General features: G+C 39.4%; 6 protein-coding genes and 1 long non-coding RNA gene across 17 annotated transcripts; 6 read left to right on the top strand and 1 right to left on the bottom strand.

Annotated features, from left to right (window-relative positions):
* Nucleotides 1–1,050: 1,050 nt before the first annotated feature.
* Nucleotides 1,051–36,800, bottom strand: CAPRIN1 (cell cycle associated protein 1). Of its 2 annotated transcripts, none has more exons than XM_068945441.1 (19): nucleotides 36,479–36,800; nucleotides 35,958–36,178; nucleotides 25,844–25,906; nucleotides 24,650–24,736; nucleotides 21,866–22,104; nucleotides 21,651–21,733; nucleotides 19,318–19,455; nucleotides 18,222–18,274; nucleotides 18,049–18,135; nucleotides 12,883–13,038; nucleotides 11,865–11,973; nucleotides 11,290–11,351; nucleotides 9,189–9,299; nucleotides 8,460–8,609; nucleotides 8,106–8,256; nucleotides 5,692–5,886; nucleotides 4,678–4,778; nucleotides 3,731–3,794; nucleotides 1,051–2,317 (listed from the first exon to the last, which is right to left on the bottom strand). In XM_068945441.1, exons 2-19 carry the CDS (start codon nucleotides 36,171–36,173, stop codon nucleotides 2,253–2,255), a joined length of 2,130 nt encoding a protein of 709 aa, XP_068801542.1. In that variant the 5' UTR covers nucleotides 36,174–36,178; nucleotides 36,479–36,800; the 3' UTR covers nucleotides 1,051–2,252. The 2 variants fall into 2 exon arrangements, with proteins under 2 accessions (XP_068801542.1, XP_068801541.1); XM_068945440.1 differs by having other exon boundaries at nucleotides 35,958–36,175; nucleotides 36,479–36,793.
* LOC138067460 (uncharacterized) lies at nucleotides 35,540–38,426 on the top strand. The gene is made up of 3 exons (XR_011141440.1): nucleotides 35,540–35,817; nucleotides 37,744–37,817; nucleotides 37,927–38,426. It is a non-coding gene; the product is annotated as an uncharacterized lncRNA (long non-coding RNA).
* A 45,442-nt stretch (nucleotides 38,427–83,868) lies between these two features.
* Nucleotides 83,869–91,933, top strand: LMO2 (LIM domain only 2). The gene is made up of 4 exons (XM_068945439.1): nucleotides 83,869–84,117; nucleotides 84,220–84,397; nucleotides 88,219–88,434; nucleotides 90,926–91,933. Exons 1-4 carry the CDS (start codon nucleotides 84,111–84,113, stop codon nucleotides 91,143–91,145), a joined length of 621 nt encoding a protein of 206 aa, XP_068801540.1. The 5' UTR covers nucleotides 83,869–84,110; the 3' UTR covers nucleotides 91,146–91,933.
* A 13,821-nt stretch (nucleotides 91,934–105,754) lies between these two features.
* Nucleotides 105,755–126,320, top strand: FBXO3 (F-box protein 3). The gene is made up of 11 exons (XM_068945438.1): nucleotides 105,755–105,945; nucleotides 109,605–109,694; nucleotides 111,989–112,152; nucleotides 112,969–113,083; nucleotides 117,358–117,562; nucleotides 118,815–118,860; nucleotides 121,191–121,275; nucleotides 122,139–122,261; nucleotides 122,718–122,833; nucleotides 123,220–123,410; nucleotides 125,225–126,320. The coding sequence occupies exons 1-11, from the start codon at nucleotides 105,839–105,841 to the stop codon at nucleotides 125,348–125,350; spliced, it is 1,368 nt and encodes a 455-aa protein (XP_068801539.1). The 5' UTR covers nucleotides 105,755–105,838; the 3' UTR covers nucleotides 125,351–126,320.
* Nucleotides 126,321–128,777: 2,457 nt separating this feature from the next.
* On the top strand, nucleotides 128,778–135,856 carry LOC104152864 (CD59 molecule (CD59 blood group)). 4 transcript variants are annotated; one of them, XM_068945437.1, is made up of 5 exons: nucleotides 128,785–128,873; nucleotides 130,849–130,925; nucleotides 131,259–131,331; nucleotides 131,985–132,086; nucleotides 134,206–135,856. In XM_068945437.1, the coding sequence occupies exons 3-5, from the start codon at nucleotides 131,268–131,270 to the stop codon at nucleotides 134,397–134,399; spliced, it is 360 nt and encodes a 119-aa protein (XP_068801538.1). In that variant the 5' UTR covers nucleotides 128,785–128,873; nucleotides 130,849–130,925; nucleotides 131,259–131,267; the 3' UTR covers nucleotides 134,400–135,856. The 4 variants fall into 4 exon arrangements, with proteins under 4 accessions (XP_068801537.1, XP_068801538.1, XP_009686711.2 ...); XM_009688416.2 differs by lacking the exon at nucleotides 128,785–128,873 and adding an exon at nucleotides 129,499–129,650; XM_068945436.1 differs by lacking the exon at nucleotides 130,849–130,925 and having other exon boundaries at nucleotides 128,778–128,873.
* A 6,201-nt stretch (nucleotides 135,857–142,057) lies between these two features.
* On the top strand, nucleotides 142,058–188,619 carry LOC104152863 (golgin subfamily B member 1-like). Of its 6 annotated transcripts, none has more exons than XM_068945432.1 (29): nucleotides 142,058–142,141; nucleotides 146,103–146,160; nucleotides 147,365–147,508; nucleotides 148,626–148,772; nucleotides 149,941–150,063; nucleotides 150,692–150,859; nucleotides 151,257–151,442; nucleotides 152,930–153,052; nucleotides 153,256–153,369; nucleotides 154,859–155,180; nucleotides 155,569–155,678; nucleotides 156,059–156,176; nucleotides 156,993–157,084; nucleotides 158,040–158,190; nucleotides 161,890–161,999; nucleotides 162,918–163,008; nucleotides 163,856–163,986; nucleotides 165,363–165,472; nucleotides 165,767–165,935; nucleotides 166,302–166,406; nucleotides 166,710–177,608; nucleotides 177,902–178,053; nucleotides 179,596–179,755; nucleotides 182,253–182,405; nucleotides 183,534–183,701; nucleotides 185,262–185,359; nucleotides 185,714–185,848; nucleotides 186,640–186,754; nucleotides 187,941–188,619. In XM_068945432.1, exons 2-29 carry the CDS (start codon nucleotides 146,116–146,118, stop codon nucleotides 188,097–188,099), a joined length of 14,598 nt encoding a protein of 4,865 aa, XP_068801533.1. In that variant the 5' UTR covers nucleotides 142,058–142,141; nucleotides 146,103–146,115; the 3' UTR covers nucleotides 188,100–188,619. The 6 variants fall into 6 exon arrangements, with proteins under 6 accessions (XP_068801533.1, XP_068801532.1, XP_068801531.1 ...); XM_068945431.1 differs by having other exon boundaries at nucleotides 163,853–163,986; XM_068945430.1 differs by having other exon boundaries at nucleotides 162,918–163,041.
* A 116-nt stretch (nucleotides 188,620–188,735) lies between these two features.
* Nucleotides 188,736–227,415, top strand: LOC104152862 (actin, alpha skeletal muscle B). 2 transcript variants are annotated; one of them, XR_011141439.1, is made up of 13 exons: nucleotides 188,736–190,236; nucleotides 194,531–194,677; nucleotides 196,554–196,682; nucleotides 200,975–201,085; nucleotides 204,567–204,651; nucleotides 205,879–206,040; nucleotides 206,614–206,805; nucleotides 208,228–208,409; nucleotides 210,169–210,928; nucleotides 212,245–212,331; nucleotides 213,188–213,230; nucleotides 221,860–224,479; nucleotides 226,700–227,415. XR_011141439.1 is itself a non-coding variant. In XM_009688413.2 (9 exons), the coding sequence occupies exons 2-9, from the start codon at nucleotides 194,549–194,551 to the stop codon at nucleotides 210,310–210,312; spliced, it is 1,134 nt and encodes a 377-aa protein (XP_009686708.1). In that variant the 5' UTR covers nucleotides 188,736–191,893; nucleotides 194,531–194,548; the 3' UTR covers nucleotides 210,313–212,237. The 2 variants fall into 2 exon arrangements, 1 of the variants encoding a protein (XP_009686708.1); XM_009688413.2 differs by lacking the exons at nucleotides 212,245–212,331; nucleotides 213,188–213,230; nucleotides 221,860–224,479; nucleotides 226,700–227,415 and having other exon boundaries at nucleotides 188,736–191,893; nucleotides 210,169–212,237.
* The last annotated feature ends 7,521 nt before the right edge of the window (nucleotides 227,416–234,936 follow it).

Genomic DNA, 234,936 nt, shown 5'->3' with positions numbered 1-234,936 from the left:
TTTACTGTGAAACTACAATGAGCTATTGAAGAAGCATTTGGTATGCAATGGAAAAAGCTGGATAGCTTGTGTTCTACTAACCATTTAAAAGCAAGCTGATCAAAAAAAAATTGTTTTCCTCTATCAGTTCAACACTAAGAAGTGTGTCTTTTTATTTTTCCAGTTTAAAAAAAAAAAAAAAGTTGAGACTCTTATCTCAGTAATCCCTTCCAAAAAAGGAAAAAGAAAAAAAAAAAAGACAAAACTGCAACTTCTAATTGGATTGCAGTTCATACCATTATACTGGTAAGGAATGTTTCTAGGCTTTGACTAAAACTGCTGCTCCTAGCCATTAGCATCATTTCAAGATGGCTGATGTGTAATATTGTCTTCACAAGCTTATGACTTTTCTTAGTAAACACGTATTTCTCATTTGTGCTCTTCACACATATAACATGTCAAAATGTAATTATCACTTATTTATATGGCGTTTCAGATTATTTCACAATGAAGTCAAAAAAACCTGCCTAAAAGTTCTGAAAGTTCAATTGTGATACAAAGTAGAAATGACCTTCTGCATGAAAACAACCTTCAATTTTGTATGTAACAGTTAAAACAACATGTAGCTGTTTCTTAATGTCACCGTTCCACAAGGAGGAATTATTTGATGAGCAATACTTAACATTTAGCACTTCTTGCATGTGCTACAGAATGCAAAAGAACAACCAACACCTCTATGGAGGCAGCTATCAACATATTCTCCCCACTGCAGAGAGAGTGCATGTGCACAAAAGGTAGGCACAAGTGATTTTCCAAAGATTATACCACAAGTATGCAGTAAAACTCAAATAAGACTTGGTATTTTCCAGTTCCTAGTCTTATGCTATTTCTTCTATACATCGCTGCCTGAATGAAAAGGAAAGTGTCCATAAACAAAAAGTCTCCCAGAACAAGTCACAGCTATAAGAATAAAATTAGAAAAGGAGTAAGTGGGTTTACGTCTATCCTATCAGGGAAAAAACGCATTACGTTAAATTTGTTTCAGTCGTTGAAAACCAGTGTTCCAGGATACAATTTTTATAAACATGTTTTATTTGTCTTGCTTATACCATTAGAACTGTAACTGCTGGCTGTCACTTCCCTTAAAAGGGGAAATCAATTCAAACACATACTGGTGCTTTTCAAAAGAGAGCAATTAAAAGGGCAGCAGCAGCGGGCATTTTGAGATTTCTTAAAACCTTCAAGGCTGCAGGAAAGACAAGAGGACATGTGACCAAAAGTGTTATGATTATCCATTAGAGGTTTCCATCAGTACCGGCATCAGTTATTCAGGTGATAATACAGCAAGGTCAAGTATTAGTGACAGACAATGTGCAAGTCATAAGGAATGATAGAGAGTACCAATCCTTATAAAAGTCATTGCTATCAAAGAAACTTAGAACGTATTCCAGAGATATCTAAATACTTCACATCAAATATACAGTGGCCATCCAGATTATATCTCACATTTGTTGCAAAATTTTGCTGAAGGGCCAAATCAAAGCTTTGTTGTTCATGTTGCTTTTGAATTTATACAATTCCATTAGCAGTTATGCAGGCAATTTCACATCCTTAGCCACAGTACACAGGGCCCTGGTCATGGGGAGTGCTGTAGCTAAGAGATTCTTGGTTATCAAAACCCGGCTATAAGCCCATTTGTCGATTTAGGGATATATGCACCACTACACATCTTTCACTGTTCAGTGCTTTAATTTAACAAGAAAAAGCTGAAATGCAGTTGCTCTACCAAGCCACACTTCACTTTTTCTATCCTTCTTTCATGGAAACATTAAAATCTGTCAACTGCCATTACAGTAAATCTTTTTTGCAGATTGTATCCAAATTTGTTGCATCACTTAAATGTCAGAAGTGAGTCTTTTGCTTTTTTCCTGCCACTTCAGTTAACCATGGAGGTTGGATCACCCTGGAAATTGCCTTTTTTTTTTTTTTTTTTTTTGCTTTACTCTTAGCAAGGGTGAGGAATCTGAATCTCATGTGCAAGGCTCAAGATGATGCTTAGGACAGAACATGCAGAGTAAACGTTGTTTCGTTTCTTTCCATATCCAGGTAATATAAAGCTGGCAACTGTAGTCCTGTCATTATGGGTAATGAAAATAGTCCCTTTACAACAAACTTCCTGTAAGGGAGAACAAATAGATAATAACTCTTCTGGTAACATGTATAGTACACTGGCCAGTGTGTTTTTGGCGTTTAATGTAATCCTGTGAATTTGTTTAATTCACTTGCTGAGCATTCATTTGAGGCATCCCTCTGTTTGGTCTTGGGGGCCCTCCACGACCTAGGGGGAAAAAAAAAAAAAAAAAAGATAAAGGCAGCACTGAAATTGTGTGTGAAGTCAAGTTGTTTTAAAAAAAATTCCTCAAAGCTCTGATCTCAATTGGGTAAAAATTCCCAGGTGTGTATCTAGGCTACTAATACATGGTTTTAGAAAGCCCTTCTAAATCAAAATTCAACAGTAAGTAACCTGTCTTTACACTTTTCAGCTTTTTCCTAATATTTTTTCCCCAAGACTGCAAAGTTGTAATAATTTCAAGTGGAAAAAAACCAAAAATCAAGTCATGAAGTTATCGACAAAAGACTAAAATTAAGGTTTTACAATAATGCAAAGCAATAATTGGTTTAGTGTATTTTAAATATACGCACTCTGAGCTAGCTAATCCTCATTTTGCTTCCATTTTGTTCTTCCTTAAGAGACTGCTTGTAGCTTAACTACATTCTTAGAACATGGGAAAAGTAGGTCACCTGGCGAATCCCTCTCATGTCAAACCATCTTTTAACTAAGTTTCTACCTGCACTTCAGAAGCAATGAGCCTCAGGACTCTTGCTCATTACAGCTATGCTTTCTATAATACGCTCATAGCTTCATCACAGCCTAACACTGTGTTGAATACAGTATAGAGACTTCAGCAGCAAGACTGTCAAGGACAAAATTCTTTCAAGTACATCATACAGCCTCGAGCTGTCATCCCTGACAACGCTGTGGGATAGTAACTAAAGATTCTCATGGAATTATCTGTTTGAGACAGAAAACAGTCTCACTACCAAACATATACTAAAAATAGAACTGTGGAAATAGGGCTGAAAACTCAAATTTTGAAGTTCAATTACAGCTTCATCACAAGCAACGAGGTTTTATTTTTCCTCAGACAAACAAACGGCAAATACTAGCAAGAAACTACAGGAGAACATACCTCCACATGCTAAAAGTAATAACAAATCTATAGGCTCTAGGAATAGATGAGCCAAGAAGGAAAGTTTTGTATCCTTAGATCAAAGGAGACCTCCGCAACAGATGCGGGTAGCACATCTTTACTGAAATAGAGTAAAACATACAATTTTGAAGGCTGGAAGCCAGGTATCAGCTTTATAAGCAAATCTTACTCGCAAACTAACAATGTTCCTAGCGAGCAGATCTTAAACCATGATAAAACTCACCCAAAAAACCCTCTAAGGCTTTCATTAACAATAAAAAAAAAGCAACTGAATACTTCTGCTACAAAGACAATTAATTGCGACACTTTAAATGTAAGTTCTTTTCAAAGAATTCCTCACTCTACAGCCAACTAAACTTCCATCAGAGGTTCATGGGATAAATCAAGTTGGAAGGGACCTCAAGAGATCACCCAGTCCAACCCCCTGCTCAAAAGCTGGGCCAACTGTTGAGATCAAAGGTAACTCATTCTTGAGTTACCTCGTGGAGCTCCCCGAGGTCCACTCTGTCCAGAGCCACGCTTGAAATTCTGTTGATATCCATCCTGGAAAACAGAAATGGAAACAAAGTTATGACATAAGACTTGAGCAATTTGTTATGTTTCAGGAAGATACTAATTGTAACTAAAATAAAGAGCTTTTAAAACAACCTGCACCGATGAAACCTAATGTCAGTGTACAGCATTTTTTCAGTTGAAATTAATCTGAGGAAAAAAATTCTTATTCCTACTAGTATCTAATAAAACGTAAAATGACAAATTCTCTCTCCAATTACAGATATTTTGCTCAATGTGAATAATAAATGTAAGCAGATCTATTTACTGATATGTTTTTTCCTAACTACACAAACAGGTGGATTTCTTAAGGCACCAGTCAACACACAAAGCAACCATTCGAGTGGCAGGGTCAAAATCTGCTGTCTCATCTGTTAATAAATACTTGTTCCGCGACACGCAAAGACAGACATTTTCTTAATGGTCACTCTAAGCTTTAAGTAAACTGAACACGTTTCCTATGGACAATGAAATTCTATGCCAATTTCAGATTAGGACGTCATTACTGTGGAAGACAGGCAATCCCAAACAAGTTCATTAATTAATTTCAATGGTTTTAAGTTCTTCCTAAAAATCCCCTATTTCTCACAAAGCTGTAAAAATAGTTTGAGAGAGAGCTCTTTATAAAACGCTCAACTTTGCTTTAGCTGCTAGAATAGTTCCTCCAGAGACCACTCGGCCAAACAGAACAGGTTTCCCAATGATAGCCAGCCATTTAAAATTCTATCACTTCTGTTCAGTATCTGAAACGGTCTTCATTAACAACAAGAAGAGTCCTGGTAAAAGTTGTCATTAACTGATCTGTACAAGTGCTTCTGTTGATGCCTACTTTTTTATTCTATTTCCAGACTATCAACACATAACAGTATCTTACCCGTTGGTAGTTTGAGTAATCCCGAGGAGCATTAAACTGAGGCTGCGTATAACCGCTATTTGGAGTGTTGGAAAATGAAGGACGGTAGCCATCATATCCTCCTAAGGAACAAGATATAAATCTTCCACTTGAAAATGACAACCTGTTAAGTCACGCTATTGGACAAAGAAAGGCCATAATGGACATTTTACCTAAACCTAAGGAAGAAACCTTTGGTAAGTACTGTTTACCTGCAGGTCAAGGAAATATTTGCAACATCAGTGCTAATACTAATACACGAAACGAGAAGAAAGACTTAATAAAATTGGGAGGAGACAGCAATTTGATGTGTTGCTCTAGTAATCTGAGGTTTGATTTACACCACATTCAATCCAGAGCTAAACATAATACTGGGTTCCTGGGATCCAAATGTAACAGCTGGGACCTGCAAGGCACTTTTTCGCATTCTCTACTACAACAAACTGTGTTTTGCTATTACACAGGTTTTTCCTCTACTCTCCAAAAATATGAGAGGAGGAGAACAGCACAAGAGACCTTGGAGTGCTGTATTTGTTAGCCTAATCCCAGAATACCTAATTAGGAGACTGTGTGTCTTTCCCAATCTCATATACACAACCTGGCCATTTCTGTAACACTGAAAACCACATATAACAATCTCCAGATTCATGAAAGTTTTCTTATTTATGTAGCTACAATATCACTCCTCTGCCCCTGTTAAGTTCCAGAAATTACTTTTTTGTTCTCCTATCTGTACATTATTCAGCCCACTCTCCATACAATGAAATATGCAACTCATACATATGAAATATGCAAATATACTTCTTATAACTGGAAATTTTAAAAAAGCTCTTGAAACATCAACTTGCATCTGAATTAATCATCAGATTTCAGTTGGGAAATGTTCTGTTGCACATTTCCATATTTATCTATACCCTCAGTAGCATCTAGATGCCTAATCCACCTGACTAAGCCTTCACCACATAACAGATGAGAGCGTCTGATAAATTTGTTTACCTCTAAATCCATTTGCCGGTCCCCTGTAACCGTTCATTAAGCCTCGAGCCCCACGTGATCCACCACGAGACACTCCTCGACTGTTATAGTAAGGTTGACTGTTACGTGGAAATCCAGTATTCTGTTGGGGAGGTTGCTGGTGGTTACCTGCCACTTGATGGGTCTGGTCCGGGGAACCATGGTAAGTACCAACCACTGTAATGGAGGGGGGAAAAAAAGAACCGACAGTATAAACGTCTGAGTTTATATTTAATGTTCTCACACATGCTCTCTTCTAATTCAATGTTCAAAGCTTTGCAGTACTACCAAGCACATCAATAAACACTTATCCAAAGAAAAACAATCCGTAGGATTAGGCATCAAGTTTACTAGTCAGATGTTCCACAACATGAAAATAATCTAGAAATACTAGAGTGCTGATTTAAGGCAGTGTCAAGAAATCTCTAGTGTTAGCTCAGTGACAGGTATTCCTAATGCAAAGTTAGGTCTCCTGTCCTATTTCCTACCTTTTAAAAAAAATCAGCAACACAAAACTTTGAAAAAAAAAAAACTATGAAAAGACTAAGTTCTACTCACTTCGGTATCTCTCTCTCCCCTCTGAACTGACAGAGGGCTACTAAGAAGTATTTGCATTCACTTCAACTAAATTCACTGTGCTAGGTCTAACTGTGTTGACTAGAGGCGAGATCGATGGGAATATCTTAACAGAGTATAGTTTTAACTGTCCAGGCTGGGTGGAGATACTTGCTTTCTTCCCAACGTGTAAATCAAAAGGTATGGGCAGGATGGATAGCTTCAGGGATACAGTACAAAAACAGAATGCATGGGCAGGATGGATAGCTTCAGGGATACAGCATAAAAGCAGAACGCATCTTTGAAATAAGGAACATCACAACATCTTTACATCATAGGAACTGTCAGAAGTGTCAGGACTATAAAAGTGATCTGAGGGTCATAGGCTCATAGTAAGCATAGTAATAGATGGAATAGGTAAACAGATGTAGGTAAAGCTGAAATAGTTGAAAATTTGGCCTGATACCAAATGCTAAAACAAGATCTCAAAGAAAACACGCAAGCGATAAGCTCCCCTCTCCCATTTCACACGTAAGAAATTAAGATTTCTCCATCAACCAATACAGAGCGCAACTTAGTGCTCTGTATTGGTTGACACCAAAAGCACACAGTGCTACTGAACTTGCGTACAGCTCCTTTCTTCCCAACTTCCTGTCAGCTCTTAGAGCGGAATGGAAAAAATGGTTATCCTTTAGAGTTTTTAGCACTCGCAAGTTTTAAGGCCGCTGCATGATCTGCATATCAACAGTTAAATTTACTTAGCTATAACAGAAATTTAAGCACTTAATACTCCATGGCCCACCTTCACCACCACCGTTCCCATTCAGACTAGACTGACTGCCATTCACCCATCATTCTGATTATCCTTCTGCCTGGCACTTTATATCGCTGATCAGAAATATAACCAAACAATAAAGAACTGGTTCTCCCTCTCGCCATCCACCTGCCCCAGGGCCCTATCTTACAGGAAAGACCAACGTTCTAGACCCTAAACAGTTGTGGAGAACAACGATTAAGCTCTTTTCCCTTACTCCACCTTCAGCGCTTCATTTGTCACCTCTGTCCTCTATCCTTCGCATGAAATCCCTCTCTGCAGCTGAGAATTTTATCTGAGTGGGAAGCGAAGGGAGAGCTGGGGGAAGAATAACTTTGTACATAACAATTTGGGAGAGGAGGAAAAAAAATGAAGTAAACTGTAACTTGGAAAGCATTTTGCCTGCTGTGCTCAAATTATGGCTCTGAGGTCCAATTTTAGCAAAAGGTTCCACGTCTTTACAAGCCTTAAATCACCTTCAAGGTAGGTATCTCAAACCCTTAATGCACAGAAGCCCATATCTGAATCACAATTCTATCTCATCTCCCTTTCAAAATTTGTCACCTTAAATAGTCCAACTGTTTTTTAAGCAAATTTAAGAATCGTCCAAACTTTACATATGCAAAGCAATTACTCCACTATACTGCTCTCATCTTTAGAGTAATCCTTAACCATGGTCATGAATTAAAAACAAGACAAAACAAAGCAAATAAACAAACAAGCTAAACGCCCACCCTAAAACCAAACCACCCACCCAACCATATGTAATTGAATTAAGTGGCAAAATTCTTTTGACTGTTGCAGAGAGACGTACTAAATTTCACCCTCTGCTGGATATCCAAATCAGGACAGAATATTGGGGTGCAAAACAAAGCAACAAAAAGTAGCATTGTCTGGGGGAAAATCTGGCAAGACTAGGAACATTTGATGTGTGACATGCTTTGCTTCGTCTCCTAGAACTTCGCAGCCTTGATTATCTGCTCAACTGAAATTACCTTCATTTGAGTTTTGCCTAAAATAAATTTACCTGTCTGGAGCTGTTCTTGCTGAAGATCTGATTGCTCTACTTGGTGAGGCTGACTGGAGAAACTCTGGTTGTAACTGGCCTGGTACTGATTTTGTTGCTTAAGGGTTTCTGGCTCATTGACAGGAGGAACAGGTGCATTCATGTTGAATACCTATGATGTTAGAAAAATAGCTCTCTGGTCCAATCTATCTTTTACGTTATGCAATGAGGAATTATAAACAAACACACAAGACAGAAATATGAATAAACAAAGAGCATTTTGTATAATTATGTGACTGATTCAAGTGTTGTAACAGCCACAAAAAGAACGATGACCAAAATAAAGAGATTCAGCGTCAAGTATTTACTACTTACTGTTTGCATGGATTGGAATGGAGCTGCGTTAACATTGATTCCGCTGCTATGCAAAGGTTTGCTAGATCCAGCCTGGAATACTTGAGGCTGGGACGCAGTGGGAAGTGATGATGATGATGGGGTCTGGTCTGCATTCAGTGACATTGAAGCCTAATAATTAGAAACAAACAATATTTTAGCAGCTTTTGAACAGTACTGAAAACTTGGCATCAAAGTTCAACTTTTTTTTTTTTTTGTAAATAAAGTGAAAGACAAGGCCTCAATTCACCTCAACAAATGAACATTTTCTACTTCAGCTGAACAGCCTCACTGACAACAGTATAATGGGAAAGGAAAAACCTAGCAGTCTTCCCCCTTATTACCTTGAAACACAACTAGAAAAAACTGAAGCGGAAATAAACAAGTTTCTGAACTAACAACTACTAGTCTATGTCAACAATAAATCACTTTGCCTAAACTAGCGACGTGGATCTCACGTGCTAATGCTGGCATGTTACTTCTAACTAAACAGTTAAGATAACCTAGTAGACAATTTAGTAAGTTAAAAATCCTACTATGAAGGATTTACTGATAAAAGATAGGCTAAAAGTTCAGAAGTTAAATGGAATGGAACTGGCCCTACTGATAGATAACCAAGAATTATGAAGCTTTATTTTCGAAAGAAATGTATACTAACATTAAATCATACCTGCAAGCAGAGTCCTCCCCACCCTGTGAAATCTGACTTGCCTGAATCTGGTCAATTGATTCTTTCTGTGGCCGTTGCTCTGTTGTATGAGAAGGCTGATACATGGGTTGGGAGGCTGTATATCCCTCACTTGTAGAAGAAACCAAGGGAACCTAACAAAATAAACCCCCCCCGCAAGGCCCCAAGAAGTCAGCTGATGCTCACACACAGCTTTACAAACAGTATCAGAGAACCGTGAACGACACTCTCTAGTAAAAACATATATTCCAGCAGGTCTTTACTAACAATGCTTTAAAATTATGTACTTTTTAAAACAAGTTTACCCTCCTCAGCTTCTTCATTTCATATATTCTGATGTCCATATCCCCCCATCCCCCAAGTCAAATTTTATTCTGTGGGTATTTCTGAAACAAGTGAACGTATATTTGCTTTAACTGAAGATAAGCCCCCTCATATAGTTACATGACCAAAACTGCCATTACAAAAAGCTGTAAAAAAAAACAAACAAACAAAAAACAATCCCAAACCACACCCACCACCAAAACTCCCCAACACAGCATCCAGTGAGAACTTTAGCCAACAAAGTAGAGGACTTTGCATTTAAGGCTGTTGGGGACTTTAAGAGGAAATTCATCAGTGATGGGTATGCTCAAATCACCTTTTTGACCGTTCAAAAGGAAAAATCAGAGACAGTTTAGCTACTGCTTGCAAGACTCCTATGAGGAGGTTGAGGCAAGGGAAAATAAGGTAAAGAATACTACATTAGGGTCTGGCACAGGCATCATTTAACACTGTAAAACAAAAGGTCGTAAGGGAAAACACTCTCATACAAGTCGCTCTACATCTATAAACCAACAATACTGGAAAAATACAGCAGGCACACCTACAGAGGAAAAAACATCACATTCCTGTTGCTGTGAAATGAGTGACTTAAACCTTGCAGAGCTCATCTGCACAAGACGTAGCAAGCAATTTATACTAACGTTACCCTGAGACATACAATCTCCTTAGATTTTTCCTTGTGATCTACATCTACAGAGACCACATTCATTATTTGAGACCAGCAGAGTCCTTTCGAGATGCTATTAGTGCTTAATGCAAAATCACGAAGCTCTTCAAGCACTAGAAAATACAGTAAGAGACAGCATCTTAACAGAAAGGATAATACATCACTTACACGTTGCAGCAGCAAGTTTAAGAGAGCCTACTTACACAGCACTTGCAGGAAAGCTCAACTGAAAACAGTATTCTAACTCAGAATGAGTGCTTAACAACTCCAGTATTGAAGTATTATCCACGCAAGCAACTGAGACTAATTCTTATTAGAATAAGTCTACAACAACAGAAACTAAATAGTTAACCTATCAACTCTATTTGTGGTCCGACACTTGCTTGAAGACCCTAGTAGATACAGACTGACCTTTAAGTAATTTTGTTCTTGGCGTTTCTGTCACTTACAAGTACACAAATAAAGGATAACTTGCTTCCACGTAAATTAAAGATATTGCTTCATATAGCTCAGAATGAGAAAGAAAACTACTAGGCAAATATTGAGTTACATCCAATTCTTAGTCCATCTTGAATAGAATAGATAGAGAAATCTTAAGTTAAAAAACCTTTAAAATTCACCAGTGTCACATGAGATATACATCTTCAAGTGAGGGGATCCTAATGCTCAACTACATAGACATTTACAAAAAAGACCTAAGAAAATCACATAAACGCAATGAATTTAAAGACTGAAGTCCAGGAAGTCCATCGGCCCATTAGAACACGCAGAACAAACTGGAACTGCTCCCGTGCTTGTGCCCCCAGGTTTAAGGGGCCTCTAATTCTAAATGCAGTTTCCTCAATAAAATCGTGCTTCAGCACTGAACCTCAGAGTTCCCCAAAAGGGACAAAGCCAGATAAAACTCCATTACAGAAAATTTGCACCCTTCTATAAGCGTTACTAAACAGAAGCTTTATGCTACGCAGTGGCAATGCTGAAGAGATACTGAAGATAAACAAACAGTTTCCCAAAATCAGAACGTCAGCTTTTCGTAAGTTTATCAGAAACTGGAAGGAATCAAGTCCTACTATAATATTAAGTACAACGACAGTCAATTAAGAATCCAAAATACAATTTATTAAACATGTTACCTGTGTAGCTTCTGGTTGCACAGGAACTTGATTGGGCTGGGCAAGTCTCGACTCAGCATGAACTAAAGTGAAGTAATTTTACTTATTACGTAGTACAATTAAACCTTTTACAGAATAGCATTACCATCTTTATTATCTAATAAAGTTATTTGATAAAGTTATTTGATACTCATCATTATCATGAACTCATCATCATCATAGAGATGATTAGCCCCTTTAGCATCAAAGGATTATATACAAAGTAGCAAGTTCCACAAAAAAATTTTTTTTCCCTAAATTGTCCAAAATTATCTAGTTATTTCAGAAAACAAGTCTAAGGAAAAGTATATTTTTACCAATTTAGAAGAGTTTATATGTTCCACGCGTTTAAACAAAACCTAGAAGCAAGTGAGACTCACAGGTCTATAAACAGTATACCTCCAAAGTACACTTACATTTCCTGAAAAAAGCACTTTAACATTACTGTATTATCAGTTGTGATGATCCATTTACTATATAACTGTAACTGAGGCACTTCTAATAGACAATCTGCAGGCCTCCCCAAATATTCTCTCTTAGGATTTACCATTACAAACCTGGAGGACAAACCATCTGTGGCATGTCCAAATTCTGTGCTGGATTCATGGGCTGTGCAGACACAATGGCAGGATCAAGTGCTTGGTTCTCAAACTCCAGCATAGAATCCTGAAAAATTAGATACCACCCAATTTATTGCACTCTAAAAATACTGATATTCATAGCATATAAGTGATCAGGTCACGGTAAAGAAAGCGCAACATTAAATAAATGCTGCTTTTACTGAACGTTTTGAATCAAGACACTAAAAATTCCAAATATATTTATCACAGTAAAAATTCAGTCCACAAATATAAATTAGTTTCTATCTGCTAGAGGCAGGTTTTAAGGGCCAGACAGGATATCAGGTGATCTGTTCTTTATTTTTCATTCTATGTTAGCATTTTCACTTTGCAGTTAAGTGACTAAACTCAATATATTAACAGGGAAAAAAAGGAATGCAATAAGCATGCGCCTCACTTCTTACTGACTTCTTTGTTTACTCTATTTGATGAGGAGGAAGAGAGTTGTTTTCTGATGCATCCAGTTAATGCCCATTGTATTTCTAGTTCTTCTAACTTTGGATGTAAAGGTACTAGAAACTGCAAGAAACACTTGTTGTTTTGAGAGCCTTTGAGAAGTAATCCAAAAAAGTCTACTCATGTTTTCTAGAAGGTTTTCGTAACACAAAAATTAAAATTAGCTTACAGAAAGGGGTATTTATAGCTGCTCTCAGTAAGTGAGATATGCTACAGCATCCACTGGTCCACAATTCCCTGCCTTCTCTGTACATTTACTACAAACAAGAACTAAAGTTCAATAACATTCTAATTGTACTTTCACAGCGGCACGGGTTTAGGGCTTCGGATCAGATCTTGGCTGTATAGCAGTACTAGGTTTTCAAGATTTTTTTTCTTTCTTTTTTTTTTTTTTTTTAAATAAAATGCAGCAGGCTCTTTAAATTATGACTAAGAGCCAGCAAGTGCTATTTTGTTTATTCCTTCCATCTCAATAGTTACACAGTTGAGTTCATCATACCTGCATGAAGTTATATGGGCCCTGCATCTGTGCCATAAGGTCCTGTACTCGCTGTCTTCTAACCAGAGGGTCTGCCTGAGCCACAGTAGTGAGCGTGTGGGGTTCAGGAACTGGAGGAGATGTAGCTTGTGTCTGTTGCTGGAGTGAATTTACAACCTAGTAAAGAAACAAGCAATTGACTGAAATTTCAGCTCAAGCTTCACACAACACAGCACAGAACAGAAATAAGATGACTCAGTTGTTTTTTTAATTTATGGCAGTTGTCTAATTCATTAAGAACAAAATAAGGATAGTATTCCTGAAGAATACCTCTTACAGTCACATCAATACGCCGAAGCTATTGATCTGGATACTCCATAGGATTAGAAAGTTTAGGCTGTATTTATTCAACGTTATTTGCTTTCCTGCTACTCTAACTATTCTCCATTAGGAACAGCACTAACTAAAATCTTTGTCATTTCAGCATGAGAGCCTTTTTTTAGAGCAGGGTTAGAGACAACAATTTGTCTTGCATCATCTACTTTTAGAAATTCAAAGAACTCAGGGAAAAATAAGTTTCAGGAAGACGCACACATGGAGAGTAATTCCTTTTATAACGTTTCTGTAAAATGTAAGCACAGTCAGAATTTGTGGGTCGGTCTTAAGACTTCAAAAATTCTAAGTCTCCATAGCCACGTCTAACTTGAGTTCTTAAGTGTTACCCTACCTAAACTGATTTCTGGTCTCAGAGAACAGCAGGCAGCGTTGTTTGGGGGAAAGATTCCAGAACAGCAGGCTGGGGAGGGCGAGTAAAGAAATAAAATGAAGAGGCCAGAAAGAGACACATAATTCATAGTGGGCAAGGAAGCTCAAAGAGAATGAAAGATGGTAAGAACTTCATCATATACAGAAGGGCAGACAGGATTAACTACTTACTTCAGTAGTGGCCTGGAAGGTAAGAAATAGCAGGATGCTTTCACATACAGCCTTATCAAAGATAGCAGAGTAACAAGGAAAGCTGAACAGAAACATCTGAGAACGTTTGGCATCAAGTTGTTTGAAAGCAGACAGTTACAAGGGTGGCTGAGGTGCAGAAGTAGTAGTGCTTTTACATTTCTGTTTCACTCTTTAGGCAACTTCCATAATCAGAAGTGCCGTTTTCATTTTGTACTCATGTTAATTGTCCTTTAAAAACAGGATCATCGTCAATAACTTCTCTACAGTTTCTCTACTCCCACAAAGCATTCTAAATACTGTAAGTCTATTATTTGTTAATAATCTTCCACATAAACAGGCAAGCCCTAAACTTAAGTTATATGGACATCATCTAGCATACATGCACCTGAAAGTTCAAAATAATTAAACTTAACATAAAGCATCTGGTTTCTTACTGGAACTTCAAAAGACAGATGCAGTACAGCAGTCATGACAAATGATAAGACAACCTTATTTTAAGCAAATCAGTTCTATAATCACAGGTCTGCAAACTTTGAACTCCTCCCCCTTATCCACCCTCAAAGCTTGTAATTTTTTCTTTTCTTTTCTTTTCTAAACTTCGCAAAGAATCCTCTAAGTATCTTCTAACAGTTAAGTGCCTACACCTTGCTTGGCTATCCAAATGTTACTCATATGTGACATTCGGCACCTGCAAGTGCCTGCCCGTCTTAAATGGCTTTTCCCTTGACCAAATCCCTAACCATACCTACATTCCTCTAAGATTCCCTTCACAAGTATTAGCTATCTAAAGAGAAGCTCTTCTGAGAATTCCCATGGAAGTGCACCCTAACGCTGCCAACAGCGGGGAGAGGCATACCTAACTCTGCTTTTCTGTATTATGCAGTCCCCAAACTGCAAATTATGGACTGTTACCAAATTAAATAAGAAAATCATATAAGGGGGGGGGGAAAAAGTTATTTTTGAAAAATGTTATTTACAGCACATATATGGACCCCTCTCATAGTACAAAGCTTTAAAACAAGAGGAAAGAAAAAAGCGAGCCAGAGGACTAGATAAAACTTCCAAGGTAAAACCAGCAGCCACTGACCTCCTATACAGCCATTATAAAAAGTTCTTTATTATTTGACTTTCATCACTCAACTTATGTAGTCGAGTCATTCCTAACAATCCAATATCTTCAATAACCAGGAGTATGACGAGGGACAAAATATCATCAGTTCTTTTTCCACAAATACTACAGTAGTAACTTCAGATGGTGCTTCATATTTTACAGTGTCTTCCTCAAATCTCTTTTTAACGTTAAAAGGAACTGTTTAGGTCCTATTCCTTTAGTCTTGCTATCACTAACAGGTACTTTGACAGGGTTTAGCCATGATGTTAGGATAAACAACAACAACAAAAAAGGTTAAGTTTTTGCTTATTAAGTTGCTAATAAGCAGGCTCTATTTCCAGCTTTTTAACTCAATCTGCTTCATGAAAAAGCTACAGAGATTCCTTAAATATAAGGATCATTATTAAAAAAAAGCACCCCACAATTTATTGTGCAACCAAAACCTCTTCCTTCACCTGGAGCAACAGCAGCAAGACAAAACGATTTTTAGGAAGGCTGAATCTCTCAGTAGTACTTGACTTAAAAGTCCATTCCTACCATCCCGGCAGGCAGAGCTGCCCAAACAGGATTAGGAGAATGACAGGGTACAGAAGGCCAGGGGCAAGCGAGAGAAGGGAAAAGAGGAGAGATGAAAACAGAAGCTTAACAAGACCACAGGCCTTCCAGAATGAACTTGTATTCTGGCATTCATAGAACACAGTCTCCAGTTCTGCACAACACAGAATACTGTGCACAGAAGCAGGTTCAATCAGCAAGGTACTCATTAGGAAGGGATGAGGTGGAAAAAAAAAAAAAAATCCAAAACCATGACCAATAAGGGACATCATCATCAGAATTAAAACACTATTATAATCCAAAAATAAACATGCCTTGAGAATTCACACGCAAATTCATTAGTTTAAAATGCATGGAAGGCTCACACAAAAGCGTCATGTGAGATACTGTCACTTCTCAAAGTATAAACATACCACAGAAAGCTCAAACATACCTCCATCTACTTGATAGCTACTGAAGAAAATTAACGTGATAGCCTTCTTCATGAACAGTGACAGAAATCTTCTGCATAAACGTTCTCTCGCAGAAAACTTATTTTCCAAAACACGTCACTTACCATTCATACTTTTTCATATACTAAAGCTACAACTCTCTTGAGCTGAGGCACAGAAAAGCTCTACAGAGTAAATACGACCATCTTCTCTAAGGACAGTTCAGTTTCATTCCCATGAGGAATGGGATTTTGGTGCAAGAACAGCAAGAGTCGTTTCCAAAGACAGTTATTCTCAATTTCCTCTTCTTGTGTTAAAGCCCATTAGAAAATAAAGCTCTTAATTATGAAGAAGCAGTCTTCAACCCTAAGTATTTCTAAATTGTTCATTTATACACAGTTCGAGAAATTGAGACAGAAAGGAGAACTGAAGTACATATTCGTACTGCTTTTATTACTCTGTAAAAACAAAACTCATATAACCCAGATTTAACAGATGAGGAATGAGATATGGAAAATTATGAACGTCTAAAATAAGTCTGATACAAAACTACAAACTGTGTTCTTTTGCTATACTAGTACGGTTACTGCATATTACTATTTCTATCAGGACACGTCTGAGTTTTTAACCGTGCAAAACGTAGTTTTAGACTTTAAGAGCAGATAGAAACACAACAGGCTTCAAGGATAACAATGGTATGGATGAGGACACGAGTACTGGAAACACTTGTATTAAGGACTATGCAGAATTGGGCTACTCAGGACACTTGATATAAGCACAGATATAATTCAGGTACGTTTCAGGATAGACAGAACCCAGACAAGCCTTAACTTAAACTTAAAGCATCTCTTTTACTGTAATCTCACAAGTATAGCCCCAAAACTAGCATCCCTTTAATGTGTGGTTTTACTGGAGGAGTGGATTTTTTACTTCCTCAAATCACATTCCATAGTGATATTTTTCAGGTCTTTTAGTGCGGGAAGAGAGTACTATGACAAGATACTACCAAAATGGTTTACATATATGGAAAAGTTGTTCAGTTAATTATAGAAGCCTCACATCCATTCTAAGTATTAGCAACTCTCTTAACGGTCTTTGAAACCGGAAAACATGAATTTCATCTAGACTGAATACAGGATCTGGCAGAACGGATAATCGTGTCAAGATGGCCCCTCTCTTCTTCACCTCTTGAAGAGGTGATGAATTCTTACTCTGCTCTGATGTTTAGAGACCCTGAAGACACCATACACAATTAAAGAGAAGAGAGTCTAAAAAACTAAGCACCTGGAACTCGCCGAGGCAGAAGGCTAAGGTAAACCACAGATTAACATGTCCCAGCACCAGAAAGACACTATTCACGTCTGTTGCTAACAGAGAGACACAAGGCAAGCACCAAACGTATCAAAAATTTGAGTGACTGCATGTGACTATTCCTTTCCAGTGTGTGTGAAGAACACACACTCTAGTATAATAAAATGATGGACTTTGTACATGTAGTTAAGTCTAGAGTTTGAAATACTAAACTGGGAACAGATCCCAATAGCAACGTACCACAAACATCACAAGTGAACGCGCACTCAGCCGCAAAGTAGTAATGAGTTAAACACTGATCGTAAGAACAGTATTTCTTAAAAGCAAAAAGATGAGAAGCACGTTTAGGTATATCTCAGGAGAGAATTATGTGCATATGCAGTTTGGAGTAGAGAGGAGCTGAAATACAGATCTTCCTCTCTCTCCTCATGGAACTGCACAAGTATGCCACGCTGTCTGCAACTGCGTAGCTAAACTTAAGTCCTACATTTGCACCAAAGTGTGTGTTATTGGTTTTTGGGCTTAAGTCTTTAAAACAAGAACAAAAAAAACGCCCAGTTTTTAAGTCCCATTTTCTCAAGCAAGCCACTGTGGTACAATACAAGTTCTCCACAAACTTAACCAGGCTGCACAGCTCTTATTTTAGGTACTCCTGAGCTGAACACGCGCTTGAAGAATGAGTGGTCAAGTCCAAGCCTATTTAAACATACGTATATAAAGCAGGGAGCGATGGGGGAGGGGGCACAACACTAAAACCTGTCATGAATTGTGATTCAGTGGAAACAGGGATTGCAATTTTACCTGCGGTACACAAGGTCTTACCTCAACCGTTTCAACTGTCCACTCATCTACCTGTTCCTTCTCACTACTGCTGAACTGAGTCTCTGCCATGAATTGTCTGTTTACATACTAAAATAAAAATAAGAAAGGGTATGAAAGTAAAAGTAAGTGGCATTAAAACTGTACAAAGTGACAATCTTTCCAGTGAATAATACCTCAGTTGATTCAACTTCAGTTGGCTCAGTAAATTCTTCTGCTGCATCAGGTTCTGTAAAAGAAAAAATAAACACACACACACTTTCAGTGAACTAGCATATTACAGACCTAAAAGATATTAAGGTATTAAATTAAAAAAAAAAAAAAATCTTCCCCCAGTAAAAGTAGAATTTGGAAGAAACCTGATGCATTTGCAGCAGTCATTTGCTTTAACAAAAGCATTAAAAGTGGTGTTATGGACAATTAGTACACAGGAGCGCAACTAGATATACGAACGAACAGAGGTACATTAACTCAAGTGACATTAATACCTAACACTGGAAGCTCACTATACAGTAAGGAAGGAGTTGCCTCTTGACACACCTTCAAAACTCAGGGCGGGCGGAGGGGAGGGAGAAATCGAGGAGGAGGGGTAATACAGAATTATGATCAGATCTTAAGTTAGAGCCTCAATATTGCTGCCTCAATGAATCAAGCATCTCTTGGGCTCAGAAATAAACCTAAGATTACAAGGTAGAAAAAGAACCATATTTCAGAATGCATGAAATAAAGACATCAGAACGTTAACAAAAAATTAAGCGATAAAGATACCCTAAGTTTTTTGTTTGTTTGTTTGTTTTGGGGGGGGGGGGGGGGAGAGAATCATCATCTACTTCTGCTATGAAGAGCTGCATTCAGTTCCCCCAAATTCCACCTTCCTCCACAACACAACTCCACAGGGGAAAAAAAAGAGCAGAAAAAGAGCAGGAAACTTTTCTTCAAGTTTGTTAGCATATTCTTAAATTTCTTCAAGTATGCACAAGAAACTCTTCCCTTCTAACAAAGGATTAACCGGTGGAATCATTGCAAAGCAGAAAAGGTTCCCACGGAGTAATCAGAAATTTTATCTTTCATCATTTTAAATAGTACAGACAAACCAAATTTTGTTTAGAAATCATAACATTAAGCTCTACAGGAATCTGAAAGAATTCGGAGACAAGTGGTTTTTGCACTTAAATTGCATTTACAGTTTAATCATTCTGATTAATACCGAAAGACAAGTCAGCACAAGACCACAAACAACGTATTAATCACAACCGATCTTCGTGTTCTTACCAGCTTCTGCTACAGGATCTTCCACTGCAGGTGTGGGTGCTGTCTCCTCTTCCTCACACAATCCATTCTGATGGTTATGGGTGCTATCAAAGTAACTAGTTTGAAGAATACGTTCAACAGTCTCCTTTAGAGCTTTATCTGGGAAAACAGAGTAAGTTTCAGACTAATGGTCACTTAACCTTAATTATCTTTTTCTTTCCCCACAAAGATCCCACATGTCTTATTTGCTGGTAAACTGCTGTTGCCCCAAGCTAATCACAGACACTACTGTTCTAGAACTAGTATCTATATTATTACATCATAAAATACAACATCATAAAATAGATCACAAAAATTTGAAGGGCAAGGACAATCATAACACTATAACATTTTTCTAAAAATCTGTGAAATATTTCAAAGTAAGGTAGAGTTTACCAATTTAATTACCATACTTTTATTACTGCTGTGTCAAAAAACCTTTGGTTGCTCATTTTTGAGCTTGTCAAGTTTAGGAGCCCACCGAAGTTTTGACTGCAACTGAATTTTTTTGTAATCTACATAATGACTTTATCCAAAAAAAAAAAAAAGAAGGAAAAAAGAAAAAAGCTTTAAGTAAATCAATTCCTTATAGATCAACCGTGTCAGAATAAACACATTTACAAAAGAAGTACCTTTGTGGGGTTTCCCCCTCCTAAGGTAAGTGGCTCAGAACAGGCTTTGTAAATGAAATAAGCAAAAGCTTGCACTCAGTGCCTCAGATGAATGCTGTAGATTCTTAATCCAGAACAAATCAGTACAGCCACAATGGCAAGGCAGTATTACTGACTGTCTAGGCCAACAAAAAATAAAAGACTGAAAACAAAGATCCACGAATCCACGTTTGGCAAGTGATAATGCTCATTGTTTGAATCAATAGACACACATAGAAGAGCACAGAAATACAGTAAAATTAATCCCAAGTTATAGGACAAAGCAAAACTGCACTGGCTGCCAAGGACATCACTAAGCACTCATCCCGAGATCCAGACACAATACTCTGTGCAACTTAATCAAGTAACAGAATGACTGGCTCCCTAAGGAGCATATATCCTCTCTCTCTCCTGGGAGCTACTCCCACACCTTCCCTTCCCTCCAGCTCTTCAAAGATACACAGTACGTATCGTCTCACTCTCAGCAACGTGACTCCACAAAACGTGATCTAACATCAATCACGTGAGGCTAATCTAAGTCCTTGTAAAAGCAAACATTAAACAAAAGGTACTAACCCGGTACCCCACCCACAAAATCTCATTTTAACAGTATAAAAAAAAAATTTGAAGATTCCTATTCTGGCACAAACAAGGAAAATCCTATTACCATTAAGGCCATATTACGTTACAATCCTCTGTATGTTACTCCTTAGTACAGTTGCAACGCTATCGTTCCACTTACTATGAAAAAGAATTTAAAAAAAAACAAAAAACCAAAAATACCTCTTTCACTCTTTCAACATCTCAGTACTACTATACTGTAACAAAGATGAATTAAAAAATAAGAAAGGTACCCATTTTACCTACAAAAATTATAATCTTCCCTAAAACTTCTCTTACTTCCAACCAGGAGACTTTAAAATCCCCACAGTACAAAAAAGCATATCCTCAGGACAAGCTATATTTGCAATAAGACATGATGATTTAGTCTTTAGTCACGTTAGTTTGATAGCATCCTACAATTTCCTAAATATTACCTTGTTGGACTTCCAAAACAGCTATACCTATGACAGAAATAGTAAGCCCCTTGCGCCCCCCACAACTGTGTTCTACTTATATTCAAAGCATATTTTTCAGCATACAGAAAAGTAACTAGAATTGTAATTTTAAGGGGACATAAAAACACTCATCCTCCTTTTAAAATAGGGCAAGAAAGAATGCCCTCCCTCCCCTTTCTTTTTTTTTTTTTTTTTTTTTTTTTTTTAAGAACAAGAAGGAGACAAGGGAGTGGAATGTTACACTAAATAAGGCGGTGCCAGTTTACGTATCAGGTCCTTTTACTGACAAAGCTCCCTGACCAGACACAGGGAGACAGGTTTCCAGAGAACAAAGAATTGCTACTGAACACCAAGAGCAGCAGAATACTGCTAAACTAGCAGAAACAGACTCAGGTAAGTACTGAGTAATGCTGTCTCAGTAACAAATACCCAGTGCAGTAAGTTTACACTTCCATAAGTTATTGTTAGAGTCCAAATAAGGTCCAAAATAAAGTAGCTACTCTAAAATAAACTATGATGATATTCAGCAGTCAAAGCTCTTTGATATCAGACGTTGTATCTAGCATAAATTTGGTGTGCTGTCTCTTAATACAGAAAATATACTTACAGGTTGTTCCACAAACAGATTTTTCCTTCCCCTCCAGCAAGTCCCACAGGTGAACAGATGCTTGCTCATACTGCTCATTTAACCTCAAAAGTAAACAAATAAAAAAATTATTAAGAAGAATGTAACAGAAGTCTTACTCAAGTCTTTACACGATAATGGGACAAAAAATACCATTAACAGATTGATAATTATAAAGTACTTTACTGTAAGTCTACCTCATGTTCATGTCCCGTTCCGGGTAAACTAGCTTGTAAAAGTCATCCAGCATTGTCAGTTCCTCCTCTGTCAGTACCGGTACTCCATTTGATCCCTGTTTCAAGTCGTTGCGTACTTCATCATCACCCAACTTGTCCAAAATAAACTGCAATTCTAGTACAGTCTTTAAACGTTTCTGCTCAGCTTCTTCTCGCATCAATTGTTCCCTGCGAGCCGTCTTTTTTATTGTTTTCTGGATCTGCTCAAAATAAAAAAGGAACTTTAAATTGCTCTGCCTTGTGGTGAACTTAGGAGGAAAAAAAATTTAGGCTTGAAACGTCTTTTATTGGTAAACAGAGACGGATGTTGCTGTTGAATTGCAACTTATTAATATAACATCAGAGCAGACTAACTCGTGAAATAAGAAGGGTATCTTTTAAGCAAAGTCAAATGCCTGCAAGTAAGACAAACTTTAGAGTCACAGCCACAGATCTGGAAACATTTGGATCTTGGTCATATTATTTGAAGCTTGTATTTCTTTTCATGACTGACAAATAGTTCAGTAAACCACCTGTAGTTACAAACAGTGTTTAAGGTTTCAGAGATGAAAGCATTACCTGAAACAAACCCAGCTCGGTATTACCTGCTTCCTTGTGAGTTATTCTGTAAAGTCCTAAGTAATTTTTACCTAGATAAAAGTACCAATAGTATTAAAAAAAAAAAACAAACAAACACCTTTTAAAAGCAAACATCTTGGCTGTTTACAACTTTTGGTTTCCATAACTCAAGTAGGACATACAGCAATTAGAAGAGAAGGGCAACTCAGATGATTAAGGGCACAGAACAACTGCCATATGAACAGAGACCAAAGTCTCAGGCTCTTCAATTTGGACGAGTAAGGGTGATCCAGTGATCCAGGTTAAAAAAAAAAACAAAGTAAAACAAAACAAAACACACACACAAAGGCCAGCAGACAGGGCGAACAGGGTGGTTATTCAGTTATTCATCATATCCCAGAATGGTAGGAGACATTCATTGAAACTAGGAGATGAGCTTAGAATAGATAAACAAAAAAAATTCCTGTTTCTCACATACTGTGGGAGAGAACTTACTAAGTTTTTTGCCACAAAAGGCTGGGAAGATAGTTTCAGCAAGCTCAAAAAGAATTCAAGTTGTCCATGGACAACAGGTCTACAGATAGATACTAAAGGGAACAGTGAGGGATCTGCTCACTAAGATTCTCCATTAAAGGATTGTGGCTGCTGGAAGGTAATGGATGAGTGACAGTGATCAGCCTTGTACTCGATCCAGTACCTTCTACTACCGCTGTCGTAACACTGGACTGAATTGTCTCCCAGGTCTGAACCCACAAGTCATTACTTATGTTCTTATTCCTAATCTGAGCACCTAGCATCCAAAATACAGCTTGCTCATTTTGTAAGCACAGAATATTTTAATCTTTTTAACAAATGTAACTTGTAATAGTAACTTTCTCTCTCTGAAACTGCTGTTTTGAGGGGGGTTTTTTTTGTTTCTTTTTTAAACAAAAGCTTGATATTCAGGTCAGCTGTATGAAAGCTAACTCCGATTAGGGAAAAATGCAAGAAAGTTTGAAAGCAGAGGATCAACTTATTATCCCGGATTCACTAGTTTCTCTCAAAAAATCAGCTGACCAAGGACACTAAATTTCAGAAGAAACCTGTAAGAAGAAAAAAGGTCTCGGTTACTAGCTTTCCACACACATACATGGAACCCTAATGCAAGACAGGCAAAGAAATGGCTTAAAGGCATACAAATGTACAACTGAATCAAAGGTAGAGAGTAGCTTGTAACGTGTGGATGCTGATGCCCTGGAAATTACCACAGTCTGTTCATAACCTAAACACATTTGTTAGACCAGTGTGCTGTGCTACACAATGAAATCCACCAATGTTACTCTTCTCTCTATAATTCATTAACTCTATAGCATTAATGCATTTAGAATTCTCCAATTCTGTAGAACGGGTTCAGCTTTCAGCTTGCCCCTGGGTTAATTCTTCTGTGCAATGTAATTGCAGAGGTCTACAGTGCCATGTTTTGTTCGAAGCTCCTGGCATAAGAAATAAAGTCAAGCTGCTCATATAGCCAGAATTGCCTACCGCAGTTTTAAAATTTATTACACCATTATGTTACATCCTTGATGAAACAACAAAGCAGAAGAATTCCTGTTTTACTAGTATGCAGTAAACAGTCATGAAAATCTTATAAACCTTGAAAACACGTCCCATACTGTAGTTTCACTTAATTTACTGTTATTAAGATATAAGACAGCAAAAATCTTGAGAAAAGGACTGTACGACATCCAGTTGCTGAGACTTGATATCCTACTGTCATACAAAGAAACAAAAACCCTTAGCCTCTTACCAACGAGAGGCCAGCCTGTGAAATCACTCCTTTCTTTAAAAAAAAAAAAAAAAAAAATTACCACTGGCAGTAAGTGGCAGTATATAATACTGTATTACAGTTCTGTTTCACCATGAAACTGTTGTTTCAAGAGTTATATTTCGCCAAAGAAAATACACTGTTTCTGTCACCACACCTTTACGTAGTCTTCAGAAAAATTTTTTAGAAAAAAACTTCAAAAAACCTTACATCAACTAGTACACAGTCATGGAAAACAATCTAACACACAAGACATCATGAGCATTTCGTCTTCTGTAAACAGAGGCTATCGAGTATTATCTAGCACCAGTGAAAGACAGACTGAAGCTTAAGTGCTCCTATGTAGCTGCTAGCCCACAATGGACCATTTGCTCTTTACTTACATCTTGGCTCAGAGCCATAAAACTCCTCTGCAGTTCTTTAGCAAATTCCAGATTATTTGTCACTTCCTGATACTTTGACACTGCATCCTTCAAAAAAGAAGAAAAAGTAACGCATCACAAACAGAACAAAATATATACAAGCAACTTCCCGCATATTTAGTTTCTAAGCAAGACAGCTGTAAAGGTAACCACTCCTGAATGGGACTGCCGCAATGATGTGCCAAATTTTGATTCTCATTGGCCAAAACACTGCATGAGACTTGTACGTGTCTCTAAGGCACGTAGTTTCTCGGATATTTCAGTTAGCACAAAAGAACCAAGGTGATTAGTTATGCCTTGACAGATGAAAAGACCACATGATCCCAGGGAAGCAGCTAATTCTTGTAATGTGAACAGCTACAATAGTTCAATAGGATACTATTGGTACTACAATACTATTGATACTACAATAGTACAATAGGATAGATTTTTTTTTTCTTAGCCCTTTCATCTGTTGAAAATCGTCAACAAAACGTCGTTGCTGATTTCCAAGCTTCTGGAAATCTCTGAAGTATTAATATGCATGTTTGGATCATACAACTGAATTTATATTTGCTTCATATTTATTACAACTGGAAAATGGCTGTTGAATCAAGCTCTACAATAACCTACTTTTAAGAAATAGCCTCAATAAGGAGGCTATATATGCAGTACATCCAGCATATATAGAGTGCCCCATCTGCTGTGCTGATGGCTATGATACGCACACGGGTATGCCTTATTTTCAGAATCCTTTAGAACTTGGACTAAGCTACCTCTCTAACCAGGCGGCATGGTATTTAGAAGTTGCCACCAAGTGACTAAGCTCCTTCAGTTCTCCCCAGACATGTTTTCTGAGAAGAAAAGGAAAACGTCCAGAAACTCTCAAAGGTATCATACTTTTTCAACAGTACTGGGTTATAAAAGCACATCAATTTTCACTGCAGCTTGTTTACAAGCTAACGTCCACAAAGTATTACAACAAATTCCTCTACCTATTCCTTCAGCTTCTTATTAACAGAACAGAGATGTTCGAGGTAATAGGAAACTGAGGTCAAGTCACAGCTCTTACACAGTAGCTTTTAAAAAGGGGAAGTGAAAATTCATCCCTTCCTTCTCCACTATGATCAAACAAGTTAACAGAGATCTGGATAATGTTTTTTTTTTTCTTTTTACCAATTGATCTTGATTTAGACGTTCTCCCTTATTCATTCGTTCCTGGTAATCATCAAGTTTGCTCTGGAAAGAAATAAAAATATTGTTATGAAGAACTAATAAAAATTTGAAATCTTGTTACTTGCTCTTTTCTACTTGTCCTGGCTCACAAAATTATGAGCCATGACATTATAATAAATAGTCTGCAACATAGTACACAAACATGTAACATTCATGTAAAAACAGTATTAGAGAAAGGTTATCTTCCGGGTTTAGAAAAATGTAAACTTCTCCAAGAGACAAATATTCACATCTGTTTTATTCTGATCACCACAATACATCTTCACGTACATTTAAATTCCAAGGAACTACTCATTTCTCCTAATGGGGACAGCAATCTCAATGCACATTCACTTTAGCCTAAACAGCAAAGAGCTAAACTCAATCCTGAGTAAGAGCTTATTATTGCTGCATCACTGCAAAACCAAAAACATGACTGGAAACAAACTCCTGTCACCGCTAACGAGGTTCAGAGCTATAATTCTTTGTACTTGTATCAGTTACCATAAAGTCTTTAAGAATTTAAAATAGTTTCCAATCTTTTGTGCAAGAATGCCTGCCAACACAATTCATATGAATAGCTTTAACATTTTTTGTCAGAGAGCGCTAAGATTTTTTTTTTTTCCAGGAGGAGAGACTGTGAGAAAGGAATAATTAGGTTAGTTTTCAATTAGTTTTCAGTTTCAGGTTTCAGTTTTCTAATCTGCTTCCCTACACAACTGCGCAAGACACCGACATTAGCTAAAAACAGGTAAACTTACACATGCCTAAAGTGACAAAGGATCTAAAGCATAAGTTTTAAGGGCCTTAGAAAAGGAAGCAAAGTTTACAAGGACAACAGACCTAAAAATTAAACGCTAAATTTTCAACATTTCTACAAGATGATAGACCTGACCATATTTTTATGAAATTTGCCTTGGTCTCATTAAAATGACTCCTTTATCATTATCTTCCTAATATAGAGCAACAACAAAAGGGAGAAGAAAGCAAAGAGAATCACTTCTTTTTAAATGTAAAAAATTAAAAACCTGATGCAACCCAAACCTTTTAGAGTTTGTATTTCGAGAATTACTTGTTACTGAGTGACAACGTTTTTTGCTCTTTTGGTTTCAGGACATTTCAGTTAAAATACCTTGCTCATTTTTTTTCTAGCTAATTCACTCTCTATGCCCAATCTTAAGAGCTGAGCAGAAGAGTTCAGCATATTTTGGAAACACTGAAGTCTGTGAAACAGTTTAACAACTAAGCTTGTCTTACAAAGTATTTGATGCCTAGCACCATCTACTAAAACACAAATCATAACCACATTTATATGACGTGGTCTTTTAGATATGTCACCTAGAGCCAAAACAGTTTCTTTCTTTGAAAAATCTCACAGGTTAGATTTAACGCTTGACTACTTCATCTTCGAGTATGTCAAAGCTAGTAAAGTACTAGTCAAAGGACTAAGAACTACCTGAGCTCCAAATAACGTACTACCATTTGTACAGGTATTTCATGCCGGGGACAGATGCTAACAGTGTAACAGCAGCCAAATGCAGCAACCGCAGTTTGAGATAGATCAAGAAAATCGGCCTGAACAACATTCAGTATATTGAAAATCTACCACAACAGGAACTAAAGGCAATTTACTCTTACACATGCTGTCTCATTTTAGAATAGGTGCCGCCATGGTTGGACAACCATAGCAGAAGTACCTTTGGCGATTCAAGAGATCCTAGCTGAAGATCAAAAGACAGGATAAAGAGCTCAAACATTTCCAACGCTCTAGTGCAAAGCCAGCCAGGTTAACTGAAGCCTCCTCTGCTTAAGGTGGCTTAAGTCCTACAATAAACTGGCTTTACAGACAAAGAAGTTTTAAGTTCTTGCTTGCTCAAGCCACTCGCTCCCATCCTGCAGATTCATTCCCTTAGTCAGACTGGTGCAATTGTTTATGAGGGTCCACAAAAAATGAGACTGCCAATATGAGCCCGGTTAAGCAGTGTCTACAAAATGCATTAATAAAACCTCAAACAATTTCTGTGATCTAGTTTCCAACATAAACCCACAAACAATCACAACAGAAAAAAAAAAAACAAAACAAAAGGACAGAACACCGAATTCTAGAACAAGGCTACTTACGTCAGCTTTGTTGAAGAAAATGCACACTGCAAAATTATGCTGCAAAAGGCTCACATAATCCTTTTTGCTGGCTAAGGGCACAGGGGAGGGAAGAGATGAAAATACCCTAAACTACTGTAATTGATTCTGCATAGTTTTTTCAAGCAGCCTTACTTCAGCACTATGTTATTTTCAGATTAAGCGTATCACAATAACCTATCCAGATAGTGCATAGGTTTTTCTTAAATGATCAAGCATTCTCAAGGTCTAATGTAAATCTTTCGTCCACTTGGTTTTCATTCGGCTATATCAACTAAAAACAAAGGGTAATGTGTCTATTTTAGCCATTAGGAATAGCAAAGAGTTATTCCCATTTAATTTTTCTTCTCTAAAAGCATCCACATTCCTACTGCACAAGGTAGAAGATAGAAAGCCCTTTCAGCTGCAATGCAGGAAATAAGCAAACATGTATTTAGTTAATTATCACAAAGATGTCAAGTGCCAAGTAAGCATTTTTCTGCAATCCGAAAGACAGTATAAGATCAAAATACGGCATTACACAAAAATATTAATTAAGCGTAATGCTTTCCTTGTTAATCTGCATTGTCAGCAGCAATACTGCTGTAGAATAACTGCAGTAAAACTCCTGCTTAGCAACCGACTGCAGTGCCTGCAAGAAGTAAAGATTCTCTTCTTTTTACTCCTTCTGCAACTTCATCCTTGCTCGTCTTGCAGGATATGCATTTTGAACGCTAGTTTTTTTCCGCTGGTTTGGCTTTTAAGTGGCCAAAGCGAGCACATTAATTTTCTTTTAAGCAGCTCATGAGTCAGCAGCCTCCAGTCCTGCAAACAAGAAGCAACCACTCTTCAGCTCTATTTCCCCTGAGATTCCTGAAGTAATCTGGAGCTCCCTGGAAGAAAAGCACTACATACTGGCTACGTGTTGGGGGTGGGGGTATGCTCTGTGTCTTATTTTAACAGGTATCCAAATATCAAGTTACTTTACGGTAACTGATACTTCCCCTCACGTTCAAGTCCTCATTAACTTCTCTAACTGCCTTGAAAATGTCAGCCTAAAGGGAAAAAGTGCAGTTACATTACATTAGCTTCAACAACAATACTAGTTTTAAAAATCCCTGACCACTCAGCTGTGCTGATACAACCATTCATCGTGCTATACTTAAACTGGATCACTGGAATCATCTGAGTAAAAATAACCCTTACAAGAAAGGGGGTCAGAAGCAGGAGAGAAGCACTATATTTAACCAGATAATTTAAACTATATCGTTTATACCAGCTACATCTATGCAACTGTACATGACAAGCTGCAGCGTGGAAGGGGAGAGGGCAAGCTCTTCAGCCAGCTTAAGTAAACATATTTTGTAATGCACATTTAGTAATTGGGGGGGGGGGGGGGGAACAAAACAAAACCAAACCCCCCCACACACATACAGGAGTTATAAATCAGAAACGGCACATATTTTCTTAAAAAGCATTCAGCAATCAAAAGAAAAAGCAAAATTAGAATAGTGGTCCTGCACATTTCCCATGAAAACAAAAGAAAAGTCAAACTATGACACACAGTTTACTGATGTGTTTTCCATTTGCACATTCCAATTTATTTGCCCTCCAATACCATTCCCACACTAACATCAGCTTAATTTATCAGCAAAGACTGCTCAAAAGTGATTAAAAAACCCCAATTTTATTTTTCCGCCTTTTTTGAAGAAAAGATAAAAACACTTCTGAAATGGCTTCAGGAATGAAATCAGAAGTTCAGAATCTCTCTCTCAAAAAAAAAAAAAATATCATTGTTTTCACATTCACTATCTGGATGCAGTTCATATTAACTTCATCCCTAACAAATGTCCCAAAAAGTTTTTTCAGTCTTGATTTATACTCAAAAAGGCGCGAAAAAGTGTTAACATTAATACTTCAGAACATGAAATACTTAGGTACTCAGTTTAAACTGAAATCATTTTGAATTAACAGTTGTAAATATTCTTGGTTTTTTCCCAAATATCTGGGAAGTTTTACAGTTTAGGAAAAAATATCTCCACACTGCACTAGACAGTTTTTAAGGGAGTCAAAAAGCAATACCAATTCCAAGCCTGCAGTCTCACAATCAGCTTAAAACCAGAAAACAATGATTACAAAAGGGGTATTCTCCCCTTGCTCATCACACATTCTTAACCCTCCCCACGTGCCAGCATGGATGGCCACATGGCCAAACTGGCAGCTGGGCAAGGAACCCAATCCAATCAACCCGCTCCTTCCCAAAGCGATGCAGAACTGTATGGTACTGGTGGATCTTTTAAATGTGAAGGAATCTTCCTTTTGAGCAGAGCTACAACTCAGATGAATTGACTACAGAGTAAGAACTTGCTTATTTCAGTAACCTGTGATAAGTCACAGACAAATGAAACTCCTAAAAGTTTTGGTGGCTGTGTATGTATGCTCTCTTTTGAAACAGAAATACAGTATCATCTGTGTAAGCGCTATGAATTAATAGGTAAATTGTCTACGTTGCAAGAGATCTAAGTTTTTTCTACGCATTGTATTCCCCTGGTAAATGGGATCCCTCAACAACCACAAGTGAATTCTAGAACACAAGACAAGGCTTGCCTTTGTGAATAAAAAGTTAAAAACAAGTATGCCCTTTATATCACCTATCAATACAACCCTACTTTCATTTTCGTTTCATAATACTTAATCTTTTGATTGCCCTGCCCCCACTACACAGTGTGAAAACATCACCAGCAGTAAAACATTTAACATGCTACCCCAGAGCACTGCCCAGAAAACTGGGTTCTCTGAACGCGTTTTTTCCAAAAGAAATGGAAAAGCATCAACCAAACCTCAAAGCAGCACCTCAGAGACTTAAAAAACTAAATGGTCTCTCCCAGCTCATAAGAGTCAACATGACTATCTAGTTAACAAAACTTGTTGAAAGAAACAGTTCCCATGCTATGTAAAACAGTTAAAAACAAGGCACTAACAAACACGAAGTAATTTTACATATATACACGCTTGGTCTTTAAGAGATAAAGGTTAGTTTCCCAAAACTGCTATCAAAAGAGGTTTCAAAGAACATTCCAGACTTTCAACAGACAGTTTCAAACAGATTTCACAATTCCTTGGTCTCAAAATCATGCTTCATCCTCAAAGATAAATTTGGAATAGCCTCATACCTTCAGCTAGCACAGATTGCAATTGACTCTTCTTAAGTAGTACTTGCTTTTAAGTCCTAAATTAGCGTTCTAAAGGAACTAATTTATGTATGTGGGAGAAGACAAGGTGAGAAAGGAGGTAATAAAACAGTCCCTTCTTCAAAAGGGAGCACATTACAGTGATAGACTGTAACTGCCTGTGATTAGCCTGAATGTACCCTGTGTTCCTAAACTGCTACAGATTGCAGAGAGAAGACTGTTGTGCCATGCTGATAACTGAGAGTCAATTGCTTTCATCCTGAAAGGACAGGACACCCACAGACGGCAAAAGACAACTAGCCCTAGGACTGACCTTACACTGTAAAGCAAGACAGCCCCATTTTCAGGGCAAGCTATTGATACAACCAGTCTTCCCAAAGAGAGGTTCTGGATACATTAAAGAAGCTTTCAACATCCAAGTAGCCCAAATAATGGTGCAAAAACTGTAAGAGTTTTGCTATTGTTGGGCAACTTAAAGAGTGCGCTTCTCTCCTGTTACCACTAGCTACGCCTAGCGGAACAGAAAATGGACCTTGGCATTTAGTAGAGATTGTTAGCTTTTTCCTATAGAAAAACCTAACCCTTTTTTTTTTTTTTAAATAAAATAATAAAAAGCAGCTAGACAGTTGTCTCAAGTCAGATCAACTTGTATATACACTTACATTCCATTCCAGTGAAAGTTCTTGTGCAGTAACGGTAGAGGCAATTTTTAAGTATTAATTTTTCAAATCAATCAGGATATCTCCTTCACTTATTCAGGAATTCAAAGACAGGCTCATAAAACAATAGCAGCTTACGTTACCAGCTACAAAGAAAATGCACCATCTTTAAAACTGTGAACTGAATACATCAAGCCCAAGCTCTGTCAAGTAGTTTAAGCGAACACATTTACTTCATATTTACAGTTGCCTAACAGTAATAGTTGTGATCCCCTGCCCATACCTTAAGATCGATGATAGCAAACGAGAGGTTTTGTCCCTCCTGCAGAATATTTGGTTTTAAAAAACTGGTTTTACACAGTTCACGCTATATTAAATGTAAGCTGTGAAAAGGAAAATCGTTTCTTCTTCTCCGCACTGTACAAAGACGCATGAGTTTGATCGATACTCAGTCAGCTTTATTTGGGAGGATTTTTTTGTTTTGGTTTCTTTTTCCTAAAAAAACGAAGAAAATGTAGGTCTTATCTGAATATTTTCTTATAGGAAACTTGGGAGAGCTAGTAGGATTTTAATCTCAGACACCTAACAAAAATCCAGAGGAATTCATACAGCTTTGCATTCAAACAAACTTGCCATAAGATATTCAAGTTGGATGCCTCTCTGAAGGTCTTGTAGAGAAAACTGCCATTCAATTACCACTCCCCTCCCCAAATCTGGTCTACTAAGAAAAGAGGAAGAAAACAGGATAGCACTCCTGATCGTTTCCAAATGTAACAAGGCAAAGGGAACGCAGACATTTTCAGACCATGTTTTTACATACGCTCGTGGACTGTAACTCAATCCATCCTGACCCCCTAAAACATAAGCCACGCTTGTTGTTTCCAATAATTAGTTCACTTTTAAGAGAAGAAAATGAAAGCGTAAATAACAATTTAGCCTGTCAAGTCAAACTTATATAAAAAAATTAAAGATAATATTTCTAAAACTAGTTTTATAGTAAGACTTAAAATTTTGTACTATTTTTGCTAGTTGCATCATTTTATCCTCAGAGCTTACAAGAGGATATAACACCAGATAATTTACTTCAAAATGCCTAATACCACTTAAGAGCTAAGCTAGCACTCCTCAAAGAACAATCATTTTTCATTCTTCAGAAAATCTAAAGAAAATCTCAATCTTTTTCTTTGAAAAGTCAACTATATTTTTATATTTGTTCTCAACTATAAAGGTCTCCAAGCCATCTCTACTAGCCTTCTTTATCAGCTCCTGACAAATAAAGAATTAGATGTTCAACTAAGCAAAAGTTTTCTGCGTGATTTACTGAATTTTTCACCCACTTCTCTCTGCACGGTATCCAGTATGATTTTACTTTCTGGATGCAAAAGTTAAAAAAAAAAAAAAAAAAAATTAAAGACATTCTCATCAGAACATTCAAAACACAGAAAAATGAATTGGCATACTTAAGTAGTAAAATTCTCAAGTAACACAGAGTAGAGATGCCTGTAAGTATAGTAAGCTTTGCTTTCAGGATCCTAAGCATGCAATGTCAATGTTCTCCTTATTAAAGGATGCTGCTTTACTATAGAGGCGGATGATTTCCCCTCGAAGAGACAGGATCAAGCCCACAAATGAGCAATTCTACATCAATACATAGAGAACAATCTTATCTTAGGGTGTTTACATGAGAGCCCTACTTCAGCAAGCTTTCAGTACTTTTTTAGCATGTCAGACAACAGAAATCTTTGAACCTTTCATCCGGGTGTCTGAGAGCTAGCTAAGCACACACTACCTAGCTTAGCGCACACACTACCTAGCTTTTCCAAGCACACACTGCCTAGCACTTTGAGCACCTCAAAAAGAGATACTCAGAATAATTTTCATTCAAGATCTTCTTTCAATAAAAGCCATTTCCAGAAAAAAGGCACTTCATTCCCTGTATTCACTTGCTATGACATCATAATTATAAAAAGCAGTGACAGCAGCCACAGACACATAACTAAAAAAAAACTAGGGCTTTCATGAGACAAACACACCCCTAATCTTCACCCTGTTCTGTCAGAAAATAATAGCCTTCCATACATCCTTCCATCTTAAGATACTTCACATAGAAGTTGACCAAAAAGTCCATTCAAAAAGAATGAAATGGCTCAGCCAGGTATAAATTAGGTGTAAATTATTTATTTTTAAAGGTAAATAAAAATGCTACTAGAAAGGAAAGCTGACCCACACACCAATGAAACTGTGCTTATCCGCTTTATTTCTTCCAAGTACAGAATAGATCAGAAGACTTTTCACCTTCCAATTTTAATTTTCAAAACATACATTTTGAGCATCCTAGAAAGCTATTTCTGGAGGATTTTTCTATACATTAGACATGACACTCATTTTGAACCTTTCACACCATTTTATTTTATCCAAAGCACTTAGGGGACATATTAAAAGATTTTTGCATTCCTTCTCAACTTGAGGATCAGTATTTTTGTGTGTGTGAATGTATGCATATTTTAATAATGAGTTTAAGACAGTCATCTATATGCACCTATATGTACTCAGACCAGGACAAGAACCTATAACTCCAAAACTTAAAGTCCCTGGCTTGTCCTTTTGGTTTTGCTTGGAAAAAAAAAAATCCACTATCCATTTTTTAAGTGGGAAACCACATTGCACACACATTTACAGATACAAAGCAACACCCAGCTTGCTTCATTTGTAACTCAGCTATACTGCCTAACTCACTGCTGATATTTCTGCCTCCTAAAACACAGGACACTAGCCTAGACTACCGCTGCTTAAAGTGCTAGTTTAGAAAAAGGCCAAATTCATAAATAAGAAAAACTGTAAAAGGGCAGTGAAGTGGAAAAAACAGATTTAGGACCTCAATACAGATATGAGGTTATTTTTAACACTCCCAAATTTTAGCTTATTAACATACCAGCTTGAAATAAGACTGTAGGTAACACGTATTTTAGTGTTTAACTCCGATGGACACTCTGTGCTCTGTGGGCTAGAAACCCTTCTGTGGCTCGAACAACACCGAGCTAGAGCGGGGGCCGTATACACCGAAAGTAACCACAGCACCCTTTTTCCCTGCTGTCACAGCTCGAACCCTCTGAGGACCACGGATCTGGTCGCTGCTGTACCTATAAATAACTCCCTGAGGACAGCTTCCCGCTGAGCTGAGACTCCCGAGGGGGCGCGCGTAGCCGCAGTGAAACCCCGCGGTGGGGCGCGGCGGGGTGGCCGGCGGCCCCCGGCTTTGTGCCGGCTGCTCGCACAATGCAGTTCCGCCGGCGGGGCCGAGGCTCTGCCTCTCGCCGCCGCCATGTTAGTGCGGCTTCCATGTGCCCGGGCGGGGAGGCCGCCCGGCGCGCCACAGCCCCCCACCCCCACGCCGCGCGGCGGGGCCGGTGCGGGGCAGCGGGAGGCCGCCGGGAGGGGCGGGGAGGGGGGGGAAATCGCGGGCCAAACGCAGCGGCCGGCCGGGAGCGCAGCTCGGCCGGGCCCCGCCGCCCGAGGGGAACAAAAGGCGGAAGGCGGCGGAGTGTGGGGGGGGGGAAGCCGCGTCTCGGAGGGTCTCGCCGGGACACGGGCCACGCGGCGGGAGGGGGCGGCAGCCGCGACCCCTCCGGCCCTGCCGGCTGCCGGCAGCGCGTGGCAGAGGGCGGGGGCGCGCCGGGGGCGCTCCGCGGGGCCGCGCAGCAGGGGCGGCCGGCCCGGGGGGCAGGGGGACCCCGGCAGGGGATCGGCAGGCAGAGCCGCTCGCCCTTCTGGAACCTTCCAGCGGGCGGCCCCTGGGGGCGACGCCGGGAACAACGCGAGCAGGCCGCCGGCTCCTCACCCCAGCCAACGCGGCCGGCACGGCACGGCACGGCACGGCTGAGGAACTGCCCTGCCGGCCGGCGCATCGCCGGCACAGGCGAGACAGAAGGGAACAGGATGGGATGGGATGTTTCCCCGTCGCTCCGAGGTAGCCCACCGCCAGGGCAACCATCACCAGAAGGCGGAAGCTCCCGGGGGGAGGGGGAGGTGAGACGGGCGGGGAGGAGCGGGGCCGCGGGGCCCGAGACCCACCCCGGGGTGGGGGGGCGGGGGGGCAGAGAGCAGCACCTTTTTTTTCTCCAGGTTGCGCAGCTTTTTGTCGATCACTCCCAGGATCTGCTTCATGGCCTCGGTCTGCACCGAGGTGATGCTGCCGCCCGATGCTGGCGGGGCGGCGGCGGCGGCGGCTGCTGCTGCTGCTGCCGCCGCCGCCGGGGCAGCCTCGCTGCCCGGCACCGCTTTCCCGCTGTTGCTGGCCATAGTGCTATTAGTAGCCGAGGGCATCTCTGCTAGAGAGAGAGAGAGCGCGTTACGGGGGAACGGGCCGCCGGCGGGGACACGCGGGCGGGCGCGCACTCGGCGGCTTCCCCACGCCTAGGGCGCGCGCGCCAGCCGCACCTGCCGGCGCGCGCCCCGCCGCCCCCCTCCCCCCGCCCATTGAGCCGGCCGCCGCCGGGCGCGCGCAGGGCGGTCACGTGACGGGCCGCCTCGCGGCTCCCCCCCCCGAGCCAACGGTCATCGCCCGAGCTCGCCCTCCTCCCCCCCCCCGCCCCCCGCCGGTGTCCGCACGGCCTCGCCACTCCCCTCACCGTGTGCGCGAGTGGCCCGGGGGAGGGGGGGGAACTCAGTGCGCTGCGCTCTCGCTACAGGAATGGCCGCCTCAGCCGACTCGGGCCCCGCCGCCTGCGCTGCTCCTGCTACCTCCGCACCGAGCGACTGAGGGGAGGGAGCGAGAGCGCGCACGCGAGCGCGTAAGGCAGGCGGCGCGGGAGCGAGCAGCGCGGGGTCCTCGCCGCCCGGGAGTGCCCGCGGAGAACGCCTGAGCCCGCCCGCCCGCTCCGGCGCTCGGCCGTGCCCAGGCGGAGGAGGCGCTTGCCCGCAGCCGGCCTGCCCTTCGGCTTGCCGCCCGCGGGTCCTTCAGGCGCGCGCCGGGCGCCTACGCGCGAGACACAATAGCGAGGCGGGGCGGCCCGCCGCCATCAGAGGGGCCGCGGAGCCCGGGCCCCGCGGCGGCCGTTGTGCGCGGAGCCGCGGCCCTGGCTGGCGAGGCGGAGGCAGAGGCCGGCCGCCCCCCTCGCGCGGTCCTGTCCCGCGGCGCCCGCTGACACACCGGCGGCGTCGGCGTGCGTGGGGCAGCCCCTGCCCCAGGCGGGGGTCGCGCAGGCCGGCGGCCTGCCCGGGGAAGGGCCCCTCGGCCGTCCGCCGCTCCCGCCTCGCCGTGGGCGACTCCCAGCCTCAGCCCTGCTCCCGAGCCCGCTCTTTGCCTGCTCCTGCCCTTAAGGCACGTCCCTAAAGGCGGGAGGGTTCCCTTGAATGGCGTGTCACAGCTGTCAGGGGGCCTTAATAACCGCATTTCGGTCCCCGAGAGACAGTTGCCCTCGCTCGCCTGTCTTACCAGGCTTCACCTTAACTGTTCCTGCGTTTCTGTGGCCCAAAGCTGTGCAGTGTCCCTGCAACAGCTGTGTGCTGAACCTTCACCTTTAGGCTGACAACTAATAATATCAATTTTTAAAAAGGTACTGATATAGCATCTGTTTTTTTGTGAAGCAAAGGAAAACTTCACATGACCGTTACACCTTCTTTAATGAGGAAATGAAATGCCACTGGCTGTGGCCGGCATGGAGCCAAATAGCATTGAAAATATTTCAGTCCGCTGTCTTTTTGAAATCAATGGGAGAAATACTTTGGCAAGATAAGGCCCCAAAACGTGTTTTTAACCGTTACCTCAACTCTGTTCTTTAAACTCCTTCTTGGCCTTTGTTTTAGACTGTAGTCATAGACCAAGTACAAGCAATTTGTGTTATTTTAATGTATTATTGTTAGAATATGAACTATCATGACGTTCTTTCTTAAGACAAAGCAGTCTCAATTTGAGGAGAAGCCACAGTTGCACCAAGGCGTGCGTCATACCAGCCTGTGCCAAAAATTGTAAGTTTAAATATCCCTTGAGCCTCTCCGCACCTTCAAATTCAAGAGGAAAGTTTTGGTTGCAATACTGGTTAAGATCATATTTTTATCATTTTGTTTTGCTTTAAAGCAGGATCATTCTTTGATCTATCTTGTCAAGGAGCCACACAATCAATTACGTGACACAAGTGAGAGCCGTGTCTTCAACTGAGCCAGCCTAATGGTTCTCCACTGCAGAAAGGAAGAGGACTCATTACCCTTCCTATCGTCACCAGATCCCTTATACACAGTCCTTTCCCTTTCCTTGTTCCCATTCTGATTCTTGTTTCTCCATGAGTTAGCTGCAGTTGATAACCCAGCAGAAAACTGCTTTCTTTGACCTCATGTTCTAGTAGTTAATGTGTGAATGATTAGATTTTTCTTTATTCCATCTGTAAACATTGCTTCTTAAGCTTCTACTTTTCTTTTCATGTATGCTTGCATTTCACATAAGATGACAAAGCACTGAGCTGCTATCAGATTATTTGCTTTCCAAATTGCCTCTTTGCATAGCAGATTATAGGACAAGTGTAATAAATCATCCAACTGCATATATTTCAGTCGAATAAATAAAGTATAAAAAAAGCCATCAAATATTGAAAGTAATTCCTTTTTCACTACTCGCCAGTAATGTTTTGTTCTTGCCATTGTATTTACAAGATTTAATTTTTTATGTAGTTATTTATTTCTTTATAACCCTTACAGAACAGTTGAAATTACCTTCTTCCCAAATCAGACGCAGTTTCTTCATGAACATTTGAAGTATACTGAGGCCTTTTGACCATAAAATGTAATACTTAAATAATATGGTATTGTTTTATCCATTGTTATTTATTTCTACTTTTTCTTGCTTTGCCATTGCAATTCTTTATAAGCTCTGGGAACTCAATGGCTTAAGTACATTTTTCAGCCAAGTCACAGGAGCTTAAAATCGTTTCTACTCAACACTACATTGCTGAAGAACTCGAAAACGGCCATAAAAGTTACAGCAGTGGGAGGACTGGTGACAATGAGTTAAAAAGTCATGTTGGACCACAATAAAGCCCATCTCTTGACCACTAGAGAGATAGTTATCCTTAGTGGGAGGACATACCACTGAATGGCAAGTGTTCATGGTCTCAAAAAAGAAAAAAAAAAACCAACCCCCCCCCCCACCAAGATAAGAATACTGCTCCTGAGATAATTACATGACAGTTATTGCATCAAAACTCTTCATAATTACACCAGATGCCTTTCTGGTTAGTCAAAGATGGAATTGAGACTATTGCTACGCTCAACGTGCTAAAGCATAAGAAAGTATTCTTACACAGAAACTAAAAGTGGAGGACTTCTATATTATACTATTATACTAATAAAATGAACTTATGTTCGATATCAGACTAATAAAGTAACATTTCTGTGTATAACATGGGATAAGCCTTGCTAAATTCATTGAACAATGAGTTACTATATAATGGCAACTTTACCAAAGGCGTCTATCATCATTGTACATAGCATAATCCACTTTTGGTACTAAACTACAGTTAAACCTCTTTGATACCAAATCCCCAAAACTTTCAGTAATCTCTTGGAGTGGCCTGGGAACACCTCATTTTAGGCAGCAAATGTAAGCAGAAGCAGGCCTATCTAGGCCTAGTCTGCATTAACTTTAAAGTTAAAATTTCCGTATCTAAAATTCACTCTGAAAAAAAAAAAAAAAAAAACTTTCATGCAAAAATTGCACTGTGTAGTCAAGCTGAGATTTGTCCTCTTAAAATATATGTAACAGTGAATAGGCCTATAATTTTCAACAGGTCATACTATATTAATCTACATTTTTCATACCATTCCTTGAGGATCAGTGACCTCAAACGTATTATACCTCTGTGCCAACAACACTGATGAACTCCTGATAGAAAAGCCTGCATAAGAATTCCTCACCTTCAAGGGTGAAGGAGTTGAGACTTCATCCTTTTTACTTCAAAGGAAGTGTTGAACCACTTGTTATATAGAGACATTTCCGTGAGCAAGCTTTACTGTGGTAACATCATGCCCTATCGGCAGACCAGTTGGCATGACAAACTTGTAAATAGCACATAGGTCTTTACGTTTCTTTGGGATAAGTATTCCCTTACTTACCTTGTGCAGGATGACCTCCCTGTAGATCATTCAGGCCTCTCCTCCTTTGACCTCTTTTTTTGTTAGCTCGTTGGATGGAATCACACTTCTGCCTAATTATGGTACAAATCAAATCATCTTATTTGTAGGGAGCTGGCTTTGTATTTCATGTTTGCAAACTGTACAAATGAAGATGAAATCTGAAGTTACTGATTTTGGAGTAGCACTTGCTTAGTCACTGCAGAAAGGCAAGGGAGGAGGGAAAAATAAGTCCTACTGAACAGTGAAAGCCTAGGTTGGACTTCCACAAACCTGAACCTTCAGACCACAAAATTGCACAAGGAGGCCTCCACCTCCCTACAAGCAGCATGGAGACAGATATAGGAGACATGTAGATCTGCTCTTTGCTCTCCAGTGAGACTTCTCACATGCTGTCCTTCTCTGGGTTTTCATTTGTCATTATTTTACATCAGCTGTAATTGCAAATTTGGAATACATCTTTTCTGTGTTTCTCAGTTTCCAGCCCTTAGAAACGCTAATGGACAAAACCAGACAGGTGTATTAAAAAACAAAAACAAACAAACAAAAAACCCCTTAACCAACCAGTGGCACAAAAAAAAAAAAAAAGGAGGAGAACGGTCTTACACTTGCTGGTGTACTTCTAATCAGGGCTCAAGTGATAAATAAATATTCTGTAGGGATATAGAGCCTCCTCCGCTGTGCTGCCACCTCAGACAGTTTCCTTGATCCTCCCTTATGTCACTGTAGTTGTTCTCAACACAACCTTCCTAGCCCTTTCTATTTCAGATTCCCCTCATGCACGGAGCTGCTTAGGTAATTTCCACAAACTCAAGACCTGCCCTTCCCCATGAAGATCCTGCACAGAAGTACTAATAGCCCCCTGCTCTGCTGTTTTTCTCCAATAAAAGAAATTCCTCTTGCCCTGTTTCTTGAGAACTACTTCCAAGCAAGAGCGAGGTCTCAGGTTAGTTCCTTGCAAAATCCAAAGACAAGCTGTGTCTCTGCAGCTCCGTCTCATTTGGACCATTCCTGTCAAGACAGTGCTAGTGTCCTGTCTAGGCATAGGTGCCCCTATCTCCCCAAACCTTGTACCCAAGCTCCGTACCTTTCTATCTTCTCATTACCCGCTTCTCCAAGGCGGAAGCCAATCCTATGTCTCCCCATCTTTCCCACCCTGCTTTTATGTACTGTGTTTTCCTAAACCAGCAATTCTGACCCATGCATGGTATGTCGTTTTCTCTCATTATTAGCAAGTCTGCTCCCTATTTGTATGAAGCAACATAATTTTTTATGACTCCTATTTATTTATTTTTTTTTTCCTCCCAGGAGGGTCTATAAGGCTAAAATGAAGGCTAAAATTAAGTTCTATTGCTTGCATTTATCTTGCACGGATTTGTTGGTCAGCTGGTTGCCTGACTGAACTCGTTGGATGTTGAGACTGAAAGTGCCGCTGAGAACATGACTGTAAGAGAACAGGGATAAAGAGGTTACCCAGCTTAATTCGAAAAGCAGATTCTAGTCCACTGGCAAAACACAGAAGATAAATACCACCAACCTGTATTTCCAGTTCCTAGATTTACTATGCTGGGCTTATGTTTAGAAAAGGAAACAAACAAACAAACAAAGAACGTTGTAACGTAAAATGAACACATTTAAACTGGACTAATGAACAAGGAGTCAACAGTATCTTCATTTGCTTCTGAGGTTACAAATTTACTTTTGAGAGCAAACTGTATCTGTAGCAATAAAAACCTAGAGCTTAAATTCTGTTCAGAAGTAGGGCAATGTGATAATTTGAACTTTCACCCAGATTTACTGTTTTAAGATGGGTCCAATCTGCGTATTTCAAGAGCTGGAGTTTCTACTGCTCAGACGGTTCTAGAAAGTTACCCATCACTTTGTTCTTATCTAGGTTTCCTTTTCCCAAAGGAATTTGCTCAGAGAAGAGAAATTCCCATTCTATCTAAACCCACAGGCTGACTAACTTTTCTTAACAAGATGAAACTCAGACAAAATAAATGTCTCTTTGAATAAAGATTAAAAGCTCAGCAGATGTTTTTATCCAAATAAACCAAAATTACAAGTTTTATATAAAAAATATTAAACATTAATGTGTCAGCAGCAAGATCAATAACATTCAAAAGATAGCCTGCTGAGGAAGAATCTGATCAAGCATATCTGTATTTAACATGCTGGTTCTAGAATCAGCTATTTGGGTTCAAAGGAGGTTAAACAACAGCTAATGGAACATTTATTCAAAATTGGCATAATTCAGCAGCCAATACTGCAAAACATTGATTAAACAATAGATTTGTCCATATATTAATTGATGGGAAGTAATTGTAAAACATATTTCTGTTTCTATTGATGTAACACAATTCTTTGGCCCTTTTACCAAGTAATTGCTTACAAAAAAATCTTCATCTTACAGAACTAAATAACTAGGATAGGACACTACTTTGCTGCATAAGCTATAGGCAAAACATAAATCAAGCATTTATTTTAATATGCAAAGTTCACACATAGGAAGAAAGTAGGTAGGTCATACATACTACAGAAAAGGTTCTACACTGGAAAGTAGCTCAGAACTGCTTATGGCCTTACATTTGGCTGAATTAATTCATTTGAATGCACCAAGCTTACCATATGATCCAAATAATGCTGTACCTGTCCTCACTGTAATGTAATCAGAGATCTTTTTGGATTTATAAGTAATAAAGTGATATTGAGTAATTTCAAATTTATTGCTGTTGAAGTCATGGGATAGCACTATGACAAACACTGAAACCCAGAACATCTTCCTAGACAGTTTTTTTTTTTTTTTTAAAAAAACACCTCCCAGCAGGGCCAGGGGCCAGCCCCACACTACCTGAGCAGAGCAGGCCCAGCCCAGGGAGGGCAGCCAGCATCAGCCAAGAATCCAGGACATCAGAGAAGTCCCTAGCAACCAAGACAGAAAGCAGGAAGCCAGCCCTGTAGGTGGATCAGCATCCAAATCAACAAAGCCCATAGCCCAGGCCCAGGCCTGAGCTGAAATGAGACTCCTGGGCCAATGGGCAGAGGTGTGTGTGTGTGTGTGTGTGTGTGTGGCCCCAGGTGAGGTTGATCAGGGCAATTAAGGCTCATTATTGCACTCAGAGCCCTGACAGCTGTGCAGATTTAAATTGAAAAATAGGCATATTTTAATAGTGAGACCGATTAATAGCTTGGACAAGCCATCAAGAGGAATGATAGCTTCTCCATCTTTTGATGCCTCCAGGTCAAAACTGAATACCTTTCTAAACGTTATGTTTAGCAAGCAGAAATGATTGCACTATAGATGAAATGGGTCACATGGGACTTGTGATGTGTCTAATAGCCACTTTTTGTTTAATGTCTATGAATCTATGAATGGGGGAGTCAAAACAGTTCTTTAACTCTGAGGCCAGGTCCAGTCACTGCCTGCCCACGTACTCGCTGCCCACTGCCTACCCCCCAGTAAATCTGTGCCTAAGGATGAGGATCTCTTCAGCTGATTTGGTTGTGTATAGTCATTAGAAAAAAATGCTTTTTCTAATGATATTCATAATGTATTCATTGTTGTGATATAAGATTGCCAAGTATACCTGAAGATTGCTAATCAAAACTCATGGTCTCCAGTCTGCACATCAAAATCTTCCAACGTATCACACACATCAGAAAGCTAAAGGAGGATTAAATTTGAGAGGAGCTACACGGTGAGAGATGACTGGCTCTTTTAAGGAATTCATGTCCATGCTGATGCAGGACAGGCTAGGCTTAGGCTTAGTTTAGTCCCAGGATGCACTGCTAATGTCTGCCACAATAGCTCCTGTAAACCCACTTCCTCACACAGCCTAGGATTAGACTACCCGGTAGACTTTACAGCAGCACACTCCTGCGAGTGGTCATAGCCCAACATGAAACTGTACTTAAACTATTCAGGAGCTCTGTGTAATTCAGAAACCACCACCAAAAGACTGAAAAATAGGGAGTTCACACCTTCCAGGCAATCTGTTCTAACCCTTTGTGATCCTTACTGTCAGAAAATTTGTTTCAGCATGTAATCTGAATCTCTGTTACTCCAGTGTTGTTGCTGCTACTTCTCGTTCTATCTAGGTCATCAGGAGAATATGAAATAGCATGGAAACCTGAACAATTTCCAGTTATACCTTGCTTGTTACCTCCTTTCATTTTGACAGGGAATCACTGGCAATTGCTCTTTGAGTAGACCAATTTTGCACACACTTTTTCAGTAGCTTCATATTTCATTAGCTTGCTTATGACTTGTGTGAGATAATATCAGAAGCCGTATTAAAGTCAGATACATCACATTATCTGCTTCACCTCTATCCACATGATATTCTTCATGGAAGGAAATTACATAGTTTAACCAAACACTTTGGTTTTGACAAATTTATGTTGCCTGTTACTCATCTCCTTGATTTTGCAGTCACTTAGAACTCCACATGAGTCAAGGTAGAGCATCTCTAACATCTCTAATTTAGAAGGACCTAGTAAACAACTTCAGTCTGCAGGTGGCTAGATTAATTTGTTGCTTTGATTTTGATTCTCAGCTGAAATATTTACAAATTCTTGTTACAAGTTTTCAAAGGGCAACTTTCCCATTGTCAAAGCAGAAAGCAGTTAGTGCTGACATATGCAAATGCGCTGAGATGAGAATGTGCCCCTTTTGAAGTCTAGCTCTTATGTAGTTGTTTATACTGACCTGCTTATCTCAGGCTTTCTCATGCATGTACACTTGTTATCCTGATGTCTGTTTTCCAGTACAGCATAGGCAGAAAGGAACAGGAAATACCTAATACCTCTTCCACAAAATATTCTTATACAGAAAATAAAAGTGTGCTTAGTAAGAATGACTAAAAGAACTAGCAGCTGCTGTAACCAACAGTATTTGAAACCTCTGCAGTCAACAAGGGACAAATACAAGCTATCTAGTACAGCTCCACAGTGCAATCTTTTAATCATATCAGTGTAACTATGAGAGGCTTTATTCTCCATTCCGGAAAGAGCAAAGGAGAGCACTAGCTTTTGCTTTACTTTCTGATTGTAAAACATGATACAGATGTAGAAGAGAGTAGGCTGAATTAAGTAGTCCATCCCTGGTCTTGCTTCTCTCTGATAGCTTTTACATGACTATAGTCAATCATTTTTGGAACGATGTCGCCTGCAGAGTCATGGAATGAAGTTAAAATTCTTCAGGTCCGCTAGACAATTCTAATCCCCAGCAACTCTGTGATGAATGGCCTATAAATGTCTTTGAACAGCAGTAGAGCTACTCATCAGGCAGCTATCTGAGTGCATTATAAACACACAGGGTAAGACCTTAGTGCAGCTGGGGAAATAAGAAATTCAGGAATAGCTTTCCCTAAGGAGGCTGGAGCAAACTCCCAGTTTGCCTGAGGACCAACACAAGATGTAAGGTTTAAAAAAACTGAGTCACTGGAAATAGTAACTAATATATTGCAATAATAACACATTACACTCTAAAAATTGCAATGACAGAACAATTACCTAATTAGAAAGTAAAATTAATTACATCCTGCTTTAATTACTTAATAACAGATAAATAAATGGTCATCAGCATAAGGCTAGGGACAGTCATGAAAAGTTATCATAGAGTGCAATTTTGCTAGTTAACATAAACTTCCCCTTACAAGCATGCAGTTTGGAAGCTTACTTGCAACAATTCCTCATAGGCACGCCAAGTTTTGTTTACCATCACTGTTTCAGTAACAGACAACATTTGGGATATGGGGATATGGGGATATGGGGCCTTGAAATCTAGAGTTAAACAGCTAATGGCAAGAGCCAAGACCTGTAGTTGGCAGCAGTAAGTAGACTGGCTCTTAGAGAGGGAGCAAGCCCCAGTCTAACAGTGAGCCGGAGGAAATCTGTTTCAACTATGAAATAATTCACTCCCAGTTTGCAAATGTGCTGAGCGCCAAAATTCTTGGAAAGACGCAGCATTGCAACTCAGAGAAATTATGTCAGACTGTATCTCCTATTATGGATTGCTCTTAAGTGGGGCAGGATGGCTCTCAAGGGAATAACCCTGCTGTGAAAGAACTGGCTAACCGAGGAGCACAAGGTCTTTGGAGAAAATTAAAGATGAGATTGGAGAAAGGAGAGCACCAAATTCCAATTATTCTGCAACTACAAACTGCTGCCAGGAAGTCAGAAAAGGCTGTTGTAATTTAGGGCCATGCTGGACACGCTCAGTGCTGTAGCATACTAGGTCCAGTACTCAAAGCATGCAAAAGTCCCATTATCTGACAGATTATGACTCAGTTCTTATGTTAAGGAAGACACATATTGCGTCAAATTGCAATGAATGAATGCGGTGTCATTATATAAATTTGCAAAATGTGTGATTTAGAATAAGTACTGGGGTACGATACTTAAAAGGACCTGATATGACCCAGTATTTTTGTATAAGATTGTTACTGGGGCAACTTTCCAAGTTCCTCCAGATTACTTGAAGAGTAGACTGATGTTTGAAAGGATGATAATGATGATTAAGGCAGTAACCATGACAGGGAAGCCAGACAAACAAGAAGACACAGTCTTTAACTAAACAGAGAGTAGGCAAAAAACTCCAAAATATTCAAATAATGTGTGTCTGTGAACCAACGATGTGCTATTTTTTTGCAAGACAGTTTGCAATTAACATTTGAAAAGATTTGTAAATAATATTTCATGCAAATGCTCCCTTGGACACAGGCTTGTGATCTATTAATTATTCAAAAACAACACAAGCATTTTGTCATTACTGTCTGTTGCATGTTCTTTGCTTTAATCTGTCCTTTGGTCTTGGAGCTGCCAGATTTCCATAACTGGGTCACCTAGGTTTTTCTGAACTTTGCTTTCTGCTGAGAAATGAAAATTATCATTTTCTGTGACATACATTCAGGAGTTCTCTGAGGAGGCTGTTTTAGTAAGGGGACTCGAAGTATGTGGGAAAATATGCACTAAGAAATGAATATGTATCTGTGGATGATATGAATTTTCAGTGACCAGTAACCTTTGCAAACACAGACTAAGATGAAAACTGCAGTTTGATGCAGTTGGCCAAGGAAAAATAAGGTAACTTTTACGATGCGTAACTTGATATGCAATAATATTAGATTCATTCTTTGTACTTTGTGTATTGAAACGCACTATTCTAGTGACCAGTCATAAATTATAACCACTATTTAAAAAAAGTGGTGGTTCATTCGGAAGTTCATTGTTTGCGAGCGATTTATTAATTAAAATTAGGTTGCAAAAGTGATAGGAAAAGGTGACATTAAAAGTAATGGATAACTCAACCACTAGAGAGCGTGCAAGAACTGTTTTAAAAATCCATTTTTAAAACATCTGTTTAACTCTCAAGCAGGGATGCTCTGCAATGCATGGGATAGTCACTAAAGTTTCAAGGAAGAATCAGGGGAAATCTCAGGGAGGGTCTGAGTACTGAATAGTAACTAATTCTCTACAATGAACATGCAACGATTCTCCTCTGACCTAGACAGCTCAGTAAAAAGCATAAAGAAAGACCAGAGGTGATTCTTGACTTTTCAAAATTCTTTCATGTTATTCTCAGCAGGTGACATACCATAAAATGTACACATCACTAATGACAGAAAGCAGAGTGAAAAATAATCTTTCTGTTCGGTTCACAATTCTACTAATAACACTTGGACCATACTTGAGGTCGTGACCTCTAGCCTGGCAAGAAGTACCTTCTAGAAAAGTTAGTCCATTCTCAGTTGCTTTTCTTGTGTAGCAAAATGCTTGTGGATCTGTCGTTTGATGTAATGAGAAGCTCTAGAAAGAACAAACTTTAAGAAAGTGTGTCAGAAAATAAGAGTGGAATTGGCCGGTGAGACTGGTCTTGCTTTTTTCTGCTTTGCAAGGGGGAGCAGACAGAGCAGGCCCTGCTGATGCTGAATCTCCTGTACTGACTTGGAAGATCTTCCTTCTAGTGTTAAATCTGACCAGTCCATCATTTTGGAAAAAAAAAGAATTAAGGGCTACATCTAGTTATCCTTAATTATGTTAATAGGCCTATTGAATTAATTGTCTTGTTCTTCGTCATTACACAGCACAAAGTGCACAAAATGCTTTTAATATTGTATTTACCTTATTTACCTCAGGTCAAGGAACAGCTAAGGCTTTGTTTATAGAAACGGCATGAGCCATTCTCAGACTCTGGAAAATATTTTCATATTGCTTGCATCCACACATAAAGGTGTGTGAAATTTGACTCCAGCACTTGAAGTCTTGCTCTCCAGGAATATTTCATCTATGCTAAAGACTAGCATCCTGGCATTCCTCTTTGTGCCATGGGAAGGTAAGTCCCAAAGAAGGCCTTAGAGATCTCCTGATCATGCTTTATTCATGTGAAAGTCGGTGTCAGAACCCAAAACTGTGTAAACAAACTACTCCATGACACTCTACTTACCTCACCTAACCTTTGAGATGACCCACGCTCCCAACTTCACTTCCAGATGTTTACCAAAAGTCAGCAGAAACTTTTCAGCCTGCCCTTTCTCTTTGTGAGGGGTGGGGGGAACAAAGGGGGATGTGATGGAAGCCGCTTCTGGGGCAAGTGAGCTCAGGACATCTCTAGTCCAATATCCCAGACCTCCAAAGACGGACAGTTCACAACCACTCTGGGCAACGTGTACTCCTATTAATAGAGCCTAGGATGCTGTTGACCTCCTTTGCTGCTAGGCACAGTGCTAGCCCCTGTTCAGCTCCCCGTCCACCAAGACGCCCAGGTCCTTTTCAGCAAAGCCTCTCCCCAGCTCGTCAGTCCCAGCCTGTACGGTTGCCAAAGGCTCTTTCTTCCCAGGAACAGAAGTACCTTCTAATTGGACAAGCGGTTCCATCAATTTTTTATTCTACTGCACTAGGAAGTATGTGTATCAGAATAATAAAAGCCTTCCTTTTGAAAATAACTACAGCAAGGATGAACTTACTGCTTTCTTCTTGCTTCTCTCATCTAGGAGCTATTGGGCTAATTTGTATTTTCCATTGTACAGAAATGTATAGATCTGGGGCTCCATTCATTAATTTCAGAGGAGTCTTCACATCTGCACTCGCTGATTTTAATACAACATTAGTGTAATTTTCAGATTTAAAGAACATCAGTTCAAGTTGTGGATATTGAGCTCCTTTGGAAACTAACCTGAGTAACTGTTGTTTATAGAAAGAAAAATTATATGGCAATCTGCACTCCCTCTGCACTACTTCTTATGCTAGTTTGAAAACCACCTCCTTATAAGGCCTCCTGTCAGGGAAGACAATTTTCTTGTCCTCCATATTCATGGTGATGCTATTTGTAGTATGAGCAGAAATGGACACAGCAGAACCTGTTGTTCTCAAAATCAGTCCAGGACTGAACACTTCAATATCCCAGGGATGATGAGAACTTTCACATAGGGTTGGGTCCATAGTAAATGAGAAGTACTCAGTTTTATACCAGTACAGTCAATGGAAATACTGTCATGAGCTTGAGTCCCAAAGGAAGTAAGGGTGAGAAATGAATGCAGCAGTCATTGCTATGAGTGAAAAAAAAAGGATGTTGCCTTGAGTCTGATCTTCAGATATTGAGTCTGATCTTCAGGCTTGTCAATAACATATGTTATGGAACATAAGCTAATTTTCTTTAGGAGTAGTTCCTCTTCCCTGTTTCTGCTGCAATTCTCTCCTATCTTCCATTCTGCTAGAAGGCAGAATTGAGCTTTTATGAGCACATTTACCAAAACATTGCACAGTAGAAAGGTTTAAAGCACTGTGACTACTGTTGTTTTTCTATGGCTTCATCATCTTTGGTCTACCAAACGCTCCTCATTTTCAAGGGTTCCAAGGCCTTCACAAACTTGACCTAACGTAATAACTGTGCACAGAAATCATGCTATCTGCAAACGATAGCTCAGCGGTCGGCTGTGACATTACTCAGCCTCATAGGACATGCATGGAAGGATATATTATCCAGCTGAAATTTCAGGGGGGATTTAAAAAGGCAGATTGTAATTAATTGAGTTGGAATTTGGCCAAGGCAAAGGCTTTAAGTGTTCTTTCCTGTCTGATTTTTGCGGACTCAGGTGTAGTATAACACTCTTGTCTAGCTAGAGTTTATGCCTCCATCAAATCCATTTCAGTCACATTCCTATAAGAAATGCTCAGCCCTGTGGCTGGAGGTCAGTCTATGCAATGCACAGCCCATAGTGGTGTATGTGCATCATCGTCTTTGGCATTCCTTCATCTGTGTCCTTGTGTGGGATCTCTTCTCATTGTCATATTTTTCCATTGTAGCCAATCCCAAACCTTGATTTGATATCCTCTCCTCCCAATTTCTCTGTTTGTCATTCTTACTCTACATGATGCCTGCCACCTTTGCGAAAACTCCTCCATCAGCAGCATTCAGACGTCTTGTGTTTAATGCAGCCAACGCTGGCCTATAGACTGTCAGTACCCTGTTTCAGTACATTCATGCTTTCATGTTTTTAAGCTTTTAGCTGGGCATATCTTTTGCTTTTTCCTCTGATGGAAACATTAGCACCAATTAGACTCCATAGGCATATGTACAAACGTCTATTTGTTTGGTCTTTTTTCCAAGAGGAAAATACTCTCTTATTGACATAATATAGACCCAAGTTGACTGCAGCAATTTTGTCAATTATTTGCATAACGGTAACTTTACCTCTTCCATTGTTACATGCTTCAACTCATTCATTATCTTAACATTCATTTGAAGTACATGTTGAAAAGTATTGGTGTATTCACAGACTTTTGTTTCATACCAAACTTGTTTTGAACCAGTTGCTTAATTTTCTGCCAATTACACTGCAGGAGTTCATAGCATGTATACTACCAATACACTTATCTGAATGTTGTATCTTTTTGCTGCAATCTATAATGGCCCCTTCCAAACCAAATAAAATGCTTTCATAACATGAAGGGAAATAATAAGCATTTTAAAACCTCATTCTTGCTTTTTTCCATCAACTATCAAAGAATGAATATCTAATTAATGAAACTTCATCCTGATCTGAAGCCATACTGTTTTTCTCCCACTGTTCCCTCTAAAACTAGCTTTGATGTGTTGACTATTACTTTCATCAGAATTTTTCTCAGTACTGACAATAAGCTTACATCTCCATAATTATTCTGATCAGCAGGATCTGCTTTTGTCAGGATTCATACAACTATCGCCTTCAGCAAGTCACCTGGTAGCTTCTCTCACTCCCACAACTGTTTGTATTTTTGTACACGCTCTACCACCTTTCCCGTTTTTAACTGATTCACAGCTCTGTTTGTTCTTATGATCCCAGCTAAATACAAATTCAGCTCTGCCTTACAAGCTAACACGTCTGCTCTTGCAAAGTGGCATTAAATCACGCATATCCAAATATGTTCACAACGTGTCAGAGCTGTGTTTTATCCTGACCACTGAATACATGACCAATTTATACTGTCTTACAGATAACAAGGTCATTGCCATTAACAAGTATTTCTTGGAGGTCTTCATCAAGTAGTGATCTTCTTAAATATACAAGATATAACTAGACAACTGGTTACAGAAGGTAGAAGGTAGTATGGCTTAATTCTTAGAGTTATGTCTATTATAATCACTTTTTTTTTTTAATGGAAGGACCATACTATGTTAGCCTTTCAGATTTCAAATGGATGTGCCTCATGACATTAAAACAAGTAGTTTCTTTTCGTTCTATTCCAGCTACATTTTTGGCCTTATTTATCATATACAGCATCTCATTCCTTAATTCTTCTCTCTATACTCCTTTCTACTAACACCGTTCTTCTCTTTCTATTTTTATTTTTTCCTCCCTTCTCTCCCTCTCCCACAGAATATTCTCACACTTGCAGAGCTCTGAGATGAAGTATTTAGGTCATTAGCTCTGGAGGGCAGAGATCCTGATCTAACTAATGTTGGCATAATTACACTGAAGTCAATGGAGTTAGACCAGTGATGAATTTGGCCCTCTGCCTTTTTCGAGATGTGTAAAATGTATGTTCGCATACCACTCTAAATAAGAAATGGCTTGAAGATTAAAAAACAAACTAGGATTGTAGCACATGATTAAGCACCTTTTCATCCCAGGTTATTTACCCCGCAACACACTCACCCATCCTCCTACATGAGTTTCCCAGAACTTAACATATTCTGTAAACTTCCTTTTTTTCATTATATATATCAGCATATACTGACAGAAAGGTGTAGGAGGGGCATTTCCTGAAAGTGAGCAAAAGCGATCTTCAAAGGTGACTTATTTAACCTGGATGTTTCATTATGCAGGGCCACGGCTTGCAAATTCTGTATTCAGGATGGGTTTAGAGGGGGAAAAAAAAGAGTCGAAAAAAAAGTTTTTCAAAAATTATTTTTACAAGACATTTCTCAGTTAGTTCCGTTGCTATCACTTTGAAGACCATTTTACACACCCTTGTGAAAGGAGTGTTTGTGTCTCTGTGAAGGCCGATAAGGAGACATGAGAGGTGGTGGTCTCACCCCGCCCACTGACCACACAGCCTTTTCCCTTTCCTCCTCCTTTTTTGTTATGCTCTTTTTGAGATGCTAGGACATATGGGAGGAGGGATAGCTGTCTCCTCATTATCGTTACACTGCAGAGAATGTACTCAGCAACACACATCTTTATGCTACAACCACATTTGTTACAACTTCTTAGCTTCACTAGCTGTGTTTATACTTTGTCTTTCTAGCTCTATTGTTAAGCAACATTATCAGCTCCTTCAGCTGCACTTCAACAACACACAGAATGTCCACTTAGAGAGCAAATCTGCAACATGTTTGTGAGGCTTAGAACTATGGGCTCTACGCATGCAAAATTTCAGAGGATTAGCTCAGGTAGTTTTGGGCCAGCAGTATTGCATGTTTCTAGTGATTGCTGTCACTACATTTTCTGATCGGGTTGCCTTATAGCAGTTTTCCTCTTCAGTCAGGGATGTGCCAGAAATATTTTGTCTTTTAATCCTCCCACCATTCCTCTTCAAAAGCTTTTACCCTCTAAGGAACTACCTCAAGGGAATACCATACTTAGAGATGATTTCTTCTCAGCTTCCCACAGCTGACATCTGTTGGGAACAACAACCAACATTCGACTGGGAGCTTAGGCTCACAGGTACCCATAGTCTTTTAGGAAACCTCTCTGATAGGCAGACAGGCTAGTTGTATTTACTCAGATATTCTCAGCAACACACCTCTTAGCCCATTTGTGCTAATTCAGAACGTCACCATAAGCTCTTTCTCTCCCCATAGCATTTTTCTTCTCTTAGGAAGGTCACAGATTTGTAACCCTTCTCTCTGATTATTCCTCACTCCATGTAATTGTCACAGCACTTTTATTGGGTGCGTGTTTTTATTTCAGTTGTATGTATTTTACCTTGCTTATAGGTTACTATACGTATATTCTACCCTGGTAGTTATTTTAAACAGCAATTTCGGTTAAAGCACATCAGGGAGAAAATTGATGTTCTGCTCATTGGTATTTACACCATATGCTCTTGAGTTGGAATGCCTTAGGCACATAATTAACCAAGAGATTTTGTGCAACCCTGCTAGTTCTGGTCAAACTATTTATACGCTGTGAGAATCTTCACAGGACAAGGCCTTCAGGTGGAAATGTTTCCAGCCAGCAACTAGTTTTCATGGCATGCCTAGCATAGTAGGGTACCCTTCACAACTGAAGCTTCTGCAGACTACTGTGATGATACATAAACTCAGGGCACAAGGCAGGAATTGATACATGGCCCAGGTGACATGAACATTTCCTGACCTAGAGAAAGCTCTTCCTTTTTGCTTAGGACCAACTTTGTTGTAGCCTGAAAAGAACTTTCCTAAATTAACATTGGCTGTACAATCTAGGTATAGACAAACCTATTGCACCTGAGTCTATTTCTTGTTATCTCATATGACCACCAAAAGGGCATCTATTGTACTATGTGTACACACGCATCAGCCTGCACTAGAAAATGTTTAATTTTATCCTGAATTTTATCACTGAGTAGTGTCATCTCTCTCAAGGATTTCTACAACTGGACCGATGTTTAGTATGCAGGGAAAAATCTAGCATTTCATAAAAGATATTTACAAAGAAATTTTTGGGAACCTGAGAAAAGTCTGCTGCTACTGGGTGCTAACTGTGATTTCTTCTTCTTTTGATAGACCTGGTTATGATAAGAGAAGTCTCTTAAGGATCTGGTTTAATAAAGACATTACGGATGTGACCCTTTTCATTCTTTGCCATTAAGGCAGGAAAAATGTCATCTTTTTACTCTATTGTTATTTTGCCAAACATAATGTTACTCCCAGGAACTACTGACTTTTATCATGTTAGGTTGAATGGCTACCCATCCGGGCTTTTATCTTAACTTTTATCCAGTATGCCAACCTCTTTCCCCTTGTATTGCCAAAGATCATGATTTATTGTACCTCTGCTCCTTCAGAGTTAATGTTATATGTTGAAAGGAAATTTTCCTTATCAGTTGCCATAATAAACAAAGGATTAATTTGCAAACATGCCTTGGGTTATTTAGACATTAAGCACATTTGGATCCCTCTTACTCACAATTTATTATGAACAAGGATGTATCTATGGGATGCATACCTAGAAAATTTAAAGAGAAAAATGGCTCCTCTCTAAATTAGGCAGGTGAAACTAAATAGGGAGGAATGGTGAGATCTGCAGAAATGAGTGTTATTTCTCATAGCCTTATGAAGAAGGAGAATCTTCAAATACCTCCCCAAAAATTTAACTGTTCATTTAAAATGTTCCTGCTCATTAGAAACAACCTCACAATCTTACTGCCACTGCTGTTGTTAATTACTGACACATCTCACAGGCAGCTGTCTGAGGGAGTTTAAGGATTTTAGTTGTTTGGATAATATGTAGCAGCAATAGGCAATGGGAAGCATTTTTGGATCCAGCTATTGAATCTAGCTCCATATATGCAGACATGCTGCTACCGACAAGATGGAGAGTGAACTTCTCCTATCAAAAGTACAGGATGGAGGGAGGTGCCAGATGGTCTTCCCTAGGAGGCCTCAGTGGAAAGAAGTCGTCACAGCTTGCTGCCTTTTTATTCCAAACAAGGAGGTCTTGTCTTGTGGTGTGATCTGTGCTGCTTACCCCCACACCGATTGTGGTATGAAGTAGCTCAAAGGAGCTTGGCCATGGTTGTGCCAACTTTGAGATAGTTCAGACAGGGACAATATATAGGATATTTGAGTCAAATTAGGCTTCAGATCCCGTTTTCCACCTCCCCAAAATCTTGGGCTAGTTCCAACAGAGGCTGGCTACAATCCAAGCCAGGGAGAGATATAGCTGGATAGCTGCTGTGTTTGTGATTTTAGACTTATCTACCTTTTTGAATGGCTTTAAGTCACTTGATTGGAGTATGGTCAAAGAATGGGACATATCTAGGATTTTCTGTGGTGTTTCATTTGCACGAAAACACCAAAACCAAAGAAAGTTCTGGAAAGCCCCACTGATATTCTTGATATTCTTGTTTCTTTGTTGTTTCCCTGACCATCTAATAAATTTTCTTTCTAACTTATTACTCTTTGGCCCTGTTTTTTCTTTCAGTTCCAGTCATAACCTCTTTTGGTTTTAGAAGTGTTATTTCATATTTACAACAGTAGATTCAGATTAAGACTCTGGTCATGTATCTTCAGAAACCAGAAGAAGCACGAATGTTTCAGGTTCACCCCATAATATGAAATCATAGCCTTACTTTTCACCTTCCAGATTGTAACATAAGACATGATTAACTGTTTTAATAAAGAATTATAAAAAGTATTTGTGTAACAACAACAAAGCTAGAAGTTCAAAATTGTTAACTCTCTAGTGGACACTTCTAACTTGGTGAAATGTTAAGAAAGAATTCATTACAAAAAATCTGTATTGTATGTCTCCTGTTTTTTAACTCTAGCACAGAATGAGAGGCCAAGCTGTCTTAAGTATTTAAAGTGAATAGTAGAGGGTAGTATGAAAATCTCTAAAGTTTTACTAGTTGAACAGCTCATTCCTTAATAATATTTAGTAATTAGCCTTCTTCCCGCCAAATCACTTATTCCATTCACTCCAGCGTCCTAATTGTATCTCAGTAGGAATTCCATTGTCATAGATACTATACAAACACAGAGCATCAGAGGGATCCTACCCAAATAGTTTCCAAGCAAGCCAAGCAAAAGGTGATAGAAAAGAAGCAGTATCATTTGACTATGCAAATGGAAAACTTCCACAGACAGATAAAGCAGCCTTCCCAAGATCACCCTGGGAATCTCTGGCACAGCCAGGAGCTGATTTAACATCTCCTGAGTCCTGTCTTTCCTTCAAAGACTATCCTTCCTCACCCCATCAGTTTATTTTCTAAGCCAAAGCCAGTGGAAAGAACCCCTTTGATTTCAGCAGTGTTTGAACACAGACCCAAATGTCCAAGAAAAGATCTACTGTTGTTTTCCCAAGCAAAGTAAAGATAAGACCTTATCAAGTGCAGAGCAGAACTTTAACCTCTACTTTTGTCAAATTATGCCTATAAGTTCAGCTAAAACATGGTAGATCAGCAAGAGCTCTTAATCCTTATTGGCAGCCAATGCTTTAAGGAAAAAAAATTATTTTTGTCACTTCCTGCTATTAGCCATATTTCATACTTATTACATTGGTATCATCATTCTCTCTTTTTGAACTTTGCAGTTTGAATCCGGATACAGTTTTGTTGCTCGGGTCTTATTTGTACACAGAGTTCTTAAAGGAAAGCCCTTTTTGACAAATTCCTTGATGCTATTCTTGAGAATCCAATATACATACCTGAGCATCAAATATTCACATTCACTATTGCTATATTAACCTCCTCTGCATCATTACACAATGGAAAGCTTTCAGGCAGTCTTTTGGAGTTGAAACAGCTGTCACAATATCACCGATATCTCTCAACTTTATGTTATATAAAAAAATAAAAAATAAACATATGGTTAGACTCTGTAGTGTAACAGCTGACTTCAGTGAAATTACATCAGTCATAAATTCAGGCCATTAGTGTCATCTCTTGCAATGAGAAGATCCTACTTACAGCACAGCCATAAGCTGGACCAATTTTGCATTTTCCTCATTCCCTTGATGCAGTAACCGGATACCAGCTGAAGCAGAAGCTAAATTTTGTAGCAAGTATTTTCGAGAATAGTAAAGACACATGTTCTCTTCCACTATTCTAGTCTTATTCTAGTCCTTGGGCATTTGAAGCATCTGAGAATTCCTGTGTTTGGCAAAAAGCCCCAGAACTAAAACCAAAGGTCAGCTCTACGTTTTCTTTCTTAAACCTCCCAGTCAATGCTCTGTCCTGGAGGTTAGTCTTCTGTAAGAAGTCTAAGAAGCCTGCACAGAAAGACTTCAAAGCAAATGTTTACAAAGCATATTGGAATGCCCATAGTAAGTCTGTTTGGTTATCAGCTAATTTATTCTCAGGAGTAAAATCCACATTGGTGAAGACATCCTGGGTAGCTCGGCATCCTGAATGTCTTTGTGGACACATACTTAGCTCACTGATATACTCAAATTTCTTGTTAAATCTGCAAACAAAAGAGCTTGCAAATTTTACTAGTTATGATTTTCAGATATCATTTGAGATTCCTTTGCATATTTGAAAACTTCCAAGCAAAAACTAATATGTACAATAGTGCTTTTCATCCAGTCTGCGTTCAGTACTGCTTGTTACGCTAATCTAGCTATGCACTGTCATTTGGCATTTACCCAGCCTTGTTTTCTGTATTCACCTGCATCTTACCTGGCACGGTCCAAGAAGCTCTCCAAACCAAAGTCTGTCTGCTCACTGTATGGTTATACAGGGCCTGGTACAGCAGGGTCTCAGTTTGTACATGAGACCTTAAACGCTACTACAATTACAAATACAGCAACAGTAGTCTTGATCATAGCATCAGAAACTTCTGTTTCATCTATGGTGTGATTTGTACTGCCAGACACATAAGAAAGTGAACCTGCAAGCGTGCCGTGCTCAGCCAGAGAGATGACTGATTGACAGTGATAAAAGGAAAGGGATGAGGGGAAAGCAAGTTACAAGTGGCATTTTCTTGTCGCATTATGAGCTTCTCTCCTATTAAACCAAAGAAGAACAAATGGTTCATTTGTTGCTGAGATGCTGCACATCTGTGCCTGTGTCTAATCAGAGTTAATTATGAAGAGCTGAATTTCTGTAATACTCCTGGTCCCTGAGCTCTGAAGGACCCATTGCTTTATTCTGTAGCTTTCAAGGCCAACTTCTGTAGCTGCCTATTATCAAGCACCAAAAGGTAGAGATTGTACAGGATCCCTGGCATGCAACACAAAGTATCCCAGCTTAATACTAAAGCGATGACTAATCAGGGTATCCCAGGAGGAAGCTTTGCAACAGCTCTTGCAAGGGTAATGAGGACAATTTTCATAGCTGTGACATTTTAAGCCAAGGAAAATGTAAGCAACTTTGTTTATTCTTTCCTGATTAAAAAAAAAAAAAAAGAAAAAGAAAAAAAGAAAAACCACTATAGCACAGCAGGTAATACAGCCCCAAACTGAAAACGATTCTTCATGGGAGATGGATTGTACCAAGGCAGGCTGTATGATTAACAGCCATGTTTGTTGTTTTATCATAGCAGGACTAATAGCTGAATTCTATTAATTGCTGAATACTGTTTTGTTTGGCAAATACAGGAAGCAGTTTACATGGCTACGCAGTGCTCTGGTTCACGGTCCTTCTGAAATAGTATTATTGTAACGGGATAATACTGATTAAGGACAGTTCCCTGAGGAAGGAGGGCCTTTTGATGATTGAGTCATTTCCTTTCTCTGCTCTACTTCAGTAAGATAGTGCTTCTCTCACCACAGACACACACCCTTTGTGTCCAGAGAGTTCTCCAGCAGGGAGTTCAAAAGCACACGCCAAGGCCTTAGATGGAAATGCCTGAGTGCATGAGTCCCAAAGAAAGATGTGGAAGATGCCAGGAGTCCAAGTAAATTACATAGCACTTCCGACTTTACTTTCCAGTCAGCTAAACCTCAAAACTCCTCAGTGAGGGGTTTAAATAATATTACTCCTTACTGTTACACTGTGACACAGTTCCAGAACTAGGAACAGAACTAGGAAGGAAGCCTTGACCCCAGTGAAATCAACTGGCTTCCATGTATCCCACACTAATTTGGTTGTACCATGAGACCAGTTCTTCCCCCAGATATTTTGGTTGCCAGTCCCCTTTCAAAACTACAAGCCAATACTGTCTTCAGATATGTCATTCTGCTGGAATAACCTTTCAAGTAAGTAAGAGCCAAAGAATGTGCCTCTTAAAAACAGATATCATAAATTAATTACTAAATAAAGTAAATTCTCTTATTGAGAAAATTTTGGGCCATGTGGCATGGTCGTCAATAATATCAGTGTAAAGCCAAGCTCAACATGAAAAGCATCAAGTTCTGGTTTTCAAGTTTCAGAATGACCTTGCCACCAGTACATTAACTTGCAACACTAGCATTTTGTCTCATCTAATATTTCAAGTCTAGTACTGTAACCAACAAAATATTAGTCTTCATTTTCTAGAAAGTTCAGAAAAGATTTTGCACAAAAGATTAGCACATTCAATTATTATAATTTTGATACTTTCTGAAGTGCTGGTGAGATGTGCCAGACTCAGAAGTGAAATTAGTACCTCACATATGGTGCATAAAACAGGCTAAAGCAGTGCAATCTTATTCCACATTATTAATAAGCTGCTACAGCTTCATCTTAGCAAGACTACTTCCCGAAGTGAAAAAGCAGTGCTATCCTGGCCCATTAGGATTTGATCTTGTTCTAATACAAGGTTTGACTAAGTCCTTTGAAAACAAAGATGGACTTAGCAGCTAAGCAAAGGAGGCTCTAACACCATCTCTGCAAGCCAGCGAAGTAGAGCCTTCTACTTTTGGACATGGTCACCTTCCATCAGTAAAAAACTGACAAAGACCACTAGCTCAGTTCACACAGATCACTGAACAGAAATCTGTAACAGCAAGTGCTGTTTACTCGCAAACTAGAACATACTAACATTAGGGACCTCGAAGGAAAAGACCCCATGTTCCCTCACAACGGATGAGCATGAGCAAAATCCCAGTTCCCACACCGTGCAAGGAGCAGGGGATTCTGATCAAATTGGAAGATGGTAGATAAGAACAACACCCAGCCTCTCCTATCTCTTTGATTTTTGTCACATGTTGCCATGGGAGATTCTTGAATGAGTTCAAGTCTAACCACAGATTAGCAAGAAAATGTTCCTGTTATCACTTCTGAACTAAAACTGGATTCTTCTAAATGTTTTCCCTTTTGAGGTACAGTAATTGCTCCATGATTAGACAGGAAGCTGTACCAGCATTATTGCTCTAAAGGAGCCAGTCTTATCAAAAAACAACACATCAGGGCCTGTCCTCACAGGAAGGGGATCATAAGTAATCAGCAGTGCTATAATCCAATTGGCTCCTGGTCCCTGTGCATGGATGGGATAGTGTACAGGAAAAATGTTTTAGGACTTCTGTTTGTGGCAAAAATACTTTAAAAGAGTCCAGGTTCTTTGCCACCTTCTGTGGCTTTTCCAAATGCTTCAGTGTTTGCTCAACAGAACATAAAAATCTCTGCTTGTGCAAGAACGGAGAATGCAGGGCGCTTCCTCACCAGGGGTGTTTTGCAAACTGGTGCCATTCCTTCCCTGAGAGCGCTACCAGATTGCACTGGTAAAGTCACCCCAGAAGTGCTCTGTTAGTCGAAAGGAGGAGTTGGGTTAGAGCAGTGAGACCATGAAGATCCTTGAATGACATAAGTCTTAAACTTTATTCCTTTTCAGGTTACCTCTTTTGGAAGCTCTTTATAAAAGATATGTATATCACAACATGTGTGAATACACTTGAGCACAGCAGCAGTAGTGGGTGTAAAGTTGGTATGTTTCTCTTAGAAAACTGGATTTTGGCCTCTTAACATTGTCAAAGGGGACAGATAGCTTAATTTCCTCTACGCTCTGTCCTGAGGCACATCAATATCATTTTACTATTACACTGACCAGGACCTACATACCCATCCATCTACAGACAAACTCACACACTCACCCATATCTATATGTGCACACACACTCCACGGGAACCATGCAGAGGGCTTATACACGGATTTTACAGGGAGAGCCAGACTGACTCGACATGTTCTACAAAAGGAAACAGAAGCATTAATTTGGTTAATCCAGACTCTGACTGGAAGACTCATCTCATTTTTTAAGCCAAATTCTAGAGAAGCATTGTTTTGCTTGTGCTAGCTGTGTATTTTGGGATTTGTAGTGATTTGCAGAGATGAAAACTACTGTTTATCTATTAAATTTCCTCACTGTGTCTTCAAATCAGATCTTCTTTTGCAATAATATGCACTAGTAAAACAGAAGTTCAGCAGTGAGAAACAAAGATACCAGCAATTCTGAAAAAATGCTGCATCTGCAGATGTTCGGTTTGGTGGTAGTTGCACCATATGTTTCCATCATGACACAGACAAAGAGTGACAGTCACTCATCACTCATTTTGATCTCAGAGCAATGCCGAGGTCAGTCGCAATAGAGGTGTCTTCATAACACCACTCCAAAGCCTTAACCTCACAAGTGTCTGGAAGAGACAGAGCTTTTCATAAGGGTAAAAAAAAGTTGATCCTCAGGGTCAGTTTTGTAAGAAAATGTCAAGATTTTAAAACAACAAACAGAATCCCTTGCAACAAAATGCAACACCAGTGCCATAAAAGTGTCCGTTTGAAAAAAGACAGCAAGGAACAATTTCAGACCCACTGAGGTCCTCAATGTCTTCTGAAAATAGCAGTTAATATCTTTCCAAAGAAGAGATTCTCAGATGGTTTTACAGTTTTTGTCTAGCATGATTAACGTCAGCAAGTGAGCTTCCAAGTTGCTTGTTGTCTTGGTAGAGTAGCTCCCCAGGACTGGAACACTTCAGTAACTTAGTGTCTCGGGCCTACAAAATGCTACTTGCAGGACTCCCCAGGTTCTCACTGCTGTAAGAGCACAGCCTCTACTGCTGTCCCCGGCCAGGAGCTGGCCCCCAACTACCAGCCGGTTCTGGTGCTGTGGCCAGGGAGTGTGGGATGGGGTCATGGGAAGGAGGGCCAGGAAGGGTTCCCCCCTCTTCCTCAGGACAGAGGGGGCACAGCCTGACCTGGTAGGGGCATGAAGGAGAAGCTGCTTGTAGAGACAAATGCAGGAGAATCTACTTGAGGAGAATTTTAATAGCTGTTTCTACTGAACTGAGCCTATCTTCAGTACAGTCCATCTGCCAGTCCCTGCTGAATCAGAAAAAGGAAATAATACATCGAAATGGAAAGCAAAAAAAAAACTGTGAATGGGCCATTTTGGAATGTTCAAACATCTTGCTATTTGGTGAGTTTTAACTATGGGTAACAAGCAAGAGAACATGTTAGCCTCGAAGAGTGAGGCTGGAAAATGAGATAGCCTGGGGAAAAAGCCCACAACTGTTTATGCTCATCATCAGCCCACAGAAATAGAAATATCTGTTTTTCTGTCTCTGCATTCTCCTTAAACTCTCTCTGGTTTCACCATGTACGGAAGCACTCACTTGCCTAACTGAGCCTTATACCAGCACTGTGGCCATATGCAACGGGATATGAGGGTCACATTCCCTAGTCCTGCTGCTCCCCTTAAGCCCCATCTCATGAGCCTGGACTGCAAAGAGTCCACAGATATAAACTCTAAAGAGCTAAAGTAAGAACCTCTTCTTGGCCAGAGAATCACGCCAGGCCACAACTGCCCTATTTGGTTTGATAAAACCCGCGGCTATTGTCCTTCAAACCTCAGTGGAAGGCTTTTAGCTCAAGGGGCACGGTGAATAGTGAGTTGCTTTTACATCTCAGCTGCAATCCCTGAGACGACTTTTGTCAGTTTGGTTGTTTGTTTTAGCGGTGATGTTTTTAAATTGAAGCCTCTGTGCCCAGAAGGCACATAAAACAAGAGGCTTTTAAAAGCCAGAGGATAAATGAAACAAAACCTTAAATAAACAACCGGTTTTTGTCCTAATTTCCTTCTATTCCTTAATGCTAATTTCCTTCTATTCCTTAATGGATGCTGATAAACTATCTGAATTTCTCATTGTATTAATGCCACAATGACAGTAATAGGAAGCCCACAACCTCACAATAACAATGATGTGACCAAATTATTAGCTTTTTAGACATGCAATTGTTTTATTCAAAATGTTTTGTAGGCTAACGTGGTCTTCCCAGGCTGCTCCTTTCTCTACCCCATCACTGGCACTACTTCAGTGGCATACATTTTCCCAAGAAAACTGCAAGACACGCTCTGGCCTAATGCATTTCATAGAAAAAATTATCTTGTTTGATGAAGTAAGTATTTGCACTGCATGTTTCATCTCTGGTTTTATACTCAACAACTGTTACTAAATAATTCCACCTACTGCTTGGATCAAAACTGTTCTTAGTACCTAAGCCCACGGCTAACAGAAACAGTAATAGTTTGCATTGCTTTTTTTTTTTTCTACAGTGCAGAAACAAAGTAAAAACATATTCTTTTCAGGACTTAGGACTTGCTTCTCGCTTGCTTAGTGAGAATCAAGAGAACTAGAGGAAGGTGCCAGGGAGACTTCATCTTGGGAGGTAGATTCACACCATGTTAAACACCAGTCATGCCACTGCTTGTGTCAGCAAACACTTCAGGCCTGATTATTTCCAAGGGAGTGAACGGTCTCAGGTTTGCTGCCTGAAGTGGGAACAGGAATTCTCAGCACTGACAGAGCTCAGACCATTCCCCAGCAGCAGTTAGCAACACCCGTATGAATCACAGACGCAGTTACAGCAATCAGTGCTCCACGTTTTCCTAGAGCCACCTTGTGATTCTCCCAACACCTCACAAACTTTGACAGATACCCTAGCTGCAGCATGACCGTCAGAAATGCCTCTTTCCTTCTCATTGTCCCATGCTGGTGCATCCGCAATTGAACCACCACAGCTCCACTTGTGTCCGTTCCCCTCTACAGTTACTCTCACTATGATGACCTTTCCTTTTTGCTTCTGGCTTTTCAGTGCCCAGGTCAGTCCATCCTGCGAGTCTTGATTAATTACTCTCTTTGTGTATTTATACACTTACATTCTTTTTATCATGGAAGAAGCCTGGGAATAATTACGTGAGGGAGAGGAGAATCTTCTCCCTGCAGTTCTGTTCCTCTCTTTTTGATTATGACTAAAGCTGGATGAGTATAGAAACTCCTCCTTGTCCAAGAACAGGCGCAGACCTGTGCTGATATAACTGTGGTGCTTTCAGCTTCTGAGTACCAGGTGCAGTGTTAGTTCTGCCAGCACAGCATGGTTCCAGCATTAATATATAAGCTGCTAATGCTAAATAAATGTCAAGACCTGTATTTAACTCCAAAATAAAGCCACAAGAATTGCTCCTACACAAGCTTCTTTCAGTATTCCTCTGGTGCTGGAACTAACACAGTATCTTTCTCCATCCTTCTCTTTTGTGCCTTTCATGCTGCAGCTACCACTGTCCTACTGAATCCCTCCTTTGAAGCACAGGGGTTTTGAAGCCAGTGAAAATCACACACATACATTAGGGCCCTAAACCCCAAACTCAGCAGTGAAGAGTGGTAACCACTTTGACATTCCCTGGAGTATTTTCAGATGACGCAATTTTCCTTCCACTCATTTTCCCCAGCACTTAAGTTCTACAGGGATTAGAGCCTGAGTCCAGGATTTCTGCTTCCAGCAACTATGATCTATGGGTCCATTTTCCCCATTTGCGCTCTAGACCCCATATCAAGGGCAAGTCAAAACAGACTGAACACCCACCCAAGGTTTTGTTTTGAGAACATTCCCAGGGCAAGTCACACCCAATCCATTTTTCTTTCTGAAAGTCTCTAAACAAAACAGGCTATGCTTGATAACATAAACACACACGCACACACACGCACGCACACGCACACACTCCTCGCACTGAGCATGGCCAGAAATAGGCAGCAAACAAAACATACTTACAAAAAAACACAACTCTGGGCAAGTCTGGACCCAGACAGTATTGATTTTGCATGTGAATGCGCTCAATGTTTATTGCTTGGCAATTGGTTACATAGGAGAAGTATTGTTCATCTTCTGTATTGATCCAGTCACGATTGTTTATTTCAGGACATGTACAGCCTTCACCAAAGGGCCACGATAGTTTTCACAACCAGGTTTAAATTTGCTTCAGAAACAACCAAAATGTTAAAGCAGGCAAATTCACAAAAACCCATTAAAATATTGCATATAAAATGACTGCACATCCAGGAAAGAAAGCTGAGACTTCAGAGACAAGTGGAAGGCACAGCAATAACATGTTATGAGAGGAGCAGATGAGTATCACACTAGACAGCAATAATACTTGTCCACCTACTATTTTTCCCTAAAGGATTATTTTCTCAGCTAGCAAGAAGGGAAGCCAGACCTGATATCATCCGGACCTCCATCACAGAGCATCCATGTGAGAATCAAGCAGGATATGGATTCAAACACTGAAAAGAAGATCGTGTAGGTTTATTAAACTATGACTGTTCAGAATAAAAACAGGATGAAAAATGAGATCCGACTGTGATCTAAAATTAATATACGTTTCAATCATGAAGGCAAATTAAAGTTCAATTCAGATTAAACAGTTGAAATCTTGAGAATGAAACCTCAAATGTCAGGAATCTTCTTCCACCTGTTGCTTTCAGTTTTCTCCTGTTTTCCCTAGAACAGTTGAAGCTGACCTGAAAACAGATCATTCTCTTATGCTTGAGATCCTACACAGAACCAAAAGAATTAGGAGCCAGGCCTTCCACTCTCAGGCATAAGTCTTCTTGTCCCTTTCCTTCTTTATAAGACTCTTTATGAGTCTTGACTATTACAGTGTGCCCACAGTTCATCCCTGGGTGTTAAAAGCACACAGCATGGCTGTGAAAAGCATGTCTGACTGTGTTATGATGAATTCTCTCAGTTACAATGATTTGGAGAAAAATATTGTTCATGGGCTACATAAACAATTGTAATTGGCTCAGGCACCCAAAATGTGCTTTTTTTGTTTGGCTGCCAAGGTTGCTTTCTCACTTGCTAATTATGTTTCGCTTTAGCTTTCAGCAAAAACAGGAAATAAAGCATCCATTACTCGAATGACAACTTTTCAACAAGCCAACATTTCAACATCCATTGTGTAATTTCCGACCCAGAGTCAGCTAGGAACTAAGTGCTTTTACTAACACATATCCCCCGTTACAAGGGCCTTATTGGCTCCCTGTGTTACTAGTGCTAATAGAGCGTCATGTTTATGACTCTGAAACATAGGCCAGAGACCTTTACTGACAGGTACCTTCCACAATTTGGAGCACTGCGATATATGTTTGATGTTGATTTCTTCTGCTGTGACTCACTTGCCTGGCACTTTCTAGAGCTCTGACCTCTGCAGGATCCCTTTGCAGCCTAGATCATCAAAGTCTAGCAGCTTATTGCAGACTTCTGCAAACAAATGCTACTAGCTCTTCCCTTAAGGGCTTCCCTTTCTAGCTGAGTACTCCTATTGTCTAGGATCAACTGCCTGCAGCACTTAGAGCAAGTATCCAAGACATCTCCCCAACTTTGTATTGCACCCAAAAATGCAGTCAGCCATTCTAGTCAGCTCTGACATCCAACTGACCACTGTGGCATAAAATGGCGGTAGAAGCAGAGAATTGCATTCAGCTTTGTTCCTAGGAAAAGTGGTCAAGGAGGGACGAGGAATACAGAATCCTGCCAAGGAAGCGGCCTGTTTTTTCTGGAGTTGTAAAGGGTGGGTTGCTACTTCTTTGATGTAGGCCCCTGGCAAGGGAGAACTAAGCCTTTGGCAACAGAGGAGCAGGTCCCTAGTGAGAATAAATTAAATGGCTGATGCAAACCCTGTCTGCATTGTCTGGGAACTCCCTAGGTTTATATACCCAAAGCCACCAGTTTCTGTACATGCTTCTGGCCTACAGTCACAGTACCTTAAAGCAAAGCCAGTCTTTGCGCAGGTTGGGTAGCACCTTGAAGGCAAATGGGATACTCTCCGTCAGATTACTGAAACTATCGACGTCTGTAACATAAAATTTCAGAAAGGCTGCACAGCTTCTTAAGAGCGTGCCTTTTGCTTTCTCCTGTAGGTTGGCTGGCAGCCACCTCCTCCATAGCCTCAAAATCCCTATTTGACACTCATTTCCATGGCATTTCCTTCCCCTCTCCCTTACACAGTAATAGCTGGAATCATTTTTCCAGCAGAGATAGCTGGTAGCGCAAATTGGTAATTGCAGTAGGTATATACTCCAGTTAAATATTCATCTGCTGCTAGTACAGAAGCTAAAGACAGAGGGAAGCTAGGAATCGATACATAGTGTCAAGCAGGCATTAGCTTTACTTTGCCATCAGTCCAACTAACTAGTCCATTTTCTTCGCAACATGTATTCAAACTAGGTCTTTGTATTCTCAAGCAAAGTTCAAGGAGAATGTGTTTGCAACTTAAAAGACTGTCATGCAGGTGAGTGGACATGCAACTTGGTATAAAGACAGTACTTTCAAAATTATGGTTACAGATGTCATTTTTCTTCTGCAAACTCTCTGACATAAACATTGCAGAATTACCTAAGACGTTTGAACTCAAACTGGCAGGATTCTAGAAGCAGATGAAAATATAGTCTCTCTTCCATTATGTGAAATATATGAGGGTCCTAAACTGCAGCACCAGAAGAGCAGGGCTCTTCTGAAAATACTGAAGGTATTTTTTACATCTCTATTTCTATAGTATTGATACTGATTTTTAGCTCTGATGTGCTTTTTTTTTTCAACAACTCTTGTGAGTTAGAAAGTTTTTTCTGTGATAGCCTGCCTTTTGTGATTTCAAAACACACTATCAAAGATACCCAGAGTAGCTGCCGTGTACCATTTCCCGGGCTGGGTGTAGCGAAGAAGCTCTTATTCCTCTTGCTCAGCCAACCGAGCTGCAACTGGCAAAGCAAGCAATAGGTATACACTACACGGTGGGGGCGAATGAGGATGCCTTTTAAATTACCTATAAAACCCTTTGATTCAAACTGCTGATGTTGCCATAGGCGATTTGCTAAGCTTATTGATCATCTTCTGTTTAAATTAAAGTTTGATGTCCTGGAACAGGCTATTCAGCACAGAGAGCTAATAGGATGGGATGAGATACAGGGAGCAAGAGAAACACATGCACACAGGGGAAATGGATTGTGGTCAAAGGGAAGAAAAAAGAGGGTTATATGCTGAATAGGTTCCATGGGTCAGTTGGCAATAAATATCTTGGTGATAAAAGAGCCCCAGCATGGATATTGAAGTTAAGGTTTTTTTTGCTGTGTAATTAAAGTAAAATAGGCAGCTTGCTAGAAAACTAAAATTTCAGAGAAGGAAGGTGAAAAAGAGAGTGTTAAGAATTATTATTAATGTGTGCATATAAGCTTAGTGATTTCTGCCAGAAATTCAAGCCCCTGTAAGCTTTTGGTGAGTTGTCTTATGAGATGTAAGTAATCTCATCTCTAAGCCAATGCAGGCAAGAGCTGATAGGCTTCAGGTAAATGTAGGCCAAGAGAGGAAGTCCTCAGGACTGGCTGTCCCTAACAGCGCCTCTCTAGCTATGTCTATCCATCTGTCAATCAATCATATAATCATTCAAACTCCAACAACAAAAAATCACAGAAGGAAGAAAAATGAGGTTTTCGTAAAAAAAGGAAATCTACTTTGCTGGAGCTGTAGCCAGCAGGACTGAGTCATTTTTCTTTTTTCTGCAAAGTTTAAAAAAGGGGAAACGACCTAGAAAATAAGATGATGAAATGTTAAAACTGAGTATATTTGTCAGTGAAACACCGTTGTTGTGTAGGGACAAGAAATCCAGGCAAATAAAGTAAGAAACACATTCAAACTGGTCAGATAGCTATAGGATTATGTTTTTTGGCCAGTTCAGTATCAAGTTAATTAGCTACGGAAACAAACAGAAAACAATCATATAGATGTCTGATTATAGCATATTGAACTAGAAAAGTTCTTCAAAGAGTGATGAGAGGAACAGAACTTTCCTTGCTGAATAATTAATTCAAGGTTTCTGGAGCTTGTTCTTCGTATATGAATGTAAAGCACTATGCAAAGAAGTAGCAAGAAGCTCTAACAAAACCCCTAGATCCAGTCAGTTCCGAGCTTTGCATGAGAACTTTGAGACTTCAAAGAAAACTCTGGATCATAGGGCTATGATTTGGACCATCTTCTAGCAACGGAAAGTTAAGACTAAAAAGGCTAACCTTATCTGCTGATATTGGTGCCTCTTTTGGGGGTAACTAATGTTAGCTACTTCAGCAAAATTTTACGGTCTCAGATTCATGATTTTCAGCACAAACTTCAACCTTAAAGTTATTGGCAGGTGTTCAGGGCTCCATAAACATGGCTCAGGGTTCAAAAGCTGGGAACTCAAAACTTCATTAGTGAGCCTGGAGACCACCTTTGTAATACTGGCCACAGATTCTAGTTTTGACCAATGCTTTTTGGGAAAGGGAAACTAAAAAGCAAAATAATTTAACTGGACAGCCTCTACACAGTCCACACCAACAAATCCAGAGGCTTCTATTATCACCTGACAGCAGTGCTAAGATGACCACAAGCAGAAAGGCTTTCATTTTAGAAATCACCTTCTATATCCAGGTATACATAGAAAAGGCCTTTGCTCCCATCTCCTGCTTCACTTTCCCAAGTAGACCTCTTGGAAACGCAGCTTTTAAGCTGAATGCTGTTTTAATGGAATGCTGTCTGCTGCGTTACATAATGTTCTAAAATAGGAGCAGGAGCCCAGTCCTCTCTTGAGATTCCACCTCTGTGGGCCACTTTGCTACCCTACAGACTCCTTTGGGCTTAGAAAGAGTTGTATATTGGCTCTATGCCAGACGCATGTTTCAGGAGAAAATAATTCTCTATTTCTGTATGAGCACAGAAAGAAAGTAATTCAGAACCAGAGTCATTGCCTGGTACAGGCAAACAAATATGGTCAGGATCCTGTGTGTTCGTTCTTAGATGGGTCACACACCTGATGCAATAATAAATACTGAGCTCTACCATGCCTCTTCTTCCACTGGAGTAAATCGAGAATAACTGTGCTGCAATGAATATATCCCTATTTTAGAGACAGGAAAAGGTACTTTACTGAAAAAATCTTCCCCTTAATATGCCAAATCATCAAAATTAAAACTTAAAACTATATAGGAGCAGCTTATGGGAATTTCCTATTCAAAAACAAAATTAAAATTATCCATAGGTCCTGTTTCAATATTTTCTAAATAGAATCTCATTTATAGCAAAACATGTTTTAAACTTTACGATTAAAATTAAATGCTTCAAAATTATTTCAAATAAATTGTTTCAATATGCCAAAACTTGCATGTGTGTGTGCGTGTGTGTGTGTGTGTGTGTTTAAAAGTGTTCTGACATTTAGGCTTTCTGTTCCAATTCAAGCTGAGAAAAATTCTTCTCAAACTTGCAAACATTTCCACTGCTCAGTACAACAGTTGTCCTTCCTTAATGAAACATTGGCATTTGCACAAGGGGAATCAGGATGAATTACATACTAGAGTTACCAAATGTGTAACTGAGATCACAATTAAACTCACTTTAAACTCATAAAGTGTGAAATCAGCCTTCATACTGAAGGCAAAACCCTGTCACTTGAATCCTTCACACCCATTAAGCAGAGGACCACTGAAAGAATAGCTCTTTGGGAAGTCTTTCCAGACCAGGATTTTTCTCTAAGCCATAGCAGAAGCATAGCAGTAGGGCGCAGAGTGTGTGGATCAAGGGATTTTACTACTTGCCCAGGAAACATGAGGGCAGCAGCTACTACTACGCTTATGGGAATAAACCAGGACTGTCTGAAGATAGAATGAATTTCACCTAATGTGACTGGGAAGTGATTTGATAGCCCCCAAAGTATATTAAAGCTGGAACAGTCTCAGTAAATGGTGGTTCTGTGGGATATATGCTGGCACCATCTCCCTGTCATAAACTGACTGCCGCTGCTAATTTTGGTAGGAAATTGTCAGATGCTCTCCCTTTTCTCCAGTTTTGCTGTAATAAGTAAGTATATGAACCAATGGCTTCTTTAAAATGGAAAGATTTGCAAGATATGGACCTAGTTCTGAGCAAGCTAAGAATCCAGACACTTTTAGTTAGCAGCTGAGCCCATCCACTTGGCAACAATTAGAAATACTCCTTAGCAGCTTTAACTTGCTGGTTGGGGTGACTGTCTGCAGTCAGATATTAAGCAAGTTTCCACACCCTCTCAATGTCTTTCCACCTGTTCACCCTCCTTGGGCCACAGCAGCAAGCGTGTACCTTTCCCAAATCTAAAGGAAATTAAGTACCAGTATTGCTCCTCTCCTGCCTCAGCAATAGCATCTAGAACCCAGATTTCCACACTCAGGAAAGTGGTTGGGGAAGCCAGAGTCCTGGGAAGAGTGTGTGGAAGAAATAACAGAAGCACTGAAGATATCTACATCTTCTGAAAAGCACAGGATGGACTGAATGGTATGGGAAGCTGGTTTTACAATCTCTGCAGCATTCAGGGTTGCTATGGGGTCCAGACTTGCCGTCAGTAAAATTTTAATCATTTTCCTATCTGGTGATGCAGAGCCAACTCTTTCTCTTCCAGTCAGTCCCAGACTGGCATTAAAGAAATAGCTTGTATGGCTTGTATTGCTGCAAGAGAACATTTTCAGGCACTGTAGGATTGCCTTTTGTTTGATCATGACGCTTACGCTACAGTAGCATACAAGAAGCGGTCCCACCCTGCATTTCATTTGGCTTGTAAAGCAACAGGAACACAAGGAGGGAAGAAACTCTGCGAGTAAAGATATGAAGACTTGCGGTAACAGCAGTGCGTCCTACTTTCCTTCACCTAAAATGGTGAGGCTAAGCGGGGGAGAGAGAGGGGTGTAAATCATTAACCCTTTTGAACTTCTCTGCTGGGAGAAATTGGAGCAGTGCACAGCAAACATTTCACTCATTTTCTAATAAGCTCTGACACAAAGGTCCAAGTATAAATGACTGAACAGCAGCTTAAGAATTAACATGCAACATGTCTTACAGACATCAGACCTCCACGGCTGATGCATTAGCCTGTACCCAGTGAGCTGCGGTGACCAGGAAGAGCTATCGCAGGAAGCCATCTGCGCAAAGGCGGCCTATCAACGCGCCCTGCACGGCTGGGGGTCTGCAGGAAGCCGGCCGGGCAGGAAGTCAGGCCAGGCCAGCTGCATTCGCAAACACGTTGCTATCCCTGACAGTTTTCCCCTTGACACTTTCCATAAATGACACTAGGGAGGAAGTAAGTTGTCAATTGAAAATCATCACCTATTATTAGCTGCGGAATGCAAAGTACTTTAGTCAAGGAATTGATGCATAACAGATTTGCATTTATTTCCTGTAGGTGTAGTTAACAAGAAATCTATCTGAAATAAAAGTAATTAGAAAAATGCGGTGTACCTCTTTCCTGAGAACAGTAACTTTTGTCTGCCCAGAAATTCATGCTCGGTGATTTGGTGAATCCTCAAAAATAGAGAAGGGTTAAAAAAAGAGGTAAAGAGAATAAGAAGTAAATCAATTAGTGGTCAAAGTCTGATAAAACCTTTAAATGAGTCACAGAAAGCCAATAGTGCAGAATGCACCTATAGAATCTCAACGGACAGTATCCTAGGAAAGCAAAACTAATCCCAGGTTCTAAATTAAAGTGATGTGCTCTCCATGGCTATATAGCCACTGACACTCCCATTAATTGTACAACACCCACAGGGTGGTGGGAAGAAAACAAAGAGAAATATGCTGAGACTACAAACTATCATATTATTCATAATCCTAGTTGAAATATTAGGGGAGTCATCCCAACTTGGAAATATTTTTCCTCTGTCCAGGCTACTGGATATTTAACTACTACATTTCCTATTATGTAAAACAGCCAAAACATCTTTAGCAAATTCCCTGAACCAATGTTATTAATAAAAATCTTCCTAGATTGAACCTGCCCACCTTAAATCTATAAAATAAATATATCAATTCAATGTAGACAATGTTACTTTAACATCCTAGTGATTTTGCATTATCTTAAATTGATCGTAATGCAGCCTTTCTACAAAACATAAACTAACAAGATAAAAGTACGTAATTTCTGCAGTACTTCATGTAGGGAAGAGGATTAGAGTTCTATGACACTTGTGTTTATCAATTGCAGGTTGGTCATACTCTAGTCTGGACAAAATCTAAGTCTAAATTACAAACTTCGGCTGGCATAGCTGTGTCAGGCAAAGGTGCAAGAAGAAAAGATGCCTGATCAATGTAACAGTGTTGGCAAAGGTCCCAGCACAGAATAGTTTATACTAGCAAAATTGCACTTTTGCCAACATAGCATGTTTCACCTGAGTAAGGCTAGAATAAACTCTTCCAGCAGAAGCTTATGGTCTAAGCTGAGGCTACAAAACAAGTATGTTGCTGGTACAGTTTAATAGCTTAGGTAATCTATTCCCTATTTCGATCTGTCCCAAGTTTCCTACTCAGCAGGTAGTAAAAGAAATAGGAAGTCAGATGTCAAAAAGACAATGAAGAAATCTCTGATTCTAAAGTGGTATCTTAAAAGTAGTGATCCCTGTAGTAAACAGGAACATTCGGTATCTTCCTGCCAAGCTACTGCCCTGCCACTGCACTAACAGCCCTTTCAGACTGCAGAATAACCCAGCTGCAGAAGGGGGAGAAATTGGGAAATAAGCTCAGTCGGCACAGAAATGAGGAAGGAAATAATGCGTTAAATGATTTAATTTTCTAAGTTCACTTTGTTCCTTACAGATAGACTTAGAATTGGAGCTGATTACAGTGCCCTGTTTTGATTAACAGAGAGAGAGAGATCTAAGACAGAAACATTTCTATCAGTTTCAAAGAGTATCCAGATCCAGTATTTCATTTTCATAGTGGGGTCAAGAATTCAAAGGACATTTCTCTTTCATTCTTTATGGCTAAAAAAGAGTTCTCAATGATGCTAGTGTAAATCTAGTCAACTCTACCGACCTTACCTTTTCTGTACATCAGTGGAATTATTCCAGATTACCACCAGTGTAAGCCACTGCAATATTTGACACTAAGAGAATTCACAAGCTTTATATAGTCCATACATTCTTGTTTCATTTCTTTGGGACTTAGACAGAATTTACAGAAAATAATAAATTATTTTAATTATGTTTCAGCTCTGCATAGTCCATCAGTCAGGTAATGTGTACTGTGTAATGCAGCCAGAATTTGGAAGTTAATGGGCCAACCTCAGTCTCAGATACACCTAAGAACGCTGCTGAGATCTGGGCCCTCAGACCATCACTCCTTCGGCAGTGCCTGACACATCTGAGCACCTTTGTACTGCTGCAGGAGATTAAAGCAACATTTCTTTTGTACTACCCAGTAATCTTTATGCTTGGTGGTAAAATTAATGTATGGGATTGTCATTCGCCAACTCAGTTCACACGGGCTGCCAAAGAACCTTCAGAGCTTTCAGTGACTTTCTGTTACTACCAACTTACAGCAGATTTGAGCCAGTGATCTAGGGGTAAAAGAATTACACATCCACTTGTTTCTCAGTTTCAGAGAATATGCGTGTAAAAAGCAATCACCATCAATTTTAAATGAATCATTAAAAAGAATCCAGGATTCCTGATGCTCAGTCTTGTCACAGCTACTAGAAAGCACCTCCACCCCCTGAAATCTCTACTTCTCAGGAACTGCAATTCTCTTGAGGCTTGGTAAAAGGGAAACAGAGAAGAAATGTGTATCAGATAGCTCTGTTCTTTAGTGAGTGTGTTTCTTTTAATAAGGAATGAAGACAGGCTTATAGATCCTATTAGTTGTTTCACATACACATTCATTGGGAAGGGGAATTAGTTTCTGGCTAGCACACAGCCACTGGGTAATACAAAGGAAAGACTCCTTTAATCTTCTGCAACAGTATAGCAGTGTCCAGACTTGTCAGAAGCTGCGGGAGGAGCGATGGCCTTTTTGCTGACAGCCCTCTAATTGGGTAGTAGAGGGAGCCAGGAGAAAGCGGCTATAATATCTGTGTTTGTGCCAACAAGTGTGGCTGACATAAAGAGAGACCTATTGAGAAGTACAGAGGGAGAGTAGAGCAGTACTACAATCCTGGATGTTATCCTAGCCTAATAGGGCTTGTGTTTCACAGCCAGGAGAGAGTTTGATAGTGCTGAAGTTACTAGGAGCTAGTGGAAAGCCACAGCGGAGAACAAAAAGTTTACCTGGAGTCAGTAACACTCAGAGCCAGGTGGCTGGCTGCTCTGTGAAAAAAAAACCTCCCTGTCCTGGCACAGGACTTCAGCTCGCAAATTGACTAGAAGATGGGAGAGATGCGCTGCAAGCACTGGAAAGAGTATGTGTACCATGCCTTCGGGCACTGGTTGTCCAGTTCTGTCATGTACCACCAAACTCCCAATACTGTGCTGCCCTACTAGCATCCTGCAATCTATAGCCATCGCTATGGCATTGGCCACTGCTTCTCCATGGACACCACGAAGCAGTGACAGAGCTGGCAGAAACTTCACGCTGGAAAATAGACCACTTTCTAGTACTATGTTCACTTAATCATTAACAGGAGATGCTGAATGATTATTGGGACCCAGAACACTCTGGGACCTTGATGGAACTCGTCCTTCTGAGTTACAAAGTCTGTTGAGGGTAGCTGATATGTATGCTGATACGCACTTAGTTACTATATGCATGTGTAATTGTGCTTAGTTAGCTCTAGAACTGAGTAAACAGAATGCGGAATTGAAACTACGGTTTAATCTGAAAATGCTCAGACCTTAAGGCTGTGGAATGAAATGCCTGATTTAAATATAATTAGAGGCTGAAGAACTTATTGCATAGCATATCTGGAGACAGAGCTGTAGCAAAGACAGGACAAGAGGACAGGCCGCGTACCCCAGATGGAGCATAAAAGCCAGCAAATATGCCCAGACTTTGTCAGGCATTGCTGTTGTTGCTGCTGATCAGGAAGAGAAGCTGCAGATTCATGATGATAATTTGAGCAAGCGACATCAGTGAAGGAGCCTAAAGGGCCCGAAAGGGGCTAAGAAAGTAGAAGGGAGAGCTCCAGGGAAGAGTGTACTCAAGAGCAAAATGTCTGTTTTTCTTCTTCTGGGCAATACCAGCCCTGACAGTGCTTCCTGCATCCCCCAGCCAGCCAGAGCTTGCACTGACATGAAGTCCATTCAGAGCTTCTGTCAGCAACAGCAAAGAGGCAAACATCAGGAACTGATGGTCACTGGGCAGGCAGGGTGGGAAAGTGCTGAACACCCTGTCAGCAAGCCTCTCAGCAGCCCAGCTCTGCTACTTTGGCATGCACATGTTGTCTCCATGCCCTGCCAGAGCGGGGAGGTGGCACTGCTAACAGCTGTGGAGGCGCTCCAGGGATGAGCCAGGTGCTTCAGAGCTATCCAGACCAAGGAGGCAGAGTGACAGGGAACTGCCAGGAGCCAATTCCCCTGCTGGTCATATTCTGCAACCTTGTGAAGGCAAAAAAGTTGTACTAGGATAATTTTAACCCATACGGACAAGGCCACAAGGGCTGTAAGGGCTATGCTATTTAAAAATGTGTCAGGTGTGATGAATACTCTGACAAATAAGAGCAGTTGGATAGGGCCACTATAAACAGAAGATGTAAGGTGGAAAGAAATACCAGTTATGCTGCAACAAATGCTCAGTTTTCCACTTAAATTATACTTACTTGAAGACTTGTATGCCTGGAGAGGAAGCCGGACAATTCATACCCAAAGCACTTAGAGGCAGCAAACAATTTGGTCTATGGTGAAGTGCAGCCTGTTTTGCTAACATATGTGGTAACTGGAAATTTACCCATCCAATTTTCTTCTCTACCCCAGCCACAAAGGGAGATCACTCCAATTATTTTTCAGACAGAATTAAGGCTGATGTTTACCATTATCTCCCCAGTATCCCTCTTCTCATGACTACATTATGCAACATAATTGCAAAGCTGCCTCAGCTCACTGGGGCTGTTATTAAATGCACTCTGCTTCTTTTTCCCAAGGTCAGGTTAATAATTAGGTGGTTGGTATGCCTGTGACAGAGCCTTGTTATGTAGAAAAAAACAAAGGATGTATCAGACATTCCCAAGTGAGGAAATTTCTGTTGAGCGTTAGTAGATCTGTTGAAGGTGGGCCAGTGAGATAGTGTGAACTAGTGAATATAAAGTTGTCCACTACACTGGTCTATGGATAAAGCTCTGAGAGACTCAAAGTATGAAACACCTATGTTGAATTTCTATAGGGAATGTGGCAAGTGAGTGATGAGATCTCAAGCTGAAGTCCAGCTTCCGAAATGAAGAAATGAACTTGGTTCCTCTGTAGTGCAATTTTTATTTGAGCTAGTGAAACAAAAATGAATAGAGCTGTTTTTCTTCTGTACGGTTTTTCCCAAAGATCCATGTTATTGGCACACAAAGCATGTACCATACGTTTCCCAGACTATGCATTTTGGGGGAGTATCTGACCTATTATGCATGTGCACTGTGATGAGGTAGCACCTGAGCAGTAGGTCTCTCACTGTTACTGTGGTCCGTCTACGATATATCCAGAACAAATACAGAAATTCGGTTGAAGTTTTGAGGTTGGAAAAGGAGGACCAGACACCCAAGAAAGAGATGAGTGCTCCCAAACCTGAACTGCAGAAGCAAGACATCTACCTATTCCTGAGCTACACTGTGCCCATACTATAGGTGGAGAAGTTGAGGCACAGCGTCTTGCCCAAGTGAGTTCTCTACCCAAAGGCAGAGCAGGAAATAAAATTCAGTTCTCCTATCTGCTATGTGCTGCCCATTAGACCAATCTGCCTCCTTGGTGATACCAGGATGGTTATGTGAACTAGGTGGCTCCAGAATAACTCTCTAGGATTACCTTCTGTTACATTTAATTTGGGAAGTTTGTTCTACCATATGCTAAAGCCCCACAAGTAAATAAAATCAGAAATAACAGCTTTACATAGAGGAACAACAAGACTAATGTACTATGGGAGTGATGTTAGACTTTCTGATATATACCAGCTAATGCCAAGGTTACTGCAGCTACCTGGTGACTCTCTCAAGTAATATAAAATAGTGTATCAACTAGAGCCAGTGGTAATCTTGAAAAGCTACCTTTGTTTTGGAAACAGCTTGAAAAGCAGCAAAATATGAAACTACAAAACTTACAAGTCTGTATGTGTTTTTGTTTATGTGTTTACAAATACATGCACATATGCATTCATTATATACACATTACATACACACAGACATCTAAATGTATAAATACATATATACACATACATATACATATTTTATATATACATAAATAGGGAAGTCTGAACTACAGCCATTCTGGTTGGTGTACGACTACCTCTAAAATTTTCCCTGAGGGAGTTGTATTTCCAGTCACTGGCTATTTCCTAAAAGAAAAGTATTTTGGGGTCAGACTCCAAGCCCAGTCAGGTGCCTTTCCTCTGATGTGTATGGGCTTTGGTTGAGACATGTAATACTGAAACAAAAAGTCACATGCGGTGACTCACATGCATGAGCACAGGAGAGAGTCCTTGCCACAGAAAAGGTGCAAATCACTTGAAAGAACTATACTGTAAAGCAGTAGCCTTCTGAAAAAAAAGACAGTAACTGGATCCTGTCTGTGTGCAAGGCAGTGAGGGCTTGATGGGAGCAGGATAAATCAATGAAAGAAGAGAGGAAACAGGGAGGGGGAGAACCTTTCACATGTCTGCAGTGAAATATCCCTTCATCTGCCTGCAACTTACTTTTCATCATCTGTGGTGTGACCTGTGGTGGAAGATTTCTCTCAGCTATAAACATAGACTTTTTTCATCTGTGCCGCTTGTTGAAGAAAATAAGGCAAAACAAAACAAAAACTTACAACTGCTCAAACTTCTTTATGCACCAGACTTATGTGAAAGTCTGAACTTCACAATCCTAGGGCAAACCTCACCCTAAGTGTGGTTTTTATTGTTCTGGTTTGTTTCTTTCCAGTTCAAAGGAAAGGTTAACCCCAAAAAAGAGAAGTGCATCCTTAGTCAGGAGTCTTTAAGTCCTCTAAATCATGCCTTACTGAGAGCCTCCAGAGACATTAAGGTTAGTGCCTATGGTCTTCACTCCAGGAAAACTCCCTGTCCTTGCTATCACCACTTCTATCCCCAGGAAAGTTAAAAAGAATGCTAGCAGGGAGCTCCTAGTACAACTAGGAAAAAGATGTAGTCTTGCATATGAAAAAGCAGCGCTCGTGGAGAGAACACATGTAACATAACTTCTTGCCTAAAAAAGAGTTTTCCATGCCCATGAAAAAGCAAAAAATGTATTTTTATTGTATTATGTGTTGCCTTTCACTTCTGCAATGCACTGCTGCTGCAACATGGCAGCAATATGATTTGCTATTGATCCAGCATTGATTCTCCAGTCAAATGTCCTCAGCAGTAGCTGACTGATATTTCTCCTCAAGTATTCTGTATTCTTTAATAGGGACCAGACATGAACAAACATAATTGCTTCAGAGCCTCCCAACTTGTTTTAGAGTATCAAAATGGTGTTCAAAAAACCCAAAGAAAAAACAACTTTACATTTCTTTGGAACGTCAACCAAAGACCTCATTATGCCAAAGCTTCAGCTCAGCTTGTGGTGAGAAGGAGGAAGAATTCTTCCATTTTGCAAATAGGTAAACTGAGGAATCAAATGGAGCAGTGACTTTTTGAACATCATATGGTAGATCAAAGTGGCAAAACAGAGCCAAGATTACAGAGGTCATTATCTCTCTTTCGTCCCCACCTCTCATATTAATCATTAGACTCTAGCCATGGTCTTGACTTTTCTACCCCATAGCAAGTACTAACAGAAAATCTAGACCACAGTCATTGAGATTTAATTCTTGTGTCTGTGCAGAGACTTAAATCTTCATCAGCTGCATTTTAGGCAACAAACATTACTGACTATTGAGGGCAGCAAAGTTAATCTTACTATTCTCAGACTTCTCCAAATGCGAGTGAGCTGAAATAGTTCAATAGTTCAATACCGACATCCATCAGCTCTAGGGGAAATAAAGCTAGGATATACTAAAGATGAAATAAGGGCAGGAACAACCGGAGACTGAGCACAAGAGGGAATCCTGGGACCTCAAATGAGCAGAGTTCCAAAACAAAGGTGAAAACATTCAGCAGTTTCAAGAGGGGATGTTTCTTTGGAAAGAGGCACATTTAGTTATTTGTTTCAATGACATCACTCCTAGAAACAATGCAGGTTTACATAAAATAGTCTTACTGAGAAATATACAGAAAAGTCTAGTCAAATTATTCACAACATTTTATTGCAAGCACTGAAAGCTAAATGCAAACAATAACACTGGATTTGATATTAGTAATGCTCCAAGAATTTGCCTATAGTATGATCTACATTCATAAAAGTTAATTGAAATCAACATTCATCCCTCAGTCTGTCAATGAATATAAAAAGCTGCACTAAATAGAACTGGAAAACACAGCCTCGCAGAGAAAGGGACAATGGAAAGAAAATCCCCCACTAAAAATAGTACTAGTCTTTTTGTCCCTATGCAGGAAATGTAGGCACCACAAATACTAAAACTGAATAATGTTTTGTCTTTATGAGCCTAATTCTGCGGGAGGCAAAAGTAAATCAACCACAGATTCTGTTGAGGGAAGTAAACATTTACAGATGGGAAAATTGAGGCACAGAGGTACTAAGGGACTCTCCCAAGTTGAAAAAAAGAAGCCACTCTTGATTACTGGTCACCTGTTCTGGTGGAACACAAGACTCCTCTGGTGAAGATGCCAAGTTTCACTGCCCAGAGCGAGGGTCTATTATATATAAACCTAATAAAAGAAAATTTGAATTGTCCCAGAAAATAATACATTTTCCTTCCCCAAAAGATGTTGGAAAAAACAGTTCCTAGGTTAGAATGCAGAGAACCTTCTTGGTGGGCTTTCTACTGTTAGTGCACTTGGAGCTGCCAATAAATACCACCACAGAAAGTTTGAAGAAAAGGTGCTTACAGAAATTCCATTCAGGCGAAAAACCAACAACAGTTTGGTACATACCCATCAGTAGAGGACACTGCTTCCTGGCAGTTTCTGTTTATCTTCTGCCACACTGATGCTTGCAAAGCAAGCTTTTGGTTTAGTTTGAAATTCCACCTGATGCATGGAGCCAAGTGTTACCTTGCGTCTTTGCTGTGCAGTTTGTTCAAGGTACCATGACAACTTTACAGCTCATGCAGTATTTCCTGATTACTGTTTGTTTAAGCAGATTGAGTTCAAGCACTCTCCCAATAAGCACAGTGGAGCAACACATTTATTATGTTATGTACCAGCAAATTGACTACTTTTTCACTTTTCCTAGTTCTTCTCACACTACTTTGCCTAGCATCTCTCCTTTATAGGAAAGAAAGAAAACAACGAATAATCTTGGGGTCATCACTACACATCTTTTCAGACAAGCAGAGAAGTGGTATCTCTCGGAAGCATGCAGAGATATCAGCACTATCAAAAGTAGTATCCACCTGAAGAACTGACTTTCCTTAGGAAGTTTGTTCTGGATCTGAAAGCCTCAGCCAAGCTCTGCACCTGACTGAAAGGATGACAAAATATGAGCAAATAGTGCTCTTCAGCTCCTTTATTTACACACTATTCCATTGTTTTAGGTAGAAAAGCTTCCTTCAGTTAAGGGATTGATCTTGCAAGGCATGAAGCATTCTTGCCCTGTCCAGCAAAGCACGTAAACATGCACTCAACTTTGAGTATATGAAATATCTCATTAGCTTCAGTGAGGTTATCTGCCAGACCTCAGTGAGCCTGATCAAATCGAGGAATATAGGTGTTGCAAAAGATTGAAAAATTACATATTCCAGTAATCACTGGCCACTTTATCTTTTACCTCCTTGGTTTTAGGTTGTTTTTCTAAGGAAGAAAGTAATTCCTTATGTGTCAATGTCTACGTGTCTATCCCTCACCAAAACTTTTGAACCAGTTGGTCTCTTTTAGATAGACAGAGTGACAGAAGTCTTAAAGATATTAATTTCCTGCAAATTTGAGGAAAATAAGTAGAAGGGAGAGACTGCAATTAGCCTGCCAATGTGACTCGGAGTTTATACCTTATTAGACCTTAAGACACAGCCAGGAGACACCAAGCTCACAGAACTGTCTTTCTTTTTTAAGTGTTTGAAGTCTTTATACAAGTTTTTGGTCCCCCATTAAATTCAATTTCTGATCTCTTTAAACCTTCTTAATAAAGTTCCCCGTGGTTAAATATTTCTAACAAAGAAGCTTTTTCCTTTAACAAAAACATTTGGTTATAAGTGTGACTGCCATACTGTAATAGCTTAAAATACAGTGGCGATAACTTTTTTAAAATATAAGAATCTCCTTTATCTTTTTTATATATCTTTTTATTGACCTTCTTTATCTTTTCTGTTTTATTTATCTTTTTTTTAAAGAATAAGAAATCTTTCTTAAAGGATACAAATTCTTTTTTGAAGAATAAGTGTTCTAATGACCAGTGATGGCTCTGAAGAATTGTGAGAGCTTGGTTAAAAGCCCCCTGAAATGAGTAACAGTTCTGCTGACATCACTAGTCTTTGAATCAGGCTCATTAATGTATTTCAGATATTATATCCCTAGCTGCCAAAAAAAGCTGAAAAAATGAGAATCTAGTCATAAAAACAGACATCAAATATATTTCCGATCTGGGAATTAATATAGAAGGTAAGTATTTCTACTGCTATTCACTAGTGCTTTATTACAGATCTTTCTTACTGTATCTAAAAGAATTAACAGGGCAGGCAATTCATCTCATCCAGTATTTTGCCGCCAGCTATGGCCAGTATCTAATGCCACAGAGAATGGAAAAAAGCTATAATTGCTGTAATAGTGTTCACTCTAGCACTGTAAATCAGTCCTTTCCGGGATGTGCTGTGCTGACGGAGAGGAGGGGGGAGGAAGGCTAGGAGGGGAAATAGAGATGTTCAAGCAAGACTTTCCCATCTTTAGCTTCTCTGTGATTAATTACAGATCAATACTTTGTACTCTCGAGCTTTTACAGCTCATTACCATCAAACAGCATCAAGATATAAATTTGTTATATGACTTACCAAGAACTAGGTGGGGACACCTAGGAGTAGACACCCATAAATGTTCACTATAGAGTAAGAAATGAGACAGGTACAGTTTAGCTGGCCCATTTGAATCCTAGGTAGAAAATAATACTTAGCTTCTTACCTAGTGTCTTTATGCATAGATCTCAAATACTGTACAAAAGCATGAGTGCGTGTGGGTATGTGCATAGGTAAGAGAAGGAGAGGAAGAGAAGAGAGACCACGACGCTAGTGCTTTGGTAATGTGTGGAGCTAAGAGGCCAATAAAGATGGAGCCAGACATTTGAATTTTTTAAGCCCTTCGGATCATTTTCAGGTTACACGACTATCCGGGCACCCCCGGTTTACTGATAAAGTATTCCTAAATTAGAGCGTACTGTGAAAATGCAAAGTCAGCTCCCAGCCCTAGCTCTGGGGAGACGAGCTCTGTCTCTTTAAGAAACCGACTGAGTCGTGATGCTGCTGTTTGTATTGCTAAATCCCCCGGAGTCCAGTTAAGAAATGGGCAGCTGTCTCTTTAAGTGCGATTTCCTTCTATTGTATTTGAATCGTGATCAGGAAAAAGGAAATGAAACCAGAGACTCGGGGCTGAGCTAGAGTAATAATAATGATGCTGGTCTCCACGTTCGCAGCCGATGCGCCCCTCTCCCGAGCACGTTCAGAGCTGCCCAGGCAGCGAGCCTGAGCGGAGCGCAGCGCAGCGCAGCGCAGCGGAGGGAGCCGCGGGGTAGGCAGCAGCGGCGGCCGCGGCAGGCGGCGGCCGCCGGCGGGGCCAGCCGCAGCGGCGGGAGCTGCCCGCCGCCCAGCGCGCCGCAGGAGCGGGGCAAGCATGGGAGGTTAGATCCTAAGGGTCAGCCTGGCGGAGACGCAGCCCGCAGCACGGCGGCCGCGGCGGCAGCAGCCCCAGCCCATATTTCTTTCTCTCTTTGGTGTTGCAGGAGGAAATCCTGTGAATGTCATTGGGGGGCGGAGGGGGAACTCAGCTGGTGAAAAGGCTTCAAGAGCAGACAGCCTTTGCGGGGGCAGCGGGGGCAGATCCCACCACAGGCACACTACAAAGGAGCCATCCCTGCCAATGTCATCGGCCATCGAGAGGAAAAGCCTCGATCCTTCCGAGTAAGTGGCTTCTTTTCTTTCAGCCTCCCCAGCCCTTCCCGTGCCTTTTGATCCTCCCCAGCGCTGAGGCGCGCTCGGCAGGGACTTTACGAGCTCCCTCACCACCGTCATTGTGTGTGTCAGCCCCGGCGAGCTGCTTGGGGCGTCCCTTCCCGGCGGCGGGCAAGGGGGCTCGGAAGCACAGCAGCCCGCCGCTCTTTGCCCCGGCTTGCAGGCGCCCCGCGGGAGGGAAGCCGCGCCGCGCCGGCCGCCAGCCGCGGGCGGCAGCCCCGCCTAACAGCCCCGGGCGGCAGCCGGCGCCGCAGCCCCCGGTGGCAGCTCCAGCCCGGGCCCGGGGCGGGCGGCGGCGGCCGGGCTGCCCGAGCCGCCGGCGCCTCCGCGGGCTGCGGGTGCGGCCGGCGGCCCCGGCCCCACGTTGAGTTGATCGGAGCCCCCAAGTTCTGGGAAATACCCGCTGGGAGCAACCTCCGGGCGCAATCCCGCACGGGGCAGGGCATTTTCCGCCCGGTCTCGGGATGCAGGGCTGCGGGGAACGACTGGGGGAGACGGAGGGCATAATGCTTTCCAGAGCTTAACTTGTCTTCATTTTGAGCCTCGCTCTCTGCCCCATGTTTGATCTGTCCAACTCGCTGTAGCTGATTACAGCGAAAGGTCGGAGCTGTTATCTGATGGGTGCCCAACTTCCACATTTTCATGATGCGAGGCACTTTGCAACTTTCAAGAGCTTGTACGAACTGCTTTGGTGGGGGCAGGGTGTTCTGCAAAGGCACTGGCCATGTACAAAGACTTGATTGACGGGAAGGATGCAGAAGATGAGAATTTTCCTCCCTATTTTTCACATTCATGGCAGGGACTGACTCCCACATTATGACCCTCTTTTTCAATCTGTGTTCAGCAGCCGTCCCATCCCTTCCGAATCCAAGCACATGCAGTCACCATACTTGCAAGAGGCACGTTCACTCAGAGTACCACCACGTCACTTCAGCGCTGTACATTTGAATAACTGCAGTTACAGATGTCTAGCATCATGATAAGAGAGAAGAAAAACATTGTAAAATCCCCATTTTCAGATAAGGCTTAAAACATTACTCTTAGTGAACTTTAGTCATTTCCGATTTGTTTCACTTGGGCCCTTCCCTTGAAGCCACAAGTGAACACATGAAGTGTTTCTTATGTGGATTAAATCAGTTCATGCCATGTCACATTTGATGTTTTGCATTTGTTACATTTTTTATTTCATATTGTTTTTAAGAAATGATCATCCTAACTTCCCAGGTATATGGCATCCAGGTTTGAACTACAAAAGTTTTAGCCGTATTTATTTATTTACCTACTTTGTGTTCTATTGACTAAGTACTGGCTTTACAATGTATGAACATCAAAATGCTAATGCTTAAAACAGAAATTCTGTTCCGCGTAAACATCCGTCAGGCTGTTCCGGACTTTAGGGCATTCAGAGACTGGCTAGTGATTCCTGAACCATCTATAAGATTAAAGATTTTGGGGTACATCTGAAGCTTCAAATAAAGGATAATAATGTCTATTCCTTTACAGTTGCATGTTCTATTGGAAGGCTCTCAGAGCTTGTCCGTGGGTAGCCCACACATTAGGAAGGGAAGCATGTGGAATAAACTTTGAAAAAGTGGGGCCTGATCACTTACCATGATTCTAAGAGCAGACAGCCTACAATTTTAATGCAAACGCACGGTACAGAGAGCTAGAAGGGTGGGATATTATAAGAAAACTTTTAGGGCACAGCAGTTTAAACTTTGGAGAGTGAAAAACAGAATGGGATATAATCAGATAATATCTTAGAGCTCAGCTTGTCTAAATAGAAACTGCAGGATCAGTTTCTCAGCATGGAAGTTTTCAACTGCTGGTCATTTCTGCATGCTGAAGAAAGTAATTTTTGCCTAGAAAACTGCTGACCCAGTAAATAAGCTTTGACAACAGTCTACATAAACCCACTTGAAGCAGTAGTAAAATAATTTTTCCTATGGCCTGCTGGAAACTCGGTGTAGCCTGATTCTTTTCTGTTGGTGTAGTTGCACTCTGCCCTCACCAGCCTGAAGGAGGACAGAACAGCGACAGAAACAAAGCATTGACAGACAGTGTGCGACAGCAAGAACTGAACAATGTCTTAAACAATTTGGGGCTACATCTGCCAGTCATTGAGCTCCTTGGTCAAGATCCAGCAAAGCAGACAAGCATAAATGTACAAACAAGTGACTTCCTTGTCACTAGCCACAGGTTTAAAATTAAGCAAGTGCTTAAAGGATTGATCCAATAGTCTTTTTATTAACTTCCCTGGGGTTTGGATGAGGCCCTCAGTGGCAGTGTCAGGTCATTGCAAACCTTGCAGAACTGAGCTCAGATGCTTTCCTTTAATTTTTGCTGATCTTTTTTGGCAGAAGCTATAACATTACACGAAGAGGCAAGGAAGAGAGCTCCTTAAGAAAGTTGATTTGAAGAAAATTACTGCTTTATCCCCTGGTATTATCAGAACCACCCTAAATTTCAGAGCTTTTTAAAAATGGAAAAAATATCATGCATGAATAGTTGGGGCTAATATCACAATAAATATTTGTGCCTCTTTTCATGCAGGGATGTGTAAATCCCAGTTAATTGTTTGACATCACTAGAGTTTTGTTGCCATAGAAGCAGGATGAGACCCATCTCCTGGGATTCATGTCCTTAGCTGCATTCGGCAGAAGGATGTGAAGAAGTCGTGCAGTAAGATCACGTAAAATTAAAGAAAACAGCAAAACTTATATCAGTTGGGCAACAGTCTCATCTGTTGTATTTATTCCTTGAATACTGTTCAGAGAGATGCCATCTCCAGACTTAGTCTATAATTTATGTTACCCAAAAGGAAGCTGACTCCACGTAAAAACCCTGGAGGGTATTCTCAGGTATCCTTTTGAGCCCTCAGAGAGACAAAATTCCCTTTGATTCTAGCAGCGCTACAGTCAAAAGACTGCAAGATCAGGTTTACTAGATAGGCTCATACATTTTCGGATTTATGCACAGATCCTTTATGGTAATGCTGGGGTTTTTCAGTAATTTAGAGGTAAATCCACAGGTTACATGGGTTGATCAGGTCACTTACAGTTGCTTATTGTTAAATCTTAAAAATCTTGTTGGAAAAAGGTGTTCTCTTCGTGGAAAAGAAAGTGTTGCTACATGTCGTGGACAACATAGAATTACTGAAAAATGCCAAGAATATTACAATAGGTCCTCGGACTTTGTAGTTTTGGTACCCACCAGTATACGCAGATAGACAATTACCATTTCTAAGAAATAGTGAATCCAGGCATCTTTTTGAAAAAGTGCAGTCCTCAGTCATGTAAGAATCATGTTATGGGAGAATTATTTCTTGTATAGAGTTGCATGGATTAAGACTCATGAGTGAGCAATTTACATTCTGTCCAGCAGAAGAAAAATGATGGACTACATGGATACTAATGTGCTGATAACACACTAAATGTCTTTACAGCAATGAATACACATGGGTGATACAGAGATTGTCATGATTATGCATTATTCTTTGCAGAAAAATAAAAAATTAGCAAATTTTCTGATGCGTTAACTCCTTAAATTTTAAGCTTTGTTTTTTAAGCAAAAGAAGAGCAAAGTTCTGCTCCCTCTCAGGCCAGAAGGGGGGGGGGGGATAGACCCTTCACTTTGCTGAGAGAAAAAATGAGGACATAATACATGTTCTAACTTGGCCAATCTTTTGTTTTGTTTTTCCTTCTCCTTCTTCTCATTTGCATGTTTTCAAAGTACATTTGCCTTCTCCAATAATTCTTTCATTCTCTCAGGGAGCCAGTGGATGAAGTGCTCCAAATTCCCCCTTCACTGCTGACATGTGGTGGCTGCCAGCAGAACATCGGGGACCGGTACTTCCTGAAAGCCATCGATCAGTACTGGCACGAGGACTGCCTCAGCTGCGACCTGTGCGGGTGCAGGCTTGGAGAAGTGGGGAGACGGTTGTATTATAAACTGGGCAGGAAGCTCTGCAGAAGGGACTATCTCAGGTATATAGCTTCCCTAATCCACTTATCCTACCCTAGCTCCCCTTCTTTCCGTCATTCCAGGTTTGTTCATTAATATAGTGAATGCAGAGGTAGTGAACAAAGATCCATAAGGGATTCACTTTGATTACCTCTTCAGCATAAAGGCTGACAGTAGTCACAGTTGTAACACAAAACACCATTTGCTAAGTGATGCTGCCCCATCTGGTAGCTCCAAGCTAACTTTGCAGTATCAGCACTTGCATGGCAGTCTCTTAGGAGGGAATTGGGAAAAGGTGATGAATTTCAGTGAGAACGACTCTTCCCTCCAGGTTGACAGTAAGCCAGTTCCCTGACATGGTTGTAAGTAGTTCTGTGCTTCTGCAAGTATTGCCTTTGACTTGAAATGTAGATAAAAACAGGTGCCAAGATCAGCTACTGATGAAAGATCGTTCAGTTCTCTCACTTAAGAATATGGTATTCAAGGTAAATGAATTCAATTCATTTTCCCAATGCAGTAATACCACCTAAATAAGAGATGCTTGATTCCACTGATCAGCTGGGCTGCTGCACTTGTATGGTTTCTGAAGTGACTCTTTTGTAAATGGATTGATCCTTGTCTCTTTTAGCATCTCTGGTAAAGTTCTCTAGAACACTTTAAGCAGAAAGACACTATGTGCCATATGCTTATTGCAAAGCTACAGCTCGGTACGAGAAAGTTTGATCCTGCTAACTAGGACCCAGCAGATTTTAGCATTCTTAAGCCTGGACCTGAATAGATGTGAACTTAAACCTTTTGCTGAATCAGATCCTACAAACCCAGCTGTTATAAATATTTTCATTAATATCTCTCTGCCTATGTGATTTGTCAAAATTTGTAAGTAGAAAGATTACATTTAGATTGATATTTTTCCCAACAAATTGAAAATATAGGATCTTTATATTCTTGATTACCATAGATACAATTAAATGTATTGGTCTTTGTGTGCTGATTGTACGATAAAGGATCGCTAGTGTTACAGGAAGTTTGTGGAATAGAATAAAAGCATTTTATATTTTTTCAGCTACCTTGCTGATGTTTACTTTACCTGCCACTAAAAACTAAAGCAAAAACTCACTGGGGTTCCTAATTATTGTATCCCAGAGCTTTTCCAATGGGAATTTTGCCAAGCAGAAATTGAAAAACTGAGTTCTGCTTATGGGACAAATTGTAAATACTCTGCATATACAACATTCCAGCAATGAACCAGTGTTAATTACACTTTCCAAATACTTTTCATCTTAAAATAGAAGCAATAAACCACGTGGAAATACAATTCATGTATTTTCCTGCAGTGAAATTGAATGTTTTTATTTACTGAATAATGCGACATGTATTATCTTTATTACTAAGAAAAATTGCAGCCTTTCTATAACCTTTTATTGCGTTCTTTGGGCAGAAGTGAACACTGACATCTCCTGGTAGAAAAAAGAAATGATGTATTTTCTCCTTAAACATCTCATCTAATTTAGTGGGTCTTCCTTTTCCAACTCAGAAGGCTATATGAAGCAAATGCAGTATATGTAACAAAAGTGTAGGAGGTGGACAAATGATTTCCAGAATTATTATGGAAACTTAGAAGTCAAACTTAATAGGTGTGTACTTTGAACAGGCAATATGTTGCATTTCTCCCTCTTTCTTTCTTCTTTTGTAAGCAGAAAATGATATGTTCATGCTTATTTAGTAATGATTGGTCTTATAAACTCTGTAATCAGCAGACTGCATGAAAGGCTGGCGTTCATGCTGTCATCATGCATAGCTGAGCATGTCAGACTGTTCCAGTCGAGAGTGGTAATGCATGCTATGAGAGGCCTATGCAGTGCGTTCATTAGAGGCTCCTTTTAATAGACAACACAATAATGATGATCTCAACAGGGTTTCTTTATTTGGATGAAAGAGCAATCCAGATCATAAAATTATCTGGGCCAGCATAGGTGTCTAGAGGGTCTCAGAATGTATCCTTCTGAAACTGAGCAGGAGTGATTTCATGTATATAAAAATTTTTGAGTTTGAAAGAATCTCAAATGCGGAGGCAACAAAAACACAGTGGAATATTAAATCACAGCATTTGCCAACTTTCTGTAAACTGTACAATAGCAACAACTCAAGACAGGCAAAATTTATCAACTGAAAGGTGATTTCTAGTGACTGTACAAGTGGAAGCAAGTATTAGTATGGCACAAATTTATGGTACTATCCAGAGAACTTTCACTCCTACTGAAGCTGCTCAAAACTTCAGGATATGGTTGTTGATCACAAAAATCAATTATATTGAAAATAGGTGAGGACCTTGAAATTGCTACTTGAACTTCTGGTATCGCAAAGTTTAGAGCTCTGCTCAGCAGCTTTACCTCTTATGTATCTTGTCAATGCTATGACTAATGGAACAAGGCACTGATGTTGTGTCCTTTTTTTGTTTTTCCCCATCTCTCCTGCAATAGAAATCTGCTTACTTCTTTGTTGTTGTTGTTTTAGGCTCTTTGGCCAAGATGGCCTCTGTGCCTCCTGTGACAAGCGAATCCGGGCTTATGAGATGACCATGCGTGTGAAGGACAAAGTGTATCACCTTGAATGCTTCAAATGTGCTGCCTGCCAGAAGCATTTCTGTGTTGGGGACAGATATCTCCTCATCAACTCGGACATAGTATGTGAACAGGACATCTATGAGTGGACTAAGATAAATGGGATGATATAGCAAAGACATGCCTCATAGTCTATAAAAGACTTCTCACAGGTGACACAGATGCATAGCTGCAGTGAGGAGATAATCACTTGAGCTATGTGCTTTGTCTAAAGTGGGGGGAAATACCACAGAGTAGGCCCTTTTCAGGCAGCGTGACGTAGAATCTAAACTACATATAAGTGAAGAAGGGAGACTGAAGCAATAGTAGGTAGACTGACTTCTGTTAACAAAGGCGTGTTGACAATAACTGACATCAGCCATGTAGGCAAGAGTTGGGGAACAAACACAACGTGATAATGAATTCTCATAACTGGAAATACAGTAGTGACTTATGTAAAGAGATGTTATGACTCCGTCACCTGCAGACTAGGATTGTGCAATTGATTTTTCTTTTCATCTTTTTTAGTAACTCAGTTTAGACAACAGCTCCTAATGTAGACATAAGGAAAGATACTGGAAAAAAAGGGCCAGTCATTTATGTGGTCATTCTGCAAGGCCTGACACTTTGGACAGGAGAGAAAGCAGGAAGAGGGTAGGGGTTATTTTTGCATGGATTTTTTTTTTTTCCTGTGAGAATGAACAGTGCATCCTCTAGTCTCAAACTGTTCTTTAAAAATATCCTGCTGAATAGTTGTTTTCAGGCACTGCTGTTTCAAGATGAGATGTTCCACAGATCATTTCTATACAAATATAAATCTAAAGAGTTGTTCAACTATTTTATTAACTTAGATTATATCGATAAAATATTTGTTGTGTGTAGCAAGACTCTGCAGCTTTAATAAAAATAACAGAAGATTTGAGTGTTGTTATTTCCTTTTTTTTTGGAGCTGGACAGAATTTTTTTTGGTAGCAGGGTTTCTACATTTGGACTACAGCTGACACATACTTGATTCGCTCAAGGGCGTGTTTCAAAGCAGTAACATGAAAACACTGACTGGTTTGAATAAGCTTTGGAGAGTTCTTCATGACAAGGAGAAATCAGATAGTATTGTGTGACACTGAGGCTCTTTGGTGTTTATGAGGATGTTTTGTGGCTGGCTGCCACACAGGGAAAACCATTTGGGGGTTCCTTTGCAACAAAGACAGAGGCCATCAAATTTCAGAAGAGGCCATGTAGGATTAGGGTCTCCTAGAAAGGTAGCTGGTCCTGGATTTAGCTCCGGATTATTGAATCCAGTATAATAACACTAGAGACAATCAATACTTGCTGGTGTTAGAAAGAATTAAATTCGGAGCCCTTCTTGCAAAGACTGCTGTCCCTTGCTTCTTAAGCTAAAAGGGAATTTCTTACCAGAAGAGTAAAATTAAGAACATGAGACATATGCTTGATCTGGACAAAAGGGGACATTAGGTATCTTACTCCCAACAGTGAAAAGCAGTGGCTGTTTAGGGAAGCATACAGCAGGCAAGCATGGAATGAGCTGCTCTTCATGAAGCCTGTCCAGCTTGCAGGAACTTCCTTTGCTTGAGCTTGCTTTCAGACCCCTCTGCTTAACAGCGACTTGTACAGCTATCTTCCATGAGTCTGCCTTGTCCCTTTTTTTGACTCTTTTACACTTTTGGTTTCTATAATGCCCTAAAGCAGTAATTTTCACATTTTAACTCCATGATGTCTGTATTTTAAAACCTGCTGCCTGATAACTTCACTCAGGTGCTCATTGTACTGTGAGAGACAATGAACAGGCATTTCCTGTAGATCTTCTTTGCACTATACCTGACTTTAAAGACCTATATTGTACCCCCTCCAACTTTTCTTTCTGAGATTAATAGTCTAAGTTTCATGTTGCATGAAAGCTGATAAGCTCTATTCCTTGTCTTTGTACATTTTCTAGTTCTACTTTATCCCTTCTGAGAGTGTCACTAGAATTGTATATGGTGTTCAAATGTGTATTCAAAAATCGAGCTTATAGCAAGCAATTGAACAAGTCTGACAGCCCACCGAGAAAATGGTTGGTATGCCCATTCACTCCATCAGTACTAAAGTATAAGTAGTAGCACCTAAACACATGGATATCTATTTACACATGGATATCTATTGTCAGATTCTTTTCAGTAAATTTGTCACTTACAGGATCTCTCATCCAAGTAGTACTAATCAGTGCCAACATTGTGACTTTTAAAATAGATATTCTGAGAGCCCTTTTTTTGCTTCGTTGTCACTAGTGTTGGGGGCAAAAAGCTTCAAATCTTGTTATTGCTGCTGAAGTTGGAAACTGTACAGGGGACAAAATGGGATCGTGTTTGAAGGGAGAAAGCATAGCCTGAGAGCTCTGTGATTCAGCTCTTCTCAAGTGATATGCTGACCTCTGGAGGCCACAGGCAGCTGCTATAATTTTAACTACCTAAAATATAACCAGGACAGCACGGGCAATAAGGCTGTGCCCCAAGAACAAGGAAAAAACAGCTATCATCTCTCTTCACCATTAGTAGCTCCTTACAAACATTATGTGCAGCTAGAATCTGAGTTTCCATATCCCTGCTCCTTAGTTTACACAGCTTGCTGAAAACGCACGGCTGGATGTAAGCATTATGTTAATGCAGGGTGCAGGTGCACAATCATTCTTCAGTTCTGTGCGTGGGAGTATATACGCGTAGAGAGCTCCACATCACCAGACAAGGGAGTAAAAACACTTAATGGCAGATGCCTTTAAAACTTTCCCAGTCATCATACCCTGTCACACTGTTGCTACGTCTCCCTCAGAGCCCCTCTCCTTTCACTCCTCTCTAGATAAATATACCTTGACAGCGCTACTGTACAACCAGGGGAGAGGCGCGCTTACGACTTCATGAACATGTACTGGCTCATGGCAAGATAATTTTAAGGAAGATAGCAATCAGCCATAAAGCTGACCTCTGTGTAGTCACATATTAATGGCATATTGAGGCAAACCGGTATCAAAGAGAATGTCATGCCTTGGGGAGTCTGGAACTCTCATATAACACACGGACCTGCCAGTTGAAGAATATCTGAATGAATGCCATGTATTTTAAATAGCAGGTAGTGTTCTGCTGACATTTATGACTATGCTAAGGGAAACGGGAGATAAAATGAGATTCACTTTGACAAAGCAAGCAGTGATTTTGACTTTTCAGAATTGCTATGAAAGAGGTTTTCAGCTGCATTCTGATCTCATACAGAATGATGGTATAACTGACTCTGTTGTAACAGAAATCACAGAACTATACCAGTATGAAGATAGTATTGATGTAGTCAGAATCAATTGAGATCATTACAGATAAGAGTTTTGACACTTATTCCCTAATCCCCTTACAGTGCAATTTTTAACCTGACTCAGGCATACTGTAGAGTTATTTCTATGATCCCACCTCATAGAGAGATCTGACTGAAAATTGAGCGTAAGCGGCCTCATTGACACCAGGGTTGAGATTTGCTAATAGTGCTAATAGTTCAGAGAGGCTTTGTGGTTTTGTACTAATGAGAGGAAGATTTATGTTTTGTTTCCACGTCAGAAAGTATTTCCTGTGTGACTTTTGGAAATCTGGTTAAAAATTCTACTCCTCAGTTGCCCAGCTGTAAAATAGGGATACTATTACTTATTTTATAAAATTCTTTACAACCTTCTAATGGAAATACACTCAGTATCATCTACACAGGAAAATATTTTTTGAAATCTAAATGAAAATATTTTTAACGCAAAGACGCTGCAGTGTCCGAGGTGGATATTCTTATTTTCTTATAAGACCACCTTTTTAATCTGGTCTATGTAACTTCAGAAAGGCCTTAAGCTAAAGTGCAAAATGACACTGGATCGAAGAAGCAGCCTCCACTTGAGCAATAGTATTACTCTGCCTGTATAATTACAGCAGTCTTTTGATGCAGTTTTCCCAGCCAGATAAACCTTTAGACATCACAGGACATGGAGCAGGTGTGTGAGCAAAAAGATGTTAAAAAAACCCATAAACAACTATCAAGTATAAGAATGTAAGGAAAATTCTATAGTCATTCCTAGCATTTCTTCTGCTGTTAAATTTGTTTACTAAATTATTGCTGCTTACCACTTTTTAAAGTCAGTTTCATAATTCATACTACTCACAAGTTAATTGATAACTCTTCTTCCTTGGATCCAGGAGGAGAGAGAATAGACTTCTCCTGCAATTTGTGTAACCAACACTTCATCCTCATCCTCCTCTCAAGTATATTCCTTACAGTACAGACTCTCTCCTGAAATTATAAGAAAATAAAATGTTTCACAAAAATGACAAAAATAAAAGCAATATTATATAAAGTAATAGGAAAAAAGCACAATTATCTGAATATGACTTTATCAGCTGATACTCAACTGCATTGTCCTTTAGATGTTTTCAATATCAGCAGTATTTTAAAAGGCATATCATCATTCAAGATTTCCCTTCTTTGTCCCCATTATTCAATGTCATGGTAGGAAGATGAGAGCATTACCATCAATATCACTTTTTAATTCCATGCCCTTGAATAAGGGCAATAAGAACCCTGCATAATAGAGTTTTCAGTGGAGAGAGTAAATGGGAATCGGTTGTTAATTCAATACAGGATACAGCAGCTGTCTCTCCCATCTCTTTTCTCAAGGTAATACTGTGCCTCCAACTGTCATTATATCCAAGAATCAAATTATTTGAATTCTGGACACATCAGCACAAAACTGAAGACTCCCTGCCAATTTCGTAGCCTGCTTCAAAAGGAACATCACAGAGCATCACTCATTTATATGACTGCCAGTCTGAGACTGTAAATTCAGAAAACAAGAAGGCCTCAGGTGCTGCACTTTAACATGTCTTTCTGCTCCTGAATCACCCCCCTTGCTACCCTCATCATATACAAGGTAACATTTCATCTCTGAAAGGCAAGGCTTTCAAGCATCTGCCAGGATAAGCATAGACCCTGTATGGCCTGCATGTGAATTGGAAATGAGACTGTTAAGTATATTAATTAATAACGGTGATTTGTGACTTTCAAGGAGATTCATAACACTTAGAAAAATAATCTATAAAGATTTTTGTAGCTCTAAAAAGGCAGTGCAGCATCAGCTATTTCACTTGCAGCAGGTTCATTTCTTTTATAGAGCGTACTGCACTGCAGGCAATGGAAATTTCAATGGACATGGGAACAAATCGTCTATCCCTCTGTCCCAAGACAAAAAAGAAACCATGCAAAGATATAGAACGGAGAGACTGAGATATGCTATCAGAAAACCTTTAAGAAATTGCAATTAAATTAAGATTCAGAAGCCTATCAACAAGATGAAGGTTAAACTGAAAGAAAGTGGAACCTTGTTTGAAGCAGCCTGTTCCCTCCTGCTGTGGGTTGTTTTGTACTAGTCCAATTAGAGGGAATATCTCTGAAAGGTTCCTAAGAAAACAGCAGTCTCTGAGAGTTAATTAATAAACAAATTTTGCAGAAGTATACCATGTTGCATTCAACATTCTTTGAGTACCTTGCAAGCATTAATGGCATTAATCCATCACTCTTTCCCTTTTTAAGCTACAAGTCCCACTCCACGGGGGGAGGGAGGGGAATGAGGCACAAGATTAACATGACTTGCTTAAAAATCACACGGTAACTCAGCCAAACTTCTACAAGAGCAGAACTCAGATATCTTGGCTTGTATGTAACCCTTCAGCCATGGGCTATTTTGCATTTGCTGGTGAAACAGGTATCAGTACTGCATGTCCTCACTTGCCCAACGGTGTGGATACAAACCCCCTACATTCTCAAATACAGTTTGAACATGTAAATATTTTAAATGATGACTTTCCGTGAATTTTACAGGAAAGTGACTGATATACTGATGATGTACTCTCCTCCCTGTATGAGAGACAATCTGGTATATAAAGTTCAGCCATGTTTACAGAATCAGGAGCTAACAGCCTTTGAGGAAATTTGCGCATTGGGTGATAAAAGTAAGTGAGGAACTTCAAGATGAATATCTGCTAAAATAAATACATTTGATGACAAATAAGGTTTATTTTTCACATACAGAGAGAGATTCACCATTTCACTCTCTGTGGCAATACTCAAGCAATGCCGAAGCACCCTTAAGCCTCCTTTGCCAATAGCTTTGATCAGCAGAAACGAGGACCATTATTGAAGGATAATCAAAGACTTTACTCAGTAACAGGGATGATCAAAAAGCTCCCATTACACTGCTCCTCTACTGAAAACTTGTCTCTCCAGGGCTGTATCTTCTTAGTTTGTTTGGTAAGAGCTTGTGAGTAAGAATGCTATGAAAAAAGCCTGAAAAGCAAGACAGGCTTTTGTTTTCTTGTTTGGTTAATCATTGCAGCCCTCTGTCCAAAGGACAAAAATGTAAAAGCATTTCTCTTGTCTGAAAGCTACCACAAATGGGTGCCAGGCTACTAACGGTGAAAAGGCCTAGATTAGCCAAATGACACTGGAGGCACAAGAGCAGCATGTCAGCAAAAGAGCATCTGCGACACAGGACACGAGGCAAGAGCGCCTAGATATAACAGGTGAGAGTTTAAATGAGCTTATTCATGACTGACTGATGATACACATAGTAGCGAAATGCAGTATGATGACTCCTGCTGTCTATAAAGCTTCAATGACATATCAGCAACAAGATGTATTTTCCCTGTTTATGGCAGTAGGTTTGCATTCTTCTTAGTATGTGGAGTAGACTCTCAACCACGTCAGCTGACTTTCTTTTCTCTTCAGATATGTGTCTTTCATCTCATGTCAGATAACTTTACTGATGTGTTTTACACTACCTGCTAACTGGTTTTGAAATACAGACTATTTACCTTTTAATATTTATTTTAAAGAAACAATCACATTAAAACTGAAGCTCTTCTACAATAAGAAATGCAGCCTTCGGTCTGTCGATATCTTGCAATGTCTTGATAGCTACATAAAATAGTGTTACAAATCACATTGGTAGCTTATTAAAATATCTAAGACGTGGAATCATCAATCTAAGGATGCTTTGCAACACTGGGAAATTCTAGGTCCCACTGTAAAACCATGGTTTGTCATAGAGTGGTTACGCTATTTTTACACTCGGGAGGTGTGAGCGTCGAGAGAGCTGTGGCGCAGCTCCCCTGGAATTCTTGGAGTTGGACCAGGAGTGAATTTGACCCAACATGCGTGAGAAGCATGTTGTTCAGCTGATAAGGAAACTGAGAACGTGCATCAGCAAACACAGTTTATTTATCCCATAATAACTGTTTCTGAGTAGAACAGCGAAAAAGAGACTGGGGCTGCACTAGACAGATAAGAGTTCCTACCAAAAGGACGACCAAAGGTCATATGAGGCCTCTTGGAAACTTCAAAAGAGAAGCTTTCAGTGGGAATGGATGACTAAGGGAATTGCAAAGGGTCTCTGGAGTCTTTAATCTTTGTGCTACCTCTTCAAATCTAGCTCAGCACTTCAATAATTTATTGTTGTTATCATCTGATGAATGTTCACTGGGCTCAGCCTTGTTCCTACTGCACAGGTGTTTAGGTGTTTACGGCATAAAAATCCCCACCACTGCAAGCAGAGCGAACTGGCTGCCTTGTTAACAACTTCAGCTAATACTCTGAAGAAAAAACGTGTGAAACTGAAAAGTGAGCTGCTATCTGCTTCATACAGCTGGTTTCTTTAGGTCAGGAAAAATCAATAACAACACAAGTTTCCCTAACATGCCTCACTATTCTCCATGGTCTTTGGGTAAAGAAAGACCTTCAGAACTTTTAGGCAAATGCAAAGTTCAGCCTAAACAACGAGGGTCCTAACACTTTCTGCAAGATCATGAAATGATATTCTTCCAATGCTTACTTTCAATAGGGTCTTTCACACACCCCTTATACCACGTCATCTTGCATCATGAATCACATAGAGCGAAAATGTTGTAAGCATAATGAAATGATAAACATTCTCTAGGCTTTATTACTGCCTTTTTGAACCAATTAAGTTTGATTAGCTAATCAAATTAAGCTTGATTATGTTAACATGGAATCTTTCATCTGAAGAAAAATGCCCAGAAAAATTATTCTCTAAGTGGTATTCAAAACTTTGCAAATATACATAAATATTTTAGACCATTCCAGAGTTACAAATCTGAGAGGTAGAGATTTTTTTTTGTTTAAAAAGAAAGAAGGCTGATGTCACAGAGCACCTTGACTCAGAGCTGTGCAGCACAAGATAGGAAAGGAACAGAAGTGACTTTCTGACAGTTTTAGGCCATCAAGGTATTCAAGAGCAGCTCTATAGGGCCATCAGGCAATTCAAGATAGACACAACACAGTTTTATTACCACAGTGATCCTTCTCTAGCTCATCTCTGTGTCAACCTGCAGGGTTCACGGGCATGAGGATATGAGGCTCTAAATCAGCTTGCAACCTTCTGCACTAAAGAATCTGCCTGGATTACTGTACTTGTTCTACCTTGTACAGTACAGAAGCACAGAGAAAGCTGAGAGTAGACTCCAGCTACAATTGCTTCTAGTGTTTCTCTTTATCCAGCGACAAAATTAATTGGTTACATTCTTGATGATTCCCAAGTTGTTCTGTAGACCACCTTTGGCTTCACTTGACCTCAGAGCTGTCAAGGGCTAATTTACCATAGTGTGAGAGAGATTCAAGATGGGTGTAATTGTTGTTTGCGTCTACACAGCAGTAACAGGAACGTTTTTAAAAAATATTAATAACTTTAAAAAATTATAATAATTTTTTTCAAACAGTTATTTCATTCTATCAGAGGGAAGCCTGAAGCAATATTGTGACAGATAGGCCATTTGTTACCAAATCGCCTGACATATGTAATATTTAGTGTATTCACGTACACATTTCACTGACGTTCTGGCTCTGATCCCTTTAGTTACTACCCTGTCATCTTTCAAATCTCATCTGAGATTCACTTCTGTGAAGCCTGAAAAAGTGATTTGGTTATCAGTTCCTATGTAAACCCCCTAACTTTCAAAGGACTCCTGAACATCTTCATGTTCCTGTGACTCACTCAAGTCACTGCATGATCACAGAGCTGCCACTTTGATTTTTCCTTACCTCATTCCCTCCATACTATTTGTTACGCTCAATGTGTCATGGCTAATTTTAGATTATCAGCTTCTCAAGCAAAGGCCATCGTCTAGTTGTTCCTACAAAGCCTTGACCTGATTGCATCTTCGCACGATAAAGACAAAATCAAAATATATATAATAATAGATAATAAAAATAAAAAATCCTCCTAAGTGGCAAGTGGTAAGAGGCAAAACAGTAAATAAGTGGAGCTGCAGTACCAATTGCATAGTATGTATTCAGTGTAAGCCTTGCTGTAAAACCGCATGTTTTGGCATACCCAGTGCTATGTCATGTCATAAGCAACACAGAGGCTGGGGACTGTGTTAATGACACTATACCCACCTACATCCTGTGGTTTCTTATCATCTTCTGACATTTCTGTCATCAGGATACAGAGATAAGGAGCAAAGTTTATCAAACTCAGCCAAATGTATATGGCTTAAGTTCAAATTACTGTAAACGTTAAATAATGATTTATAGTTATAACGATTAAAAGAAATTTTGTGTTGCAGTGTGCATAAAATGGTCTCAGTTAAGAACAGAGCTGCTGATTATTCATACAATAGATACAATGGGGCATGAAACTCCTATATTGCAATTCATTGCTCCCCACCTTGTGCCTGTTTAAGGGTGTTTGGGGCTGTACTCTAAACTGGATTATTGAAACGACCTTCCCCAACCTACTTTCACCATGGACCACATTAGCAATCCAATTTACAGCAGGACCCTGCAAACAGGTACGCTAGAAAAAACAGGAAGGTGACAGACCTTGGTTCAGATTAGGAATAAGAAGCTAAGAGTGGAATTTCTTCAGCCAGCTTTACTCCTAGTCAGAATCTCAAAAAATCATATCCAAAACCCTATCACGAAATCCAGCAAAAGTCATGCTACAAAACAATGAAGTGCTCTGTATTCACACCAGCAATCCTGCATCAGCAAACCTCAGAATCTTTCTTACTACCAATTCCCTGAGCTGTCGACTCCCCACAAAGTTATCAGTTCCGTCCATTTATTATTCTCCACTTAGAGCATTAAGAAACTGATCTTGTGCAATGTTGGCTATTCCCTGATAAAAATCTGAGCACACTAGGTAAATTTCAAGAGATGCCCAGCAACCTGTGGTAAAGATCCCTTGCATATCATTTCATTAGATTTGCAGTAAGCAAAAATAAATTAAATATGTGAAAATCCTCATCATCTTTCAAAGATTAAATACGACATGTACAAAGTAATCTGAGAAATTTGCAGCCTGAGGAAGATCTCTGATGTATTTAGCCACTTAGGCACTTCAGCTGGTGATAATGGAAGAAAAACTATGATGCATTATTGAAGTGAAGCAGAACCTTTTTGTCTAGACTGAGCTGGAAAAATGCCATCCAAACTTATCCGTTTCCACAGTTTGTGCAGCTGTTAGTTATTTGATGGAGAATGCAAAGCTTGTTGTGGGTAAAACATTTAAATGCTAAAAATTTGAGTGTTAAAATTATTATTTTTTTCTATGTTCAGCTTCAGGAATAGACATTTCTTTTTTACTATGTCTTCTTCGCAATTGTTAGGATATGAAATAAGAAAGTAAAATGGCAGCTTATTGATGCACTCTTGAGCTGCCCATAGTCTAAGCAGCGCGGACAAACAATTGGTATGACTAACTCCTACAGAACTGTAGGCTGCTCCATTTACATCATTACTGTTACCTGAGCCACAGAGTAAAACTGACTTAGATACATTTAGCCATACTGCAATCACACCTCCGACTGCTAGAAAGACTGTCCATGAACTGGCAGTCCATCTTAGAAAAGAGACAAAGATCCAGAAGCCTTCAGAGTTGTCTGTGTGGAGCTATCTTTGTCCACTTATTTTGGTGTCACCAATGGTGGAAATTTAAATGGGAACCTGCTTTCAAGATAGTTTAAGCTAATACACTTATTTTGGAACATAAGTAGGTAAGAACATGTATGTAATTACCGCAGTTCAGATGACCAGCAATTAACTTACAAAACTGTAGTAACTTCTTTCCTTGCAAACATGTGGCAAGCACTAACACACGCACACACCAGTTACTGTCACCAATATTATCTGTCAAACCAGCAGTTTCACAGGAAAGTACTTTTCCTACTTTCTCATCTTTCCATGCGCTGCTGCAGATCTTGCGAAATCTTTCAGATATTTTTCTGACCTTATCTCATAGCTTGGCCCATACTTTGCCTACATCTAATGATTCCCCATTCTTTAATCTCCTATTTGCCTTAGTAAATTCTTCCACTGTGAATGATTTTGTGGCACTGTTAAGATTGGAGGCATTTATGGAAAATCCCCCTTTTTTGAATGTTGGTGGTCATTGCAATATGTGATCATCAAATCTGACAACTTGGTAAATAGTTATGCATTTTCAGCTTCCTTAGTTAAATCATTAAGATTCCTTTCTAATTTTGTGCATTTGCTTCTGCTGCAATTTCTACTTTGTTAGGCACTCTTGATCATTCAGCTTCCTTTTTAGTCAGTAAATTGTTTTAATTTCTGTTTTGAAAATTCCAGAAGCGTTTTAATTGTTCAAGACGATACATGCTTTATGCTATGCATAAAGGATAGCATATACAGTAAGCATATGACATACGAACGCTTTCTAGTTTGTCTTCCTCTCTTCTTGGTTTTCTAATTTTTCAATCTGTATGATGTTTTATACTGCTCTGACAGCTAAAAGGTATTAATGCTGTGGGCTGTCATTCAGAATGTGAAGGAAAATTCAGATCACGACAAGACACTATACTAATAATAGCGGGATTTAAACACTAAAACAGGAGCAAACAGTGAATGAGAAAAAAAGGTAAAGAAGAAATTTTAGAAAGAAAGAAAAACAGAGTGTACTTTGTCCAATTTTGTGAAATGTCTAACTCGGTTGTTTGAGGGACTAAATTCTCCCCAAAATACAGGTGAATTACATGGAAGTCAATCCATGTTCACTTACGAGGAACTACAGCAAATTAAATGGAGCACAATGACAGCACAGATTCAGCCCTTCAGAAATATGACGGAGTTCAGGTAGGTTTTCAAAATGAAATTAGACGGAGTTGCAGAGGAAAAGAGGTCTTTCTTCTCAAGACAATATTAGAAAATTAAAGGAGATTTTATCATTTGCAAAAAAAATGCAGCAATTGACAACAGTGCAAGCCGTAGAACTATACAAGTCTTGGAGTATCAGAACCAATACTCAGCAGGCTTTGGATCTATCTTTTGGCAAAATCTGATAGCAATGAAGCATTATGTGGCTTCTCCTAGCACTGTTAAGACTTTATGCTGGACCACAAAATGAAAAAGAACAAAGACAAATACAAGTAATAACATTTTAGCAACATTTAAAATATACTTCTACTATTCTATTTTCATCTCTACAGGGAAATTTGTAATTATACAAATTACATAAGGACAAAAACCTCCCAGATGGCTACCAAAATTGTAGTCATACAATTACTAGCTTGTACCTTTTTAGTTCTTACTTGAGTGATGTTGCAAGGATAGTCCACGCTGTTTCGATAACATCCTACTGGTATCTGAAAAAGAGGATAAAAAAAGGACTACTAGTGTAAAGTCACGCAGTAGAAACAGTTCCTTCTTTCATTTTTCAAATAAGCACATTTCACATTTAACACTTTTAAATGGCCAACACTGTGAGAGGGACAAAGAAGAGGTAGTTTCTAGTTTTTCTCTGGTTGTCACATATTGTCTTAATTTTTCCATATAAAATACAATGTACTTAATATTTATCTACTTCACAGGATGCCTGTGAAGCTTAACTCACCATTTGTGAAATGCTTTGGGGTTCTTAGTTTTACAGGACTACAGCATTATACATTTATTATTTTTGTGACTATATTATCTAATAGTTACATTTAGGACCAACTGGAAACATAATTTGCTAAGCAAACAGAGGCAAAACAGACTTACTGAACTCGAAATGTTTCACCTGAAACATCTTGGGTTTGACAGGCTTTTTCACTCAATTCAAGACCTTCGTGGAGCAGCCAAGGCCAGGAACCGGTGGTTCTGTGGTCTGTGGCTCAGGGGACAGAGTCGGCAGAGGACCCAGTCAAGGGCCTGGGTTTCCGGACTGACAGACAATACTCAGCGTTGCAGCCGTGCCTGAGACACTAGGCTTCCTCACACGGACCTGGGAGCCTGGAAACATGAGATCTCAGGCTTGCAGAAGTTTCCAGGCTCCTATCACCAAGCCAGGACTCAGAATCCCCACTGTAAGCTTAGAGGAAAGTAACTGAGGTTCAGGCAAAATCGGTATTGTGGGGTTTCTCTTGTGCTACTTTTTGCTCAGTTCTAAGCATAGTGTTTTGGAAAAGAGGTTTTCTGAAATGAATGAATACATACTTTCTCTGAATACATACTTTCTTTTTAACAAAATGTGGAAGTCTTTTAAAAATTCTGATATTTTCCTATATCTTTAAGATACATTTAATTGTATATATCTCAGTTAAGCTCGTTTTCCCACTTATGTGTACCATTGCCCTTCTAATTTCAGTCCCAGTGGATTCCAATCATCCATTATAATCAGCCTGTAAAGACAGGCTGAAATATAAGAATGCTCACCTTTGTCTCGTCGGTGCTATTCTAACATTTATTCTTGTGGCTTTGCTAAACAGAAGAAAAATCCTACAAAGCAATTGCAAGCTATCTGATGCTGGAAGTAGTTAGTACCCCAACCTCCCACGGATGTCCGTGGTCTGATCCTGCCATCACATACCCCTGCGCAGATTCACTGGCCTAAGTAGTGCAGGTGAAAATAAATGATTTTCTTTTTTAGAAAAGTGAACTAAGGAGCGGGATCTCCCAAGGTCTTTTAAAAAGCAAAGCGTAACTTCATACGCACATGTGAACCTCACCCTATCTGTAACTCCTCTTTCTGCGAAATCCTGACAAGACGGGAGCCCATCCGGGGATCGCCAAGGGCGAGGCGCCGGCCGAGATGCTTTCGAGGACGAGGGACGTCGGCGCAGGGCTCGCAGACAGACAGGGGCCAACGAGACTCGCGCCCTGGAGGAGCAGCCACCCAAGTCCCATGGGACTCGGGGGTGCCAGAGAGCCCTAAACTCCTGTGGTCAGGCACGAAGTACTGCCCGACTTGTCCTTGGGTGCGCAAACCCCTCAACGCGCCCCTCGCCCGCGCCACCGTAAACCGAGCGGGAGCGGCCGCAACGCGCGAGGTCACGCTCGCCTAGCGGAAGCGCGGCAGTCAAGAGGGAAATCAGCGTATGCTGTGTCTATTCCGACGTATCGCTTGGCTTCAGCTCCCCAAGGCCACCAGCAAGCGACTGCCTTTCTTTCCCCGCCGGGGCCTTGGCGAGCGCCGGACACCGCTGCCGTTACGTCGCCGCCCTGCGCCAGGCCGGCCCGCCCGCCCGCTCAGGGCCCGGCGGCAGGCAGGTGCCCGCCGGCCGCACCACTGCTGTCGGCCGGGGGGGGAGGGGGGAGCGCTGAGGGGCTCCTGCCGGGCCGCCCCCGTCACGGTGGGACAGCCGCACCGCGGCAGCCTCCCCCCGCTCTGGGGGCCGCCGCCGCCGCCGCCGAGTGGCGCCGCCCGGCCGGCAGGGGGCGCTGCGGGACGCGCGCCCGCCCCTCCGTCACCCCCGCCTTGGCGGTTGACAACAAACCGGCGCGAGGTGCGGCAGGGAGGGCTCTCAAGATGGCGGCGTCCCTAGACATGGAGCCGCCGGCGCTGAGCCTGGAGCTGCTGCCCACCGACCCGCTGCTGCTCATCCTCAGCTTCCTCGACTACCGCGACCTCATGAGGTGCGGGCCCGGGCCGAGGCCGCGCGGCGGCTGCCGAGCCGCGCTGGGCGGGCGGCGCGGTGAGCCGAGCCGAGCCGAGTCCTCGGCAGGGGAGGCGTTGCCCTGCGCGCCCGGGCCCAGCGCCCTCTGCAGTGGGGAGAGGAGGTGGCTCCTCCGCGGGCGGGCTGCCCGCGCGGGCCAACAGGTGCGCAGCGCCCCGCCCGGCCCCGCTCCGCTGCGCTCTGCTCCGCGCCGGGTAGAGGCGGGCGCGGAGGTGGGGTGAGCCCGGGCCGGGGCGAGCGGCAGGTCTAGCGCCGCCGGAGCGGAGCGGAGCGGGGCGGGGTGGGGTGGGGTAAGGTGAGGTGCGGGGGCATTGGCCGCCTGGGGAGCGACCGGTCACCTGGGGTTGCGTAACTTTCCCGCACGCGGGTGCCTGTGGCGGCAAACGGGGGGCAAGCGGGGTGCGGGTGCGCAGGCGGTTGCAGGCGCTGAAACCGAGCAAGAAAGCAGGGCAGTGTGCTCCTGAAGCACTTGTCAGGACGTGGGGAAAATGGTTTGGCTCGTTATGGAGGAACTGCTGTTTGGAAGACATCTCATAAAGCCGCGGTCGCTTTGAAGACTGTTTTTTTTTTATGTATTTAATTTTTAAGCAGAAGAGATTATTCCCTGTTTTTTTTTCTTTCTCTCCCAAATCATGTTATGTATTTGTTTGTAACCAAATTTCAGTTTAGAGATGAATTAATAACTGAATTAGTAAAAATTAGTGTTTCTCTGGCTCTGCTGTGTGTCTGTTGGCAAAGAAAGGACAGTCTTGTTCCCAGTACATATATTCAGTTATCTGAAGGAGCTGCTCTTTGAATCCGAGGAAGATTGAACAAAACTACATAGGAAGGCTTTGCTGGCAGAAAAACATGAATGAAAGTTGCAAGCTGGACAGTTTGCTAGATGGCTGAAGAGTTATGATTTACACTGAGGATGTATCTTTTCAGCTCAGAGCGGATCAATAGTTCATTGATTGCTGGCAGTGATTCAAATCACAATGTTTAATCAAAGAGGGAGGAATTTGTAAGAATCAAAATAAATAGAATATTATCAATTTTTTTTTTTTAATGAACGTTAGTCAGGAAAGCTAAAGACATCAGGGAAAAACTTGTTAGGGCAGCAGTAAAGAAGAGAATAAGCATAAGGAAAGAAGAATTGTAACAATTGTGTAAGTCCAGTGTAGATGATGTACTAAGAGCTGAGATGTAGTAAAGGCAGTTATGCTAGTTACTTATTTTTGTTGCATATTTGGTAAAAGGAGATGGATTTTGTTGTGCAAAGACAACTAAATATTTCTTAGGTTCCTTATAAGTAGGGATGATAATAGATAATTCTGTATAACTGACTGTTTGTAGTCCTCAAAGCATTAATTGAGGAGGTCTGTAGTTTGTTTATGTTTTAGTGTTTATCACAAACATTACAGTTTCCCTAGTATTTTTCAAGTCAGTTAGCCTCACAGTTGGCCCTTAAATAATGGAAGAACTGACCTGAGAGCAAATATTTATTTATTTGATGAGAATGGCTTTAATTACGTTTTTGAGCGTGTTTTTTGAAGCCACGTGTTCTTCTGATAAGGTGGTGATTTTGCTTCTCCAATAAATTACATGCTTGGTTGATAAACATCAATAAAATGGATTTCTGCAAGGCATTTGACTCGAGCATATTTTTGTTTACAGAATTTTTTACCATATCGTGACTAAGATGCTTGCACGGCCAACTGACAGGATTTTACTGTTAACAAGCAGTCATCGAATAATGGTGTTTCTAGTGGAGTTCTATATGGCTTACTAATAAATTCTACCAGCAAACCATTAATACAAATGTTGAATAGTTTCTTGTTTGAAAGCAAAGCCACTAAAACTTGCAAATGCTGCAAGGTAACACTGCAGTCCTACAGCACATCTATATTCTGGTAAAGTTCACCCAGTCAAACAAGTGAGTTGTGATTTCGAGGAGCAAAAAGTTGCAAGATCATGCCAATGGAAAGTGGTGAATAAAAAGATTTGAGAGTTATAATAATCAGTTTAATGTAACTTATGAGTAGAAATTGCTATGATAATAGAAGTGAATGCGTTTGCGTCTTTGTATCGCTGAGGTGGTAAGTGCAGGGCGTACAGGAGGCATTGCTTTATTTTTTGAGACTAATTTTGGTATGCTAATGCAATTCTAGTTTAAATGCCTTATTTGGGCAGGGAGATTGGATTGAACAGATACATATGAATAATTTTATAGCCTCAGTGCAAAATGTTTTTTCCCAGCTCTGGACTTTGGCTGACTTAGCTTATCAAAGACAAGATTGGGAGGCATCTTTGTTACAATATGTACCTATGCCCATTTAAGTTATTGATCTTTCTTACCTGCCAACTTCTGAACTACACTTAGAAAACGAGAAGCAGAAACTGAAAGCTGAAGCTTGGTAACCTCATTTGGGGAATGTAGATGTTAATGTGTGTTCTTAATGGCTGTGATTAACTCTTAGAACAAGCTACCAGATGAAGTGGTGTTGCCACATCTAAATTGACAGTATCTTTTTGGAAGTTTTCTTTAAAGCGTAACTGAATATTGGACTCAAACACAAGGAGCAACTCTTGTTTTCTGTTACTTAGGCTAGGCTGAATGAGACGATACTCTTTTCTCCTAAATTCTGAGAGTCTGAGCCTTTGAATAACATAGTCATTCCCTGTTCTGCATGTTGCTCGTGCTTTGCTACACTTTCCTGTTCGTATGAGCTTACTGAAATGCACAGACTGTCTTTCTGTATTGTATCAGTCATATAGTCAATAAAAGCTCTTTAACTGTAAAAGTAAACATTGGAATAGGCTGCTACGGTTCATGGCATCTCCATCAATGGTTTTAAAGAGCAAGTTAACAGACATCAGGAGTATGGCTTAGCTGCTATCTCCTTGCATAAAGAAGAAAGGATCAACCTAAATGATTTCTGAGAGCTGACTCCATACCTATATCCTACAGTTTTCCTTAATACTGCGTTTGTGATAATGCTGCACTATACAGCATATGATTCCATTAACTTCCTGAAGCAGCAGCCACCTAATACAAACAGCACATAGAAGCTCTTGCCACTGTAAGACATGCTCCTCAGATGTGAGCTTGCAGTACTTATTTCCAGATCTGCCATCCTTTGTATTTTTCCTTTGGGTTTTTTGTTTCCTGTCTTGAAATTTGTTATTTAAATAAAGTGGAAAATAACTTTCTAATAGTCAGACTGTATGATTTGATTTCTGTAGCTTACCGACTGAGCTTTCAGTGGTATGGCAACTGTGAAAGACCTAGTAGAGTCTGGCAATCCAGATGAGGAAGTGATTAAAATCCAAATAACTAGCCTAAGGTACTAGCATGCTTACAACTGATGGAGTGTTATTCCTGAATCTTTTAGATCATGTTTTCAATGGAGTAGATTGATAGTACGACCTGCTTTACAAAATTACTTAATTGCTGATGGTTCTCGAAGTCTATATTTACAGTAGAACGCTCTGACACTAGCTCACGGCTTATGCAGCCATAATGAAGACTTTTAGCCATTGTAAGCATGACTCTAATGTATAATATATTGGTCTGTATTTATCCCTATTTGTTTTGATATTCTCTTGCAATCAAGCTCCATGATTTTATATTTATAGTTGCTGCTATTTAAGTCGAAGACTAAATCAACTATCAAGCCACGATCCATTATGGAAAAGACACTGCAAGAAATACTGGCTTATTTCAGAGTAAGTGTTGCTGCTTAAAGCCTCTTTTTTTCTTTTTTTTTCCTAAAGAAAATAAGGCCTACGCTATTGTGCTGTCTGTCTGTGTACACATTACCTCCAGTAAGTCATGAAGAAAATTGAAGCTATTCGCCAATTTAAGAGTTAGAGGTATCAAAAATGTTAATTTCCTAGAAAGGTTTCATGAGGCTAGAAGTTTCTGAGGAGTTTTGTGGATAGGTAGAGAAGAAACGCCCTGTTAATGCCTAGGCTGAAGGAGAAGGTGCAGCCTGACCTTATCAGACATCAAATGCTCCATGGAGGAAAGTGATATTCCGAGAACCGTGATTTTGCAGGGGAAAGGGGGACACTGGGCTGAGTCAGAAGGCTTATATATGTGATTCTTTGGGAAAGCTGATTTTAAGGTTCCTGGTTTTCTCAAGCTCACTTTCCCTTTGTCTTACTTGCAGTGAACAGAGACTGAGAATGTCTATTAAATGGAAGCTAACTACAAAGTTATCAGCCCACATCTTTGCTAATCCAGCATGTTTTTGTCAAGTACAGCTGAGAAGGCTTGTAGAATTGACCGAAGTGAATTAGCAACAAATTTTGTTGCTGCTTATCTCTTCTTACATCTTGTCTTCTAGACAATATCTTTTTCTTTAGATTGTAAATTGTGAGGTCTATTAACTACTTAAGTAAGCAGCTCCAGATATTTCCTTTATTCAGGTTGTTGCTCCTTTTATTGTGCGAGTAGCCTGAGATTGCAGAGCAGCTGATGACAAAGAGTGTGCATGAATGCATAAGCTGAGTAGTGGCTAGAGGAGTTAATTTAGGAAAACTTCTCCAAACTCGTAGCTTGCAATCTATGTTATATCATATGGACTGTATTCAGAATTAATAGCAAACAGAAGGATGAATCCAAAAAGTTGCGCGTACAATGAATATTCTGATTATATATAGCTTATAAAGATGCAGCACAATTTATAAAAGTTTCACCTTGAGATGGTAAATTCAGTGAAACAGGAGGTGTGGGGAGAGAGCTGATGCCCAGAAAACAGTAGCGGGGGGCTTCTTGTTTGGTTTTAATACGTATTTGCATATTATACTCTGGAGTCCAATTGCGGGAAACTGGATGGAATAGGCCAAGTTCTCTCAGATTTCTCTGCATAAAAATCTGAAGTGATATCACTACTAGAATCAGAACTAAAAAGGAAAATCTGGGGAGGGGTGAGGGAGAGGAGGTTAGGAAATGGGAAACTCAAACCGAGTCCTTCATCCTTTAGAAAAGGAACTTGGTGTGTGCATGGGGGAAAATGAGGGGGTTAGGGCTCTGCTAAAAAGAACTGGCTCTGGGGTTGATTACTGAGGTGCTGGCCTCCCCTTAGCCAAGAAAGAGTAATCAAGGACACAGGTAACTTCTACAAGAAATATTTACAGGGTGAAAATATACTAAGACGTCTCTCACTTGCTGAGACATGATTCATTTTGGGTTTTTTCTTTAACTCTTTGGTTTTGATATTAATTTATCTAACTTCCCAGATTAAACTTGATCTACTTTTTTTCCTGCCCTCCGCTCTTCCTTAAGAAGTAAGGTTCTTCTCCCCTTATTAGTGCTAAAAGAGATCTTGAGGTGATATGGAGACTTCTCAATTGTTACATTTTTATTTAGGTGTATGGAGCTGCTAAATATAAATAAATGTATTAGCTGGAGTTAACTCTTTTGGATTCCGCGTGCTGACTGGAGTTGTGAGGAATTAGAATATACTGTTTAGACAAAGATTTAAGGGCTGCCACACTTCTGGAGGCAGGCATCCTTTGTCAGATGTTAGCCACCACTTTTCTGGCAGCCTGTCTTCCCCTAGTCTGCTGTTAAGACTGCAACAAGAATTGCGTATCCAGTGATTCCTTCTGGAAAGCCAGTTTCTCATCAGGGCACAAAATTCACATTCAGTTATCTGTTTTGCTCCTGAACTCTATGAGCATAATGATAAAGGCCTTCCACATACATGTGTGAAATGTCACCTGATTTAGCTATTCACCAGTCCTAAGGCTTAATGATAAGTAGTACTGTTTAAATAAAAGAAATACTATATCTGAAGTTTATCCTGATACTGAATACCTAAAAAGTTTCCTAATTTTGTTGCAAGTTGCTGTTGAATGGGTGCTGGAGGTAATGGAATGTGTGTACACTGAGAAGTATTCCTGGCATAACCCTGTGTGTACTGTTTCTGCCGAATAACAAATACTAACTTCTTGTTTTAGCAAGCAAGCTTCTTAGGTTGGAACTCTAACTTACTTTCTTCATGTCTACATAGAGAGGAAAAAAATAAACGGGATCAGAGCTGGAAAGCTATCTTCATCAGTACTTACTCTGATCTAGGAAGATATATCCGGTATTATGCTACACTGAAAAAAGCCTGGGATGACTTAGAAAAATACTTAGGACAGAGGTGTCCTCGGATGATTGGTTCTCTGAAAGGTATGATATCCTGCTTACTTCCTCTAGTACGTTGACTGGTACTACACTATATGTTATTAAGTTTCATAGCACTTCCATCCCAGCTGTACGTATCAACTACTGGCGTCCTGCTATCAAATAGATAAGGATAGTCAATAAGGAAGTCAGACCATGTATTAGGTTCTTGCCCAGGTGCTATTGATCCATAGATTCTCTGAAGATAGATTTCTTCTCTGAGAAGACTTTTTCCTAGTAATTCTGTTTCTTGTCTTTACCTCTGAATAATCAGGAAATGCTTTTGCTGCTTTTGTCTTTAGTTCCTGTGACAGGTGTTTGTGGGTTTTTTGTGCTTTTAGCATATAAAGGCAAAATAGCTTTTGCATTTTCGACTTTACTTCAGTCTTCTGTAGGAGTTTGACTATTACATTGAGAGGTTTGATTTTAATATGTACATGAAATACATTATTATTGAAATACATATTTCTGTGTTTACTTCTGTGGTAATGTTAAAACAATGCTAAGATTGCTGGGGTGGGCTACTTAACGGGCTTTGAGATGAGTAAACTTTCTCTTCATCAATTGGAAACACCTTATTACGGTAAGAATATTTATTTATATTTAGCAGTGCAGCTCTGATGAAATGATGTGAAATACGATTGTAAAGGAAAGATCTTAACACACATTCTAATATTCCCCTTTTGTCAGGAGCAGTGTACTGAGCACTTGGGGGCAGAGTGAAGAAACTCTCAAATTTGATGCTGCTTCATAGGAGCAGGAGTTCTTGATTCCCTCTCTGAAACTGCCGCCTAATGCTCTTGCGTTTCTCTTTGTGCACAGAAAGTGTGCAGGAGGAAGATCTAGATGCTGTGGAATCACAAATAGGTTGCAAACTTCCTGATGACTATCGATGTTCATTTCGTATTCATAATGGACAGAAGCTAGTTGTTCCTGGGTAAGGAGCTAAAACTATGTATCAAGTTGTTATTCATTTGATATTTCTTGGCATATTAAAAAGAGATAAAAATGGCTGCTGAACAGAAAAGATGAAATACTAAATGCATTTGTACCTAAATGAGGGACTATTTGAGGTGACGCTTTCAGAATTGGCTCTGTTCCATTCTCGGCAGTAACGAAAAATCGAGCATAGACTTCTGTTTGCTTAAATTACTCTTGCGCTTCACTCCTGTTTCCTTTTAGTTAATTCCAAAAAAAAAAAAAAAAAAAAGTACTGAAAACTTAACTGTTGCAATTTATACCAGTATAATTAAATGTCTATCCCAAAGTCTCACTTTGAATTACATAATTGAATTAGTCTCAGGCCTTACAAGTTTCAAGATTGAATAATTTTTATTTTTCTTCAAAATGGCTAAGGAACGAGCTTTCAAACCAGATAGTCACTTTAAATAGAACTGAAATGTCAGTTCTGCAAGTTGAAGTTTTCTATGTAGAAGATTTTACAACTGTATTCTATATCAGCAATTAAAAACTGCTTTTACATTAGGGTTAGAAGACGAGTGACTAGACATGGTTTTGTATCTTCTAACTATAGAAATAGTTCACGTTGGAGCACTTAGTTGTTAGCAGGCTGGCATCCGATGAAATGCCACAAACGTTAGCAAAAAATGGAAAGCTAGGACAAATCCTCCCTGTCTCTGCAGGGGCAATGCATTCAAGTTGCCTTGTTTATAACCTTCACTATAGTAAAGAGTATTTCTTGGTGCAGCTTCCACTAATTCTAATATTGTGCGTGCAGAAGGAATATGGGAAGCAGTTCTATGCAACCATAAAGATGACTTCTAGTTTTGTTTTTCAGGAGGCACCTTAGAAGGAAGGTAGGTGCCTTGATTCTGTAGACCTCGGGTGTAAATAACATGTTATTCATCTTGAAAGCTCTTCCATCTGTAGCCTGATGGACTCAAAAAGTGCTAGTTGTCAAGCACAAACAAACTATCATTGATCGATGGATGACTTTCCAATAGCTTTTATCAGTATAAGTGTGATTTGTGAAGCTTACTATGTAGGTGTATGCAAAATACAGCTTGTGAGCTTAGGTTGGAAGTAATCAAAATGCAGCTCTGCAACTTGTGCGTTTTCTGTTCTTCCTGTCTTTCCCTCCTACCACCCCATAAGCTGCTACTATGATGAGTAATATGCCCGTGGAAGGGCTGCGGCTGGGGATTCGTGCTTTTAATTGGGCATGCCTTTCAGTTTGAGTATCTGCCAGTGGGCTGTAGTCCGCTGCTGTGCCCTCAAAGTGAGGGAAGAAACCTACACACAGGTGAGCACACCTGGCTGGTTGAGCACTGACTGGGGGACCAGTTAAGTCTGACACGTGGGACCCTAGAGAAGAAAGGCTGCCATACTGCAGACGGAAGGTGTGGTGTTGCCTTTGGGGACAGGCTTGTTTTCTGCCTCTGCAATTCTGAGCTCCGCTGTAGAAGATGACTTCTGGGAGGATCAGGTGTAGGTAGGGGAAGTCTATGCAGTGAGCTGTTGGGATGGGCATGTTATGCCAAAAATGGAGGAGATTTGGGACTGATGTGGATGCCTCTTGCAAGTTGTCACTGTTAGGTGTTTCAGGCTGGATGTTAGCATTGTTCTGTAGGCTGTAGAACATGCTAATTCCAGGCAAGATTGCATAAGGAAAAACAGGAGGCATGGAACCTGTTGCCCTAGACGGGAGCAAGCTGTTTCATGCTGACATGTGGCAGCCTGTGTCTGAGTCACTGCTTTCATAACACCAGTAAAAGCTCATCATTTGTGAGAGTTTATGCCTGCAAATGTCAGTGAGAAGGAAATTAGAAGTGAGTATGGGTGGGGAGGTGTGGATTACAGGCTTGTTTTCTTAGCTTGGGAAAAGAAGGTTGGGGCTATCCACCTTGCGAAGGGGTGATTAGTGTATGACTTACAAAGTCAGGAAGGTTAGCTTGCTCCCGCGCACGCCATGACACAAAGTATTACTTAGTCCGTGCTACTCTACTGAGTGAAATTCCAGAAAGACAATTTATTGGAGGACCTGTCAGTTTTACTCTGATCCTAGGAATATTTTCTTAACTGCTGTATCAAGAGTATTGTGTTAACAGTGGCCTCAACCACCTTGAATTGGATGGTCAGATAGCTCTCTTTGGGCTGTAGTGATTTAGAGCGAGCTGCAATCCTTTGGGGAAGTTAAATGTGAAGTCTCTGGATTACCCACACCCGCACCAGTTCTAGAAGGTGTACTGTACTAGGTGCAAAATTCCTCTGCTATGATTTAGATTGGATTAGAAATAAAACTTTTTAACTAAACTTCTTGCACCAGTCTGCCATATGCAAAATAGTTCTTTTGTCAGAGCTTTTGGAGGTTGTCAGCCAAATTCTGTCAAAAGAAGGGTCAGAAAGCTGTTATTCCAAAATCCTTTGTATTCTTACAATTGCAAAAACTATGAACTCTGTTACATAAGGCCTACCTCTGTTCCCTCCATCTGCTGTATGTATGTAGTGTATAGCAATTGCCCTGTAAACTTTCTTGTGTGTCCTGCTGGTTCATAAGAAATATATTTTGCAGGGTTTCTCTCTTGAGGTTGTCCTCCCAAATGTTTTGAAATCTCATGTTAGTTGTATGAATACATGTAATGTAATGCATTTTTTGATCCCATTATTGCTATAATTAAGAAGTTAGTATACTATTTCAAACATGCTAACAACTTGAGATATTTTGCTTAGTTTTAAAATTGATCTGTAAAGTAATTTGAATTAAGAAGGTATTAACGTATAATTCTTAGCCAAGTGTTCTCAGGTATTCTTCTTTAGTTATTGGCTGGCACTTCAGGAGTTTGTGAGAGGACATCCGGTTATCAGAAGTTTTCCTGTTGGTCTGTATAGACATATCCTATAGAGTTCTCCAAAGGTCAAAAAGGTTTTATGAAAACAAAACCAGCTTTAAATACAACCAGAACTAGAAGTTCTTGTTTCTTAAATTCAGAGTGAACAAATTTAAATAAAATTTAAAGCAGGTGGACAGGAGTTGTGTATAAATCTTTTATTTTAGTTCTTCCTCATTAGCGTTTTCAGTTCTGTATTTAACTCTGCAAAGTTTTCTCTGAGGTGTGGCTCCTAGCTTATGCCTAGGCTAAGCGTGAAGCCTGCAGACTCTTTCCTGTCTCTCATGCTAAAACTTCTCTGCATTGTGCTTTCCTCTGGCTTTGACAAATGCAATCTTCTCTTATCTGCTAAACATACTGCTGTAGCGTATGCCCTTCTAGTTGATCACTTCGATCATGTTACACTTTTCTTCCATTGTCTGCCCCTTTATTACACTGAATATAGATTGTTTTTTTTTCCCCTCTCTTCACTCTCATCTAGCCCATCATGCGTATCGATTAACTCTGGCTTCTGATGCTCACCTCCTTTCCTAACCTACATTTTTCAGATTAGTGCTGCTTTTTTTTTCTTTAAGATGTATGTACTTTCTCCTGTATCAAGAGGCTTCTGTTACAGAAGACACACTATTATTTTCAAGAATGAAAAATCCTATCCTTTGCTGAGATGCTTACAAAGAGTTTGAGGAAAACTTGGAATGAGTTGATGGTCTTTGGTCTTGTCGTGTTAATGAGCACTGTCCTATTCTTTCCTTGTGTGTCTGCCTCTGTTAGTCTATCTTAGTTTTTATATTGAGATTATAATCACTCTGACTCAGTAATAGTTTTCCTTCTTCGTTTTGGAGAAAAGGATGAGAAGGAAGGAACACCTAGCTCATTGTAATTTGGGTTAATGGCTATTGCTATGGCAGCTTGATACTGAAATTTAAAAACTGTAGCTATTCTGATAGTATTGAAATGAGCTTGCACAAAAATTGAGATATAGAGCATTGACTATTATTATACTATTGTGTGAAGTTGCATCAGCTGTGAACAGGCAGCCTGGGGCTTCTTTGACGTAGTTGTGGACACGATGGGAATCTCCAAGAGAGTTTAAAAAGATGCTTTAGGATGGGCAAGGTGAACAATGAAGCGCTTCTCTTAGAGCCATCAAGAATTGCCCTTGGAATTGATGTTATGAACTAGTAACCTGGACCTGCAGCAGTTAGGAGTTGAACTTCATCTAGATTTAATAGGCGTCTAGAGCATTGACAGAGTTAATACTTAGAGAAGATTTAATGCTATCTTTGTGTTGTGAATAGTGCCTTCTGTTTATCTTTTTTCTTTTTTTCTTTTTTTTTTCCTCTTCCCTCTCTTCCTTGTTAAGTTTGATGGGAAGTATGGCACTGTCCAACCACTACCGCTCTGAAGACTTGTTGGATATTGACACAGCTGCTGGAGGTTTTCAACAGAGGCTAGGTCTGAAACAATGCCTTCCTCTTACTTTTTGCATTCACACTGGCCTGAGTCAATACATGGCCTTGGAGAGTGTGGAGGGTCGAAATAAATACGAGATCTTCTATCAATGTCCAGTAAGAAAGATATGCTTATATTTATAAATATACTTCTTGAATGATTGACAGTACCCCTTTGCATGTTATCAGATAGCCGAAATACTTGATATGGCTCCAGGTGAATATTAGAGGGCATGTTAGTTTCAGTTACTTGTCCTTGAGTTGCCTTCAGGTTGTCATGAACCCCACAAGTGGAATGGTTAATAAGTGAAATAAATTTACATGAAGTAGTTATTGGCTATACCAACTTCTATAAGTTTATGATAGTGGCAACATTCATTCTTTTTGGAAGATGATAATTTAATTTGTTGCAACTTTGGCAGATGTGTACTCCTGACCCTGTTTCTTAAAAGAGGAAAGGCTTCTCCATTGTGGAAGATTATTATCTGTATAGATCTCCTCTCCCAAATATGTTACATTTGAACTTACTAAAGTAATGATACCCTCTGGGTCGTAAGCAAAAACCTGCTCTCTAGTGAAAGAGCCCATTGGTCTCAAACAGATCTTTTGTAGAACTAAGTATTTTGAAAAATATTCAAATAGTTAGCAGCTATGGTATTTTAAAAGGGGGGTCTTGTTGCTAGTGAAGCTTAACAATTTTATACCTAACAAAACTTCAGCCACCCCTCCCTCCAAAAAAATGGTGTGTATGCTGAGGGTGGTGGTGGTGAATAAAGAATTTCTTGTAAAAAGATGGGAATGTCCTTCTTGCTGCTGAGTGCCTGGCTGTTTGTTTCCAAAGCACGTAGCAATGAGATTTCTAGGGAACATCTTGCTAATGGGACACTTGAAGGATGTTGAGATACCCCTTCATGTTATGCTGAGCGTCTAAACCTTCTGTGTAACGCTTGAGAACTTGGAAGGTTAATTACATGTTTGTATTTCTGTTTATCTGTGGATCGCCCACCTTGTTTCAGGGGAGAGTGTAGTATTAGGGAGATTTTTCAAGTTTTCTTTGTCTGTTTTAAGACCACTTTTTTGCCTTGTTTCTCAAATGACACATTAAAGCTAACTTTATGTTCATGAACCTTAGTGGAATGTCCGAGCTGCATATTTTACTGCCAGCTCAGCACTCATAGGGTAGGCATTTGTGTTTTGTGATGTATATTTGAGTGTCTGGCTGGGAATATAATGATGTATTAAGAAGCCAGAATTTCGTTTTAAAGAATATAGTGAAAATATTCCCTATGTTACATTTCAGGTGTTGAATTTTACCTTGAAAGTCTAATCCTCTCCTTTTAATATGTCCGTAACCTTCTTTCCCTTTTAGGACCAAATGGCTCGCAATCCATCTGCTATTGATATGTTCATTACAGGTAACACTTTAGAAGAAAATACTCTGCCAAATGTTTAAATGGCATTTTTTAGAAAATGCGTGTCACTAAAGCGAAATTGTGCAATACAGTTGACTTGAACAGTGTGTTCTAAGTTTTCTGAGCTGCTTGTGCAGCTGTAACCTACTTTAAAGCATCAGTGGTTACTTGAAATAAGATCCAAGTTTTCTCTATAAAGGCTTAGCCTTCTTTGTCTGTTGTATACAAATCATTCAGCATACTGACCTAACAAGATGAGCAAAGTCTTTAAGTTGGCCATCCTGAGAGTGATGTAAGCAGTTATTTAATACAGCATGCAAGTGGGCGGAAAGACTTTACAGTGGTTTTTGCAGCCATGTTAAAAGTTCAGCATGTTTCGTATCCCTTAATGAAATCTGTAGCTATGATTATAGTTAATTAGAAGAAAACCTTTCTGAGTTTTTGATTTGGCTGACTGCTTTGTTTGAAGTATAAAGGAGGGAAGGCAAAACCTGCATAGTTGTTTGGTTCTATATTAATCCTTTCTGATCATCTGTCTGACGTGTACATTGACTGGAGTAGTGTTTTGAATTTTTTCTGTTAGCTAATTCACTGTAATCCGGTAACTGTGGCAACATCTAAATTAATTCCTTCCACTCGGTGGAAAGCAGATGTGTTCTAATTGGTGCTGAAATAAATATTAAAAATTTAGCCTTGCTTGCTTCTTAGGATATATGTAATCAAGTAGCAGTGAGAAACCACGTTAGACAATGCTATGCCATTACTGTTTTGGGTTGAAGATAATTAAACTCTTAGAAAGGTTTCCCAAAATTGATTTTAAGTGGCTATGTGTTGATTGATTGTGTGAACTCATTTCAAAGCGAAGTAGTCAGTCTATCATCTGTTTTACAAAGGTCTAAAAGCAGAACGCGTTATGTGCTTTAGGATCATCATAGGAAAAACAGAGCAAAAACTCAGGAGTAATAGTTTGGTTACTTGCTTCTGTCCATGTGAGGATGATGTAGTACTTTAAAGGAACTCTGTGGTGCTCCAGGTTGTTGCTTTTATGGAATTGACTCAGTGTTGAGGTGATGTGACATCATACTTGAATGTATTCCACTTGGTTGAAAGGGTTAATCTTGAATCCTGACGTATCCCAGGGCAGGGGGAAGCTTCACGTGCAACACTTACCTAGTCTTTTTGAATGTGGAAGAGTAAATTGGTCCAGTTACTTTCTCCATTTGGAGTTGCTTTATACAAGGTTTGTTTTGTGCGTAAGTGATAGAAAGGAGGGCAATAAACTTGGGAGGTTCCTTAGAACCTCCAAAAGATCAAAGGATGGTACAAATAGCTCTCACTCAAAGGAAGAAGTTTTTTTGAACAAGTGATAAATACACTTAATCTAACAGAAGTGGCAGTACTTGGTGACACAGCAGTGAAGACTGAGATAATGGTTTCTTTAAATTTCTGCTTAAATCCAGTTTTGTATTGCTAATACTGACAATGTTTGTTGTGGGTGGGGATTTTGGGTTTCCTTTTGTTTTGTTTGGAGAACCGTGTACTCTTCTGTTGAACTCTGTATTACGTTGTTTTGCAGAACTATGACTGAGAAATTGGTTTACCAGTATCTCTTGTATGTAAACCTCTTCTATGAGAGTTAAATATGACAGCCTGAATATCTGCTTAGAAATCCAACTGTTCTCAAACAATGCATGAAAATGCCAGGTTCTCTTCTGAGTGACGCATAGCCTTTAGTCTTCTGGGTTTGTAGTCAGAGTGCAGAATATATCTGTCTCTATGCTTCAGCCCTGTTCTTGAGAAGAAGCAAATTGTGCAGCTTGCTAACAAGTTTCTTAGAAACTATTCATATGGAAGCTTGCATATCAAAACTAAGTCTGTAAAACCATAGTAGTCTATTGGCGTTCAGCAGGTCGAGAGTATTGGAATTACTTTGGAGCAGCTTATCTATGAAATAACTATGCAAGTAATATAAGCTGCTATACTTGTCATCTTTCCAAATCATAGCAACACAGCCGTGATCTGGAAATGAAGTGATGAAATAGACCAGCGTTTGAAGACCGTGATTGTGATGTGAAATACTTAGAGCTAAGAGATATTTCTGCTTAATGTGTCATGTCTAGAGTATGCCCTCTTACCTCTTAGCTCTTGGTTGGTCTCTCCAGATGGTCTTCAGTTGGTTGAATGGACTAGAATATTGACTGACTCATCTAAGAAAGTGTGAGAATTGATTGCAAAAATACTTATAGCTTTAAACTGTTTACTTATATGTATCATAAAATGCATAGTGGTAATCTTGCCTGTCCTTATGAACACTTTTCTTCTTTGGCATCTAGGTGCATCTTACTTGGAATGGTTTACATCTTATGTAAACAAAGTTGTAACTGGTGGTTATCCTATCATCAGAGACCAGATTTTCAGGTATGGTGACTAGGATTTAAAGCTTCACTGTAAGAGGCTGATACTTGTTTTAGAATTATGACGTTTTTCTAAATAACTAGCTATGGGCGTTTGATATGAAAGCCGATGGTGTGGAGAGGAGGAAGTGTGTGAAAGTTGTTGGAGATGTAGCTGTAAAACGCAAGGCTTAAAGAAACCTGTTTTTTTTTTTCTCACTAGAACTTGGAGTTAGTCATGTTGCAAAATTGCAGCCCCGTTAATACAATAAAACTGACCTGAAACTTAACAAAATAGTGTTTCTTGTGTTCCCTGTGAATATGCTGCAGCTGTAGGACTGTTCTGAGTTATTAAAAAATGCAGTTTGAGTGAACTGGTTTCTAAACAACACTGTGATGAATAAGTAAATAAACAAGATTTATTGAGGTGTTTGTTTTATCTGTGTTTTTAAGCTTTTATGAATTTGGGCAGGGAAGGGGAGGATAAAAGTAAGAGCCTTAATTGTGTCAGACTGTATGCTCCAGCTCTAGATCTCTAAATTAATTTGCTGTAGAAGTTGTTAGTTTTGTTTTCCAAATAGCATAAAGACGCATTCTTATTAAGCAGGTGTGAGGCTGACTTCAGATCAAATTCTACGCCTGGCTTTTAATACAAGCATTGATGCAGGTAGAAAGAGATCCAGAGCTGTGTTAGTTTAGGTGATGGGAAGTATATGTCACAAAGACACTGCATACATACTTTAGATCCCAAAAGCAAAATCAAAAATTCCTTTTTTAAATCTAGCATCATGGTGTTCTTGTTAATGATTAACTAATTGCTTTATATGTTTAGTTTTCTGATTTGAATGTGTAGAGCAATTTGCAGAGTTAGCGTTTTCCTTTTTGTAGGTATGTGCATGATAAAGAATGTGTTGCTACTACAGGAGATATTACTGTTTCTGTGTCCACATCTTTTCTACCTGAACTCAGTTCTGTACATCCACCTCATTATTTCTTCACTTACAGAATCAGGTAAGAGTAACAGCTAAATTGACTCTTCTATAACATGGGAAAGACCTATGTAATGCCTAAGTCGCCAGTTGTTGCAAATTTACAAACAGCATTCACAGATGTACTAAAATGAATAGGTCTAGATGCCACGTATTTGAATGTGCATAGCATGCAGTACTTTTATTAAAAAATTATTAAATCGTATCTAGTCAGATATGTAAAATACTGGTCAAGTGGGTAATTTGTAAGGTATAGAGATGGAGGGGAAAGACGTTACAAGTAACTTAGACTTAGAAAGGGATAAATAACAATAAGGAAGCAGGGACATAGACGTGGATCCTGGCAACTGATTCAGTATGCTTTACCTTAGCTTTTTTTGTCTAGGCTACTCTGAGAGGTACCCTAAAGATACTAAAGTGTTTCTTGATGGTTATGTAACTACTTCCATACGTGTTAAGTATGCTGTTTGGCTTCTAGAATTGAAATGTCCAAAGATGCCCTTCCTGAGAAAGCTTGTCAGCTGGACAGTCGATACTGGAGAATAACAAATGCCAAAGGTGACGTAGAAGAAGTTCAGGGTCCTGGAGTAGTTGGTAGGTACAAGTATAAGATTGCTTCTATGAATCTGATGGAGAATGTTTCCATGCTTTATGTAAATGTTGTAAAGACTATGTTAGCCTTCCTCGCAATGACAGAGGGTAGTGCTTGCATGTTTTGTATCAACATCCATTTTCTTGCTTGAAAGGAAGAAATAAGTATCTGGTTTGTTTTTAAAGTTGCTTTGCAAGAAAGTCTGAATGTCCTGGTAGTTGACCTGTCTTCAAACAGTTTCTTTTTAGTGTCAGTAGTTGCTGAGAATCACTTGTGTCTGCTGGGTTATAAAATGATCTACCTGAATCTTGTAGAGTGCAAGTGCTCTAGCAAAATGCTGAATTGTAGTTCTACTTCAGTCTTTACTGAATTAATGTTTTACCAACAGGGGAGTTTCCGATAATCAGTCCAGGGAGAGTCTATGAATATACCAGCTGTACTACATTTTCCACAACTTCTGGATATATGGAAGGATATTACACCTTCCGTTGCCTCTACTACAAGGAGAAATTCTTTAATGTTGCAATTCCCAGATTTCATATGGTGTGTCCAACGTTCAAGGTTTCTACAGCACGGATGGTAAGTGGAGATGCGGTTGTGCTTATACTAGACTTTCTCTCTAACCTCGTGTTTGCGGTGAACACTTTTGTTAATTTTAATAGGACAGTGTGTGTTAGACTTCAGTATCATGACACTTTTTCAGTTTTGGAATTTGCCTGTTTTAATATCAACAATCCAATGGTTTTTTTGAAAGTCATTCTTTTTTCAGATCCACTTTTCAGAAAATCACTTAGTCTTGGATTTTGACAGTTTCCAATCATATGAATTCTTCTCAGCTTCTGAAGTGTTTACAGGCAAGAAAACACTTCTGGTGTAAAAATTACAGTACTGAACAGTATTCAGATTGATAACTCCATACAAAGCATACAGCAGTTAAGCCTTCGTCAGTCTGGAAACTTGACTGTGGTGGTAGGATCTGTAGGCAGTTTGTACTTTGGTACGTGAATCCTTATTGTTTTGACATGTAATGCTTACCAATTTAATTTAGGATCCTAGCTTTCATAGAAAGCTGTAAATGTCTATGGGCCTTCCTCCTCGAGTCCTTACCTCTGCCTGGTATCAAGGTCAAGCTTGGTGCTGTGAATGAGATCAGTAGCCCTGTGGCACATGACCGTTCTGCTGTCATGTGTCTGAACACAGGTGCCCCCAGGGTGCACAAATATATACATATATCCATTCAGGGTATATTTCAGAGGTATATCTATTTATGCAGATTACAGCAGTGTTTACTTTTTTTTTTTCCCCTCTTTAAGGAACTGTCATATCTTTTTTTATTTGTTCCTAGCAACATGGCATTGTATTAGCCCTTTGGATTTCATGGTTTTCTTAAATACTCTGTCTTGGTACGACTGCACTATAGTCTGTTTTAGCCAGAATAGTGTATCTGCTTTCTTGGAGAACTTTAGATTGGCCATTATTTAAAAATGGTAGCAGTCCTTCTGATGTTCCGCTAGTCCTCACTGAAAGTGCGTTTCGTGAAGTCACGTAGTGACTTAGCAAAACAGTATATTTAGCTTACTGTTGATTATTATGTAAGCTTAGTTTGTATATCGTTGCTAAACCTAAGTATTTTAGATTTTGCACATTTGAAGAAGAATGCTTATTGGCTTTATTATTAGCATAGCTTTTATTTAATGACTAATTCTGATAGAATTTGAGAAAGTTTGTTTTGGCTTTTTTTTTTTTTTTTTTTTTTTGCTAGTACTGAGCCTTTCCTCAAGTATAGGCATCTATGCTGATTTTACATGTTTTCCAAGGGATTTGAGAAACTCTCATTACTACTCGCTATAACGTTAAGTGCCAGCAGAGGTCGTGCTTGTAACAGAAAATGCCATGTTTAGCCCTTGCTTATGTTTATGTGAATTATCACCTCTCCTATTCAGTTGACTATAAAAATCAATGGTTTTTCTCTCTTGTTGCTCTACCTCTGATTTTAAAGCTAGTAGTAACTCTATGTTTAAACTCTATGTTTTAGCTTTTGTGCAGACTTTTTAACTTGTGCAGAAATTTTTTAGTCTGCACAAGCCAACAGGAAAACCAGAATGACTAAGGTACTAAATTGTGGCTTTACATAGTAGTATATATGAAATAATTAAGGCAAATAGATATCTTTTGTGTTAAAGGTCAAATGGTTTGGCAGAATTCTCTGTTGCAAAGTAAGGTTAATAAGAGTACAGAACTGCTTTTGTTTGAAGACACTGATAATTACAGTATGCCTACTTCAAATAACTGTGATAATATGGACTCAAAATTTTTAGGGGCAATTGTTGATGCTTTCTTATAAGTGGCTGGGCTACAAGATTTTAATTAAATATGGATGTGTCTTGTATTAGGAAACAAATCATAATGAGTATGCAGTGGATGAAGACGAAGATTCCACAGACACTGATGAATATGAAGACAGACGTAGAGTGTTGGACATTCCTGCACCTTCTGGTCGCTGCCCACGTCATACCTGATGGGTGGTTTTTTTTTTTTTTTTTCAAAATTAAACAAACTTGGTTGCAGAAGCTGAACTCTTTGGGACTAGTGCATAAGAATATTTCTGACTATTGTAAATGAACTTCCCGTTGCACATTGGGGCAACTAGCATGAATGTTGGTGCCTGTTCTAATATTCATCAGAGTATAACTTTTTTTTTTTTTCTCCATGGTTTGGAAGAGGGGGAGGCAGGGAGGAAGAGAAAGGTGTTTGGGTTTTGTTCACTTTTTTCCAAAGTGCTAAACAGCTCGATAGCCTGAGGTAATCATATCTTACATTTTTAAACTATTACCTATTTATGATCATATTGCAAATATGGTGTGGGGATTTGTTTTTATACAAGCATTTACAAATTAGCAATAGACAGGACTGCAAAAAGGTGTATACTATTGTCCTTTCTCCTGGGTTTCTACTGTTGATAACTTCTGCTAGGAATGAAACTTGCAGTTTGATCTGTGTTGCCTGGTTGGGTTGGATTAGGTGCTCTTATGCATATTTTTTTTTATTAACCTAAAAGTACTAGAAAATTCTGGTCATCAAATGCATAAATTTGGAATGAAACTGGCCTTATTTTTAGACAATCTGTCTTTCAGCTTTATTTTATGCTAAATGACTCTGATTGGATAATGCCTTTTGGAATGTGATGTACATGAATAATCTGCCGCTCTGTAACGAAGAAATTTCTCAATGACTACAAAGTATGAATTTGTAAATATATTTTGAATTTTTTCTTTATATGATGTTTGCTGTTCAGACTTTGTCATAGATGACATTTATGTTGAAGTATCATGTTTCCCTAAATCCTCCTTGGATTTTTATAACTACACCTGAATCAAAAAATTGGAGCTTGACAGAACATCAGATGACTAGAAACTTTATATTGAAAGAAGTATCTGTTTGCTTTATCACTTTTTTTCCTCCATTGTCATCAATAAACACTTAACTGCCTCCTTTGCTCTAAAGTGCTACTTGGGACTCTTCCTGCCAAGATTTTAGAAAAAATTGACTGCATGACTAGCATCATAGTAGTCGGTTACTCTTTTTGATGTCTAGAATTAGTAGTTTCTCTGAGGGAAACCAGTACGTTGTTGTTCCAACAGAATCCTTCTTTTACTGGCTAGCTACAGCTATTGTGGAAAGTCTGGGTTTTTTACAGAACATAACACTAGATTCTCCACGCGCTTGTCTGTCTTCTGGTGCCACACATCAGTTGGATCTTCAAAGGTGGTACAAAGTAGAAAAGCAAATGTTGACTGTTACCCCTACAAGTCATGCAGGTGAAACACCTAGAGAAGGGGGGGAAAAAAAAAAGATTTGTGTGTGCCTTTCATAGAAGTCTGGATAGCTGTGTGAATTACTGAAATAGTTTTAGATGTTTTCATTTTGAGGACTTCGCAGTGTTAACTAGAGGGAAAACTTGATGTTTGTGGCTTGATGTCTGTTCTTAACAGAAAACTTACCTGTTAAAAGGATCAGTGAACAAGGGATTGGAAATCAGTATTTACTGGAAATTTAAAAAACTCTTCCAGTGCTATAGGTCTATTTGTGGGTTTTTTTTTTTTTTTTGTAAGGACAGATAACTCTCATAGCAAGAGGCTTGCTCTGATGCTTCAACAGGATCTGAATGTTCTAGTTAAGTGATAGCAGCTGAAGGTCATAAGAATCTGCCAGAAACATTTCTGGGTGTTGATTTTACTGAAACACAGCTGGTGTTGATTTTACTCCTCCCAGGGAGTGAGTCTCAAGTTGTTAAAGGTGAAATATAATTACTGCTTATTGTTGAAATGAGACATGATGGAGGGCAATACTAGCCCATCAACTTCTGAGCACTATAATGCGAAGGCTTGTGGCTTCTGATCCAGGCACAGCCAGTAGTTGGAGTACTCCTACTGACTTTGCATATATGAAGTGAAAAGGTAACCAGATGGGGGGAACAGGTGTTGCTGATATTGTAGCAAACATTTATTTGTAACAGGAAAAAGGTTATTCCTTTGCTTCAGGCTGCTTTTAGTACAGTGGCACACTGCCTAAAGCTGTCAGATGCAGTGTTACTGCAAACACTGCAACTTGCCATCGCTTGCATCTGAAGTAAGGCTCATGCCAATGGTTCCTCCCACCTGAAGCTCTGAAGCTTATGTCCAGTTTGTATGAAAAGTGAAGCAGCTGAGGCCACAGAGGAAAACAAGGTGTCAGTTACCAACGCCAGCACTGCTGGACTGTAGAAATCCTCACTAGGAAAGAGAGAGAGAGAACTGGTTGTCAAGATCCCAGTGAAGAGGCAGCGCTTCGGTGCTCTTACTCAAAACCCACTTGCTGCATCAGTAGGTGTATTGGTAGATACCAGTATAATGTACCAAACTGCTAAAAGCTTCCTATATGTGCTGTATAATCTGTGCAAAATACATACTGCACTGTCCTTTTGTTCAGTGACCATCCTTTAGATTCAGCTGGAAGTCCTGTCACCTTCTGACTGACATTTTAAGAGTTTAATGTTGACTTTTAAGTAGGACTTCTCCTGTCAAGAAAGGATAAGCCTTGTTCAACATCTGTAAATTCAATATGTATTTAAAATTTAGCACATTCTATGTAAATATTTATTCCAGACCTTGTTGTGGGGGGGGGAAAGGCCTACACTGCAATCAATTTATATAGTGTTTGCAGTGTAGGATTCCTTCAGTGCTTGAGAGGTTCTGCTGCCTCAGTCACTTATCAGAAAGGTAAGCGGGACTGACTGCGTTACAGGAGAGCGCAAACAAGTGCTGTGCTAGCTGGGGCGACTGCAGAAGGCAGCACCCTTAAACCTTTGCTGCTCTCTTATCTCGAGTGCTTAAAAACAACTGCTTAAGTTTCTCTAGTCCTACGTTTACTCCTGTTATTGTTTAAAGTAATCTTTCAGCATCTGTACCAAGAATGTAAGGTGCAACTTCAGCCTGATGTACCTGATTAGCATGACCGAAGTGGTAAAGACTTTGGGAAGAGACAGCAGAGGTAACTTTTAACTGTTTTAAGTTCCTTGTTTTCAGTTCCTCATTGAAAATAAATTAAGGTTTTTTTTTGTTTTTTAATGAAGACTTGGTTTTGGTGGATTTTCATAGGCTATCTCTTGAGTTACACAGTACCACACAAGCTTTTTATTTACTTGACATTTACATGCCTTTGCTTTGCAGATTTTTTTTTTTTTAACCTCCGCCCAAACCATAAATCAACCTTGTTCTTCACTACTTTCAGTAAAATACGCTGAGCTGACCTCACCGCCTTAGCTGCTGTACCGCCCCACCACAATGGGGTGTTAGAGCTGCTGACGCTGGACTGTAGATGGAATCAGCGATGTATTCCTAAAAATGACTGCACTCTGCCGCGGCCGCTGGGCGCGGGCCAGGCCGGGCCGCGCTCCGCCCCCGGGGCGGGGCGGGGCAGCCGCAGCGGCCGCCGCCGGAGTCCCCGCACTGCCAGAGGCGCGGGGCTGGTCGGCCAGGCGGCGGCGGCGGGTGCGCGGAGCAGGTGAGGGGCGCGGCGGCGGCTCCCCGGCCGGGCTCGGGGCGCGGCGCCGCTCCGTGCCGCAGCCTCGCGGTCCCCCCCCCGCCGCCGTCTCCTCCGGCGCCGCCCCCCAGCTGCTGGCGGGGCCGCGCTCCCCCTGCGCGCGGGGTCCGCCTGCTGCGGGAAAATGGCCGCTGGCGGGGCGGGGGTCCGGGCAGCCCCGCGGGGGAGGGGGGTGATGGAGGCGGCGGCCGCCTGCCCCCGCCCGGGATCGAGGGGGGCCCTTGGGGGAGGAGGGGTGCCAGCTATGCTTAGATAATCTCTTTTTCAAAGCCCCGTCCGGGAGGGGCGGCCGGTGCGGGCCGACGTGCCCGGCCCGGAGTCGGGGGCTGCGGCGGGCTGTAGCCCCGCAGTGCGGAGCGGCCCCTGCGGCGGCGGCAGGGGCAGGGGCAGGGCGCCTCTGCCAGGTGGGTGCTGGCCACGGAGCACCCCAGAAGAGCGAGGTGGCGCCGTTTGGAGCAGCTGCCGGCGTGGCCTGAGCGGCAGCGCGGCGGGAAGCGCGCCCCTGGTGGGCCGCGAGCTCAGGGCGGGGCGGGCGGGACTGCGGTGGAGCTCCCGCAGCCTGGCCTGTGGCTTGCCTTGCGGCCGAGGCTCTGCATCCTTGCCGTGTTATTGAGGCTGGTCAGAGGCTTCAGCTAAAATAGTCATTTGGAAAATTCGGCTTGGGAACGCTTTTTGCTTTGCTCCGTTTTGAGGCAGCGTCTTTTGAGCTGTGTTGTGGATGGCTGACTATGAAAGAGGGTGAGAGGAAGAAAGTGAGAAACCTAAGGTTTTGGTGGTGTTTCATCTCTTTGTAGTTCAGGAACACGATGTGGGAGGAAGTACGCCTTTTACGTGAAGTAGATACGTTGGTAGAGTTACTGTTGTCAGAGCAACTATACTAGCACTGATGATTTCTTTATCTTCTTCTGGTCTCAACTTAGTTTTGCCGGAGGCGAAACTTTTTCTGCAGGACTCTGTTGATAACGTTGATGACTGGGGGCTCCTGTAAGATCGAGCGATTCAAAGAGAGGTTTTTCTTGCTGTTCCTAATGGCTGCTGTTTTGACCAGCAGCACTTCTGCAGTCTGATGTCATAGTGGGAAGAACCCTAAAGCGTTGGCTTTTGGGAGACTTCTCACTAAGTCGTTCAACCCGGAAAAAGATCTGGTCTTGCACATTAAGTTTCTTCAGCTCTCCTGCTTGGGAGTCGGTAATAAAGACAGGAAAAAGTGCCTTTCGTTTTTTGGGGTTGGTGGGGGAGTAGTTTGGTGGTTTTGGCCAGTTTTCTACTCATGAAACAAACTTACAGATTGAGAAGGTTTTTAGTATTGTTTTATTATGAAACCCTGTTTTCCAGTCTGTTTGGTACCTAATCTGAGTAGCCTATTTTTTGCAATTGCAAAGAAGTTTGCAGTAGATATTATTGTGGGTAGTCCTGTTTGTAGACTCTGTGCGCACGGAAGCCTGTATCCAGTAATTCCAAGCTGTGCTTTGGAGCACCTGTGTTTTTAAAAAAAAGCCCGTCCTTCCTACCCATTAGAGTAGTCATGGAAGACTGGAGCCATGACTGAGGTCATGTGATGAGTTATTGCATACGTCAACGTTTCGGTGCATATTGAGGCGCACTTTGGAGAACTTTTGGGAGAGGAGGGGCAAAGCCTATGCAGTACGGACAGCTCTCTTGCCAACCTGCCAGAGAGTTCGGGGACTGAGGCACGAGCCTTGCGTGTGGTGAAGCAAGATTGTTTATTTCATATTCCCTCCTCTCTTATATACCTTATTATGTGAGAATACAGCTGTGTTTACAGATTAAAGTTACTTTGCTACATGCCTGCATCGAGATTCTCTTCCCTCTCTCACATCCTTGCCCTGGTTTTAATATGTGCGCTCGGATAGCTCACGCGCACCCGTCTGTCTTGCCACTGACACGAGTCTTCATATTATGTGCGCTTTCCCAGGGCTTCTGGCACTGAGAAAATACCTTGTTGCTGCTCCTAATCGTCTTCTGGTACACATCGCCCCTGACAAGAGAGAAGTAAGAAGTACAGCCTGGCTGCAGAGAAGCAAATTTACTGGTGAATTACTTTTAAAAGAAAAGGCATTCAGGACCTAAACGACCTCTCTTTATTACATGTATTTGTGAAAGGGAGCTATTTGAATTAACTAGACCTGTTGGATCAGAGGGAAGAAAGATTGCTTGATCTACAGCCTGTCAGGAGGCCCAAAGCTCAGTAGTTTTCCTGGCCAATGACTTCAGTTACGTGCTGAATCAGATCTGAGACTTTTATTCTTCACCGTGTATTTTGCTAGTTTCATGTAGATTTTAAATGTAATAAATGTTTACAATCTATTTTTACTTTCCATTTAGGGAAGAAGCATGATCAAGATGAATTGCATCCTGTTAACTGTCTGCATTTTTCTGGTTGCTTTCTGTAGTTCTGGTGAGTATAACGGAATTTCTTTGCTGATGTCGTGTTAGGGAGAGGTGTGGGGGGGGGCAGTATTATTATTTAATGCCACATTTAATGCCATAGTGTATTATTTAATGCCACATTTTTGAATGAGAGTGACCTTATAAGTGGGGCTTAGTTTCTGTAGTTGATCATCTTTGGTCAGTACAGAGAACTGAGTGCAGAATACAATGCTGCTTAATAGAGCAACCAAGTATTTTGTTTTGCTGGTAGAATATTAGATTCTTGTATATAAATTGGAAATAGATGTATAGCACAAAAGAGAGTTGGGGTAAAATAAAGGGTAGAAAAAATTCTGGTAAGTGTCTCATTCTCTATTTTCTTGAAAAAGGCAATTTTTAAGATGAGAGAGAAGAAGAAAAAGAATTTAACATATGCTGGAGGGAGAGAGGCATAAAAGTGATATAACTGCGTATTTGAAAAATCTTTCTTTCAAAATTGTCAGTTTCAGTATGTGCACTGACAAAAAGATGATAAATTTCAGCCTGAGTCTGTAGTTTAATAACCAGGGATGTGTTTTGTGACAGTCAGATGCAGATAGCATTTCTTCTTTTTCTTTCTTTTAATGCTGCTGAGGTTTCATTACTTTATTCTTCAGTAAAGATAATGCCCTATCTTCTTAGGTTATACTCTAAGATGCTACCACTGTCAGAACAGTCCTACCTTGTGCAAGACCAATAGTACTTGCATAGCTCCTGAAGATACTTGCCTGCAGATGAAATCTGGTATGTATGCTGGCCTGCCGTCCTAAAACAAGTATGGTTATATCAGTTTACGTTGTCTGTGCACTTCTGATCTGAACGTAATACACGTTTCTTGGCCTCTCTCTAAAGAAGTTTGTGAATACTTTTGAAGGTCATGCTTATAATAAATTGATATGTTTTGACTTCTGAGCAACTGATAATGATAATTTATATCACTGATTTATACTTGTGAAAGTGTATATACGCAGATATCTGTATATACAGATAAAATAAAGAACTAAGGTAGCTGGAAAACAACAGGAGACAGCATTGACCGTAGAGGACAACATTTTTGCCTTGAATTTATTACATCTGGAGAGGGAAAAAAAAATAAAGCATGTGTAACTCAAAACAAGCTTGCGGCTGGAGACTCAGTCCATGAATTGAAATAATTAAAACATTATTTTTTCCTGATAGTGAAGTAACCTACGTTTCAGCAAGATTATGAAGGGCATTCAGGGCATAGATAAAGTTACTGCTCTAGTTGTTAAGTAACATCCAGCTTTTTTAATCCAGGTGACAGGAGTTTCAGTGCAAAACCAGATTTTACCAAGAACTCATTACATATTACATTTGTTTGATATACATGTTACTTTAGACGTCCTAGCTCTAAAGAAGCAAGGATGGAATAGCTCACAAAGCATAGAGGAAATGACTTTTTCTGAATTTGATGTTAAATGGGGTTGTTTTGAAGTTTGATTTCTAATACAAATAGGGGGCTAATGTGACACTAGATAAATACCTCAGCTGAAGGTCAGTTCTAGCTCTGTAACCGTAAAGTATCTATTTGCAGCACTAAGGGCTTGCAGGTTGCTGGCTATTTGCAATGGAGGTGCTAAAACCTGGCAGTCTTCACTGACTTCATTTGGATTGTGATTTACCCAACACAATTTCTTGATTTGATTTTTTTCTTTAAAGGAAGAGATTCTGAAGTTAAGAACTATCTAACTGGAGGCCCCTGACTGTCCAAGCAAAATGACAGCTTGGCATCCTGTACTTTGTATACAGGGATGTTTGCAGTCATAGGTAGCAGGCTGTCTGGCAGGGAAATAAGCATAAGCTATGCCTAAATGGATCTGCCAGCTTAGAGTACTACGTTAGATCGACTCCTGCAGCTGTTGTCTTAGTGCAGGTCCCTTGGCAGTGAAGTAAGGAGTAAACCAAAAAAGTCTCCTTTTTCAACTGGTTCCCCCTGTGCTAGAAAGACTTGGCTGTGCAGTTTTTGGATGGCAGGAACTGGTACAGGATGGAACTCCTCTGATGCCCAGGATGATCCTTGCTAAAGCTCAAGGCTTGGCACGGAGGAAGGATGCTTCCAGCACTCCTGGACCAGGACTCTGCTTGCCCACCAACGTCCTAAAGAAATTTTTCTCTTGCTCTTTCCCTTGAGCCTAAAACTTGATGAAATGAGCACAAAGCAAATGCTTTCCAGCCTATGATGGTTGTCTGTTGCCAGAGCTGGGAGTCAAGTGCTTGAGGTGTCAAGCTAGGGATGAGTGGGAGACGAATTGGGCTAACTTCTGGTGTTTTGGGGAATGAGTGAGGAGAAGGGAGGGAGCATTCTCCTACTCTTCAAGCTCTGTCTTCTCTCCTTTGTCTTCCACATATGTTCAGTGTGGAAAAGAGGCCAGTCAGATCCAATTGGACTTGTCTTCAGCACAAAACCTAGCAGGAGTTACTCCACTTGCTCCAATCTGGGGGTGGGGGAGAGGAGGAGAGCGTCAGTGCATGAGCTGCGCAGTGTGAATTAGCAGAGATGTTGAGACACCTTGCCGGAAGCCCCAGAGGTGGCAACATTCAAGCTCCACCCTGTTTCCTAATAGATTGCTTAGTTTGAGTGTGAAGCGCTGCTTCACTTGAGCTATAAATTGTTTACGTATGGATAAGAGCCAGAAGAGAGTGCAGTGAAGGCAAGACCACAGCTTCCTGTTGCTATTTGCACTACCAGTGCAAAGATTCCCAGTGAAAGCAAGTTTGAAAGCTTCTGAACACATGACAAGAAGCTAAAGCAAGTATACGGCAGTCTAGGCAGCGATTCTTTCTCCGTAGCAAAAACCATACTACTTTCAATATTCTCTTAATCTGTTCAATTATTTCGTAGGTAAATTGAGAACTTTCTCCTGCTGGAAGACATCCCAGTGCAATGTGAATGATATTGCTGTATTGTTTCAGTTGGATAATTTCGAATACTTTTGCTGCCAGCGGGACTTCTGCAACAAGAGCCCAATTACTGGGGTTAACAAAGCAGCTTTTAGTATTGCCTCTGTAATGACCGTGCTATGGATGCTTCTCTAACAACCCTGATTTGTATACTGCACTTTCAAGCTGAAATTATACACATTCTTCTCGCGCTTTTGGTTCCTAACTGTAGGCTGGAATACTACCTTGTAATGTTACATTCTGTTTCTTAAGGTTCTTTCTCTTAAATTATTGTATACATTCATCTAGAGGAGACATATATTGTTACCAGATGGAGAGAATTCAGTTATTTTGGCATGCCATATGCATGGGGAAAATGCCTTGTTCGGGAATAGCGTTACCTTGTGGAGAACCTGGGCAGACTTGGGTGGGAGGTGTGGAGAGGAAGGAATAGTACAGGTTTTGTGCTGAAAAAATGTAATTTTGTATTGTTTCATAAATTGTACTTATTTTTGGTTGGGATTTCTGTTTGGTTTTTTTTAGGATGCTACCTTGTTGCACAGTGGGCAAAGGTTTTGCTCTCAACGCAGGTAGCGTTGGACTGCAGTATAAACTTGTTGCACTGTTTATGGCTGAAATACTTAGTTTGAATGTAGACTCCTTGTTCCTAACAGAGCATCAGGTTTTCTTCCCTCTTTTTACAAATGAATAATGGAACCTCGTAAGTATTACTATTTTTGGAGAAAGCATCTAAAGTTCTTAAACCAAAAGCTAAGTAATGCTATAAGCAAGGAGCACCTTTCCTCTTTTTATATTTCTGTGAGCATGTGGACAACACTGTACTAGCTTCTTTTATAAACTTTTGTTTTTAGTTTTGCTTATATTTCCTCTTGAATCTGGGATTTAAGCTAAGCATGTGCTTTGCACTAAGTATTTCTTAGTATAACTGAAAATATTTATAAAATGCTAAGGAATTTAAATGGCACAGCTGGTTTATTTTTTCATGTGGCTAGCTCTTGGCTTTATTGAAAGCAGCGACAGGTAAACTTAACCCTTAAAGCTTCCACATAAGCATAATGAATAAAAACTTGCAGAACTTTATATTTTGTCTTTTTTGCAACTCTATAAGTGCCAACAATATATATATATATATATATATATAGCATGAAGAAGAATGCTCAATTTGTATGTGTAAGAGTTCTAGAGCTCAAATTTTCTGTACATTGTTCTGATGCACAGTGATGGAGAGAGGCCTTTGATACTTTGGTACTTGGGGACCCTCTCAATCAGGTCTAATGACAAATCCTCGTTTTCTGTCTTGGAGCTCTTGGCATGAAGTACCTGCTTGTCTCTGCAGGAGCAGTGGTGCGTTGCCAATGCCATTTTCCTGTTCTGAGCAACTTTGCTTGTGCTATCCTGGCTTCCAAGATGCCAGTTCACTCGGTCATAGCAAGGGCGAGGGGGAGAGCGCTGTGTTACAGCAAATCCATTATGTATTCTGTAATATATCTTTTAGTTAAGCTTATTTTAGCCAACAAAACATCCTGGGATCTGTCTAATCACTCAAAATGAAAGTTGTGATGTCTTTGATTAATAAAAATGTGAAAAAGAAATGTGGAAAGTGTGGTTATTTAACAGCACCGTATTTACAGTTGAATGCCATTGTAGCTGTTTCCATGTGAGATACATCCATATTTCCCATCTAAAGCCTCTCATAAGTGAAGGTCAGGTTTCTCTCACTTCTCACCTGGAGGTGGCTGCTGCATATGGCCAGTTATTTTTTGCAGAGTGTTCATTTGTTTCAGGGAGAGCTGTTATGCCTGGAAACAATGAATGTTAGTGACATTGCTCTAGGTGAACTAATACTAATAATAGTACGACAATGAGGAGAAGCAGTAGAACATGTGGTCCCGAGATCTCTTCTACATGGGAGTCGTGTCTCTCTGAGTATACTCATGTCCTGTCCTTTGGAAAAGCAGAGAGTTTTCTGTGCCTGGTTTATACATCAGCAGAAGCATATAAGATAATGTGCTTATTATGATAGAGGTGCAGCTTCTGTGTAGAAAAGGCCAAAGAGGTGTGGCATTTTGCAAAGGAGAACAGAAATGTGTAGAAGGGAATCAAAAACTTTATAATATTTAAAAGATTGGTTAATTCTGTAATCACACAGTTGCTGCAAATTTGTTACCTTTGTGTAGGTTCTGTATTACAGAAAAATCTTGCTTACTGTAAGGATAGTTAGGCACTAAAGAGGCTATATAGTCTGGTATTTGAGAGTTTTATGCATAGGTTTTATGAACATGATAACAATAGTAAGTATATTTGTTCTGTGATCAGAGCAGGAGCAAGGCAGGCCAAATTCCCTTTTTAGAGCCAGACCAACTTGGAATTTCAAAGCCTCTAATTGTCTTGCTGCTCTCAGAACAACCCTGTCTTGAACTTCTTACTGTTGCACGTTATTTTCCTAACTATTGAGGCATGTTAACGAGATCGTCTTTAGTGGAAGTTTTGTTTGTTTCCCTCAAACAATTTGTAGTGCCTACCTTTAGTTAATTTCTAGTATATGTGTTTCAGGAGGGAACACAATTGTATTTGATGCTCCCCAAGTTGAGTGATCTTAGTAGAAATGGTTTGCTTTAAGCGTATAGCAAAGCTAAATAAAAAGTGTTTCAGTTCAAATGTGTGACGCCGGACAACTGGAAAACAGTATTTTTTCCTCCCCTATCACAAGCTTTTCACAAATTATACTTTGAGCCTTTTGATGGGCATTCTCACTCTGTCAAACAGGTATGTTATGCTACTATATGTATAGGTATGTTATACTACTATGGTACTATATAACCTATGTCTCTCCTGGACTTTCATTTGATGGTTGGTATTTAAATCTGTTTGACTGCAAGATGGTCTGTATATGTAAAATACTGATTTCCTGCTTTTTGTAGCATAAAGCAAAACTCTCTTTTGTCTGCTTGATAATTGTTTGTGAGTAATTGTTTTTCCTATTTGTGTTTTTGCTAGATTAGATTAAGAAAGTGTTCAGGGCTATCTTATTTATTTATTCCTCCTGTTTTCTAGAAGCATCTTGAGCAATGACTCCCTGTGTCTTGTGCTCCAGGAGGCTGCTGCTTTTGTAAACATCAACCAGAACTCTGTTCAGTCTCTGTGGAGAGAATACATGTAGCAAAGTAAAAGGTGATATAAGGTCTCATGTTTTGAATTTTATTTGGGTCTTCTAAGCCTGTGTGATTGATGTGGTGAGCTCTTTTTTTTTACAGGAAGAGCTGTTGAACAGTGATTGTTGCCTGAATATTGGCTTTCCTCCCGCTAGTGCTGTGTTGTTGTGTCCAGACTTGATAGCCAATCCTCAAAGGTGAGTAACCACAACAGTCAGCAAAACCTAATACAATTCCACTGAATGATAATAAGACAGTATTTACATGCATAGTAGTATAGTGCAGGGTATCAGAGTGATCACTTCCGTATAACCAGTTCTGAAGTGCCAGTGCAGCTAGTTGTTTTTGCTTTGGACCTGCATATGCTTTAAAGACAGCTTTATCTTTGTTCTGAGTTACAGGCAACTTTAATAGGCTGTTACGAAATCTTGTATAAATAACTGGTCATTTGTATGTATAGCCTTGCAGTTCCTGATGTTATTCCTGTACTCCTAAGGCCTTTGCTGTCCTGTTTGAACATAGGCCTTTGCAGCGTATTCTTGGGAAATCCCAGAACAGTCTTGTGACTTGTTCACTTTCACATACATTCCCATTCTGAAGTCAGTGATTGTTCACTTTGTGTAACAGTAGAGTCGATGTAAGTGATAATTTTCTGAACTGTTTGTTATTTATATCAATCTAACTATAGTAGTGTTATTGAAAGGGCTCACTGCATATCGTTGGTTTAGTGTTTGACACAACTTAAAACAGCCCCTTCAACCACTTCGGTGGCTAAAGATGATAATGAAACATTCATTTCTGTTTTCTCCTTTCTGACAGCCTATTCAGAATGCTACTTTTTGGCAGGTATTGAGGGAAAAAAACAAGCAGGGCTATAGAAAACACTACAGGATGTAGTTAAAATCAGAAAGGTTGCAGGTTCAGTAGGTGGAGGTTGTAGTGAGACACTGTTACTTGTTCTGGAGAGTGCTGCAAGCCTACACTGACTCAAGGCAGAAGGAGTGCAAACGTAACTGTCCACCTTGTTCTCTAGCGGATGCATTAGGAAAATGAGTTTGTGAGTGTAGTAGTTAGTGACAGTGATAATAGCGAGACTATTGGCTTAACCGTTTCAGTTGCTTTTTAAGAACGCAAGCTTTGTTTGGCTTACGTTGAAACGCCTGAAGGCATTTTACTGCATATTACTGCAACACTAGCTAGCCCAGCAGTGTTTTGGAGGCTACCACACAGTCCCATTGTTCCCATGTATACAATTCCCAATGAAGCCTTGTATTCACAAGAGCACTTTGCACTTCATTCAGGCATGCAGTGCTGGGAAGCCTGTGGTCGTGACATTGCTGAGAATTTCAGTCTGAAGTGTCTGTGGGAGCTCCCAGCCGCACAGTATTACCATTCTTGCCCAATAGCTGTGGCTATGTTCTTGCAGTGTGTAGTTTGGCTGCAGCAATCCTCAGGTGAAATGACAGGTACTCCTGTAATATAAATAGATAGTGTTTAATAATAAGATGCCGGCTGTACTGTTACTTTACTCCAAGTAAAACCTAACCAGAGCAGTTCTAGTTACTGAGGAGCTGTAGTTCGTTTCATGCTCATATTAATATTTGCAGGGATGCTAATATCTTTCACAGAACTTCAGACACCAGTCATCAGCTATTATGTTATCTAGAAGGTCAAGGCATGGATGAGAACACACACAGCACTGTAAAAATACTGAAGCTTGTATCTGAAATGAATGAAGATGGAATGTGCAAAATTGTACAGAAAAAGATTAAAGTGGTTAAAATGACAAGCACATCTTGAATCGAATCACTTTCAAAGGATGGTAGTTTTCTTCTTTCCTGTTTCGAGTCATTTCAGTTTTGTAGTCTCCTGTAAATTAAGGCTCTGTTCCATGTACTCTAGGATGAACTGATGCTTATCTGTGAAATGCTGGGGCTGTAACTGGGCCACACCAGGAGCCGTACTGAGCAGGATACTACTCTGTGTGCAAACTGTAGGAAGCTATAGTTTGCACACAGAGAAGTTTGTTGTCTAATCTATCACAGAAGGAAAAATATGAAAACTATATAAAGACTCCTGTCAGATGCAGAATGTACAGCTTGCTTTTGTACCTGAGAACATGTTCTATCCCATATAAAGCTGTGGGGTTTTTTCTTCCCTTAGAGAGAAAGGGCTTTCGATCTATTCTTTTCCGTGAAAGCAAGATCAGTTACACATTCACTAACACTGGATCTTCACTGAAGAAAATGTGTTATCTCCACAGGCAGTTTATTACAGTGCTTCACTCTGTTACAATGCTTCACTTTTTCCTAATGTCTAACTTGATCTTCCATGCTGAAATTAAGGCCTATTAGTATCAGAGTCGCATGTGCAGAAGATATTTTCTTCCTTTTTGCAGTCACGTTTCTTTCCCATGTGAATACTTCAGGCTAGGAAAGCACTAGCAGTTCATTCAGTCTTTCCTAGATCATTATGTTGTTTAGTCTTTTAATGCTTCCTTTCTACTTACTGAACTCAAATTAGACCATGCTTTTCCTGAAATACAGTGCTCAAACACAAGCACCACAGTCTGGCCCAGACTTCTCTCCCACTGAGTAGTTAGTTACCTTCATTGATCTTCTCGGGGTCAGTTTTTCTTTGGATGACGCTTCTTGTGTTTTTATTTGCTTTGCAAGATCCCATTTTCAGTTCGCATTCAGTTTGCAATCAGTTGTACCTTTGCTACTACTGATCAGATCTCTGTAGCCCAACACAGTTGTGGAGCTTGGAAAGTTTTGTTTACTTCAGTGTAAGCGAAGGGTGAGGATTAGAGATGAGGGCAGGGAAACGAGGACCTTCAGAGAACGTAAATCCCTCTGGAGTCTTGCTCTAGCCCAGGGAGCTAAAATGAAAGTTGGGGTTAGCATGGGACTGTGGCTTAACACACCTTTGGGGCTTGAATCAGGTCTCGTCTTCTGCAGGGTAGGCTTGGGGGTGTGGGTGGGTGTGTGTGTGTGTGTGTGTGTGTGTTACGTTTAGGAAAGTGATGGCCTGCAGAGCTGGAACTTCACTGGAGTCCTTCCCATTGTGCACAACAAAATGAGGTCTGAGTGCAGGATGTCCCCACCAACCAAATGTATTACAAAATACATTTGGTGGTGGCAGAATTCATTCTTGAATATCTAACTGCAACATCAAAGCACTGGCCCGCTAGTATTTTATTGACTGTAATGCCTCAGTTGCAACTTTCAGACTAGTACTGGCCATGGAGTTGTGCAAACATCATAACTAGACAAAAACACAGAAAATTTAGCCATAAATTCAATTTTCTTTTTCGTATTACCATTACTTAGGGAAAGCTTTTTTTAAATTATGCCTACCAGTCACTTCTCAGTTTCTGATTTGAGTACCTTCACTTGATATAGTTCCACTGGATTATTTTTAACACACTGTATTTCGGTTGCCTTCTAGAGGTGGTTCTAATTGTAGTCTTTCTTCAAGGGAATTTGATACCAGAATTCTTCACAGGAAATTGATTGCACTGCATTTGTAGTTGAAAAGTGTAAGATAAAGCAAGGTGAGTACAGTCTGTTTTGCCTCATCTTCTAGAAGAGATGAAAAAGCAATCCTGTTTCAGTGTCTGAATGGAGGAGTTAATGCCTGTCAGTGACTTTAAGGTCAGTCTTACATTTTAGACTCACCTTCTCATACACTAACTGAAGTCAAATTATATAGAAACCAAAACCCACCATGGAATCAGTAAGTGTTATAAACAGTTTTCAAATTCCTTCAGACTTTTCTTTTGGAAAAGTCATTGCTTTGTTTTCTTAGCTTCCTTATTCCTTTTTCTCTGCACCCAAACCTAACAAAGTTCCATACATGCCTTAACTGTAAACTGGAATTAAATTATGCATATTACTATAATTTATAGAAACAAGAATGAATAAAGAGTAAATAAGCAAAAACAGGCGAAGGTTTGTGAGGATGAATGTGAAGCAGCACATTCAGCATTGAGGAGTCTCTGAATATGTAACGCTGGGAAAAAAAAGAAAAAAAGATTTTTGCAGCAGAACATCAGTAGAGCTAACGTCAGCAGGGCCAAGACCTGACAAAGAAACGCCGCTTTAAGAAGGTCAATGCTGTCGCGTTGCATTGCCAATAATCCCATAGTGTTGCAGTGTAATGCAGTTAAGTGCCTGTCTGTCCTCAGTGGGGTGTTCTCTACACAAGAGCCGCCTTCGTTGTCGCCATCCAAGGAGCGAAGTGCTACACGCTGAGGTGCAGGACAGCAAACTGCAGTTGGCAGGAGAGGCGGAGGTTGGGGCCAAGTTTCTTACGGCGGGTTGTCACGGACGAGCGGGACGTGACCACTCCCTGGGGCGAGAGGCCGCTGGGGACGACCGGGCTGTAAAGGGCCTTGTAGCGTTTTTTTGATTATTCGCATCAGACCCTAGAAAAAGGTGCCAGCAAAGGGCATTACTGCCGTGCTTAATGACCTAAAACACGTGGGAGGGGGGATAAGCGGTATGTGACGCTTTGACAAGCGGCCTCTCCCTCCTACCAGCCTCCTCTCCCGGAGGCCTCGGCGGCGCCTCCCTCGGGGCGCCGGGCGGAGGCCGCGCCGGGGGGCGCCGGCCGCGGCTGCGCGCTTCCGCCGGGGGGGGCGGGGCCGCGCCGTGGAGGGGGCGGCGCTGCGGCCGCTGCTCTGCGTAGGGCCCGGCTGCCCCGCCGCGGCCCGGCCCGCAGGTGAGTGCGGCTGCCGGCCCCCCCCCCCCCCCCCCGCCGCCGCCGGGGGAGCGAGGCGGGGGCGGGCGGGCGGTCGCAGGGGGCGGCGGGGGGGAGGGGGTGGTGCGGAGCCTGCCGGCTTTTCGCCAGGGCTGGGGGAAGGCGCTGAGGCGTCTCTGTGCCCTGCCTGGAAAGCGGGGTGAAACGTGTGCCCGGCGAGCGGGCCTGGCCGGCGGCGCGGATAACTCTGGCGGGGAAGCGGGCCTGCTGCGCGGGGAGGGCCGGCCTGGGAGGGAGGGAGACGCCGGCTGTAACCGGCTCTTCCAGCCCGTGCGTTGTGAAGCTGAGAACGCAACCTGCCTGCGCTCGTCGGCGCCCCGTGAGCGCCGCGGTGGTGACAAAGCAGCAGCCGTGCTTGCGGCAGGCCTCGCGGGGGCCCCCTGGAAGCCGGGGGTCGGGGGGGGAGGAGGAAGGGGGGGCAGCGGAGACGCGGTGCCCCTCCAGTGGCCTTCCGTGCCGTGCGTTTCCCTGAAGAAACGCCAGGCAGAGCTGCCTTGGCCCAGCTGCTCGGACCGCAGCCTGCGAGCCTAGCGCCGGGCGGGCACCCGCCTCTCGCTGGGGGCTGGTGTTTTCTTCCTCTGCTGCTGCACTGTAAAAAGCGTGTGCTACAGGGGAGGTGTTATTTTTAAGGGGAAAGCATAAACAACGTTATTAAAAAGTACGGCGTTCGTGAGAGACAGGTAATCGCTATGCGAGTGCACATTTGTATTAATTGTACAGATTGCTTGCGGTCCGATTAACGTGGCTTCGGTGTTCGTGCTTCTTTGCTATATGTGGTAGGTGGCATATGCAGTTCTTATCCAAGAGCTTTTATGTAATAGAGATCATACAGAGCACTGGAAAACAAGTTGAGCGTAATTCATCAAAAGAATCAGCCTCTTGGCAAGCCATCAAACAGGGAGAGCTATGGATGGAAGCAAACTCGTGCAGATATGATGAGAAAAAAATATATTGAAATGCTGTTGTTTCAACCTGCATGTTTCAAACACAAAGTTGTTCCAGGAAGTGTACTTAAAATAATAAAACACATATGAGTTTTTACACACCTGTTAATATTTGTTTTTCTACTGTAGTTTTGTGGAAGAGGACAGGAAGGGAACTACCCTTACCATGCTTAGCGGAGGGGAGTTCTGCCTCAGTGTTTCCTCTCATAGTCCTTATTTCTAGACAAGAAGGGGAAAAGTCATGCCTTAGCTTCAGTACCTTGCTTTAGCATACAATAGCTGCCTAAGGAGAACTCAAATGATTGCTTGTTCAAGCTGTTTTCATATCAGAATGATTTTGAACAGCCAAAGGGCAAGTTAGGCCCTTGTGAGTAGTTCTGTGGAAGTCAGCGGGCTCTTTCTCTGTTTAGAAAGTCATCTGAGTAGGTGTCTGTAACAATACAGCCCAGTAACTTACTATGTAGATTATTCAGGCTCAAGCTGGGAGGGCAGGGGGTGTTTCTGTGGCCACTTGAGTACGAGGTGCTGCTGAAGCTGAAACGTGTCTTGCCCTCCTGTCTGTCCGCTGTTGTGGGATCCTTACCGTTGCCCTTGTGCTGGGCCCTGTATCGCCCAACTCAAGGAAGTAAGCTGGATGCCAACTACCCAGAGAAATACGTGATTATTATTTTTTAACCATGTTTGTCTGTGGTTGGTGCTGGAACAAGGGAATGGAGGGATAGGAAAGCACAGCTGCATGTGGGACTTTCCTTTTTTGGTAGCGTCCTATTGTGGTAAGAACCAAAAGTTCTGAGTTGTACTTGGAGCATTAGGAGAAATTGTTTCCTGAAGTTAAGCAGGCCTTCAGTTGCATCTGCCAGCTTTTGTGAAAGGTCCGAGTATCCTGCCTATTGCTCTGTAGTGAAGAAGAGATTAAAGGAAATGAGTGCATAGTGGATGGCAATCAATGATATTGACACGGTAGACTATGTAAGAGGAAGAGCAGGATGAGATACTGGCAGTGACGAGGTAGCGTGGAGCCGTGAAAATGAAGGTGAGGAGTTTGAACTTGCTGGGAAAAGACAGATTATCTGTCGCTGAGAAAACGTCAGAGAAAGTAAACAGATGATTCGGGCTCACTGCTTCTGTTTTGCTGGATGACTGATAAATGCTATGCCCAGGTAACAGGCCTCCAAAGGAGGGAACATGGTAGTAAAAAAAAAAAAAATTCTGTTTAAAAGTACCGCAAGGAGAAGGGATTGAATTAAGTATTCCAGCATTCACATTGCAGTTTCAGCAGATTCACTGCTTTACTTTGTTGTCTGTATCCCAGAAGAAAGCTTGTTCGGTTTTGTTTCCCAGCTTGATTTGGAGAACTTGTCAACAGTGAATCCCTAATATAAGTAAAAATACAGCAGAAAGTAGTAATAAGATATTCAGGTAGGAAAACTGGTACATGAAATGAATCAAAGTGATTATATTAGTCAAAGCTGGAAATGAGCTAAAATATTCATAAGTAAAATGTAAATACACCACCACATTACGTTTAGTGAGTCATTCTGTTCTCTGTGTACCTAGGTAACCCTGGCTTACCTAGGGAGCTTTTTACTGAGAGCAGATTTGATGTTACGGCTCTGAAGGAGTTATGGGAGGGATGTTTACTTACAAGTTCTGTAATTCCTTTCCCCATGCCTGTATGTGGTTTGTTGATTTTAATGTTAGAAAAGATTCTTGGCATAATGTAGTTTGACCTTGTAGATAACGTAGGCCGTAGATTTCAGTCTGTGATTCCTGTTTTAGCTTAGTCATGATAAACTTCTTTAAAAGCAGCCTCTGTTGTCGTTCTGCATATTTTTTAAGATAAGCTATGTGCTAATGTTATTATAAACTGTTTTCCGAATTCAGTAGCACTGAATGATACCCTGTGCATGCATATTTCAAAAGAATGTAATACAGATTAGAAGGGACAAATTATTTTCCTTTGACTATTACTAGTTGAGAGTGAGTTATTGAATAGTTACATCTTGGCTTCTCGCTTCATGCTGCTCTTTGGAATATAATCCAGATGTAGAGCAAGATATATTTTTCTGCCCTTAGTATACATCTCGAAAACACAATTTGGAAAACATTGCATAGCTGTTTTAAAGACTTTACAATTTTTTTTTCTCATCCGAGCTTGTCATTGTTATTCAGTAAAGGTCTTTCTTAAACTTTGAGCTGCCTTGTACCTATTTGATTTTGGGGATTTTGCTTTTAAAACCATATTCTGGCACTTACTTGTGTTTGTTATGAAACTACGACTTGCCGTGATCAAAAACCGTAGTTATGTGTAAGTCTGATACTTTGGTACCGTTTAGAAATTTGCCGTGCTCTGTTCTGAGCAAAAGGAGCAATGAACGCTTGCTGTTCCTGGAGTTTCAGATGCTGATGTTTCAGATGTCGATCCATGATCTCAAGGATTGCAGCCTTCATTTCACGTATTGGATATGCAGCGGTTACATAGCCATTAATGCAGTTTGGAGTTTTTTAATGTTTTTGCTCTTTATGTATGATTTTATAGAACTATACATTGACGTGATCCCCGTCATACAGCAATGGCAAGTAGAGTCTATTTAAGATCCGGTTAGATATTAGCAAGCTATATATGGTTTGTTCTTTTTTTTTTTTTTAATCTGTGGAAATGGTACCTATGCTGAATAATACTTTATGGCATTTACATTTTTGAGACTAGTTTTCAGATTTTTTTTTTTTTTTTTTTTTTTAGCGTTGACACTTAACTGATGTGCAGTTTTTAGAAAAGGCATAATACACAACAGTACTGATTTTATTATTTCCCAGCAACTACTAATGCGAGGAATCAAAGGTGCTGTCAGAATTTAACAACCGTTTTGAGTTAGCTTCAAGTGTTTTACTTTGAAAGATGTGGGGAGAAGAAGTTAACTAGTTACCTGAATGTCACTGATACTTACTGTGATATTATTTTGTTTATTTTCTCATAGCCATCTTGAAATTATGTGGAAATGGGGTAGTGGAGATGAGTCTCCTTCAAAACCAGTAGTAAGTATTGAATTACTATTAAAATAACAATTTCTTTAAAACTTCTGGAATACAGAATCTTGAATTGAGATGCACTAATCATATTTACTTTTTATAAGGAAGGAGCTTAACTGGTTTTACCAAGATTCAGCATTAGGTTGGCAAGTCCAGCTGACTTCTTGCTTTCAGTCTGTTTGGTGTTCAATCTTCCTGTGTAATACAGCTGCTTGATTCCTCTTTTTGCTGTGCTTTTCTTGCTGTGCTGTAGGAAAACATCTGTAGAAATTGCATAAACTTTATTGCAACTGTGTTTTTCATGTATAGTATGTTCAATATAAATGTTTTATCCTCTGTAGGTTCAATAACACTTCTACTGGAAGTTAGGATGAAAATCCAGTAGATGAGGAAGCTCAGTTTTAAATACCTAGAGGCGTTGATGGTTTTGCTGTATTCCGAATAAATACTCCTAACCTAACTTCTAAGATTTATAATTTCATGTTATCAGAAGGAAGCTCTCTGCCAGACTCGTGGCAGTATTCCTGGGTAAAGGAGTCTTCATACGTAAAATCAGTCATCGTTCAATGTAATTATTTGTTATTTTTATGGTTTTCTTTAACCATCCAAAATCAGGCCGCCCCTCTTTTTCATTTGAAATGAACTACTACTGTAATTGTGTTCAAGTTTATTTTGTGAGAGCTTACTGATGGAAAGGTGAAGGATGCTGCTTTTTTGCTTCTTCCTTAAAAACTTAAGCGGTGTTAGAAGTCCTGGATAGAGTAGGTTTTCTTGAAAGATTTTGATTCTTAGTACACACAGGATTTAGATGATTTTCAGGAGACAGAGGGGAAGTTGTTATTTATAAGAATTATAAAGGTGAGGAAGAGGGAGAAACTGAAAGGAATCCCTGAAGATGGGAAAAAACAGGAATTGCTTTATCATGGTCAAATGTACTGTCATATTTTTCTGACTAAACTGTTTGGATTTTTTTGCGCAGAAGAAACTAGATTATTATGGTTATGCTACGAAATCTTTTAAATGTGATTCTGTATCAGCCCTTCTGCTATTGTATCTATCAGACGAGCTAAAAACCGTCTGGATAGGACGTGCGACTTTTAATAGTGCGCGCCAATAAGATCTGACCGTGCTAAAAAGCTAACGACGGTTTTTGTACAAACAGTATTGTTTGCACCATTTTGTTTCTTCAAAGTGAACTTAATGTCTGCAGGCTCCTGGCTCACAGCATGCAAGAAGCATGTCGGTGACTGATCTGACTGAACAGCTGACAAGTACGGAGCAGCTGGTAGCGCAGCTAAAGGAACTCATCAGAGAGAAGGATGCTGAGCTTCGCAATAAAGATCAGCAGTTAAAGGTACTACGTATATGTGTGTGTGTGTGTGTGCGCGTGCGCGCTTGTCAAAAGGACTGTTTAAAGGAAAAAAAAAAAGTAAGAAAAAGACTTCAGTTGTTTTCCTAGATACAAGTTTATAGCCAGGTATATCAGCTTTAGGAAAACAGGAAGCAGGGGGCACAACTAGCTGGTTGTGTTTCTTGGACATTGCACCTTTTTGCCAATGCATCTTCTGTTTCTAAAATTGTAACCGAGTTTGGGTATTACAGAAGCAACATATGTTCTTTGCATTAGCAGGTGCGTTTAATAAATGCAAGGGACAAATACCAGTTGCAGACTGACTTTCAGAGAGCCAGAGACTCATGGTCATTTTAGGCTAACTATGGAAAAAATACCATCCAGATCATTACTGGACATTTAGTAGAATGCCAGCTTACCTCAAACTCAGTTTCTGTAGGTATTTTTTAATTTCTCCTTCCACTAGAAATGTTTTTTGTTTTATAATGGTCATATATTGTTAATATTGCTACATATTATCCTCTGCTTTTGACTGGCATTAATAGAAGGAATTTATATGTAATGTCCTGAAGACTTTTGAGGATTTATCAATCTATGTGGTTTTTTAAGCAGCAATAAATCTAATCTGTTCCTGAGAAAGAGTATTTTTTACACTTTTGAGAAATTGTCTTCTGTGGAAAGTAACAACCAAGTGTTAACATATGAAATTTGCTAAAACACATTATAAATTAAGGCTCTTCCTTAAACAAAATTAAACATGCTATTGTAGTGTTATGAGAGTGTCTTTCTTTAGGCACAAAAAAAAAACCCCTAAATTAATATTCTTGTTAAAAATTTAAGCCTTGGCATTGTATTATTAACAAAAAATAGAAGAATTTCTTATGTCCTAATGCCATGGATTCTATACAATAATAATATCCACATGCAGAAGGTTTAAATCATGAAAGGGAGATTGTTTTTATATTCCCAGACTGTAGCACAGGAATGTAGTAATGTCTCTTCAGAAGAAAGGTTTTTTGGTAATTATTTTAGATTTTTTTTTTTTTTTTAAATGGGAGGATTGAAGGATGCAGTTGTCCACATATTAATTTCATTTCCTTCATTACTCTGGTGTTTGTAGGAGGAAAAGGAATCTGCTGATGCCAAACTTTCCAAAGTAAAGCTGCAAAATAAAGCCAAGGTCGCATCGCTAACCTCACAATTGGAAGAACTTAAGAAACAATTATTGGCATCAGGAGGCCTAGAGGCAAAAGCAGAACAAAAAAGAGTAAGTATTCTTACATTTGAAAGTAGAAGTCATTTCTGTGATGCTGCAGAAAACTGTGTGCTGGACCCAAATTTGGAACTGAAGGCTGAATTTTGAGCTGAGTCAAATTAGGGTCAGGGAAGGGTGTGCAGATGTTCTTTGTTCATCTTTGTATTTCTGACTCCTTCTTCTTCTATGTTTTAATAGAAATTTGGAAATTTGTATATTCCTTTTGATATCTTTTGGTAATTTTTTTTTTTTTTTTTTTTTTTACTAACCTTTGTCTTTAATATTTGCAGCTCAAACTTTACTCTTAACACATGTGAATCAGGAAGATAAGTTGATGAGAAAAAGTGAGAACAAAACTGCCTGATTTATTTTAATATCCAAGATAAAAATAGAAATGTAAAAGTGGTACTGGTAGCAAAATGTAAATGTGTAAGAATATCTCATTTAAGTGACCAATATTCTGGTCACTCAGTATTAGGTTAGCAGAGATTCAGAGATTTTTCAAATCTGTTTTTAGTACTGGAGAGATTTGAGTAGATTTGTATGTCTTTAAAGTGACATATTTTGACTTCATACACCTCCTAAAATAACTTCAGTGAGGCTTTAATGTTTCTAGGTCATTTCTTTATTTTAAAGAGATGCTAAAATGGGACAGAGGTAGATCTGTCTATTGGAGTCCCAACATGTCCTCCAAGGCATGGAATAACTAATTACTTATGCTTCCAATCTATTTTCCTCGTAAAGCGTATTTTTAGCAATTGGATATGGATATTTTTTGTAAAGGCAAATAATTTCTGTAACTCAGTATTTGTACCTATTGAGTTTTGGTTAGAAACATTGTGCGTTAGAGCTGTTTAATTTGCACTTAAAGAAAAGGTTGGGTTCTTCCCCTCCCCCATTCTCCTTTGTTCCTCTGATTGGATTAAACAGATTACACTTATTAGAGGATTTGTATGCCCTTGTTGCATGTTTCAGTCCACTTTACGTCAATGACTATCATCAATAATTAAAATTTGAAGATGTTTAGAAGCTTGATATAAATACTGTGTCTGCTTTGGCTAGCTTCTACTTGGGATGCTTAAAGTATGAGAGGACTGAAACATGAACCATGAGTAAACTGCGCTTTTTTTCACCGGTACTGTTTGAGTATGTAGAACTGCAAAAGTCACTGGTTTTGCAGGCATCAAGAGATGGCGACCAGGAAAATGCTGCTGCAAGTCGTGGGAAAATATTAGTGCTGAGAAGGAGAATTGAAGAACTAGAATCCCAGATCATACAAAAAAATGAAGAGTTGCAAAAAAAGGTGATGTTTTATACGATGCTAAGCGTATGTTTTTCCACTTTCGTAATGTAGGATTATATTTAAAGACTGGACAGATACGCTGAGAACATTCTCTATTGAGAAGACAGAGAAGGCCATATGCTACAACCTGCCTAGGCAAATGCTGTGAGATTTCTGTCGTTTGTGCCTTCAGTGAACGCTGAGGCCTCAAGTATGCTTTTATAGTCATTTGAACAGGAATAGACAAACAAAAATGTGAACTTTGTGGGTTAACGTTACCATTAAATCTCTCATTTTGAATGAAAATGCTGTTTCGCTTCTGTTTTTCTTGTTGCCAAAAATAAGTCATAACAGGAAGAAATGTAAGCAAGGAATGATTTCATTTTACGGTTCATAGTTGTTCTGTGCAGTGATCTGGTCTGTGGACGTTACTATTGACTGTGGAAAGTTGCAGGAATGTAAATGCTGCAGTACTTCAGAGAAAGAGAGGCTCGGTAATTAAACATTGTTGTCAAAACAGAGTCGGGCTGTAAATTTGATTTTAATTGTTTCAGTATCCTAAAATAGGCAACAGGGAGATAAGTGCAGTCCTGGCTTCCATGCTGTAGATGGTAGATGTATAGGTTAACTGCCATCTTTTCATTTTCAGAATGCTGAGTTGGAGGCCCAGCACTGTCGAGGGTCTGAAATGGATGCCATGCTTGCAGAAAAGGAAAAGAAGTTAGCTGAAAGGGATGCCTATATCATTGATTTGCAGATAGCATGTGGATCAGGTGGTGTTGCCAGTGAAATAATCATGCCCAGTGAAGAACTGAAGGTATCATACTAGAAGCTCCATTATAAAATCTGCATAGATGTTTCAAGAAATCAGCAAATTTGATTGTCTAATACAGCAGATCCTGCTCTGAAGCACAAATCCTCTGCGGTTATTCATGTGAATAAAACTTCTCAGTTGATTATTTTCATTTACATTAATAGAGCTGTATTTGTTTGCTTCTTTGTCCAGAAAAACCATTTGTAGGAAAATCTTGAAATGCTTTGCAGTGTTATTAATACCAACTTTGGAATCTGCTGAGAAATTTCACTCAAAAGCAGGCCTGAATTTAAATTGTAATGCTTTAACTGAAAAAGGGCTAGTAGTTGGCTTCATGATGTTTGCTTTGTCTGCTTTCTGGGTACGTTCATCTAATTGATTTGTGGTTTGCATTCTGAAGAATCAGCTGTCCATGAAAGAATCGTCGCTACAAAGCATGGAGATTCTGGTTCAGAATCTTACCAAGAAGGTTGGAGACAGTGAAGAAAAGTGTAGCTTGTTCCAGGAACAGATTGAGAGTCTTAAAAATATTCAGAATAAAGAAAGAGAGCGTTTCCAAGAAAGAGAAGCTACGTATGTGGAAAATGTAAGTAAACCCACCGTAAAAATGTTCACGTTCTTTGGTGGAAGAAATAGTATCCTGGCTGTGCTGTCACTGTCTCAAGAACTTCTGCCTATCTTCACTAAAAGCTATCTTCACTAAGAAATGCCATTCTTGGTTTTGGAGGATTCTTGAGTGAAGGTTGAACTGGTGATTAGATGAAATGAGAATAATGAAACAGTAGGTGTTTTGTGCTGGTGATAATTGAAGATGAAAGCATTGTGTGAGGAAGGACTTGAAGGATCTGGCTAACAGCTGGGAGCAGAGAAACTAATGTGTAGCAGGGTGAAATGAGTTGTTTGGAGTTCTAGTTGAACAGCCTCCAAACCGTTCGTTCTTATTTCACTGCACCTGAAGTTGTGCTGCGAAAAATGCACATATGCAGTGGCTAGCAGCGTTTTTGGGTTATTGTAACTGTTCTTAGCACAATATGGCCAATTGAAAGATCGCTTTCTCTTATCCTGATTGACTTTGAGGAAAAAAGCTGAAAAAGTTTGGTATACTTAATAGGGAACTTTTCTAGAAAAGTCAGCAGCTGGTAAACAGACCAGGACAAACAACAACTCCTTAAATAATACTTCAGGAAAAAAAAAAAAGGAACTAGGGAACACATCATCCATTTGTTTGCGCTACCAGGCTTTTCCAACTCCCTCTAAAGTTAAGTCTCAGATTTCAATGTAATGTGCTTGACACTTCAGAGTTTAACTTCTCCCACGTTAAAACTGCTCATCTCAGTATTGTCCGCATCATTTGATGTTTGAGTTTATTTACCTGTACCAGAAATACTACTTTTGATCCTAAACATGACTGCCCCTGTTTAGTACCACATATGTATTAATTTTGATACAGAAAATAAAGAAGGAGAAACAGTGGAGACTAGAAAAGCCATCTTGATAAGCATAGTGCACTCGTGTAGAAATCTGGGTAGGACTTTATGTGAGAAACTGCTTATGTTTAGAAAGGGTCTTGAATTTTTATTCAAAATATCATTAGCAGGTTCCTCAACGTTATATCCAGTTCTTATAAAAATCATAAGGTAGCTAATGAGGACAGACTGGAAGAAGAATGCAAGTGTTGGAGGGGGAGGCAGCTAGGTGTCAAAGCTGTCATTTGGGATTAATTCATAGAAACACTCTAGAAAGAGATGTGGTCCGTGTGAACTTTTGGAAATGAAATAAGTATCAGAACAGTGGCATCCAAAAAGAGAAAGTGGAGATCTGTGCTATTAGCAAGGATTAAGAATACTGTCCTTCTCACTTAAAGTTTGCTGCTGTGGAACTGAGACAAAATTCATCAAGTTGCAGGTTTACCTACATGCACTACTGACTTCTGAATCACTATATAGACTGTTTAGTGGAAGCAAAATTTGAACTTAAGATATGTTATCTCACTGTACTTTTAATTAGACAATTCAGGATACTTTAATATAACCTCATGGACTGGTTTCATATTTAATTTCTGTATGTTTTCAGGTGCGTATGTTTCAAAATATTATCCAGGAAAAGGAAAAGGAACTGGAAACACAGAGAGAAAAGCATGAGCAGGAGCTCTTTAGATTAGCTGCTAAATGTGATGCAAGTGCTGACCTAGAGCAGGTATGCTGGTTTGGAAACCTTGCAGCTTGCTTTGACTTAGTGAGCCTTAGGAAATGTGGTATCATGTAATTAATGAGTTCTGTGGCACAGTTCAGATATCTGGTTGGGGAAAAAATAAAAGTAAGTCTTTTTCTTCCATTTTTGAAAGTTTTAACTCCTTTATAGATTGCTTGAGGTTCTTTTTTTTTTTTTTTTTTTGCTAGCTTCTGAAGGCATTGAAACAGAAGCTTCATGAAAAGGAAGAAGTCATGCTGGGAAGGACACAGGTCATAGACATGTTGCAAAAAGAACTAGATGCCAAGGACCAGCAACTGAAAGTAAGAAATAGTGTGTATGCACCACTCGACTCATCTGGTCATTTACGAGTTCAAAAAGCTATTTGGTTGCGTGCAAAGGATAATTTTATATGAAGTGTTTACCCAGTGCTGTGGGAGACTTTGACATGTGCTAATAATGCAACCATAGTTGGGCAATCAAATATGAATTCCAGTTAGGAAACAAACTTAAAGAAAAAATAAGGCCCATAAAATATAGCACTATCAAATGTCGCCCTTAGCTTATCTTTATTCATTTTGGGAACTCGCCATGTAGGGAAGGCTTTTTGCTGTCCAAGGTTTCAGTTTCTCTAGGTACTGGCATGAACTGCAAAACTGACACTTTTCAAAGAGAATGTTTTGCTAGCAGTGTACTTTTCCTTTGGAAGTGTCCCTACTGATTGCAAAAGCAATAGCTAATCAAAGTTCTTTGCATTTAAGCACCTAGCATGAACCCTGATTATAGGCTTTGAGTGCTGCTACTTCAGTTCAACAGTGCAGAAAAAGGACATTGTGGTCTCTCAGATAGGATTTTAGGACTCTTTGCTGAAACACACGTTATAGCCTGTCCAGGAAATGACAGGTACTAGGTCCAGTATTTTAGCTATAGTCTTTTCAACAAATTCTCATCTTATTAAGAGGGCTGTCAGAATCAAAATCTGTTAGAAATAGTTTCAGCTAAGTAGTCAGGTAGAGGTGACTCGTACTGTCCTGCTCAGGTAGTTAAATTCCATGGCCGTTTAAGCCTAGATAAATTGGTACTTCGTTTGTCTTTCCCATTCATTCCTGTCCTTTGCCTTATGCAGAACTTGTTTTTTTTCTTCTGAGTTGATTTTGGTCTGGGTTAGACATATCTTTCTACACAGAGGTACTGCAGGAATAAACGGTACTGTAGTGCTAGCACACTGTGGGGACAGAAATGCACACCTTGTGCGTAGGAGGAAGGCTGGACTGTGGCAGCATCAATTTGAAGCAGTTTAAGCGAGAGTGCAACCTCAGCCTTTATATATTAAAACAACTAATGTGAAGGCACTAGAAATGGAATAAGCACTAAAAGAGAACTAGCTAGCATAAAACAGAGTGTAAAGATGAATTGGGTCACAATTCACTAACTTTAATTTTTGAGGTAGATAACAACATCTGGATGGAATTGTGGCCAGCGTTCTTCATCTTTGGTATCACTATTAGAGAGATCTTCTTCCAGTTTTTTATGCTGCACAGAAACAAACATTCTTCTTTTTTTATTCCACTTCACCTATGGAAGAGGTTGAATGTAGTTTTGACTCAAATCATGAGGTCCTTTTGTCGGAGTCTCAGCTAACACCTTGCAAAGTTACAGCTGAGATGTTTGCGGCAGAGCCGAGTGACCAAGAGAAGCACTAACTTTTGATTATGACATTTGGAGAGGTATATAAGTATACAGCTGTAATATTTGACAGTGATACTGGAAAAACATTGTGTTAAAATATAAAAGAGATTGTTTTTTTAACAGGACATTAATGAAAACCTGAAACGTCTTCTCTCTGAAAAAGAAAACCTTCAGTCTAAACTGGACGCTGAGAAACACGTAATGAGAGCCCAGTTAAGAGACATGATGGAGAAACACGAGCTTGAAATGACAAAAGTTCGGGAGAAGCATAATGCTGAACTGCATGAAATTCAAGAGAAACATGAAACTGAGCTGCAAGAGAAAGATCAGGCCCTGTTTCAGCTTAAGAAACAAGTGGCAGAGTTAAGTGGTAATGGACAGAACAACTCAACAGAAGTTAGAGATCCGGAGTCTATAACCAAAGAAAAGATGGACGAATTAGAAGGTATACTATTTAAATGCAGTCCTAACAAGTGAAGGGTTCCTTTTCCACGCTGTTAGTTTTGGTATGCCAAATTCATACCTGTTGCAAGTAGAACTTCATCAAATTCAGTGGAAGAGTTATCGCCAAACTAATTAAGAAGTATCAGTAGTCAAATACTATGATGAGGAAGGCTATAGGCATAACAAAATAATCTCATGAACTATAAATTTCACCCTACGTTTCCTAATGTTATGTTTTTCTTCTCTAAATGCAAATGCTGTCTAAATTTTCTTGTAAAAACGTTAATTACTGTTAGTAACAGAGTTAAGTAAAGATCTTGAAAAGTACTCCAATTGCATTAATAATCTTTCTAGGGTTTAAAATACTTTTCTTTATGTCTGTTTCTTAGTACAAGTGAAATTGAAAACAGAAGAGGCCAGCAAATCTGAAGCTAAGTTTCTGAAAATGAAGGCTTGGTCTAAATCAAGGATCAAACAACTGGAGGATGAACTAAAAAATGTATGTGTAACATTTTGTGTTTAATATTGCATGCCTGTTTTTGAATCTACTGTGCTTGTAGATCTGACTGGAAAAAGTAAAATATAGTGTCAGTAGAATATTCAAAGAATTTCTTCAAAGTATATACAAATGAATATATAAATTTGGTTGGATGTTAAAGGTTGATACAGCAGAAAGTTTCAACAAAAAACAGTACCAGCTGGTGTTACCCGCGTTCAGAGTAAATCTGTTAGAGGCTAACTAGTTTATTATACTTTCATATACTAGAAAAACAGCTATTCTCAATCTTACTAAAAAATCAGAAAAAAAGTTACATTGACTTTGCTGTGTTTCTGGTATCTTGATGCATTTGAAAGACTTTTAACTATTTTTTCTTTCAGTTTTCATCAAAGAATAATGACATATCCGCCTTAAACAATCGTGTCTCAGAATTAGAAACTGAAAAGGAAGAACTACAGTCAAAACTGCAGTCATTGCATGAAATCAGAACTCAAAATGGTAAAACAAAGCAAAACAGAATTTCTTGTTTTTGTTTTCTACTGAGGATGATTCAAAGTAAAATGACAAAGATAAATGGATTTTCTTGTGTTCATTGTAACAGGAATAATGCTTAAAGCATTTTTTCTGGGTTTTTTTGTTTATTTTATTTACAGATTATGAGGTAGCTTCATGCAAATGTGAACAATAGCATAGAGTGGTTAAGTCAGAATTACAAGTCAACTTTTCCTTCCCTAAATCTACGTACGCATAGCGCTTCAGCCCTTGATATGTTTAGACTTACCCTTTGGCAGAACGTGCATAAACTTTTCCAGTAAGTAGAAAAGGCACCTTCTTAGGAAGAAAAGCAAGAGCAAATGTATTTGGAGGATTTGACAGAGCGTTACAATAAACTTTTAAGAGTTGTGAGCTTTTAAGCAAGCTAAGAATTATCTCAGATATTTTCCTCGTGCAAGTATTTGAGAGAGAATTTTTGCTTAAAACCCTAGATGGGGAGCTGAGTTTAAAATGAAGCTTTGTGAGGGATTTTCCGTTTCATGTTGTGATATTTTCTCCTGCTCCCTTTCTGTAAAGTGAAGAAGGTGGAGTTTTCAGTCTACCAATCTGAGTTGTTAGTTATTTGGATTTAAAGCAGTCATCTGTATTTAATAATCAAGAAATCAATTTAGTAGTTAGATGGGCAGCATAGCCCAGCAGAGTTCTTCCAACTAAAATGAATCATCACCTGAATTTAAATTTTGAACGTTACTTCTAAATTTTGATGGAGCTTCCTGTTAGTTTTTTTGTCCTAATGAATCTAATATATTGTTTTTGTAGAAGAATTGCTGACTAAGCTGGAAGTCTATGAAGAGCAGCAAAGGAAGTTGCAAGCTGATCTTGACCAAGTTACAAAGAGAGCTGCTTCACAGGTCAACTGCTTAAAATTGATTTATATGAATGATTTATTAGCTCAGACGGTGCTAATTATACTTTGAAAAGTGTGTTAGTTGGATCTTGGAGTGGAAGAATAATTTACTTACATATAAAACTGGCATAACGTCAATAACTGTCCAGTTGGATAGCAAGTTTTGAATTACTTAAAGATTGCTTTCTACTGACTTTTTCACATACCTTAAATTACATTTTCTTAGCAGTTTACTATTTATTTAGTTGCATTTCGCATGAGTTATCAAATGTTGCTGCTATTTTCTGTGCAATCTGGATAGCTTTCAGCAAGCAAATAACAGCAAAAAACCTTAACAAATGTGCGGGTCCAGATGACAAAGTGAGAAGAATTAGAAAATTTTACCAGAAGACTTTAGGTGTATATGTTAATCATAGTAATTTTGAACTAACAGCAGAACTAGTTTAAAACAGATTAATTTATTTTGATGAAAGAACTTTTTTTTTCAAATTTTGTAGAGAAGTTGGAGTGATTTTTGTGGGGTAAAATCTTGAGATAGCTTTTCTTTTGATGGGAAGATGGAAATATTTTTACTGATTCTGATTAAGAAAAAAGGTAATAGCCGTTTATTTTCCCATGCAAATAAAGTAGAGTTTGTTTTTTATTTGAGACGTTGTTGAAGACGAAAAGGTACAACAAAGGTATGTTGCTTAAAAAAGCCATTTTTGACATAAATTTTTTCACATTGGAAGTGCAACTAGCAATAGCGTTCTGCATACGTTACTACATGGCAAGACTTGCTTTTTACATAACGTACAATGATAATTATTGGCTTTATTTTCATGGGATTTTGGTTTATACGAAATGGTGAGTTATAATGGGATTGTTTTCCTTGCGAATGGTTTGCCAGCTTACAGTGCCTTTTACATTTGCAGCGGGATTTGGTAAATATGTTTTTCATGCCCAACTTCTCTTATTAGGCCAGTGAATCGGGTAGTGTGGATGAATTGCAGAGTCAGCTGTTGGAATGGCAGGAGATTGCACCAGAGTCAGAGGAGTCCCATGATCAAGTCAGAGAAGTCAAGTCTGCTATGGCCTTGAGAATGGCTCAGATTGAAGAGGAGAGAGAAGGTGAATTATTTTATTTACGATAACACTAGGTGATTATGTCATCTGTGTCTGCAGAAGTTCAGATTAAATTGGTATTCCACCATGATTCCTTTGTGTAGTCGTAAGATGTATGTCGCTAGTGACATTGCTTAATCTTGCAATTTCTACTTTATCCTATTTCCTTGAATCTGTTTCATACATTCATCCTTTTTATATCATTTTTATGAGTACGTGTGCTTAATCTGTTTGTCATCTGAGTTGTTGCTCTTTAAGACTGCTTGAACTTGCTGCAGAAGCTTACTGTCTACATATGAATGGGAACTATAGTGTTGGTTAGAGCTTGATGACAGAAGATGGTGCTTTAATAAAATGTACCTGAGTAACAGGTTCGTTGTAGATCTCTCTGAATATCGTTAATCAGAAACCTTTTTAGAGCATTTAGTAATCTGTTAATAAGCATCGCTTGAATAGATCAGTTGAATAACAGTAATTGGTAATGATTTGGGGCGAGTAAAAAATTTTTAATTATCTACAGAACGCAACAACGTATCAGGTAATCTCAAGTTTTATACTTTCATAAATTATTAATAAAACAGTTGATGAGAAAATGAAGCCGTTCCCATTCAAACCTATAAAAGGCTAGTTAAATTTCAGGTAGTTTTAATGTTAATTTTCCATGTCATCTAGTGCTTTATTATGACTTTTCTCCTTTTAGTTAACAGTACAGTGGATTAATGGCGCATTTTAATGTGCACAGCCTACCGTTCCAGTTAATACATTAGTTAATTTGGGTGGTCTCTTTTAATCTGTGATTGAATTATTTTTCATTTAAATGATCAATTTAAAGTTCAGTGTGTAAGCATATAAATGTTTTAAGAATCACATCTCTTCTTTTTGAGGGATTTATGCACGTAATGCTTTGGGCATTGAAAGAGAATAACATTCCCTTCATTAAAAGTACCTGCTATCTCATCTGTGGTAACTACAAATCCACGTGCAATATTAGTAACAGTGGTAAAATTTCATCCATGTCAGTCCGTATTTAATTTTGCTTTTTTTCCCCTTGGGGTAAGCATGACCTTTCTGTTTCTTTTTTTCCTGCCGTTGCACCTGATGAGCACTCAGCGTCCCTTCCCCCTCCACTCCTACCCTGCACTGCGATTTGGTCAGCCAGCGAGAACATAGTTTCCCATCAGTTTTGTGCATGCAGGTTCCTGCAGCAATGGCAACTTGTAATATACTGTTGCTGATTTCTTCTGTTGACGCTGCTTTTGAGGAAATTGCCAACAGTACCTTATAAGATTTGTCATTGATGGTATGTGGTTTTTAGTTATACATGTACCAAATACTGTTTTTATCTTGATTTTTCCCCCTTGCAATGCCTATGACTTCACTTATATTAACTGAATCATCTTTCTTCGTTCTTCTTTATAGTAATAGCTGACTCCATATGTATGCTGTAACCTTATATAAAGAAAAATTTCTTGGCTTGCTGCCATTAGTTGTAACTAAGTAAGAATCAAATTTATTTGGATATTTTTAAGAGTACATGAAATTCAGTGGTATTTTTTAGAAGCAAAATTATATTTCCTCCCATAAATTGCAGAACTTTGCATGCATTAATATTACTAATATTTTAAGCAATTTATAATGCTGCTACTTTATTCCCTGAACGGAATAGGCAATGGGAAACGACCGTATATGGCAATTGTCTGTGTTAGAATGAATGCGTGGGAAGCTACGTAAGCCGAGAGGGTGGCAATATCGATAACATTTATAGGCTCTGGCTTGTTTCACCTGCAAACCAATAAAGATTGTGGCATTTGGTGTCAACAGTCACACCAGGAAAAGTAGACACATAATTAGTTAATGTAAATACAGTGTGTATCAGAAGAAAAGCGTTCTGGAAAATATTTCAGTTTTTACGTTAGATATAATTGCAAATCAAAGGCTCCTTAAGTTGTTGTAAAACGTTAGAAAATACTTTGACTTACTGATTGTTGTTAAAGCAACGCTGAATTTAACCATAGGCATTTTAACGCTTGTTGAAGTGTTCTAACTCATTCTAAAGCTCTGATTTCTAATAGCGTCGAATGAGAAAAACGCTTTCTTGGTTGGTATTGTCACTTTTGATGCGACAGTGGCAATTTCATTCTTTTTTTTTCCACTATTAAATATTTGATGATTTGGGTTACTGAAGGACCATGTATCATTCTTTATGGTTATACTTAAAAACAGATTGCCTTGAGATTAACTTTAAGAAATTTACATTTGTTTTTTCAAAAAAAGGGATCAAATTCCGATCTGGAATAGCATTTGCTCCTTGAATTGTTCTGACTACAGAGACGGTTCTTGCAAACGGAGGTTTAAGGCGTGGGATCAGAAAGAGATTCATTTTTACAGCTTTGAAGAAACGTGTATTATGATTTTTAAAATTAATAATTTTAGAATCATTACTTGAGAACAAAGATGTGCAAAGCAACCGCTGATAAAGTGACAGTGCAATAATTTAAACTAAAAGTAAAATACAGTTTAGCTGTCCTATTCAAAAGGTTTTTTGAAGTCACGAACTTTTTTCCTCCAATCTTTTCACACTGTTAGGTATATAATTGCAAGATATTGCAGGAAGAACTCCTAACTACAGTTAATAGGTATTACCAAAGTGCGTTTTAATGATATTTGTGGTCCAAATCATCCTGGTACAGCTCGGATGAAAGCTGAGCATTCCCAGTAGGACTGAATCTCCTAGGAGTTTGTTTTTTACCTCATAGCTATCAGTTGCACTGAATTTTATGTGCTGTGAGAACAGTAGTGGATTGATATGGCTACATCGAAAATCAAATTATATGGGTGTATTACCTCTTCAGTGAAAGTATGGAGCCACCTTTATTTTCCTTTCTTTGCACTAGCTTTTCTGTTTTGTCTGCTTTGCATGAAACATCTGTTTCCTAATCTGTCACCCCAAACATGTTTTGTCGTATCACAAAACAGATGGGAATATACTTAAAATGAAAATTCATTTCTAACAATGAACAGGATAAATACTTAAGCTTTCATATTCTGAATTTATTTAGTGTGCATTTACAAGTGATTCTGTATTTGCCTTGAAAAGGATGGTGGTGTTAATGTCTCATAAGATGATTTGATGCCAGTTTGCCCTGTAACACATGCTTGTGACTTCCTCAAATTATCTGGCTTTGTAGCTCATGCTTAATATTAAAGTTGAGAGGGGCACATCTCATTTTGATAGAAATGCATGTGATTGTTCAGTTTATACGAATTACAGCTGTCCCAGCTGATGGCTCTGTTATACAAATTAGATGTTTTTAACCTGGTAAATGTAAGCTGGCAAATAGAAATGAGGTGTAATTTGGCATTTTAATTGGCTGTATTCTTTTAGTGTCAACATAACCTCACCCCCTCCTGGTCTCTTCTGTAAAGTTTTCTTTTAGAGCTGATGAATAAATAAAGTTAGACTTCAGTTTGCTTCTTCCTAGTGAGATATGCGGATATTATGTTCTACATAGCGTTGTTGGAGGGAAATCTCAAGGTGAATGCTATGGATTGCTTCTATAATCTTGTTCCTGTCAGTCATTCGTAGGGACTTCAATTTGTCCCGATCTCTTTTTGTGTAGTAGTGTCTGATGTAAATGTAATTGCTTTCCTGTGGCACAAAACTGATTGAGGATGACTGGTTCTTTCCTGGCTGCTCTGATCCAGCCATAGTCTCAGGGCAACAGGAGCTGGAGGAGGAACTGACCACAGTTCAAGGAATTGGCAGGCTACACCAGGCAAGAAGAAAAAGCAACCAGACCAGCAGGAAGCTTCAGGTGGGTTAGAGGATATGAGAGACTATTTTTACCCGTACGCTAATTAAAAACATGGAGAGGTCCTATTATTTGTATAGTGATTTACACTTCAGTTCTTAAGCCCTTAATGTGTTTACATCAGTCACGTAGCTGAAAGGTAGACAGATGTAAATAAGTGGTTTTGGTGGTAAAATAAATGAACATGTATGTAGCTGGAAGATGAGGAAGATGAGTCTGATGCCATCATACCTTTCTCTCTCTTGAGTCATGGATCTACTTAATTTTACACTGAAATAATGAAGAGCTGTCTTATGAAGCAGTTCACATGCTTGAACCTAGATAGCTATGTGCATGTTTAATATGCAAAGGCTGTTTTTGTTCTAGATACAGTCTTTATGAATTTTTTTGTCAATGGGTCATTACTGAATAATCTGTAAATAGTATCTGGTCATGCAGGTGGTCCTCTAGGTAGCTGGCGATCTTACTTGTAAGAAAGAAGTCCTAATCTTTTGTAAGAAGAATTAAGGGTGTCAATGTCACACTGATTTTTCATTGGAAGAATAATTTTATTTTTATTAGCTCTAACGCTTTACCCTGAGATTCAGAGGACCCTATTAACTTTAGAAATCAGGGGTCCAATTGAGGTGTCCAGAGGTAGCTATTCTTTGACCTTTAGATGCCTGTGGGTGTCTTCAGAGGCCTGGCAGGTACCATACGAACCCTGTGGGAGACCTTGACTTTTCCAGAGCAATGACTGGCTGCTGGGCAGATTACTCTCGTATCCACAGTGATCCTGCCTGCTTGTACATAGGCACCTGAATCACTTGGTGGGCTCCAGGTTTTTTGATTGAAACTACCTTTTTAATAACTGAGTGTGTAATTTAGCCTTGCTTCTTCTCTTCTTTTAATTAAAACTTCACTTTCATATTTTATGCATAGGAAGAATACAGCTTTGATAGGAAACAATGCTTTCAAGAGTTGAATGTCACCTTGGATAGCACTGATTCAGCTGAAGGAGAAAACATGGGAGGTTGGTGGCCAGAGTACACTTCACCTAATGCAGGTGTGATAGCGACTAGACAGTTTATTAAAGCATGCACAGCATCTGTATTTTGTGTCTATTTTTGTTTTCAAATTCAGCTAACAAGCCATTTGTGGTGTATTCTAATCTTTGTCGAATTTTTTTGGCTTGCATTTTCTTCTGTTTCATTTTGAAGCATGTGCGTGCTGGATGAACTGCCTAGTTTTGATTCAAAAGTAGGATATAAAATGATTAAACACGGGGATCAGTTGAGCCCTAGTGCCCATCAAATATCCGATGTGGCAAGATCATATGTGTTTTTAAGTTATTAGTCTTGTTTCTGTGAATGTGTTTCCAACCTGTAGGACTGTATGTTGCAGAACAGAATTACGTTCCATTGCTGTATTGTTTTAGTTTTAGTCGCAGAGGTCTATTTTTTTAATGCAGATTTTATGTCTGTGACTAAGGCTGAAATTACAACTTATTCGTAAAATGGAGTAGATTCCCTTGTAAATTTTGATACAATCCAGTCTAGTTTGTTTATTAATACCTCTCTAGAATCTGATCCTAGAAGTATGCGATTAACTCATAAGAGGCATGAGCCCAGTTACTGGCTGAGCCCCAGTACTGGTTAGGATACTTCTGCCAAGTTCCCTAAGAATTCTTGAGCTATGCAGGTTGATTTTAGTTTTTGAAAGGTGAAAGATACTTTTATTGTGCAAGACCCATTGGAAATGGTTGGGAGCTGAACGTGCCCAACATCAATGAGAATGAGAAAATAAAGCTCATTTCTAGACTTCAGGAATTTTTGAAGACCTTTCTTGAAATACAGTTTTTCCCTTTTTGACTTAAGTAGGTTTACGGTCTGTAGTTGAAGAGCTGGAATTGGAAAGAAATCAACTGCAGGAGCAAATTCTGTGTCTAGAAGAGCGTTGTCAGGATTTGGAAGACAGATTGCAGCTTCAAGGAAGAATGGAGGCTCTTCAGGTGAGCTTTTGTGGTTGTGTAAAATCTGTTGTGAAGAGAATTATTTAGTTCTCTGTTTATATTCTTACAATCATGGCGTACAGTAAAGCAAAAATGTTAATTTCCAGCTAGCAAAAGTATCTACAACCTCTTTTGTACTTAATGTTGCAAGAGAGTCTGCATTTGTAGTGTATCATGCTGTCACTTGAGCCTGTCACTTTTGTTCAGCAAAAGGAGAAGTCTTCACACAAAGAGATAACCGTGAAGCAGTTTGGAAGGAAGCTTTCTTACTTGCAGAAACATGCTGAAAGGCAACATGAGTTTCATCATTCTCGGAAAAGGCCCTTATCGGAAGGTCAAGATTTTGTTGGTGCTGTCATAAATCCACCTCTTATGTCCCTGAAGTTTCTTTTATATAAGTAAACATACACACACATATATGTACGCCTATGTGTACACGTATATAAAATGCAAAAGGAACAGTAAACAAAACATTTATGGAAAGAGTTATTTTTAATAGTGCTTGATGTATAAGTTATGTGTGATATCCTTTAAGCCTAGTTTTCACAAAATGACAGAGTTGATCTCTTTCTCGAACTCCTCAGCCTTGGTGTGTGACTCAGTTCTTTATTAAATTGCATATATTAAAAAATGAATTTATTAATAATATCGAGATGCAATACAGCATTGTATTAATTAATATCTGAGACTCTAGTAACAAAGCTTTTCAATACAGGTAACGTTTGGTGTAGAGGAAGAAGGGCAGCTATTGAGGGCAGTACAGGTGTGTTTTGATCCTCCGAAGTGCTAGCTTATTTTCACTGGAGGTGACAAGTTTGCCTTGTTCGTCCTATTTGCTGTTGATTCTGGATGTGTGTTCTGCTTCTGGTTTTGTGGGTTGCTGTTGCCGAATTTTTTTTTATGATTTTACTCTTGATGCAGTGAATCTGGCTAGAGTAGAAGATTTATACTGTGCAAAAAAACTGGCTATGTGAATGAAGCTCACTTTCTTTTTCTTCTTTTTTTTTTTCTCCACAACTGCCCATGTATTCTTCTAATCTCCTGCAGGTTTTTGCATTCCTTCAACCTGAAAAAAATACACAAAAAAAATTGCAGTTTTGGTACTGTCTTCAAACCAATGCAGAGAGTATTTTTTCAGAGCAATAGCTTCCCCTGTTAAGATAAGTAAGCTGCCTTAACACCGTATGAGTGTGTGTGTGTTATTTTGGGTGTACAGTTGTATTTTTGCACTGATACCTGCTAATATGCTAGAATGTGTCTCTCCTACTGCGTAGGGTGTCAATACTCTACAGAGGCAGGTTTTCAGGACTCCAGTTCTTTTATGCTGTTCTGGATGTTTGAGAGTAATAATTCTCTTCATTGTTGTTTTGTTGCAGAATGAAAATGAACGTTTGCAAACTCAGCTCACCCAGTTACGTAACCAACAAACACGAGATGCCGAAAAGCATCAAATTTTAATCTCTGGTTTGAATGAGCAGCTTAAAGGGTAAAAAAAAAAAAAGTTTCTTTACAACTCCATACAGGATTAGCTTTCTTTGCTTTAAGATTAAACATCTAATGAGCTAGAGGGAGTATAATCTATTAGCTTGAAAATTAGTTACTTGATTCCTGCTTCTGTTTATAGTCATATTATTTTTGGAAGTTTAAATATAAAGTGTATAAATAATTAATTTTTTAGGAACATAGTTTGGGGTTAATAAGCCTGGAAAGCTTAAAGCAAGCTTTTTTTTTCAACACAAAATTTAATTATCAGTGGTCTAAATACATATTTTCTTGTTAGATTAAATGACAGAAATAGCTTTCTTGAAACTTCTCTTGGGGAAAGAGAACAAAAACTGTTGAGCACAGCTGAAAAACTAGAACAAATTGATACTTTGAGGAAGCTGCTTCAGGAAAAGGATCTCCTGAACAAAGAGCTTGGTGAAAAGTTGGTGCATACTGAACAAAAGGTAAGTTAAAATTATTCTTAGATAGTATTTAACTTACTTGTGCTCCGGCAGTAATATTGCTGTTTTCCCTGTCTGAAGGCTTTCACTCTTTTGTTTCAAAACAGTTTTATTTACTACATCTAACTGCTTTACTTTAAGTTGCATGTAAAGATTTCTGACACCCAACACAGAGCTCTATCTGTGTTGCTTTGGACAATTAAATATTTTTTGTTTTACACAGAAGTGTTTGCATTCTGTTGGGCCAATGAGGGATTAATTTCAAGGTATAAACTCCAGTGTTGTGTAAGCTCAGTATTATAACTTGTAACACATTTTTAATGTAATTTTATATATTTTGTCACATTGACTGTATTTTTTAATACTAAGCTCAGTGAAGTCTTAAAGAAATGCAGTGCGTACGAAGTGGAGAACGTTGAGCAGAAAACAACCATCAGTGACCTAACAGAAAAAGTTGCTGCTCTGAAGGAAAAGGTAATGCATTGAACTGAAGAGGAAAAATAATATATTCTGCTTTTGACATGTGCCATTTAAATATCAGCAAAAAGCATCGTTAGTTGCTAAAAATTTCATACGCTAACCTTTTTTAACGCTAAAACAATCCTGAAATACCATGTTATTATCTCATGGCAATACAGTTACTCAGGTAATTTTTTCGGGGATTAAGTGAGAGAGATTTATTAGTTTAGATAGTAATTCTACATGGGGAGCGTAACTTCCTTTCTCCCTCTAATATACATCTGAAGTATTCTTGTAAAATTGTTTTCTTACGTTTAGACTTTGAAACAAGAAGGCATGGTAGAATTGATGCAGCTGGATCTGGACCAGACAAATGAAGAGCTTGACAAATTGAATACAAACCATTTGGAGGAAAGATCTCAACTTATTCAAGACCTCCAGAGACGTGAAAGAGAAATTGATAATCTTAAAGAGGCACTGGCAGAAAAAGAAAGGGAGATGTCTGTCCTGTCTTTGAATATGACAGAATATTCTGAGCAGGTTATCATCCTGAAGTGTCAAGTACAATGCAAAGAGGAAGAAATACGAGGGATGGAAGAAGCTTTATTAAAGGCTGAAAGGGAAACTCACTTGCTCAAAGAAGTACAAACAGCTGATGTAAGAGACACAAGCGTAAAGATATCTGTCCTTTCTGAGCAGAGCAATACAATGGGACTGGAGCTGGAAAGAGTTAGAATTGAGAATGAAGCTAAAACCAAAGAAAATGAGGAATTAATAAAACAAATCAGTGAGAACACCATTACTATTAAGGATCTCCGTTCTGAAATCAAGGCCAACAACGTCACATACCATAACAAGCTTCTGGAGTGCGAGTCACAGATTACTTTGCTGAAAGAACAAATTAGTAAGTCATCTGAAAAGCTACAGCAAACTGAGAATAAACAAAGAAAAGAAGCTGAATATTTGAAAACTCAGCTTGAGGAAAATAATTCTCTGAAGGAAAAATGGAACAGTTTACTTAAAGAGAAAGAGAGTAAGGAACAGGCACTTGAAAATGAGTTAAAAACAATTAAAGATTCATATAACAAGCTAGTTCTGGAAGATGCTAGAAAAGATGAAGAATTGGCTACATTATCTAGGCAACTTACAGAACATACCGAACATCAGAAGACAATTAAAAAAGATTTACAAGAGAAACAAGAGATCATTATTTCATTAGAGCAAAAGCTTGGGTTTTTGGAGCAGGAAAATGAAGAAGCTAAATTTAAATTAATTGGAGATCTGAAAGCCAAAGAGGTATGTTGCAAAGAACTTAAAAACCAATTAAGTGAAACACACAAACAAATTAACAAGCTGGAAATGGAGACACAAGAAAAAGCTGCAGCTAATAAGCAGTTACAGGCAGATCTTGAGGGGAAAGAAGTAAAATTGGCAGAGCAAAAAAAAGCAAATGAAGATCTGAAAAGAAGTGTAAATACAGTGGAAAAAGAGAAGCAACGGCTAATTAGTGAAAATGAGAGCTTGTCCAAACTACTGGATATAAGAGAGCGTGAATTGTTAGAGAAAATCCAGGCTGTGGCAGAAACAGAGAGTAAGTTATCTGTTAGCACTGCTGAGTACCAAAAAACTCTTTCAGTGCTAAGTTGTGATAAAGACACACTGGTGAAAGAGATTGAACAACTTTCAATACTTGCAAAGCAAAAAGAGAATTCAGTTGCAGAACAGCTGCAGAAGAAAACAAAGGAGTGTAATATGCTAGCCGATCAGTTGCTTGAAAGTAAGGAACAGGCACAACAGTTGCATGAACAAATGCAATCACTCCTCATTCAGCTGAAGGATACTAGAGACAAAGAAGTTAATAAAGAAGAAATGTTAAATAGTAAGTTATCTGAATGCAGTACCTTAATGCAAGAGCTCAGCCGGAGTGAGGAAAAGAATCTACTACTGGAGAAACAAATTCAAAGTGTGACTTTGGACTTTGAAGCTAAGAACAGGTCTCTAGAAGAAAAAATCTTTCAGAATGATTCGTTACATAAGGAAATGGAAGAGAGTAAACTTTATATTTTAGAGTTGCAGAATGAAATGAAAAGTCTTAAAGATCAAAAAACAAAGTTGTCTCAATGCATAGAAGAAAGAGACTTGACTGTAAAAAGTCAAGGCTCAGAACTTGAGACGTTTCGTAAGCAAGTTTCTGAAAAAATAGAAGAAAGTACAATGTTAAAAAATCAGTTACAGTTACTAAGCAAAGAGGTGGATGTACTTAAGTATGAAAAGGAGGACCTTTCAAGTTTATTGAGTGAGAAGTCACGTGAATGTGAAGTTATTCAGTCACAGCTGGTACAGCAGCAGTCTGAAATTATTTCAGCAAGGCAGCAAGTGCATACAACAGCTCTAGAAAATGAAAAAATGAAAGTAGACATTGAAACGGTTAATGCTACGATAATGAAAAAGTCAGATGAAATAGCTGCTTTAACTTCACACTTGTCCCAACAAAGTCATAATATTTTAGCTTTGAAGGACGAAATTGATGGCCTAATAATTGAAAAAGAAAAGTTAAAAACCATCCTTGAAGAAAAAGAAGCTCTCCTTTCTCTAAAGCAGGTTTTGGTTCAGCAAATGAAAGACAGTAAAATGGCAGGAGAAGTGCAGCATTTGCAAATTGTTTCAGATATGCAAAAGCAAATACAAGCCCTGGGTTTTGAAACGAGTCAGCTTAGACAAGCAATGCAGGAGAAGGAAAACGAATTTCAGAAGCAAGCCCAAGAATTAAAGTTATTTAAGGATAAATCTGAAGAGTCGGATGTACTTAGGGTTCAACTGTCTGAGAATATGGAGGTTATTTCTGACCTTCAGTATCAGCTTCGAAATGTGACAGAAAAAACAGCCCAGTTGAATGATTCAATCATGCAAAAGGATGAATCTTTAAAACAAAAGTTAGATGAATATGTCAGTTTGAAAGCACACCTTTCTGAAATACAGGAATCTTCTGTTATGCAGCAGAAACAGTTAGAGCTTTTAACCTCTGAAGCAGAACAATTAAAAGAGCTTGTTTCAGAAAAAGAGTTGACTGTCAGTAATATTTCGTTACTCAGTGAGAAGTTAAAGATGCAACTTCAAGAAAAAGAGAATGAATGTGAAGTGTTAAAGAGACAGGTTGTGGAGCTAGAGGAAGTGAAAGTGAATCTACAAAACGAAATACAAGATCAGAAAAGTGTAGTAACCGAGATCAGCCAGTCCTTATTAGAAAAGGAGTCTTCTCTTATGGAAAATAAAAATCTTCTCAAAATTCTGAATGAGAAAGCAAGCAAAGATGAAGAGAAAATAAATTCATTTTCTCAGCTTCAGAGTCAGATACATGAGCTAACCCGAGAACTACAAAAATCAAAAGAACTAGTCCATGAGAAAGAAGATGCCTTTTCATCTCTTCAGGAAAAAATTGCAGCCCAGTATGAACTAAAAACTGAATTTAATGCAGCTCTTAGTGAAAAAGAAGAGGTTATTACTGGACTACTTAATTCTTTAAAAGAAAAAGATACCAGTATACAGTTGGCAGATGGCAACATTGGTATGCTTTCTAGGGAGATTGAGGTTCTCAGAGAAGAACTGGAGAAAAGTGGTGCAGCCATGAAAAACCTTACTAAGGAATTTCAGGAAAAGAATGAAAACTTTGAGGTTAATCAGAAGAAAATTGATTCTTTGACAGTTGAACTTGATTATGTAAAAAATGAGCACCAAAAATCACTAGACCAAATAGCTACCTGGAAACAAGATTCACAGCAAAAAGAATTAGCTGTGGAGTCTCTGCACGTGAAATGCACTGAACAGGCTGAAAATATAGAACGTTTAGAGTTAGAGTTGAACAACGTAAATGCTAAGTTATCTCAAGAACGCCATGACAATGCGCTTCTAATAGCTAGCTTGCAGCACCAGTTAGAGTCTTTAGAGAAAGAAAAAAATCTGTTCCAAGAAGATGCTGACAAACTGACAACTGAAAACAAACAACTCGTTGCATTGCAAGACCATTTGCAAAAGAAATTGGAAGAGCTCCAAGAAATTAATGAAAAACTAGAAACGAGTGAGAGTTATTCAAGGATGCAGATAGATGCTGTCAAACTGCAGATGAAGACAGAAAAAGAGAAGTTACAGATGCAGGTTAGTGTGAAGGGTGAAGAACTCTCTGAATTAGAACGTAAAGTTGAAACTCTAGAACAAAATCTGCTTGAGTCAGAAAACAAATGGGTGACAGATCTTGATAGGGCAGCTCTACGAAATAGTAGTCTTACTGAGCAATTGAGCAGTTTAGAAAGTGAAATGAAATCAAAGGATAGTAAAATTGAGTCTTTACAGCAAGAGCTGGATCTTATAAAAAAGGAATTAACTCAAAGCTTATCTGCATTATTTAGTAGTAGGCTTTTATGTACAGAAAGGAATGAACAGGCTTCAGATTCCACACTGCAGCTAACTGATACTAAAGTTCAGCTGGAAAATTTCTCCACCCTAATAGCCACTATTTTGAGCAAAGAAACAGAAGGAGAAAAATTGCAACTCGTTCTTTTAGAAAAACAGAAAGAAATGGATGTCATAAAAAATGAATTAAAAAGTATGCAGTCACTTGAAAAACACAAGGATTTGCTGCAGCATGATATTGAAAAGATCAAGTGTACCTACAAATCTGAAATTGAATGTCTGTCAAAAGAAGTAGTCACTGTTAAGGAAACATTGTGTAAACAACAGTCTCTTTTGCAAGAAAGAGAAGACTCGTTTGCAGAAATGAATAAGCAGGTTGAATTTCTCCAGGAGAAGATAAATAAATCAGAAGAAACAGTTAGAACCAGCCAAGAAAAATTAAATGTTGCAGGTAAAAAAGTAGCAAGTCTCCAGGAAGAAATGAGAAAAAAAGACCAACTCGTAGAAAACTTAACTTCCCAGGTAAATCAGCAAAAGGATTTAATTTCTGCTCTAAGTCAGCAAGTGAAAGAAAAGGACCGTTCTGTTACGGAGGTCATGGAATCATTGTCTAATGAAATGCAGAAATTTTCTGAAGAGAGAAATATACTGAATGCCAAATTGCATGATCTTGAAGCTGTTCGTAATAGGTCGGTAGAAGAACTAAATCGGGTGTTGCAGGAACTTGAGCATAGTAAGAAAGAGCTGGAGCATAGTCAGGTTACGTTAAGCAACAGAGAAGCTGTGTTTAAAGATTTAATGAATGAAAAAGAGGAGATGCAGTTTAATCTTGAGAAAATTGGCAAGGAAAAAGAGAACCTGAAAAAGAAACTTCAAGCAGCTTTGATAATAAGAAAAGATCTAATGCAGAAAGTTGGAAAACTAGAAAAGAGTGGACAGGAAGAAATAGAAAAAGAGCAAAAAAAAACAGAGGAGTTGTTGAAGAAGGTTAATGAATTAACAGATAAGCTAAAATTTGCTGAAGTGCAAAATCAAGATCTTGAGTTTCACCTTGGAACTCTGAAGCAACAACTTTTAGAAAAAGATGACAAAATAAGTAATTTGAATGAAATTTTGACTGCAAAAGCCTCTTATTTGGAGGAACTTCAGGATAATGCTGCCAAACTAAGAGACGTCATTGCTGAAAAACAAAACATATGTGAGCAGAACCTCAAATCTTTAGAGGAAAAGGACTGTATGCTTGCTCATATGCAATCTATACTTGATGAAAGAGCAAGTGCATATGAAGAGGAACGTTGTGAACTTTTCTTGGCTCTTGAAAACGCTAAGTCTGAGATGATAAAGAAGGAAGAGTTGTTAAAAAATTCTAGCGCTGAAGAGGCTGATGTAAGTGCCAGGGACAGGAAGAAGTCTCTGGACCACAGCAATGACATTAATGTAATGAATCAATTAGAAAAAGAAGTCTTACAGAGAGAACTTTTGGTCAGCCAAGAAGATTTAAAAAAAATTCAGAAAGAAAGGGAAGAGCACACTACACTTGCAGCAGATTTTGAGGAACAAAAGAAACAGCTTGAGCATCTCAAACAGGAGCATAAAGCACTCTGGAACGTTCTTCAAAGGAAACGTAAAGAATTTGACTTTAATCAGCTACAAATGTGTCCTCTAGAGAAAGAGTTGGCTTCATGTAAGGCAGTGCTGGAAGAAGAGGAAACCGACCTGAGGAATTTGGAATCAAACAAACCAAGAAGTAAGGTTCAGGATGTATCCTTAAAAGAGTCAGAAAACTTAATAATTTTAATGGCAAGTAAAGATACTGAGTTAGAAGAACTAAGACGTAATTATGCAAAACTTCAGGAAGAAGCAGAAGTGTTAAAGAAAGAGTTGAGAATGGTATCGTTTCAGTTTGGTGACAGAAGAGAAGAAATGGTCAACTTCAACTCTGTGAGACAGCAGGAGCAGTACCAGAAGCAGCAACATACAGGCAGCCTGTTGGAGGAGATAAGTCATCTACAGAAAAAGCTGAAAACATGTGAAACTGAAGCTATAGACGTTAGGACAGTACTTGAACATGTGGATAATGAAAAAGAAGCACTTATTAAAAAGCATGAAGAGGATTACAGGATGAGCCAGGAGAAACTGGAAAGGCTGAGAAGGGAAGCTAAGAAGGAGGTTGCAGAAAAGAATGAGGAAATAGAGGCGTTGCGTTGTTCGTTTGTGGATTTCAAAGATAAGCTTGATCAGGAAAAGGAAGTATTGAAAGAAGCTATAAAGGAAAGCCAAGAAGAAGCCCACCATTACAAAACAGCCTTTGAAAAAATGAAGAGTGAGAAAGAGGAAATTATCAGCCATTTAGAAAAGTCCAATTTGGAGCTGATTAACGTGAAAAGGGAGGTAAAACATTTCAGTGAAGAAAACGAGAAACTTTCGATGGAGCTACGGATGCTACATGAAAAGGCTGAGATGAGCAGTCCTATGATATCATGCAAAGAATTTAAGGAAGAAAATGATACCGAAAAGGAATCGGGACAGTTTTGTTCAGAAATTAATTTGCTTCAAGGAAAGTTACAGGATAAAGGCACCTATTTTCAGCTCTCTGAGAATGATTGCTCCGGAAAAATTAAACCCGAAGAAGCAACAGAACGTGAAATCCAGAAACAAATGCAAACGGTTGAAGAGCCGCTGGTAAAACCTGCAAGCGTGAATGACTCTAAACTACGAGAGCAAAGAACTACCGTAGAAGAGAAGTCCAGAGAGCGCCTTCAGAGAAAGTTGCAAGCAGCTTTAATATCACGTAAGGAAGCCCTGAGAGAAAACAGATGTCTAAAAGACCAGATTGATAAACTGCTTTTGGAAAGAGAAGAACTGATGAACAAGACAGGTACGCTTGAACACTTGGTGTCAGAGCTTGGTAGAGAAAAAGAAAGTTCAAATGCTGTTTCTCCGTTGTATGAAGAGGAGAGCCTTGTTTCTGAAAATGCCAGACTTTTGACTGAAAATGAAAACCTAACTGCTGCATGTGAAAGCCTTAAATCTACCATGGAGACGATAGTTCAGGAAAAAGAGGCCTTTTCTTTCCAACTAAATACTTTAAAAGATTCTCAGACAGTTGAATTAACAGGATGGAAGGCTAAACATAGTGAATTAAAGCAAGAGTATGAATCACTTCTTCAGGCTTATGAGAATATAAGTAGTAAAATAGCAGACATGAGGCAAGTTATTGACCTCGCTAGAAAAGAGAAGCAAGAGGCTATTCAGAGACTCAGAGAAGGAGAATCTGAGAAGGAGACACTTAAGGAGCATTTTCAGAAGCTCGTTGATGAAAATGAAGTTATGAAGAACCAACTGAAACAAGTCAGCGAATCCAAAAAACTGGAAGTTGATGAATTACAGAGTAAAGCAAAAAGGCAGATACGTGAGCAAGAGGCAAGGATGGAGGAACATCAGGATCATCTTCATGAACTCACTCATCAGAATCGTCAACTAATGGAGGAAAATGAGCAGCTGAAACAAGCTTCTGAAAATTTGAAGCAGGCTTTAGAGAAAATTCAGAGTGAAAATGACATCCTTCGTAATGACATCACTGAAACTAAGGCAACTTTGGGAGACCTCCAAGATCAGATGGAGTTGTACCAAAATGATATGCAATCTAAAATCAGTGATGCATTATATGAGAATGAATCATTAGTAAAAGACATTAATAAGTTAAAGGATAAGCTTTCTGAAAAAGAGCAAGATGTGCTTGTGCTAGAACAAGGAAGAAAACTAATTTCAGAAAAATTAAAAGAAACGGAAAAATCTTTGGATCATAAAAATAATTGTTTCACAAAGCTAGACATAGACTGTAAAAGTCTTACACAGGAAATTGTTAGTCTGAATGAAAAAGTTAAGATTTTAGAGGATGATAAATGTCTGTTACAGGAGGAATTAGAAAATGTACAAGAAAGTTCTTACAAAGTAAAGAATGAGAGAGAATTTCTTGAGACAGAATTGCTAAACCATGTTAAAAAAGTTGATTATCTTACTGATAGAATGAAATCAGCCCAGGTGCAGAATAACTTGCTGTTACAGCAGCTGGAAGAATTAAAGGCAGAAAAATGTAACGTGATTAGAGAAAAAGAAGAACAGCAGTTGCATCTTGTAAAAGCGTTTGAGGAGAAAGTAAAATGTGCTCAGAGGGACAACAGTGGAACTAAAACCAAAACAAAAGAATTACAAGAACTCTTAAAGGAAAAACAGCAGGAAATCAACCATTTGCAAAAAGATTCTGTAAAGTTCCAGGAGCTGATCCTGGACTTGGAAAGATCTGTGAAACTATCACAGTCAAAAAGTGAAAAATTTGAAAAGGACTTATGTAATACCTCAGAAAAGCTTGCCAAATCAAATGAAGAAATATATCATCTCAATGAAAAGCTTTCTTCGCAGATGAACTTGTTGGATAAGTCAAAGAATGAACTGGATAGGCTTACAGCTGAGAATCTAAATTGGAGAAAAGAACTTAAGAAGAAAGAAGACCAACTACAAATCCAAAAGAGAGAATATGAGAGAGACTTGGAACGTAATCTTCAGCAATTAAAATCAGTTCACAAAAGAGAATGGTTGAACCTAGAGGAAAGACACAGCACCCTTCAGCGAGAAAAAGATAGGGCAATTAGTGAGATTCGTGAATTGCAAGAGGAAGTAAGCAGTAAGGACTCACAAAACAAGAAACTTCGAGCAGATTTGAATGCAACTTTGGCCCGATTAGCTGCTTTTACAAAGTGTATGTCTTCTCTTCAAAATGACCGGGACAGGGTAATCTGTGAAGTGAAAACCTGGGAAACACAGTTCAAGGAGGCCATTCAAAGTAAAGAGAAACAGCTAGAAGACAGTAATAAAAAAATACTGTCTTTACAAGATGAATTGAAAGACAAAATGGCTGAAATTCAAGAACTGAGGATCAAATGTTCTGCGGCAGAGGAAACAAAGGACAAACTGTATTTAAGGCAAAAATCTCTTGATACACAGCGCTATGAAGAGCTCTGCCGAATAAAGGAAGAAAATGTGGTTTTTCTCAACAGGCAGCAAGAGTTGGAGAGAGTTCTTCAGTCAAAAGAAGCGGCTTTGCAGGCACTCCTTAAAGAAAATAATTCTCTTAATCACCTCATAGAGAACAGTGACCGTGCAGGAAAAGAGATAGAGGCACTGGAAAGTAATTTTATTAGGAAGGAACAAGAATTGCAGCAACTTCTAGCTGAAAAGGAGAAAACTCATGCTGAACTGGAAAAGCAAATTGCCGTTTCTGAGCAAATGAAAATAATGTTAAATAATAAAGATAAAGAAATTTCCCTACTCATTTCTTCAAAAGGTGATGAAATTTCTGACTATCTGATTCATGTACAGACTCAACATAGAAAACAGATTAAAGAATTCGAACTTCAGTTACAGTCCTTGCAGATCGAGAGACAAAAATCTGAGGAATCCTGTCAGAGGATGGAAAGTGAACTGAGAAGTCTCCAGATGAAAGCAGACAAAGCAGGTCAAGATAAGGCTGCAATTGCCAGTGAAATAGATGCCTTTAAAAAATCAATGTCATCTCTTCAGAATGACAGGGATGACCTTTTTTCTAAATACAAAGAGCTGGAACATCTTCACCAAAATGTTTTAAATCAGAGGGACAGTCTCATAATTGGCAATGAAAATGAAAACAGCGCTCTGAAACAAGAATTAAGGATGCTCCTCAATCAGATAGATGATCTTCATTCTGAAAATGCAATGTTAAGTGCACAGCTAATAAAGTATAGGGAAGATCTGAACCAAGTTTTGTCTTTGAAAGATCATCAGCTGAAAGACTCACTTAAGCAAAAAATGGATTCTATTAAAAACCTTGAGCAAGAAAAATACAGTCTTCAAAAACAAATAAAAGAAATGCTACTGACCAATAAACTGCAGGAGGATACTGCTGTATCTTTGGAACATGAGAATAAAAAATTAGTTTCTAAAGTAAATGCCTTAGAATCTTTAATTGCATCATTAAACAAAGAGAAACTTGTTTCTGACTCTGGAGAGAAACTGCTAGCTCGTGACAGTTTTCAGAAAAAAGAATGTGTATCCGATGAACAATGTGAAGAAAAACTTCAGAAGAGGATTCAGGAAGTCCAGAAATCAGTCGGCAACAATAATAACGGCGCAGATGAGAAATACAGTAAGACCATTTCGACCTGTGAACGCAGACCTGAAGCTGATGCTTCTGCAGAGAAGATGATATTAGAAGTTCAATTTCAGAATACAGAACTAAGATCCCAAAATGAAGCCTTTGGGAAAGCAATGACTGCTCTGCAAAATGATAGAGATAGGATAATAGAGGACTTCAAGGTACTTCAGAGTAAATATGCATCTGAACTCAAGTCTGAAATAAAGAAAGGAGATGAACTTAAAGCTGAATTGGACAACTTTAAATTGCAGCTCATCAGTGTGCTCAAAGAAAATGCTCATCTAAATCAGGTGCTTTTTGATGCTGCAGATAAGGTCACACTCGATCAAATTGCTGAAGAAGTTGGAAATCTGTGTAAGACATTAGCCAGCTGTGAGTTGGAGATTAGCAGGCTGTCATCTGAGCATGGGAATTGTGTTCAGCAGATTGAAGCGTTTTCCAAGGCCATGGCCAGTCTTCAGGATGACCGAGACAAATTGCTGCAGGAACTCAGCAAACAGAAGGTAGCTTCTGAAACTAAACAGGGCACGGCTTCATTTGCCATTGCTTGCAACAGCATCAATGAGATAAATTCTCTTGAAAGCACTTTGGATACACCTCAGATCGATAGGGGAGGATTGGTAAGTTTTAATTAGTTACATTGCTTTGTAGTTTGCTTGGGTATTTTTTGTAACGATGCAGAGAATACTCAGAGACATTATGGATTCTGAAGTTTAACTTTGCAGGTTACCTGAGTGCTAAGAAAATACAGTGTGACTGGTGAAGGTATGGTTAGAATTTGAGAGTTTAGGTAATCATCCTGTTAAACAGGAGCAAATGAGAAAACTAGTTCTGTAGTTGGAATTCTAGCACTACTAAATCTTTAGTAGAATGTTTTTCATTCTGGTTCACTCATTCTATTTGTTAAATGTAGGCTAAAGAAGGAGCCAGCCTTGCAGCCATTGAGATATCGAAACTGAAGACCGAGGTTGATGATTTGGAGAGAGCGTTGCGTCAGACAAAGGCCTTCCAGGCAGAAACTGAGAGAGAGATTGCATCATACCAGAACGAGCTTGCTGGATTAAGGTGTGTGTGTGTGTTAAATTTAACAAGTAGTGGATGTGGCTTTTGTTTAGAATTCTTCAGTGGACTTCAGAACATGATATGAAACAGAAACAGAAATAAAATTATGTCTAATTTACCAGAAGGTAGGCTAAGAATGTTTCTATTATGTGTTAAGTCAACTTTCATACCGTTGTCTTTGTTCACTGTTATCTTTGTCCTTTTATGTAGTGGTCTCTGTGTGAACGTAAAATTTCGAACAGTCTTAATTGAATCTTTTCTGTCCTGTTGGTGTGTAGGGTATACAGGTTGAGAATCTCATTTCTGTGCTTAATATCATATTCTCTTCTCAGTAAGAGTAACTGTTAATTTGACTGAACGTTTTTCCCCAGATCTCTCTCTAAAAATTTCTGAGATGTTGCGTATTTAGCCAATTACAATGTTGAAAATTAACTTCATTTCACGTTTCGGCAATATTTTTGCAGATTCAGGGGTTCACTTCAGCACTTTCCACAACTCCTATCATCTATGATAAATGAATACTACACCCATTGGGCCTAATCTTGTGAACACCTTCCGAGGTCTGCAGGTTGCTCTTTGCATCTAAGAAGGCAATAGGCATTTTAAAGTGGTGCTCAGTGGAGACGCCTCAAGATTTGATCATCTCAGACTGCTGTTCTAATTAGAGCTTGTAAATTAAGACAGATTCTAACTAAACATGTACAGATGATTGGAAGTGAGAAAGCAGTTGTTTTTAGTTCAGTGGTGGTAATTTTGGTTGGTAGACAGTATCGTAGTGTCTTATTGCATTTTATTGTTTGTAGTGAAATTTCTGTGATTAAGATCTCCTTCAGATAATACCTGTTTTATACTAGAAGTTTGGGGAAAGAGTGTAGATCAAAAGGTCAGTCCCACATTTATCTTTGCGAATATGAACAAGCAAGCATGAAATCTCATTCGAACTAGTAGACTTGACCAGTGGACAGCATGAATAGTCTTTTTTCAAACGTTGAAAGCACGTGTTAAATTGAATTCAGAAAGATTTAAATTGCTTTTATGCCCTTTGTGATACTGCTTGTATATGACAGCGTTTTCTGAACTTGTAGTATGTTTATTTATTTCATAAAGTATTTTGAGTCCAGGGTATGCCTCTTCAAACTTGCGTACTTGAAATAAGTTAGACTATCTTGAGCAGCACTCTGTACTGCTACATCCTAGAGCTGCTTTGCTGCCCAACCTTATTCTTCAGGTAGTTCAAGTACGTATGCTGCATTAGCAGATTTTCATATCCTTGCAGTTGATAAGCTGCTCTGATCTCCAAGCCAGCAAGGCATACCTGAGGTTATCATGTTTGAGGCTGTGTTTTCCAAGTTTTTTGTTAGCAAACATCTTTAAACCGAAGTATGTACTGCAAACGTTCATATAATGCTCCATATTTGCATATATCTGTGATTAGAAAATACCATTATTTGTTTCAAAACCACCAGTGAGCACAGCTTTGTTCTTCTCATTGACTTGTAGGTACTAGATTATCCTTTAACAGCTAATTTAATATTTTATGTTCAGAATGGAAAAAAACCTCCTCCTCTCAGAGTCCCAGGCACTGCAAAGTCAATATGAGATCACAGTTGCTGAGAAGGACCAACAGATTGCAGAACTACAGAAGCTGCAACCAGACGTGATTGTTAAGAAATCAGTCTCCATTGGGAGCAGTTACCCAGTCAAGGTAAAGAAATAAATTGTAGCAGGAGGCATGAATCTGTTTTGATCAGTTAGTTGTTTTAAAATAGCAGACTGCTTCCCAAATGAGAACTGTACAGTATATTATACTGCAGGAGGGGAGATGAAAAGTATATTATATGTATTTCAATACTACACTGGGGTTAAACCAGCAAGTTACAACTACTCCTAGCAAACGAGTTGCAATAACTAAGAACAGTGTGATACACTTTTAAATGGAGTCTGATATCTTAATATTGATAACTTGATTTAAACAAAGAAGAATTGTGAGTTTCTCATGTGTTGATAAAATAACAGAGAGAACTCACTGTCGTGATCTATTTTAGTGGTCAAAAATGTGAAAAGAACCTTCATAAAGAAATGAAATAGTAGTGAAACAAAAGGTGAAGAACTGTCAAGAATCTATAGCTGTTACTGATACTTGACCAAAAGGCAGTCACAGTTTGTTGTGGTTAAATGGTAAGGTAACGGTATTTGCTTGTTACTGAGTTACTTGCATTAGTAGGTTACTTAAGTAATCTTGTAATTTACTATCATAGGTTAGTTAAATCCAGAATGTAATATGGGGAGGTTCAAGACATGGTTCAAACTGTATGAATGAGCAGGAACATGCAAATACTCAACAGCAGACCTTGTGCTGCCGAATTCAGACACGTATGTTGGAAAGGAAAAAAGAAAGAACTGATGCAATTTACAGGATTCTCAGTTAGTTCTGTCAAATCAAGAAAAGGACAGGGAAGTTTCAGACAGCTGAAGGAAGAATTACTTCTAAGTCGCTGAGATGAAACATGTTATGTCCATGATCAGGAATATTAATTAATTCCGTCGTCTTGTGCCAATTTCATATGTATCACGTGTCTCTTATTGTTCACACCGTTCTAACAGTGTCCTTGCATGTTCCTGTAGCATACTTGTTCAAAGAGAATAGGATGCCCTACTGTCACTTGTAGGGTGCCAACAGTGTGTTGTTGGCCGTCAAGTCCAACGTTAATTGACTTTGATCAGCTGCCGAGCAGCCTGTAGTACAGCTGACTTCTACCTGTCTCTCTCTCAGTAGGTAGTGCCAAATTGGCTTTGTCTTCCCCAGCCACTAATTACCACATGAAGCATAACATCATAATTTCTTGAGACATGGACTCCCTCCCCCCTGCCCAGGTTGCTTTCAAAATTGGTTGACTGATTCAAATATTAATGGGAGAACAGATGGACAAACAAGATGACTTTCATATTTCTCATTTTTAGAAAACTAATCTAAATTAAATGAATTGTTTGGATGCTGAAGAAATGGTAGGAGAAGCAACACAGAAAACAGTTCTTGACCAAATCATTTGTAATGCATTTCACCTCAGCTGCTACACAGTTTTGCCTTGCAATATAAAAAAAATTTCAAAGGAAGGAGGTGAAAAGCATGATACGGAAAAACTTTTAAGAAGAAAAGTAGGAAAAGATTGAAGATTGTTTGCAATAGGAAAGAAATAGGAGATACAAAAATGCCTAATGGTAGTGAAGGGTATAAATAGGTGAACTGAGAATCTGCATTCTCCCTTCTTGTAAACCCAGAATAAGCAACATTTGCTGACAAATGCAAAACTAAGAAAAGGGTATGCTCTTTCAGGTAACGTTAATGTTTTTTTCAACTATATCATTGCTACAATCTGTTACCAAGCACAAGATTTTTTTAACAGAATTCAAAAAGGAATTGGAAAGTCACATTGATAGCAACCATTTTCAGTATTTGTATTCTTGATGCTAACAAATCTTTTAAACTTCATTTTGCAGAGCCTAAATCAGTCTTTTAATTATTGAAGATTAGAATAGGACCTAATTGAGAGGGAGAGGGGAGAGATGTGCCTAATGGAAGCATTCTTACATGTCTCCTGGAGCAGCTGGAGCTGGCTTCCGCCAGGAACAAAAATACCCGATTTAGAAAGACCGCAGCTGAGACCCAGTCTGGCAATTGCCATCTACTTTTGTAGATGATCACTAAAGGTTCAAGGAAAATGTTATTTCAAAATACTATTCTTATTTGCCTTTTGTGTTCCAAGAGTGGCAGGGGCAGATTACGTTCCTTTTAATTTCATTAAAAACATTTTATTTGGTCAAGTTTATGGTTGTCATTTGCTGTTCATCTTTTGTGATTAAAATCATGAATAAAAGGTAATGAACAATAATGTCTCCTGGGTTATGGAATAGTTTATTTTATATATATATTATAAATTTAAATATTAATATTATTAAATTTGCAATATATAATGTGTAAACTATATATATACTTCTGTTGAAGTATCTAAGTTGAAAACACTATGTAGTTGGATTTTTATACAAGTAAAATCTAATGTAAATGTGTGATTAGCTCCTGAAAAGAGCTCCTGAAAAAGAAATCATTATTTAGTCCAAATGTATATTTAGTGTTGAAATTGTATATAATTGTTTACAAAACTTTTGCACCATTGACTCTGACTATATTAATACTTTTTTTTAAGATTTTAGAAACTGCCTCTCTTGCTGGAAGTGCAGACGTTCCTGAGGAAATCAAACATATTTTAGCTGAGAGGAATCAGCTTCAAAATGAACTGCAACGTTGTCTTCAGGAGATCCACCAGAAGGATCTTCATTTTCAGCAGATTAATTCGAAGGTAATTTAAAAGAGCATCCTAAATGGTTCATGTAAATCTGAACTGCTATCAACATACCAGTGTTTCTCACTACTAAATTGATGATATGTTTTATATTTCAAATTTACAGTGCTTTAAAGCTTAGGTTCTTCAAAACAACTCTATTAGCTCAGCCTAGAAACTGCAAACAAAATTTCAGTAATCTCTCTCTGCTGCAGCTTTTGTGACTAGTCATTTGACTGAGGAGAGATTTATTTGAATCTGCATTCTAAAGAGATTGATGGGGCACTGCTGAAGTTCTACTCAAAGTAAAATATTTTTCGTTATAGACAGAAACAGATGTCTTCCTTAGCTGGAACAAGATCTTAACTTCTCAAAGCGAATTTTAAATGCCTCAGAAATGTTTCTTTACAATTTCTTGATGAATCATTTTGTGGCTGTAAAGATGGTAAATATATATGTTCAGTTTTGTTCACAAAAGTTTGTAAACATTCTTGGAAATAATTCCCTTAACGCTTACCTCTGTCTTTGTAGCCTGGTATTCAAAGCAAACTGGGTTTATGTGACCTTTCAGCTGTCGTGTTTTTCTGTCATTGTGTCTGTTCTCCCTGCTTCACCCAGCGTTTTTTAAACCTAATAATAATTTCAACCAAATTCTGAAAAAAGGCATAGAAATCACAAGCTCCTACAAGCGAAGATGAGTGTCTAGGTAAAAGGAGGAGACTGAAATTACTTCTCTTTTTGAAAAGACAAAAACTCAGTTGCTGTACATTAATTGACTGCCTGATGAATACGTGTATATTGTCAAGCTTGCTCGGCTATACAATTTGTCCTGAAGTAGCAGCCACATATACTGTGTTTTGCCACGTGGTGAGGTCATAGGAAACACGAGGAGGAAGGCATGGGAGAAAACCTGGAGTTTCTGCTTTGGAGATGTTGATGACAGAGGAAATAAATAACCAGGTTTTGTTATTTCTGCTGTTCATTAAACGACTAGTTGAATCCTACCAAACTGTGACCTTGCCAAAAAGTTGATGTACTTTCTGAAAAGACTATTCAGTCATTGAGATGAGAATTCTCAGTTCTGTGGTAATTTCCTGGAGGAGATAATTTCTGAAATGTGTTTATTTAAACATTGATTTATTCCAGGTTGTGCAGTCAGCAGAAGAGAATGCCATCTTGTCTGCCCAGCTGAAGACTGTGTCTCAGACTCTGAGGGATAACCAGCTTCGTTACACCGATTTGCAAAATCGTTATTTAAGACTGGAGAGGGAGTATCAGACGATGCAAGTGACATCCTTCCAAAGCACTGTTCAGGTAAAATGGGTATATGGAAATATCATGTGTTAAAGTTTAACGTTTAAAAGCTATTAAACGTTTTTAAGTTTTAAAGTTTTTTTTCTTCTGTGCTCATGTGTTTGATAGTTTTCCTGTGCTGAACATGAAGTAAATGGTTTTTATTAGTACTGATACTTTTGCTTTTGCCCGCGAAGTGCTTGCAAGGATTATAATTGTCTGTATTGCTCCAAAGCTATTTTTACTTGACTTTTCAATTAAGGTAGCTGTTCACAGATGCTTTTGTCCTTCTGAAGTGTCTTCTTTTTTGAATTGGCCTACAGTTAGCAGAGATAATTTAATCTTCACTAATAATTAGATTATTAGGGAGTTAGTGATTTTTTTCACAGCAGTTGTGAATCATTTTGCAAGGTGTTTGAGTAATATTTTCAGAAGTGAGATCTGTACACCCTGTTCAGCATTTCTGTATCGTTTGTAATCTCTCATATACTTCTATAATCTTTTTCCTTTGTGATATCTTTATTTTTAAAAAGTCTTATGCTGCATTGCTCATTCAGTAATGATCCATTAATGCAAGACCCTAACGTACTATAGAGATTCATATATAAAACAACCCCTATTTTTCCAGAAAGGGAAATAAAAACAAACAAGAAGAACTATATGAACTGAAAAAGAAATGAATCCCTACTCCTACCTCACAGATCAGTCAAATTCCACATATGTCACTGTTTGATTGGAAAGCATGGGGCTGCTTGAGCACAGTTCCCAGTGTTTTCCCACCGCCTAAACCTCACTAGCTCTGAATTTAGACTTTGCTAATGGGCATACGTTAAGCTTTATGTCAGGCATAGATTATCTGAGAGACGATGGAAGGGAGATTGCAGGTTCCTAACGTCATCTCTTCTTCACGGGCATGAAGCCATCGTTCCCAAACAATTAATTACTACCACCCCTGCTGCTGATCCCAGCTTGCTCATGGCTTGTTCTTTTCCTACAGCAGGTCCCAGAATTTCTGCCCTGATGATGCTGTGCGTGTTACACCATATAGCAGGGACCTAGGCAGCTATAGCTGCAATGACTAGTCCAGACAATTAAAGGGTATCATGAGGACTCAAAATATCGTGGGGGAATTCTGTGCCTGGAATGAAGTCCATAAATGCAAGATAAAGAACACAGTACTGCGCAGAACATCTTAGCTACCTTTGTGTGAGCTGGCATGTGTATATGGCACAGTGTGACATCACACACAGTTTGTCTTAGATTTTGTTAGCAGAATAACTGCATTACCTGTGAAACTATGGTCAGTGTTATATTAGTGTAGGCACGTTTCTTTCACTTCAGGTAACTCAGTAGCATACCTGTACCCTTCAAGTCCTGCAACATAAACAGGCAGTGTTCTTCATCAGCTTTCCATTAGAAAACAGATTTGGAAAATTGCAACTCCGGAAATTAAACAATTAAATGGCACAATCGTCATTTGTTCTACTGCTCTGTGGTGCTTATGGCTTCTTTAATTAAAACAGAAGATTTTTTTAACTAGAAAAATGGTGTCTGGCTTTTTTCCCCTTTAATATTTTCCAGGATGAAGCTAGAGCAGAAGTTCCCCCAGGAGCACCGCAGGAAAGATCTGCAGTTATTGTTGAGATAGACAATATGGAGCTAAATGAACTCAGAAAAAGGTCAGGACTGAGAGCATGTGTTAGCAATATCGTTTTCCTGACAGTTGTGTTTTAAGAGCAAAAGTAATACTTTTCCATCTCTCTTAAGGTATTTTGGGGGAAAAATGAGAGAAGTGGATTTGTAGTGGATTAAATGAATCTAGTCATATTTGTGAATTATTATTATTTGGTGATATTTAGAGTCTGTTTTTGTAAAGAGATATGCCTATAGGTGACTTTATTTTAATATCTAATCTAAAGCCTCTCATTATGAATTTTTTATATCAAAAAATCTTTTTGATATTAAAAAAATGAAAAAGGAATTTGCTCTTTCATTACTTAAAATATTGACTTGTTATTTCTGTTTTATCATAGGCTTGCAGAGACTGAGCAACAATATGATTCAGTGCAGCAGGCTCTCTCACAGCTGACAGAAACACTGTCAGAAGAGAAGAGGAGAAGAGAAGCTGCAGAAGAGGCTCTTGGACTCTCTGAGGAGCAAAGTAACAGGTAAATATTCTTGGAAGATGTATTTTTTCCTTAAAAACTCTATGGCAGTTAGACTGCTACATTAAACCCTCCCATGGATATGAAATAACTTGCACGTCCAGAGAGCTTAAGCCATCTTTCCCTTCCTCTTCCACTTCCGCTTGGACGAACGTACGATGAGATTTTCTGAGGTACTGTGGCTGTTCTAAATGCAGCGTGCTACAAAATTGAGTGTCAGATTTTTTTTTTTATTTGCCTTTTTTTTTAAGTGAGACTACTGATAGGAAAAGGTGTTAGCTTTCTGAGGCAAATAATAGAACCCGTTTGTGAGTACATGCAGGAATGAAACTGTACTCCTGCATGTGTGACGATGTTGAAAAGCTAGAGCAAAGTCTATGCATCAAGAATATATTAAGTTTTGTGATTTTTTTTTTTAATTTATTTTTAATTTCTTGTTTCTGATGTCGAACTCAGTAGTCAGTGATATTTTTTTAACAAGTTAGTAGAAATTAGTAGATTTAAAATGTGTTTATCCATCTGCCTAAATAAAATCTCCACCGCTATAGTGATCTGAAAATCAGTATTTAATGAGCTAGAGATGATGGGGGTTATTCTGAATAAATGAAGCATCTTGAGAGTAGATTTAAAAAAAGAAACTGAAAAAGACCTGGCAGCATAATCCAAGTCTTACTGCTTTTTGTGAGGACTCTCCCCCAGTAATTTAAGTATGCAAAATAATGTTTGTAATGGTAATTTGATACTTTTTAAAGGTAGATAACTCAGTACTCTGTACCCTTTTCATTTTTCTCTAGATTTGAAGTAAGTAGTTACAGGTCTGTACCTACAGAGTACACTGTTCAGATGGAATCTGAGGAGGAAAGGGAAGCCTTAATTATCAATCCTAGTGAACATGTTATCGTGCGAAAGGTAAGTAAATAAGAAGCTTTTAAAAATCCTGACTTATAAGCTATTGGAAAGTGGTATGCGTATTGTATACCACTAGTTGCGGATTGGACCGAAGATAGCACATATCATAAAGTCCTTCATGTTGGTCCTTCCTTTTCCCCATCTTCCCTCAGCCTTACCTGTGTCTCTTTGAACTGTCATTCATACTTGGGGCACTGATTTCTCTTCCTGGTTACTGGGAGTCATTAATTTTTGGCTTGTCCTTTTTGTATGTAAACACTGGTATGAATCAGCTACTTGTATGAATCTGCCTTGTGTCCGCTCATGAAAATCTGAGCGTGAAGTATTATTTTATAGTGCTAGATATCACGGGGTGGGAATGCCATAAAGAGGTTCATTCAAGAGAAGACTTAGGGGGGAATCTTACCAATGTATATGAGTATCTGAAGGAAGGATGTAAAGAGGATGGGGCCAGACTCTTTTCAGTCGTGCCCGGTGATAGGACAAGAGGCAGCGGGCACAAACTGAAACACAGGAAGTTCGATCTGAACATGAGGAAAAAGTTCTTTACTGTGAGGGTGACTGAGCACTGGAACAGGTTGCCCAGAGAGGTGGAGGAGTCTCCTTCCCTGGAGATATTTAAATACCCACCTGGACGCGACCCTCGGCAATGTGCTCTAGAGGACCCTGCTTGAGCAGGGAGGTTGGACTAGATGATCTCCGGAGGTCCCTTCCAACCTTGGCCGTTCTGTGATTCAAATTAGCATACTAAGTACGGAAAACATGTCCTTGATTTCTTTTAGTTTGCGGTTGTAGTTGGTGAGTCAAATACACGTAGCTATAAACAACCATGCCACATAACACCTTACTTATGTTCCTATTAAAATGTGAGTTACCATATTATATACTGCACACGTGAATGTCAGGTAAAATGTATATGAATGTAATTTTTCTTCCACATCTCTAGTATGCGTGTACAATTACATAATACACAAATATCTTATATTTTATATTCTCTTTTCCCCCACTTTTATGAATATTGTTTTCTTTTAACTTTAAATCATTGTGCTAATGACCTGTGCTGTGGCATCCATTACTGCATCTCAGCTAGGAGGTTTACAGCGCTCCCAAAACTCTAGATTACAGCAGAGCTACCTCTTACCTGTCCTCATGATTATTTATTTGATGTTTTTTGTTCCCTCACCAGATGAAAGGAGGAGCCCTTTCCTTCAGAAGATGGCTTCGAGGGCGAAGTCTTTACTGTTCTAAGCTGCTGACTTCCAGAGCAAAATCCCGCTATTTGTTCCTTACATACCTAGTGACATTACATATTATTGTTTTACTGTGCCTCACTGGCATTCTCTAAATACACTGCATTTTCTGGGTAAATTATTTTCCTATAGGTAATGGTGTGCCAATTCAAGACGGTAGAATTATCACATGCTGCTGTTAAGCTATGCACTGGACACAGTTGTATATATTCCTGTTATACTCTGTGAGTCTTGAGCTTCTTATAAGAAATTTGTGTATATCACAGATGCTCCAAAGGTGACTTGAATTGCTCTTTAACAGTGGAATATTATATTTGCTAAGGAGAAAATATTCCCCTCTGTTTGCCCTATAAAGGAACTGCTGCATACAAGAAAATTTAATGTTGTCTGTGAGTACATAATGATTGATTACTACTGAATGGGTTGTAAATGGTATCTTTTCTATATAAAATTTATTTTAAGAGTTAAACTATAAATTTTAAAGGAATATTCAGCTATTACTGTTTATTGGCTTCTTGATTATAACAAGAAGTTTTACAGAGTGCAATAAAGGAAGAAGAACTGGATTTTTGATGGGTTTTCTTTCAACTGAAAATAAAAAGTTTAAGAAGTGAATGTTCTTCTGTGGCTATGTGAAGTGCAAGTTCTTGCAGTTTGCAGTGCTGACAAGGTGCACGGCTATGTATATGTTAATGAGAAAAGCCAATGATCAAGCTTCAGTAAAGAAACAAAATTGAGATGACATGAATAAATGTCTTAAACTTCTTATATTCCTAAACTATTGTTTCAAACTGCACTTTCTGTAACTTTTCTTATGGTTTTTATTTTATTTATAATAGCTACTTCTTGTAGTTTTGGTAGGTTTAGTTACTGCCTATCTTTGGGGAAAACCGTTACACGACTGCTCAACACACAACATTCAAGCTTATAAAGATATAACCTTACATGTTGTGCATGTCTAGGTTGCAAGATACCTTCTTAATATAAATGAATACAGGGTACATTTTCAACTCAGAGGTCATAAGAACCAGAGGATTTGCTTTCAGTTTCTGTAGACACCTAATGGAGCATTAGTTCTCTGAAACTGCACAACTATTTGATTCCAAAAATAGCTTACTTGTGAATACTGTGGTGACTGGAGCTAGAATGCCGTTTCTACACCCTGTACTTGTTGAATAATCGGTAGTCTTGTTCTTCCATCATGATTTCGCTCTTTACCCGTTATCTCTTATAAAGCAGGCCTATTCTCAGCAATGAAGGAACGTTTTTTTCATGAAAATGTAAATTGGCTAATATTAGCTGGCACTTTTTCTGGGATCTGAACAGTCTTTTAATATAACATTCCACACTGCGTTGTTAATGACTAGGGATATATTTTTTTATATGCTGCTCTAATCTATCAAATCAGTTTTACTATTTTCTTGACTGCAGTCACCTCTATGCTTTTTCACGTTGTTGCACCAGTAATGTTCTTACCCCCTTTTTGTTGCTTTGAAGTTTACAAAATGTATTTATTAGCTATAGTATGTTGTTCACACCATATAAGATAAGTGAGATTGCTTTTAAGTACCACCTGAATTGAATGTTGGTGTACTGAGCCCCTGAAACAGTGACACAAGTTGTGTTTTTAATATTTTATTTAGGAGAGTTCAGATTAAAGTTTCGGAGAAAGCCAACAAATAAACTAGTGGAGGTCATATGTTGTGTTATACTTAAATGTTTATCTGATTGGAAAGTCACTAAAAAGGAAGAGGAGGAAATACTGCGATTCATATAAATAAGAGACAGATTAGTTTTTCAGATGATCAGTGTAAAAAGAATCAACTAATATTTTTGTATTTCCTCTAAAGCTCACAGCAATGCAAACACCTAAGGGAATGCTGGCCAATAAGTCCTATCTAGTACAATTTAGAGTTAATTAGGGATTCCTTTTCCAGCCTTCTGAATCTTGCACCTTACTGTGATGTTTTCATGTATGGAACTTCCGGGTTTATACCTGGGAATATTGACCTAGCTATAACTAAAAAAATCAAACTAAAATCTCTGCTTTTTTTTTTTCTTCCAGAATGCAACGTCAAGTACTCCCTAATTCTTTTCTTATCTGAGAGAATGGTTACTCGATGTGTATGTTTCGGTGCAATGAAAGCTGTGTCCTAATGAATAGCGCATGTAGCACCTCATGAGAACAAAACTTAATTTAGTGTATGACTTTTGCTACACCGAGGATTCAGGGTCAGGCTCAGCCTTTTGTATTATATAATAGTCCTCATTTTTAACTTTTCTCGGTTCTTTGCTCTTACACTCCTTATTGAAAACCAATATTCTTAAAGTACTATATTTATTCAGAATTGTTTCTCACGATGTAGAACTTCGAAATTTATGGCACTGTAACAGATTTGGTTTTCTGTCCTCAGAAATACAATGTGAGGACTATATTTATTGAGTATGGAAATGAAAGAAGTCTAGCAGTTTCACTGATGGGCAAATACAAGGAATAGATGGAACGGTTTGAGTGGATGTTAATGAAGTGAATTATCTGCTTAAGGTCCAGGATTTCTTGTGTATGAGATCTGCTGCACAGTCATATAACGTGGGAAAGAGGGACTGATTGGCCCTTGACATTTGCAAAGTTTAACATTTACTCAATTGTGTCTGATGTTCTGCATCATTTGCTTTTGTCACGTGGAATGGGGAAATATTGCCAGCCTCTGTTACCATTCTAGATAGGTCCTGTAAGCTTGCTCCTTTTGAGTGTCAGTATTTCTCTTTTCAGTATTTTGCTCTTCAGTATTTCTTAGTCTAGTAAAGGTCTGGATTGCTATATAAATCCAATATATTCCTATATAATTGATATCTTTCAGCTGGAAAATAGTTGTTGCTCATCTCTTCTGAATGACTTATTGCTGATTCAGTCCCTATTTTCAGTTTATAGTGTTGCCCAAATATTAAGATAAGTCAGCTATTTTCAGTCACGCAACCAAATAACCTACAGTTGAAACATGAGTACTGTACATGGTAAGACTTTTCTTTTTGTAATTAGTAACAGCTTATAGATGGCTGTTAAGAGAATGATAATGAGATATTTTTAGCTATTTGTGTTACAACAAAGCAGAATGCTTTCCAGTGACAGCAATGGACCTACAAATCTTTCCAGTCTTACTCATCTAGTGTGAGGGTTTTTTGTCTTCAGGGGAGAAAAAATCCTCTGTCATGAGGCATAGCAAGTTAGTAAGTGGGAAAGGATCCAGAGTTGTTAGAAATTCTGCCCTAATTTATCCAGGCCTTTATACTGTCACTGTGATAAGCACAAGCTGAAAAAAAATGTTTCCAAAAATGGCTCGACACATGTAGATATTCTGTGAACTCCGTTCCAGAAGCTGATATAAATGTAATGGAAGGTGAGATCATTTCATTTACAAAGAGGCTTTTAGAAATCATCACCATTTTCCTGGGTAAGTATTACCCTGAGATTTTTTCATGTTATACTTCATTATTCTAAAGCTTCACTCTACTCAGAACTTGGTCTGAGATCTCCCAGGGATGTATATGCTTTTTTTGCTCTTTCTAAACTGTGGGCTTGGATACTGCTTGCCTCAGCCGTTGAAGTAATTCCAAAGGGACTCCTAACATAAGGTGATTCAGGTTCGTCATCATTGCAGTGAAATGTTGCAGAGCTTTCTCATCACTCAAACGAGTAGTCATGTACAATGAAACCTTCTTAATCTGTCTGAAACCTCGAAGAACTGATGCATGTAAACAGAACAGCTAGTTACGAGCAGCAGCAACAGAAAAAAAGTAATGATGGAGTGCAAGGTGCGCTCTAATTTATTCTGTTGCATCTAGTTTTCTTGCAGCATTTTGTACCAGAAGACGACGTACATCGTATTTTGTAAGAAGAATGCAGTCTTGAAAATGGATGACCCTGTGAATTTCGGGGAGGGGGGGTGGGGTGGGGAGGGATGGGCGTATTTTTGTAGGAAAGGTTTTTGCAAGATTTTAAGGCCTAAATTTTTATTTTTTGATATGTAATTATATTAGAAATAGATGATTCAGGTATCAGTTGTGAATGGTAAAACTACATAAACATAATAATTTGCTAAGCAGTAAATATCTGAAAAAAGACGTCAAAATAGCTGCTATGTGAAAATGATTAAGCCTAAAAATTCAGCAACTTTAAAACATAACATGACTCAATCTAGGAAGTGTTTGGTGGTTTGTTTGTTTTTGGTTTTGGTTTTTTTTTTTTTAAGTAGTACTCTTAATCAGTTAATTTACCTTATGATTGTGTAATAATATGCAAAGGGTTTTTTTTTTTTTAACTTGAACAAATTCAGCCATTGATTTTATTTATTATTTTATTTTAAGTTTCAGTGGCTTCTCTGGAAACTAAGCAATATTAAATTAAATATTAAATGGAACCACTCCCAGCACTCAGAAGTGTAACTTGTAAAAATCAGCTGAGGTTTCCCTTTGAATTTTGTTTCTTTCAGTATGGCTGTGACCTTAGTTTTGCATACAAAGATACATATAAAATACTATTTGTGCATAGATATGAATAGGAGCATTACTTCTCAGCATGTAGGATTAAACATCTTTGTCCTACCCCGGTTTCTTTAGAGCCAAGGAGTGATGTTGAGCCATCAGAGCTTTGTGGGAGAGGTGGAATTCCTCTGCTGTTAAATTCTAGCATCTTACAGAATTTTTGCATTTTTTCTTTTTAAGAACTTAATTTCTTTCAGTTAAGATTTACACTGCGATAGTCAGAAGCTGGATGCAACTCTAATGTTGGATAATGCTGGTAAATGACTTACTGCATTCTACCAGCCTTTTTCCTTAGTGGTTTAGAAGGAAATAACGAACAGTGCATGGAAAAATTGAATGAATGTTCAGAAACACTTGCTACTAGAACTAATAGTTAAACATTCCTAAATTAAACGTGTTAACAGTTCTAGGTGATAAAATGATTCTGTTTCCTTGTGAGAAAACAAATCATCCAGTTACAGGCAGATCAGCAGGACTTAAAATTATTACTCTTATTTCAGTGTCATTTCTGACTTCCATTTCATGTAAAAGTGTTTTGATCAGTTGTTTCATGATGTTGCTTCCTAAAGCGCACAGGAAAGGCCTGAACCACAGGGGCAAGGTAGACAATAACCACTCAGTTGTCTGTTAGGAGAAAATCTTATTTTTAAATCTTCACAGACTTCAGTATTACTGCCACGATCCTCTGAAGAGCGTGAGGGAAAAAACCGCACTCCCCAAATGGGGCAGCATGAGTTGGTTGCAAGAAGGACCCTAATGGCTGTCTGCCACTGCTGAGGGCCTGCCCGCATACGTTGCACTTGCTTAGTGAAGGGAAGGGAAATGCCATCAGCAGTCCAATTCTTTTTTTCATGGTTAGGGATAGGGTGTTTAGGTCCTAAAAGCCTTCCTTACTGAGTGAAGTTGCCAGGGAAGGAAAAAGAAAATGTTTCCCTCCTCTTGACTGCCTAAAGAGGCAATCATACAGCCCTAAAAATAAAAAAGGAATCTGAAACAGGAGTCACAGTGAAATTCAGGCTCTCCCTCCATGGGAGTTCTGCCACCAGTTTCAATGAGTTCAGGACTTGATGTGATATGTTGGCCAACTGATGAAGTTAAGTTGGTTTTGGTCAGTTGTGCCAGCCATGTCTTGTTCTAACATTTCCCAGAATAGCCGCTTTGATAAGCTATTTACCATTTACAAATATGGAATGGATCCTGTAGTGAGCACTTAGCGGAGTAGCTGCCATTTAAAAACACACAACAAACACTTCCCTGAAACCGTGTGTGGACTATTTTTAGTTGTTTGTTTAAGACTGATGACACTCAATTTTGAAAATGCCATTAGGGAGCAAATGTAATGTTTGAAGGAATGAATATTCAGTAATTATTATTGACTGATGCCAAAAGACCTCCTCAGCAATGAAACAAATCCCTCTCCCAAAACAGATAACTTGTCTGACTGTGCTTCAGCTAACTGCAATGAGAACCTGAAGAGGATTTAGGGGAACGGAAGTTGTGGGGGCTTTTTCATTTAATTATTTCTATTATAAATTTTTAGTGGTCTGCAGGACTAGCGTTTTAACTGGTAGATGCATATAATTACTTTACATTTAACAAAGTATCTAGAAGATGATCCAGCCTTGGAAAAGATGGGGTTTCACCTACTGAAGTCCAAGTAGAGATGAGCATGCAATGCCTCCTTTAGCTGAATTTGCCCCTTGGTGACAATGCCAATTAACACAGGATGTCACAAGCCTCCTTGAGGCTACATCAGAGATTTCCCTTTTGAGAATGAAGGCTGAATGTCCTGGTTAATTTGCTTCAGGAAAGACCTGTTCAAGTTGAGATTTATGTGAGTACTTAATATACTTGCAAGATTTCAGCTGTAGCATAGACTTTACTGTTTAGGTTCATTATTTTTAGTAGTTTGCTGTCTAGATGATAGAGAGTCCTGTTCTCTTCCATCCGTTCCTCCCACCTCTCTTACGTAACTGTTTTGCAGCCAAAGTTGTGAGGCAGTATGTGCGATGACGATGAAACCACTGCCCTTGTTTGTGATAATGGTTCTGGGCTTTGCAAAGCTGGGTTTGCGGGAGATGACGCCCCAAGGGCTGTATTTCCATCCATCGTTGGACGTCCTCGACATCAGGTCAGTTGGTGCCAAAGTAATAGTGCTATTTTTATTTTTGGTACTTAGATGTGGCAGTGGTAAAACATCAGTACTACCCTCATCCAGGCAAAACTCTCACCAATCTTTGTAGGAATCTAGCTTGTTAAGAACTGGAGGACTGAGCTGCATGTCTTTAATGCTATGAGGTAAACTGCTCAAGCTTTGCAAAAGGTGTTCTGCAGCTATAAGGTGTTGACTGCAGAGGAACATGAGCCTGTTTTGCTGGTATGAAGATGTCTTACGGGAAAAAACTTATTGAAGAAAATTTTTAAATAAAGAGCAGATTGCGTTGGGGGAGTTGCTGGCTTTTTCAAAAATGTAATAGTGCATATGCAGCTTTCTAATATTGCATGATCCTCCATTGTAAATACTAGCCAATAACTGAAAATCCTAATCCCACAACAATGCATCAGTATCATGCAAATTACACTGATTAGAAAGGTTTTTTTTGTTACTGTTTTGTTTGTGTCTGGTTGTAAAAATCTTTGAACATTTGCACTTTGGATTCCAGGTCCTTTGGCTTGTAGTCCTCCTAATAGCTCTTATTTGCTAGAAAATCATTAATAAAGAGGAAACATAAGATTGGCAGAGCATTGCTAACATGAAGCAACGAATGAATAATTGTGATAAGTTCCTTTTATTGTTCTGTTAGGCGCTGGCAGGGCCCAGTAAGTTTCTCAAAAAAGGTCTGAAACACATCACTCCATCAACTCAGGACTGAAAAGAATAAATGTGCCTTTTCTTGAATTGGGAAAGGGTCTTACTGCTTAATTACTTCTGACAGTTCCTTTATAAGATGCAGGTTTTCATTTTTATCTTATTCCTATCTAAGATTTTAATTTTCTGGGCTGCAGAAATCTTTCCCTCAAGTTCCCCGTGTTCTTTTGAGGAGGTAAATAGGCCTGGTTTGACAGGCGTAAAATAGTAAGCGTTTTATAGAATGCATTTTGAACACCTCTGTGAGTTATTACAGTTAAATGTCAGTTCCTGAAAACATGTCTATTCTTTAACCTCTAAAATTGTGGCTGGCACTGGCTTTTATTCACGATTAGAGCTGGCATGTAATTTTACGCAGTTAAACAGCTCAGTGCCTTATTATTGAATGCGTGGAACTAAAATGTATCCATGGAAAATTAAATATTTCTATGCCGGTTGCTGAATAATATTGTGCCTGATATGTTGGTAGTATTGTTTGGGGGTAATCGTGATAGACTCACTAATGGAAACAAGATAAATTTAATAAAACTGTTTTTAAATAAGCTATTTTTTTTCTTTTAAAAAAATCTCTTTTCCACATAAACTAATGTTTAGTTTTTGCAAAATATTTTTTTTCAGAAACAAGTGTTTTTCATTTTGCCTGTGTTCTAGGCATGTCTTCTAGCAAGGGGAAATCTCGCTATTCAAAAACAATTTAGACATATTTGCCTAGACATATTTGTAGCCAAATACATAAAGTAAATCTGGGGAGCAAAAAAGAGTTTTTATAAAATATCTTTTTTCGGCTATAAGTCATTTGCTTTATATCTTTGTACAATGACAAAGGTCTCAGCTTTTGTCGAGAAAGCATGAATTAACTGATGCCTGCCTTGCCTGGACTCCTACAAGGGCATTAGTTGCACCAAGCGTGAGATAACTTGCTTCATTTTAGAAGCTGCCTTGCACTTCCTAGTGTGAATATGGGAGGAGTTAGTACAGAGTAGGTGGTTATCAGGAAATTTGCATTTTGGTTTGGAGTAAGTGTTTGGCTTTGTGGAGGTATGTTCTGAAATGGCAGTAACAGTAGCACATACAATATTTCACATGAAGTATTAGCCTACAAAATATAGAGCTAATATTAGACCATTATACTTTGCAGGGTGTTATGGTTGGAATGGGTCAAAAAGACAGCTATGTAGGGGATGAAGCGCAGAGTAAAAGAGGAATCTTAACTCTGAAGTATCCCATTGAGCATGGAATCATCACTAACTGGGATGACATGGAAAAGGTAGGTGTTTATTTTTAATGTAATGTTGTTGAAGCATCATCTTAGATAAGACATGCAGTTTGCTATTAACCTTCCTGCAAACCACAGGAGAAATCCTTGAAGAGTTTGTAATTTCAGAATAGGTACAGTATGCTATTACAGAAGCCCAGGCGTTGATCAGGTCTTGGCATTCTACAGCTGTTATTTTTTCAAAAAATATATAAATATGCTTTTTGCTTACCAGGTTTGGCAGTCTGCTAAAAGAATATGGTAATATTTTATGCTTTATACATATTGTAAATCAGTCTTGAAGTTCCAGCTGAGGCAGAGCAATGATAAGTGGCTAAAGTAAAAAATACAGATTGAGATTCATCAGAGTTGAACTGGAAAAATATTAAAGGTGTGTTACTTAGGTCAGGAACAAAAACTGTGAAGATGAGGGGTGATTTTTCACTCGTTACTTCTTGCCTACACAAACGAGGTCGTAAGTGATGCCCATGTCTTGTACTTGTATATGACATTCTCTCAGTGCCCGTTAAAGATGAAAAAATGAGAGAGTTTGGTCTGCTATCCCTATACTTGTTCTTTGAGAGTCTGGAGTGGGATTTTTCCTGACGCATGTTTTTCTCTTGCCAGTTCCAGTTATTATTTAATGTTCTGAGGGTGACAAGGCTTATTTATTCCCTATCAAGCACAATTTTTGGCGCTCTGCCAATATAACACTATCTTTATGAAATATCCATTTAAGGATGTCCCAGACCAGGCACAGGCAGTGAGGTGTGTCCTAACAGACAATGGAGAGACAAAAGCCTTAAGGGCACTATAACACTACAAAGTATCTCTGATGTCCCACATTTCCTGATCTTTGGAGCAAGCATCTGAGTCTGTATGTGGAAGTATTGTACGTCTTCTTTAGAGACAGATTTGCAGTTCCGTCCTTTGTCATCTCCAGGTAGAAGGGTGTGGGGAGAAAAACTTCACAAGCAAATGCTTCTAGTATTTCCTTCTATTTCTGGGGGAAATACCACTGAAAGGAAGACACAGGGCCTGTGTTTTGTGTTCATGCTTGCTGGGGTGAAATGCATATGATTATAACACACATATCTCAAAGTCACGTAGATTAGTTACTGTGTCATGTTCATGAACCCAAATTGATTATTGCAGAGCGTCCCAGATGAACAGACTAAAATTAATACAGAAGCAATGGGAGTTCCTCAGTTTTGTTTGGAAATAAATTGCCCACCTATTCCTCTAGATGGAAGCATCGCATTTGCATTTCATTATTTCACTGCTTCCTGGGAGGATACCTTGCTCTATTCTGCAGAGTAGAAAGTCTGCCACATACTTCCCATTATATTGCTCTTCCTGATAATTATCCTGCTCTCTGCGTTCAGCAAGAATGTATATTTGTAGAAAGGAACAAAAAAGGGTTGAGGGGGAAGCAGTAGGACACTATTTTCAATTCTTCCCTCAGTGGTTGGTCTCTGCATCTAAATATGATACCGAATGTAACACACAACTGTATGTCTCTTTCTGGGTAATGCTCAGTGCTAGAAGAGACTATCCCAAATCTAGGCAGGAAAAGGAATCAGAGAGGTTAAAAAAGTGGCATATGCTTTTCTGTGTTGAGATAGCCTGATGGCTAGATTGATTGTTTTCAGGCCTGGGGTCTCCAAGGAGATTCAGGCGGAGATTTCAGAGGCGGAGATTTCAAGCAGTGCTGTAATTCACTAGTGATTATCAGGTATTATATGAGTTCTTATAGGTTGCTCTTTTTGTCAGTCTGACACTTAAATGGGTGAAGGAACTACTTGTGAAAATGGGTCTGTAGCCCAAACTTACTTTATTCTGACATTTAGCTGGCAAAATGCAGTAGCTGGCAAAAATGCCCCACAACTGAATTGTGCTTAGACTTTTTGCTGAGACTAGGAGTAGAGCAGGACAGAAAGTGAAGGCAGCTTTTAAATAAATAAGCAATGAGCAAGAAAGGGGAGATAAGAGGGAGCAGTGTGAGAGAAAGACAGTAGAAAAGAGGCAAGACTAGAGCAACTTTGCTAACTTTTGCAATTTTGTTGCAAATATAGAAAAAATGTTTTTCTTATGAGCTTTACTGATTCATTCAGTCACAAGATTACATGAAAATCTCAAATTCCATTGCAGTTCTGTAAAACACACGCACACACTTCTAGCTGAGGGAAGTTCTGAAATTCAATTCCTAAAGTTTTGATGCTAAGGGAAAATCTTTTATGCATATATACATATTTTTCCATGATTTTTAAGCCAGTTTCATGATTTTGACCTGAACCATGAATTTCTTTTAAAGGCTTGGAAATAACAGTACTAAAAACACCACAATATAGAAGAAACAAGTTACTGGGCAATGCGCCAAAAACGAGACAAAAGCGTAATAGCGCAGTGCCCAACCATCCACGCATTATAAAAAGAGAGGGTCACCAGAAGATTAGACTTGTGAATTAGTAAGTATGAGTGTGTGTGTGCATGTGTGAGAAAGCGAGAGAGGATGCTGCAGGATGCATAGACGTTCTTGTGCATCGTAAGTAGACTGTGCGGGCAATGAAACGAAGCGTTATTCTTCTCATGTGCTTCAGTTCACAATATTCAAATTTGGACTGCTCTGTTTTCCAGTGGATAATAGTGCAGGGCACTGTACATCACTATTAATTTGTTCACAGCAACTGAACTGATAATGTATGGGAGGGCAAGCATTAGAACGGAGCATTTTCTGGCTCTGATGACTACGTAAATGTTTAATGTAAGTTTTGGAATAATCCTTCCTCAGTAACTTCTCTTTCCTATTGTACCTGCTACTTAAATTTAAATCGTATAACCTACAAAAAAACAACACTGGACATTTTTTTTCTTTCTTTTTTTTTTTTTTTTTGGTGGGATTTAAATTATCATTAGATCAGATCTAATAGTCTGCACAGTGCCTAATCCTGCCTGATGTTGAGAAACACCTGCCAAATGATAAAGGTTTTGGCAGGGTCCTGCTTTATTAGTTCTGCATTGTTCCTCACTGTAGAAAGCTTCAGTAATTTCTAATTATGTGTGCAGTAAGATTTCCTTCTCTCCTTTGCTCACTTCTTTCCTGTCTGAAATTGTAATCTTTTTCATCTGCTTATATCAAATGGGAGATGGCCTCCATCCCAAATCCTAGTTCTGGAAACATCTGATTTTTAGGGGATAGAGAGGTATTTGCTTTTTCAGGGCTGATAATTTTCTTAATGAATAGTTCTATCTGTGGATGGCTGTAGACTTTGGAGGTGCTTCAGTTTAGATAAGATTATTTTTCACTTAAGTTCATTCTGGAGTATAATAATACCTCAAGGATATTTATTAAGTAAGCTACCTATTAAAATATCCCTGATGTTTTGTGCTCAGAAACAAGTTTCTTAGTTCAGAAAATGCTGGAATTAAAAATAGAGAAAAAGAAAGAAAAAGAAAGAAAGAAATGTAAGTAAGGATTAAACAAGAAGGCAAGGAGTCTTTTAGCTGACATTTAGAAAAAAAGCCCTCCAGTCCCTCAAAGCCATAGTCCTTAGACAGTGAGAGCCTCCCTGTGTCAGTGTTGTTTCATGCAGATAGCACCTTCCACCATGAAAAATACTCTAGTACTTTATAGACTGTGACTAATAAATGTAGTTAGTCTATAAAGAGTGAGAGTTTGATTCAAGATTTACTGAATGAAATGTCTGAGGCAAAGAGGGCCTTTCACTTCTGTGCAAATTTTTAGATTTATGTAAGGGCCATTTTAGGGGAGGCTTACAACTTACATTCATGAGGAAACTTAGTCTCCTGGAACTCAGTCTCTAAGCAGTTTGCAGTGGAGAAATCTGTCCAGCTCTAACAATCTGGTGCCTGGCCTGGCTTCTGTGTCAGAACACGGGGTTTGAGTGTTGACAAGTGCCCCCATTTAGAGAGGATGATACATAATCTGTTTGGGGAATCCTGATTGGAAGGACTCCATTGTGCAGGTTATATTCTGTTATGACATTCAATAATAACCCAATGATTTTTTTTTTTCTAAAATAGTCCAGAATTCAGCTGGTTCGCTCTTCCATACTTGTTCTCTATTTTAATGTGTTTATCTGTAACTACCGTGTTTAATGTGTTTATATATGTTTATATGCTGTATAAAATTTTTTATCTATTATATACAATTATAAAACTATATAAAATTTACTGAGGCTGTATCTGGAAAGCTTTCTGAAGCTGAAAAGGTTTCTGTGTAGTTCTGTTATTTGGACAGGTTATTTTCCAGAACATGTTTCTAAACTGGCCTTTCATTTTAGATTTGGCATCATTCTTTCTATAATGAACTTCGTATTGCACCAGAAGAACATCCCGTACTGCTGACTGAGGCTCCCTTAAATCCTAAGGCCAACCGTGAAAAAATGACTCAGGTAGTTGTCTGTTACCACGTGGGAATGTTCTGCTGCAGATCACTTCTGCACAGAAGCATCCAAAATATCAGTAGTGCTGCATATTCAACTTTCTTCTTAATCCAGGAGATAATCCCTTAAAGTTAGTATCAAGGTGTGCTGGTTAAGCCATGATAAGAGTGCTGATATTACTGCTGCTTTGGCAGTATCAGTTGACCACAAAATGTTTAGTGTTTGTCTCTTAAAAGGGTTAAGTAAGTTCAGAAGAGCGTGTACGTGTTCTCAGCTCACTATGTGGGGAAGGTGTGGAAAGTGGCTGAACCACACTTGTGTGAGATTAGATCAGTTACACCTTTTACGTGCCTACCTCTGCCTGCAGAAGATGCTCGTTTGCAATAGCCCAGCTCCTCAGCTCATGCTGTAGAAACTCATGCTTTCTACGTTGAAGACTGTGCATTTTTAAAGGCTGTCATACAGCTTTGTAGAACTCCGAACTGCAGCATCTCCTCAGGAATCAGGGGAAAAATGCTCAAAAAATGGAGTCTTTGTGCTGACTTGGGAAAATTGATTGGGCTAAAAGCATTCAGTCTTAAGTGATGCTTTGCTAAACATTTCTGCCTGTGATATGCTCAGTCTCTGATTTAGCAAAATAACATCAGAGCCAAAAGTAGACCTCAGAAGTTTATATTATTATATTAGAGCAACTTTCTGTTCAGAAGTCCATATTGTAGTGACTAGTAAATGTGATGTAAATACAGACAGAGGTTTAAAATGCCCTGGGAAAGTTGAATGTGGCTCTGCACTTCCCTTTGTGCACACTTTTGGCATATATCTCATAGGAATATTACGCATCAGTTTCGCAACCATGTAAATAAACTAATTTAGTAGTGAATTGACTGGAAAATAATACAACTGGGAAATGATAAACAGCCACAAAAACGTAAAAAAGCCTACTTTGTAACAACCAGGAAGTGTGATTTATACAGTAGACACGTCTGTGACTGTTTCTTTGTCATTACACTGTAATGAGAAATCCTGTTTTCAAGACTTTTTTAAAAGGGCTTACTGTTTATCACTTACTACATTAAATTCATTACATTAACTATGAAATATCAGTAATTAATGTATTCTTTAATTGAAAGCATACAAAAACATACATAATTGGTAAAAATATCAGCTTATGAAATCCAAAGCCTGGGTTTAACTCACTGACTTCAGTCACTCTGCTTGTAGACTTTTGAAAGGTGCAGTGGTGAAATGTTGTCATAGCAGTTCCACTAGTGATGGGGTAACACTTTCTAGAGAGTAATGGCATTTATTTAAGAAAGGATATGGCACATATGGCTGTGCAGAGCATGTTAATTCATTGCATGCCCTTAATGGTTTTACTTAGCAGAGCTCCAGTGAAAGTCCAGTTGGAAACAAACGTTAATCCACCTGCTCAGATGAAATTGCAGTGGACGGATGCAGAAGGTGGGAAGTACTGGCGCTTTTTAGAGTAGAGAAGACAGTGGAAAACATGTTAAGGTTGCCATAAAGAGAAAAGATAAGCTGTTGCATTTGGTGGGGACAAAGGAGGAGCCAGGAAACTACAGGCCTGTCAGCCTCACCTCCATCCCTGGAAAGGTGATGGAACAGCTCCTCCTGGAGGTCCTCACTAAGCATCTGGAGGACAAGAAGGTGATCAGCAGTAGTCAGCAGGGATTCACCAAAGGGAAATCATGCTTGACCAACCTGATAGCCTTCTATGACGGAATGACTGGCTGGGTAGATGAGGGCAGAGCAGTGGATGTTGTCTCCCTGGACTTCAGCAAGGCTTTTGACACTGCCTCCCATCACATCCTCCTAGGTAAGCTCAGGAAGCGTGGGCTAGACGAGTGGACGGTGAGGTTGATTGAGAACTGGCTGGATGGCCGAGCTCCGAGGGTTGTGGTGAATGGCGCAGAGTCAAGTTGGAGGCCTGTGGCTAGTGGTGTCCCCCAGGGGTCAGTCCTGGGTCCAGTCTTGTTCAATATATTCCTCAATGACCTTGAGGAAGGGACAGAGTGCACCCTCAGCAAGTTTGCTGATGATACTAAACTGGGGGGAGAGGCTAACACACCAGAAGGCTGTGCTGCCATTCCGAGGGACCTGGACAGGCTGGAGAGCTGGGCGGAGAGGAACCTCCTGAAGTTCAACAAAGGCAAGTGCAAGGTCCTGCACCTAGGCAGGAATAAACCCATGCACCAGTACAGGCTGGGGGTTGACCTGCTGGAAAGCAGCTCTGCCGAGAAGGACCTGGGAGTGCTGGTGGACAACAAGTTAAACATGAGCCAGCAGTGTGCCCTTGTGGCCAAGAAGGCCAATGGTCTCCTGGGGTGCATGAGGCAGAGTGTTGCCAGCAGGTGGAGGGAGGTGATCCTGCCCCTCTCCTCAGCCCTGGGGAGGCCTCCCCTGGAGTACTGTGTCCAGTTCTGGGCTCCCCAGTACAAGAGAGACATGGCACTCCTGGAGAGAGTCCAGCGGAGGGCTACCAAGATGATTAGAGGGCTGGAGCACCTCTCCTATGAAGAAAGACTGCAAGAGCTGGGCCTGTTCAGCCTGGAGAAGAGAAGATGGAGAGGGGATCTCATCAACGTGTACAAGTATCTGAAGGGGGAGTGTCAAGAGGATGAGGCCAGTCTCTTCTCCGTGGAGCCCAGCAACAGGACAAGAGGCAATGGGCAGAAACTGAAGCACAGGAAGTTCCATCTGAACCTGAGAAAAAACTTCTTCACTGTGAGGGTGACAGAGCACTGGAAGAGGTTACCCAGAGAGGTAGTGGAGTCTCCTTCGCTGGAGATACTCAAAACCCGTCTGGATGTGATCCTGGGCAATGTGCTCTAGAGGACCCTGCTTGAGCAGGGAGGTTGGACTAGATGATCTCCAGAGGTCCCTTCCAACCTAAACGATTCTGTGATTCTGTGGTTCTGTGAAAATGAGTTGTAATGGGGTTAAACTACAGCAAGAGAGGTTTTAGCTAGAAACCAAGACCACCCCTCTAGTGATATGGACAGTGTATCACTAGAATTGTTTGTCAGAGGAATCTGTGAATGCTCCAGCAGTGGAATTTTTGAGACAGAACAGAAACTTTCAGGAGTGGCTGATTCTTCCTTGAGACAGGAATAGATTAGATTATTCCTCATGGTTTTCAGCTGTATATTCCATAAATCTTTAATATTTCAAACTGCTGCATTGTTGTCAGAACAAGTTAGACAACGCAGAAAAGTTATCCCAAGGACAGGTGTCATCTTCAATTAATAAAAATGACCTAGTGGTCTGAGGTTAATGGAAAGACACCTTCTGAGTTAAATGATTTTTATTAAATCCGAAAGAAAACAGAGCACTGTTCACGAAAGAACCACAGGTCAGGAGGGGACTCAGGAGTAGTAACTGTATGGCAGTATTCACTAAAGAAAGAAATGTTGTCTCTTCAGATACTCTTAACTGTAGATCCTAAAGATACCCAAACTCTTAATTACAGATCATGTTTGAGACATTCAATGCGCCAGCCATGTACGTAGCAATTCAGGCAGTGCTGTCTCTGTATGCATCTGGAAGAACTACTGGTGAGTCTTTCTGGAAATTGTGTTGTCCACATGTCTTTCTCGTGTGTGCAGGCACGCACCTGTGAATGTATTTTGATTGGGGTACACCAGCTATGTATTCAGCAGAACTGATCACTCTGGAAACTGAGTGCTTCCCACCATGCTGCACAAGTACCTCTTGGCTATTTGCAGATTCATAGCAGTTATGGGTATAGATCTTAAGTCTTTCTGCTCGAAAAGCTCAAGTCATTACTACTTAACTATATGAACATTTCTGTTGTGAATATAAAGTGTGTGTATACTGATGAAAGATGCTACAGTTTAATACTGCCCTTAATTGCACAGCATAGAAGGAAGCTGTATCTTTAACAGATTGTTTCAAGCCCACAGTTCCTTCTTACTCTCTTCAGACCTATCTTTATTGTTGACCTCCATTCCCAATCAGTGAAAAATACCCTTTAGTATTTAGTTTAAACGTTGAATTTCAATTGCCTAACTAGATGTTGGCTGTTAAGAGATCATTAGAATTAGCATGGAGATCTTTTCTCATTCCTTGCCATTTAGAATCTGATCAAGCATTAAGATCATAAATTACTTCCTAGCAACCCATGAGTCTTGGTATACTTTGAAAAAAAATTAAAATACCATCTGTCTTTGCAGCCTGATGTCAAAATCTAATTTCGTATGAAAAGATCACTGGCTTACAGGAATCAAGATCTACCATAAAAAATTGTTTTATGTTTGAAACTCACCCGCGTGTATGCATTTTTGTTATCAGAAACTTTTATTCATTTTGAGTGAAAAACATATACTTCACTTCCTGTCCAAGTATGTAAATAGCATTGCTCTGCACTGATAAACCATTGTTATATTCTCCCTAATGGGGTGGTTTATATTAATGGTACCCAGATTTTTATATACAGTTTTTATATTATGTCTATAAAATGCTAGGGGTCTTCTGAAATGGAAGACTGTGTATACATGTAAGATCATTATTGTTAGCATCTGTTCAGCAAGAACAATACAATCAAATTGCTGAATGGTTCATGTTTGTTTTTCCCCAGAAGCAATTGCCACTTAGTTTATGCTAACAGTTTCATCTCATGTGAACAGATCTCTAGTTATAAAAAGGACAGAAGGAATGTGAGCATCTTTATTCGTTGCTGCATGTTTTGGTTTAGAATATGGAGAATGTAGAGATTCTGTAGCAGTGGAAAATACCCAGCTTCTTTTCTTTTTTCTTTCCAGGAATAGTTTTGGATTCTGGGGATGGTGTCACACACAATGTGCCTATCTATGAGGGTTATGCCTTGCCTCATGCCATTATGAGACTGGATCTTGCAGGCAGAGACCTGACTGACTATCTCATGAAAATCCTTACAGAGAGAGGCTACTCTTTTGTCACCACTGGTAAAAAGTTGTGTTTTGTATGCACTTTGCATGCATTTGCTCCGTTAGTTGTCCTGTTAGGCTGGAAGTGAAGTGTGTAACTGGTAAGATGCAGCAAAACCCTTATCAGTAGGTAGGCCAGAGAAACGCAGTTCATGTTAGCTAGTGGGATTCTCCCGACTAAGGCTTTCAGCAGATGTATTGTACTTCAAGGACGAGTATGCTACCTTATCAGGAAATCTTACATCATCAAGAAATTTAACTGATGGTTGCATTTGATCATACCTCTTTCACACACAAAGGAGCAGAGTTAGTAGTGAGTAATGGATGAACCTATGGAGACTTCATAAAGGTTTTGTGACATAAGGGTGACTTAATCTCTAGAATATTCTGTAGTACCGTATGTATTTTATTTGCAGCAGAAAAAAATCTTGTAACGGAAATAGAAAATATTTTAGCTGAGACAACAGAGAGGTCAGTATCAGAATCTAACAGACCATATGGCCTTTGTGCACAGGCAGAAACATGTATGAAAAAGTTTGTGTGTCCTAGCTGTCGTACTATATGTTGATAAAACTTATTGGCTGTCTGCAGCGGAACGGGAGATCGTGAGAGACATAAAGGAGAAGCTTTGTTACGTGGCTTTGGATTTTGAAAATGAAATGGCAACTGCTGCTTCCTCCTCCTCTCTTGAAAAGAGCTATGAGCTTCCCGATGGACAAGTCATCACCATCGGAAATGAACGATTCCGATGCCCGGAAACTCTCTTCCAGCCATCCTTCATAGGTGGGATAGGACTTCTCTTTCTAAGTGCTTGACAGAACGTGAAGAGAATACTTTGTTAAAGTAGAAAGGAAACTTTCAGCTGTAGGGCCTTGATTTATTCTCAAATGTCCTTAGAAACATGCAGCTTCTATTGACTTAATCAGATTAGTTCTTCAGAAGCTATGAACGCTGCTGCTGCTGCTGGACAAAGATGCCTGTCAGTTTAGAAATACCAAAATTCTAAGACAGTTTCATCTTTTATAAATGCAATGGAGTTTTTAAGATGATGTTTAGAATACGGTCAGAAGATCGTGCCTTTTGTATTGACTGATTTATAGCTGTGCAGTGATGCTTACGTTGGTTATGTATCTAGGCACTGCTTCTGTTTATCGATTTATTATATTAATCTGTAACTTAACTAATCATACAAAATCAAATCATGTATTATTTTCCAGCAGTTTTATCTGTAATGTCAAAATTCCCATCTTATTCACTGGATGACTGGCATGTTATGTGCAACTCATGTTGCCCTCAACAAATTTCCTACTTCCTGCTGAAACGGCACCCACGAGGACTGAGCAAAATAGCTACAGGCAGTTTGGCGCTATTTCCATTAAACTAGATGGCAGAGCCAGCTCTGTTTGTATGTAGACATCAAACTATTCAAGCATTAGTATAGCTCCAAGTTCTGTATCTGAACATTAGCAGGAGTGAGATTTACAGAAATTCTCCTTAATAGATGAAGCAATTTGGCTACCAGATGTGTATCAGGAATCAGAGTTGAGGCTGAACGATGGTCAGTATCAGAAACGTGGCTACAGAAACCAGGAGTTTCTGGATCACATCCTGGATCACATCTTTGTCAAAATGAATATGTTAAGTTAACTTATAAGTATAGTAGTTAAAGTTCAAATTGTACTTCCAGTACTATGTCTTTTCCAGTCCTCTTTAGCAAAAAACACTGCTGTAAGTTATCTTTACTCTACTGGCATTTTAGTTAAACTGGCACCTCAAAATCAACGTAGCCCTCTGGAATGTCAAGTGGCCTTCTATGTCTAGCTAACAGCATGATATAAGATTATAAGAATGGCAAACAATTGCAAGAGCATCTCATTTCTTTTTTACTTGATGAAGTCAAAACCCCCCTATGAAAACATAATGGGGATCTTTCTTCTCTTCAAGTGTATTTTACTTGTATGATTATTAATCTTGTCTATGCTAAGATGGCAAAGAAGGTGAGGAGTGCATCCTGTCTTTTTCTCCTTCTTCTCCCAAGTATCACATACCTTTTTTTCTGGAGTTTTTTTAAGGGAGACAGGTGAGAAAACAAGCTTGGACTAATGAGTCTTCCTGTCATTTTAACAATAATAAAAAGAAGGAAATGTAGAGAAGTAGGTTCCTCGTTATTCAGAAACAACATGTTGAAAACTTATTTCCACCCAGGGATGGAATCTGCAGGTGTCCATGAAACCACTTATAACAGCATTATGAAATGCGATATTGACATCCGTAAGGATCTTTACGCTAATAACGTACTCTCTGGAGGAACCACAATGTATCCTGGTATTGGTGACCGTATGCAGAAAGAGATTACAGCATTGGCTCCAAGTACTATGAAGATTAAGGTAATAGTTATGTTAACACTTGCACATACCCTTCTCTTGTTGGAGTGTTAGATGTTATAAACAAATCTAAAAATATCCATAAGGGAACATTCAGAACTTGCATCAGAAGTCCTGCAGTTAGCAGAGCTAGGCCTTAAGCAAGCTGCTTAATACCTCTTTTCCACACACTAGCCAAAATCTACAGATTGGAAGAGTAATTTGAGAGTCACTGGAATAAGAGGGTTGCTGAAGGAATGGGAGTTGATGAGGCCATTTAAAGGAAATGTGAAACAACAGTTAAGTAGAAGAATTATATAAGATTCCAGTGAGATAGGGAGATGAGGGAGAAAAGGACATCTTGAATGAGACCGAAGGAACAAGAAAAGAGGTAGGGAAAAAAGTAGAGAGGGTGGAGCTGTAAATACCAAAGGGGTCATGAATAACTTCAGCCTTGAAGTCCCGGTAACTTCTTAGCTATAAAGGCATTAGTGAAAATGGTGAAAGAAGTTTCAGGGGAGTAGGTTGTATATGCAGTTACAGGAGAACTCTTCTTTACTAATAAATTCAAAAACCCAGCAGCATGCAAGGTATACACCTTGTTAGCTACTTGAAAGGACCCTTTCAGCTTGGTTGCAAGACAATGTGCAACTTTGAGTGCTCCTGTACACTCATCTAGAAGCAATCTTTCTGTATGCTATTGTTTTCCAACTGTACAATTGCTTTGCTTCATTAATGAACAGAAGTTATGGTAAATGGAGGAAAGGACAGAATTCAGTGGTCCTTTATTGGCATCTGTCTCTGTGCGATAACACAGACCGGTGCAGAACTGTGATTTCAGCTATTAGCCTCAGAATTTATTATTATGGGTATATTTGTAGTCTCTTTTCACTGGTGCTTAAACGTTTTAAAAAGGGCAAAGTATGGAGGATATTGAATGGTGTTAACATGATTTAGTTTCCAACGTTATATATGGTTGTCTCATCTGTACTTAGCTGCTTTATGTGCTGCTGTTAAATAGCTCTGGAATCCTAATGTAAAATTGCCTGCGTTTTGGACCTGTCAGGTGGGTGTCCATACTGCAGGACTAAGTCAGGTCTGTGCTGGCTGACTTGGAGGAAGGATTTCGCTGTGGACACTGCAGTGAAATTTTCAGTTGAGGCGGTGTTACTGTTTCATGTTACTTTACTACCCAAAGTGAAACCTAAGTGAAATCCAGAGCCTCTTCTATCAGGCAACAGACTGCGTTCTGAACAGACGTGACACCAGGTGGCAGGAATGGAAACAGGAGCGCGCAGAGGTAGTGATATGTCCAGTGTATCTTAACAAGTCAGTGGCTAAGCTGGGAATAGGATGCAGATCTTCTAGCCCTACATCTAGTGCTTAGCTTTTACTTAAAGAACTATTTGATTCTTTTAAAAAGATCTCCAGACCATTTTGTTCAGTGTTGTCCCACTAGTCTTTGTTTATGACCAAATTAAGTTAATCTTGTAAAGTTTTGTTTTTCTTTCTCATATATTTTGTTTTGCTACCTATTTTATGGGCCATCTTCATATATCTCATGGGCTGCCATTATTTGTCAGCTTTTAGTAACGTTACAGCAGCTCTGTTGACTTGAGGCGGAGACAGAAAATATGGCTGCCTTTTTACCTTTTAGGTGCTTTAATTCAGTGAATTTGCACTGGTGTAATGAGAGGACTTTCCCTAGCTGTTTCATCCAAAGAGATGTTACTGTGTTATCTACTTGTCACTTTGTTTACAACAGATTGCCCTTCTCTTCTAGATGATTGCACCGCCAGAACGTAAATACTCTGTCTGGATTGGGGGTTCAATACTGGCTTCTCTATCCACCTTTCAGCAAATGTGGATCAGTAAAGATGAGTATGAGGAAGCTGGTCCTTCTATTGTCCATCGCAAGTGCTTCTGAATACTTCCATCATGTATTGTCAGTGCTGAGCGTGCTGTTTCTCTGCACATCACCTGCCCTCATCCACCTCTAAGGGAATTACATGGTTTGGCTATCTTCCACCTGTTATAACATACACTACATGGATGTCATGCTAATTAGTATATTATTTCTAATTTTTAATACTAAAATGAGACTAACATTTCTTGGGTAATTTCCAGGATTAAACAGTAGTTATACATTTATGTGGCGCTCTCTTCTTCAGCCCCACTGCCCCCACGCCCTACTCCCCAAGAATTTTTAAGTATTGTACTGCCGTTCAGGAGTTAGCACACAATACTACTGTATGTTAGTCTCTGCTACTTGATGGCAAATCTGAAGCATGCACATAATAGGCAACTCTTTCCAGCCTGAACACAATGCAAGATCTAGGTACCATATGTTTATTTTATGCAGTTAAGTGGTGCACAGGATTTTGTTAAGGGGATGGGTGCCAATATGCATGTATTCTTTCAGCACAACTTGTGTGGATTTCTCCCCTTCTTGGCAGGAGACCTCTGTCTTCCTCTGACCATCACTCCCCATCAATGAAGAGTTTCAACAAGCTATAGTACTTTTTTGTGCTTACGTGTAACAGGTTAATTTATTTATTGCATTATTGTTCTTCTTCATCTCCCTTCTTTCCTAGGCAGTTAAATGATGTTTCATTTACTTGCTTTTGCTATATCTGTGCTATGCTAAGCTAATGATTACTGAGTAAATCGTCTTTTAAATATGTTATCAAAATATTCTGGGTTTAATGGATCAATAAAAGTGTAATTACACGTGTAAGGCTGATGTGGCTTATGATAGTTTCGTACTGACTATGCTATCTGAAACAGAATTGTTTCACAGTTTCTATAAAATTTTGTATCTGATTGTAATGAGAAATGTTCTGTATGAGGGTGAGAGCCAGCTAGAAAGGTCATATTTTAGTGTTTCAAATATCAGGCAAGTGCATTCTGTATGATTCTGCACTTGACAATTCTGCCTGCCTTAGATTCTGAATTGATGGTGATGCTAGGCTTGATTTATGTTTCATGATTTAAATCAAACCTGTCAAGTTCTTACACTATGAAGTGGCGGATAAGGTATATGGTTTTATATCAATGAATATTTATGAGGCTTAAGGATGTGGTGACTATCCCAAAATACCATAATGTGCTCAGCTGAGAAAGGAATGAAATCCAGGACTGTTGACTAGACAACTGTGCCATTAACTGGACAATGTGTGCACGCGTTCTCCCTTCCTCCTTCTCTCCCTCCTCTAGTCTTTCTCTCTTTACTGAGTTTTGTATTAATGCCTCCTAAATCTGCCATACATGTCCTTGAAATAATTGTTGCCAGAAAATATACCCTTTTCCAAAGGTGAGGAAATGATAATACTTGAATTTACAGACCTCTGTTTCTTATAGCGTGGGTTAAACTGGGAAGAAAAGTGTATTTTTATTGGCTTTCACAGAAATAAGTTTTTCTTTTTGCAGTTCTCTTGGTTCAGAACGCTCATTTAAAGGCCACAGCATTCCAAAAACATTGAAGAATCCAAGGCTGTTGCAAATAGTTTCTGTTACCCTTAGAGACAGCCTAATGGATAGTGCCCAAGTGCTGTAGTTAAGGGCAATAAATGATCAACTTATCTCAAATCAGCTGATGTCATTGTGAGCAGTAACCCATCTGTTCTTTAGCTAACAGTCTGACGTAGTTCTGTGTAGAAAAACGATAAATGCAAAATTCCAGAAAGATTTTTGCCTTCGTTCCAGAATCACACTGTGGACTTGTGATTCTCGTTTCTTCATCCAAACACCGGACGAGTGTTTGCCTTTATTTAAGAATTGCATTACCAACCTGTAACTCAAATGTGCTCACGTTCCTCAGGTAGAATAAGGTTCATAACTCAATTGCTGTTCTCTGCAGGTATTATTAACTGACTCAGCTATCACTTAGTGGATTTTTCTTTCAAATGAAGTGCATGTATACCTTCGTATCAGTTTTGTATCACAGGTAAGAACTTCCATTGACTTTTGAAAATGGACCTTAAGGGTGTTTTTAAAGAACCTTACCCATTCTGACTGCTGCTAATTCCAACTGTAGATAATCTCATTTCCCTCTCCAAATGATCTCTTAATAGTGAAAGCTGAAAGGCCTTTAAGGGACTGATTCTTGAAAGGCCTAATGTTATCTAGCACACTAAGAGGAAGAAAGCAATAAGCAAGAGAAATTGATCTTAACTTCATTCCCACTTTTGAGTGGCAGTCAGTTCAAATTGCCAGTATCCACATATTCTCAAGCAAATGTAGATCACTGCAAATTTCTCAGCATCTGAATGAATTTTGCTTTAGGTGTTTTAGCTTGGTTTAAGCTTATGTGATTGCTTGCTGCTTAAGTTGCTAATAAATTGGCTACATGCAGGACTAACGCTGTCAGCTGGCCTTATTACCTGTCTAAGCAACATACTTTATGTTTTAATCTCAACTTCATGTAGGTGTGATGTTCAAGAGCACAGTTTTAGGTTCTTGGATCTCTGGAATTCGGTTACTTTTACAGTTCCTTATAATATCAAAGCAAAATTCCATCTAGTTTGCTAATAACCAATTTGTCCTGGCTTCCATATTAAAAATTAAGGATCGTCTTTAAATTTTTAATTATTTTAATGTATCCTTTCAGTATGTACTCACAGCTCATAAATCGGTGCTCCAGGAGCTACTAGGTTAGCCAGTTTCGTCACCTGTTTTGGAAAGGACCCATGCTGAGATTTCTGAACCAAGAGTGGGGTTAAAGATCTGGATTACTGTGCTATTGCCACGATATATATATTTTTTAAAGTATCAAACTGTATTATTTTATTTTGCGTTCTTAGGCATGTGTGAGAACAACGGAATAAGAATAGACTTCACTCAAAGGTAATTCTAAGTAAAACATATAGGCTAAATTTTTCGTTTTGTAAATACATGTTATTGATTTAAACACAATAGAAATACTTCCATTTATATTTCTTAATATTCCCACAGAAGCAATTTTTTGTTCATTTCCTTACAGTATTTGTAAGCTAATTTTATTACTAGTCTGAATTACAATCTGGAGGTAAAATTGTCTTAAAAATTATTATAAATTAATTGAAATGCTGATTTTTTTTTTTAATCATCCAACTAATGCAAAAGAGAAAGTAAATGGCTTGAGTGAGGAAATGCAAAGTCAGTGTTAAATTCTCACCCTAGGAAGTTAAATGGCTTGTTATATTCTCCCAAAATAAAAATGTTGTTGTAGTTTGCCACACTCAAAATAAGGCATTCCAAAGAGTTGTGGACGGACGTTGCATAGGGCAGCAATGTCATCATTGCAGATCCCAGCATACGCCTCTAAAAGGAGGAGAGAGGTGAGGAAAAGAGATGCCCATTTCTCATCCTCATTGAATCTCCTTCTCCTCATCCACCGTTATACTTTGCTTGTGCTCTGTACGAAGTCTTAAGAGTCCACATAGAATAGACATTTATACCAGTGCATCTGTAATTATCATTTGTGTAAAAACAAAACTATCCCTGAAGAGGCTCTGTTACAAGTGTTCTTTGGGTGTTAGATATTCGGACTTGTCCTAAGCTCTGGCATTCAGCTTTTCTCATTCCCATGCCTGAGACTGGCCAGTAGATCTCTACTGAGGGAAAAAAAAGGAAGACAGTGTTCAAAAGCATGCATTTTTAAAGGATGTGACAAATGAGGTGCACATCCAAGGCATTTGCAGTTATTCTACATATAGCTGGAAAAGTTCTCTGGGGTATTTTCTCTCCCTCCCTTCCACTGGACTCCATTTTTCATTCTCCAGAACAAAACCCTATTCCAAATCCTTGGTTGGCATCTATAGCTGTTGGCACAGCTGGGGCTGAGACTTGAGCTCTCAACAGTTAGCATATGTATTCTCATCCTGCAGCTGATTCCTTTTTCAATGTGGAAGCGCCTGATTATGCTCTGAATGCCTCCCTAACAATCTGCATGTGGAATCTTATTCAAAATTAAAAGGCATTTTGAAAATAGAATTAATTATGTGGTAAGAGCAAATACAGATAAAAATAAGAAAAACCTATTAGGCTATTTCCATGATTTGGCAAACCTCTGCTTCTCTGAGAGGAAATTGCCTTAGCCACCATATAAGTCCTACTTTTATGTACCCAGTTGTACAGAATGCTATAGCGGTGCTACAGAGCGGAGGGAATACCCCTAGCCAAGGAGATAGCTCACAGTTGGTTCCAAACACTCACCTACTGTTACCCACTGCTCTTCTGTTACCATTTCACTTTAGCAGTGTCTTTAAACTCATGGAGGTGTTAACATTTTTCCTCAGTCTCATGTGGAAAACTAGTCTGGCTGATGATAAATGCCTAATGTTGAAAGAACTACTATGGACTTGTAGTTTCTGTGGTATCGGCGGTGCCACCACTGCATGCCAAGCATTCGGAAGTCACCTGGTTCCTGAAACTGGCTTTGAAACATTTCACTTTTCTAATGTAGTAGTTTGAGTGCTTAGTATTCGCTCATGTTTTCTTCCCTACAACTATGTAGGCTATAAATACCTTCTTTAAAAACTTTAGGAGAAAAACCTATGCATCATGAGGTTCATGATAAATATCCTGACTCTACAATGTCACACCAAATAGACTTCATGGACAAAAGTAGTCCAAAAATTTTATCTTTAAGAGCAGAGGAACTTGCTAGAGGAAGAAAATGATTGTCTTCTGCAATGAGGCTTTTAGGCAAAAGTTTTTTTTGCCCTTTAGTAGATTCTGTTGTTTATATAAACAATATCAGCTAGCAGATAAGACACTCCATAGGTAGAATATTATCTTCTCAAGAAATGTAAGACAGCAAATCAAAGGCTAGTAATAATTCTCTGTATGGCTGAAGACAATCTACTTCATTCAATCCATGATTACGTGATTTAATCTCATTTTTCTAAAGAGCAAAACAATTAACAGGTGACTGTACATGATTTCAAGCGTACTAAGATCATCTAGTTAGAAGAGAGCTTACCTTAAATGGTTTAAAATATTTACATCTTTGCAGCAAAAATTCTGAGTTGTTGACACAAACTGTCAAGGTGAAAGGGAGCTCAGCAGCTTGCTCTGTACAGGCTAAGAGCATGTCACAGTTCCTCACTATATGCAAACTGATACAATTCACAGGAAGTGCAATGCCTTTGGTGGGCTTTGTGGATATCTTGCAAGTAGCATCTTGCAAGAGAAGTGCCAGGGAAGGAAGGAAATATTCTTCCCCACTTTTTCTAGATGTGAAGATGTAAACTGTTCTGCATCAAGAGTCTGCTCCTTTTCTCAGTGGCTATAGCTATCTAGGGAGGAGTGTAACGTAAAGGGCAGGGGAGTGATCTTCTGTTATATTTTATGGCTCTGGCAAGGAGGCTTCTGCAGCCTCAAAAGTGAGCCACGTTCCGTCGTGGATACTATGTCTTTGTTTTATGAAGGTACAGTCTTTTTTCCAGTGTGTTTACAAGCTAAAATTCTTATCCCGGTTTCAACATAATGTCTCAGTTAATGCCATCTCCTTTTACTTGTCCTCAACCAATACTATCTTGTATCTGTTCGAAATATGCTCCCTAAAATATCATTTTCCTAGCCATTGTCCTTGACTGTGTCATCTCCTTCTTTTATCCCAGAAATGTATGTTTTCACTTTCAAGGCCCTTCATAGCCTTAGTCTAATCTGTTTCCTCTTTTTCCCTAGTTGTTGATTTATGCTTATGATCAGCTTGTTTCAAATAAAGCATAGTAGTACTTTTTTTTCTGTTAAACAACTTCCTGTAAACAGCTCCATAACTGTAATCGTTCTAAATGCTTCCATAAAACTTTCCAAGGCCTTGGTGCTTCTGAATCCTAACCAGAATTGGAAGCTCAGATTTTATTTCTGCCAGGTAGAATCATATTATCAAGTGTTTTCCTGCCTTCCACCACTCTGCTTGCACCTAAATGTTGTCCCTCTTCTTAGATTAAAAAGTTCTCATGAGCAGAAATCAGCTTTTGGTTTTGTCCTTGTACAGCACTTTTTGTAATCGAATTGTTAGCCTTACTTTGGGCAGCTGTGCTGTGTAGGTGTATCAGTGTTATTACGTTTATTTTTAGGCTTTCCTTTCTACGCTCCTTAACCTTGTTGAAGTGGTGTGATTCTTTTACCTGTTAATTTTCTTTTTCCTATGCACTGACTTACAGGCATTTGAGAATTTGATTATGGAACAGGCCCAAAGGATCTAGATTCTTGTCAGCGTCTTGTCCTTCTGAGAGTTAAATCAAACATGATGAAATCTACATTCATGTATTTCTACTAGAGAGGCTTTGAGAACAGAGATTTTCTCTGCTTTGTATAAATATGAGTGAATTACTGGTGCCTTTGCCAGGAAAAGTGTTCTATTACCTAGTGCCTTTAGGTAGTATTTCGTTTCTTCACTCTTGCTGTTGTTAGGGTTTTTAGGCATTTGTCTTGTATATTCCCCATATAAATAATCTTAATTATTTTTCTGTTTCAACCCGAGATCCTCAAGATTTCTTACATGCAGAGTACCTTTTAAAAGTGTGATTATTTCGCATAAACCTTTTCCCTCCTGTTTTTAGACACGAAGACCATCCGCCTCGCATTTATCACTAGCATCACCTCTCTCTTGTTGATATGCTGGTGCAGGTTTCCAAAGGGTGCTAGTGTCTTTCACTCTGAGCATATTAATCCTTCAGGGTAAGAGAACAGTAATTTAGGGTACAGGCACATTGGGTTGAGGGACTGATATGGTGAAGAGCACACAAGAATTGTGTGACAGCTTAAATAACAGGGCTGAGGCCTAGTCACTGGGTTATCCTTTTTTCTTGCTGGCAACTACAGAAATTGTTTCCAGGGAGAGAAAGTTAGGAGCATGTTTAATATACTTTTAGAAATGTTTTGATGCATTTTAGCAGCTGAAATGAAGAGAAGTAACTTGATTAGCTTTCAAAGGTCCACTGGCCAGTTTTAGGAATCTCAGTTTTAAGGACAGAATACTTGAAGCCCCTCTAAGTTTGTGCAAAAATCTAATAGATGCAGTGGGAGTGCTGACTGAACACGCGCGGATGTGGGCTGTAGTAAGCAAAGTGCCTTCGGTGAAGAAATGCACGGTGTAAATAAAAGGCGATATTAACATTTTGCTGAAGTAGAAGGCCATCAGATTCTCCCATCCTCAAACACAAGGAAACTGTGCAAGTTTATGTGTGTAAATTAAATGGTATGCATTCTGAAAGATCAGAGCCTCTAGGAAAAGTGAAGCATAGGCAGCTTTTACTTGGACATGTACTACTTGGATTTTTTTCTTGTTCTTCTTTCAACAATTAGCATGTTTGTCTGCAAAGAAAACCTAGAAATTCAGAAAAGGGCAGTCACGTACCTGAGAAAAGCGCAATACTTTGTATTTACACTGTTCTCTTATTGTGTCAAAGAATAGAAATAGGATACTGCACTATGAAAAGTAGGCTTACCACTGATAAATTTGTGGCTGCTTTGTTGATCTGCTGAAGAAACTGATCTGTGTGACATTCTACAAAAAATTCTTCTAGACAGGTAGGAACCAATCTATCATAAATCTTACAAAGCAAGAAAGCTGCCAGCTTATGCCTTTTTTTCCCTGGTGTTTGAGGTCATGACGGAGTAATAGAATAAAAGAGCTCTGGGTGTGTGAAGCTTTGTGTTTGAATACAAAGCTTGAGAGTGAGGGTTCTCCAGTGGCTATTTTTCAGAGTGATCCTGCTCTAGAGATAGCTAGTGTCCTTGTATGGGGCTCATCTCCTCAGAACCCTGCTACTTTCAGGGGTTGCTAATACCTGACTGTTCAAGAAGCAGTCTGTAATGTACTTTAAGATTTACCAGGTTTCTCTGAACTTCGCAATCGCTCCTTTTTCTTTCTTTTGTAATAGCTGTATTGTGAAATAAGCTTTCATCAACATTCTCAAAGTTGTTTTCCTGGAAACGTGTTGAATAACATCCAGCTTCAAAACAACCCCTTTTTCCTTATTGCCTTTAACAAAGAAAACTTTGTCACCTGTCATGTAGGTTTTATTTCTTCTAAAGGGAATAAAATCCATCCAGCACAAGAGGAAGAAAGCAGATATTCTGTCTCCCACGTTTTCCAAGGGGAGTTACCCTCTTTACAGAGGAATAACCTGTAGCAGAAATTACTCCTTCATATGAAGGGTACAGTTTTCAATACATATGAACAACTGTAGCCCCAATTTTTTCCAATGGCCTTAATTTATTAAATCCATTGAATATTTGGCATATAACTTTTAAATATGAATGCTACATTACAAATAATTTCTAAGACTTAAGTGTCTTTCAACACTCCATTTCAATTCTGTGTTCCACATTAGTGGTGCTTTTCTGTTTCTTAAAATAATATAGGATCCCAAGTGAAATACTGGTCGTCAGTTATGTCACACACCTTCTTGATGTTCACTCAGAAAATGCAAACAGAATTTTAAAGGTTCCTATTTGGGTTTTTTTCCCCTCATTTTTTTTCCCAATTTGCTTCAAAATTAGGTGTGACATCTTTGGTGAAGTAATATTTTCTTGGAACTGTAAGCTAATAAACTAAGGAGCTCAGTACTAGGGCTTTGCTGACATTCTAAAACTCTCTAGATTCTTGGAGAATTCAAGGAGCCAAAGAGACAATTTTTTAAAGAAGAAAATATGTTTTAAAAAGTAGTAACATTCTGGAGCAATAAAATAAATATGCGAGTACCTGGGTAGCTCCAAATTTCAAGCTAATAAAAGGAAGTTGAAAATTCTGAAGCCTTTGATCAAAATGATTATCGGTTCTTTTCATGAGAGCTGCGGAGTCTACTTTCAAAAAAGCAAATGTTATTTGCTTTACTTCATGTCTCCAGTATTGGAAGGGAAGAGAGAAAAATGGATAATGATAAAACCAAATCATCCTTGCTGAAGGCTTCTTGACATCCCTGGAGGCGTCATCCTAGGGATGAACTGACCCCTTTTCTCTATGGAAAGCTTTTAATGAAAGAGGAGAGGGACCTGATGATCTTTTGCTGCAAAGGTTAATAACAGAAAGTACAGATGAGCATTTTATGTAAGAAGTAAAGCTGTGCATTCTGCCTGCAGATCTCATTACCTGGTCCTCCTGCTTGTGCAATCCTGTCCAACAAAAGAGGTGGAAAATACAGATGATGCTCTTGGAGTTCGTGGTTCAGCTTCCACTGTACTTTCCTTGTTAACAGCAACAGAAAGACCACTGTGGTTATCCACTCTGTCTCCCTCCCAAGCAAGTTTGTCCACTCACTGTACATTGATGGATAGGAGAGACACTTAGGAGTACAATGAAGGTCAAAGTGAGGGCTAGATTTGGGGCCTAATTCATTGGTTAGCAGTTGCTGTAACTCTCTGTTTTCCTTTCATCAGTTTTAGTTGAAGATCCTGATTTCTGTTTCAAATCTACAGCTAGAAAATCCAGGGAGAGGTGCTGAGTCATGGACTGTAGTAAGCCAGCCTGTGCGTCTGAATGTTCCCTGCACTGTGGGAGTGGAGGGGGCAGGGACCTGTCTGCAGTGAGAGGGAAGGGAACTGCCTATTCTGAGAAAAGTTATTTAAAATATGATCAGTGGCAAATCTGCAAAGCATTGTGCAATGGGTCTCTTCATTGATCTGAGCTTCAGATGCATGCTTCAGTCTGGACAGTTTGGTTGAAAATGTACCAAAGGAAAAATATTTTGGGAAGCAGAAGTATCCTAGTGTACATCCCTTAAAATCTGAATCTGAGAATTCTCATTTTCTTTCCTGTCTCAGAACTGTCCGTGGAGATGCAAAACATTGAGATTACACATCGCTATCTTATTGAGGATATTTCAGAAATTAGCAGTCCTGTGAGAAAGGAGACCAGAAGTGTAATACATCAACAGCAAGCAATAGAAGTTGCAAGCTTTGACATGAATTAAATTTGTAAAGGCAGAAGCCATGCCAAGAACGTGACAAGCTAATATGGAGGAGAATGTGATTAACGACTGTTTGTTTGTTTAAAATTAACCTGGGGCAAGAATGAGTCTGTTGGTGTTATGTCTTACTGAATTTTAATATGGAAAGGTCTCCTGGCGTGTACTCTAAACACCCTACAAATAGCGATATCGATCTGACGTTCAATTAATGTGAGAGGCCCTTTGAAAAATGCAGATCTGAGTTTGAATGGCAAATAGCGTTAATGTTCTGGGAACAGTGGATCATTCACACGTCTCAGTCTGAGACTGTAAATCACTAGGATTATGGCTTTTTTCATTTTAACACAGGCTTGCCTTCCTCAGAGGAAAGGACCGTTAAGTGTGGTGTATTATGAAAGAATCATGGAGAAGCTGCAATAGGTACAGACAGCAAAGAGCAGCTATTTGAAATCCTTCACTGCTCACTGTTGTCACACTTTTCACTGACTGACTTTTTCAGAATGGGTTAGAATGGGCAGTTCTCTTCTTTCGCCTTTGCGCACTGCCTGGGTATGCTTCCCCTTTCATCTCCCACAGAGCAGCCTTTCAGGTGGCTGGCCCATACCTCCCCCTTCCTCCTTGATACCGTATCCCATATCCTCTCCCCCAAGGTGGGATCTTGCAACACACTCTCTGATTAGGCATTTGAGCTCCCAACTCCATGCTACTCAGATTACATAGCAAGCTGAGTGGTCTTGATACAGTCACATACTTTCAAATACAAAATAAAATTTGTGTTATTGTTTTCTTGTGACAATGATAAAAATTCAAAAGAATAAGCAGACCTACGCACCTTCCTGTCTTACCTGTTCTTAAAGGCGCTTCAGTTCCTTAGTAAGAGATTTATTAGCTTCAAACTCACCCTTTTCTCCCCTATATCTGCTTACTGCATTTAATGCAGACTCCTTACTCTCAGTACAGCTTTATATCAGTCTGCAGCAGCTCATAAAACTTCTGCAACACAGACCTTTTGATAGATCAGTATCTCTTTAACTCTGGAGTCTCAATTCTCATAGTTTCCTAACTAGTGTTACAGCTGGGAGTTCTCCTGTGACTGGGCACTCATTACTATATTTGGGAGAATACCTTAGGTGGGCATCAGTCCACTTTTCTTATAGAACACTTTTTAAAAGAGAGGTCCTTTTTCACATAGGCTGTTAGCAGCGCTGAAGGTGATGCTGATGTTGGCCAGTTTTCTACGGAGGAGTTCATGGTTCAGCCCTGAATTTTGTGATTTTGTCCTCTCATTGACCCAGAGAGAATTATATTTTACAGGGCTCTAATGATACCTAAAGGTTAGGGTCAACAGTGTTACCTGTGTCATCTACCTATTCCTCTACTCAGCAGTGGAATAGATGAATGAATTAGCTGGAGCTTTGCCAGACTTGCACAGTGAAAAAGCATTGAATAAATGCTGAGGTTTCAGCCTGTGTGTGTGTGTGTGTGTGTGTGTGTGTGTGTGTTGTTTTTTTTATTTTTTAAGATTTTTTCTTGTACAACAAAAAATCAAAAATTATCTCCTGCTTTCTTAGAGACATGCGCATAGCAATCTGATGGGGATCTGTGGAGTTTATCTTCTGAAAATATCACTACTGTGGGCTTATTTCTACTCCCATTCTAGTTGCTGTGTATTTTAGTGTTGACCCTCGGTAAGTATGAGAAGATGCAATTCGCAGAATATGTGCAGTTCCTTGTACACCTAACCGCTGTAAGAGTTTGTCAGGAATGTTGCCTTACGGTAGCTCTTTCATTCTGGTAATCTTGTAAAGAGCATTTTGCATTATAAGTTGCACAGCAAATCAGTTGCTTGGCTCTCCCAGAGAGTGCTGAATTAACAAGATGTGACCCAGAGATGCAAAGGGATTTCTTTCATTAGCAGTGCCGTGATGCTAGGGAGAACACAAGATGCGTTTCCATGACAACCGCCGATGTTACGCTGTGCAAGTGCAAGAAAATACAAAGGCTGAAAAGGGAGTTTATGAAGAGTAGGGATCAATTCAGAACAAAATCTGAATAGCAACATTAAAGTTCTTTTTCAAAATGTAAAACACATGAAACAAAACTCCTCATGAAGACCTGCAATTGAGTCTGAGCAACAGCTGTGATGGTCTCGGAAGTAGAGAAACAAAGAAATACAGTTTAAAACATATGTGCATCGTCTCCTCGCATATCTGTACTCAAAGCTATTCACATAAGCTAGTCAGCTCATCTTTGCTTGCTGTCCAGGTCATGTAGTCTGCTAACCTGAGTGTTCCTGTGAGGTTAAAAGGTTTATGTCCTACAGGTTGAGGTCAGAGATTGTTTCCCGGTATTACTCAAAACATGCTGTAATGAATGACTGTATCTAAAGTATTAGAACAGTGAACCAGAACACACTGCCATTTGTTTATGGATGTTACCTGTTTTTTATGATTTTTTTAAACATACTGATTTTTTGTATGTTTAAAAAAAAAACTCTACATGTGAAAGTGGGCTATTCTTTGAAAACTGTGAGATCTATGGGGAAAATTATATTTTTCTTACTTTTTTGTAGATAGTTCAGATATTATTCATTTGCCATACTTATTGTTCAGGTCAAGTGCACTATTGGGTGGGATTTTTCTACAGATTCTGTTTTAAAGCTATTCTGTAATAGACAATTTTTCGATATGCCAGTAAATAGGAATTAATAGGACTAATCAGCTCATAGAATGGAATCCATATGTATGTCAATATCAAAAAGCATATAGACCTGCGAAAGTAATTTTCCAAGGCCTATGATGTCTGGTGTAGTTTTACCACTCAGTCTCATATTGCGTGTTAAAAGTTAAATATGTGAAGTACCCAGTAAAGGCAGGATGTACCAGACTATCTCAATAGGCTATAGTATGTAATGCAGATAACTAAACAAAATGGTTTTTTTTTGTATGTATCCAAATCAAGAACTACTGAGTAAGGCAATCCTGTAGTGATTTTCACATCTGAAGTCTAAATCACTCTGATGATTCTTTGTGGATCTGTTGAAGTCATCGTGCTTCATCGCCCATGTTGTAATGCTGCCTGAATTTATATAAAAAGCTGTTGTAGAGGCTCTCGGTCATGATAAAATTCAGGCCTATATGAGCACAGCACAGAATCAAAATTGATTCAAACTGCATAAGTGACTGAATCAAAATGATTGATCTGCTTCAAGTTTTCAGACTGGTTCAGCTCTTTCCCTAAAATTATGGAGATTTATACTTTGCATTAGATTCAGCTGCTATTAAAAAGATAAAATTACCTTTTTTTCCTGTGAGAATGTGGTGGTAATTCATATCATTGACCTGCTCACTTCAAGTGATTGTGTTTTGTTTGATTTGTGTTGTAAATTCGTACCTGGCTGCTTTAACCAAATAGTGGATTATGTAAGTGTGACTCTAACCCAAAAGTTTTAACTTCAGCCCATAGTGCTTCTGATATCCTTTATCAGTGGTATCGTTCTTCCCGGTACAGTCTAATCTGTTCCCATCTAACCACCATATGTTGTCTGTTAGAAGCTTCATGTTGAACATATAAGGAGAGTATATCAGGCTCTCCTCATAGGTATGTTGTGTTTGCAAAGGCATTAAGTGTTTGCTTGATTTTTACCAGCTCAAAAACTTGTGCAGAGGTGCTTAGACAGTATGTTCGTACCAAGCGTGAATTAAATCCTAAACCAGAAAAGCTGCTGTGACAAAGACGGTTTGAATTAAGATTTAATATCCCTCTTTAAATGTACTGTCTTGTGATAGTCCCTTTATTGCACAAAATTGTGTTTCTTACCTTTTAAAACAGTTAGCAAGATGGTTTGCTTTCATAGACACAAAGTACAATTCCCCTAAGATGACTGCGCAGTTGTGTCCGTGAGGAGGAGCAAGACCATCACAATCATCAATGGAAAGAAAATCTGTCTTTCTGGAATGGACTGCTGCTCTGAAAGACATCAGACATTTCACCTATGAGACAGGTGAAACCTTGTTACCCTTAAATGACTTAACTGATCTTGATTCATCTGAAGAAGATGATGATGAAAGAGACATCAAGAGAACTCCCAAGGGAAGACTGGCATCAGATATTCAGTGTCATAAATAAAGCAGTCGAGATCTTTCAGAACAGTGATCCGCTTTGAAAGGCTAGCATCTCCTCCAGTTGACGGTCAGTGGTTCTGCTTCTGCCTCTCCATCCTCCATGCTGTGTCTATTGCCTCTTATATTTAAACTGTGTGCATTTTTTTACGTTCCTGCACACATCCCTTCTCTAGTATGTCAGTTCTTTACGTAAAAGTTGCTTTGCTGTCCACTACATCACTGACTGTTGTAGCTCTCAAAAGTGCATTGTTGACGAATAGAAGGGTACGACTTTATTTATGTGGCTATGATTTCTATCTTTTGTATACTTTTGTTCTTCAAAGAATCTGCCTGTCTTCAGAATAAGGTACATTTTTGTGAGACAGAGTTTAAAAAAAGTTCATGTGCAATCTATTCATGTACAATCCATGGAGATTTTACTTTGTTTTATTAGTAGTCCACTTTTCCTTTAGTGGTGCTGCCACTCTGAGGTGCTGCAAATGGGATTCACAGCCTTAAAAATGCAGTCTTTATCTGAGGTTTTTCCAAAAGAAAACAATTAAAAACAGTACTCCTGATAAACACTCTGCCTGCCTGATTGCCTTTAAACCTGATTGCCTTTTATGATGAAATGACAGGCTTTGTGCACAAAGTGGGAGGAATACAGATTGTTCACTCTAACTTGAGAAAGGCTTTTGGTACAATCTCCTGTAGTATCTTGGTAGCCAAATTAAGGAAATATGAACTGGATTGCAAAGTGAGGGAAAATCTGGTTGAAGGGCAGTCATCCACGGTTCAAAATCTGACTGGTATCTTGTTACAGATGATGTTTCTCAGGGGTCAGTACTGATGCTTATACTGTCTAATATTGCCATTAATGACCTGAATGATGGGCTAAAATGCACCATCAGCAAATTTGCAGATTATGCCAAATTAAGGGAGTGAGTTGATGTGCTGGAAGGCAGTGTAAGATTCAGAAGGGACTACACTAAGCTGGAGAAATGATCTGACAGGAACCTCAAGGGTTCAAAAAAACCCTGGTCAAAAAAACCAAACCAAAACAAAAAAAACCCACAAATGAAAAGTCCTTCATCTGTATGGGACAGCCCATGTCAGTGAGCCATTAGCAGTGAAGGCTGACCACATCCTGGGCCACATTAACAAGGGCATAGCCCCCAGGTGAAGGGAAATGATTATTTCTCTGCTCAGAACTTGTGAGGTAGTATCTAGAATACAACATACAGTTTTGGACTCACCAGGACAAGAGTGAAAAATTGGAGTCCGATGGTAGGCTACTAAGAGAAACACATGAGGGAAGGCTGCAGGAACTAGGTTTGTTGAGCCTGAAGAAGAGAAGGGCTAAGGGGATGGCTAATTGCATTTTCTGTCACACAAGTAGGGCGAGATGATAGAGAAGAAGGAAAACCTTTTCAGAGGGAAATTTCGTTTGGACTTAAGGAGAGAATTTTTCACCACTGAGAGTGGTTAAGCACCTGAGTAGGCTGTCCTGAGAGGTTACAGAACCTTCATCCTCCGAGGTTTTTAAAACGTGGCTGGACAACGTCATAAGCAGCCTGATTTAATTTAAAGGTCAGCTCTGCTTCAAGCAGGTGGTTGGACCAGATGAACTTCAAAGGTCTATTGCAATCTAATTTTTCCTTTGTCTGTGACTATTTTTCCTCTAAGTACAGGGTAATTTATTCAGTTGTCCCAGCTCTCACCAAAAAAAAAGCAGCAGATCTGAAAACAGGCAACAAATCAATTGATAAGAGTTCTGTGTTTTAACTGCAAAACCACTTCTCCCGCATTTGTGTTTGTCTTTCTTTTTCTGCATCAGTATCTGGCAGACAATTGTTGAGCCACTACTGTTGTTACAAAACGTTATCTAACAAGTTATGCTTTCAGTTCTATTTATTAAAAAAAGAGAATTATTACAGAAATAGTAATAACCACCTCTGACTTTATCGTTCAGTTTTAATTAATAACCTTTTCTCTCTTAAAAGTACGTATTAGGCAAACATCACTCTGTGAGGTGGCCATTGGGCAAATATGTTGTTAAAGTTTGTTGGAATAAAATGAGGTTTTTGAAAAGCATGATAACTGCTGAATGCACAGGTGAGAGGTTGTGTAACTCTGGAGTTCTAGGACACTGCAATTTACTGAATTGTTTGCTTCGTAGATTTTTAATATCCACTACTTGCCAGTGGATGTCACACTTTCACAATAATGGCATAACTGATGAGCTGAATTTCTACCTCTTCTATTAAAAATGTTTTCACGCTAAATCTTTATATTTTCTCTCCTCAAGAAAAGCCTTTGTGACCTCAGCAGGACTTTAACCTGAAGAAAGACAAGAAGATTCAACGTAGACTATCTATTCAACTAGGATTGCATTTCCTGATCTATGAAACCAAACTGATGCTTTCCTAAAGGGTGCGAGAGAATTTACTGGGAAGAATTTTCAAATTTCTTCATGAGAAAAGCATTCTCCCCAACTTTATTAGTAAACTGTTTCTATGCAAGTGAAATCTGTTATAAATACAGCTAAATACATATACTTCAATAACAGTAACATTTTCATCGTTATTCCATTATCAGAGCAATGGTCTCCTGGCATTGCCTTCTAATACTAGCTCTTGTGGCATTGTGTGTTCTGTCCTAGCATATCATGACACAGACATCGCAAAACAGTAATGTTGTGCTGCTATTTTGATTCTGTTCCCTGAAAAAAGTGGCGTCAAGATTATCGTGTGACTTTGTTTAAATTGTCTGTGAAACCATTTGAAAACAAATACTACTTGAAATGATACTCAGCTCAGAAACTGAAGTTCACAAAAGTATCTTGTGAAGACAGCTCTCTGTACTGGAGATAATATCCCTATTCCCTAAGGCACAGGAAACTTAAGAGACTTTCTAAAAACTGCCTAGGAGTTCCTTATCAAAATCTAGGTCTCCTGGGCTAGTACCAGAAATACAGAGCCATTTTTCTTTTTATGTTTCATTATTGAAATCTCAGGGATTAAAAAAAAACCAAACAAACCTCTACAGAATTATTGGCTAAGCGTTTTCTGTTGACTTCACCGCCCATGACATTTTTTGAAGTTGTTTCATAGTAGAAACTGAAATTAGATTGTCATAATATTTCAAACTCTTGGACTTGTCTTGAGCTATGGGACTGAAGTAAGAAATAAATTGTTGGCAGCAACCTTTCTTTCCTACAGCATTATCCTGTTAAATTCTAGTCAGCTGTAGACCAATCATATAGATCAATCATAATGGCATCATGGATGTGTTAATTACCATGCTTAGCTGAAACATATTTTTGTTAGACTGGCAATATATTTTAAAATGTTTTTATGAAGGCTAAAAATCTATGAGGTGTTTCAACTGCTTCTTATTTGACAATGCAAATACTGTCTCTTCCTTTATATCTGTGTCTAGGAATCACCAGCAGAGAAAACCACCATGACGCAACAATTTGAAAAGAGTCGTAATTCAGAGATTAAGTTGTTTATGCCTGACATGAGCAATGTAAAATGTCCCTGTCTTCTCAGAGCAGGCAGTCTGCACTAAAACTTAGGCCTTTTCTACATGGTTTATGATTAGCCCCCAAAATCATGAGCTGACTTTGAAACACCATGAAGAGTTTCAGGGCGTATTATTGGCCCCGGGTGCAGCCTTTCTCTTACCATACTCCTTAGCTCTTAGCTCAAAAGGGAGGGCTAGACAGGGATCCTTTGCCCTTGTACATCCTTTACCTCTACACTGTGAAGACTGGGGCTTTGGCTTTCTCCTTTTAGGAGAATATGACAGATACAAATGCGACGTCTGCCCTCTGATCTTTAATCTTTGTGAAGATAGGCCAGATGAGACACTGTTTCTATCTAATGACTGTATGTCAGTATAATCATTTGTGGTTGTGTTATTCCTGCCATATTGGTAGAAAAAAAAATCCCAGATACAAAAGTGGTGGATTATACTTAGAAGATGCATAGAGTTGAGATATATTGTAACCCAGCTTGCTGCACAAAATTTACAAGTTAAGCTCTTACTGAATCTGTTTCGTTTGGCTATAGCTTTTCCCTGTGAAAAGGATTCTTGCATGGCAGAGCAGAAGGCTCAATCCCATCCCCTTGAGCTATGGGAGGTTATGTCTCCAATAGTGCCCTTAATGTTACTACTGCATGAAACCATGTGTTAATATAGATTGACTGCCTATATATGCAGATATTATTGTTCCTGTGATGAAAAGGGGTGACCTGTGGGAACTTCTTTAGTTAGGCAACAGGATTCAGGGAGACACAGAATTATCAGCGTGTCCTGTGTTGTCTGCTCTTGCCACTGGGTATTTCTTCCTGGACAGAATAATGTCTTCAGGGAATGAACTACTGAGGGTACTACAATAACAGCACCTTTAGTGAAAGGAAGTATGGATTATAGTCCTGAAGCCTCCTGCTTTGGCAATACATATGTAGCTACAAAATTGGGAGCAGTATAATACTAAGATTTCTGAGGTTTAGCAAGAGAAAGGATGCTAATTTATATAGCACTGCACAGCTGAACTGTGCTGCTTTCTGAAGAGATTGTCTGGTCTCCTGCTGTCACAATCCTCTATCAGATGATGTTAGACAAACTGTATTATCAGCTGTTGCAACAATGGTAGGTGAGCTGAAAAAGCCTTTTCCATCTTGATAATTAGGTGGGGACTTGTCTAGCAGTACCAACATATAAAAAAAGGAATTCAGGGAGCTGAGTTTGACTATAGGAGGTGAGGAGGGAGAAAAGAGGAGACCTGCAGCAATCTGAGCTCAATATGAACTCAAATGGAGCATTTCAAAGTCATGCTGGCAGTGGCTGTGAAAGAGACATTTTTCAGTCATCCTGGAAAATGCATGGTAACGTAAATCATTTTTTTCTTTTCTCTTTGTTTCCTTAGCAAGATTTTTAAGGGAATTAAATATACTACATGGATGATCCTGGAGGCAGAAATTTTTTATTTAGACCAAAATCTGTTCAGACCAGGTATAGGTGGTCAACCAACCACATATTGCTTGGGGAGAGAGAGGTTGGTAGACATTAAGTTACATAGGCCCTATAGTTTTGTTAGTGAGATGTGTAACGTTGTGACAGTGGTGTTCTGAGGTGGGTTCAGCTTGGCAGGGTTTCTGCTGTTAGTACATCACAAGGTAGGGAACTGAGGATGCTAAATATTATTCTTGGCTCAGACAAGCTGCTATTAAGAAGCTACTGGCACAGGTCTTCCAGCAGACTGTGGCTAAGAGCAATGATGTAAACATGACAACAGTGCCCTTCCTAGGCTGACTTCTATATTTTGCTCATACATGATGTAATAGAACATCATCCTACACTGAGGTATCTTCATCTCATAAGAAATGCCTTGCATATTTTATTCATACTGATTTAAATGGAAGAAATGCTTCATTTTCACCTTTGGTGGAACTGAGGGGTTTCGTTCACTGGAAATGAAACCTCTGTATGTACCGTAGCTTTATATAAGCCGTTTTGGAAGGTGAAAGTTGTAAAGAAGACAACTAGCACTAATAACAAGACACATTTTTGACATGATGGGAAAAAAAAGTCAACTAATAAATAGGAGAAACAGGAAGAAGATTGTCCTAAGGTTACTTTTAAATGAAGAGCTGTATAAAAAGGTAAGTTACTTTTTACCTATATTACCAATTTGCATGAAATGTGAGCTTATAGCCTGGACTTTCAATAAGAACACACAAATGCTTTCAATTAGCTAATTATCTAATGTTTTTGTACAAACAAAATACAAAGATTGTTCTTTTGAGAAAAAGCTTGGAGGATCTTTGGCAGTATTACTACAAGGCTTAATTTACAGCCAGTTAAGAATTGGGCATGCTTGTATTTATCGATCAGTAATTTCACTAAATAGCAACAAAGAGTATTCAACATATGATACTTTGTATTTCTGATAATATGTTGGTATGTTTAGGTTTTTTCCATATTGAAAGCTAAACTATATAACTGGGTTATTATATAGATTCCTATATAACATTCTTCTGGGTCTTTTTTGTTCTTGCTTATCCTGGTACATACATATCCTGACTTGGCAACAAGTTTTCTGCAAACAGGTTGAAGTACCTATCTATGAACCTGCTTCATAATTCATAGCTTCCATTCCCTGGCATGTTGTTTTTTGCCACAGGTGCTGTTTTTGAGTGTGGTGTATGATCTAACAGTTGTTGTTAACGGATGGCCTGAGAGAGAGGACTTCTTTGAGGGTTGAGAATATTTACCATCTTTCAGGGACTAAAATGGAAAAACAGGCAATATTATCTTTGCATGAAGACCATCCTACCTTGTACTATGTGTCCCTGTTCCTCAGGTGCTCTATAACTCTTAATTGGCACACTCGAAAATGACAAATGAAGCCTCAAAAATAATCGAGCTCAAGACACTGCATGCTTTTAGGAACTGATGAAAAATGTCACTCAGCTTTATCATTCTGTTGATTAGAGAAGATTTTTATATGCATTGACTGTAAATGTTTGCTGTGTCAGGAAATGGGGGAATCTAAGACTTACGAAAGAAAATGCAAATTTTATAGAAGTGTCTAGTCTTACTGTTCATTTATATTTTATTTAAAAAAACACAAGCTTTTGAATTTATGCTACCTTTTGTGGCCCCTCAAATACTCTTGAAGATAGGGATTTGCTTTCTTACAGTCCTCAGGAACCTCTCCCAGTTGCCAGGACCTTTCCAAGTGGCTCTGCAGTGACATTGGCCAGCTGCCTCAGCACCTGTGAGTGCGCTTGGGTATGTCCACCTTGTTTAAGTGTTCCCTGATCCTCCTCCACCAAGGGTAAGTCTTCATTGCTCCAGACTTCCCTTCTGGTCTCAGGGGCTTGGGGTTCCTGAAGGCTCGTCTTACCAGTAAAGACTGAGGTGAACAAGCCGTTCAGTACCTCTGCCTTTTCTATGTCCTTTGCTACCAGTGCCCCTGACCCCGTTAGCAGCAGGCCCACGTTTTCCCTTTTGCTGCTGAGGTACTTGTCAAAGCCCTTCCTGTTGCCTTTCATGTCCTTTGACAGTTTCAGCTCCAGGTGGATTTTAGCTCTCCTAATGCCATTCCTGCAGGCTCAGACATTGTCTCTGTATTCCTCCTGGTTTACCTGTCCATTCTTCCACCTCTTGTACGCTTCCTTTTTGTGTTTGAGTTTAGTCAGGAGCTCCTTGTTCATCCATGCAGGCCTCCTGCTGCTTTTGCTTTATTGCTTACTTGTTGGGATGGACCACTCTTGAGCTTGGAGGAGCTGATCCTTGAGTACCAACCAGCTCTCTTGGATTCCCCTTCCCTCCAGGGCTGTATCCCATGGGATTCTTCCAAGCAGGTCCCTGAACAGGCGAAAATAACAATAACCTATTCTGCTCTACATGTAAGTGGCTAACAATTCGGTTTTGTATCAAAAGGGGGAAAATGCAACACGTTGTAGACCTTTTGACATTATAATTAATAAAACACCTAACGAGTTCTAGCCATTAATCAGGAAAGCTGATTAGCAAAAATATTTTAGTAAGCAAGTTTTTGAATATCACTGTCTGAGAGGAAACCACTTATTCCAAATTTTTCTTTACAATCAAAGGAGAAAGAAAAGTAAGCTCCAAATACACACGCACACACACACACACACACACACAAACACACACACACACACACACACACACACACATATATACAATTACATGTATTTTCAACCCAGTTTAATTAAAAAATATATCTTCACCTCTTCAAATTTAACAAGTAGTCTTTTTACGGACATCTGTAGCTTCTGTGTGATATAAATTAGCCTCTTGCTTGAAAAATATATCTGTTTTAATAAGTTTTAGGATAGTCATCAAGGTCTACTAAAACACCTTGGAGACTGCAAGGTGTGAATCTCTCTAGGTAAACATATCCTAATTATTTGTTCTGTGTGTTTTGATATTTTAGTATCTCCTATTTTGCTGAATAATATAAATATTTTCCTTATCAATATATCAGGAATCATAGCTTCTCTAGAATTTCAGTTATAAAAGTCTTCCTCTGCAACACAGAATCATAGATTCATTCCTGTTGGATGGCACCTTGGAAGATCTCTAGTCCGAACTCCTGCTCAGAGCAGGGTCAACCCTGAATTCAGACCAGGTTGTTCAGAGCTTTGTCTAACCAGGTCTTAAAAACCTCCATGGACAGAGATTTCACAGCCACGGTGGGCAACCAATTCCAATGCTTAATTATCCTCAGAGTGCTTTTTTTCCCCCTTATATCCAGTCAGAATATGAAATATTTCCTTATAACCGTTGAGAACCTACCTCTCTTCTGTAGCTTTGAGTCTCAAAGCGAAATTGACTTGAAAATAGTTCAGAGGCCTTGTTAGCTCAAGCAGCCTCTGTCCCTCTCTTCTCCTCCGCAGCCGTGCCTGCATTATGCCAGTCCAAATGCTTGCATAGCCTAGTAATCCTTCCTAGTGATTTTGTTAAAGATAAACTTGTGTTTAAAAAATACAAATTTGCCTGCTACTTTTCTTTTTTTTCATGCTACTGCTCAACACTGAATAATAGAGCTTTTCATCTTCATTAACTAACACAGATGTAAACTAATTAATTAATCATGCTTGCATATCCCTCCATTAAATTGCTAGTCTACTAAAATTTATCCTTTCTATTCCCTTAAGATATTTTATATCTCAGTGAGGTCTTTTGTTAATCTTCTCTTTTCCACAGCATGTTTAACCTTCTTTCACTTATTATTTAGGGTCATTAAGACTTATTATCTCATTTATCCTCTCTTGAACCTTCTGTGTTGTCCATTTTTTTTCTTCCTCTAGCCAGAACTGTGTAGTTGGCCCAGATTCTCTTCTTATTAAGCATAAGAATCAGGAGCAACTGAATCAGGGCTAATTCCACTGAAAACCAGACTATAGGGTCTCTTTCAGAAATTCAGACCAGGCTTTCTGGTCCCTATCAAGATGCTGTGCTAAATGCAATTGTTATGCTGTATTTTAAGATCTGTCATTGCGTGCTACTTAGGTATTAACTAGTAAACTGTGTCCAGGTTTGGTGTCCGTGCTTCAGAAAGAAATTCAGAAATTTGGAAAGAATGGAAAAAAGATTCCACGAATGATTTGGACTCTCAAAATCATGACCAATAGTGAGAAACTAAAGAATTTCAATCTATTCCACGACAAAATTAAGAAGTGACTGAAGAACCTCTAGGGAGAGTATGGGGGGGATTTTATTACAGAGAGCGCTGAAGTCGAACAGACAAAGGTGCACCAAAATCCAGGGTTTGAAAAATTGAAAAATAGACAGATTAATTCAGAGTAGATTTAAGATTCACTGAGAGTAATTAACCATCAGAACAATTAACCTATGGGCATGGTGAATTTGTTGAAGCATTTAAATTGAGACTGAGTATTTTCTCTACATATGTGGACTTGTTCAGCCAGAAATGACTGGTTAAGAGTCTTTGGTACTGAATTGTGTACGAAGCCAGAATAATTCATCACAGTCTCTTTCAGCCTTAAAGTTCAGACTCTAGACCCCACACTCTCAAAACCTCACTTTTTTCTTTCTAGGTGCGTTGGGGAGGGAGAGGAGGGCTATATGGAAAATGAATATCATGGTAGCATGGATGTCAGTATTTTGCACAAACTTATTCTTGGTAAAACACTCAGTATCACCTGTCTTGGGATTCTTACCCACACATTCCCAAATGTTTTCCAGGATACAGTGCAGAATATATCTTCTCCTTCATTACTACAAGACCCTTTACTCCCTTGGTGTCCTATAATGTAAGATCTCTTGTAATTAATTCCTGTTTCTTACTATTTCTCTTCCATCATAACATTATACTGACTCAGATTTGATCCTTCTGGTTGCTCCCCTATTCATGTTTAACTACCAGCTGGTTATTCTATCGAAAGTGTTTCCTACAGGCCATGTAATTATACCCACAGATTCTCTCTCTGTAAAATCTTTTCTGTTATTGCTACTTCTTCAATGAGGCAGTACGAGATTTGTTAGGCAAGCTCTCTGTGGGTAAATGCATGCTGACTGTCTGCAATTTAGGTATAATTTGCTAAATGTTGCATGCCAACTGTTGTATGCTATTCTCATTATTCAAATCGTGCTTGTAGAGGCTTGGAGTTGTGAATAAATGTAACACAAGCTTCATCCCAATACGTATATAACTTCTGTCCATCCTGACTATTCTATCACAAGGACTATTGTTGCTATTAAAGCCCTAGTAGCATTTGGCTGGTTTCTGCCTAGTCAGAGATTCTAGTTAGCATTTGTTTTTTCCCTCTTGGCCCTTTTTGCTGTGTACAGTCCATCCTTGCTCTCTTTATGAGCAACAAAGTGAAGGATACATATTTCATATGGAGCTTTAAACCTCTTATGACATCTTTTTCTATTTCTGTCTCTCCAGGCTATTTTTTTTCTCTAAAAATTTTTTTCTTTCATCTACCTGTTGCTCCTAACTTGTGAGTACGTCCCATGGCCTAAGCATTTGGC

Source organism: Struthio camelus, chromosome 5, assembly GCF_040807025.1.
Source record: "Struthio camelus isolate bStrCam1 chromosome 5, bStrCam1.hap1, whole genome shotgun sequence".
Taxonomy (NCBI): domain Eukaryota; kingdom Metazoa; phylum Chordata; class Aves; order Struthioniformes; family Struthionidae; genus Struthio; species Struthio camelus.
Note: the sequence above shows the minus strand (reverse complement) of the source record. Positions and strands in the feature narration are given on the sequence as shown.

Excerpts from the sequence above, each read along its gene's own strand:
- LOC104152863 (XM_068945433.1), top strand. The coding sequence starts at position 146,116 with ATGTGGAAATGGGGTAGTGGAGATGAGTCTCCTTCAAAACCAGTA. Across the intron at positions 162,000-162,917 it reads AGACCAGCAGGAAGCTTCAG|GAAGAATACAGCTTTGATAG; the intron begins GTGGGTTAGAGG and ends TTTTATGCATAG. Across the intron at positions 166,407-166,709 it reads TTGCTGCTCTGAAGGAAAAG|ACTTTGAAACAAGAAGGCAT; the intron begins GTAATGCATTGA and ends TCTTACGTTTAG.
- LOC104152864 (XM_009688416.2), top strand. Across the intron at positions 130,926-131,258 it reads TCGCCCCTGACAAGAGAGAA|GGAAGAAGCATGATCAAGAT; the intron begins GTAAGAAGTACA and ends CTTTCCATTTAG. Across the intron at positions 132,087-134,205 it reads TTGCCTGCAGATGAAATCTG|GTAAATTGAGAACTTTCTCC; the intron begins GTATGTATGCTG and ends ATTATTTCGTAG.
- LOC104152862 (XM_009688413.2), top strand. The coding sequence starts at position 194,549 with ATGTGCGATGACGATGAAACCACTGCCCTTGTTTGTGATAATGGTTCT. Across the intron at positions 204,652-205,878 it reads TGCATCTGGAAGAACTACTG|GAATAGTTTTGGATTCTGGG; the intron begins GTGAGTCTTTCT and ends TTTTCTTTCCAG. Across the intron at positions 208,410-210,168 it reads CAAGTACTATGAAGATTAAG|ATGATTGCACCGCCAGAACG; the intron begins GTAATAGTTATG and ends CTTCTCTTCTAG.
- FBXO3 (XM_068945438.1), top strand. The coding sequence starts at position 105,839 with ATGGCGGCGTCCCTAGACATGGAGCCGCCGGCGCTGAGCCTGGAGCTG. Across the intron at positions 109,695-111,988 it reads AAATACTGGCTTATTTCAGA|AGAGGAAAAAAATAAACGGG; the intron begins GTAAGTGTTGCT and ends ATGTCTACATAG. Across the intron at positions 118,861-121,190 it reads TATTGATATGTTCATTACAG|GTGCATCTTACTTGGAATGG; the intron begins GTAACACTTTAG and ends TTTGGCATCTAG.
- CAPRIN1 (XM_068945441.1), bottom strand. The coding sequence starts at position 36,173 with ATGCCCTCGGCTACTAATAGCACTATGGCCAGCAACAGCGGGAAAGCG. Across the intron at positions 25,907-35,957 it reads GCAACCTGGAGAAAAAAAAG|AGCAAACTTGATGATTACCA; the intron begins GTGCTGCTCTCT and ends ATTTCTTTCCAG. Across the intron at positions 5,887-8,105 it reads GCAAGAACAGCTCCAGACAG|TGGTTGGTACTTACCATGGT; the intron begins GTAAATTTATTT and ends CCTCCATTACAG.
- LMO2 (XM_068945439.1), top strand. Across the intron at positions 84,398-88,218 it reads AAAAGCCTCGATCCTTCCGA|GGAGCCAGTGGATGAAGTGC; the intron begins GTAAGTGGCTTC and ends TCATTCTCTCAG. Across the intron at positions 88,435-90,925 it reads TGCAGAAGGGACTATCTCAG|GCTCTTTGGCCAAGATGGCC; the intron begins GTATATAGCTTC and ends TTGTTGTTTTAG.